Genomic DNA, 288,358 nt, shown 5'->3' with positions numbered 1-288,358 from the left:
GGGCATGGAGGGCGGGTTGGTTTGGCGAGAGTCGTCCACCACCTGTGACAAAAGGAAGCACTACGGTTCAGGTCGCATCCTAGTTCTGAGGCCGATCCATCTGCCGGTCATCCTCAACACTGACCTCCCCTCCTGCTGATTACTTGACAGCTCTGCATGTTCTCACACAATAATAACAAATCTCTGCCAACCAGTTTCCACAGCAAACAAACACTCAAAACAAAGGCTATTTTCAGCAGTCTCAGATACCAGATTGTCAACAAAGCAGTTAGATGCATCAGTGTGGACGATTTCTCCACACTAGACATTTTGGAGACCTATCCAAAATCAGTTACCTTAACCAGATCAGTGAATCCAAAAAGTTGCAGGTTCTATTGACTTAACCCTTTGATACCTGAGCAAATTGGCTTGATTTCTTTTAAAAACATGGGTGGAAGGCGAATGAACGATGAAAGAAGAAATGACCCAAAAATTTACAAGAAAATTTTGAAAAAAAAAAAAGAAAAAAGAAATCCAAACAATACACAAAAAATGACCTAGAAAATGTGCTTAAAATTCTAACAATTCTATAACATAATTTTAAATATGTAATGATGGTTATATAAGTTTTCCCTAACTTTTTAACTCCTGACATTTTCCCCTAGCTTTTTTCAACAACTGTTTAAATCTACAAAATATTTTGCAATTTGTAGAACATTTTTTTGCCAAGTTGCTCATTGCCCTTTTCCCCATGTGATTGACAGAAATTGCACTAATTTGCTCAAAGTTTGAAATACTTGTGAAGGGCATCTAAAAGGAGCACTAGAAAAGTAATGTCACTCCAGGTACCAAAGGGTTAAGCTATCTATCATGTTCACGATGGCCCCTCGTGTTTATGGGTACTATACTGAGGCATCTTAAATAATGTGATGATGTGTGAGTGATGCTGTCATTCCTACATACAGTGCAGCAGAGCTTTGACAGAGGCAGCCGTCTCTCTCCCTCCTCCTATCAATATAACTATGATTATTTGAGATGCAGAGTGTTTATGGAGATTTTCAGTCATTCCTGTGATGCAGTAGAATATCTCGAAGGACTAAGTCAAATGCAACTGCACTTAATGTTTTAATACTCTTGCACTGAAAGTAGCGCCAATGTCCTTGCAGGACGGCTCCACCAGAGACTGAGGGGAGAACTCCCCCGCCTGTGCCCACAGTGCAGAAACTAACCAAGCATTTTTCTCCTTCAAACTGGCCTCTGTAAACATTGCAGCGTCTCTCTCCTAGCCTTAAGTTGACTCCAGGTGACAAGTGGTGCAGTGGCGGCCGGTCTCTCACCTCCCCAGCACTGTGGCTGCGCTGGCGGCTCAGGTGCTGGCGGTGGGCCAGGAGCCCAGTGGAGCGAGAACTCTGGAGGGGCAGCCGGGGGTCAATGAAGGTCGTGGAGCGACAGTTGTGATCCACAAAGAAGGGCTGAGGGTTGAGATGCAAATACACACAGTCATGCATGGATGAACTCTGGTATGGTCACACAGACACACATCTTTACATGCAAACCTAGTGGCCCAGGTGTTCGTCTGCAGATTTTTGAATTAGTGTATAAAACTATGATTGAGAGTGTTATAACTTCTCACCTTCCTGCCTGGTGCGGTCACCTGAACTGTACAGGTAAGAGTAAACTTTCTAGGATTGTATCAATGGCGAGCATAATAGTTGGCAAGCCACAGATGACCTTGAGATAACTTTTTACAGAAAGGATGAGGAATTCTATCCTCCTCCAGCCAGTTCTTCTGAGCTCTGGGAGGGCCTATAGAGTCTCTGGAAAAAATATATTCAAGAAGTCCTTCATTCCAGTGCCGTCAGTATTCCTAAAGCTGGGCATACACTGTACGATTTTAGAAATGTGGTTGTTAATTCCATCTCATACTGTACAAGTAAATCGCCTGCGATGTAAAGCCAAAGCTCACAATTAATGTGTTCACACTGTACGGTCAGATTGTGACCTGAGAGCTCACACTTTATGTGTGAAAGCGGCCTGTCAGCCCCCTGCAGACTGTCCTGGTAACTGACAATTCTAAATAATGATTAGTTTGAAAGCTCCGAGGCAGGTATTAGCAACAATGCTAGCAAGGCAGAAGTGTGCTGCCTTGATAATCTGTGCAATCCTGTGTGCCGAAACCTCCAAGAAAAAGAGGCGCTGGCAAATATGGACTCACAGATGGCTTGGAGGACATGGACAGTATGGCTTGTCCATTTTGCAGAGAGAACCGGAGGTAAGCTAGCTACTTTCATTGGTGGCAACTTGATTCATGGTGTTAATTTTCTGCCCAGCGTTGTGTTGCCATGGCGTTTTCAGATGCTGTTTCAACTTCGCGCAGTCGCAGTGAGAAAAAAACAAAAAAACAAATGCTGACATTGGGGAATCAACTCGTGGCCCTGCTTCAACTGTGCGAGAACCAACCCACAGTGGAGCAGGTGATCAGTCCTTGCTCACTCAAGTACACTGCACAGCCACACAATGACCCAAGACGAAGCTGAAATTCTGCCCGACTTTAAAATGAGTCGTGCGGCTCAAAAATCGAGTCAAAAACGGCTGAAATCGTACAGTGTGTACTTGGCCTAACTCAACTAAGTGACTGATGAGCTTTAAACCTCAGACAGACAGTGACACGAACTGATTTAATGTGTTCAGTGTTCCTAATGACCCATTTCTGTGTGTTTCACTAACTTTTACTAACTGCTTGTCTGCTTTTTATTCTGTTTGGTGGTTTCCACCCAGGTGGACAATAAAGATCTATTCTATACTATACTATACTATTCTACAGTATTCACTTAAATTCAATTCTATTTGCTTTATTGGCATGAATGTTTGTAAAACCATATTGCCAATGCCTCAGATATAATTAAATGATGATATAAATAAATACAAGGGAAAAAAATCAATCATGATATTCAAATCAACAGCAATCCATTGGATAAAAAAAATAGATGCATGAATAAAAAAGAGCGAGAACATTTTGTTTTGTGTGTGTGTGTGTGTGTGTGTGTGTGTGTGTGTGTGTCTGTGTGTGTGGTATGTCTACTGTATATAGACATAAGAAAAAAAATCAAAACAAAAAGTGAGATGTGCAGGAAAAATGAAGTATAAACACCACGTCAGGTTGTTGTTCAGGTTGTTGTTGTTGTCCCGTAGGCTGTGACACGCACCAACATACCTCGCTGCTTCTGTGACACAGACAATGATTTCCATCAGTAGATACTGTATTTTTGTCTGCTCAGTGAGAGCATTTAAATCTTGGCATCTACATTTAATTTGTGTGAAGAACTTTGTTCTAATATCATCATGTGTGCAACAGTGTAGCAGGAAATGTGTCTCTGTCTCCACCTGTCTCTGTGGACAGAACTGACACAGCCTGTCTTCATGAGGCAGCCAGGTCTGTCTGTGTCTGTGTCTCTCTATAGCCAAGCTGTGACCACAGAGTCTGTACACAGTCAATGTCTTTCTCAGTTTCTGATCAGGCACGCTGCTCAGACAGTCAGCCACCGTGTATTGTCTGTTTAAAACCACACAGCACTGAAGTTTGCTTTGAGTATTTATGATGGATGTCCAATAGTTAATGTAATCGATGTCGGTTGAGCCCAGCAAATCCTATTTGGGTTTCCCTGACATCTGGGTCGTTTCTGGAAGACCATAACCCCGGTCTTCTCCAGGTGAACTGTCAGGGCCCAGGACTGACAGGAGTTTTGCAGATGATCCAGGTGCTGTTGTAAGGCCTCTTTAGATGGAGCCAGCAATATGAGATCATCTGCAAAGAGCAGGCATTTAATCTCTGAGTCAGAAAGAGCGAGGCCAGGGATATCTGATTGTTCTGGTGATTTTGCCAGAACATCAATATAATTATTAAACAGGGTGGGGCTGAGACTGCAGCCCTGTTTCACCCCTCTACTTTGGGGAAAGAAATCTGTTAACATATTACCGATATTCAAAGCACATTTATTATTTGTATACATTGTTTTAATTATGTCATAGATTTTCCTCTCTACAGCTTTTGCAATAAATTTCAGGAACAGACCATTATGCCAAATTGAGTCAAATGTTTTTTTGAAATCGACAAAACCAGATATTGACGAGGGTTTGGAGGGTATAGATATGGTCGGTAGTTCTATGTTGTGGGGTAAATCCAATCTGACTCTTGCTCAGGACATTATGATCTCTGAAGAGGTCTTGCAGTCGGCTGTTAAGGATGCTGCAGAATAACTTCCCCAGGTTGCTGCTCACACATTTGCCTCGGTGATATTGTGGGTCAAATTTGTTTCAATTTTTCAAGATCAGTGTTATAATTCCTTTGCTCCAGATGTCAGGGAAATTTGCAATACTCAGGACAAGGCTGAATAGTTTTAATAAGGCAGTTTTGAGCTTATGGTTGCTAAATTTCAGCATTTCATTTAAGATACCATCAAGACCACTGGCCTTCTTTGGCTGTGGATTTTAGACACTAGCTCCTCTTCAGTAATTTGGTAGTCTAAAGGGTTCTGGTTGTCTTTTTTCCATATTTCACCATTTTGAATAGCCAATTCTTCTTTGTGTGGTTTGTTGAAAATGCCATTTTTCCAGAAATGATTTGAGTCAATAGACTCTTCAGTTGTAGCAAGCTGATGCTCATGCTCCTCCCTGAAGTTCTGAATGTTCTTCTGTATAATTTCAGTGCTTCCCAATATTGGAGGTGGAGCTCAGGATTGTTGTCTGTGTTTTTGATGTGATACATTTCTGAGCGTTTTTCTCAGATGTCTGCAGTCTGTGTCAAACCACTTTTCACTGGTGGACTTTTTGGATTTGTGATGCTGAGACTTCTTCAGATGGGATAAATGTGCAGCATTGTCAAATATGTGATTAATATGCCGTACAGCCTGATTCAGACTGTTGTTACTGTGGGGATATGATGTGGAAAGAAAATAGTCTAATTAAGACTGAATTGTTTGATGTCTGATTGCTGTCTGGTAGTTGTCCGTGCTGTTATTTGTCCATCTGTAAGGTTGTTTTGTGTAGTTCAGTTTACTGGGCTCCATTACATGAAGGGGGTCTAGGTATGTAAGGCTATAATCTACTGTGCTATTGCCAAGAGGAGAGCTGTGTGTGTAATGACCAAAGGAGTCAACGAAGCCAACTGTTAACTATGTACAGACCCTACCGCTCAACATAGCTGCAATAGTTGAAGCCCACTTTTGTTGACAGTTCTATTCTGTTCTGTAGTATTCTATTCTTATCTATTCTACAGTAATCTATTCTACAGTCTTCTTTTCTATTCCATTCTATAGTGATCTATCCTGTTCTATTTTCTACTGTGTTCTATTCTATTCTATAGTATTATTTTCTATTGTTTCCTTTTCTATTTTCTACAGTATCCTATTATAATTATATGATATTTACAGTATACATATTCTACAGTATTTTATTCTATTCTATTCTGGTACACTGAAAGTAAAGATTAGTGGACAGCTGAGCAGCGAGAACAATCACTGGATACACGTGACCTTCAAGGTTAGTGTAATCCCAGGTCAATAATCAAAGGTTGAGGGTCACACACGCACGCACGCACGCACGCACGCACGCACGCACGCACGCACGCACGCACACACCTTCCCAGTGTGGTCGTGCTTCATCTCCCAGCCCCGAGGAAGCTCCAGCTGCTTGTTGGAGAACATGTTGAGGAAGGTGACGAGGTCGCGGTTGTGCTGGTAGCGCTCAAAGTAGTGAGCGTCCCGACGCACCTTGCTGATCATGTGCTTCAGGCAGGTGTTGCTCGTAAACATGCGGTAGGCACTCTGGGCAGAGGGGGGCAGGAAGTTGAGGTCATCAGAGAGGGCCGAGAGAAAACACACATTTTATATTGTGATATTAACTGGAAATGAAATACAGTAAGGCCAACATCATTTTTTTGTTATAACATGTTGTTTTTGTGTTAATGTGTATCTTTAGACATATTATAATAATCATTTAATTATATGTTATATGTTTTTTGGAAAAAAAAAAAGAATGAATAAAAAACTGAAATACACTACTGCAGTAAATCTGAGGACCCCCCAGGGTTCCTGGACCCCCAGATGAAGACCGAGGCTCAGGCAGCATCTACTTAGACAGATGCTGAGTTAAGTTTAGTTAAACCATTTCAAAGTGGGGCAAATTGGCCTGATTTCTTTTAAAAACATGTGAAGAAGGCAATGAGAAACTAAAGAAAAAATGAACCAGAAAGGAGCAAGAAATTTGTCCAAAAAAAAAATAAAAAAGTGCAAGAAAATTAACTGAAAATATAAAAAATTAGAAACAAAAGATAGAAAAACAAAAAAACAAACAAAAAAACAAAAGGGAAATAAAAAGAAAACAAAATAAAACAAACAGCAAAAAATAACCTTAATAAAATAACCTAAAAAAATCCTAAATGTTATTCTGTAAATGTATATATAATACATAATAACGATAATTAGAAATATAATTCTCTGGACATTTTTTGCTTTGTTAAAAATACATTTTTAAATCTCCTAATTTCTTGCAATTTATAAGGCAAATTGGACCTACAGGGTTAGAATGCAGCACGGTGAAGAAGTCGGGGCTGCACAGGAACTTGGCGCTGGGTGACTGGAGCAGCAGAGAGAGACGCGAGCGACCACTGGAGTGAGCCACGGCACTTTCTCGTCTGTATTCTGCCACAAAATAAACACACACCAGTCAAACCTCCAGACAGGGAGACACTAACAAAATCAGCTTATTTCATGAAAACATGATACAAATGTCACATCCAGCATTATGTGTCAGGGATAAAAGAAAAAAAAAATCTCCACAGACTACAGCGATTCTGACACACAATAGCTTTCTCAGACTCGTGGATTATCACAGCATTTCAAGAGATGAATCATTTTCAAGAGGTGAGTCATTTAATTGGGCAAATATTTTCTCTCAGAATGACTGCAGAGCTCTGGTGAATGAAACCTCTAATTTTCCTATTTATGTGTTTTCCTCTAATACTGAAACGAACCAGAAATGGAGTGAGGCATCAGTTCACTTTCTGGTTCAGGAAGCAGGTCGACCGGGGTTTCCTCTGCACGGTCACTGTTAGTGATGGTCCTCCTGATGCTCTGGTACCTGTGAAAGGAAAGTTAAAGTTACTGTAGTGAAAGTATAGATTTACATTGTTTTAGTAAAGAATGTTGTTTTAAGAGTACAACTGTGCGCTTAGCCCTTTGAAACCTGAACTGACATCAGTTTTCTTGTGCTGCGTCAGATGCCTTTTGCAAGCTTTTTGAAGACTGAACACACTAATTAAATTGCTTTCAAAATCATGGGGGAGGGGAATCAGAAATCACCAAAAAGGTGATAAGAAAATGACCTTAAATTAATTTTAAAAAGAGGGGAGGATTATTAGAAAACGATCCCCCCCAAAAATTAGGGGAAAATGTCCAGAAAACTTAATTTCTTCTTATAATAGTTATACATTTAAAATTAAGTTACAGAAAAATATAATGAAAAAATATATACATTATATATATATATTAACACATTTTTAGGTTATTTCCTTGTTTCTGTTTGTCTTTTTTTTTTGGTTTATTTTCAAGTAACTTTCTTGTAACTTTTTTACTAATTCCTTTCTAAGTTTTTGGGTCATTTCTTGTTAAGTTGCTCTTTGCCTTCTTCCGATGTTCTCAAAATAAATTTGTTCAGGTTTCACTAACACTCGCTGATATCTGGCTTTTTTTATGGGATGGGAAAAGTTACAATAGGCATTCACACTCAGCTCAAATGAATGCGGTAGTCGCGGGTATCTATGTATTTTTCTTTGTTCTTTATTTATTATTGTTATTTATACGTAGAGACAGAACACAGGGAGAAAATGGAGATCTGATGGTTAACAAACATATCAACACATATTAGAGCTATGTTACATTGACAGCTGCACAGAAAATGAATTCATGGTGAGAGATAAGTAAGACATATATAAAAAAAAGAAGTAACCATCCTAACATTTTCACAGTCCTCCATGCTGCTTTCTGCTGTTTACTAATCGGTTTTCTGGTATGTCCGCGACCTCAAACATGAAACACCAGTGAAAAAACCAAGAAAGCTGTACTCATCTGCAGAGTTGTGTACACTGTTCTAGTTTACCGGCAATGGGAAAGGAGTCTATCACCTATATATACACTGAGTTTATGTTAAAAAACCTGCATACATGCCCTAATTTTGGTGGAAAAGGGGTGTAAAAGTCACACCAAAGGGTGGTCCTAAAAAGGAGGCATTTCAAGCAATGAGGGATTAATACAAAAGCTGCTTTATTTCCCTATTGAAAGCATTTGTATATCTTTGTTATTACAAAATTACATAAGCTCCAGAAACTACAAAAAGAATGCATAACAGAAAAGTAGCTCTGTGACACAGGGATGTTTTTGTAAGCATTTCGTTTTGGTTCTGTATCTGTTGAAAGCCACTGCTGATATGATAAACCCTGGTTTAATGAGATATTGAACATTTCTATATCCTGTAAATAAAATTCTAAGCGATACATTTCTCTTCACAAAGCTCACCTGCGGTTGAGTTGCTCCATCTGCTGAATGGAGTTGGAGCGGGTCAGGCCCTGCGGGGCGGGAGGTCCGGTGGGACGCTGCCATGTGGTGGTTCTGTTCACGTGGTCCACAAAGAAGATCCTCCCGTGCTGTCGATCCGAGCCTCCCAGTCTAAGAGGCAATGAATGATTGATACACAGTAGGTGTTTAATGCCTCAGAAGAACACAGCTGTGTTAACAAATGTTAGCCAGAAGTTTAAAACATGATGGTTAGATCAACAATTGAATTTAAAGCTCATACAACCCCAGGCTGTAATCAGACATTACTTTATTTGTCAGTCATCTGCAATTTGAAATCTTTTTTTTTTTAAATCTATTTTTACTGTATTTGCTGATTAAGAGACAACCTCCAAGGCTAACAAGTCAGTGTGCCATAAACTGCAGTTACTCTAATGGCCACTTGAGGCTGGCTCCAAAACAGAGTCAATCCCCATAGACCTCCATGTTAAAATGCCCAAATTTGGTCAAAGGGAAAGGAAAAGGAGGAAAGCAGGAAAGGAAAGAGAAAAAGGGTTATGAAAATGTGTGTGCGTAGACATGTATGGAAAGAATTAATTCCACCAAACCACATCCATCCTGCTAAACTTACATGTCTTACATGTAATATAACTAAATTCAGACAATCAACACTACATTTGTTTTTGTTGTCATTTGTTTGTTTTTCTTCTTGGTTTTTAAGTATGTTTTCAGTCATTACTGTGTTCATTATTGTTCTTGCTTTCTTAATTTTATCCGAAACCCAATATCATTGCTTTGTTGATTTTGCATTTGTTTATATGTATGCTAAATGGCTAAATGGTCAATAAAGGGTTTTAAAAACCAAACAACTTAACAGCAGAAATAAACATGTTAACAGACCACAGCGCCAGCCTCACACCTAATTATATTCATTTCAGAAAACCAAGATGGCGACAGCTGATATGCCAAACTCGAAGCTTTAGAACTGAAATCCATAAACTAATGGGTGACGTCATGGTAGCTACGTCCATATTTTTACAGTCTTTAACCCTTTAACCCTTTAACTAAGCACATTGGCTTTTAACGTCTTTCAAAATCATGGGAAGAAGGCAAAGAGCAACTTAAGAAGAAATTACCCAAAAATTAGCAAGAAGTTAGTTAAAAAAAAAACAACAATCAAAAAACCAAGTACAAACACAAGAAAATCGCCTAAAATTTCACAAAAAAACCAAAGCAAAACCAACATCAAATAAACAAATTGGAAAGTAAAAACAAACAAAACAAAAACAGGGAACTGACCTGAAAATAGTGCTTTAAAATGTACAATAATTCTGTAAAATAAATTTAAATATGTAATTATTTTAATTAAAAATATAGTTTTTACCATTTTTTTTTAAATGCTACGCGATGTGGGTGCTACCCTACGTCATCGCTACCCTACGTGGGTGCTATGCAAATGTGACAAGGCTGCCCCAATATCAGCGATACCCACTGTATGAATTCAGCATTAAGTGGCAGTGATGAGCTAGTCAGTGGGATACACACATGCACTAACATGCAAGTATAGCCGGACCGGCTTACCACAACAAACCAGTGAGTGTGACTACATTATTTGCTCAGGATGTATAATATTAATAATGGTTTGTTGCTATATTAAAGCTCTGAACATTCCATACAGAGCAAAGTTATTAACTTATTAAGTATTGGACCAATTCTTATTTTGATCTGTGTGCTGGAGGACAAGTCAGAAATTCTGTGGGAAACATGAATAATTATCAGATGGATTTCACAGCAATCAATCGGATAATTGACAAGATATTTTACTGAAAAAACCTCATGGAGGCACTAGATGAAAAGTAACCCAGGCACTGAAGAAATAAGAATTTATCATCTGAGCGTCTTTAACCCTTTGAAACCTGGCTCGACATCAGTTTTTCTCCTTTTACAGCAATTGTAGCTTTGAAACCTGAGCAGATAGCTTTAACTCTCTTCAGAACATGGGAAAAAAGGAAATGAGCAAATTGTAAAACTTGATAAAAAGGTGACAAGAAAACGTTAAAAATGGGAGAAAGCGAGAGAAAGAGAGAAAAAAATTTGAAAATTATCCAAAAAAAAGGGTGAAATGTCCAGAAATTATATTGATGATGATTAGAATTATATATTCAAAAACGTTACAGACTATATAATAATTTTCAACTTTGGATACTTTTTGGGGTTATTTGTTTGTTTGTTGTTGTTTTTTTAGTCCTTTTCTAGCTATTTTTCAGGTAATTTCCCTGTAAATTTGTACTTATTTCTTGCTCATTCAAATACATTTTTTTTCATTTTTTCTTCAGTTGCCAATTGCCTTCCTCACATGTTTTTGGAGGAAATCAAGCCGATTTACTTAGGTTTATGAGGGTTAAAAACATTTTTGATAATTATCAGTATATTTTAGTCTGAAATCAGAGGACCAATATACTGATGACAGATATTTGAATTCCCACAGCCCCACTAGTGTGGCCATAAAAAAATGAAAAAGCTTAGATCAGTTTATTTACATCCTCTCTCCACCATATCTCACTACAGAGTGGGAAAGTGCTGTGCTGACAGTCATTCTTTAGCTAACTTGTGATTAAATTGTGGACTAGGATCCGTACTTATAGTTAAGGTCATTCAGTATGGACACACATAGACAAAGACAGACGCATAAACAAAGAGACACACAGGTGGGTACACACACAGATACAATAGACAAACAATACGGTGCATGCAGACACACACACTCACTGGGAGGTAGAGGCTCGTCCACACGTTGGTATCGGTGGATGTCATGACGCACAGAAGGAAGCGAACGTACAGGATGGCCGTTAACGTGAGTGCCTGAACATAGAAAACATACAGAAGACGGAGGGAACTTGGATTTAATACGATGAAAATGGTCAAAGTTTAAGTATGAGTGCCGCTGTTGTTCAGGTTAACTTTTACTTTTTGGACGATAAAATCCAACCAGAGTCCAAACTGTTAAATCTAAAGCGATGTACCTTCCTCTCCATCTGTTTCTGTGGTGGCCTGCTCTGAATCAGCAGAGCCCGCCTCCTCCTGCGGCTTTATCTCCTCCCTGTCCTGTTCTCCAGCCGTGCCCCCGGCAGCCTGCAGGCTCAGCCTCCTCACACTGATCTCCTCCACCACCTCCTGCTGGAAGACCGGGGAAGCCTCTCCTGTCGCCTCAGTAACAGTAACATGCCCGCCTCCTTCATCGTCTACAGCTTGATTAGTTGGTGGGGTCCCGGAAACGACGTCTCCCCCTGGATCTATGGCCGTCTCAGCTCCCTCCTCTGCTTCCTACAAAATGCCCCACACAATAAAAAACAATGAGTGAAAACAACAGAAAAAATACAAATCATTCTAGAGGAGGAATAGAACATGAAAAACGCAATCATACAACAGAGTTTCACACTGAAGCATGTTAATCACATGTACACTGATATAGACAGAGCTGCTGTCTTTAGAGACATTAGAGACAATATTACATTTCCTATAGATATTAATAATCAAATTTACCATGAAAAAGGTAGGTTACACCCTATGATGTGGTTTGCTGCTTTCAGAAGCTCCTCGGAAATATCGTATTTACAAGTTACAAGCACATGAACAGCCCTCCAAAATCGTAATTACGAGTGGGAAATTTCGATGATACCCGACTCTTGAGCATTGAAGCAAATGCTGTGTTTTGAGGGCATTCCCAGAAATACTGTATTTCTCCATGCAAGACATTCACACCAGGAACCCCAGACAGTGTACCTGGCCTTGAATCCAGTTTTCGTGATGACCAAACAGTGTAAACTAATAGTCATGTGATGTCATGGGGCCGGATAGACTTTTTTGCTTTGACTTTCATGGCGAAAGAGATGTATGTAAATCAGTGGAAAAAATTTTTTGAGCGTCACAACCCCCAAGAAATGACTCATTTCACTATCTGGATTTGCTTGAGCTGACTGACTTAACTGAGCAAGTTTCACAGGAATAAACAGAGCCTGCCTCTACTGCTGTATCTAGTTCTCTTCATACATCTATGATTCACACCTACTGCTACCAAATCTCTGTGAATTACAAAAAGTCAGTCACCTCCAATGGCAGCTCACAACATTAGGACAGTATTGGCTTCATCACCAAGGCAACAAGAGAAAACTGTGAAACATTCAATGAAATTTGCATTGGTGCGTAGGCTCAAGCGCTAAAAGAAAACAATCGTTGAACATTTGTCTATAATCCCTTGAAAAGTGGTCACAGATCACTGGTTCACACTCACGCTCTGTTTCTAGAAAATCAAGAAAATCAGATAATCTGCAACATCATCTCCAACATGCTGCTTAAAGATATGAATTTAACACCCAGTATGTTTACATGCACAGTTTAGATGAGCTACGGTTATAGCTCGATAAGGCAGTTTAATCGGACTGTCCAGTATACGAGCACTAAGGGAGAACTGATTTATTGAATGAAGTATGTCCGACCCCACCACAGCAGGTGGAGATATGCCCCCTTTCAGCTATTTGCAATAAACCTATGTTATCTATACAGTCTATGCTATAGACTGCATCATAATCACAGCTGTTTATTTACAATAACTTTGGGGTAGAAAACTGCCGCATCACAAACATATAATCAAACGGTGCTGAGCAGACTCTGCCTTCAATGATTACTGTTAAGCCACCAGAAAAAAAATCATTATCAGTTTAAGTGTATCTCACTCTATATTTCTAACATTTTTACCACTTTACCGTGCTGTAAGACAGCCCTTACCAACGTGGATTTCAAGCTGTTACATCAAAAACACCAGACTCTGTCAAGAAAAACATTTTATTCCACTGAGGGGCGGAGCTGCTACTCTACCGCTGCCTCCATCAGCTGTTGTGGAAGGTAAATAGGAGCCAGAATTCAAATATAACATACAATTAAACTGATATTGTTTTTTGAGGGCGCTAAAGTATGTTTTGCTGCTGCCTCTGCCACAGCAGAATATTGCTTAGCTTCCATGCTGGTTTTGTGAGACTGTATTTTATTTATCAGAGGGGGTGGCTGGAGTGTGACTTTTTTATTTAAAATAAATATAAAATACTACCTTTTAAAGTTGTATATCCCTCCTGAGTGTTGAAATTATTTTTTAAATAAGTGATGAACAGTCCCTATCCGTAAACACAGAGGCCAGCGCAGCGTTGAGGAACACACGCAGATCACCTAATCCACTTAAAGTCCGACTACAGTGAGCACATGACGGAATAGCTCGACTTCCATTATCTGTTGTGTTAGTGTGATTTCAAGGTTTTCGATTTAGTGCAATTTCAGTCAGACTAAGATGTTTAGATGTATTTCAAAAATCCAGTTTTAGTTGGACTAACAGAATAATTTGACTTTTTCTAACATCATGTAAATGTAGTGACTGTGTGTGACCAAGCACTGAACCTGGGGCGACAGAGCCTTCTCCACAACCGCCCCCACCTTCTGGAACTCTCACCCCAAACATATCCGAGACTGCACCGACCTCTCCCAGTTCAAATCACCAATCAAAACCCACCTGTTTAAAACTGGTTTTAACATCCCATTAGTGATGTCATATGACTTGTAATGTTGTGTGTATTTTAATATGTATTTTAATGTATTCTATTCTATGACTCTTTTTTTGACTCCATTAAAGTGTCTTTGAGTTCTACAAAAAAGTGGATTATTATTCATATTATTATCATTGTTATTATTATTGAACTTGGAATAATGGTGCTTCAGAATCAGCAGAGTGTCATGTTGCAGTGTCACATGGATTCGGCTGGGGCTAAGACCCAGCAGAGCCAGCTGTACAATGTGTGTACTGTGGGGACAGTGATGACACTCAGCCTTAGCAGCAACACACTCACTCTGAGATAAAGAAGAGAATAAAGAAGAACTGGAAGATAAAATTTTGACAAAAGGAAAAAATATACATAGGGTTGAATCTTGGGTCATGGCTATATAAGGATAACAAACTCACCACAGCAGTTGTCACAGTGATTGGACAGCTCTCTGATGATGAGAAGACGGTCTGCTGAGCTGTTGCCATGGAGCAGGTGTCAATCTCAGAGGAGGGGTCCTCGCCAGGCCCTCTTCCCTCCTCATGCACTTCACCCTCTGGCAGAGCACTGTGGGACACAGCCTCTGTGAAAGGAGTCTCCTCCACCTCGGAGAAGACGTCTGGCTCCAAAACATCCTCCAAGTCCAGACCTGCACCCATCTCCAGGGCCGCCTCTGCCTCAGGGGCCACGTCTTCTGTCACAGCACCTGCACCCTCGGGCTCCTCCTCCAGCACAGAGGGCTCCAGCTGCTCTGGCTCCTGCTTGATCTCAGCAAATGCGTCGTCCTCATCGGGGCCGCTGACATCCGGTGGCACCCCATTCATCAGCAGCGGTGACAGTGGCACCGGGATGATGTCATTGGCTCCGGACCGCTCATCGTCCTCGTCTGAATCGATGTGCAACATGGCGCTAAGCCGTGTGTGTGTGGGGAAGCTGGAGCGCAGTTTAGGCGAGGCTGCGCCAAGGGGTCTTTCACCGGGGCCTTTAGGGGCCTCGATAGCATCCAGGCCCTCGCTAAGTGACCTCTGGAGCATTTCATGGCATGAAAGGCTTTCATGCTCCACAAATCTCCCTTCAGCTCCAACAAGAGGCAGCTCCTTCTCTGGGTAGGCTGTGGCCCCGCCTTCCCACATGCCCTGGGAGCCCTGGGAACCGGTAGGAGAGGGGCCAGAAGAGACCACTCCTGGAAGATGGTGGGGCAGGTCTTCGTCATCGGAAGGAGTCCCTGGAGCTCCATTTAAGGACGAAATGCCGATGATAGACTCAGGAGAGGCACCTACAGCGGGCAGAACAGGTTGTTTTTCCAGGTTGAGAGAGAAAATGTATTTAAAAGTAGTGACAAATTAAACTAAAGGCAGATTTACCATCAGGCCCAGTCGATGTGAGCTCCACCTTGAACTGCAAATGGCCGCTGACGTGTTCAGTAGGAAGGCGCCGACACAGGGGGAAACTCACAGGTTGGACTCTGCACAGCAAAGAGACAAACAGAGACACTAACACCACATTTGAAGAAATTCCCTCTGGACGGTCTTCAGATACATTCATGATAATGAGACAGATGCAAGGTCACAGTGACCTTGACCTATGACCATGAAAAACTAATCAGTTCTTTGCTAAGATTAAGTGGAAGATTATACCAAATTTGAAAGAGTCCCCTTAAGGTGTTCTTGAGATATTGGGTTCACAAGAATGAGACAGATGCAAGGTGACAGTGGCCTTGACCTATGACCACCAAAATCTTATCAATTTGTCCTTGAGTCTAAATAGACATTTGTGCTATATATGAAGAAAATCCCTCAAGGTATTGTTTAGAATGGGACAACCTGAAAACATAATGCCCCTGGTCAGAGACATAAATATATCCTTATGACTGACCTGAAGCTGATTGTTGTTACATAAATTACACATGTTGTGTCTGTTTGTGTTTCTGCATGGTTTACACCTACCCGGGTATTTTTTCAATAAGTCTCTGCACAGGGATAGTGAGCTGACCGAGGAAGCGTTTGATGATTGGTCGACTCTTTGCGAACTTGTCCTTTACCTCGATGTACAGGATGTCCGTCATCAGAGCTACAAACGTGTATTTCTGCAGAGAGGCACACAAAAAAATGCACTAAATACAGTCGCAATTTTGAATTTGAGAAATGATGTGTGTCTGAGTGAAAGCCTGTTTTGATACATCCACTGAATATACTGCATGTGAACACACACTACACTACACACTATCGGTGTAGTGTGTTTAAGAGTCACCTCTCCATGCCAGACAGGGTTGGTGGTGTTAGCAATGATGGCTGATCGTCGTTCCTGTCCGTGGTGGCTGAAGATGGGAAAGACGCTCCTCTTCCCTGGGTGGATGGACATCTTCAGGTACGGGTCCGGATTAAAAAACATGCCCTTCTTCAGACCAGTGGCACGCAAATCTGCAACAACGCAGACGCGATAACAGGCTTGTGAAGAGGAGATGTTTAGGGTTATAATGTTCACCATGTTCACCATCTTTGCAATGTATTTTAACATGTTAACATTTGCTAATTAGCACTGAACACAAATTACAGCTGGGGCTGATGGGAATGTCGTGTGTTTATCAGGTATTTGGTCATAAACCAATTAATTGGACAAATTGAAACTGACCAATGATGACGTTAGATGAAAAGTCACACGATCACCAAACTAATAACAATTCATCATGTGAGGATCATCGATATTTGTGCCGAATTTCAACCATTAGAGAGTATTTTGGGGCATGGGAAGAGCAGCAGAATGTTAGGCGGATTGAATGTGTAAAGAAATTGTAGAGAAACAAATAAAAAGTGAAAAAATGCAATAAAAAAAAAAAAGAAATCCAGGTTCCTCTCCAGTATCAGTTTTAGACACTCAGGGATAGCGTGTCATTTTATGCTATATGCATTGTGTCTGTTCAAAATAAACTGCCATTTTTACAGTACGTATACAGTTTCTGCTTGTTAAATGCATTCAACTCTTTAAACTCTTTTAAAATAAAACTTGAAAGTATTTTTTTTAAATCAGGTTTAGGCAATGTGGTATGTTTTGAAAAAAAAAACATCACGATTGGCTTAAAATAAGTATATTTGTAACTTATGTGATGTTGCATCACTAGTGTAGTATGCTACACGTATTAACACACTATGTTTTTTTTTTTTATGAGTAAAATAAATATCGACTTATGGTTTCACACAAAAAAGTCCGGAGTTTGTTTGATCCATCCACATATGAAGACTTATTGATACTTCTACAGCTTTCTTGCGCATCAAAATATGACCCCATCTGATGCGTCTCATAAAGCTGCTAAAGGGCGCCTCGCTGTGTCTGTATCTGATGCTGAGGGCCACTGACCAAGCGTCAGTATTTGATGAGTTGGGGGTGAGACGAGCTCCTGGTTTATTAATTAATAAATGCAAGTCGTACTGATACATACTGATATTTTCCTGTAAACTTGTTTTAAAAATCCTGATCCTGACTGATAATAAACCAATAACATTCCATCTTTTTTTTGAGAGAGTACTGCATATATTCATGACATTGCCAGTTATTTTTTGCTGTTGATTACATAACGTTATAATAATACATTCTTAGTGCAATTGAAATTGTTTTAAACCAGCATTTCATCTATACTCCTCTTTTTGTTTTGCTTTTTCTTTTTAAACAGTAAAGTATATTTTGAAAAGTAAACAAAATAATATAAAGTAATAACATTCCCTGTCTGTCTCTGTTTCCTGCATATAGTTTTGAGAGCTTATGCTGTCGTTTCTGCAGAGGACTTTAAGACAAACATGAGACAGAGACTGCATTGTGCTAAAAACCAGAAGTCTGTGGCGCCTGGTGGCTCAGTGGATAGAGCGGTGCCCCATGTACAGAGTCTGTGTCCTCGCAGCAGTGGCTGCGGGTTTAAATCCAGCCCCTTTGCATGTCTCCCTCTCTCCCCCTTGCACAATGCCACTGTCCTGTCAATGAAAGGCAAAAAAGCCCCAAAAACATAATCTTTAAAAACCAATAGTCTGTCTATTTTTGAAGGCTCTGTTAACTTCATTTCCAGATTTCTTTGATTTCTTTTTGAGAATGATTACAAGGCAAAAGTAACCTGCAGTGGGTGACTAAAATCTGCATTTTATAACATCAGTAGAAAAGTCTTCCAGCATGTAAACCTCTCAACTCACCTGTTAAAGTAAAGCTAATCAGTTTCCGTGGATGTTCAATGCCCACCTGCTCTGCTAGGCCCTCCACCTGAGAGAGAACACACAATATCACACTCCGTGCACCACAAAGAGAGAACACACACACACAAAGTCGGATTCCAGGGAACATGCTGACACACACCTGTGTTTGTCCTAATAAATTCACACAAATCTAATTGCTAATACAGGAGGCAACTTGGCAGCAGGAGGGAATATATTTACTGAAAGCAGGCAGCACAGTAGCAGTGAGGGTGCGCTGCTCATTGGTACATACATGGTCAACTACTTACACGTCTGCGTGAACCACCACATGGCTCTATCATGTACAAATCATGTGTACTTTACATGACAACTCATCACTTTTCAAAGAATACTATACATGTATGCAAATACAATAATCAGATTTTAAAATAAATGGAATTTATTATAATTTCTTGATGTAATCCTCCCCCTTAATGCCTAACTTTGACCACGATTACAGAGCTAAGCCTGAGACTGATTTTTACACACATACACAGACCAGGACTGCAGGGTTCTTCACAGTGATGCACGGGGTCGTGGCTCTCAGGGCTCCGCTTACTCCGTGGTAGTACTTAAAACAGATCTTCGTCTCGGCTGCAGGGGAAGCAGCAAGGAGTTATGGGATGTGGCTGCAGTACAAACATGTGTTGCTGTGCTCTGAATCTCATACTAACATACTGCCTACAACATGCTCAATATGTATGTTCTACTGCTTGCTAAATTAAGAATGCCATTACCCACAGACTGTTCATACTGAAGAAGACTCAAGCAACATGACTGAGCGATGGTCTGACCAGCAGCTCTCATATCTCCAAAAACTTTTCAGGTAGATTTTCCAAAATTTGGAATATAAATATAAATAAATGCAATTGCCAGAAGTAAAAAGCTATTATTAGGCTATAGACGCACTACACCATGGTCGCATGACTTAACATTGCTACCACAACAAAGCTGTAAAGCCATGTCCAACGTGATGACATTCTTTTCTTTGTAAACTGCGGAAGGAAAATAAGAGTACAGTGTTTTGAATATTTATTATATTCTTAAAACATAGATAACATATATAAATGTACTGCACTAATTGAAGAATATTCATGTTTCATAAAATCATATGATGAGCTTACATGGAATTTTAAACCCTTTAAAACAATATTCTAGAAGAACATTAGGATTTTTGTTGATGAAATATTTAACAGTACATTTTCAAGGTGATTTTTACAAAAACTGAAATAAAACTATTGTCAGGTATGACTGCCTGTGGTAACTTACGCTCCATAAAGTAGGGCCCGGGCTCCAGCCTCCAAACGATCTGACCCTTCTGGGTTCCATTCACCCCTCGGTTCTTACAGTCCCACACGTTGGACGGACTGGTTTCATCTGAAGAGGAGGAGAACTGTTAGTTATGTGAGCGTGTGTTAACTCTGGGCTTAGAGAAATCATGCTCCTGCTGTGTTTACATTCCCTCTGATTTCCAACCAAAGACTGTAAAACTTAACAAACAACAGACAACAGCGTTGGAGCTCTGGACCCTGCCTCTTGCTAAGAAAAACTGCAGCGAGTTATGTTTAGTCTGTGGACTCTGGCTTCCAAAACACAAGTTTGCCTTTAATCAGTGAAATCCATTCCCAAAATAGCCTCCCTACAACCTCTGAGCAGAAGGACAAACACCAAACTTCCTCTGAGTTAAAAACTGGGAGGGGGAATTCCGCTGTACGTAGCACTTTTGCGCACAGATTAATGAAGCACCAAACTCAGCTGACTGCTGGAGAGAGTGAGACAGGAGTCTGTGCTGTGTGTGTGTGTGTGTGTGTGTGTGTGTGTGCAGGAGCATGAAAGTGTGTGTGTATGTTTGAAGGGGAGTGGAGGAGAGGAGGGCAAGTTGCTTATCATTGAATGTCTGCTTAGTCGAGGAAAGCGGTAGCCCCTCTGGGGTTTAAGACCCTGGAGCAGGTAATGAAGTCCTGGCGGCCTTCTGATCGATATGAAGTGACCTGACGCCCTGCCAGGCACCAGGACTTTACACTCGTTCTTTGTCCCATACTGCATTCAACGTGAAAAGTGTCAGTATAAATGATCACGTTATAATGTGAAAATTTTCACGTTATAATGTGAAACTGATCTGTATTTCTTTTCACGTTATAACGTGAAAAGTTTCATGTTAGAAAATAAGAATTTATACTGTATGTCAGAGGGAATAGACCGTGAAAATGGTATGATGATGATTATATTGACTATATACCACATTTTACTGCAGATTAAAAGTCTCTCTCTGTCACAGAGATGAGGAAATACAAAGATGTCTATTTTACTCCAACTTTCCCACTTCACACAGCACACGTCACCTGTGTGTGTGTACCAGCCATTTAGCATATTTATTTTGTATTATTATATAGATTAGTTTGATGAGTAAAGAGTACATCATTTTGACCACTAGATGCCAGTAATACCCTGTATTCTATGACAGGTTCCATAGTTTTTGATGTACAATAGCGTGACTTCAGCTTCGCTGAGCCGCAGCGTTTTTCATGCATGGATGTATGGTTTCATGCTTTTGGTCTTCACACGTACAGCGTTGCTGCAACGCCACTGCTGCGTTACAGCCCGCAAATATTAGTATTGTATTTTCATATTTACGAGCACAAATTCCTCTCATTTATGAAGTCATACAAGCTCCTGCACAGCTGACAACACAGTCCTGTTAATGTTTCAAAATAAAATGTCTTGTATGAGCAACTGATGGGATTCTGTCCACAGAAACACTGTCAGAGGACTTTTGTTTTAAAAAAGGGAGGCGGGGAAGTTGGAGTAAAACAGACGTCTTTGTATTTCCTCATCTCCGTAACAGAGAGAGATTTTTAAATTGCACTAAATGTGGTGTAGAGTCAATATACCATCTTCACTGTCTATTTCTGCTGACATACAGTAAAATTATCACGTTATAACGTGAAACTTTTTCTGTTATAACGTGAAACTGATTCGTATTTCTTTACTCTAGAGTGGCAGCAATACGCTTCTGTAAATCCAGGAGGTCATCAGTGATGTCACTAAAGGTTTGGTAAACAAGTTAAAAATTCATTAATCCTTTGAAACCTGGATTGACATCAGTTTTCTTTTGCTATGTTCTGACCATAGGCTACAAAGTGTAGCTTTTCAATCTTGACCGCCCCCTGGTGTCTGACTGCAGTATAGATCATAAAGCCTGCCCCTTCATGTTAGCAAATGGACATAGGCCAAACTAAAAACTCTAAGTACACACCAAATACATTTTTCCCAAAGATGGTTTCGGTCTCTGAAGGTAGTTCTCATCACCCTGATGTTTGTTCAAGTGTTTGTTTTTTATTATAAGTTCGGTTTTAATGAGTTATTAAATTCTGTATTGAATCCAGCCAATCCATGTGCTCACATTCATTTGGAGTATTCACGACTTCGCAGACGGGTGTTTGGCAGGAACTGTCCCACTACAGATTTGGCTACTGCACAGACTGAGGCTCTAAATGACTTCGCCAGCTCAAGATGGTAGCGCCTGTATCCTGGATATTTAACCTCACCGAAGCATAGCGGGGGGTAAGTGGGTGGGGCACTGTCCATCTTTATACACAGTCTATGTTTCTGACGCCTCTCACAAGTATTTAAACCTTTGGAGCCCGAAAGAATTTTTTTAAACATGGAAAAAAGGCCCACATTCCCAAGAAATCAGTTGATCTGGAAAATTATTTTTAAAAAGCTAAAAAAAGAAAAAATGTCCATAAAACTATATTTATAACTATTATAAATATATATATCTAAATGTATTACTCTTCAATTACTTTTTTCAGGTAAGTTCCTTTTTTTAAAAAAAAATCACCTTTAATTGTCCCCCTTTTAGAAAAACTAATTTCCAGGTAATTTTCTTTTTTTTTTTACATTTTTGGGTCATTTCTTTTTAAGTTGCTCATTCCAACCATCCCATGTTTTTTAAAAAATCAAGCCAATTTGCTCAGGTTTCAAAGGGTTAATCCAATCCAACCTTATTAAGGACTCAGCTCACAGAGAGTTCCACAGACAATAAAACAGATAATATCAACAAAATAAAATGAAAAAGAGAAATATCAGAAAAATAAAATAAATACCACAAACAATAACATATAACAAGAGTCATATAGTGTCAAGAATATACTGTTGTCTGTTGTTCTGCTGGTTTGTTTGACCTCTTGGATATCAAAGACACCCATTGCTTTCAGAAATCCATAATCCATTACTAACACAATACATCACACTGAGCAGCTCCCAGCCTGCAGTTTTCCTCCAAATGTCACTTTATCATACCAGTAAATATCTTTACCTTTAACTTAACTTTTTTTTAAAACTTTTTGCCTGTATGATGGACTGTGAAAATGACGTACTCATCGTGACCTGGTGAGGGCAACAATTTGTCAGACTGGAAAAACACTGATTCTGCAAAAAATCCTACTTGAAAACATGACAATACATTTTACATTCTAGTATGGACAGCTGGACGAAGATATTTTGTAAAATGAAGGTTGTGTTGACAGTGGCCCAGGTCCTCATACGACTGAAGCTCTGAGAACACTGGATGCCACCAGTAGCGTATTTTGGTTTAACCCCTTTTGTCTGGTTAACACCGTCTCTCACACAAATGTTGCATTCTAACAAATTAACTACGAAATTGAAAAATGAATTGTTTAACTTTGTCAAAAGGACAGTTCACCCCAAATCAAAATACATATTCTTCCTTTTACCTGTAGTACTATTTTAACAGTCTATTTCCAAAATAATGGAACTAAATGGCATTAGTTAGAAAGAAAATACATTTCCCATTTGTGTGAGAATATGGCGAATACATCAGGAATTCAGCTCTTTATCGTGTCATATCATTAAACAGTGTACAAGTCATAGATTCTTAATAACAAATGTGCTGGTTATACACTATTGCTCCTGTATTACTTTTCACCTCGATGCACAGATCAGCCTGACAGTTTGAGCCTGATAGCCTTCCTCAGCACACAGGTCAATGTATTTCCCCCCTGTCAAATTCCTGTCTCTAAGCAGGATTAGCATACATTATCGGAGACCACCCCACTTGCCTCAGATACGTGCAAGCTTTGTGATGGTGTGTATGTTATTGTACACCGAGGCAGAGCTGTTACATGTTGACTCAGCCTGCGGTTCTGTGTAAAGTCTCAACAGCTCCTGTTGCAGTATTGACTCAGAGTTGGAAGCTCCTACACGAGACTCTACCTGGCTATTCTCGGCTCCCAATAATAAAACACCTGGATCAGCTTAAAAGCTCTGAGGACGGATAGGGTCACGTCAGCTCAGGCCCTGGATGCCTGTTTCCCAAAGTTTCCCAAATAGCTCAGCAAAAAGATTTTTAACAAAAGCACAAATAACTATAGAGGTAAACTGAACAAATCATTCAAATTGTCTTTCATGTTGAATTTTTTTCTGCTGATTCTGATCATATAATTGTACGAAACCATCACCCCTCTTATAAAATATAAGTTACTTGCAATCAGAGATGTGGACTTAAGATTTTTGAACTCAAGTCAGACTGTAAAGTGAGACCTAACTAATGACTGACTGCTCTGAGAGTTGACTCAAGGCCAGGGTTGGAAATTAGCACCAGCTTCTGGCCAAATGCTAGATTTTCATAATTAACCAGCCACAAAAACAATGGTAATCTATTGAGTGGCTGGTGGACGTTGGAATCTGCTAGCCACAGCGGCAGGTGGACAAATAACTTAATTTCCATGGTAGTTGACAGTCATGAAAGAACATGGAGAATATTTTGGTCCTTAATGGTCCTTAAATGATCTATTATTAGTAACGCCTTTGCTTTTCCTACCATTACAAGTCAAACTGTCTGCTGTGAATAAAAGTCTATAACTGGCAGTTTACTTACATTGTCTATAAAAAAGGATGCTTTACACACATCTTCCCCCAGGCAGCACAAAAGATCTCTACAGTCAGCACAGTTTCAAAGTGGACAACCAAAATTAGTGTCACCAGTTCAGTATCTGACCAAATATCTCACCTTCTCTTCCTGAGTTATGACATTAAGTGACGGCCAGAAGAGTGTTTTTGCAGAATATTATGATGTCACTGTGGAGTTGACCTTTGATTGCATATAAATTTTCCTCACTTCATCATTTTTTCCTGTCAGACATTTGTGTAAAACTTTGTCCTAATGAGCACATGAATTCTTGGGTTCTTGTTTTGTGAGGTCATAGTGACCGTGTTCAAAAGAATGAGAGGGCTGCAAGGTCACCCTGACCTTAAACTTTGACCTTCAACCACCAAATTCAAATCAGTTCTTTCTTGAGTCCAAGTTAATGTTTGTGCCAAATTTGAAGGAAATCCCTTCTAGAGTTCTTGAGATACTGTGTTCACAAGAATGAGATGGATGCAAGTTCACAGTGACCTTTGACCAAAGTCAAGTTTAAATGGACATTTGTGCTAAATTAAAAAAAAAAAATCCCCAAAGGGTGCTTGAGAACTCTGTACTTCACTATATACTATTTCGCATTTTTGCAAATGTTTGTCTTAATTAGTTTATGAATGCTTGAGTTCCAGCACAAAACATATTTTATGAGGTGACAGTGACCTTGACCTTTGACAATCAAATGGGTTCATTCTTGAGTTCAAGTGGACATCTCAAAATTGACAAAACTCCCTTGAGGCTTTATTGAGACATTTCGTTCAAGAGAATAAGACTAGTATAAGAATGGGTCACACTGACCTTTGACCACCAAATTCCAATCAGTCCATCGATAAGTCCAAGTGGACGTTTATCCATCCAAGTGGATGGATAAAAACCCCCCTAACAGAATTCTCCTGGTTGCGGCTAGCACTAAGGCATAACAAAGCATTTTCAATTGTTTAACCAGACAGGGTTTGCTAGGTTGTCATGGAGATAGATTGGTTGGTTCTATCCCAGGGTCTCCTATCATTGGATGTGCCCTTAAAACCTCTAACCTCTAAACCTCTATACTTAAAAGTATACTGCTGAGTATACAGACATAGCGCTCACTTTGGAATACAAGGACCTCCAAAGTATCCTCCACAGGACTCCCTTTGTGAGCCTTTTCCAAGTTCACAAAACCCATGTAGACTGGATTGGCAAATTCTTGTGAACCCTTCAGCAGCCCTGCAAAGGTAGAGAGTTGGTCCACTACAAGGATAGAATGAGCATTGCTCCTCCTGAATCTGGGTTCAACTGCTGGTCAGAGCCTCCTTTTCAGCCCCCTAGACTAAACTTCCCTCAGGAGTGTGATACCTCGATAATTGGAGCACATCCTCCGGCCCAATTTTTTTAAAAATGGGAACCACCTCCCTGGTCTGCCACTCCACAGGCAATTAAATGCCTCATACTATAATGTTTCAGGTACAATATTAGATAAATATAATACTTCAGATACTATTTCCAAAGTTAAGACTGATCCCTAAACCAAGGCAGGGTAGAATTCCTTTGGATTGATATAACAATGGATTAATATAACAACTGTGCTGGTATGTCAACACAACCATGGTCATGACAACTCCATTTGCTGACAAAGACCATGTCATACTGTTGAAAGAGAAAGACCTTTGTGCGATTTCCAGTGTTGGGATCTTTTTGTTAAACTCTTGCTTGGTTAATAACATGCTTCTGCTTGCATATTCATGACACCACAATTTTTCTTAGGCACAATCTGACATGCCTAAAAAATGTAAAATTAGAGCAATTTGCTGTAGGGCCCTTTTTACTTTAGACTCACTAATGACTTCAGACCTGGAAGTTCTGTTCTGATCTATTTAAGTCCAAGAACATTAAAAAATGTATAGGACAGGAACAGGGAGGCCTTGCATAGCTGCATACCTTGCATATTTATTATTAGGGCTATGCATGGATTTCATTTATGCAGTAAAAACTATCAATACACCTAAGAGAAACATAAGAGAAAGAAAAAATGTTGAGATCAGCATTAAGAGCAGTTCTACTAGCAACCACAAATGTAAAAATCATCACTTACCAATATGGTACAACCCGATCCAGTCGGTAGCATCCACCTCCTCCTTGATGTCCCAGGATATGACGAGGTTCTGGCCGCGGTTCAGCGTGTACTCCAGAGTGGACGCCGTTAGCGAAGATCGGCTCTGGGAGGTCACCAGATCTGTGTCACTGTTAGCCCGTGGGAGACCGATAGGGCTGCTGATAACAGAGGCAGTGTCGACAGCAGCTCCGCCCCTCTCTGCCAAGGTTCGCAGGTTCTCCGGACTGAGGGTGTGCCGGAGGTGGGGGCTACGCCTTCGTGGAGCTGAGAGGTGTTCGCGGCCCCCCACTGCGAGGTTGGGTGGATTGTGGGAGCGGGTCCTGGGTGGTAGGACAGCTGTAGCGAGCGAAGGACGCATGTTGTGCGATTGGTAAGAAGACGAGAAGCAAAAACTGTTGGAAAGGGTTTTAGATGAGGCAACGATTGGTGGAAGCTTCTTAACGATTAGATTGGTCGTCAAAGTGAAGACGCATTTTACTGATTTATCCCCACTGACGCAACTTCATGTCTCAACATTAAGAGCTGGTTTGAAGAGGCTGTCGTGCCTGGGAACGTATGGAAACTTTGGAAATAATGTGCCGATTCCTTCTCCACAGGGGCTCCTCTCATCAACCATTCTGGTCCTTGCATCATAACAGAACAGCTGTAGCAAAGGATAGACATAAACAGTCACTATATTTGCCGACTCTTACGTCATCTTATTCAATGGCAATGGGAACCTAAAAATGGGAAGAGAAGAGAAAGACAGAAAAAACTGTAAGCTTCAAAATTGTTTGCTTTCCACTTAGCTGCAATCAACAAATGACTGAACGAGCATCAGTCACAAGGCAGGTTTCCATTACAGATTTGTTCAAAACTCTAGTGATACGTTCGAGATGCCTATAAAACACAATTGCAAGATGACTGCGTTTGCACTGACTGATGTCATGTGACTTCTCGTCTCGCAATATAATATTTCAAGAAGCATGCCGATGGATGTTCAAAACATCAGCAACTTTATTTCTATTGCAGCACTAGTCGTTATTAATGAGAGGCGACGTGGTGTGTTATGCGAGCGATAACGGAAAGGCAAGCCCCTTATACACGGGAGCGGTGGTGCGGAGGTGATAGTCCATGATTTCACAGAGGAATTGTGGATCCAAATAAATAATCACAGAAAACCATTTATCTATCCCAATGGATTTATGGACCAAAGCCTTTAAAAAGACACTACAGTTCAAGGCTGGATTACAAAGCTTCTGAAAGGGATACAATCACACAGGAGCTCTTGTTGGAGCAGTAGGGAGGCTAACATTACTTTTGGGCTAAAAATAGGAAATTTCTCTGTCGCATGCAGAGTGATAGAGATATTTAACCCTTTAAAACCTGAGCGAATTGGTTGGATTCTTTAAAAAGCATGGGAAAAAAAGGTAATGTCCAACTTGGCAAGGAATGTCCCAAAAATTGTGAAAGGTGAAAGGAAAAAGACCTGAAATTTTGGAGGAAAGATTATAAGAAAGAAAGTTATTTTGATAATCTATTTAATTTTTAAAAATTAAATTAAAAAATTAAATTTCTTATGTTACAGAACAAAAATGTTTACATGTTTATATATATCATATATTATATATTTTTATCATTTTTCTGAGTTATTTTCTTGTTTAGTCTGAACAAATTCATTATGTCTTCACTGAATCTAGTTTATGTTGTTTATTTTGTTTCTTGCTCCTGCTCCTGCTCCTGCTCCTAAACAGCTGATAACAAACGTCAAAGCAATATCACGTTTTTATTTATTTATTTATTTTTTAACTTTTTTTGGGTTTATTTTTCAGGTAACTTTTTACTAATTTCTTGATCATTTTTGAGCCATTTCTTGTATAGTTGCTCGTTGCCTTTTCCCCTGGGTTAACGTTAGTAACTTTATGTTGTATATGACACCGTCACTGTAAAGAGTTGACCTCTTTCGTGTCCAGTATGTCAGATTTTTCCCATAAATCCTGTTCAACACACCAGCACACAGCTCAAGTGGAAAAGGCGCTGCACGGTTTATTTTCGGATACAGTCACACTGTAGATCACATTAATTTTTAACTCAAGGCATTCCACTTGCCTGAACACAGAGTTAACCTGTCCTGGGCGAGTGTTAATGCCGAGCCCTGTGACAGGAAAAAAAAACGCTTTGACGGACAACGCTTTAGGTTGAATACAGCCCTGGAAACAGATTGTGAAAAGGCCTTAACCTATCTACAATGTCTTTGATTTTTTTAAAAAAAATTAATTTATTGCGTACTAATGTCTAAATGACAAGGGTTAAACATGATTTACTTCTTTGAATGATTAATAAAAACAATTAATAAAAGTATGTATGTTGGTGCAAACAGACCTTCCCACAGTAGAGAAGAGTAGACTGAAATGATTGAGTTCGAAATCCATTATCTCTTCGTGACCACTGGAAAAAGGAATCTCTAAATCATCCTAATAACCCTCACACACACACACACACACACACACACGTCTCTGGGAGCGGGTTTCTATGGTTTCTGTCAGTAGCAGCAGCCTTAGGACGAACAGAGAAAGGAGACAGGCAGCTGTATCTGCCTCCCAGGAAGCTCTTCAATCAGCAAATGCCAGTTTGGGAACTGTCTGGGGAGCGCTGTCAGTGTCGCAACTCGAGCCATTTTGTTTTTAAAGGAAGGATGGCATGTGACTTCAGAATCTAGCCAAAGGCAGCTGGTTTTAGACGCACTGAGGAGCTTTTTTCCTCCCCCCCAACGGAGAATAGGTTTGGTAATTTCCAGCTAATATGTGCCTGGTGCAGTCACTGGAAAACCATGTGGGCTGAAGTCTGAGCTAAGCCCTCATATCTTTGGCATTTTAAGTGCGTGTACATCTCAAAAGCTGAGCTGTTCAGTGGTGCTTTGAAACCATTGCTTCCTCTGCAAGCCTGTGTGTAATCTACACTGTATACATTACTGTATTAAAAAAAACACTAAAAAAACATTTGGATTGTTAGGTTATTAGCCTTCACATTAGCCAAACTGAAAATCAAATGACTGAACAGTTTATGCTTCCTCTTATATTCTGATATTAAAGGGTTAGTTTGACATTTTTGGAAATGCTTATTGCCTTCTTGATGAGACTTAGATGACAAAACCAATACCACTCTCATATCAGTGTGGTAAATATTAAGCTAACATTGGCAGCCAGTTCACTTAGCATAACGAAAGGAAACAGAGGAAAACAGCTAGCCTGCCTCCGTCCAAAGGTGCAAGAAAAAAAATCAGACTTTTACTACCTCTAAAGCTTCCATATAACTGTGTACATCCTTATTTAACCTATATACAAATTTAAAAGGTGATGCAACTGGGACTTTTTTTAGCCCGTATTTTTTTTACAGTTTGCCAAACTGGCTGAATTACAAGCATCCTGAGTCAGCCATTAGTAGATGCTGTTTGCAATGCATCAATGGATAGACACTTAGGATTACTTTGTTACTGAAACAAAAAAAAACTGATAATAAATGCATCTTAGGCAAATTTTGGAATTATAAGGAGCATCCAGGGTCTGAAACTTACGACAAATTTCAATAAAGATATTTCATTTTAAAGCCACTATTTGCTGATGCTGATGATGCACCATTATTACTGTGCATTCCTAGTTTTAATGTCCTTAAAGTGCTTCCATAGTCTGTTTGTCAAAGCCGCTGCTGCTGCAACTGTTAAACATGCCATAAGCTTGCCAAATCAGCCAGCCAGACTACAAAAACTAACCTCCTGTCTACTGGTCTCTTTCACCTCAAGCAGTATCTTTTCTTTAGGTCACTCCCTTCACGCTCCCTGGAGAGGTGCATCACACAGTTTGAAAACCTCTGTCAATATGATTCCCTCCACTGCACTCACTAACAACATAGCCTGCTTCATTTATCAAAGTTGAAAAAGCACAATAGCCGCAGCACCAAATCAGTGTGTGTGGTGCAATGGAGCACGACACGACAGAAGTGAGTTTGGAAAAACAGGTGAAATGTGTCAGGCAGACATAAACAACCTCTGTTGTGGATGTCTCTTTTAGTCAGTAGTAAGATCAGCCCTTTCTTTCTTTACATTCTGACAGGTAGACTGTGTGTGAGTATGACTGTGCAAATTCCTAACCATGCAAAGATTGGAAATAATCTCAAAAGCGATTCCGATGCAGTGGCTCGTATGACAAATTGTCCAATATACTGTGTATATTGTGCCTGAGCCTCTGAATCAATTCACTTTGCATTTTGAAGCGACTGAACAGAAATGATGAACTGGCCTCTGCGCTGATGCATGTGGACTGGCTGTGTTTCTGGATAACCCGGGCCTTATATTGAAATAAGATCTGCTGCATTTGACATGGGGGAAAGCCTGGACGTCCCTGACTCGACAAGATTACCAGAGCGCAGCTTGCATCGCACACACACATATGCACACACGCGCGCGCGCACACACACACACACACACACACACACACACACACACACAAACATACACACACCGCATACAGGGATTTATGACAGAATAAAACCTTCATCACAGATGCAGGAATACGTAAATCCCGCTCACGTGTGCTCGTGGCCTCATACGCAGTCATGTAGCACCAGCAGGGAGGGGCCATTTATTTTCATAAACAAGCCAAAGCTTACTCTGAAAAAAAAAGAAGAAACTAAAAAAGTGTATATGTAACTGCTGAGTCGTTACGTAAGTGTTCCTGTGGTGCGAGTGCCCCCCTCATGTTTGCCAGGCATTGTCTAACCCTGATGTGGAGTCAGAGACGTGGCGGCTGCGCCCGTCCCACTCAAAGCAGGGGGATGAGGAGTCTGTCTACCAGCTAAGAGCAGCACACACCAAAACATGACCTCAGGAGGGGGCACTGAACAATCTGGACTCACTCCAGTGCTTTTTCTTCTAAAAGACTGCCATTTCCCTTTATAATCCCAATTCCACTGCTGTGCACGACTCTGACCTGATGCAGGATTACTGATTGATTCTCAGGAAACACAGAGATAAACAAGGTGTTATATGAGTCCCCCAAAATCCAATTGTGTTTCTAATTCTAACCTTTCTCTGGGATGATGTTAAATTTGACACCTGTCTTGCAAAGACAGTCACTTGAGTACTGTTCTTTTATTAGGCACCAAATACTTTGTACTCTGCACCGCTGTGCAGTGAATACTAAAAAGAAACACATCTGCAGCAGAGGGTCTGATGGTAGAATATACTGGAGTGTTGTTTTCTTATGTCTTGTCAAGAAGACGTTCTTCAGATAACTTTCCTACAGCATGTCAGCATTAGAAGATTTCTAGGTATTTGGGAATTATAATAACAACATTCTTTGTGACAGCTCTCTGTTTTATAAATGCAAAAGGCTGAAAAAGTCTGTCTTGTTCAGTGTCCCATGTGACAGTCATGACTGACAGGCACCATCGTAGTAATACGGCTGCACACCTCCCCTTACACACCTCATGCCAGGAGGAAGACATGCTGAATGCTCACAAACACAGGCCCCTGCACTGCTCTGCTCTAATCTCACACACACACACACACACACACACACACACACACACACACACGCACACAATTATTCTGGTGGTTATCGGCAGAAAATTAAATAATTGAACTGCGCAATTAATAACTTTGGTTAATAATTTCAAGGAACCTTTACCCAATGACCAGAATAGATGTTGGTATTTTATGTTTCTGCAAACCTCTGGGAGAGTGTATGAGCAGATGGACAGCAAACACATGCACATGTCCCTTTGTATAATTCTGTGTCCCCTCTCTATAAATTCTGAGGTTTACAACAAAAAGGCTGCATTATTGCATATATATCATGGATTAAACATCACACATAATAACATTTGTAGCTTAATAGCTGGATGATACATTTAAGCTTTATTAAAACAACTCTGTTGTTAATGTGTGGTTATATTTTGGCACAAAAACTGATTAGTTATAGTTAAGAGAAGATCACATTTTGGCTTTAAATACTATGGCTGGAAATGCCACAATATCTCACTAAAAAACAACCAGTTTTGTTGTTTTCAAACAGTGGTAGCAGCTGGCATCTCACCATGATCTCACACCATCCACAATCCCCATCTCCATTTATATACCTGTAATCAAACTAAACAAAACTACATCACTTTAGGAATATTGATATGATACGTATAAAAAGTATCAATGTATTATATCCGTGGTTTGCAGAAACGTACAATGGAAAACTATTAAAGCACATCAATGAGCCACAGCGTTGCCCTGGGTGAAATGTTCCTACCATGAATACACACACACTTTGAGTCAATCCCACACACACCATCCTGCTGCAGGAAATACTCACTGTAGCACCAATTGTGTATAAATCTGTGGCTGTAAATAGTCCCCAACAAGTGCACTACTTCCACGTGTATGAGTAATGTTTGCTAAAAACTACAATGCCCAGCTGATTCAGGTAAATACTGAGGCTTACTACACATGAAAACATACACTGAACAGTCAAAACAGTCAAACCACTGGCAAGTGAATACCATTTATTATCTCGTTACAGTCATGCAATATGCAATGTTGCCACTTGACATGCTCACCGTTGTTAGTGAATTGGACATAAGCCAAACTAAAAACTCAAAGTACATGCCAAATCAATTTTTCCCAAAGACAGTTTCTGTCAGTTAAGGTAGTTCTCATCACTCAGATGTTTGTTCAAGTGATCGTTTAACTGATAAGTTTTGGTTTCAATGAGTTATTCAATTCTGCAAAACAGGGATTTTCCGCCATGACTGACAGCTGTGTCAGCCAATCAGTGTGCTTATGCTCAATGGCGCTGCTGGGATTGGCAGACGGGTGTTTTGGCTAGAACTTCACCATTGCAGATATCACTACTGCGCAGACTCTGACTCCAAATGACCTCACCGGTGTGAGATGGCAGCAGCTTTTTTTGGGTCTGTTTTGGTTTCATTTAAGCATAGTGGGGGTAAGTGTGGACATGTCCTCCATCTCTATATACAGTCTATTGTTTGCTATCATCATATTTGGATGATTTGGGCTGCCAGTATACTTATATGCAACTATAGACTTGTGATGGACATATTTCACTTATTTCTGGCTTTTCATAGAAATAATAACTAGGAGATGTATCAATAATAGATAATAATCATTAGTTTAAAGCTGTGTTTATGCAAATTGGATATGTGATGTGAGCTGTAGGGGCTGTGATGTCAGTGAAGGGATTCCTCCTCCTCTCTCTCACTTTCCCTCTGTTTCTCTTTGGCTGTGTGTGTGTGTGTGTGTGTGTGTGTGTGTGTTGTGTGTGTGTGTCTGTGTGTGTGTGTGTGGGGACCCCTCTGTGCCCCTGTGGAGGTGACTGCTGCACTTTATAGCCTGACAGAACGGGCACCTTGGGGAGCTGGCACAGGCGCACACAGTGGCACCGAGGTCTCATTGTGCCTCACTGACACATAATGTTAAGAACAAAACACGAAACCAGCACAAAGAGGCCTTACACACTAAAACAAATACACCGCCCCTCGACAAAACCGCACACACACATTCTCATCCGCGCTTCTACAAACAGTGTTTCTGACTCAGAAGATGAAAATATACTGTGTTCGCAAAACTACCTCCTCACCGAGCTCTAATATGAACCTAAAGCTGGATGAAGACTGAGCAGTCCACCTGACTACAACTCTCTGCAGAGAGCTCGCTCGAGGACGCAGCTTTGTGAGTCATTCTGCGAGAACACGGGTTACAAGGTTGGTGCCAGAGTGCTCCCACTTCCCAGAAAAAGTGCCCTGTCCCGCTCAGGGTAGTTCTCTAAACACATTGCCCTGAGAGTACATGACAGGGATGAGTCACTCCTCAGGAGGTATGCCTTCATGACAGGCCTCGGCCAGTCGGAAATGGCATTTACGCCTGAAGACTGATTGATATCACCCTCTCCAAGTATAGAATGCTGACCTTTCCATAAATGGGAAAGTGGGATGTTTATGGATTTATGACAAGCTTAAAAACTGTATACAAAAGCAGATGGCTCTAGAGTATTCTCTCTTCTTCCACCCATATTTTAGAAGCAGTCACATTGAGAGCAATGACTGGGGTCAGTCATTACTAATTTAGGTTGTGCAGCAAAATGTAAAAACTCACATACACATTTTAAAGGGACAGTTCGCCCCAAATGAAAATGACATGTTTTTTTCCTCTTACTTGTAGTACTTTTTATGAGTCTAGATTGTTTAGTGCGAGTTGTTGGAGATATCGGCTGTTGAGATGTCTGCCTTCTCTCTAATATAACGGCGGCATTGTGGTGTTCAAAGACGCCAAAAACTACTTTTGAAGAATTAAAAAAAAGCAGATTTTACATGAGCTGCTACCCACGAGGTCTGTGTATTATCTTGAGTAACTGGGTCATGATTTAATGAAAGAGACATTGCTGATTTTCAAATGTATTTTCTCTGTGCTTTGAGCACCACAAGCTAAGTGCCATCTACTTCAATTATATTGGAGAAAAGACAGATATCTCTAAGACCGATATCTCCAACTATCGGCAACTCACATCAAAACAACTTGATAAATAGCCCCGCAGGTAAGAGGATAAATATGTCTTTGATTTTGGGGTGAACTATCCCTTTAAATCAATATGGAGACCTTTCCAAAAATACCAAATTTAACTGGCTGAATTTTGTGAATTGTATATCAAATGAAGCACTAAAGGTGTATAAAATGTCTGTTTAGCACCTTTGAAGCCAAATAGTTGCATAACTTGCAAACTAATAACCACTAAAAATGTTGGCACTGTATGCTTCTGCAAACCATGGTTAAATTTGTGCATTTCATATGTAGCCAACATGTTGAAACTTTATATTTCAATTTTCAATTTCATGTAGCGGCAACACTGAGGTTAACATGTAGTTTAATTTGAGCACAAAAACACTTAGTTGGGGTTAGGAAAAGATCATATTTTGGCTTTAACAACCCAGTTTGGTCACTACAAACACAGCTGGACATGAGTAGCTAAAAATACCAGCCTTTGCTGTTTGTTGGTTTCAAACAGCAGTCTGCTGGTGTAGCTGTCCCCCCTTGGTCTTCCACATTTCATCATCTCCTCCTCTTGAAGAGAAAATAAAGTCATAAACATGTGATTTAATATCATACGAATAATGAAATGTAGAAATGTAACACACCTTGATTTGCAGGAAGCGTTAAATGCCAACATTTTAGTATGTCAATGGCTTGAACAAGCTTAAACAAAAGGGGAAAAAAGGATGTTAAAGAGTTAAGGATGGATTAATAGAGACCTGTACACGAAGCAGACAGTGACATCACTGCAGGGCGACCCGACCTCTATGTTCCTCTCCCATTTTAAATCCTGACTCATTAGCTAATTCAATCTAAAAAAGTGCTTTACAGCCTGTGAAGTCTGGTCACCTGACTCAATAGAGGACATATTTTTTATTCGATGATCGATCTCTTTCTCACTACATCACTGCACAAAACCGTTATATTCACCCTCCAAAACCCTCTCTCTTTTTCTATAAACAGAATGATTGCTGGGGAATCAAGGGTGCGTAAAAGGCTGAGTGTTGTTTGAAATCATTAGATACTATAGCACCCAAAAAATACTTTAGTTTCAGTATCGATAGCAAAATAATACTTTTTTCGGATACATTCCTTTTGAGAAATATACACATTTTTCTGCAATTGTTTTTTTCATTTGACATGACAAAGGAAGCCAGTTTTTAAATGCTAAATTGACTGCACCTATATAAAGCTTTTATAGTTTTAGTGACCACTTTAAGCTCTTTACACTACAAGCACCATTCACCCCATTCATACAGCGGCGGCAGAGGCTACTATATCAGATAATGATTCACACACACACACACACATACACACTCTCTCACACACCGGGAGAAATTTGGGGTTCAGTATCTATAGCCCGAGGCACTGCAGCTTTGAAATGCAAGGGCCCGGGTTCAGACCACCAACCTTATGATTGGTGGACGGCTGCTCTGATTTCTGAACCGCAGCCCTGCACTTTACAGATTCTTGGTTTTTAATCAGAATCTTTCATAATTCATTAACCCTTTGAAACCTGACCAAACTAGCGTAATTTAAAAAATACGGAAGGAGGACAATAAGATAATTGATAAGATTTTAGTAAAAAGTTACAAAAAAAGAAAAGTTGAGGAAAAAAAAAGAAAAGAAATGAAACAAAAAAGAGTGTATATATAATTTTCTTTATAATTATTTTTTCTTTTTTTATATATATTTTGAAGCCAGCATCAAATGGCCATTCAATAAATTGACATTTCTGTCTTTGTCTTCTGTGTGCATCAAGCATTGTGATTGGCTGTTAAACACTATGATGTCAGCGCTAAAATAAGAAATTACTCTTAATAATTTTTGCACTTTCCCATTGGCTTTTTCTATCAGACTCCGAGGTTGCTGCTTGATTTGACCTTTGAACAATGTGCAACTCTCAGAAAAACATGCCAGCATCGATGACAGGAATGTATAAGCTTGGAGGCAAATCCGATGGATCGCACAATTTGGAACTTTCAACTAGAACCAGTTCTCCATCCCCATCAGTGGTGAAAATAGCAGTGAGGCTGGACTAGTCTTTAGGAGTTTCAACAAATAGTGAGAGCTCTAAAAAGACAGGCCCCGTTTTCCTCAGCGGCCAAACACATCAAACATCTCTTCTAAAGTGGACCTCGGGTCAGCTAAAGGACAGCTGGTCCTCATGTTAGGAGAGCTTATGATGGATTCTCAAAGTGACCCTTCTTCACACTGCTTTAATCTGCCACTTTGATCACTTTAGTATGGCTACCGAGGAATGACGTATTGGTGACACAGGGCAAAGGAGAGTTGCTGTTGTCATTAGAAGGTTTGAAGACGTGATTGTGTGAAATGAAGGGTGTGTTGAGGTGCACAGTCAGCTCTAGAGTGTCGACTTCATTTCGTATATATATTAAATGGTGTGTTCAAAGAGGATTTTTACATCATCATACACACTTCCTTAAGTTCTGGGGTGTCGCAAGTTGTTAGGGACCCTGTGTAGGACATTTTGGATTCCCTCACTTTTCTCTCACCTTCTGTCATATCTACCTATCCACAACTCAAAAACTTCACATATTTACTCATCAGCTATCTGCATCTCACATTATGGGTTCTGCGCACAATCTGGGCAGTCGTCAGAGCCAAACGCTCACAGGTTGCCCCCTTGTCAAATTCTGTCAAGTGAGGAAATTCTGCTTTTTTTGTGATGATCTGCAGAGAAAAAAAATCTAACAAAACTGTATTTCTGCTTGTTTCAGTTCATCTCAGATTACAGATTTGCTTGATGGATGATATTCTTGTGAAAGCTGTGCAGTTCAGCACATTTCAGCCCACCTTAAAAGCAGATCACCGTTGGAAAAAAAGTAAATTCTGCAGTGCAAGATCACAAAGGGGTGTATAGCAGAGACACTGCGGGTCCACGTGAAGGATTCCAGCACCCAGTCTCAATAATAACCATAACATTATTTGATAAGATATAAATGCCAGTGGGCTTCCATGTCTGAGCGGGGTGATAACCGTTCGTATGGATGTAAACACAGGCCACTTTCTGGACCATCTCAACATCTCCCGAGCTAAAGAGACGCGAAGGTAACTCACGCTTTCAGCAAAATCACGTTACATAACAGTTTGTCTCCAACTTTAATCATTTCAAATCAATCCGTGCGCTGGCGAGGCCGCGCACGGCCGCTTCTGCTTTGCGCACATGACTGAGCAGGCCATACAGGGACCGCACTGGCGGAATGTGCAGGTGTCATCGCTCGCTATTGGATTACTGTGGGAATTCCCTACGTCATTTTCTTCTAATGCATCGCTTTCGCAAGACGCGCGCATGAAACCAAAAAAATCGATCAATTATTCCCCTTCGGTGCAAAACCACAACGGCGGAAAGCAGAAAAACGAGACGCAGAGGACGGCGCTGCGGTTGTTTAATGAAAGATTCAGCTGCTTAGAGCATCATCACCACCATCATCATTATCACCATCGCTGCTGGGAGACATGAACACCTACACGGTCCCTCCGTTCCTGGAGGCGCACTGGGTGGCGGAGCTTACCTTTGGCGCAGAGGTGCGGGGATGGAGGAGGACGGTGCACGGAGGGTGACAGCGCTGCCGCCAACACCTGCTCGGTGGTTTCTGAGCGGGGATATCACGGTTTAGGTCGTTATCCCTGCAGTCCAAATGAGGCGGGACGGGCGGGGTGCCGCGGTAGGGCCCCCCCTCCCTCTCAGATCCCGAGCCAGGGCAGCTTTGGGCTCGGAGTCACGTATCGAGACGGTATCCCTCTGAAAAGCTGCTGCGGCGCTGCAGAGACACCTCGGCCCTCTTCGGGTAGCAGCGGCCAGAGGTGTGTGTGTGCGCAGAAACTCCAGCAGCACCTCCCTGCACCCTGTCCGCACAGGAGGCTGCTCCTGCTGCTCCTGCTGCTGCTGTGGGCTTCAGGCGTGCAGCTCATACAGGCATCGCAGTCTCTCCTCTCTGCATTGCAATGCGCTGCAGTCAGCCGACGTCCTCCCACCAGTCCCAGCAGATGCACAAAATCTGACTGGGCAGAGCATGTAACCGCTGTCAGTCCACAGAGAGAGAGAGAGAGAGAGAGAGAGAGAGAGAGAGAGAGAGAGAGAGAGAGAGAGAGAGAGAGAGAGAGAGAGACTTAGCCTGCTGGAGGATGGCGTAATATTTGGTGATTTGCAGTGGAGTGGCTCTCCTTGCTGGGGGGCGCGGAGGGATTTATTCACAGGATTGTCGTGCCTGAGATGTAGTTTTTGCTGTTGAAACAAACAAACACACACAAACACACACACACACACACACACACACACACACACACACACACACACACACACACACACAGAGCATATTAATGTGGGAGAATGCCAGAGTGGGAGGAGAGAGAGGGAGAGAGAAATAAGTCAACCTGTAGAACAATCCCACTGCACACATACAATGAGAGCATTTACTCAAGCATCAAGTGCAGTTTTGAGACAGGCCAACTTTATGCCTAAATCATGTATTACATTAACATGAGAACAATAGTTTCTCTTTGCAGATTAAAATTTTTAAAACACATGATCAACGTGATGCTTGTTAGAGATTTAACTATGTAGAGCAACAGCAAGTAGAACTAAACTTAGGGACTGTATTTTATTAATCAGTGGAGGGGGGTAGCTGGAGTGCGACTTTGTGTATGTATATATATACATACACACACACACACACACACACACACACACACACACACACATACACATATATATAGAGTGGCCCAGGGATGAGGTATGTATATACAAATTAAAAAAGAATATATAAACAAAAAACATTTGAAAAACCCACTGATTTTGAGAGGCGGAAGCCTAACAGGGGTGAATTATCACCACAACAAACTGCTTATTTCTCAAGCAAAATTAAAGTTAAAAATTATGTGCTGAGGAGCTGTTCAAAATTTTAAAATTCGTTGATTCTGGCTATGTTAAATTGTGTAATTTTGGCTATTTAAAAAAACCAACAACAACTTCTAAGCCTACCAAAGGGATTTGGGGTTAAAAAAAATATTTAAAATAAATATGAAATATAACTATTTAAAGTTGTATGTCCCTCCACTGAGCCAAAATAGAAAAAAACAAGTCCCCAGTGATTAGAAAGTATTTGACATGTCTGCCCTATTTTGCACCAACCCCACCCCCTCATAAATATTGAACAGTCCTTTAATACATTAAAAAAAATGCTTCTGCATTGATGCATTGATCATAACAATGCAATGATTTAATATACATATTATGACTCCCACATAATGATCACTCATAATACTGCTTTCATTGAAGTGATATTTTGAACGCAGGACTATTACCTTAGTATATTTACATTGTGGCATTCTTTACCTCAAAGGATCTGAGTAATATTGCTTCCATTACTGGTGGCACCACATCTTTTCCACAGTGGACATAAGCAGGTGAATGAACATATGCCTGTGGAAAACACATACAGTCATCAATAATAGTCATTTGCAATTAAGGCTTTAATTAGGACATTCAGCCCCTTCCACCGTAAAGGAGAAGTAGAGTGATGTAAGGAAGTGAAAGCAGGCACTTGCATAAACACAATAAAGCAAACATAAGGAAAGTGTAAATTCATTCAGCCATGTTGCATCTTTACACTTTCACTGTCGCAGACTGGCGTCAGTTGTTTGCTGGGACACAGTGCCCCCCAGTGGCCGACCAGCAGAGGTGCAGCAGTACTCCAAAATTCATTACCACAGCAAATACACTAAAGTAGAGGTGAAGTCAGGTACTGTGGGAAAAGTTTTTGGTAGGTTACTAAGAAAAATACCAACAATTCTGATAACAACCTTAATGGGATAGTTCAGGGTTTTTTTAAGTGGGCTTGCACGGGGTACTTATCTATAGACAGTATATTACATACAAGAGATGTCAGTCAGCACGTCCCCAGTCTGGAGACGCAGGCTGGAGCCCGCCCTGGACGCTAAGCAATGTAGTGCTGCAGAGGTTCATTAAAGCCAGACTCCATTAGGAGAAGCTAACATCGCTGAACACAGGAGCTGCTGGTCTACTGCTGCCTCCATCAGTTAGTCTGTGTTATTATGTGACTTTGGTGTTTAAAACGGTTAGTTTGAATTCACCAAAGTCACATAATAACACAAACCAACTACATGTTTGAAGCAGCAGTAGACCAGCAGCTCCTGTCTCCAGCAAGCTAAAATGACTGTTTGGTGGCTTTGATGAGAGCAAAGATGAGGAAATGTGGCCGCTGAAACAGGCTGTCTGATGGAAAAGTATATCAGTGAAAAGAATGTATATTTTCACAATACAGCAGGACAATATAGCTTACAATTAAAACTCATACAGATATGACGACTGTCATCTACTGTATGTAATATACTGACTGTGGATAAGTACCACTTACAGCCACACTTCAAAAACATCTGAGCCTCTCTTTGGGTGCTACTTTTAGAACTTGTCATGGATCACTCCTACATTTATTTAAAGAAATTTGTTGCCAAGTGAACTAATTTAAAAACTTTGGACCAAACAAACCAAGAACCCAGTCCTCAGTCCGATGACATATTCAGATAAAGTGCGGCAGCTGGTAAGGTAAAATGGGACAGTCAAGTTGGTTTGTTTGTTGTTAAATTGTTAAATCAATTAATTAGTTTAGTCATTAATCAATGAAATCATTAATGTAAGCTAAAAGTCCATTAAAAAAGAATATTAACCTTTCCTGCCATGCTGTCCCTGTTCTTTGGTGTGTGCATAACAATGACGGAAAATCTGCGACTGTTTTAAAATATGAAAAACATGTCTGTAATATTTTAGAACAATAGCACACAATAGCATAAGTAATAATTTTATGGCACCTGGTAGCCTGCAGATATGCTGGTTGCACTTAAAATAAAACCTCGATGAAAGTAGGAAATAACAATAATGTGTAATTTTTTTAAAGCTTGTTTTGAAAAGCTCATTTTGTGCGCTGAGTGATAGGAGCTTGTGTAATATTAAAGCCAGCCCTAAGGGTTTAACAACCAATGAGTTAAGTACTTTTACGTATTTATATACACAACTACGACACAAAGTCATGTGAGTATCATTTAGCGGCACCTTACAGATGCAGTGACAATATTCGACCACCAGGGGACAGAAAAATAGCAGAACAAAAATAGCCACAAAGCTAACTAGCTTATCATTCTGCTAACATAAGGGCTAACACAGGGTTGGCTAATGGCGGTGACATTAATTAGCTACAGGTGCTTTTCCTTTAGACGTTTCTGTCCAGTCACCTGTTGAACACAGTTCAGCATTCATTCACCTTGTATGCTGCATTCATGTGATGTTTATCTAGGTCACTCTACATGGACAGCAGTTAACATTAATATTACACTTTACATGTGATCAAAAATTTATATTTAATATGCAAATTAATTAAAAAAGTGTCTTTTTATTGACCAAACATTGACTTTTGACGCCATGTTTATGCATTTATGACGTCAAGTCGGCAACTGGTGTTATAAGATAATGCTGATCTCAATGTTAGCATACTCGCCTAGCATGCTTGATAGTTAAAAGTTTTCTCACTTGCTACAGCTAATAACACATATACTAAAATGTGCAGCTACTTAAAGTAAATGATAGTTAAAAGAAACAAAATAATAACATATGTAATGTTTTACCATCAGCTGTTGACTCTGCTTCTACGCTTTCCGCCATTTTTGCTTCCCTGAAACGTCACGCCAACGTCACAACTCAGCATTTTAAGTGTCATGGGAATTTCCAAATTTCCCACTCGTGATTACAGGCCGTTCATGTGCTAGTAACTCGTAAATTTTATATTTCCGAGGAGCACGTGAAGGCGGCATTGGTCCTGAATCGGTATGAGAGACGACTTCTTTAGTCCCTCCATGGAAAAGACTCACTAAAGACATGAAATATTGGACTTCCTTTACCAGTTATTTTTCCGTTTTAGCTCTCTGCTTTTTGGCGCGAGACAGGTCATTACAGTGAGCTCGAGCTCCTCTCCTGGAAGCAGCTGTCTACAATGTTGTTCAATGATGGGAGTCAATTCCTTTCAGTTGTTTGATGCCATGTTAATAATTAATGCACTTTAATTATTAAAAATGAAATAACAAAGCAAAATAATTCATAAATTAATAAATAAGTAAATAAAAACAGCATATCTAATGAATAAATTAATTCATACAAAACAAACTGCCTGTGGTTAGTGGGGACAATTAAATACCCCTTAGTTTAAAGACCGCATGACTTCATGTTCCAACGCACAATTTTCTGGATGTACAGTCACAGTCAATAAATTATCTAAAGAAAAGAAAGTTAAATGTCCCTCCCCAGTGCTTACAACCTGTGTGAAGTGCCCCCCTGACTTGCACCACCCCTTCCCCTCTAATAAATAAAGGACAGTCCCTTACACCTTTATTATTGTCATTAGTACATGTAGTTTGATAATGCAATTCCTAGTGCAGCTAATCTTGCCTTCAATCTGAGCAGAGGTCTAGTCAGAGGTGGGAGCAAGTTGTTGCTTTGCAAGTCATAAGAAAGTCTCTAGTCTTTGCACTCAAGTCCCCATTAAAGACAAGCGGGTCCTGAGTAAAGTTCCAAGTCTTTAACTTTGAGTTACTTAGCAAGTCACAATGCATTCTTCATCAAATGTAATGCCATTTTAACAACAGAGTGATAATATGTTACATTACCCAAAATTATGAATGTTTTTTAAAATGAGCAATTATTTGTTGGAACAAGTTTGTTGGCAGTTGTTGCATCTCTGTCTGTAATTTTCAATCAGCACATACGTATATTACATACTGTAAATTATTTTTTGTACTACATTTACATTTACTACGAAATCTGGCACAAATTAAGCACAAATTTAGCAGAGCTGACAGAGAGGCAGCTGGAAGCGTGCACACCTCATGGTGTCAAAAGTTGAGTTGCAGTCATTTCTGATTTTGTCAAGGCAAGTCTAAAGTCATCAAATTTGTGACTCGAGTCTGACGCCAGACCAAGTCATGTGACTCAAGTCCACACCTCTTGGTCTAATCACACAGAACAAGAGCAAACATGTATGGGTACACCATATTTCTTTTTACACATAATATTTCTACAATAACAATGAAAAACAACTACAAATAATTTTATTCTTGGTTTTATTGCAACAACAATAGTGCCAAAAATTGCACAGTTTGCCCATTTACAATGACATCAGATAAAAACGTGAGAAATATAAAAACATCAAAGCAATCAATTTTGACACAATAACGCTTAAACCTGAGGAGAAAATACTCTTCTACACAAGAGCCTCGCTGGAAAATATAAAATAAAGAAATTATCCCTCAGATATAGTACATTTTTACTTTTTCCACCTGACTGCCTGTTAGAGTACATTAGCAAAGGTCAGAGGACTAACTAGTTCTGCACAACAAGGACCAGCTAGCAGGAGGTTACAGGTTTTAAAGTCACTCTAGGCAGAAGCAGAATAAAGGAAACTGATAGGATAACCAGACTTTTAAAGCACTTATAAACAGTAGTAACATTTAATATGATGTTTACTTCCATATTACCACATAAACAGTGGAAAACTGAATTATTTAAGACATTTTTCATTACTTGGTAAACAAAATGTTAGTGAATACAAAGATTTCCACAGCCATCTTTCAATGAAAATTATTAATACTACTAACACTCAGGTTGTGATAACTTTTTAACAATGGCCAGCTTTGACACAGAGTTTCATAAGTCATGTTGTACTGTAGTCTTGTACTGCTTAGTGTACGACGCATGTGCTTGGAACATCAGAGCATGTTCTTGACATGCAGATTTAACGTTTAAATAAACTTCCTCAGCGCGCAAAAATTGTATCGCTTAAATCGGTTGATACTAAAAAGGAATTTGGTTTGACTGTGAAACTTGTTTTCAGTAAATTGAACTAAGAGCCTATTCTGTGTTTTCAACTTACGCTGAAGCAGATGCACAACATTTATCAAGTGGATGTTTACAGCGATCAATGCAAGTGAGTGGAAAAGATGATAGATTTTTCTAATGTGCTTTGATTCAAATGTTAAAACACTTGGGAAACACGAAAAGAAAGGTCATACAAAGATGGGAGACATCTTTTTCTTATGTTTTCCTGGAGGGTATTTGATGCTGAGAAACAGGACCCAGAGTTTTCCCACACATTCATTTGTCTGTGGCGGCCTGCCACATTTAAAACATGTGGCGCCATGAACTGATTTTATATTTGTAAAAACTTCCCCCATTGTCAGCTGCTAATTTTGTGGGAAACATTGGGCCCAAAGTTTGTTTTACTGTTTAAAAATGCCAACTCAATACTTAAAAGATTAAGTGTTTATGAAACACAAAATAATTCCAGTATTTCAGCCCAACTTTAAAGCCTCTGGGAACCCAAATCACCAAAACATTTCTAAATATGTAATTTAGGGTCTTACACACACAATAAAAAGCATAAAAAATAATCATTAGCCTCGATCCAAATTTTGAAATATTGTCATTTTAGTTTTTTCATTTGCCTGAAGTTAGGTTGATTTGGGCGTGGTTATACCCAATCCATATCACGGAGTTTGGATAAAGCCAATCAAAAATCAAAGTCAGGTTTCATTTGATACTAATTTAACATGCCAAACAGAAATCCCTCAAAGGAAACACTCACTCTGAGTGCTGGAGTGCACTCTGGCACAAACAGGACCGTTTGTAAATTTGGAGTGCTGTTGTAATGTACCATTTGGTTATCCAGAGCACGGCACACATGGCCAAATGGAGTGACTGTGTGACTAACTTAACAGTTTGTTAATACAATAAACACTCCATGCCCTCGAACAACAGCTTTTCAATCTCGGTCGCCCCCTGGTGGTTTTCTGCAGTATAGGTCATAAAGCCTGCTCCTCCATGTTAGCAAATGGGTATATAGGCCAAACTAAAAAGTACACGCCAAATAAATTGTTTCCAATGATGGTTTCTGTCACTGAAGGTAGATCTCATCACCCTGTTTGTTCAAGTGTTTGTTTTTATAAGTTTGGTTTTAATTAGTAATTTAATTCTCCAAAAAGGGGATTTTCTGCCATGATAGACAGCTGTGACAGCCAATCGATGCTCTCACATCACGAAAGCATGGCAGAAGTAAGTGGGAGCATGTCGTCCATCTTTTAATACAGTCTATTATCATAACTTAATCTGCCACACCCACACAGTCTGGAGAAATGCTTTTATCCTCAAAATGAACTGTTTAACTCAATTTTCTCATAGCAACATTAATTTTCACCTCAATTCTTGCAGATACTTAATGAGACACTCAGCTTTGATATAATATGTGCATTCTTACTGTTTCAAGCCACGTTTCCAGAGACTTTAAAATTTTAAACCTTACCGAGACATATTCAAGGAATGTCCATGACGAAGAAATCCTGTTAAGCTGATTTTACTCTAAAATGTGAGATATTACCCATAAAAACCGAAATTGAAACACCTGATATTCCAAAACATCATTTTTTATGAGTAATTTGTTTTCTTCCAAGTCATGATTTTCCAGTTTAGAAAGAGAACCCACGTGTAAATCTGGAACTACGACATGATCACAGTGAACACCGATATAAATCACATTGATATTTATATAAAACACAGCTCTCTCTACAGATCTCTACTAATCTGCTCTACAAAGTAGTGTATGCCACCAATTCACGACAAGGCAGACGATGTGCGTCTCAAAGCACTAAAACTGCACCAAACGGACAAGTGCACAGACAAGCCGACCACTTACACCACTGATATAAATCCAAACGGACGTAAAGACATTCGGTGCAGGTACATTCACACTGGGAACAACGGCGGTGTCTTTGCGGAGCATGCTGACGTATGACTGTATGCCTGCTTGAGCGGCAAGAGTGATTGGTCCCTAATGAACTTCTCTTTAGTATCTGGTCGCTAGAAAGTCACACAAATCATATAATCACATTGAAGAAATGTTTTTGTGATTGCACACATTCACGCAGAGCCAGTGAAGTACATTCACTGTCGGCCTTCATCATTTAGCCACAACGTGGCTACTGAGGACTGAATGGTTTTTCACTGACGGGCAGGTATTAGACACTGCTGCATACACGAGAAAAGCAGAAAGGCACGGCAGCTGCTTCACTGACATGAGGGGGTGTGAGCAACAGCAGGAGGATGTAAGACAAAGCAATAAGACACATTTCCATCACAGAGAGGCAGTAAGTACAAAAAAAGGTAAATCAAACTCTACTTCATCTGTGGGACAGAGATAATCGTGTTCCCCACACACTGTAAATCACTAATCATTAGTTGCATTTTGTAGTATTTTCAGTTGATTTTCTTCTGATTCATGAAATTTTACTATTATACTCTAACAGAAAGGGTGTCAGAGTGAGTGCAAGAACTGACCCTCTGAAATCTAAGCAAATTGGCCTGATTTCTTTCAAGATCATATGAAGAAGGAACTTTAGAAGCAATGACTCTAAAAATAAAAGTTACGATAAAATATCTTGAAAATTAGCCGAAAAGAATAGTAAAAAATAAAAAAAAAACAATAAACTGACCTGAAAAATATAAAATATAGATCATGTTAAATACGATTATAATTAACATATATGTAGTTCTCTTTACATGTTTCCCTTTTTTTTGATATTTTTTTAAATAATCTCTCTTTTTCCACATCACTTATCTTGCAAAGTGCAGGTGATTTTTTTTGCCAAGTGTCTCATTGCCTTTTTTCTGTGTTGTTGAAAGAAATCAAACCAATGTGTTTCAAAGGTTTAAATGCTTGTGAAGGCATATAAACACTGCAAAAAAACAAAAAACTGATGTCGATCCAGGTTTCAAAGGGTTAACTGGCTTTAAATGGTACTTGGCTACCAAAACTAATGTCAAAAAGCAAAAAAATGTTTGGCCTACTTGCCATGACAACACTCAAACACACCTCAAAAGCCTTAAGTATATAATAAGAAAAAACTATTCAAAATTTTTTTTTTTTGTAATTTTAAGACTTGTACCAGTAGTTCTATGAAAAGTTATCTAAAACAAAAAAAAAAGAAAGTAAGACAGAAGGTAGACTATCCGTGGTCATTAGTATTCATCTGTACACCTGTTATTAGGATAGTTAAATGCGCCCTTAACATCAGTAACCATAAAATACAAGACACTTCTCTTATTATCTCCAATACAGCAGCAAAGCAAAGACCATTCCAATCACATCATGGGGTTTAAATACTTTCTGTCAAAAGCTTTGTTCTAAACTCCAATCATACTGTATCATTTGCAATACTGATCAGACGTCCCATAATCCTCCCCTGGACATAAATCTGTAGGTTAGAGACAGTAATTAATCTGCCTTTAAAACTTTGCCTAAAGCGTCAAAACAACGTAGAGCCTCTGCTGCATTGTTTCAAAACACTCGTTTGTCTATAGACTTTCAACATGGAGGTCACTGTCACTACCGCGCTGCCAATGAAGCATTCTCAGGCCTTTGAACTTTTTCTTTTTTTTTTTTTTTTTACGTGTTATTGTTTTACAACATTGATTCACAGTGGAGGTAGCTGAGATTTTGACCTCGGCCAAAAAGGTTATGTTTTTGGTTTGTCTGTTATTTGGATTACAGAAAAACTATTGGCCCGATTTTCATGAAACTCAGTGGAACGGTTATCCCTTTTACACCAAATTAGCTCTGGTTCTTGAATGGGTTCTGTTCAGGATTCTTGGCACCTCTGTGCTGTCTATCAAACCAGCCTGCGTTTCCATCAGTTTTGAGCTGAACCGTTGTCATCATGTGTCATCAAACTGGAGGCGTTGCACAATGTACAGCAACAGTAGAACCAAAATCAGGGATTACTTTGATTACAAACTTTTGCTCTGTTTTTAATTAGAGGTATTTGTTTGAATAAAAAAGCACGGATCAGCGAATATTTTTTTTTTCTGGCATTTTCTCACTTGCCTTCTCCATCCTCTCTTTCTAACCTGTGAAATGTGACACACCCACTGATGCCGTCTCAGTTCGCAGCTTAGGCTTAGGAAAACCGGCTATGTTTTGGTTTCAGCTGGGAACCAAGTCTGGTTCTGAACCAATTTATTTTTGGTCAAAATGCTCTGAACAGTTCAAATTAAGGTGTGGGAATCAGAAGGGAACAAGTCCATGTTGGTGGAAAATGGGTTAGTTGGAACTCGTTACATTTTGGAGGGGATCCGAGTCAGTCCGCTGATACACAAATTATTCTTCACTTTTATCAAAACTGAGAAATTTGGCCTTGGCAGAGGTCTGTGCTTTCAGATTGCCCTTCTACCTGTATATTAATCAACAGAAAATACTATGATGTAAAAACAAATCTAACTTTCTACATGTGTATAAGAATTCGTAAACTCGGACATGACGTGTAACAAGGACACTAGCAAACCCACTCTTAGACTCTAAATGCTGCCACATCTCCACTACATACTGACTTGATGGGGACTTTGGCAGTAATTATTTAGTTGGTTTCTTTCTTTTGATTCAGTTAAGAATTAACTATAGCTGTCAGTTTGTTCTCTGACATCAAATAGTCCTTCCTGCTGATCAGCTTGCATCCACTATAATTCAGTGCTGTCAACAATAAATCACCAAAAACATCAAAGGCTAAATACTTTTTATAGGTAATGTAATGCAAACATGCATCACCATGAGGCCTAGAAATTGAACGTCTGGCAGGGAGGTCACAGCTTTACAGGAGAACCACCCTGTAACAACCATGCTTTTGGGTCTTTTGGGGTTTTTTTGTGCTGAATCATAGCTACACTACCACACAGCAGCACTGGAGACAGTCTGTAGCTGCGCCAACACGGTAAATTCAGCAGAATGTACATTTCAGTCTGGTTCCCTCGACAAAAAGCCTTTTGGATTTTTCCATTAGATTTTGGATTGTGGCAGAAAATAAGTTCTGCAGTCAACAAACATTTATGATATTCACATATTTTGTTCAGCAAGATGATCTTCACAAACGAACACAAATTTCAGGATTTTTAATGCCTAAATGTAATCGCAAAAAGCAAAAAGCAAAAAGCAAAAAGCTATTGCTAGGCTAAATCAAACTACGCTACAGTTGTTCAGTAGTCTCATTTAGCCACTTGTTACAAACCGTCTCTTTTGAGACACATAGAGGCTTCAAAGTTCACAGTGGAGTATTTACTGACGCAATTTGTGTCGAAGAACAAAACATCAACGTCTCTTCAGCTTCATACCTTATTTGATGCCTTTGACTCAAACCCCACACCAAAAGCCCATTGACCGAAAGTGCTGAAATGCTAATTCATTTCTACGTTTTAGGACTCATTGTTGGGGTTTTCGATTGCATTTATTCCATCAGTACCACCCAGTTTATTTTTTTTAACTAGAATTACCGCCTCACTGTTGAATGCCCCTGTAAATTAGTCAAGTTGCATGTTACAATCAAGTCTGTGAAAACATGGCACAGAGCGTTTACAACACCCACATTTTTACTTTAGATCATTTAGAAATCTGCGTTGCTTTTCTCTTTGAGTTCTTGAATCATATCTTTCAAGTAGTAAAAATAAATCACTTTGATTTCTGGCCAGAAGACTATGAGGTGCTTAGAAAAAGAGGGAGATGACTGGTTGCTCTGTAGGCTATGATCTAACGTAGGTCAAAAACTTGTATTGGGTGCTCATGGAAAACGTTAACCAACAGTACAAACAAAATCCAGGCATTCCAAAAATGTGAAAAATGTGAAAAATGAAGAGGAATTACATTAAAAAGTCTTTAATATGGTGGCTAAATCTTTAAAAAAGCCAACATGTTTCGACAGGGCTTTAAAAACAATGCGTACAGCGTGTACAATGCCCACATGTTGACTTAAGATCATTTAGAAATCCATGTTGCTTTTCTCTTTGAGTTCTTGAATTCTGTCTTTCAAGTAGTAAAATAAATCACTTTGATTTCTGGCCAGAAGACTATCAGATGCTTATTTTAGATAAGCCGCCAGTCTGCTGCTTATTTAACAGTCACTGTTGCCTAGGTGAGTGAATGAAAGAGTGAGAGACGCAAAAGTGAACTACCACAGATTAAAAACAAAAAAAAGTCTTAACAAGACAAATAATTTATGAGTCATCGCCAAAATAAATATAGCTCACAGATTTGCCACACCTAGAAATTGCTGGGCTACACTGTTGTATTTTACAGAAGATGGAATGGATCATAATTATTTGCTTCTGGAGAATATAATACAGCTTAAAACCTACACATGCACTGAAGCCTTTTCCAGTGCAAACTTTCATTTTGCTGCAATTCTACCTGCTCTGCATAAAAGGTGTACGGGACAATGTAAACATGATTCCTTTGGATTTTTCTCATGATAAAAACCAGTGGCATGTGACACAGGTTTTGTGGCCGTGCTACGACAGTTAATAGTTAAAGATAACATACAACTATAAGTCATTGCTAAGCAGGAGGCAGTGAAAGAGTTTACAGCGCAGTGACGGCGGTGAACAATGCCACTGTGGTCACTAGAAATGACACGTTTTAACGGTAACACCCTGTTGAGAATCTCTAGTATCAGTAGCTTCACTTGGTTGTGGAGTTGTTGCTCCTTGAAGGCAGAGCTATAGATATACAGAGTAAGGCAAACTTGGTTTTCAGGTCAATCCTTTGGAGCCATATTCGCACCAAATGTTCCAAGGCCGTTACATCCTCTCATTTTTAAAACACATTGTAATTGCCATGGAGCTTTTAGTGCTAACATTGAGCGGCCGGTTCCCCAAGCTATGTATGTCTATGGCTCTGCTCCACGGCAGCCACGTCGTCTTTCCTGGACCCAATCGGTCTGAAGCAGCTTCAGCGAGTTAGAAAAAGGCTTGTTATGGTAGAGATGTGGACTGAAAACAGACAGATACCGTCAGAGCAGACAGCACGAGGCCAGAGGGACGAGCGCCGCCAGCAGGAAGTAGGTGACTCTGTAGAGGTGGAGTGGAGAGAAGGTCACCATGGCAATGGACAAGGGGAGAGGGAGGCAGGATGTCAGGGGCAACAGTTTGCTGAAAGAGACAAAGAACATGAAAAAAATGAAGACCAAGGATGGTAAATCTAACGTGGGAGAATGTGCGTGTTTTGGTGACGTTGCGCTCTTACCTGCCGCTGAGTTTCAAAGTGTTGCAGTTTATGAGAAGCACGTACACAATAATAAGAGGCACAAAGAGCAGCCAACAAGGGTCAGGATCCAACTGGGTGGAATACCTGCAGAAGATCACAGCGTTCAACATGTTCAGTTCCTCAGCACGGTATCAAACATCAAGTATTACCTAATGGATTTTGGCAAACATTTGCCCTGCATGCAATGAACTGTTTTTGCATATTTCTTGTTGTGCTACGGTGTGGAGCCCTTTGACTATTATTAAGCCTGTTGCATCTTTGTTTAAACAAGCGATAAAAATAATGAATGAAAAAAACCCATGAGATGGCATCAACGTCACATACTGAAGCATTACAATTTGCCCTGTTTTGATCATTTTCTAAAATTCTCATCCCTAAAAACTGATTTTCAATTATCTTATTAAATTTTAGCACATTTTATGCTTGTATTTTATGCAAATGTATCAGCAGGCAAAATAGCGGCAGGAACACCAGGGGCACAGCAAGCGGCAACTGAAAAATCGCACACCGTCTTTTTTCCATAACTGTTAGTGTATGCGTTATTGTATCTAACCTTGATATCGTCTCTTTTTTTCTTAAGCTATACTCTCTACAAATGAAACATCAGTTACTAAAGCTTGTTTGTAACAGGCAGAAGTTATATTATGTTAATGTGCATTGACCCTATCAAATAAACTATATACATATAGAAGATGCAGGAAAACATATGCACTTTTATAATGTTTTCATCCATATCATTCAGCTGTTTTAGGCATATGACCATGGAGTAAAGTTCAAATGAAAGCAATAATTCTTTTATTTGGGGGTTTTATAGTGACGGATGAACTTTGTGCTAGTTTCACTGATTCCTGAGCTCCAGACTTTACATACAGCTCTTCTTACTACCTTTATCAAAAACATCATTCTTGAATCCTAATTTCCTAATTTTTGGACTAGCCGCATGAATATGCCCCTGCCTCAGGTGTTGGCCTCTGCTTTTCTGGCGTGTCCTAAAAGGCTGCCAGATGGTGTGGACTAGAGATGACCCAATAAGGTTTCAAAAACCAAACACTACTTCTCAAAATCTAGAAAAAAAATGCATACATTTAATTTAAAAAGGGCATTCGAGTCATTTATCTCAAATCTCTGTCACATTACAAGTCATAAATATTCAGTCCAAGTCAAGGTTTAGTTTTATCAATGTTCGCCGAGCAAGTGTCAAATCCTCAAATTTGTGACTCACATCTGCCTCGAGTCACGTCATGTGACTCGAGTCCCCTGTCTAGGGTAATTAGGAAACTTTCTATGAAACATGGCCTTGGGGTTTCTTACTTTGAGACACCTCATATTGCTTCCATTTTACCACTGTACCTCAGGTTGCGGCTCCAGTGGATGAGTGAGGGTGCGATGAGCATGAGGGGGAGTGTGAAGAGCGCTGACAGGCAGAGGTGGAGCTGTAAGTCATCCCTCACCTCCTGCAGAGCACACTCAGACAGCAGAGGGGCACCGTTACATTCTTTAGACTTGCTCAAGGGTTCGACGTCGACTGTGCCGTTCTCGGCTTCTTTGCGCTGCCTGGGTGCCTGGAGAGATGGAAGTGGAAAAGTTACAGTATTATTTCTAAGTATAATTTGACCAGAATCAAATAATATTGTGATAGGTTCTGGCTCTGCATTCACATCACTAACAACTAAAATACCATCAAATTGACTATCTGGTGCACGTGGCGGGATTGGAGCAAAACAACCTGAAAATCTTACCAGATTCAACATGTGACTCAAAGATCTTACTGTCATCTGTAGCTTCAAGACCTGAACATAAAATGGCAAACAGACGTATGTAGAGTTAGGGATTAACAGAGTTAACAGACTTTAAAACAATATCTCAATATTTTTATGCTATATCGCAATACACATTCTATATCTTGATATTTTGAAATCTCCTCTGAACTACTGTAAATTACTAAAATACAAAATTATTAAATGAACTACAGTTAAAAATAAAGTAGCTACTGCCATGAAATGAAGTTATGTTAACTCTTTATAGTAAAGTATAATAAAATACTGGTAGGTTAAACAAAGTACTCTTATAGTCAAGTTAAATAAAGTATTGTTATAATAAAATAAATCAAAGTGAACAGATGCAAAGCATTATCACATGATGTTAACAAAATAAACGATATACAGTAGCATGAAGTGAAATCAAATGAGATGCTAGACTTTTTTATCGTGAGATGATATATTTCGTCATATCGCACAGCCCTAATTCAGAATAATGACAAAATCACCATTTAGATTACTACCCTTCCCCAACAAAATTAGCCTGTGTATGTAGGGGTTGTCAATACAGAAAAACCCACTAAAAATACACTATAGACTGCTTTCATATTGCCAGAAGAGCAGAGCTGTGTACACAGCTTTGCAGCAGACAAGTATGCCTTTCTTCTGTGTGTGTGTGTGTGTGTGTGTATGTGTATGCGTGTGTGTGTGTGTGTGTGCGTGTGTGTGTGTGTGGGTGTCACTTTCGGCATCACTGTCAAGCTGGGTTAGTAAAACAGGTTAGTAAACATTAAAAAGCAGCATGGAAGCCAGTGAAAATGTTATGGTAATTAATTCTTTTTTATTTTTCTTATTTAATCAGTTGATCTTTCAAACTCCATGCAAACTAAATTTAAAATGATGTTTAAGCGCTGCTTGGATAGAGGTGGATGGTAATTACATGTCACTGGCAAAGGGGCTAAAATTAGCTTAATTACCCAGGTGTTTTATTTCCATCAAAGCTAATCAGAGCCAGAAAAGTTACCTATAAGTCTCATTTTCATTATGCAATTCTGTCTGTCTAAGGGTACCAGTTTTCCAGAAAAAAACAAGGCTTGATTTAAAGCACAAAGAAAGTGTGTCAGCAATTGCGCAGTCAAAAAAGGAAGAGGATACTGCTTTCGTTTTCCAAGTTTTTTCCTCTGCGGTTATCCCTAGTGACCAAAGAATATTAATGTAAGTTCTCTACAGCCTGGGTCTTTCACAGTGATCCCTTAGGGGTCCTCAGAGTTAGAGGGACTGCCAAATCACTTCTTGATAATTTGATAATTAAGTGTCCACATTTTTGTTTTTCAAAAATTAAAATGTGTCTGAAAATACATGAAAACATAAATCTAACATAGTATTAGCAAAGATAAATTGGCCTTTTCATAAAAACTATTAAGTTCACAGTACACAATATTAATGATAGGCTTACTGTTACCCATGAATCCTTGTGTAATCATATGGGCTAGCTAACACTGTGCTGCACCTTTTTTTTCACATATTGGCCAGTTAGCTGTATCATTACCATCATGTCAGATACACAGACATTCTTCTGAGCTGTTATAGACCTTTTCATAAGTATTTTTGAATAAGAGGCTAATACACTGTGCATTTAAGAACCAACAGGCGAAGTGCAGAGGGTGAGGCTTCTTATTCTTCATTTTTTGCTAATTTTGGCTTTGTTCATGCATATGCATGTCTGCATGAATTTGGTAACATTATGTATTTTGTTTAATCTTGGAATTTCCAGCTCAGCTCCCACAATAAGTTTAAAATACATTGTGTAAAGAAAACATTTATACTGTTAAGTGTAAAAAATGCCATTCAAACTCCAGTTTTTGATCTCACTGCCATCAAATGGCATACAAAGCATAAAAACATGCATGGTATTATTTCTAGGTATCATTCTGGGCTTTTGCCTTGGAATTTGTCATTTTCTGACTATCTTTGGGCTAAGGGGTGCCTGGCCTGAAAATCATTAGAGACCCCTGCTCTACAGTTACTATGAACTGTTTATTTGAGTTGTCTCTTAGCAAAATGTAAGTGATTTTCAGTTCCCTCTGGTAAGCAGTGATGTAGTGTATATGTTTTGGGCTTTTATTGTGAAAGACAAGAACACAGGGCGTGTAGCTGCTAAGCGCTGTCTGTTTCAACTTTGAAGTAGTTTAATTCTTGATGCCACTCTTTAAAATGAGTGAGAAATTCCTGTCTTTGTTACCATGTGCTAGGACTCACTCTGTAAAGGTGGAAGAGAAAGGCAGCAAAGACGGCCAATGCCCCACAGGACATCCCACCCACGACAGTCAGGCACACAGAGACGAGGAGCTGGGTCCGCAGTCGCAGAGTGCCACAGTCTCTAGACACTGAGGGTCTGTATGAAAGAAAAAAAATACAGTTAAATAATATAGTATTCATGTGCTAATATAAATTCAGAGTGCTCAAAGACCATCCAGTTATAGTTTCAAATCACATACTCTGTTGAAATGTCCGGCCATACCTGTGCAGGGGAGCCAATAATAGTGAGATCAATCGTATGATGAGACGGAGCAGTGTGCTGCCCCAGTACGCCACAGCTGCCCCAAAGATGTAAAGCAGAGGGGACAGAAGGTGGGGCCACTCTTCAATAGGGACCACACCCTCATCAGGGCTGGTTGGGGGGAGGGCATCCATCGGGGGGAGGTAAAGAGTTGACCACACTTCTTGAAAACAGCTACAGCTGAGGGAGGTGAGGAAAAGGAGCATAAGCAGGAAAATCTAGAATTAATGCTTAGTGGTTGTATGCCTCCATGAATCTGTCAAATTGCACTTACATTATGATGTCACAGTGAAGTTGTCATTTGAAATTTTGGAAAGAAAATGTCATTACTTCATCAATACATCCCACTGTCATAACTACAGTTTGAATTCATGAGTTACTACCAAAAAACATGTTTGGTGAGATCACAGAGACCTTTGCCTTTATCACCAAATTCTAATCACTTCATTCTTTATGTCCAGTGCTAAACTTCCTCAAAATCCCTCAAGGTGTTCTTGACAATGTGACGAATGGGGTCACAGTGTACTTGACCTATGACTGCCAAAATCTAATCAGTTCATCGTTGAGTCCAACTAATTGTTTGAGCCAAATTTGAATACATTCCTTCATGGTGCTCTTTAAATACCACATTCACAAGAACAGGATGAATGCGCGGTCACCATTACCTTTAACTTTGATCTATGGCCACCAAATTCTAGTCAGCTCATCAGAAGCAAAGTTGGCGTTTGTGCCAAAATTTGAGAAGTTCCCTCAAGTCATTGTTAAGATATTGTATTCATGAGATTGAAATGGATGGACAAACTAAAAATCACAATACATCTGGCCATGGCTACTGCTAGCGTAGAGGCATAAAAATCATGTGGGGTTTAAAAATATTCAGGTATTTTCATAAAATATTCAAAAATAACATTGAAAAGTATGTGAGATGGGATAAAACCCTCTTAAAAGTCTAATAAATGGATCATGTCTTTAAAATATTTTATCTTAGATACTTTTTTCAAGATCCACAATGAATGTTTCTGCTGAAATCCAACATAAGACTTCAAAAGCTTACCTAAGCAAAGTGTGAAGAATATAAACGGGCAGATTGACTTTATGAGGCTGCAGGCCTTTGCCCACCACCTGGCTCATCTCTGCAGCTCGCCTCGATGCAAGGATGTAGGACAGCTGCCCCCCACAGGCCAGGAGGAGGGTTACAGCGGTGTACACTGGCACCATGGGACCACAGAACCTCAATATCTGTCATATAAGAGAGAGACCTGGGTTTTTTCTCCTGATTGAATGAAGAACAATACATATTTGACTGGTTTTATTCAAACAAAACAAACAAAAAATAAGACAAGAAAGTTGTACCTGTCCCAGCACCTTGGGTAATGAAGTCCTTACTGACACCTAAAGTTAGAATCAAAAGTTAATTCCACAACATGTATTAAACTTCTCATTGATGATAAAAATAAGTTTGATATGATGACTTAGCATCAGGATGTGCAGGCTGTAGTTATTTCAAGCACTGAGGTGTAGTACCTTATATTGGCAGTTGGGGGCAGTGTGGAGCTGAAGGAGGACGCCTGAGGTGTTGTCTGGACGACTTGTGTGGAGCATCCCTGAGATTTCAGTCACTGACGGCACACTGGCAGACACATCGAGTCATGACAGAAGCAGTAAATATGACCCTACTATGTATCAGTAGGGTTGGATGATATGGAGAAAATCAAATATCACAATATTTTTTACCAAATACCTCAATACAGATTTCTGATAAATAATCATCAGTAATGCAGATATAATGACTCAGTGGGTGAAGACCTTGATCTATTGATTACTTTCTTGATTAATCGATTAGTTGCTTGCTTTTAAAAATGTAAGAAAATCCCAATATGATGTCCTCAAATTTCTTGTTTTGTCCTAACCGAAAAACAATCAGTTTGCCATCATAGATGAGTAGAGAAACCAGAAAATCTTCACATTTAAGAAGCTGGAATCAGCTTTCTCTTTTTCTTAAAATAACTCCTCAGACCGATTAATCAATTATCAGTGTAGTTGGTCATTTAGTTGGCAACGAATTGATTAATTGTTGCAGCCCTAGTAAAGGTAAATAATAAAACAGCAAGAACAGCCTCGTAAAATTACATCTCTTTTACTGTAATGCAACCTTTCAAACCAGCAAAAGACATCACTTACGATATCCAAAATCTAAGATGACATCTAGTCTCATATCCTGATATTGATATAATATAAATATATTGCCCAGCCCTATCTACCAGAACAAAGTAGAAGGTCTTGGAGACAGACAGATGGACAGAACTGACCTGACTGTGGTTAAAGAGTCCTCTCGAAACCACGGAACATTTATTCTGTACACATTGGACATTCTATCTGCAGACACACACACACAATGACCATTAATACATCTCAACATGTGCACGTGACTCCCAATGTATCAAGACAAACTTACCTTTATGCACTTTGCACTGGCTTGAGACAGTAATTCTGAAGGCCTGGTAGACCTAAAGACAGAGATGTTTACCATGTTGTGTCACAGCAGCAACAGAGACGCTAAATCCAGCTCATGAAATAGTAAAAGCTACCTGGTGGAAGTGTTGCAGCTTGATGGTGTGAAGAAGTCCAGACGAGTTGACTGAAACATCGCTGACGGTCAAACCTAGAAAACCAACAGTTGCTGTAAAGGTCTTTTTGCACTGAAGTTTGAGGGAATCAGCATCAACAGTGTGAATACTCACCAAAGGACAGGACATGTGGCACTGGGAGAGACACAGTCTGAGATTCTTGTCTCTGCCACTCGCACTCCACCATGAACTGTGGACAAGACACACTCTGTGAAGTCTCTTTTGTGTTAATCAACATAATTCTGTTAATCTGACTAATGTTGCTGGGTTGCCTCAGGTTTTTATATTTCACAAATTCTGTTCTTTTCACTCTTTGGAACCTGCAGAGACATCACTTTCCTTGTGCTGCTTTCAGATGCCTTTCACAAGTACTTTACCATTTGAAGTCTGTGCAAATTGGCATGGTTTCATTTAAAAACATGGGGAAATATTAATATTCTACAAACTGAAAAAAAAAGTTGATTTAGAAAAAAAAAATTTGTAAAAAACTATATTTATAATTATCATAATTACACATTTAAAACTATGTTATAGAGTTCTTATAATTTTTAAGCAGTTTTTTTTCTTGCTCAAGTCTTGCTCACCAAATGTGTTGCTGATTTTTTTATCTTCTTTTTCTGTTAGTAATTTTCTTGTATTTTGTACTAATTTATTCTAAATTTTTGGGTCATTTCTTCTTCTGTTGCTCATTTCCTTTTTCCCATGTTTTTTGGGGAAAAAAAAGTTGTTTGAACCTTTATTCTAATTCCACTGGTGGCTGTTGTTTTGGTACATTGGTATATCACCAAAAACTATTATCCTCAGGCGTAGAGCTAATTCAAAGATGTTGACACCTTAGAAATGTCTATCAAGAACCTACCCTGACCCCCCATGTGTTCATATTGGTCCAGTTTAAATCCAAAGACTGCACACTGCCATGTTTTCTGTCAAAACTTTCAATATGCTAATGCTAACTGTGCTCTTAATGCTAAGAGGGTCTGCTCTGTGCTGGAGGTGTCAGGTTTCTTTTCTGGTCCTCTGTCAAAGTCTGTCTATTAGACAGCAATTGAATCTTTTAGTGACCTAGCTTGCCTAGCATGCACGCCATAGTGTTGAATCTCAGATTTTAGGGATGTACGCAGAAATCGCCCCCTTCAGTACATTAATGTGAAACCACCTCTCTGCTGACAAACAAATGCGTACAGGTCTGCATAGTAAAGGTCAGACGGGTTAGGAGACAACAGAGGAAAAACTCATTTTTGAGTGGGCGGGGATTTTTACTAGGATATTGAAGTAAGATTGCTTATAGATATTACCATATTAACATTATCATTGTGCACATGCACAAATGCTGTTGTTGTCATTTAGCTTTAGCTTAGCCTACATACACCCTTACATTTCTTTTATGGTCATAGATTATCACGTTCTCACTTTCAACTACCTGTCTGCCGTTGATGTTGGAGGCCGAAACAACTAGATGAGTAACTGAGGACAAATCACTGAGACTCAGAATCAGGACCTAGAGAGGATAAGACAGAAATGAGAAATCAGCAGCAGCTCAGAGCGGACTGGATGGTGTCTCTTCAGAGAGTTACCTTGTAGGGTGGCAGCAGCTCAGTTCCCATGGACAGATCCACTGCATGCACACTGGAAATTTCAAAAAGCATTAATGAATACACAGATATTAATAATACATCCACCATCCTCTGTAATATAACCATAAAAAAGACATCATATTTAGTGATAACAAATTGCAGAAGAATCAGGACAGTAACAGAGTTAATTGAAGTTAAAGGTGGTGGGGAAAGAGATAGACTATTACTATACTCCTACCATGAAGAACTGTTCTTGTGTACGCAGCCATACACCCAGCTAGTCATCTCCTGTTGGACAGCAACAAAAAAAACCACAGTCAGAGTTGAAATTTGAAACTAGAATTTTAATTCCTAATCAGTTCATTATGGAGTCCAAGAGGACATTTATGCTAAATTTACAGAACCTCCCTCCGCTGTGTTCTTGAGATATTGCGTTCACAAGAATGTGAGAGATGCAAGCTCACAGCGACCGTGGCTTTTGACCCATGACCACCAAGATCTTACCAGTTCATCCTTTAGTTTAAGTGGATGTTTGTGCCAAATTTTAGACGAAGTTCTTGAAAAATCATATTTTTAAGAATGGATGGACGGGGGTGGATGGACAACCCAAAAACATAATGCCTCAGGCCACAGCTATTGCCGTCCTTTCAATATGCTAATGCTAACTGTGCTCTTAATGCTAATGTACTTTTAAGTACAGACAATTCTGTTTTTTGTGGATTTTCGACTTAAATCTTTGATTTATTTCAAACATGTAAAAAAGTACATAGAGAAATGATTAAACAAACATGAAGACAAGAAGTAGTACTTTGAATAAAAAACATAAAGCAAAAGAAATGGTCAAACACATGATGACTTGGTTTACATATTTGAAAAGGAGTGAGAAGAAGCAAAAACTTATTTGATCCCACCCCTTCTCCATAAGTTACTGATTTTTTTTTTTACTAAAGCTAACCAAAGTAAACATACCCAAAATTAAATATCTGTAATTTTACATTTTTATTTACAATAAAGAATACAACAAACTAGGAAAAAATAAATATTAAGTAGCCAAATAAATAAAAAGTAACTCCTGTAAACATCTGGTGATGTCAAACCCTCTCTTCATCCCTGCGCCTTCTGAAAATCAGGATTTATAGCTTATTTTATACTGGTTTGGGTTGTACATTGTTTATGCTCCACATGAAAACTGTCCCTGAACTTCACTCCACAGACTGATATACAAAAACTTTTTTTCTGGTGATACAAACACTGTAAATTTTGAAAATATGGTTCCCCTTAAATTGTAACCCCTCTCTCGATCACTGAACAATTTTTTAATATTTTCATTAGAGGTGAATGGCAGCGTGATCCTCAGACTGAAATGCCATCAACATTGTACTTCAACTACATTAATAACAAAACAAATCAACAATGTGGGTGGCAAATCAGAGGTCTGACACCTGGTTAGTGACACAGAGCAGTGAAAAGGTGTCACCTCCAACCCAAGGGGGTGACAACACGAGAGCAACAGTGCGGAGAACTCACCAGGTTGTTGCTCCGGCAGTAGAAATGGCTGTAGGCCTTCCTGCGGCTCGACAGCGCAAACATGAAGTATTTAACTTGTCCTTCCTGTGGACAGAGAGCAACGGTGAAGACAAAATGGTATACTCTTTCTGTCTGTATCAAGCCTTTGCTTTCTAACATAAAAATAATCCATGTATTCCACTGATACAAAGTCTGGTACCTTTGGTGTGCTGTAAGCCAGACGCAGTGTGTTAACTTCACTCCATGCTTCAGGAGAATCTAGAAAAGGGTAAAAAAAACAGACACAGACGTAAGTGATACTTCAACGCTTTAGGGCTCGCTTTAATATTACATATACTCATATCGCTCTGCGCAAAAAAAATGTGCTTTTCGGAATCAAGCTTTAAAAAATATTATACATTAATATGATTGCCTACATTCATTGGGTAAATTTTTTTACCAATGTCAGCTCTGATCATAAATTTCTTTTTTTATTATTAGATTTTTTTTATCATCTCAGCCTGGGATATGTCAATGATTTTCAGCAACAGGCACCTGGTGGAAAAAGCATGTATTTTTGCCATATGCCAAATTTGGTTAAAAAAATGAGGCCATCAGGTGTAAAACAGTAAAAATGACAAATTCCAAGGGAAAAGCCCAGAATGACATCAGAAATGATACAATACATGTTTTTACGCTCTGATGGCTGTGGGATTAAAAACTGCAGCTTAAATGGGTTTTAATTGGGCATTTTGCACAGAATACATGTCATTATTTTGCTTACACAGTGTATTTCTGACTTATTGTAGGAGCTGAACTGGAAATTCCAAGATTAAACAAAAATATAAAATCTTGCCAAAATGTATGCCATATGCATGAACACAGCCAAAATTATCAAAAAAATGAAGAATGAAAAGTGTGTAAAATGTGCCAAAAAGTCCCTAAGGGTTAATAATGTAATGCTGTCAAAACATTGTCATTCACTTCAATGAAAACTTCAAATATTTAAAAATGCAGTATGATAACACAAAACACCGGTAAAGAAGTATGTAAACAGGAATGTGCTCTAAACAGGAGACTAATGAACAATGTCTCAGTTTGTTCCAGAATTTTCTTGGTAAAGTGTCGGTCTCTGACCTACGATGGAGACGGAGGTGTCTTGAGTTTCTCCCACCATCCTGACAGGATGTCTGATGAAGTGATGGTTTAGTACAGCCATTTTCTTCTCTGGATTTGCTGTGAACTAATGAGAACACACTGGTTAGCTTGCAAACAGATAACGTGTTTAATCCATACGTGCTGTATCGAAAAGTCAGAAGTTTTTAAGCTTCTGAGGTGTGTTATGCTCTGTTTATATGGGTCTTATCTTGAGATCAGAGGTTAAGGGATGGTTAGGCCTTGGGGTCTGATGTCTGGAGTACGGACACCTGGCTTAAATTACATGCAATGTGTCCCCTTGAGGTTTTTGTGGTTGAACACAATAGGTGAAGGAATGTTTACTGATAAATGTGTAGATACTTGTACCTATATAAGACACATGCATGAGTTGTAAGAGAGAGAGATTCACATTGGTCCCGAATCTTCTCCCAAGCAGACCATGGTGCCTGGTGGATGCTGAACTTTGTTGTAATAAATTGATTCTTATCCAACTAAGTCAGTGTCAGCGGAGGTTTCTTCATCGTCCACACATCATTGCTGCTTAAGAAACAACAACACTTCATTTATAATGTTGACAATTTTTTTGTTCTTTCTATTTAAACCTGATATTTCTGCACATTTGCAGATAAAAATTAGGCTAAACTCTAATTTTTGGTAAAAAGCTATTTGTCGAATTTCATTCTAGTGGTGCCTGCTCAGGATTGATTTCTTGAATGGTTTGAGCTCAACATTTCCAGTCACTCCGGAGGGTTGTGAAGTGTTTCAAAATGTATAAAAACTAGAATTACCACCTTGTAGTTGTATGACTCTGGTAAACTGGCAAGTTGCACTTATAGTTTACACCCAAGTCTTTTTTTTTTTTTTAAACTGTTGTATTTTTTTTCTTTCTTTTTTGTTTCTTTCTTGATGTTTCTATTGTTTGTTTCTTGCCATGGGACTACAAACGTAAATTAGCAGTCCTTCTAAACTAACCAAACTGTGTCCCTTTTAAATAAACATTTCATTAATCAATATTTCTTAATGTAGCGTGTGTGTAATATGTGTGTGAGTGTTTGTTGTTCTGACCTGTCTGGTTTCTGGATCGATGAGGTCAAAGAATGACCTGACAGTGGCAAGAACGAGCTCTTTGCACCTGGAACACAAAGACATGCACACTGCACATTACTGATCTGGTTACTGTTTAAATGAAAAGCAATGCACAGTCTACCAAAACATGTCCTTTACCAAACGATGGACAGATGGTCAGTGGACACCCATGTCCTGGGTACTGCAGTTGCCTTGATAAAAACAAAGACATGGAAACATGTGAAGAGCAGCACAGGATCAAACACAATCTACAGAGCCCTTTGTACCTGAAACTTTAGTACAATCTGCCATGGTGCCTATAAGGCAAGAAATACTACCTTCGGAGCAGAACTTCAGTTTGATCTTGTGTCTTTTGTAAAAATGTAGATAAAGTTCCCCAGTTTTTAACCCTTTGAAACCTGGATCTACATTACTTTTCTTGTGCTGAATCCAGACGGCTTTCACAAATATTGAAACCTTTGAATCCTGAACAAATTATTTCGATTTCTTTTAAAAACATGGGAAAAAAGGCAATGAGCAACCTTTCAAGAACTGTCCTGAAAATCGCAAAAAATTAGTCAATTTCGAAAAATATTCCTAAAAAAGCGTAAAAAATGTCCAGAAAACTATATTTGTAATTATCATAACTATATATTTTTAATTATTTTACAGAAATACTATAACTTTTATGGCATTTTTTATCAGGGCATCCCTTGTTGTTTTACTTCCCAGGTTTGTTAATTTTCTTGTACTTTTTACTAATTTCTAGCTAATGTCTGGGTCTTTTTTTGTCAGTGTGCTCATTTTCTTTTACCCATGTTCTGGATGAATTTAAACCATTTCACCCAGGTTCCAAAGGGTTAAAAACCTTCTAGGGTTCCCGGTAAGGTTCCTGTGGTGAAATACGGCTACAATCAGGTCAGTGCCACTTACCAAATTCACAAACAATACTTACCACCAGTGACAACTTATTGGGGTCTCCAGGTGGACAAGGTAGGGATATCAGTCCGGAGCGGACCTGGTAGTCACGGTAACCACCTCCAACAGACAGAACTGTGACGTTCCTGAGCTTTTTCGCCTGGTTCACCCACTTCTGTCTCACTGCAGAGTAGAAATCTACAAAGAGCGGAGACAAAGACAAGTTATCTGAATTTGTATTTTTAAATATAGCTATGATGCCCTTTTTTGCACACTAGAATGCACTCTGAGTGCTGCTCTTATTTTTTACTTTTTTTTAGACTATGTTTAACCCTTAGGGACTGTTTGGCACATTTTACGCTCTTTTCATTCTTTATCATTTGATCATTTTGGCTGTGTTCATGAATATAGCGTACATTTAGGCAAGATTGTGTTGTTGTTTTTTTTTTTATCATGGAAGGTCCAGCTAAGCTCCTACAGTAAGTCTGCGTAAACAAAATTGTTACATCCATACTGTTACAGTCAAGAAATGCTCCATTGAAATCCATTCAAACTGCAAATTTTGACCCTACAAACATCAAAGCATAAAAACATGCACTGTATTATTTCTGGATTTCATTCTGGGCTTTTTCCTTGAAATTTAGTAGGTGCTGCATGCTTGTTTTTTGGGGTAGAAACAAATATCTTTATATTTTCATATCTTTAACAGAACAAAAATTCACAGGTAATCGGTGTAACCCGCTGTTTTCGCTTCTAATGTTTATTTTTGTTGTGCACTGCGCAACGCCTTTGTGACGACACATCTTTTATTACAATAATTCCACTCAAAACTGGTGCAAACACACACTGGTCCATTTCATAAAATGGTCCATTCCAAAAATCCTGAATGTAACCGCTTCAAGAACCAGAGCTGATTTGGTGGAAAAGAGGAAGCAGAATGAGGGTTCCACCCACCGAGCAAGTACGGGTCCAGGGCCAGCACTGGAGCCAGGTGAGGGGAGGCCTGGGTGATGATGAGGCTGACCAGATTGGTGTTGAAACGGGGCAAAGTGAACAGCGCCCGGGCCACCACCCCTCCCATGGAGTGACCAACAAGAACCACACTCTGAGGGGGTGTCTTCACGTGCTGGCAGGAAGAGCAAAGCATGAAACAGCCAGTTTAAAACCTATCACAGGTATTGGATTTGCAGTTAAAGGGAAACTACGCCCATTTTCAGAATTGTGATTCCCATGTTTGAGACTTCATTTGTTTCTGGATTTGAGAGAGAGTAGCTCATGTTCAAATATTCAAAATTTCACCGATGCCTGAATTGTCAAGTTGTGTCGGTTACGTTACATTTCAGGGTAGCAGAAAAGGCGGAAAGCATGGGAACAGTGTCAACAATTGATGGTAAAAAAAATCTTTTTTTTGTTCCCAGTAGCTCTCAGTAGCTGCATATTTTAGTATATGCACCTTTTAGATGGTAGCAAGAAAGCAAAGTTAAACTATAAAGCATGCAGGCAAATAAACTAACATATAATCAAACCTATTACCTTATAACATGAGTTGCCGACTTGATGTCATAAATGCATAAAGAAGGTGGCAAAAGTGTACCACGTTCGGTCCATGGTAAGACACTTTTTTAAAAATAATTTACATATTAAATATCAATTTTGATCACATGCAAAGTAATACGCTATTTGTTAACCGCTGTCCATGTAGAGTGATCTAGAATAAATATAAAAATATAGGAAAATATAATAAATGATTTGTACAAAAAATTAAATATAGAAAATATAAATAAACTGGAAACAGCTATCAACCTCTTGTTTAAGCACTCTTAGCATTAAAAGGCAACCCAACTTCTTTGCAGCTTCCATGTTGTTCCCACTTTACACAATGAAGTCGGAATAACAACTTCCCAACTCAGAAACCTTCCAACATCACATGAATGCAACACTGATTCAGATGGTGTTCCCATTTAAATAATTACCGGGAAGTAGCGTAGTGTTAAAAAAATGAAGGGCTTAGTATTTGCGTCAGATAATACCGCATTGGGGTAGGCAGAAAACATTCTTGTGTCTCCTGTTGTTAGTTTTGACTCATGACCTCTGTTTGTCTTTGATGCTGCACTTTGAATTAAACATAAATAAATTTCAATTAAATAACTCTGCAGAATTGCATTTGTAATATTTGACTGATGCACCTGCAGTTTGAGCATCATTGGAGGGCTGTTGGTTGTCTCATCTTTTTTAAAAACATCATCTCCAAGAGCTGCTTATCAGATCACCTCGACTGCAGGTAAAAGCTGCTAACTTTCATTTATTCAAATGTAACCCACCAACCCAACACCCCCACCCCTCTGTAGCTGTGCTTACTTTTGAATATGGTACAGGTGATTATCCTCTGTCGTAAGGGTGGGTGATATGGCCCTAAAATACTATCACAATATTTCCGGATATTTTTGCAATAAAAAATATCCTTAGTGATATGCAAAAATGCTGAAAACTATTCTATTATTAATTTCATCAATGCTCTAATGGGGGCCTGATAGACCGAAAGCTCAGAATAAAGTCAAACTGCTGCTGGTAAACCTGTCATTATTAAATTCATGAACATACCACTGCAAGATTATAATTTTATATTTGATTTTTTGTTTTTTTTTGTTGTTTTTTTTTTAATGGCTGATCCTGGTAGTGCTCAACACGTATGGCGAGAACCAGGAGAGCTGTTTAAGTGGAGTGCAGTCTGTCAGCCAGCAGCAGCAACGTCATTGTGAGCTGACAAAACAACAATGTAGGTCTACAGGACAAAGCCATGGTGGCTTTCCTATTTGATAAATAATAGCCTACATGGACAGTTATGTTCACAATATGACTTTATTAAAGCCTGGACAATATCCAACAGTTAGCTGATTTATCAAAATCCCTTTTTTTTTGTTAGAGCTTGAATTGTACATGTGGTCATGGCGGTGTATACGCTGCTCTCGATGTTCAAATTTGGTGGCATAATCTGTCGCATCTACCGGCTGCAATTCCCGTCAAATGTTGTGCAACATCACTAACTCAGCAAGATTCAGAGTCTTTTTTTTTTTTTTTTGCAATTATCTTTTTATTTGGAAAAGACAACAATTTAGCATTCAGATTTTCTACAATTTTCATACTATAGCACACTTTTCCAGTTTTCCTTTTTTCAGTTCTCTGCATATGTACAAGAAAGAAACTCAAAATCGCAATCCTCCTGTGCTGAAACTCAGACCGTACAAACTTCTCAGTCCTTTACTCCCATAGATGAGAATTCAAGGAAATCTCAAAACCATTCATCTTTATAACTTTGAGCATGCTCATCTGTGTTCTCCACAAAACATCAAGTAGCCATAAATCCAACGAGTTTCTACCTTACTCTGTCCGCCATTAGGTGTTCCATTTTCTTACATATGCCCAACTCTCATTCCAGGAAATACTAACTATGTACAACCGAACTGAAGGGAGCTTACATTTTTACATTTTTCACAACAGCGGGAAGAAAGGAGTTTGAAACATTAATGGAGTTATACAAAGTCTGCTCTCATTGGGGTTATAAAATTCAATCCATTTGTGCCAAGTTTGGTAGAATTTGTCTTTTTGAGCTCTCAAGGAGTAAGTCAATTTTTCCATCTTAAATATTTCTAAAATTACACCCTGCCAATCTTCCACTGTAGGTGGTATTGTATTTAGCCATTTTCTGGTGATTGATTTTTTACTAGCAGCCAAAAGGGCCTGCAGCAGCTTTGTATCCTTCCTCTGTTTCAAACACACAACATGGCCCAAATAAAGTGTCTCTATAATCATGGGTAACTGAATTTTGAATACCGTGCACAATGTGTTGTTATGGACACCCCTTCCAATATGAACTCAGTTTAGGACATCCCCAAAATATGTGGGAATGGTTTGCCTCCACTGACCCACATTGTCTCCAACACCTTGAACCTTTAGTGTATATTTTTCCTGGTGTGGGGTCTTAAAAAATCTTACTATGTTTTTCCAGCAGTGCTCCCTCCATTCTGTAGTATTAGTTGAGGACCACTGAAAGCTACAAATTTCTCCCCAAGCCTCCTCCGACATCCTTATTCCTGCTTCTTTTTCCCATTTTTCATAAAGGGTAATATAAAGGGTGTTTTCATTTCCAGCCAGAAACAGAGCATTGTAGAGCTTAGAAATTGATTTAGAGGGAATCGAAACAAGGGCCGACTTCAAAATTCTGAAGAACTCAGATTCTGCTTTTGAAAAATCAGCGGGTCTGCACTTCTGATTCAAATAATGTCGCAATTGGAGGTACCTAAAGAAATCCCTCTGCTCTAGGCCGTGTTCATCCTGTAAATGTTGGAAACTCTGTATTGTGTTTTTGTGTGTAAATGAAAGATGAGTTGTAAGCCCTTTCTGTATCCAGGATTCAAATCTTTTGTCTCCTCTACTGGGAATAAATTCTGTATCGTAAGCACACCATCTAAAGAGCTTATGAATTAGTTATGAATTTCACATGATTTAACTACTTTCTGCCATATCCTCAATGTAAAGCTGATCCAGGGGTTATTTCTCCCTTCTAATTGAGCTATCAAACCTCTATCTGCAATTACAGCCTGTAGAGGGAAATCTAAACTGATTTCAGATTCTAGTTCCTTCCATTTAGCTTTATATTCACTGTTGCACCAATACAGTAGAGGGGTTAGCTGCGAGGCATAGAAATATTTTTTTAAACAAGGAAGTGCCACTCCTCCCCTTTCTTTCCTCATCTGTAAAATATTAAATCGAATTCTGGGTTTCTTTCCTTGCCAGATAAATCTAGAAATCCATTTATCCCACTCTCTGAACTGGTTATCACTTACTTCCACTGGTAAAGTCCGAAAAACATATAATAGCTTTGGGAGAATGTTCATTTTAATTGCGTTAATCTTTGAGCTTAGATTTAGAAAGGGTATGAGATTCCATCGGTGTAGGTCTGATTTTATCTTCAACAATAATGGCCCATAATTTGCTTGTGACAATTTTGAAAGGTCTTTTGTTAGCGTTATTCCTAGATATTTTAATGATTCAGCTTCCCAATCAAGGTTATAATTGTCTTGCATGCTCTTTGGTGCAGTGAAGTTTAAAGTCATAACCTGTGTCTTTAATACATTGAGCTTGTATCCTGAAAGGTTTCCATAAACGGCCAACAGTGTCATCAAGCCTAGGAAGGACTTCTCTGGCTCTCCCAGAAGAACCAAAACATCATCTGCAAAAAGCATCGCCCTCTGTTCAAGCCCCTCCACCACAATACCTCTGATAGCATCACTCTGTCTCAGTAATTGTTCTAGGGGTTCAATAAATAAAGCAAAAAGGAGGGGGGAAATTGGGCAGCCCTGCCTTGTTCCCCTCTCCAAAGTAAAAGAGTCGGAAAGGTCTCTGTTAACCTTAATCCGTGTCGAAGGCTTATCATAAAGGGTCTGAATAATTCTTATAAACTTATCCTGAAAGCCAAATTTTCCCATAACCTTATATAAAAATAACCATCTAACGGAATCAAAGGCTTTCTCTGCGTCTAAACCTACAATCATTGCTTTTGTTTTGTCTTTCCTTATCTGTCCTAGAACATGTAAGGTTCTTCTTATGTTGTCAAGAGTCTGCCTATGTTGGATAAATCCTGTTTGATCTAAGTGGATGAGATCGGGTAAGTGTTTCTAGTCTGCGGGCTAAAATAGATGTAAACAGTTTGTAATCAACATTGAGAACGCTGACAGGCCAATAGTTACCACGTTCTTGTTTATCTTTTTGCTCTTTGGGAATAACTGATATAATTGCTTCCCTCCAAGAGGGTGGAAGTTCTCCTTTCTGCAAGACCCAGTTAAACGTGTTAAGTAGTAATGGTGATAGTTGTGGCTTCAAGACCTTATACCACTCTGAAGTAAAGCCATCAGAGCCCGGGGACTTACCAACCTTCAATTTAGAAATGGCTAAACTCAATTCGGAGAGAGTCATTTCAGATTCAGATTCTATATGAAATATGGTAAAGCAAAATATAATAAACCAAAAATGACACATCTAAACTACTGCCAAACACAAAAAATGTACCTTTTTAATATCTAAATAGAATATATACGCTCCATATCATGATATGAATTTTTCTTGTCATATGAAAAACGGTACCAGTATTAAAATTCACAATATGATATAATATATGTAACATCCCTAGACAGACAGACATATGAATATTTGATATGCATTTGGCATGTTTACTGTTAGCTGTGAATTTTGATTGCATCTGCTTCTTGTAATTTTTGGCAGTTTAGGGTTTTGTTTATTCAACTGTTGCCTTGTTAACTCCTTTAACTACTATGAGATGTGCAAGTCAGAGGGATTAATTATACGACCTGAAGTTTAAATGTAGAGGGTGCTGAAACGTGATACGTATCCCTCACCCACAATATCCGCCATCTAGAGTAAGTAACTCTGTCTGACAGGGAGATGATATTTGAAGACTGACCTTGTAAAGCCTCAGGATGGCCTTAATGCTCTCATGCAGGAAGTGTGTTTGCCTGAGCAGACTGCCACCGTAAAGGGCCACCAGCTCCTCGTTGAAGTCCACAGTGAACACATTGAAGTGGACACCTCCCTCTATGTTCTCAGCCTTCCTCAAGGCCACGGAGCCCAGGGAGCGAGCTGCAGGAGGAGAAGAAGACATTGGGTGGTGTCAAATGGGTTGATAAGGCTCGGTGTTTTTACAGACTGCAAAGTGCAAAAAGTGTGCAAAAAAAAAAAAAAAAAGAAAGTAAAATCATAAAGATGATACAACCATATGCTCAGCGGCTCTGCCAACTGACACACCGCAATAATTATTTGTGCACAGCTCTTATATGCAAATTATTTTTTTAATATTTTGAATTATTGATAAAGAGTGATCACGTCGTCAGCTTTGTGGGATCCTCAGGGCAGTTATTCGTGACCTAAAAAAAAAGCTCTCTCTTTACAAAGCTCATTAAATTTACAAAGACTGTACTGTTTTCCTTGTGTTGAACACACCAGCAACACCCTGAACTTATTCACACCTACACATGCTGGTATATAATCAAGCTGCTGTAACTTATGATGTTAGGAAGCTTAAAAATACATCAGCTGGAAGGGTTTTATCTGTAAGACAAGAAATGTGAAGAACGGAGAGCATGGACCATCATCACTAACAGAATGTGTTTGTCTTCACAGTGCGGGTGTTGTCCTCCCACACACAACTGAGCGCAGGAACAGGGGGCAAGCATAATCCCAGTAAGGATTTGTATCATTCTGAGCATAACTAAGACGCAGAATATCTATAGCATAAACTGAAAGTAGTAGTAGTAGTAGTAGTAATAGTGGTAGTTTATTAAGTAATCACACACAACATAGCAAAGCCAAAAAAGTACTTACAATATACACTCTAATGTATAATAAGTGTATACATCACATAAACAGCACATAACCTGAGCTGAGTTAAGAGAAAAATACTATCCAAACCTACATGATCCTGTGTGAAAAAGTAATTGCCCCCCTTAAACGATGAGGTAATTGCGATTAATCATATTATTGTGGAAAGCTGAGTTCAATTCCACAGCCACACACAGGCCTGATTGCTGCCAGACCTTTAAAATCAAGAGATCACTTAAACAGAACCTGTCTGATAGGGTGAAGTCGGCCATGTTGATCCCAAGACATCATGCCGTGATCCAAAGAAAATCAGGAGCAGATCAGAAGAAAAGTAATTAACATGTCTCAGTCTGGAAAAGGTTACAAAGCCATTTCTAAATCCTTGGGACTCCAGCGAACCACAGTGAGAGCCATTATCCACTAATGGAGAAAGCACGGTACAGTGGTGAACATTCCCAGGAGTGGCCAGCCTACAAAAAGTACCCCAAGAGCACAGCGACGACTGATCCAAGAGGTCACAAAGGAACCCAGAACAACATCTAAACAACTGCAGGCCTCACTTGCCTCAGTAAAGGTCAGTGTTCATGCCTCAACCATAAGAAAGAGACGAGGCAAAAATGACATGCATGGCAGAGTTCCAAGGCGAAAGCCACTGCTGACAAAAAAGAACATAAAGTCTCGTCTCACTTTTGCCAAAAAACATCTTGATGATCCCCAAAGCTTTTGGGAAAATATTCTATGGACTGATGAAACAAAAGTTGAACTTTTTGGAAGGAGTGCATCCCGTAACATCTGGCGTAAAATGAACACAGCATTTGATAAAAAGAACATCATGCCAGCAGTGAAACATGATGGTGGTAGTGTGATGGTTTGGGGCTGCTTTGCTGCTTAAGGACCTGGACGACCTGCTGTGATTGAAGGAACCATGAACTCTGCTCTCTACCAACAAATCCTGAAGGAGGATGTCTGGCCATCAGTTTGTAACCTCAAGCTGAAGCGCACTTGGGTTCTGCAGCAGGACAATGATCAAAAGCACACCAGCAAGTCCACTTCTGAATGGCTTAAAAAAACAAAATGAGGGTTTTGGAGTGGCCTAGTCAAAGTCCAGACCTGAACCCAATTGAGATGCTGTGGCATGACCTTAAAAAGGCAGTTCATGCTTGGAAACCCTCCAATGTGGCTGATTTAAAACATTTCTGCAAAGAAGAGTGGGCCAAAATTCCTCCACAGCAATGTGAAAGACTCATTGCCAGTTATCGCGAACGCTTGACTGCAGTTGTTGCTGCTAAGGGTGGTTTAACCGGTTATTAGGTGTGGGGGGAATTTCTTTTTCACATGGGCCATGTAGGTTCAGATGGCTTTTTTTCCCCTTAATAAATAAAATCAGCACTTAAAACTGCATTTTGTGTTTACTTGTGAGTTATCTTATAAACTTATATTTAAGTTTGCTTGATCTGAAAGGGCTAAGAGTGACAAAGGTGCAAAAAAAGTAAGAAATTGGTAAGGGGGCAAATTCTTTTTCACAGCACTGTGTATATATATGTGTGTGTGTGTGTGTGTGTGTGTGTGTGTGTGTGTGTGTGTGTGTGAAGAAGAGGAAAAGAGAAATATTGTATGGAAAGGGAAAATGTGAAATGTAATCGATTTCACATTTTCGAGCTTTGATTTAGGAGGAAATGCATTTGGTATTCTTTGAAATAAGCAGCAAGTTGTTTTTTTTTTTCTTCTTCAAATAACAATTAATCAATCATTAATTTTACCAATAATAAGTAAAGTGCTTACAATTTGGAACCCTACTCAACTGTAATTCAGCTTTAAAAAAAACAAACAGGTAAAGACAACACTTAGAATACTATGATAAGCAAAATCTAACACTATATCTAGTCTAATAACACAATATTGATACAAATATATTGCCCGGCCCGACTGGTCACTGCAGTTTTTAGTAAGCATTACCTAAACGAAAGTCAACAGCACGTTTCTTGAGGACTATTTTCAGCTGTGGATTAACACAAATATGGTGCTTAAGCCAGTATTTAAAGGAGCGAGACGTGTGTGTAGGATTTACTCAAAATAAACCACAGTGTGTATGTGTGTGTATGTGTGTGTGTGGTCATGGTAATAAAGGAACATGCCACCCAGTTCAATAAGGTGGCTCATTGATGTGCTTTTATAACATGCACCATCCTTTCATATCTTCAAGTATAATTCAAATAGTTAAATGTGTAGCTCTGGGTGTACATAGTCTTAAAATGATATAACAAAAACAAAACACTATTGGAAAAATGTTGCAAAAGTTTTAAATGTGTGTGTGAATTCCATCACCACGTGCACGTTGATTGATTTGATGTGGTAAAGCTCTAACATCCACTGTCTTTAAAAAAAAAAAAAACAAAAACCAACCTGAAAGCTTGTGTGCAAAATTTTGGAGGACAATCCTTGCCAGTGAAGGACAGACGAATCAACAAAAAGCATGGAGCCATGCTCTTGTCCTCAAACAACCTCAGCACATCCACTTTCCACAAACTCCCCTCTTTCCTCACATACATCTGAATGTCTTTGCTGTCCAAAGCTGTCACACACAACTTGCCTCGCTTTCTTCCTGTGCTTAACTCTTCATTCATTTTATGCACTTACCTTGTTTGTAACTGCCTGCGTTTCCAGGCAGGAAGAGCACAGGGGCACCGGTGAGTTTGAGCGCTCGGGTCTCCTGGGCGTATACCCCCTCTCCATACAGGTAGAGCCCGTACGCTGGGTACAATCTGGCCACACGACGAGGCAGTGCCACACGCTGTGAACCCAACACGCCCCCCCACACAGACACAGATTAGCGGGTGAAGACCTACAGTCACATCAGACACTTCATTAACCTTTGGTCACACCTGTAAACACAACACACAACAGTCTCACTATAAAGCATATTAAAGCAGCTCCAGCAGTGTGAACATCTACTCTAGCCTGCCCAGCTGTCCACCTCACCTGGTAATTACACTTAATGCCTGCAATAAACTCTAGTTTTATCTGACATAGGATGAGATGTTGAATTTCTAGCATAGTTGTCCCTGTAAAGAGAAGCCTAGCAGCTGTTTTAGCTAATGGGACATGTACTGTACAAGTGTTAGAGTACATCTGTGGCTGGGTAATATTGGTTAGAGATGAAAGTCAATTGATCAAGTCGCAAGTTGAATATATGCAACAACTTTTATATTTCATCAATTATTAAAATTCATTTTTAAAGCAAAATTGCTAAAAAAAAATGTGTTGTTTCCACCCTGTTTTTATCTTCTTTTTTGAACATAGTAAATTAACCCTTTGAAACCTTGAGTGACATCACTTTTCTTGCGCTGCTTTCAGATGCCTTTCTCAAGTATTTATACCTTTTGAACCCCATGCTATCTGGTGTGATTTCTTTCAAAACCTAGTTGAAAAAGACAATGACCAAACACCCCAATTTATTTATTTTTTGTTGCCAAAAATAAACCTTTTGCATGAACTAACCAGCATGTATGACAAAAGTGGAAAGTCACACAGGGAGGCTCAAGTAAAAATATTTCTTCAGCTTCCGGGAGAGTAAAAAGAACAAAACAACAACAAAAAAAAGCAAACAACAAAGACACTCCCCACCCCCCTCCTCTGTTAAATAAAGAACAGTCCCTTATAACAAAAAAACCCACATCCTCTTGTCTGAATTAAGGCCGATGCCCATACAGTGCATTGCCCCCAGCTGTGCTCCACTTCTGGACAGATGAACACATTAGTGAGAATAAAGCAGGGGAGGCGACCTACATTGCATCACTAACACATTGACTAACAGCAGCTTCACCTGACCTGCAGCCAGTGTGGACCTCCTCACATCACCTCTTTACATCACCTCTTCACATCCTGCACAGGCTCATCTTCTCAGAGGATTCCAGGATCAGCGGTTGATCTATGGTTTTAACATGGTTAATTTGGGCTCATCTAATCCGAATCGCACAAACTCACGCACACGCCTCCAACTACACGGGTGTGTGTGATTTCAGAAACCATTGAGTCCGGCGATTAACAGGCAGCGCCAGCTACACACGGCGCTCCGTAGCGTTAGCAGGTTCCGGGAAATAGCTTCAAAGACGTTTGACAGGGTAATTTATGATGTATGTGCAGGTGGAAACACAGTACCGTTCGTGGTGTTGAAACCGTCGAACAAGACACAGTAGCTTCTGCCAGAAACAACGCAACAAGCTACGCTATAAGCTAATTTACAGGTAACGTACTTCGCGCGGTGTACAGTGCGATAATCAGCCCGGCTACTCACCCGGTACTCCGGATATTCAAACATGTAGGTCATACTGCATCTGTTCTCCTCGAAGCCTGTCAGCAACTCTCGCAGGCCAACCGCCAGGAGCCCCAGAGCTAACCCGTAAAAGGCCACAATGGCGAGTTTCATGGTTCACTTCTGCCTCCGGCTCTCAGATATCACGGGTGTTTGGTCTCCATGTTGCCATTCTCGTTGTGTGAACTCCTCGCCGCGTAACACACTTCTCAGGTTGTCACACTCACCGGCTCAACATCACAACAGGAACCAGACTGTATGAACGGTGGTGATTGGCAGCTTTCTCAGCCAATGGGAGGAGGGAAGCTGAGAAAATGGACCAATAGGAGAGTAGACAGCGGGTGACACAATTATGTACCAGGAATTGCTAAATTTAGCCGCTTTTGAAAAATTTGGTTTTTTCCGTGCCATTTTTTTCAGTCGTACGACGGAGGATTAGGGCCACATTAAGGGAAAAAAAATAATTATTTACGAGATTAAAGTCATTAGTTACGAGAAAAAACTCATTATTAACGAGAAAAAAAGTCATTATTAATGAGAAAAAAGTCATTATTTACGAGATTAAACTCATTATTAACGAGAAAAAAAGTCATTATTAACGAGATCAAACTCATTATTAACGAGACAAATGTCATTATTTATGAGAATAAAGTCATAATATTCAAACCTGCTGCTTTTGGAGATACTTGTTAACATGAGGGCTACGGAGGATTTGTTTCTTGAGACACAACGAAACCCCTCTGAATAGCCCGTAGATGCATCCAATGATAACCCTGCAGTTGACCAGTTCCAGCCATTTCCCCCTCCAGAAAAGCAGCAACATCCTCCAAGTCCGACTGGTTCTTTAAAAAGAATATGTAATTTCTTGCATATTCTTTTTAAAGTCCTGATACTTATGATAATGTGATGCTGATGTGCCAAAAGATTAAGTATCTCCTTGTTTGTGAAACCTATCCTAAAATACAACTCAACCAAATCCTCCGTAGCCCTCATGTTAACAAGTGTCTCCAAAAGCAGTAGGTTTGAATATTATGACTTTATTCTCATAAATAATGACTTTTTTCTCGTTAATAATGAGTTTAATCTCGTAAATAATGACTTTTTCTCGTTAATGAGTTTTTTCTCGTAACTGATGACTTTAATCTCGTAAATAATTAAAAAAGTTTCCCTTAATGTGGCCCTAATCCTCCGTCGTAGTGTCTTGCAACTTTTTTTTTAAACTTTTTTAAATTTTGCTAATTTTTGGGCCATGTCTTGTTAAGTAAGGAGTTAGGAGCTATATTTATGAATATTAGAATTCTATATTTAAAATAATGTTACAGAACACATATACATAATGTTTTTCTTTCCCTTTTTGGTATTTTTAGAAATCAAGTCAGGTCATTTCCTTTGTTGTTTTTGTTGTTTACTATTCTCTTCTTGCTTTTTTTTTTTAAGATATTTTCTTTATTTTTGTTTCTAATTGATTGCTAATTTTTGGGTAATTTCTTGTTAAGCTGCTCATCGCCTTCTACCCATGTTTTTAGAAAAGATTTAAGGCGATTTGCTGAAGTTTCAAATTAAACAGCATCATTACTACACAGGTGTGCCTAAGGATAAGCCACTCTCCTTTTCTTGGGAAAGGAGAAGTGCTCACTAACATTATTTATTAAGTTGTGACAAACATTTGAGAGAAGTGTGTCTATTAATCAGCATCTTGATATGCCACAACTGTTGGGTGGATGGATTATCTTGAAAAAGGAGAAGTGCTCACTAGCATCAATTTTAACAAATGTGTGGCCAAAATTTGATGGAAATACTGTATATCTGCATTAAAGAAATCTGACATCTCTAACTTAAACCTGTGAAAAATGGGAGCAAATCAAATTAATTGCATTCAAACTGTGTATATAGTAGTAGTAATGTAATAATCCTTGTTGAGTGTAGAAAACACTAAATGACATAAAGGCCACAATTTCCATTTTTCAAATCTTTAATGAAACAATCAGAGGTCTGCTGCAACTGCATCACGCTGCCACATGTACACACATGGTACTTGTGTGTACCTGTGCTCCAGTCAGGTGACTGCATTAGGCTGTGTGGGGAAAAAATAAAGACAATTTTCTTTTGAGTGAAAACAAATCTGGCACATTTCATTATAACGTCTTTCTACCACACAGCCCTACAAAGAGAAACAACACGGTTTCCAAAAACATGTGCAGCAAGATCAGTCCATTAATGTCACACAACAGTTAAAATAAAGCAATCATTGATTTGAAATAATAACCGTTTCCTCTGGCAACATTACTAAATGTACAAAACATTCCAAAACAAGTAGACAAACCTAGTCAAGTTTTGATCACAGTTTGGTTTTTTTTTTGGGTGGGGGGAAGGATCAAATACAGTGGAAAAAGATGATTATGCTGCAGAAAGTTCTGTAATAAGAGATCAGTTGGCTGATGTGTCTTTTTTTTTTTTACATTGAATAGTGGAATCCAAGTTTGTTCTGGTGCTTTCCTCCGACTTCCCAGTGAGGAAATTCATCATGTTTTCCCTCATCCGTTTTTTTTCACTCAATTTCACGAAAGCAAATACTGAGAGGAATTTCATGTCTTTGAGTAGTTTCCATTGGCACCACCGCCTCAAATCAAAAGCACCTTAACCCAAAAGCTTGGAGTGTTCTATCCTCACAATGGTCCAGTCTGGAGTCACTCCTTTAGTAAACTCCCTTTGGAATCTGCCAGAAAACCAAGAAGAAAGGTCAGAACAAATACCTGATGGCACAAAAAGATTTGCAATATTATATGCAAAAGTCAGTAAACACTTAAGAAAGAAATACTCACTCTTTTTTTCTTTGTTTTGCACTTTGATTTCTTTTTTTTTGTTTGTTTTGTTTTTTAACCCTTTGAAACATGAGCAAATTAGCTAGATTTCTTTTAAAAGTATGGAAAGGAGGTGATGGGGAATTTAGCGAGAAATAGACCAAAAATAAGAAATTAATTAGTAACAAGTTACAAGATAATTATCTGAAGATAAGCAACATAAATAAATAAATGAATAAATAAAACTACAAATAAAAAGAAAGGGTAAAAAAAAAGGAAAACAATGAAAATTAGACATTGCTAAAAATGAAATATATTCCTTTTTCTAACACAGTTTTAAATATATAAGTGTAAGAATTAATAATTAGTTTTCTGGGCATATTTCCTGTATTTTAATGATATCTAATAACCCCCCACCACCTAATTTTCAGGTCACTATCTTGTCACCTTTTACTAATTAGTTTTGCAATTTGTGAGACATTTCTTGCCAAGTTGCTCATTGCCCTTTTTTCTCATGTTTTTGAAAGAAATCAAACCAGTTTTCTCAGGTTTCAGAGATTTGCATTCTTGTGAGAGACGTCTAAATGCAGCACAGGAAAACTGATGTAGAGTGAGGTGTTCAGGGGTTAATGACATAAGTTTATCTGTAAAATAAATTCATTTTGTAAACTTGTTCCCAATGCTAAACATGTCTGACAACTAACCCTTTAGGCTTTTTTTATATATTTTGTAAACAATGTTTTCCATACATTGGTATCAGGTCATCCTGTAAGGTACAAATATCTATCAGAACAGACTACTCTCTGTGTAACTTCAGTTAAAGGTGGAGCAGGTCATTCGGTCATTCATTCTGTGTAGTAGTTGTATGGTAATTTTAAAAACCCCAATAAAAAGAGTTGGGAGAAAAGAAAGAAATACTCACTCATAGTTTGCAGTTAGCAGTCTCTTTGTTTCAAGTTCTCCCTCTCTGGAAGCCATCTGGATGTCCCGGGATCCCTCCATAAAGTCATCAGGAAGGTTAGCACTTGTCAGATACCAGAAACGCATCAGAATACTGACAAATTTTCTCCCTGAAAAGAAAAGAAAAGTACTAACACTGATTATCACTGCACAAATAGAAGCATTTGGTCTATTCCATTGCATGTCTGTCTGTCCTGGAAGAGGGATCCATCCTCAGTTGCTCCTCCTCAGGTTTCTTCATTTTTCCCCACTTAAAGCCCCCGGGAACCCAAATCACCAAAAACTTTCTTAAGATGTCATAAAAAAACAAGCTCTTTAAGATTGCCAACACTAAAAGGAAGGTGAGTGGTAAGTCACAGAAATACCACGCAGGAAGGCCAAATATAGATTTGTAGATGCCTCACAACTATTACATTTAGAGTCTGAGCTGCTCTCGTCTGGCCCCGATTTAAGGGTCCCAAAAACAAGTTGTAATGTTTATAGGAAGTCTTTTATTCCCTTTGCCATTCAGGCAATGAACACAGAGTAACTAAATCAGGGAAAACCACTACCTCCATTTTCTTCCTTTTTCCCCACAACCTAATGCAGTCACCTGACTGAGGCACATGCTACATACATGTACCACGTGTGTGTACATGTGGCAGCTTAATAGGGTTAGGGTTAGGGTTGCCCGATTGTTTTTATTAAAGATTTAAAAAATAAAGAATGTGCCATTTTTTACTCAACAAGATTTATGTTTACTTATTTTATTCTTATATACATTTTCATTTAAATGCAGCAATTTGCGTTTTGGCTATCATTTTTCACAGGTTTAAGTAAAAGATCTACTATTTTTTATTGCATTCAATAGATATACTTCTCTCAAATTTTGGTAAAAAAAATCATATACACTATACATCAAATTATATATTTCAAATTATGTTACTGAACACACACACACACACACAAATTCCTTTTAATTTTCTGTTTTTAGCACTTTTCTCACTTTTTAAACTTTTGTTGCTAATTTTTAGTTTATCATCTCACTAAATAGTTTCTTGCTAATTTTCAGGTAATTTCTTGTTAAGTTGCTCATTACCTTCTACCCATGTTTTTGGAATATATCAATATAAAGCTAATCAAAAACTCAAAGTCAGCTGTCATTTAATGCTAATTTATTGATGCCAAACTGAAATCCATCAATGCTCCTTTCAATTGAGTGCGTTTGGAAACACTCACAAACAGGACCATTCGTAAATTTGGAGCGCTGTTGGAACACTGGGCGTGTCAGTGACTCTGGGAACTCTGTCTGGGGATATGGAGCAGCAAAGCACTGAACGGAGTGAATGTGTGATGAGCTTAACCATTTGTTAATTCACGGAGAAACAAAACACTCCTAGGTTTCAAACAACAGCTCTCTCATTTTACCATAGAGCGTCAGATTGGATCTAGAACCGCAGTCAGAGTCAGAGGGCTGGAGCTGATAGAGCTGTGTCACACCCACTCTGCTTTGCTGCATGGTTGTCGTCGTGGAGACGACAGACAGCTGACAAAGGTGGGATCCAAGGAGGTGTCAATCAAAACACAATCTGCTTGCAAAGCTCCTTGCAAATTCACGCTTTTGTTCTTGGGAACAGTGTGGTCCTAAATAGCTAGCTGCTGACAAATGACCTCCGTACTCTGGTATTGCCAGGGGACGCAACTAAACTGTGCCATGGTAGGTGTGTTGCTCAGGACCTAAGGAGGCGCAGCGTCGAGAGTGACGTTGTTTCGTAAAGCGCCTCAGTCATTTTCCAGTTGGCCACTATCATTTTTAACAAAGGTTAATATAACAGGAGTAAGCTGTGCATTTGTTAGGGACTATTTTCTGCTGTGGATTAATACACATTTGGTGTTATAGTGATAATTACAGCAGCAGGCAGGAGTAAATTCAAACAAACTACAGTGGGGGTGTGTTGATGGTCATGAGGGAACATATGGGTCACTCAAGTGTTTTTAATCATTTTTGGAGCTCTATGGCACAGAAGAAGAAGGCTTTGGCTTGGTAAAAATCCCTTGTCAATAGGATCAGTGCATTGCTGATTTTGGTTAAAATTTTGGGCACTAAACACTTGATACTGACCGTTATCATCATAGTAGATTCCCACATCTCCTGGTATTGTGTACACGATCTCTTCAGGATCTGCAGAGAGAGCTTTCTTGTGGCTCGATGGCAACAGGTTGCATTTTTCCTCCAGCTTTCCAACCAACTGCAAAGACATGGAAATTAGAAAGACAATCCCTTCATACAAGCTCAACTGCTTGTTCAGAGATGCTTTTCTGCAATAAACATTATCGAAGTGAAAAAACTTTATCCTTAAAACTTTATTTTACTGAAAAATGTTGACAAAGTTTTCCTTAGTGGATATAATTTACAAACGGAAAAAAGGCAATAAATAGTAATGAACTGCAACATATTGCAATGCTCATCATAGCATAACATGTTTGAAATCACAATAAAATTGTATCAGGACTAAAGTATCTTGATAATATCATATCCTGGTGCCTCTGTTGATTCTCATCCCTGATACAAACTGCAAAAACATGAATAAATAAAAACCCATTCTCCACAGATCCCACATACCACCTTTTATTCTTAACATAAACAACCAGATCTCTCTGCTTTGTATCCAATGTAACAGAGATACTGAGACATACCTGTATACTCACATTTTTTGGAAATGCTCTAAAAATAACCTAAAACTAACCAAAGATCATACTTAGCTCGCCATCTAAAACACTGAGTAAAACAGAATAACACGGAGTAAATCCTGCTTTAAACTTTGTGGCAAACTCCTTCTCCTTGCCAGGAGACGTATGTTAAAGCATTGGATAAGTGACAAACCTGCCTCAGTCATGCAGCGGCACAGTGAAACATGTCATCTAATGCATCTGCGTTTTTTTTTTTGAATAGATGGACTTTTTTTTCGTCGTCTTTGGTATCTCGTTTTTTAAATTGTTGTTATTATCGTCATCTTTTAAAATTTATTTATGTATTGTTATTAAATCGTTGGTTTTTTTGTTGTTTATTTTTAATCTGAGATGTCTCTGGGAATGTGGAGAGCACTGTGCTGTAAAGATAAAAAAAAAAACCCAATAAAAATCTATTTAATCTATTTAGGGTTATTTAAATCTATTTAATGTATAGTATGAATAGATACAGAATAGATCATGTAAGTTTGGACTTGCTGGGTTCCCATACTCACGTCTGTAGCCACGAGTCCTTCCAAAGCCTCAAACCGACACTGAGACAACAGTTTGGAGACATGGGAGAAGGCCTGCAAGAGTTACCAACATGACCTCAGTAACAGAGAAACAGCAAAACAGAACTAAAGCTGTACTAACTGCAGTTAAATGCAGATATATCGAGGCAGACAGTCGGAGAAAAAATAATGAGTTATTTCAACATCAAAGCTTGTAAACGCGCTCTTGTAGAACCCCAAATTACAGGCATGAACCTGAAAATAATTGTAATATAACATAATATGGGAGCTTTAAATTACATTTATTTTATATTTTTATTTTTTGACTGTCACGGAGGTTGAAGCTGGCTGACAACAGCAACTTTATCTCGATGATGTTTTTACAGACCTGTTTGGCTCCCTCCGTGAACTCTTCAATGCTGAAGTCTTTGTCAAAGTAAGTCCTGATCAGGAAGTAGTAGATTCGGGTCCTGAACCAGATGAAGGGGTTCGGGATGCCGACTACCACCAGACTCTGGCTGTGTCTGTTGCCGCCCCGCTCCGAGCTGTACGGCCGGGCTGCGGCTGCCACAGCGCCGGGACATGGAGACGACAGCCGCGTCTTACCGGACCGGTTCAGGACGATACTTTCATTTAAAAATAAACGCGTAAAGCTGAATGTTGACGGAAACTTGGAACAACCTCTCAACATGGGCAGCGACATCTTTTTTTCCTCTCGTTTTGTCCGTGCACTTGTATCTTCCGACGAGAAACAAACAGATACAATTAAAAATACACGGTAATGTAAGAAAAAATGAATTATGATGCCAATTCTTTTACATTTACCAAAGAATCATATCATTTTGTAATGAAAGGGCACGTTGCTTGTTTTTTGTTTTTTTTTTAAACAGTCGAATTTCACTCAGGCCTTTTTCCGTTTCTATGGGGAACACTAACAGTGTGACAGCTGTTTACACCACAGACTGGTTTCCTCTCAGTAGCTGCTGCTTTCTCAAACCAATCATGTGAAATGGAGCAACAGGAAAAAGTAGCTGTGCCAATATTTTCACAAGTAGATAAGGAAATATTTTTGCGAGACATCTATCCAGAGGTAAGATCAGCCCTGCAGCCCCGTGTCGGTCCTCATGTATCTACTGTATCCGGCGGAGCCCATACACTGTATGTACACATAGACTGTATACATACAGTCCATGTGTACATAGGGGTATCATACACAATATCTAACTAAAATATTGAAGGAATTACAAATGGCCAGTGTTTTTGCAGCGTGACTGTCTGTCATTCTGTGTAATATTTGGATGTAATGTTCTATTTCTATTTTAAATTCTTGTATTTTGGGTGTCTTTTGAGTTCATTTACATCCATGAATGTAATATTTTCAATTGAAAACAAATTCTCTTTCTATATATTTATATAAATAAATAGATAGATAGTTTAACAGTTAAATTACACCTGATGTTATTTTTCAGCGCAGACCAGCCGTGCTGAGAGGGATGTGTCTGGGACCATGCCTGGAGAAGTGGACAGTTGAATACCTTGGACATAAAGGGGGAGACAAGGAGGTGAAGATTCACGTATCCACTGTGCCACAGATGGACTTCCTTCACAAAAACTTTGTTTACAAGTGAGCTCTCTCTATCTCTCTCTCTTTTTTACAAACTGTAAAAAAAGTGCACTATATCCTGATTTTATGATGCTCACCTCACACACATCGATCATTCCTCCCTCCTCAGCTGCACGTCTTTTCTCACAGGACTCTGCCATTCAGGGACTTTGTGAAAAGAGCATCTGAGAGGAAACACTCTGACTTCTTCCTGTGTGAGGTGAGCATCATAAAATCAGGATATAGTGCACTTTTTTTACAGTGTGTAAAAAATGAAAAATTACAGTATGTAAAAAAAAAAGATAAAGTTCTTGGTTTTATTTCAGGATGAGAGCTATTATCTTCGCTCACTGGGAGAGGACGTACGAAAGGTATTAACTAGATTCGTTGTGGATTGTGAAGACAGAACATTAGGTTTTGTTCCTGAATTTTTGAACATAAATGTCTCCCTCACAGGAACCTGCTGATCTGAGCAAACAGTTCCCAGATTTGGCCGAGGATTTTCACATCCCGCACTTCTTTGAACCCGAGCAGTTTTTCTCCAGCGTCTTCCGCATCAGCTCCTGTGCTCTGCAGCTGTGGACACACTACGATGTGAGTCTCTACCTCTGTTTTACGTTTTTATTTTGACTTGCCGCCTGTCCGTAACACTGATTCACTGACCTCACAATCATGCAGTTTCAGGGCCATCGTGGAGGATGGCGTTGTGAACTTGCTTTTTGTGCAGCTCAGGTGGTGCATGAGTAGTATTGTTTTTAGAACTGATGATTTAGAGCAAGGCGTATTGAGGATAGGTCATTCTGGGCTTACCCTGGACACATCAGTGATCCTGGAGTGTTTTTTTTTTTTGATAGATCAGCTCTATTTTAATGTTTTTTATGCACTCTGTCACCTTATTTACATTAAAAGTACAAAAAAACCCTTTGTATATCAGTCTATTTTTGTTGGGAAGTAGAAAATGGTCAGTGTGGCCGGAGGCTTTATGTTTTTGGGTTGTTTGTCCATACTTCTCTTGTGAATGCTTTATCTCAAAAATGCTTTGAGGGAATTTCTTCAAATTTAGCAAAAATGTCCACTTCAGGATAAACTGATTTGATTTTAATGGTCATAGGTCAAAGGTCAAGGTCAGTGTGACCTCATCTTTCTCATTCCTGTGAATGCAATATCTCATGAACATCTTAAAAGAAGTTTTCAAATTTGGCACAAACATTCACTCAGTGATGAACTTACTAGAATTTGGAGGTCAAAGGTCAAGGTCTATGTGACCTTGCATCTGTCTCATTCTCGTGAAGGCAATAACACAAACATCTTGTGGTAATCTCTTCAAATTTGACAGAAATGTGCACTTGGACTGATAAGAATTTTGTGGTTAAAGGTCAAGGCCACTGTGACTTCGCAAAACAGGGCTGTGCTCGACTCACAATTATGCCGGTCAAATCAGATTTGTATGTTTAATAATAATATTTGACGATTGTCTTTTTCTCCATATAAAGTCTGAACGGGCTCTGTGGGATAACAAACAAGCTAATGCCGCTAATGACAGATCATAAATGCGCAACAACATTTTTTGCTAGCAATGCTAACTGCACCCTATTAACTTGCTGTGAGCTGTAAACTCACCACTTCTTCACCTTCCTCTGTGCCGCTGCCTGCATGTCCCCATCTGTAAAGGGTAGCGTGAAAGCCAAAGGCACTTAGTCTGCAGCAAACCTCAAGGGGCAGCCCTGCACAAATTATGTTTTAGGCCAAATTCTGACAAAAATTCACACAAATGTTCTGAAATGATGAGGTTGATGACATTTTATATCCAAAAGATCCGAGGTCAACTGTGACAGCGTAATGTTGTGCAAAAACACCTCTCTGGCCATTATGAAACATCATAACTCAGGAACAGAAGGGGAGATATATGGTCAAATACTGAATTGGTGACACTGGGCTTAAAACTGTTCTGATTATATGGACCCTGTTCTGAGCTCCCCCTCTTTCCTCCCTTCAGGTGATGGATAACCTGCTGGCTCAGGTGACGGGGATGAAGAGAGTGGTGCTCTACAGCCCCCAGGATGCATTGCACCTCTACCTGTCAGGCAAGCAGCTGTGGAAAGTTGACAGTTTGTTTGAAAGCTCAAAGCATAACTGTCTCCACCTAATTATATTAACAGGTTGGTATAATGCCTTTTAATTTGATCTGAATCCATCAGGTGATAAATCCGAGGTCCTCGACATCGATTGCCCAGACCTGACACGCTTTCCTGAGTTTGTGAAGGCAAGGAGATTTGAGTGTGTGCTGGAGCCTGGAGATGTGCTGTTTATCCCTGGTAAGGCAAACTGGCCTCTTTAACCCTTTAAACCAGGAGCAGCAACATTTTTCTTGTGCTGCTGTCAATCTCTTTTCCCAAATATGTAACACTGTGAACCCTGAGCAAAGTGCATAATTATTTAAAAAAATGTTGATATTTTTCCCCAGTAATTAACTCTCTCATTTTTTGTTCATGCTAACTTCTTGGTCATTTTGTCAACTTTTACTTTTCTTTTCTGTTTGCCTTTTTTTCATATTTTGAGGGATAGAAATAGGCTCACCTTCAAAGGATTAAATGCTTGTCAACACAGCACTAAGAAACTGATGTCAGTTCAGTTTTCTAAGGGTTAATATTTGATCAGGGTTGCCTAGTTTGACACGTTAGAGCAGGGACTAACGTGATTGACAGCTGCCATAAAGTCTCTTTAGCTCTGATTGGTTGTTTTCCTCCAGCTGTGGTAGATTCTTGCAAATGCCATTAGAAGCACTACGAGGAGGAGTAACAGTCTGAATATAGTGACACTTTTATTAAATATGACAAAAATTTGTCAAAGGTAAAAAAGTTTTATGTGACAGGCTTTTCATAATCCGGTGTCCCTGTTCTCCTCAGCCCTGTGGTTCCATAACACCCTGGCACTGCAGTTTGGTGTGGGTGTGAATGTGTTCTGGCGCCATTTACCTGCTGACAGCTATGACAGGAAGGACCCGTACGGTAACAAGGACCCTGTGGCTGCGACTCGGGCCCTTCAGGCCCTGGAGAGAGCACTACACACTCTGGATGAGCTCCCGGCAGATTACCGAGACTTTTATGGACGCCGCATGATCCAACGCATTCAAAAGCGGACCTACTGTGACAATCTGTCGAGCACAACGACAGAGGACAGCACATTACCCAGAAGTCAGTTTACCAAACCTGGATGAGTGTGCAGCAAAATGTGTATCAAATAAAAGACTGGTGTTACACTAATATTTATGCTTGTTTTGTCCATTTGACTTCAATCGTGGAAGTTGAATTTGATTTTAAAAGCATTGGGAAGTTGGGATGATCTATGAATTTTCAAAAATAAAATCATTATAGGGCTAATTTCAAGGGGATTAATCTTAAAGTGAAAACAACATCTACTTTTGTCCCCGCCCCAGATTTTCTGTGTTGGTGTCACCATTGCAAAGATAACTGGATCCCTTTTTCCTCACAGCTTTCCCAGCTAGCAGGGAACGTTCCCTCAACATTGGCTAATGTTCCCTATAAGTTTCAATAATATTTTAAAGAAAACAATTTTAATCTAATGTTCAAAGAATGTTTTAAGGTTGTTTATCATTTCAAATAATGTTCCTGTAAGGTTAAATGGTGACTAAGACGTAACGTTATATAACTGTAAAATTTTTAGGATGCTTTGGTAATGTTTGGAGGTGACAGATTATAAAATATTCTTTTTTATGAAATGTTACCACAATGTTACAGGAGAACAAAGGAAGAATGTTTTCAAAGCAACATTCAGAAAATGTTATTGAGGACTGAGATTACAGGCCTTTGAAAATGTAATGTGATGTGATATGTTTATTTTTATTTTATCTTTTTACATTTTCTGATAGGATGTTACCCAAAGTTTTAAAATACACTCTGGGAATATAAAGAAAATTTCCCTCTGAAAACATTACTAAAACATTCTGTGGTTGCATTTTAATGTTCTCAGAATGTTTTTATAACCAGAAATGGCTAGCTGAATTGCAAAAAGGTTCTATATATTTTGCTTGCAGGGAACCAAGCAAAATGCCATTGTCATAACGTCATTACAATGTGCCATAAACCTTTACCTCATAATGATCAGTTTTTGCAATAAAACATATCTATGTCCACTTTAGGTAAAAATTTTACTCATAACCTCATTACATGGCAGGTTATGTAGGAACATAAATTATAACATTTCAAATTTTGTTGATATGGCAAACCAATGTCGAAATTCAAAAACAAAAAACTGATCAATTGTGCCCTCTAGTGGCTTGGTAGGTTACCTGTTCTCAACTTCATAATGTGCAAGTGTTCATTCATAAAGTTGAATACTGACAGTATCTTACAACCATCTCCCACTGACTGATAATAGATAGATAATGGATGAGGCTGTCAACCTGTAATTAAACTGAGCTGCTGAGTCACAAAACTACTTTTTATTTCTTCATAAATCCAAATAATGATTTTCAGAAGATAACAATTCTCATTCCAATTGTTGGTTATAACCACAGATTCTAAATAAAAAAATCAAAACAAAAAGACAGAAAAACTAACAAAAGAGCCCAGAAAAACTTCTAAAGAGATTAAAGGTGAACTTCAAGCTCAAGGAACATCAGTGTCAGATCGCACCATCCGTCGTTGTTTGAGCCAAAGTGGACCTAATGGGAGACAACCAAGGAGGACACCATTGTTGAAAACAAATCATAAAAAAGCCAGACTGGAATTTACCAAACTACATGTTGACAAGCCACAAAGCTTCTGGGAGAATGTCCTGTGGACAGATGAGACAAAAATGGAACTTTTTGCCAAGACACATCAGCTCTATATTCACAGACGCAAAAATGAAGCTTATCAAGAAAAGAACACTGTCCCTACTGTGAAACATGGAGGAGGCTCTGTTATGTTCTGGGGCTGCTTTGCTGCATCTGGCACAAGGTGTCTTGAATCTGTGCAGGGTACAATGAAATCTCAAGACTATCAAGGGATTCTAGAGAGAAATGTGCTGGCCAGTGTCAGAAAGCTTGGTCTCAGTCGCAGGTCAGGACAATGACCCAAAACACACAACACACAGCTAAAAACACCCAAGAATGGCTAAGAGGAAAACATTGGACTATTCTGAAGTGGCCTTCTATGAGCCCTGACCTAAATCCTATTGAGCATCTTTGGAAAGAGCTGAAACATGCCGTCTGGAAAAGGCACCCTTCAAACCTGAGACAACTGGAGCAGTTTGCTCATGAGGAGTGGACCAAAATATCTGCTGAGAGGTGCAGAAGTCTCACTGACAGTTACAGGAATCGTTTGATTGCAGTGATTGCCTCAAAAGGTTGTGCAACAAAATATTAAGTTAAGGGTACCATCATTTTTGTTCAGGCCTGTTTCATGATTTTATTTTTTAAAATAATTCTGTTGAAGCATGGTTGAAAAGCAATGTCTGACTTTCATTGGTTAAATTTCATACAATTTTTATTTATTATTACTTTTGCCAGATTCAAGTTATTTCTGTGACCATTGTGAGTTTTTCTTTCATTAACCGAAGGGTACCAACAATTTTGTCCACGTGTGTACGTTTGCAACTGTGGGACAAAGCCTCAGACAGCATTTCTTTTTCAGCATGTAGTTTGTAGGTGTGCATGCAGCCCCCCTCTGTAAGCCTCGCTGCAGCAAATCACTTTTTGTGTCCAGCCATGCTCACTCAGATGTCAGTTGAGCATTTAACCTGCCAGAAATGTTTTAACTCTTAGCTTCTCAGCAGCTCATCCTTGAACCCCACCAGGCCAGCTGCACCTGATTCTGGGTGTGGTTTTAACCCTGCAGGTGTGTCGAGATAAAGGAAGAAACACAATACAAGTGAATTCAGGCTCTAATTTATTCAGCAGAAAATCTAAAACATGTTTTTCAGCAATCACACCCTCAATAGCTAACTACAGCAGGAAACAGACAGAATAAATGGAATGAAAGTGTTTCTAGCTGCATTACTTGGATGCTGGTTCACATGGAATCAGACAGACGGGAGACAGAAAACAGTTTCTGGATGGCTTGAGAATTACAAATAGTATGGTGACATGGCAGGACGGTGAAACCCAAACATACATGAAGATATGTTGCGATGGTAATGCTGTATTGTTTACAAAATTTGATGTATCCAAAAAATTTTTTGCGTTTATTGTTTTATGTAAAATTTCTAGTAATGCCCAGTAGTTGTCCAGATCACCAATGTTTTCGCATTGTGTGAAGGAGCTACGTTGCTGGTGTTCTCTGCTGGCATCAAAATTTTACAGTCCTGGTTGTCCGCTGACAAATGACATCTGGTCTGCCGTCTCTGACTGAACGCAGCATTAAGTCTAGACATCTTCATTTCCTGTAAGAGAATACAGATGTGAAAAAATGGTCATATTATTGCTGTGGAATGGAGCTTTTAGCGTCGGGGTCCAGCTTCTTCAAAAGTCCTCAGGACAAAGAAAAAGGGACATTGCATTTGTATGAATACATGTGACCCGGCTAATGTAGATCCAAAATGTATTTCTTAAACAGGAATCACATATAAACACACTGGAAGCCGTGAAAAACAAAATACTCTAGCACTCTCCCATAAGAGCAAGTGTCCAACAGTCAAATGACCTACATGCAGGCCAGCTACTGGGAACTACGAACAGAGGGACGAAATTTTCCCACCGTCATCCAAATTTGTGCAAATTGCATTCTTAATTCTTTTTTGCACAGGACTAGAATTATTGTAGTATTATTGTTATTATACCAAGAGCACGAGAAAGGTTTTTTTTAAACTCGCGCACGATTTAGTAATTTGGGTGCATGTTACTAAAACGCACATTTTAGTAAGACGTGCATGCGAAATTCAAATAAATTAAGCGTGCATTTTAACAAGACACGCCCATGATTTAGTCATTTGTGCACGGTAAAGGGAACTGGCTGGGCTATAATCTGTCAAATATGATCACTATGAATGTTTGTTCCACTCTAGGTAATAACAGCACCTCAATCGTCCCACAAAATGACCACTAACCCATCAATGTGCATTTCTCTGTGTAACAGTTTGTGTGAGTGGGTGTAATTGCTGTACCTCAAAGGAGAGCGCTGTCCCATCGCGTTCAGCTGAGGAGAAAGAAAAGTTTGGATTTACTGAAACGTCCAGAAACAATTTACATAAACAGAAGACACGTAACACAAGTTGTTAAAATGTTACTTACACACACTGGTGCTGGTTTCACAATCACTTGTGCATTAATTTTTTTCACTTTGCCACTGAATCGGTCCGCAGAAATAACACTGGAAGCTATTGCAGTGTACAATGCTCCCTGTCCACCAGCATCCCCTGAAAATATCCAATCCAACGTGGAGTTGTTAATACGCTTTGCTGAAGTTCAGTTATGTATTTTACAGTTTCCATTTTATGATTTTATACTGAACAGAATAAGTGAGCAATGTTAATGTTTTTAACAATGCTTACCAGGTGCTGGACCTTGTGCATCACTCACTGTTTGAGTCAGTGTGTTGATCTCATCTACATCTAGATTGTTGAAATTTCTCTGGTTGACCACACTGTTTCCATATGCATATACTGGCTTGGGCGAACCTGTAAATTAATAGCGGAAACATTTATTGCAATTTATAGAACAGTGAACCCTGGTACTCTGATGTGATTTAAGCCAAATGCATTCTGAAGCTCACACTCAGTTTGAATGTTGAAGGGCTGTTGCATCATCTCCCTATTAAATTAAATATAAAGCACTCTCACTCTGTGAATTTTACCAATGATTTTTAAAGTAAAAAATCCTATTCTTTTTTTTAAACGGTGACTTCTGAAGCATGTTGATTTTTTTTCTTTAAAAATGTATGTTGTTTTTTTTTTTCCTTAAATTTTTTTGACATGTCCTCCTAACCCCTGGGCCCACCAAAATTACACAGTTTATCATAACCAGACGCTCAAACAAGCTTATTCATGAAACTATATGTTCGTGGAATTGGCATTTGCAGCTTGGGGAGGAAAATAAAAAATAAAAAAAAAATGGGAAAAAAAGAACTAAGAAAAATGCCACTCCTTTCTCTGATAAATTATATATATATACATACATACATATATATATAGAGCGCCGCACAACTCGCAACTCTAATCTTCTAATGCACAGCTTTGCTTTTATGCCAGCAGATATGAATACATGAATTAATTATTATTTCCACTTATCATAATTTAATCAGACTCACCTGAGACAAATCCAAAGAAAGCCAGGAGGTTTTGGAGGAATGCCATCAACAAGTCCACCTGCAATGAGAAAAGATGGCACAGCTTACTTAAAGGCAGGTAGGTGGCAGGCTTTCACACAGCAGGCTACACTGCACACGCCTTTGGTCCTGATCTGTGAAGTTACAGTGGACAGGAAGACAAACACAAAGACTACATCAAGTTAGACCAAGACGACCTCTGTCATCAACACATGTAATAAATCACGTTGCAGGTTTTGTCGCACTTTAAAAAAAAAAAAAAAAAAAAAAAAAAAATTCCACCATCTTTTCCAGTTAGGCTATTCTTTTAACATTTGACATCTTTTTGTAATTTTTCATTAATTTACATTAGAAGTTCAGCTCAATAGCTCCCAGGTCATGTGACTCAAAATCAGCGTGGGATGATAGTACTCCACTGGCTGCATGAGATACACCTCTTGTTTTTACATTTTAAATCTCCAAATAATTTGTATTAATTTTCTAATATGTAGCATAGGAGCGAATGTCTGTCGAGTATCCAACATAAAACTATCTTCACTGCGGTATTTGCGTTCGCCAAATCCGAACGCGAGGAACAGGTAACGCACAGAGCCCGCATCAATTCAGTGCGACTTACCTGAGTGAAGCCGAGTAAAACTGCAGCAATGACCAAAAGATTGATCAATGGAATGTTTTGCGGATCAACACCGATAAAACCGAAATCCATCAAAGACATTTTGCTTTTCTCGGTAGCTGCGATGCCCCTCTCTTCACTTCTCCTGAGAAGTAACGGTTCTGCTGCGCGTTGCCACTGGAATGAGGCGGAGCTATCCAACCCCAGATCTCAGCCAACTGCCTCCTTAAAAGGAAAACATCTGACACTGACTGTCCAATAACATTTAATAATGAAGTGTGACGTGACAGAAGTCGAGAGTATAGTGTACGAGAAGGTCAAGAAAGTTCTCCGAGCCACTCCACTCTCACTTTGTGTATTTGCCCCATGCATCAATGATTTCAGCCTGTTACACCCACAGACTGTGTATAAAGATTAAAGATCTTTATTTACAGTCTGCATTTACACTGATCTTTGTGTGCATCCATCTTCAAACCAGTTTGATCAGGTTTCAGAGGATTAAGGTGAATCTTTTTTTTTTTTTTAAGTCTCAGATCTTTAAATTAAACCTTTGACATTGACAAATGACACTGAGAACAAAAGTGTTACATTTTAAATGTCTGTTCAATATATATACCCACAGACGATAATTGCACACACCATAGGGCTTGTCTGCACAATCATGTATTTTTTTTATGTTTGAAGGATTAAAGTTTACCCTTTGAAACTTGAGCAAATTAGTTTGATTCATTTAAAAAAAAAAAAAAAAAAAAAACACGAGGAGAGTGCGATCTACCCATCTATCCATCCATCTGCTACCATGAAAAACATGACAAAAGTGTATGGTCAGTGTGCTTGTTGCACCTAATGATGTAATCATTTCATCATTTCCTGAAAATTTTAATAACATCTCAAAATGTTATACAATTTGCGCTTAACTTGACCTGTAGCCTAGTTTAATAAAAATCCTGGCAGATATTGTAATAGCATTTTAAAAAAATGTAACTGTACAAAATGTGTAATACCTCTAGTGTCAAGCTAACCTCCTGTAATTACTAACATTCCATATTTATTTCCTGTTTTGGAAGTATAAACTCTCATTGAAGTTTAGAACAGATGGCATGTGGTTTGTTGTTATAGGTACATGGGAACAGCGTGGTCACCAAGACAAGTTTCACAGCCAATACTGGAGTATTACATTATGTGTAGAAATGTTATTACAACATCAGCCAAGACTTGTAATTACATGGCTAGTGACGTTATTACATTACTGTATTCTTCACAGTTTTTATAGGATAAGGTGCAAATTTTATTACCGTATATTTTTGGGAAAATACTGCATTACTGGGTTCTTAAGTGTACTGAAGCAGTGAATCACATGACATTAAGCAACATTTGAGGCAAAAAAATTAGAAATGTGGTTAGAAAAACGAGACTTTTCAGTCATTTCTTCAGATTCTTGATTTGAAAGAGAACTTGAAGCAAATTACTCTTCTTTAGCGTGGAGTTCATGAATTAGTCAGTGTATAAATGTGGAAACAGAATCAAAGCCACGAGGTGTGAGCATGACATACAGGGCTCTGACTTCACTCTTTTTTCACCCGAGTACCATCCTAAAGTGCAATTTAAACTGTCACGGTGTAAACACTGATCTCGATTAGAAAACATCTGTGTTCTATGATTACAGTGAAATATGTGAAAAGAAATAAGAAAAACCAAACCAGTACCAGCAAGACACACAAAAACCAGTTAAGGTGGACAAATTTGTCCAGCCGTATTTTTCCAGCTCATAGGCAGGACTATTTTTAGTAGTTTTTGACTAAACTGTTGAAGTCATTTCTTTTGCAGAGGATCCATACATGTCTTCCTTTACAACACAGATTTTAATATAAATTGTACTCGTTTTAAAATCAAAACTATTGTCGGTATACGTTTAAAAATATGAACCTTTTGGAAACCTGGATCAGCATCTTGTGCCACGTTGAGATACCTTTCACAAGTGTTTAAACCTTTGAATCCGGAGCAAATATGTTTTCTCTTAAAAACATGGGGGAAATGCCAATGAGCAGCTTGGCAAGAGACGTTCTGTATATTGCAAACAATTTATAGATTTAGAAAATTAATTTTAAAAATCTAGGGAGAAATGTGCAATATCCTGTATCTTTAATTATCTAATTATATATACAAAAATATTTTACACAATTATGATATATTTTATTCTATTTTTTGCTCTTTTTCCTTTAAAAATGAAAAAAACTATTTTTGGGTCATTTCCTCTTAAGTGGCTCATTGTCTCATTCCCCAGTTTTTGCAAGAAATCAAGTCAATTTGCTCAGGTGTCAAAGGGTTAACTGTAGTACAGATACAGATATGAAAAAAAACACACAAACACAGCTTTAAAGGGAAAAAAATATTACATCATGGCTTTTGTGACCTTGGATCATTTTGCATTGACGTTCCTGTATCCTCTTCAGTGTGTGTGTGTGTGTGTGTGTGTGTGTGTGTGTGTGTGTGTGTGTGTGTGTGCGTGCGTGCGTGCGTGCGTGCGTGCTTGCGTGCATGTGTGTGTGTGTGTGTGAGTGAGTGTGAAAATCATGGTGCCTGGTGATTGGTCATTGGAAGAAATCACTGTCTCTGGATTGGTCCAGCAGATAACAGCTGTTTTTTTTTTTTTTTTTTTTAAAAATCTCAGCTATTTGATTTTTTTTTTCCCCTCTCTTCTCCTTTACAACTGTAACAGAGCCAGTCACGGGTGTGTATGTATGTGTGTGTATGTATGTGTGTGTGTGTGTGTGTGTGTGTGTGTGTGTGTGTGTGTGTGCCAGAGAGCTTTTTAAGCTGACAATGTTTGCAGCTCTCCCTTCCTGCCTCCTCCACTCCCAACTAAACCAGCTTAGTGTTAGCGTGTTTTTCCTGTAACTTTGTGATTGATCAGTGCCTTTTTGACTTTTTTTTTGCAGTTAACCTTATGGCTAACTTTGACTCTGTGACTATTGTAAGCACTTGTTAAGCACTGTCAATATTCGAGCACCTTTTTCAGCAGTTCTAGGAGAGTTTATTTTATTAAATTTTCTCCTGTTTGTCAGGTTAGGAGTTTATGTTAGAGACATGTCTTTTGTTTGTCTTTTGTTTTCTTTTAGGTAAGACCAGGGATTGTAGTGTGCTTTGTTATGTTTTGGCTTGCTCACATCCTCTGAATTAATAAACTGCTGTTTTTGTTTTTGATGCTGGCTTTTCTTGAGAGTGGGAAAGCCACATGCATGTTGTGTCCAGGTTCCCCCAAGGCCACAGACAAAACCTGTGCCTCGAAGCAGAATTAGTGTGTTAGCGAGGTATGCTGAGTCTGAAGCTGTGGTTTTCCACCCCATGAAGATGACTCTACTGCATCTAAACCCCTGAAAACTGAAAAACTTGGTTTGATTTATTTTGAAAACGTAGGGAAAAAGGCTATGAGCAACTTCGCTAGAAACGTCCCGAACATATGCTGAGGTAGATGATATGATATGATTAAAAACCATGTGAAAATGTCCAGAAAATTCAAAGGACTTTTTCACTTGGTTTTTGATCATCTCCTGCATTATAACACTGGTTAAATGATTTGTCACATCCCATTAATTAAAAACTACAATAACATAAGATGTAAGCATCAGGACTTTTTACAAAATATGGCAACCACATCAAGATTTTATGGCAAGGAGGGTAGCCTTAGGTACTATTGGTTAAATACTACTGGTTAATTTGTTAAACTATTATTATTATTATTATTATTATTATTACTATTATTATTATTATTATTATTATTATTATTATTATTATTATTATTATTGTTGTTGTTTTCTTGAACTACTCCCACCATGGAGGATGGCTGTGAAGGGTGGAGGAAAGTGGGCAAATGGATATTTTCCTAATTTTTTGTCCATGTCTTCTTAAATTGCTGATTACCTTCTTTCTTTCATGTATTTTTAAAGAAATCAAGCCAATTTCCTTAAATTTTAAGGAGTTAACCTGGTTAGATTGTCATGTCAGCCCCCATCTTATACTGCAGCTTCTTTGAGTAGCATCTCTCTATAATCAACATTAGTATACAGTATGAGAGGAACAGATTCTCAGCTAAAAGAAAACATAAATACACTTTATCTCACTTGTTGATCTGAGATGTTGCATAAATGCCACCAAATGATTCATGCAGTTACAGAAGCGCATCATGTTTTTCTTAAAAAGTAAGTTACAGTCTGTCAGCGATGCAGAAAATCTGCATGAAAATATTGTTTCAGTTTATTTACATGGTCGTTTTTGCTCTCACTTAACTTTTGAATGTACTTGAAGTGTTCTCTGGACATCTGCCCACATTAGTTAAAAAAAGCCCTCTATAAATGTATCCCAGCCATACAGGTAGCATTATACTTTGACACTTCATTATATTATTAATCAAGATGATGTTTACTTGCATATGAAATACAGTACAATTCATTTAAGCCATACAGTAACGTTACCACTGCGGATTATATTTACATGCTTTGTCAGGATTTGCTGAAGTCTGTTTTGCACTGCTGGTATATTACAGGTAATAGAGTAGTCTATTGGTATTTATTACAGATATTATTCAATTAGAAAAAATAATTTCACTTCAATTTCTTCATATGGTGACTTACACAAAATAATAACTAATAACCTGATACTAACTCTGATAATAATAATCATAATCATAATAATAACTAAAAACAAAGCTTACAAAGTGCTATGGCAAAAAAGGCAAAGCAGAAGCAAGAGGGGTTTCTCGCAGAGGCAACATAACTAAAAGAGCCACACAATGATGCTGAACTAAGGCAGACAAAATGTAACAAAGAATTAATGGAGAGAAACAACTAATAAAAGTAAAATAACAGCCCGTACCAAAAAAAGAGTATACACAGTTCAAAGAATAGCAGCGGTAAACACAGAAATAATAGTAGCAAATAAGCGAATGAAACACAATCAAGACAGAACAAAATAACAGATTAAAAGATCATTTAAAAGACAAACCATAGAATTGGATTTCGAGAAGTGATTCAAAAGAAATCACTGATTCTGCCATTATGGAACAGTGTAAGACCTGAATAAAGTTCTTAAGTTTAAACCAGCTGCATTAGGTTTAAAGTGCTGCAGAATGAGCAGCTGTCACGTCAGAAATAACAGATTGATAAAAATAATTCGGCCATATTGACTTTTGCATCCACACATTTAGTAATTTTCAGCCTCTGTTCCTCTCTTGCCTTATCTGAAGCATAAGTGTAGCTCTTTACTTTGATACTTGAGGAGTCTTTCAGGTGGAAGTTGGCGGCAAAAAACGCACACATAATCTGAGGCACAAAGCCTGATTTACCAGAGACAGCTGATAACAACCTTCACGGTATCTGTTATCTCTGAGCGAGGCTGCAGGGTTTGTCCAGCCAGCTCAGACACAGAGCCCGGCTCTGTTGACCTTGCTTCATGGTTCAGCACTCAGGTATGATGTTTGTCTTTTGTTGAATCACTCTTTTGTCGGGGAGGTTTATGGTCGAACAAGCAAACTTTTATATGTTGTTTAGGCACGGCTCAGTGCTGACGTTTGAAACAAAATGCTAACCTCTGGTAAGTGGAGCTGGCCTTTCTTGGGAGTTGGGAGTCACATGTTAGTTTCCCCCAGATTGCTAACACAGTAGACAAAGGTTTTTGTACTTACAGAATGTGGGGGTGTGTGGACCAGCCGTAAAAAGCAACTTGTAGAAGAGACAAAAACTTGTTTGGCAGCCATCTCAGTGTGAAGCCAGACTGGGCAAGTAGGCGAACTACATAAAGAATGAGAGGAGGATCAGTGTGGCATATTTCTCTTCACAAATCATCAGCATCACCTCCATGTGTAGATGCCGAAGCTGAGCCGGCAACAAAGTCATTTACAAAAGATACCAAATATGAGTCATACATGATAAGGGCAATGACAAGTGAGCTCTGGATTACATGTGATCAGTGTGTTCAGTTTACAGGCAACAGCTCTGGTGGCTGCAGTCAACCTGACTCCAGGCGGGTTTCAATTACAGATTTGCACAAAAACTGATTGCGTTTCTGTTGAGTGATGTGATGCGACTTCTCTCTCGATAACAGTCCAAGAAGCACGGCAATGGATGTTCAAAACATTAGTAGGTTTATTTCTATTGCAGCCACCACATTAGCCGTCATTATCTCCAATAGAAGGCGACGCAGGTGTGTTATGGAGAGATAATATAAAGACGAACCCCTTTATACATGTGAGCGGCCTCGTATGAGGGATTTCTGGGAGGTGATAGTCACCACCTGACCTCATGTGAGTGTAAAAATTCTTTTGTGATAAATGGGAGTTGTTGTTGTTTTGTTTTAAATCGATTTGTTTCCATTATTTTATATTCACAATTTCAATTTGCAAAATTTGAGGGTTAATGGAAACCCGCCTGGTGACACACTCCCTCGAAGCTTGTTACATCTGTGGCACTGTGTTTCGTACAACACAGATTTTAATATACATTGTACTTGTTTTCAAATCAAAACTATTGCAGGCATACATTTAAAAATATGAACCTTTTGGAAACCTGGATCAGCATCTTGTGCCACGTTCAGATACCTTTCACAAGTGTTTAAACCTTTGAATCCGGAGCACGAATCGCAACATAGTATTTTGCTATCAATATAATGGACAGACGAACCCTGAACAGGATAAGCGGATGTGGCTCATGAATGAATGATTAAAGCTTCTCTTGAGAGGAGGCAGACAAAGGTTTCATTTTTTCAGTGGAAACATTCCAGAGGAGTTTTTCCATGACAGACAGGAGAGTCCAACACAGCTTTAAAGGAAAAAAAATATTACATCATGGCTTTTGTGACCCTGGATCATTTTGCAATGATGTTCCTGTATTCTGCCTTCAGTGTGTGTGTGTGTGTGTGTGTGTGTGTGTGTGTGTGTGTGTGTGCGTGCGTGTGTGCGTGCGTGCGTGCGTGCGAGCGAGCGAGCGAGTGTGAAAATCGTGGTGCCTGGTGATTGGTCATTCTCAGCTATTTGAATTTTTTTCCCCTCCCTTCTCCTTTAAAACTGTAACAGAGCCAGTCACAGCTGTGTGTATGTGTGTGTGTGTGTGTGTTTTTTCTGTCAGACTGCCATGTATCAGCAGGCAAGCCATTCAGCAATATTAGTGTGTTTTGACTTGGTAACTTCATCAGTTGGAGAGCTATTTAGCCAGTTTGAATCTGTGACTTGAGGTCTGTAACTCTGCTGTCTTGAAATATTCTGTTATCCTTTTTTTGTCGCTGTAAATAAAGAACACTGTAAAACAGTTAAGCAGGAATAAGAAGCCCTTTTTGTTTGGTGTGGCCATGTTTCTCTTTGGATATTTCAGGGGCTCTGAGGGCTGTGTGTTATGACCCCTGGGGACATCTTGATTTCTCTGTGTGTTCTTTGCCTGTGTTTTTTCTCGTGCCCTCTGCGTGTGTGTGTGTGTGTGTGCCAGTTTGGATGTTGCCATTTCTGGGTGATGTTGAGCTGCAGCTGGAGCGCTGCCATTGGCTGTTCTGAAGGGTCTGGCTGCTGCAGGATTGGCTTAGAGGGTTTTTTGAGCTAAAGATGCCCGCACTCCCAACTTAACCAGCTTAGACTTCCTCTAAATACATTATGCTACATTTGTACCAAATTTGGTGCTTCTATTACAAAATAAACAAAAGGTTAGCTATGCCGCCCCACTTACGCCCCTCCTACGTTATTATACTGGTTTAATGATTTGTTAAGCTACAAACCCTCCCTCAAAACGTTACATGTGTGACGCTGCGTTGTGATCAAACTGCACATTATAGAGCGGCCTGTCATTGTTACCATCCAAAGGCACACCTGTGTGGCAGCGACGCTGTTTAAACAGCATCTTATGTCACATTACGATAATCTTTGAAAGTTTTTAAAGGTGCTCAATAACACTAGCCTGATCAGAGCATCTGGATGACATAAGCTGTCTGTATCAGTCTGAACTTCCTGCATGGACTTAACTAATACCCCGTCACCGGAGCAAAGATAGCTTTTTTATTCCAAACAGTGTTGAGCTCATGTCATCAGAATTGTCTTATCAGGCTATATTAACATTGATTTTAACAAACTTTGAGAGAAATATACCAGTGTGCAAAAGTCTTAGATCCTTAATCCTTTGAGCAAATTGGCTTGATTCTTTTGTTCCAAAAACACGGGAAGGCAATGAGCAACAAATCAAGGAATGACCCAGAAAAAAAAAGTTTTAATTAAAACAAAGTTGAAAATTAGTACAAACTAAAAAACAAATTAATAACTTGGAAAATGTAAGTAACATAAGTTCAAACATGTAATTATGATCATTATAAATATAGATTTTCCATAGTTTTTTTTCTCTATTTTTCCCTAGCTTGAAAAAAAACTTTTTCAAAATCTACTAATATCTTACAATATGTGGAACATTTCTTACAACGTTGCTTAATGGCTTTCCCCCCCGTGTTTTTGAAAGAAATCACACCGGTTTGCTCAGGGTTCAAAGCTTTAAATACTCAAAGCACCTGAAAGCAGCAGGGAAGGTGATGTCACTCTAGGTATCAAAGGGTTAACCTGTGAAAAAACTGGAGCAAAAACAAGCGTTGCATTTAAATTTTCATTCAATGTAGATTCGCTGACCAATTAAGTAACGAGAAACAACTTCAGATGTCGACAAAATCTCATTTCAAGGGCTACTCACATGCTTGTTCCAAAACTTTCCAAGTACTGTCCCAAAGGTCAAGAGGGTCAAGCCGAGCCTCCAGCGTGGCCCTGCTGAAGGAAACAGCCAAAACATTTGCGTAATAAAGCATGGTACAACATTTTAAGAACATTTATACTCCAGGACTAAAATGCACATGTGCAGATGCCAATATGGTTTGAACTTTTATTGCACAAAGATTACAGTTCTTTATGTTTCCTTACAAACATCTGAAAGCTTTGTAAACAGTGAAGCAGCGTCTCCCCAGTGTCTTCACTATCTCCTGCTAACACTGCTGAGTCCCAGTCGTCACATTTCTTCTGTAAGTCTCAGCATTTCAGGGTGCGTGCACAAGAGCCAACCAGTGACTGACTACATGAAGCAGGAAGGAGCTCGGAGATGCGGCTGCGTCTTCGTTACACGCTGTGAGTCCAACCGCTCAACATTCAATAACCTGCATCAAGCTGCTGGCTACATAAAGGAGCTACAAGTGAAAGCTTTTTGACTGTGATGATTATATTGTGCCGGGGGAGCTCCTTAAAAAACTGAGCAATCCTGTTTGTCTGCAAACTGTCTTGTCTCGAACACGCCAAAACATTTACGGCTTTAAAAACAATTTGGCTTTGGATGCAAAGGAGAAAAAAAATACACTTAATTCTGCTCTTTCAGTCACGACACACACAAAGCACTCATGTCTTCTCCGCAGTAAGGGTTAACAGTCTTAGGCCATGGACACTGTGCTGGTCACTGCACAATCATGTGTCTTTTCTTGAGTCTTTTTGCCCTCCACGTGAGCAAGACAAGTCTTTGTTACGAGAGGCAGCAGGAAGATGAGGGTGCAGCTTTTTGTCTCTTGCTTCTCTGGACATTACAGTGCTGCTCCGTCTAGTGACTCTTCGTGTGGCCTGTTTCCTTTTCTGGCAGAGCAATGCAACTAAAAGTCACGAGGTGCACAAACATTCACGTCCCAAATTCATGTGCTTCCTGGGTGTGTGCACAACGCTGTCATCAAACATAAGAAATAGACAAAGAAATGGCACATTGCTTGTTGGTGTTCTCTATTCTGTGAACATGATAACTAAGAGTCTTGATTTCTGATTTTTTTTTCTTTTTCTTTTTTTCTTGAGGTTGCTATCAGGCAGATGACAGAGGGCAGGGATGGCTCTTTTCTGATGAGCCAGTTTTGGGCAAAAAAGGATGGAGTTGACGGGGTGTTCCTATGGAGTCTGAGCCATGCCACGACTGGACTTCATCTTCTCCAGTCTTTTAGAGAGGTGGCTGTTGTTTGACTCGAGTTCATCGATCTTGTCCAGCGCTGTTCGCAACTACGGAGTCAAATGAGGAGAGAGAATACACAGCAGTTATAACAGAGCTGTAAAAAGCGCTCACTTGTATTAAAGGGTGGGCGACATGTTGAATATATTTGAAATAAATAAAGTGGAGGGTTGTTGGTTTGCTGCAAGCTCTCTGCGAATAAATCCTCACGTTTAAAGGCACCACAGTAACAGTTTAACTTCCTGCTAACATCCAACTGAAGCCTCAAGACTTCCAGCCCATGACTGACTGGATGCTTCAAAATAAAAGCACTGTTGATTCTGCTTTGATTTATTTTATTATACCAATACTTTATTGAACTTTATCATTACAAAATTCTATTTAGTGTTATTATCACAGTACTATAACTTTAGTTTGACAATAGTTACTTCATTTAACTTTATTAGAACAGTGCTTTATTTTTCTTTATTACAACAAAAATGTATATCACTTCATAATAACAGTACTTTATTTACCTTTATTATACAACAGAAGCTACTTTACTTAACTTTGTTTTACATTTCACTTCATCATAAAAGTACTTTTTTATCTATATTGTAAAATTACTTTAGAAAACTAATTATGACAGTAATTTGTTAATCTTAATCATAACAGATTTTATTATATGAAAGTAGCTACTTTATCAAAATACAATAAGTTTGTTATTAAAATTAATTACAACGAAAAACGAAACACTTTATTTAACTTTATTACAATTTTTTTTTTCATATTTAGTATAACAACACCTTATTTAACTTTATAATGCCAGTGTTTTATATGATTTCATTTAACTTTATTATAACCCTATGTTATTTAACCCTATTATATCAGTACTGTAACTTTATTAACTTTTTTAACAGTAATTTTTGAAATGCATTACAAAAATAACTTATAGAACTTTATAACAGTGATTGATTTAACAGTATTATATGACAGCAGCTACTTTATTTAAGTTCAGAGAATTCAAAATATCAAGATATTTACTGTATCGCCATACAGCCTAAAAATATCGCTTTAAACATTTTTTTTTAGCCATATTGTCCAGCCCTACTGGTAAGCAGTACAGCAGAAGAAAACAACACTCTACTTCTCTCTGTAGTTTCCGTTTCTCTGCCTTTAGCTCATCCTCCACTTTCTCTGCGTTCTCTGCAGCAGATTTGTAGCGTGTCACCTGGCCTTCAAGTCTGGTCACCTGAAAAACCCCCAAAAGAAAACAGACTTCTGAGGTGATAACATTCATGTTTTTAGGTCTGCTATGAATTCATACTTATTCTTTTCTTACATTCTGTTCCAAAGCGGTGACTTCTTGCTCTGCCTTCACTAGTTTGAACTTAAAGTCACTTATTTGCCTGTTGGAATCTCCTGGAAAGATTGAACAAAAGCAAATATTTTTGAGTTGTGGGAGACAGTACGACAGCAGACTGTAACTACTCGTCTGTTTTCGAGCAGATGTTAACCTACTCTGCAGCTCTAGTATGTTTGGGTCATTGCCGTTTTCAACAATTTCTCCGTCTGGGCTTGAATTGTTCTCAGTGCCGTTCCTCTGTGTCTTCTCCTCCAGCTGGGCCTTTAGTTTCTTTACCTGTAAATGGTGCCAGAACAAATCAGCTGATGAATGACACACTCAGCTAAGAATGCATTTCCCAATCCTATTTTCGTATTTTCCTCCATACTGTTTTCCACTGCCCCTTTGCTCCTTGGAAGAGAGTCACAAAAGGTAGTTGTTGAAATCGTCCCCTAAGGGCACAACTGCTCAAGACTGACTGGTCAACAGTGTTGTCATTAATGCCACACCCAGGCATAAAAATTACACCACTCTGATTCAACTACACTGCAGTCTGTCTATTAAAAGTAAAACTTCCTCTTGGTGTATGAAAACTCTTTTTGACTTTTTTTTCTGGATTTAAATTTTTCACAGACAGACTACCTTTTATTCAGGAGCAATTGCTCAGCTCTGCACTCACTGACCTTGAACTCGAGACTTTATAACTTGTTTTCAGTTTGACAAGCCTTCCTTGGTGATGCGCAATTTTATGAAGTATTTCAAACTGGTTTTTGTTAGTGACTTGCTTTTTGTGTCGTTTTATGTTGTATTGTCTGTCTAATGTCTTCTCTGTATCACTTTATGTCATGTGCTATTGTGTGTATTATTTATATTATTTTTTTTCCTTCTCTTCTTGTTCAACTTTATATTATCACATCACTGTGCTGTGGATTTGTTCTGACATAATGAAGGACTGCAGATGTGAATTAGCTCTAAAGTATTTATGTTTTAAACTGTGCATGGTCCCTTTTAAATTTAAATAAATATAAAATAAAAACAATAATACAACAGTTTGAAACAAAAAAAGATACATAACACATACACATCTACCTATATTCACACATTCTACTTGTACAGATATCAAATACCATACAAATAAATCAAAATATTTCCCTACAATTTTACAAATTCTGTTCAGGTAAGGCCTTCATTTATGCTGGTTAGTATTCACTAATCTCTATATACCAAACACTGGCATATGAATGCAGATGAACTAAAAGAAATGCTTAATCATAGTCACACGCATAGTCTTTTCACACAAACTGTCTGTATGCAACTAAAGTCTACTCAAATATGATTGGTCAATATTACTCCAACCATAAACCATTACTGTGTGTGATCATGGACTCACCTGCTCTATCATTTTCTCACGCTCATCCACCAGTTTCCTCAGGCGAATCTCTGGAAGATAAAACGCATGTTTGTGAGGACATTTGACATTAGAGTCTTGGTGAAAAAAATCATAATAACAAGAACATCACGCATCACAAAACCATAATACAACATCAGTTCAGACAACCATGATCATAGCTGCTATGGTCCATCTTTAAAACAAACAAAAAGTTAACATACCAGGGATGGGAGGAGCCAAGGAGATGGTGGGAGGGGGCTGGGTCAGGGTGGGAGGCTGATGCATGCAACAGTGCAGGCATCCATAGGGGGGTGATGGAGTGGAGTGTGAGGGGGGGTAGTTAGCATGCACAAACTGTGGAGGAGATGGTCAGTGCAAGAGCACACAGCTGGCAGGGCCACATTCACTCTACATGACCACATTTGAAAACAATGAGAGTAACTTTTCTTGCTGATAGCTGACACACTGCTTTTTCAAAGAATTTCTTAACAAAAATGTATTTAGATGGACATTTAAAATTGGTAACAGCAGGGTATTTATTGGGATTTCAGTGTGGAAGCACCACATTCATCTTTTCCAATTAGTGCAACAAAATGCAAATATACATTTATTTTACACATTACATTCTTGTAGATGGAAATGGCTTTGTTGAATGGAGTAGTTATTTTGCAGTGGGGTTGTATGAGGCACTTATCCATAGTCAATGTATTACCCACAATAGATGTCAGCTGGAAGGCCCCCAGTTTGGAGATGCAGGCTGAAGTATTGACACAGACGCTAAGCAATCTATGGCTATGGACGAGGGCAGCAGCAAAACCATATTTTATCAGTGCCATATATATATATATATATATTATATATATATATATATACATACACTTAATATTTTCACGGCTGGACCTTGCTTCAGACAGCAATTTCTGATGGCAAAATCACAGAACACAGGAGCTGCTGATCTACCGCTGCCTCCATCAGTTATTTTCTTTGTTTTATTGTGTGACTTTGGTGTTTAAAAGGGTTGTTCAGATTCACCAAAAGTCACACAATAACACAAACCACCTGATCAAAGCAGTGGTAGACCAGCAGCTCCTGTGTTCAAAGAGCTAAAATGTTGTTTTTGTCTGGTGGCCATAAACAGGGAACTTTCCCCATCAGAGAGGTTTGTCTGACAGAAAGAGAAAGCAGTGAAAATACTGTCATTATAGCATACTCATAAACTGATAAAGACTTTTTTAAGTGAGACTTTAAGGTGTTAAAATACATTTTGTAGCTGTCTACATCCACAGAATACACTGCTTCTGTGTCAGTACGGCTGCTGCTTCTCTTAACTGGGGGTGTGCCAACAGAAATCTATACTGTATGTAAAACACTGATTATGGATAGGTAGCCCATACAACCCCACTTCAAGAAATCCAAACTATCTATTTAAATCAAACAACAGTTTTGTAAATCCCTGAGAACAGAACAGGGTCTCCAAGCACTTTTTTCATGTTAATCATCAACATTACAGCTAGAACATGTAAAAGCTTGTTGGCTTGAGTCTCAGTGACAATTACCAGTAAACATTTGTGTTTTCAACAGTCCATCTCTGAAATAAATGCATGAATGACTTCTCAGAATTGTAGCATGGAACATATTGTGTGATACATGAGCTAAGAAGTATTATCCATGAAACAATAACAAAATCTGCTACCTGACATATCGAGTGCAGTACTGTCCAATAGTAAAATCTACTGTTACAGTTTACGTCCTCATCATTGCACATATTAACTCAATGAAAACTGATGTTTGGTCCTAAGGCTGTTGACATATTTGATTAAAAGAACAAACAAACTTACATTAACATTAATTTGGGAATCAAAGTGCTGCAAGGATCTGCACATATTTATTTTACAGCAGCTAAGCAAAGACTAGTAAAGGGCAGATCAAATGCTAAACAGTAAATCTTTACTATTTGGATCTATAAGCTAAGACATCTTACACTCCTCTTTGCCCTTGCCTTTGCCTTTCTTGCCGTTCTTTTTCACATCTTTCTCTGTCTGCTGTGGCTCTTTGTTGCTGGCCACTTGTTCTGCACTCTTTGGTAAATCCAAATGTTCACCCTGCAAATCGTGCATAACGGCGTCCAATCCCTCCTCTGCGGGAACAGATATCACCTGGTTTACGTCCTCTGCAACAACAGCCAGCTCTCCAACATTTAAAACCTTTCCTTCTTCTATAATGTGCTCGGGCTCCTCTGCTACACTTACTTCTTCCTCAGGCATTTGTTTCTGCTTTTCACTCATATTTTCTGCATGTTCATTTTTATCAGACAGGGCGTCCTCATGAGCTGAAGAATTTTGGTTGTCTCGAGACGTAGTATCTAGTTTATCTACCGGGGTACCCCCAGCATCCTCATGTTTCTCTTCATTGCTTTCAACTGGCTCATGCTGCCTGTTTTCACTTGACTCAGTATTACTTTGGCACAGCCCTGAACTACCACTGTTACTTTCAACTGACATGACTTCAACTCCCTCCTCAACTTCTTCCTGGTTCTGATTTTCCGGGAGACTTGCTGCAACAGCTGCCTCAATATCCATGTCATCAAAATCAAAAGACAGCCCTTCGTCAATGTCCTCTTCCTCGCTGTCTTGCAGGGTGAGTTGAGATGAATCATTATAATCAGACTTGTCTATGCTGGATTCGTGGAGTTGCTTTGTCTGACTTTGCTGTTCATTTTTGCTGCTGTTTGGTTCTGGATCTTCAGCACTGTGGTCATGCTTGACAGCAGGCCTAATTTCAGAAGTTTCTTTTGGAGAGTTTGGTGTATTTAACATGTCAATGTCTTCTTTTGTTTCAGAGGACACTTTGGACACCGCATTTGATTCAGGCATCTGATCCTCATGCCTTAATGTCTGTCCTTCTGCATCATCCAGATGTGTGGCCTGCACTTCAGTCTGCAACAGACTCTGCACAAAGTCAAATGGATCAGACTTTTTCATTAATGATGCATTGTCACAACTGACACTTTTTACGTCGTGTGAGCTTTCTGTCTCGACTAAACCCTCAGGTTCACTCGTGCCTCTCTTCAACTCTTTTTCTGTTTCGTCTGCTTTCAGCTTGGACTCATCCCCATCAGGTTTTGGAGAAAGGATACTGGGAGAAAGGGAATCCTGTTTGGCCTCTGCTCCTGGATCCTCGCCATCTCTAACTGTCTCAGTTGCTTTCTTGGGACCTTCATTGGAAAACTTGACAAGAGTGTCATCGCTGTTTAGGTTCACAGCTTCAAACAGGTCTGAGGACGGTTCAGAGCCAGACAAGCTCTTGAGAACATCAGTGAAGCCATCAGGTGAGGACTGGGATATCGACTTGTTATCTTTAATATCAGAATTGTTTGTGTATTCAGATTCAGCAGCAGCAATGTCTCCATTGCTTGGAACATGTGATTCCGCTTCAGTGTTTTCCTTATGGCTTGTTTCAAAGGAGTTTTCAGCATCATTAATGGACCCAACTTCTTCCTCTGCACTAACAATCAAACAGTTTTCTGACTCACTATGTATGACATTAGTTGAGATATCTGTTTCACTTTTAGAGTTATCTACACTAGAAGTGCACTCTTCTTCAGAACCATCTGTGCTCTCAGCACCTTTGGAGTTGTCAATAAGATCAGGAGTACCGAAGCTGGTCTCTGGAATAGGACTTGTTCTAGATTCCACTTCCTCTACCTTCTCTGTTTCCAAAGTTTTTTCCTTGTCTTGCTCATCCTTTCTTGGAGTTGTTCTAGATTCTGTGAGGGTTTCAACTTCAGAAAGGGTTTCAGTGTGTGCTGCTGCCTCTCCTGCTTCTACTGCTTCTGCAGCTTCTACTGTCTCAGTTTCCAAACTTTGTTCCTTGTTCTGTTCATCTGTAACATGATCCATGCTTACTTCCTTAGGAGTTTCAATGTGAGAAAAAGTTTCAGTCTTTGTCACTGTTTCTGCTTTTTCTGCATTCTCCATTTCCAGAGTTTGGTCCTTGTTGTGCTCATCCATACCATGATCCGCACTTAGTTCCTTAGGTGTTTCACTGAAGGAAAAGGTTTCTGATTTTTCTACGTTCTTTGTTTCCAACAATTGCTCCTTGTCCTGCTCATCAGTATCATGATCCATTCTTGATTCTTTGACTGTTTCATTGGGTGAAAAGGTTTCTGTGGGCTTTACTGCTTCTATTCCATCTACCTCCTCAGTTTCTTGACTTACCTTCTCCTTCTTAACTTGTTCCACCTTTAATTCCTTGAGGGTTGCAGTGACAGAACCGTCAAAAGGTTCTGTTGTTGGCCCATCATCTTTTGTAGCTGATTCAGTATCTATTTCTGTTTTGCCCTTTTCTTTATCTGTTTCATCTTTTTGTTGGTTCTTATCCTCCTGAGCACCCCCTTTCTTTTTGCCTCTCTTCTTCCTTTTCTTCTTTTTCCCTGAAGCAGCAGTGCCCTGAGGCTGAGATTTACTTGATATTTCCTCTGTCTCATCGTTCTCTGCCTCCCCTGCCTTATCAGGCTCTTGTTGAGGTTCAGCGCTTGATGAAGTTGGGAAGGACTCATCAGGTGAACTTTCTCTCACAACATCTCGTGCAACTTTTTGCTGAAGACATGATTCTGTGTTTCTCAAATTACTTTCCTCATCTTCCTGTTCGTTTTCTTGTTTTTCAGAAAGGTTGCTACATGATTCTCTTGTGTCATTACTTTGTATGTTGACACTACTGCTTTTTGTTTCTGTATCCCCTGAATCTGGTTTAACAGTCTCTCCTACATCTCCTCCCTCAGGTGTTTCTGTTTCTGGAGCATTTTCAGAACTTATTACAATGTTTTGAAGCCCAGGGCTGCAAACAATTATATCTTTGGCTTCTGTGAGTGATTGGACATTAATATCAACACTGAAGTCATTGCTGAGGCCTTGCTCTTCGACATTGTCTTCTTCTGTGGCAGTCTTCTTGTCTTCCAAGCATGTCTGTTGTTCCTCTGTTGGCTGTTCTTGGCTGAATGTTTCCAGAGTGGACGCACCAGCAACATTAGAGAGTGTATCAGAGTTCAAGTGATTGTCTTTGGCTCCTGTATACATTTCTTGATGCTGCTCTGGATTCACCTCTTCCTCTCCGCTACTTCCCAACCTCTCTTCTGTGTTGCCTGAGGGATCATGAAGAGTATACGGTGATAGGGTGACAAAAAATTGACTTAAGGCATGATTTTCAAAACTGTTATCTGCATGAGGAAGTGCACCAGCAGAAGCCAAGGTAAGGCAAAATACCTGATTGATTCAGTGGCCAGGAAGAGAAGTACAGAGCCGAGATGACCAAAAGAAGCACAAAAAGAGGAAGTAGAAGAAGGACAGGAGGAACACCAAAATAAAGTAAAGTCCTTTAACCCCAGCATATCAATGCGACGAAGAACGAGGTCTGAAGCCGGCAGCTCAAGGGTATACATTACAGTGCATATACAATAATGTTCCTTACACACACTATTTAAAAAGAACTCTCAATGCTTTGTACCATCAACCCTGCAGAGGCCTGTCAGCATTTACACACCTGCCTGCATGAACAGAGTTAGTCGTGATTCAGTATTAGTATGTATCACCTGAAAAAGATGCAAGAGCAACAAATTAAAAGCCAAAACATTAGGTATGAAGACAAAGCAAGGTGTTGGTGAGTTTATATGTGGAATCTAAGTTTGTGCAGGGAAGCAAGAGATCAGATAGATGTTAAAGGACAAGGCTGACATTTCTCTATAATTTTTCTTGTTGTCAACAAATTCCATGAAAAGACTAACGTGCAGAAGTCTGTCTTTTAATTGATTCCTTTTAAAGACCTAAAAACTTGATCTAAATACATCATTTTGTTTTTAATTGTTTAATTGTTTTAATTGTTTTTCATCTGTAGATTCTGTAGACAGGGGTCCAGAGCACACGCTACACACTCCATCAAAATGGAGGTCGATGAGCTGCTACTGCTGTATGCTGTGAGCACATGGAGGAGAAATAAACAGAAAACTAGAAATTCTTCAAAAACGACAGAAATCAAATACTCTTTTCAAGAGCTGTCGTCTTTTGAAGACGAGATTCATTCAACATTGAGTCAACATTGGTTTGCTGACATTCTGGCGATGGTAAAAGAGGACATCAAGACAAACCAACTTCAGAGACCCCATCTGTGCCAGAGAGCATTTGACTGAATGCCTTAGCTCAGATTACTGTTTTGTGTCATCTACAGCCCAATAATAGGTCATATAACTGTTAACAGCTGTGACTGAGACATCATACCACGTTAAAGGTTGTGCCTAAACCCCTCATGAAAGAGATAAGCTACAGTTAAGAAGCTGATATTGTAAGCATTCCTGAAACTTTAATTTGTAGCAAAATGTCCCTGAAATGTGCTGTTGACACCCAAACTGAACTATTTGAATTCAGAGGATTGGATGTAAGTTCTAAATTTGTTATGTATCCCATAAAGCATCATATTAAGGTGATGTTTTCTGATCAACAATAGTGACTTTTTTCTTTCATCTTCTTCTCCTGATAGCAGTCAAAATGACTTCCTTATAATACATACATGAGTCATCAGCACCATCTACTGGCCAAAATCTGCTGTCGTCAGGGAGACAAATCAGTTATTGATGACTGAACTCACAGGAATAAAAACAAAAAGAAAACCGAACAGTAAAATATATCACAGCGTCATACATCTTTTTCAACATAAAAATAAAAACAACAAAACATTCTGTGGTCCAAATTAGATATTAGGATCTGTGTTGGAGGTGACGTCTGAATAAGACAGATTCTGATTGGTTGTTAGTATTTCTTCTTCTGTTCATGAAATTGCTCCAAGAGTGATCCAAATGATATCATTCGCCACTTTGGTTTTAGTTAGCGCTGAAGTGTGGACTCCACCATCCACTTGAATTGGAACGATTTTTAAAACTACCTTTTTACAGTTATAGTTATCGTTCTTGGTGTGGGCAGCCCATAATACATATTTGGTGCACAAGTGAGTATTTGCAGGAGTGTAGCTCATTGATCTGTGCTTTGAATAGTTATTGGACAACACTTGTATTCCCCAGGAATGAGCCCCAAAAACCTGCAAATTACTTAACATTTCAGCACTCCTGGTTTCCTTGTCTAAAAATCAACGTTTGTTTTATTAAAGGTTTTTTTGTTAGATGCCTAAAATACAATCTATGGTTAAAACAAGCTTGAGAGACTTTTTATGTTGTCTTGCCGCAGCGGTCACGGGTTCGATTCCAGCTCCCTTTGCTGCATGTCATCCCCTCTATCTCTGAGTTCATGCTATCAATCTGTCTTATCTAATAAAGGCAAAAATGCCAAAAAATAATCTTTAAAAAAAAAGAAAAGACGTTCATGTTTTGTTCTGACATGAAATATGCAAGTAAATACTAACTCGTGAACTCTGAAACTCAGTTGTAAAAATGGCTGTTGCTAACAAGTAGCTACATGAGAGTAAAGAACATCTTCATGACAAACATGGCTTTACAGCCTTTTTGCGAGAGCATGTGTGAGAGGAATGTTAAATCATGTGACTGTGGTGTAGTTTGTTCACTGCCTGATGTTCACTTTCTGGCACTGCCTTTAGGCTGAAAAGAAAAAAGAGAAAATAAGAGCCAAAAAGGCTCTCCTGTACTGGAGAGAAAAATAAATAGGAAAGAATAGAAAGGTAGGAAGAAAAGGCAAACAGCGCAACCTTTCTATTCTTCCCTTTCTATTTTTCTCTCCAGTACAGGAGTGCCTGTGACCACTTCAAAAGACTTCTCCACCATGTTTAGATAAGCTGATTCTTTTTTGGCTCTGTTTTTTGTTTTTTTTCTCTCAAGCATTTAACCCACTGAAGTGCACCTTGTTTTACTGCAATTAACTCGACACACAGAGCAAACAAGACTCCATTCATTTCTTTTTTGCATTTTGGCTGAACAAAACAAATAAACATAAGCTTTTTGGTGAAGGAAACAAGTCATCGCTAATTAAAAAAAGAGAAATCAGGCTGACAGACAATACTTTTTTTGTGGGTTCATTGTTGATTTGAGTATTTTCATGGAATTTGTTCACAGTAAAATAAAAAGTTGCCACAGCATTTTGGAACCAAGCTTTCAAACAGCCACGCAGTAAGAGGTTAGTATTCCACAAAATGTTTTACCGAGCATGCTGTTCCCCTCTGGCGGGGAGGCTGGTGAATCCTTAGCTGGTGTAGACGCAGAGTCAGCACTGGGCAAACCATCCACTGGTGCCTCAGCAGCCTCTCCGTTGATGTTTAGATCAGGTCCCAGTACTATTCCATGTTTCTAGACAAAATAAATAAAAAGCCATTAGCTCTGCACAATGTTCAAATAAGCTGCAATCTATGCTTTTCATGTGGTTTTAAAAATGACAGTTGGAAAGACGTACACCTAGAAAATATTTGCACTTGCAATGCCTTGTTACCTTTAATAAACCTAGGAGCTGGTTTCACTTTTTAAGCTTTAGTTATCATAACAACAATATTCAAAACTTTATTTTGGAGATTCAAATTTCTCAAAACTGGACACAGCAGGTTAAAATGTGCATTCACACACTGAGGAGGTACCTTCAGAATGTCTTTCAGCTTCACCACCTCCTCTCTGAGCTCATCTCGCTCAATTCGGATTGCATCTGTGTACTCTTTCTGTCGCTCTAAGGCCTGAGCAGAGCCCCCGAGTGGCAGAGTGCAAAAGGAAGTAAAAAGAAAAGTGCACAAGAGGTGAAAGGAAGTGAAAGTAAAAAGTCGCATTCAGTTTCATGCAAAGTAGACACTGAATTTATGTTGGCAACAGTAAATGCAGAAGGTGATAATGTTGATCAGACACAAAACAGCAGGATAAGGGCTCATGGGCCGTACCCCAATCTTTTTATCCTTCCACTCCACCGTCTCCTGCAGGTCAGATATTTCTCTAACAAAACCCTCCTGTTTGATACGCAGCTGACGGATTTCCTAAACAGCAGCAAAAGGATATCAAGTTTGAGATGAAGAAAGAGAAGGCAAAAAGAGAAAAACAGTGCATGCATATAAACAGTGTGGGGGGAAAAGAAAGCTGTGAAATGTATCCCAACATGCAGCCTCTAAGTGACAAACTGAGTACAAGTCAGCTGTGTTCTTGTCTTTTTAACCCATCCATTTCTGCACCTGCGCTCTTAGTGACACATATCTCACACCGGGGGACAAATACTCACATTGAGCAGCTCTTCACTTTGTTTTAGCGTCTCTTTCATTTCATTGAACTGGAACTGGAGCACAGTGTGGGCATGTTTCTCTCGCTCGTATTCCTGTGAGGAACAAAAGACAGCTTGACAACAAATAACCTTTATTTTCATTATGAACATCTTTCTCATACACACAAAAACACATGACATCCCAGCCAAAAAGCTTCTCCCATTGCAGTCAGGTATGATGTCTTCATATGTCTGTTACGAAAACTGTTGTGAATTACATTCCCCAGTAGGCAGATCTATAAAACAAATATATTGTATGCTCTTAATACCAAAATTAACTGCTTAGCTGCAAATGTTGTAGTGTTAGAGTCAAAATGAGAAATTAAATTTGTTTTTTGTAAACTAAATCATAATAAGTTTTGCTTTGGTGTAATTACAGCACAATAATATTTATATTTACTGAATTTGTGGAAGTTTTTGTCAAAGCTGAAGAAATTCCATCAAGGTGCTATTAAGGTATCACATTCAAGAGAATGGGGCAGATGCAAGGTTACACTGACCTTGACCTTTGAACACCAAAATGTAATCAATTCATTGTTGAGTACAAGTGTATGTTTGTGGTAAAACATTGATTTTCAGCAGGATAGATTACTGCAACAGTCTCTTTGTAGGCCTTTCAAAACAAGCTGTTTAGCAACTTCAGCTTATTCAGAATGCTGCTGCGAAGGTCCTGACAAAAACCAGCAAATATGACCACATTACTCCAGTTCTAAAATCCTTACACCAGCTACCTGTCACTCAGAGAATTGATTTTGAAACTCTCTGCTTGTGTATATATCACTATGGCTCAGCGCCAAAATATATCTCTGACATGCTTGAGACATATGAACCCTCAAGGACCCTCAGGACATCAGGGGCCAGACTACTGAGCGTCCCAAGAGTCAGAACTAAACACGGTGAAGCAGTTCTTTGTTATCATGCAGCACAAACCTGGAATGACCTTCCACATGATGTCAGACAAGCCGCGATTCTGACCACTTTTAGGTCAAAGCTAAAAATGTTTCTTTTTTTAAACTGCTTACCCCACCAACTAATGACTGCAAACTTATTTTAAACTTCATTTTAAATCTTTTTAAATTATCCTTTTATCTTTGCATCGCTTGTCTGGACTTTTGCCATTTTTAAATAATGATTTTTATTTACTTTTTTAAAAAAATCATTTGGTAATTAAATTTACCTTTTAGATTATATCTCTGCCCTTAATGTAATTCTGTTTCCGTTATTATTCTATTAACTTTTATTGCTCTGTAAAGTACTTTGAATTGTCCGGTTGTATGAAATGTGCTATAAAGCTGTCTTGCCTTGCCTCAATTTGAAGAAATTCCCTCTGGATGTTTATAATATATCATATTAAAAAGAATGAGTAACATGTGGGCACAGTGACCTTGACCTTGGACCACCAAAATCTACTTTTTATTTAATAGTTTTAAGAGAAATAGACAGAAAAGACATACACAATATGCAGCTTAAGCATGACTTAGCTTGCATATATTATGTATTGAAAAATAGTTTCACACAAGCATAGGTATACACCTCTGGTAATTTATCCGCACCATTCCATTATTTGTGGTGGAGTTGGTTTCAGCTGTTTTTTGTTGTTGTAGTTAATCAGTCAATTTGCTCAAGCTTCAAGGGTTTAAATACTCCATAAATATAGAAAAGTAATGTCTTAAAAGTTTTCAGTGGGCTAAGTAAGTATCAGGTCTCTGTATGATTGTTTTCATTTCAATGGCTGTGTGAACAGCAGAGCATCACGCTCTGGGTCCTGCATAAAGATGGCTGAGATGTTGTGGAAACCAGCTTACATGAAAAAATGACTGCAAACCTTCATGCTAGCAAAGAGCAAAGTAAAACAAATAATATATGGCCTGACTCTAAAATTGTCTGCCTGCCTTACCTTGACTTTCTCCTCAAATCCCCGACGAGACTCAGCCAGCAGCTCCTCCAGCTCCATGAGTGAGTCCTTGAGCGTGTCCACCTGGTACATCAGGTTGTTTTTCTCGTTATCCAGCTGGGCGTTGGACACCATGGCCTTACGATACTTCTCCTCCACTTCTACTAATGCATCCTGATGTCGGGACATAAGGAGAAGAATAAAATAAGTGCTGGCTCAGATATAAAATGGCCTCAAAACTGTAGATTCAAACTTTCTATCCAACAGAGCAGGTACACTATGTTTGGAGTAACAGGTGAATGCAGCTGGCAAAGAGTCCAGACAATGCAAGAAGGTATATGATGCCAGTTTGTCTACCAGTAACTCAAAACTGTAAGCTGCTAAGTGGAAATTTAAGTCAAGAAGTGCAAGCTAACACACACACACGCACACACACACACGAATGCAACATGCAGATGCAACTTTGCAGTTAGATCAACAGTTAGCAAAAGATAGAAAACATCTGCCCACAGCAAAATAAATGAGAAATAATGCCTTTCATATTTACATACTTGAGCCTTAGAGAAGAACTGGAGTTTTACTACTGTCAATGTGTCTGGGACACATTTTTCCTAAAATACTCCATGAATATTTCTTTATTTGAATTTCTATTCAAAGGCCTTTAGAGTTATCACATTGTTCAGTGTTTTTATTTATTTATTTACTGAGGAAAAGGTCTCGTAAGATAAGACATTTCTGGACTGGGGGGACTTTTTTCAGAATTCCGAAAATTGCTCTTTTGTTTGTGTTCACACTGTAAAAGTAGGAATGATGGCAGTAGGAATGATGGCAGTCCTATTTTAAAGTAGATACCCTCCCAGGACAAGAGGTACCACGTAAGTGGTGAATTATCCAGACATAGGTTTACTGAGTGAACACAGTCACTGCAACACAGGCAAATCTCATTTTTTAAAAACCAGTTAGCCGTGTAAACAGCAGACCGCACAAAATGCAAACAATGGTTTGTTTTAAACCCAGAATTTCAACCACCAAATTCCAGTTAGTTCACTCTTGAGTCCAAAAGCAGGTTTGTACCAAATCTGAGAACACTCCCTTAAGGCCTTCCAGAGATATTGCTTTATGAGAATGAGACGGATGCAAGGTCACAGTGACCCTGACCACCAAAATCTAAATCACTTCATTACTGAGACCGAGTGAACATCTGTACAACATGTGATTATGACTTTTCAAGTGAGAGTAACATTGCTTTACCAAATGCTGTCCTGCTTACATTATGTCACTTCAGTAGTCCTATTAATGGTGTAAATGTAAACAGAGAAAAAGCTCTAAAAGTATGTAGCTCCAAGGGGATCTCCACCTAAGGCAGCTCCTCTCAGGAGTCCCCAGAACTGTTTGGTCTGACAACACCTATAGAAACCCAACTATTTGCTGTGCCTTTTGGGTAATAACAGCAGAGAGCTGGTCACACATATTACTGCATTTTTGACCCACTTAAGTATTATCACCAAGTCTAAAATAACCACAGAAAGTTAGAGACACCAAACTTATTAGTTCATAGTGAGTCTAAAGGTAGGCATTCTGCGGGTCTCAGGCTTATACCTTCACTTCTTTTAGGTTCTGTGTGTACTTGGTTTCCACATCTTGAATCTGATCCTTCAGTTCGTGAATCTCCTGGTGAAGAGTGCGGCAGCGGTGAGCAGAGAAGCGCAGTGTGACAGCATCAGAAGAAGTGAAGCACAAAGTTTGGTGATAATGACAACAGAAGCACAAGTGTTTGCAGAGAGAATGAAAACAGCATGACAGCACTGAACTTAATAGAAGAACAAAGAGTAGATCAAAGCTGTTAATTCGCCATATCTGTCCGTTGCAAATAGTCCTTTCTGTATTGTATGTAACTTTTCAGAGGACAAGATTAAGATCCAGTTTATGCTTTCATGAAGCATGTCTCGGTAGAGAAATGACTCTTCTACACTGGATTTGGCACCATGTAAGTACCGACGTTTCTGCTCTAACAGAATACAGCAGAAATATTTCTGTTATTAAAATAGGTTTTTATATCTGAGAAACAGTGTTAAGATTTAGTTTGTACACATATTCAATATATACGAACACGCTTCCACAAGTCTGGACTGAGTCATCTTGTACACTGGTCAAAACAGTATATGTGAAAGAGGGTTAACCAAAAATGTCTCCATGACAAAGAATTGAAGATCCCAAAATATTAAGAGAATTAAGGGATAACAACATTCTCTAAATGTTTTAAATTCTCAATGGGTCAATAATTATTATTATTATTAATTATGGGTAAAATAACAATCAATTTTGCGCAATTAAGTAATGAATAATTATTGTTGAAGCTGAAACTGTGATCTCAATTAAATGACTGACAAATGTCTGCAGCCATGTTCAGTTTTGAAGTAAATGTTTCATATAATACACACATTAAAAGTATGACATTTACAAATTCTTATTTTCTGAGTGATTGTCTTCATAAACTCTAGTTTTAAAAATGATTTAGTCTAGCAGCTTGGTCAGTGGCCCTGCACTTCCAGCTGTGGTGCTCTAGGTAGCCCTCTAGTGTCAGTTTTGGATGCTCGGGGACAGTACATTAATGTCTGCGCTCTGCTGCAAAGATGGTCTTTTCATAAAACTAGGTAGTCCGTGCTGTAGAAACATGCAAGTACTTTTAAAGCTGGTGTCATCTGAACAGAGGAAAAGGACTGCGGCATTCGCTCTTGCTCAAGAGCTAGAAAACCAACAACTGACAGACTGCACTGTGCTACAATAATAATAATCGCTGTATGTAGGTGACGTAATGCAAACTCATCCGCTTGACACAGCTGGAGTTTGAGTTTCAGCAAGGGGGGGTCTCTCTTGATCCACTTCTATACTCTTTGTGTCCCTGGTGGCAGCATGTGTGATGCATACAAAAGTATGCCTTTGGGTCCAGCAAGAGCCCAAAAACCATCAAAATGCCAGCAACTAAGAGGTTTTGCATCATCCAGCAGAGTTAACCTCAGTTCATTTACACATACTACTTAGTGTTATGATACAAACTAGTTGAAAATCAATGCATTATGCCTTTAACCCTTTGAAACCTGGAGCAATGTCACTTTTCTTGTACTGCTTTCAGACACCGTTCACAATAACAATAACTATACAATAACTGACAACAATGTTTAACCCTTTGAATCCTGAGCAAATTCAGGCAGTGTCTTTCAAAAACATGGGAAAAAGACAATGAGCAATTTGGTACTAAATTTTTCATTAAGGACATTATTTTAAAAAAGCCGGGGAAAAACGTCTGAGTAAAAAAGAAAACAGCAAGGGAAGAACTACATTTATAATTATTATAATTACACATTTATTAAATTATGGTTGACAATTGACAAGTTTTTAAAAGTGATCTCTTTGCTTTTTTTTTTTTAAACTTTGTTTCTTACGAATTATCATACGAGTCATTTCTTCTTCTGTTGCTCAATGACTTCTTCCCATGTTTTTGAAAGAAATCAAGCCAATTTGAAATAAACCTGAGCCAAATTGCACAGGTTCCAAAATAAATGTCTGTGGGTTGTGGTTTAGGATAAAATAACTACATTTATCACATAACTTCAGGTACATGGGATAATGCGTATGTTGAGTGACATATGTGACGTCATACAGGTGTCACGTGATGTTTACTACATTTTTATTTGGAAAGAAAACAAACCTGTGCTTGACCCATCTGCCTCCCTCCCACCCTGCACGGACTCACTCTTTAAACTGGAGTAAGTGGACAGCCTGGAGCGTCTTAGACACATGTGAAAATGCTGACTTGTGCGTTGGTATCACACTCCTACAGCCGCTGACCAAGCTGCCTAAATGACTCCCTGGGGTTGATAACAGGATGGTATGATACCTAACGAAAACCACATTCCAAAAGGAAACGTCCTCTCTGTCTGTGGGAAGCGACATCTCCTCAACATTACCTTGATTTCTCGTATAGACGTCTCTGCATCTACAGTTAGAGCAGTTTCGCCACTTCCTCTCCGTGAGGAAGTCCCGCCTAAGGACGTAAGGGTCGCTGCTGTTAAGGCAGAAGCTGCCCGAGATCCCTGAGGAAGAAGAACAGTATACTTCAAAAATGTTTTCTGGTACTCTTTAGCACAAAAAAAGCATGTTACAACACACACACACTCGTTATTTAATAGCTGTTGTCACTTTAACCCTTTGAAACCTGGATCAACATCACTTTTCTTGTGCTTCATTCAGACACCTTTCACGAGTATTTAAACCATCAGAGGTTTAAATCTGAGCAAAATGGTTGGATTTCTTTAGAAAACATGGGAAGGCCAACGTCGCAAGTAATATCCTGCAAATTGCATGAAATTAGCAGATTTTGGAAATTATTTAAAAATAAGGAAAAATTCCAGTAAACGCTATTTACAATGATTAATTATACACTGGAATTATGTGAAAGAATTATTATTAGTTTTCAAACATTTTTGACACATAATTTCCATTTTTGTTTTTTTCAAGTTCTTCTCAAGCTGCTCCTTGCCTTCCTCCTGTTTTTGAAAGAAATTAGGCTCATTTGCTCAGGTTTCAAAGGGTTAAGCATCTCGAATGACTAAATGACTGCATTTGGTGGTATGATGTACTCACCTTCTCAAGATAATCTCTGTCCTCCACCTGTTGAGACAAAATAAAAACAGTCAAAGCAAGCAGAGGGTGATGTCCAGGCCACAGGGCCCAGGAGACGAACTAAGGAAGGAAAGAAGAAAGTCCACAACAGGCTGCTCAGCAGAGACCGGATTTACTTCACATCTCTGAATAAATTGCCACAGAGACCAAATAAAACTTATTCCAATCTGCTCTCTGCTCATGAACATACTACACAAAACTTTGCAAATAATTAGTAGGGGAGGCGTCAAGACTCCAGAAAATAACCCTATGAAACCTGGAGCAACAGCTCTTTTCTTCTTTAGCATTTAGACGCCTTTCACAAGTTTTTAAACCTTTGAACCATGAGCAAATTGGTGAAATTTCTTTTCAAAACATGGGAAAAAAGTTAATGAGCAACTTGGTAATAAATGTTTTACAAAACTGTAGAATTATATAGAAAAACGGTATGGAAAAAAGTAAAAAAAAAAAGAAGAAGAAAAAATCTAAGGGAAAAAAAATCATCATAATGACATATTTATTTAAAATCTCAAAAACCTTTCCAGGTCACTTTATTTTATTTATTTAATATTTAATATTACTTACTGTAGTTTTCAGGTAATTTCTTTTTGTAATTTAAGCTAATTTCTTGCAAAAGTTTGGGTCATTTCTCTTTCATGGCTCAAATCAGGCCAGTTTGCTCAGATTGCAAAGGGTTAAAATAAACACAAATTAACAAAAAAAAAAAAATATGAGTCTGATACGGTATTCCATTCAACAACAGACCTTGTGTTAAAACAACGCTTCAAACAACAGGCCATCTTTAGTTTTCACTTCCTGCCACACACACAAAGACCTCCTGCCACAAGACAGACTGGTCTCCACAGTGAGCCAACACACAGATTAACCTCTGACACAAACACAGCACACAGAACAATCAGCCCTGCTTGTCGGCTAAAGTGCACACAAAGGAAGCACAAGTGGCACAAAAAAAACAACCAGGCAAGGAACTCAGCTCACATCACAGCCGCGGCCTCCTGCGGGTGCAAAGCGACTCACGTCTGAAAAGTCAGGAATAGTAACATCGTCCAGGTCTCGGGGGAGGCCGCTGCTGCTGGCTGTGCTCCTCAAAAAACTGGCAACAGAGCCGCAGTTGTCCTACACCGGCCACCAGGGGGCGAAACACAACAACAAAGAGGCCAGACGCAGCTGGTCAACACTTACTAAAATAAGCCATTATACATCATTACATGCACCTGAAAGAAACCTAGAAAACTTACATAAATTGCTTATTTTTATGTCAGAAGATGAGAAACACGAGGAAATTTAATTTTGAGCACCAGTTTGCTTGGACTGCATCACAGCAGATGTGTATATCAGTGATCGGTGTCAAACTGTGGAATTTATTTTACTAAATTGGTGTTGTAAAAATATTTTTTTGTTTCAAAAGATGTATAGAGACAAAATAATTAGACTATAAGAGGCTATCGTGCTATATCTGTCCCCTTAAGAGTGGTATATGGCTCTTGATTTTTCTATGTATTTTTTTCTCTCTCTTATTACAAACGTTTATTTATTTATTCAATGTTTAAAAGGGACATAGCATATAAATGAACATCAGTAAAAGCTAGTTAACAGTTATATTTAAGAAACAGCATTTGACAGACCATCTACTTCTTTTGTGTACACATGTTTTGAGAAATGGGCAGATAATGTATCTAGTTTGTCAGTCATGGTGACTCCTGAGTCAAAAATACAAGATATAACCAAGTACAAGGTTCATTCTGATAAAGCAGACTGGTCCTTCAGCTGGTAGAAAATAAATCAGTGGATATCTAAGTCCAAAAAGAATATTTTGGCACAGTTATTATTTTTTTTTTAAATTCCACCCTCAACTTAAACTGACTGTTGCCACAGCCTTGTGACAGATGGTGGCAGTGAACCGGACTGATGAGCACACACTCAGCATACTCACATTTCAGAGTTATATTTCAGGCATTCATGTGATTTTCTGAACCTGCCTGACCAGCAGAGAGTTCAGCGCTATAGTACATGGCTTGCAAACATTACAAATAAAACACTGACATCATGTAACAACTGTGCTGTATACAGGTCCACCAGGAAATACCTGCTTGCATTCTGCACACAGAACAAATACAATTTTTTCCAAATTCTGCAAACTGTGCCAAGTCTGAGTCACCATAACATCCAGGTTGAACAAGTCTATAATGATTACAAATCCTCAAACAATGAATCATAAACCAAATGTTGTAGTGTCAAGTGCATAATGGCTGTCAAAGACCTGTGCTGTGTTTATAAAGCGTCATGTATAAGTGTGCTGACTCAGTTTAAACCCCGGGGTTGGTAGCAGGGTGTCTGGGGAGTGAAGGCTCACCACTGGGCTGGCGCGGGCTGAACTGGCCCTGGAGGAGGCTCTGGAGCCGGAGCTGCGATAACTAGTGTACTCTAAAGGCTGCAGAGAAAACACAACTTTATGCTTCTGTCTGCACATGGAGGCAACAAGCATGCACATAATCTAACTAATGGTGCAAGCACATGCTGGAGAGGACTGATAAGCACATCACCATCAACTCAATGCAGAAGTATATCCCATTTTAATAACTCATGAAAATTCAACTTTGTTTCGAATTAGAATTATTATACAATTGCATAAAAATCCAAAATTATTACCATCAGGGTTTCCCGTAAAATTCATTTATGTGTGGCGGCCCGCTACGACTATAAAATCTGCTGCCACAAATAGATTTTCTATTTTTGGAGTTGGATCGTTCATAAGGAGTGCTGTTTGAAATATATACACCGTTCAATTATTGATTGCATCACACTCTGGGACCACATAGCGTACTCTGGGCACAGGCAGAGCAGCAGAATGTCAGGTACATTAAAAATGAAACTTAACCATTTGTTCTGCAGAATCTAAAAGTTTGCATTCACTTCTAGCAGGGGCTCCTCTCATTCATCAATCTAATCCGACCATCTCTGATTGGATCAATTTATCAATCATTCAGGATAAACAGGAAGGAAATCTAGGCACTCGAAAAATGTGAAAAATATGAAAAACGTGGAAGACAAGGAATTACATTGAAAAGCCTTTATTATAGAGGCCAAATCATAAAAAAGCCAATATGTTTCAACCACTACCAGTCTTTGTCAGGGCTTTGAAAATAAAGACTGGAAGTGGTTGAAATATGTTGGCTTTTTAAAAAATGATTTAGCTACTATAATTAAGGCTTTTTAATTAATTCTCCCCCCCCCTTTTTTTTTTTTTTTTGGAGTGTAAGGTTTTCCTTCCTGTTTATTTCCGTTTTCCAGGAGCACCCGCCACAACTATTTGAGCCATGTTTAATCAAAGCCTACAGAGCAACCAGCCACCAACCATCCATCCTGCAAGTCACAAACTGTTGCTGAGGAAAAAATAACATTATGGAGAAATCCCCCTGCATTGCATTCGCAGACATGCAAATACGTCAGGTTTTAGAGAGGGGACGGAGAATGATACAACGGGACACACATGCATAACCTCTCCCCTCTCCACCCTCACATGCATTCTAATTCTGTGAAAACACTGCCCATGCATTCGCAAAAGTAGTCAAAATATGGTCTTGTTGTGAGAATAAAACTAAAGCAAAATCCACTCGTGACCTATTCCATTATTTCACACTAGATTCACACTAATTTTGAAATTATTTGCACTCTTCTCATAACTGTTAGTTTTATTGATCCAGAACACAAACCACCTCTCACACTTTCCACTTTCAACAAGGCTGCAGTTCCAAGAAAATCTTACAATAGAGCTGGAGCTGGTGACTCGCCGTGACCCGCTGCAGAGACTGTCTTCATATAAGGAGCTCTGCACAATGTGACATGTCACACAAACACATACAGTGTAAGTAAGAGGTATGCTCATGCCTCAGCAGCGTGAACCATGACGTTTTTGTGTTATTATTACATGTTTTTCTACAGCACGCCCTGCCGTTAGTGCCTGATATGTGGCTCCAGTCAGAACTGAAAAGTACAGTGACTGATGTCAGTGCTCGGTGACATTAAAAAGTGATCAAGCTTTTCACTTCAGGCCCTAAACTTTATCATCATCCTTTACAAGACAAGCAAGTTTCAAGTGTTATTGAGAAGGCTGGTGTGTGATGTAGTTTAACACTGCGTGGAAGTACAGTGGGTTAAAAAATAAGCTGAAAATAATTGGAACCAACCCTACGATGGAGCTGCTGGGTGATGTGACTGAGTGACCTGCAGAACTGAAACACAGGAAGTCACAAGCTTACCAAGGTAGCAGCTTGGAACAGTTTGTGAAAAAAACTTGATTTATTCTTGTAGAAAAAAAAATTCTCTTGTCCCTCCCCACAAAGAGGCAGAAGTGCATTGTGGTCAGAGTTAGTACAGCTTGCAGCAAGTAGATAAGACTTCAGTGCCACTGAGAATGACATTTAAGAATGATTTCACTATGACCAAAATCGGAGGGGAATGGAAAAAAAAACAACTTCTTAGGTTTAGGGAGAGTTTTTGCCCAAATGTTTGCTGAAATCTAAAACATGACTCCTGGGTGACAGCAATGCAAGTGCTATTCTGTTAATTTCTCTCTCTCTCTTTTTTTTAAGTTACTTATTATTTTAAGTTGTCAGAAAAAAGATTAATAAAATCATACCTTTTAAGAAAAATTAAAATCAATTTAAGTCATTATAAGACACATTAAGGTCTTATTTTTAGTTTGATTAATTAAATGCCTTTTAAGACTTGTTAAGGATCCTCAGGAACCCTGGTTGCAGCTATAAAGCAATGACAAAAATTGTTTTCCTGCAGGTGTTTACAGTATGCGTCTGTCTGTCATTCTTCTGTGTACAGACCTGGAAACCATTGAAAGTTGAACCTGGGTTTCTGGAGGAGGACAGACCATTGAAGCTGTACAAGTCAGAGGAAGCGTATGAGGCCTGAAATGAGGAAAGCGGGGAGAAAGGAGCAAGAGTAACGAGCCAAGAGAAGGAGGGAGATAGAAATGAGGAAAAAAGGAAAGATCATCTTATAAAAGTTGCCCAACTCTTCATACTAAGAATAACCGACATCTGTAAACAATGTATCCAAAGTATGCAATTAAACAGGGGCAAGTGAAGATCACTGTTGTATAAAAGTCTAGCAGGTCACAAACCCACACATGCACAAACCTATTAAACTTTCATTTTAAGCTGCAGCCAAGCATTTACACTTGTGGTTTTTAACCCATTGTGTCTAATTGACTAATAGAGACAAAAGATTTATACCAGTCGAATCAGATTTGGCTGTTCAATATGAATATTCAACAATTAGCTTTGTTTTTTCCACATAAAGTTTTTAAGTTGAACAGGGCTCAGCAGGACATCCAGTCTGCCAGTAGAGTTCACGTAAAATTTTAAACAAGCTAACAGCGCCAAAGACCGGTTGTTAATGTGCGCAACATTTTTTGCTGGCACTAGATATTATAAAAAAAGCAAGAGACTGTATTGTATTAAGTTGCGGTGAACTGTAAATTCACCTCTTCTCAGTATAAGGTCTCTCCTCCTCTGTGTCACTACCTGCATGTCTGCAACTCTCTGTACCAAAGATTAACGTGAAATAAAAGAGCCCTCACTCTGCAGCAAAATCTGAGGACCCAAACACCCCCGGATGTAAACTGCACAGAAAAAGAAACTGCTTAAATTACAGCAACCTCAGTCGACTGAGGGTTTCCGTATGATGATTTGAATCTCCGACTTCCGAGGGGCAGTCCTACAATTTACTTCTACTAAAAGCGCCTCTTTGCCAATGACAAGCTCAATTTGCTAAGTGTTATTATAAGTGTGACGACATTATGGACAAGACCCTACAGAGAAATGAACTCTACTTTTCACTAATCATTTCTGTTTATTAGTGAGTGTATGTGTGTGTGTAAGCAAAATGAGAAGTCTTGCTCTGAAATCTCACTGTCTTTTCTACACTGTCAAAATAAGATATACTCAGCCATGACACTGAAAATCTTTTAAATAAGACTAAGCTACACATTGTTTACTTCAACACAACAAACTCTTCCTGGCACTCCTTTCTCAAATTCTCACCGACTTTTCTACCGTTGTCTTTCCTGTAACTAATCACAGTGAGACACAATAACAAACCGACCAGAGAAAGGTTGTTATCAGACACTTAGAATAACAATCTGAGCCTGTCAGTGGCAAAAACAAGCACTTTTAATGCACGTAAATGGAAAGTGCACAAGGGATTACATTGTAGCCTGTTTTGCTCAATAATGCACCAATTTAAGAAATTAGAGTCTCCATTAATCACTTAAAAATAGTCCATGCTGAAAAATACCAAAGTTTCCCTTTAATGGGCCATTCTCAGGAAGAGTTTAATGATGTATCTCTGGAAGTCAGAGGTTGAGTGTTGCTTGTTTTTAACACAGAGAACAGACGGGCAAACATCATGCTTGCTAAATGGCTGAAGAGACAAAGAAAAGATTGTTGCAACCCAGAAGTCAACACAGACTTACATCAAAACATGCCAAAGTACTGACTCCACTGTGACGAGACATCTCAGGGAAATAGAGCACAAATACTCCACAACAATAAGGAAGTCTAATAGGAGCAAAAGTACACACACCTACATACAGTATATTGTTCAGAACACCACAGGAGGGTAGTGAGCAGATGATTACACAATTTATTCTGTTAATGAACACAACTTCAGACAATAAGAGAAAGCGTGCACCAAAAGTGATTAGTGGTGTGAGAAAAACTCCTGTACAGTCTCCAGTACAGTGCCACCCACCGGCTGCAGGTCTAATCTGGATGCACGAGACCCCCGGGGGTCTTCACTTAGTCTGGAGCTCTGAGGGTTGGGGAGCACAGGTGACAATATCAAACACCTCAAAAACTGCAGCTGACAGCACACAGCTCTGTTTCAGCATCACCAAGGCTCAACTTACTGACACATCACCATGCTGTTACAATATAATCAAACATAGCTGTTGTCTTGGAAACTTGTCCTTCATGGAAGTAGGTTAAAAATATGTCAGAGGTAGAAATAATAAGGTAAAATCACAGAAGCTGGTTATCAAGCCAAGTAATATCAGTACAAATCTCCAGGGGTCGTATAAATAAAATGTTAGCAAAGTTTCACTCTGCTAATCCAATACATGCACAATAGTGTCAACAGAACAAGAACCCAGCAACACAATGCAACCGCCTCTGGTTAATCACACCAAATATCTGACATTTTGGTCAATAACTGCACAGCTTTTCAGCAATGAGGATTTGAGGGGGCCAACACGCACCGTTAGGTCTAGCCTGGAGGAGCGAGACACTCGACTTTCATCACTGAGTCTTGAACTCTGACAGCATGACAAAGAGAAGGCTCATGAGTGACAGGTCATCTAGAGATTTGCAAACACACCCTTATTCTGCAAGCAGAGCAAACGTCTGCACAGTCAGTTCAACACACAGCTACTAACCCGGCTGGATATGACACTGTAGTCATCATCGTAGCCATTCCTCTGAGGAGAAAGAACACGAGTGAGATAAACTGAAGCGTTTTCTGTGGGGGCCACTTGTGCATTTACAGGTTTTACATACATCTTTGTCTTTGTGTTTATGCTTCTTCTTTTTCTTTGACTTCTTAAGTGACGAGGAGTCCTTAGAGCGAGAGAAAGAGAGGGAGCGAGAACAGTAAAGGGTGAAAGCACTTAATCTGGATAATTCCCTTTCTCACCCAAAATACATTCATTGTTTGCACAGCACACATAAATAAAAATATGTAGATCATGGTACACTCAGTAACAACATTGTTATAACTGTTACGCTTCATAATAAAAATCCAAGCAACACATGACATATATGGGCCCTTTCCACTGGCCAGACAGGTGAAAAGCATATAAAAAGTTAATTGACTAAATAAAGTCGACAGACTCACTGAGCCCAATCTCGCAGGTGTAGTACGCCCGGGAGAATGATTAGAATGAAGAATTTTTCCACATTACACAGCATAGCCAAAATGGCACTTAGTATTTTGAGACATAATAACAGAACCTAAAATAGCGTGGCCTGTGTTTTGCTTGGAGCATGGCGGCTCTAACAGTTCTGTTAGTTGAAATCAAATCAGACTCAATCCAAAGCAGCGAAGGTTCCTTCACAACAGCAGACCGAAGATGATTGTTTAAAGGATCACTGTACATTTTATTTAAAGCATCACATGAAATGGCTCCCCTGTTGGCAGAAAAAAATGTTGGCATCCTATTCTGCAAACCACAGATATACTTTACATGTGCACGCTGTTATGTAGTGGTTAGGTTAAAATGATATGTTTCGACTACGCTGTGGATATTGTGTGTTTTATTTTGTGCCACTATCTCATCAGGAAAAACAGCAATGTCTCCGTATAGAAAAAAATGCTTTTTGTGGCTCTATCCCAGCTGGGCTGCTGCAAAACACCCATGTTTGGGGCCTAAAAAGCAGATGGAAGCAATGACTCACTAAACTGGTTTTGTTGTTCGTTGGCCTTAAATAGTGGTCCGCAGCTTGGCAGGAGTCTCACCTACGTGCTATGCCATCCACTATGTCCTCCAGCTCCCCATGGCAAAGTCAGCTCAGATACTACGTCACTTTAGAAACACTGATAAGATACATTTAAAACAAATCTAATGCATTCATGGTGTGCAGAAATATTTTTTTTCTGGCCACTGGGCTGGAAACTGAGTTGAAGTTTCTCCACTTTCATATGTTGTTTCCACAGTCATAAATGATCCACTACAGTTACAAACCACAAATTCATATAAGTTACAGTTACAGTACATATACCGTTTCATCTTCTGGGCTGGGCTGGGTATTGTTTGAATATTTTTGAGAAAATATATTGTTTGAAAAAGCAATACCATTATCAGTTGGGCACTTCATTCAGTACCCATGATGTTAATGACGTGGCGTGTCATTGGTGCTCACGGCTTCAATAAAATGAACTGAACAACTTAACTGAGAAGAATTTACCCTAGCCTTCAACATGTGTAACATGTCCACATTTATGAAAGTTTATTTTTATATGTGCAACCTAAGCTGCTAACTCACATGAGTAACATTAGCCAACAGCCTGGTGATCTTTAACCCTCCTCTTATGTTGCAGGTCAAACTGACCCATTTAAAAGTTAATAAATATTGGAAAAATATTTTTGATAATTAAGCATGAAACCTTTTCTTCTGGGTTTAATACTGCAATGAACATCTACATGAAAAATTACAAATATAATGTGTTTGAATTTAAAGGATCACTTTGTCACCTAACAGAAGATAAGTTGTTGGAAATAATCAAACATTCCCCGATAACAGAAACTATTTCAAAATTGTTGAAAAAAACCCAACCCAAAACAAAAGTGGTGAATGTTTAATTTTTGTCTGTGTACAAAAAAAAACTTGTTAAATCAAGCCAAAGATCAATTAAATTGATATCTATTGAGCTAAGGATAATGTTTATGGAGAAAAATCTATTTTTTAAACACTTTCAGATGGTTAGACATGCAGCGCGTCAGTCTGACTAGGGGATGTTGTTTTTGTTGATTAAAGTTGTACATAACAGGAGGGTTAGGAGGTTTTATAATAAACATGAAAACTGCTTTGAAAAAATGCTTTCCTGTGTCTATTTAAGACCTGTGTGCAGTTGTAAATTCACCAGACCCAGGGCACAAAAAAAGGATTGAATGCAGGTCTTTTCTGACTGGGGGCGTTTTGATCATATTTGGTACTGGGTTATTTCAGTCAATAATAAAGTATAAACTGAAATGTAACTGATCCTTCTTGGTAAACCCCATGTCCCGTTTCATCACAAACGAAATTCACTGCAAGCTTTGAGGTCTTTGAACCAGCTGTTAGTCAAACAATGACTGTCACACAACACGTTTCTAGTAGCGTGTCCTTCGAAAATATCGACCCTTACCCCTCCACCATAAGCCCCGACTGCATCAAGATCCGACTGTGTGAAAGACACAACAATATCACTAACAGCAGGTGCCACCACACTGACAGCACCTTGATAAGCTACCGAGGACAGACTCACTGCCTTCACATCACAAAAGGTTCTACAGGAAGAGGTCTGTCTTGGTGAATCATAAAGCAAAAAAAAGTATTTGATGACCTTTGAAAGAGAAAAATGAGGTGTAGAGACAGTCTTGTGCAGTTTGTGTGATACTGACCCTGACACTGCCCCGGCTTCCCACTGACATCCGCTCATCATCGTCTGACAGCTGTGTGAGAGAGCGAGAGATTGAAATGGATGATTAGGGTTTGGAAAATGCTCACATTGTGATTTACGTCAACAAAGACACTCCACAGAGGATTGTGACAGGATGTAATCCTGCTGCAGTGATATGTAGTTCAATTAACAATGTGTCCATTTGTTTTTTATTAAGGCGAGGAAAAAAAGTTGGATACAGAAACTCATTTGTTCAAAACCAAAGAAAAGGAAAAACCAAAGAAAACAGGAAACATAACACCTCAAGCTTGGTATGATTTACTTCAGGTGTGATACAGCTCATTCTCAAATATGTCTGATCTGTTTGTTTAGCTAGCTGGAGCTGGTATCTTTTAAAAAATAAAAGCCTGGTAAAAAATATTTGGGGGTAAGGATGGAATTACCTGCACTACGTACCTGTGCATTGTTCAGCATAGTGAGCTCTTTTTTGTATTCAATATACACATACATATTCATTTCTTTTGGCCTGCATTATTTTGCAGAAATCTATTGACCTGAGGACAACATTAGATACTGGGCTATCATTTTTAAACCTCAGCAAAATCATTTGATTTCTTTCAAAAACATGGGGGAAGGCAATGAGCAACTTAATAAAGTATGACCCAAAAGTTAGTGACAAATTAGTAAAAAGTTACAAGAAAATTACCTAAAAAAAAAGCAAAAAAAGTAAACAAAAAACAACGAGAGAATGACCTAAAAAAGTGGTGACAATTTTAAATATATTATAAAAAATAATTAGATTGTTTTGTTGTGATTTTCCTCCCATTTCTTACATAATTTTCCACAATCCCACACTCTAATAGCTAAGTTATTTTCTTGTCACCTTTTGCAAATTTCTTGCAATTTGTTTAACATTGCTAATAGTTTTTTTCCTCATGTTTTTAAGAGAAACTAAAGCAAATAGTTCATGTTTCAAAAATGTAAAGAACTTGTAAAAGGCACCTGAACGCAGCATGAGAACACAGATTTTGATCCAGAGTTCAAAGGGTTAACCAGCATTGTCATTTTTATGAACTCTGTGTAACATTTTCCAGGTGGTGGAGGACAACATCACAAAGAAAAGGCATGATGGGATGGAAATGGAGGGAGGGCTACAAACCGTTTGTATCCGTGAAGAACGTGAGTATCTCTCACTATCCTCCTGGATGAGGGGGCAAGGGAGGGAGGAAGGGAGGTGCAGATGGAGAAAAGAGGGGGTGAAGGGTGCAAAGGAGGAGAGAGACGTCAAAGATCAACGAGACACATGGATGAAGGAGGTAGCTGTCTTGAGGTACAAAATGACTTTCGAGTTCACGCCTCCCACTGACTGAGAGGAGAAGAAGTTGCATGTTTTCGTTCCAGTCAAAATAAAAAATAATTGAAAAGTTTAAGTAATTAAGTCTTTGTTTTAAAGATCCAGTGTTTAGAATTTAGGGTGATATATTGGAAAAAACAGAAAGTAAGTATGATCTCTTTAGTCTATAATCACCTGAAAGTAACAACTACTGTGTTTTTGTGATCTGAGAAACATTTGTAACATGTAACTGCTGCATTTAGTGTTTTCAGCGATCTAAAATAACAGGGTCCCATTCAGTTTGGAGAGGAAAAGACCTCTGGTTAATTCAGCTTCTGGTTAAAAAAAACCCTGAACAATGAACACTGAAAAAATTTTGACTGGTAGTTTATGCTTGGCACACAGGAAAAGTTTCAGCTAGTTGCAATCTGCGATGCCCACCATTAGAAGTCACTAAATTCTACTTCATACCCTATAGTGAAGTACACACACAGTGAAGTACAAAATCCAGCATGCATGTTCCTTAAACCATCACTCTGAACCACTAATCCAGTCAAGAAATCCAAGAGACGCCCATGCTGCACAAACACAGACACCTAAAATTCCTAAAATTTACAGTAAGTAAATTAATTTAATTTAACAACAAAAAACACACACACCACAGTTAGTCAGATTACAAATCACACACACTATAAGTATCCTCCTTGCTGTGTTTAAAACTCTGATGGTCTGGGAAAAACCAAATGACTCTAGTGGTATACTGGACACAGTATGCAGTCTCACACCACTGGGGCCAGATGGTCAGGCTGATTCGGAGCCAAACGGGCACCCTGCTCCTTTGAATAAGTGGATTATCATTAATGGCCAAGCTTTGATTCTTTATAATCCGTTATTTTCTAAAAAGGCTTAACAGGAATTATCTGGAATTCAAAAGAGAGACTCGGCACACTGCAAAACCTTCCAACAGACACAAATAAAAGCTCCAAAATATGTACAGAGGCAAAAAAACACATGCACAGTGTTTAGTAAATGCAAGTTGTATTCTTTTTAGTGGTGTTATCACAGTACAGAAACTGTACCATCCATTGTTCAATATCTCCCCATTTGCCGTCCGCTCGGTCATCTAATTTGGTGTCCAAGCCATAATATTTCTAAGAAGAGACAGGAAATGAGGACAGGGGATAAACAGTTCAGAAAGCAGGACACTGGTCACAGACTTCCATTATTTCCTTGGCACACGCCTAGGACAACTGCATAACCATGCTTAAATCAATGATGTCTGAGGTGAAAATGAGCGAGAGGAAGCCTACCTTCTGCACCTGAAAGATCTACACACCAACACCGATGAGAGGCAGAGCAGGAAGATTGGAATATGAAAACAGGGACAACAAAAGTCAGCCTCAAAAATGAGAAGTGATGAAGACAGATACGAAAATAAAACTTTAAAAAAAGGCAGACAGCGTGCACAGAGGACGTACAGAGGAGGGTTTGTGCTAATGAGAGGTGCTCAGGAATGTGAAGTACCCCGCTGCACATCAGCACCAACAGCAACTGACCCAAGAACACCCAGAGTTCACTACAGATTTGCTGGGGACCTATGAGACTGGGTTACAAGGAATTTTCCCATGGTGCCTTTAGGTTGGTATCAGTGGCAGAGAACAGTGCCGGTGCCACACTTTGAAGTCTAGTATGTTCCTGTGACTGCAGATCTGAGTCTTGTGTCAAACAAATGGCCTGTGACATCCCCGCACCAGGGACTTGGAGTTCTCATTGTATTTTATAATGAAGTTATATTAGCTGCATGGTCTGAGATCACATTCAAATAAAGTGACTATCCACATAAACACAAACATTTCTCTTACACTGGCCCATTCAAAGAAAAGTTTGACATTTTGAAAAATATTTTTCTCCTCTTTGTTGCCAAGAGTTAGATTAGAAGATTGATACCAGTCTTATGTCTGCACAGTATGTGGCTACAGCTAGCGGCCAGTTAGCTTAGCTAAGCATTAAGACAGGAAACAGAGGAAAACGGGTAACCTGACAACAAAATCTGCCTGCAGCACTGCTCGGTCAAGAAGGGGTTCACAAATGAATTAAATTAAATTAACTAATTAATTAAAGTATGTATGAAATGTACAGCGTCGTGCAACCTGTTTGCCGATTGCTAACTTGTTTGGTATTTGATGTGATATGTCAACTAGAAGATGGTCCAATAGCAACCAGCTTTAAGCGGTCATATCTCCTCCTGCCTTGGTGCATTTGGACATACTTCTGTCAATAAATTGATTCTCTCTTGGTGCATGTGTACTGTAGTCCAATTAAATGGCCTAATCGAGCTATTACTGTAGCTCTACTTAACTGTGCATGTAAACGTACTAAATGTGACTAAGAGAATCCATGAATGAGACTGTAGCAACCAACATTAATTGATTTAATGTAGTGGTTGCACATTGTCATGTCTATGTTTCTTGGCTCACCTTTTTCATCAGATTCAAATCCAAAGGGTATAGACTAGCTCTGCAATGTCTTTTCTCAAAACCCCCAAAAACACATGGAATTTCTAGTAAACAAACGCAATGTGTGCCATCTTCCCCTCTCCCAACTCCACTGAAATTTCATCTCCTTCATGTTCAATGGAACCGTCAGACCTTTAATCAACCCAACTCTAACAGGTGCTCATACGAACAACTCTGAATACATATTATATCTCGTGTTCATAATGGTCATTAAGAGATCATTTCCATATGTGCTTACAATACAAATGATGGGGGTCAAAATCTTTGGTCTTCCAGTATGGGCAGGAGGAATGATTGTAGCAGGCAAAATGTCTTTAAACGTTCTTATGGGTACTTCACTGTCGTTTTAAGGAGTTCAGTAATTGTGAAACTAAATATTAAAAAATGTTGTTATGGCTGAAACATTACATCACATTTTCTATTCACTCGTCTTGTGTATTATTCTAAACACACTTTGCTATGACTCAAGATATATTAGGAAACCTTGTGATCGGTCTAATTTTCCTCATCAGAGTAAAGCTGAGCAGGCACACTTAAATCCAACCACCTGCTGTTCACTGTATCCTCCCATTTCTGTCAACCTCCCCACAACAGATAAGTCTGAGGAATCAAGCCAGGAAGGCCTGTTTATCACACCGTGTCACTAAGTCCCAAAGTAGGTATGTCTGATGTCTGGTGTGCTATATTTATTTTTACACAGAATGTTATTTTCCATCTGCTTTACTCATAAACACATTTAACACTCAGAGATCACTACGTACTCTAAAATCTTCCTTTATACTTATACTTTTATAATTCTTAGTCATTTGACTGTTAACACACTCACTGTTAAATTAAAAAAGAGCAATGGAGCTTTTCCCCAATACCTCCATTAAGACAACACACTGAAAACAAGCCCAACCCTTTCTGCTGCACTTTCCATCTCATCGCTTCAGTCCTTTAATCCAGATTTACTACCACTGTCTCCCCTGTATGTTTGCCCAATACATGGATTGGCAGCTATTTCATTCTGGCTTTCAGAAATCGACTCACAGCTGACCTCTTCGTCCACTGCATCACTTCAGGGACAAGAGCACTTAGATAATAAATGGAGTGCAGCCTCTTGCCCTCTGGATTTATAGGTTCAGTCGAGATAAAAGGTCACGTCTTCTAACCGGGCGACCTCTGCATTGCAGCATCCTTTTTAATTTATTTTCATGACTAGACAAGGTACAGCAAAGTCACCCTCATTCCCAAGTAGGTGAGCTGCAGAGGACAGACTTATTTATATAATATGTTAAAAAAAAAAAAGGAAAGAAACCCACTGTGTGCCTTAAAGCAGTATTTCACCGGTACAAAAAGGGTCCTCAGAAAACTGGGCCATTAATGCAGTAGAAAGACAAAATAACTTGTGAAATTGGTGCTACATGACCAGAGAAAAGAGAGAAGAAGGGCTGTGGAATCTGCTCTTACTGCTGTGTTACACCAGACCAACAAAAGCTCCCACTGGTGGGCAGCATAAAGCACACTCGTCTGTTTGACACAATGGCGATTGGCTGATGGCTATCTATCTCAAATTACAGTTAAACGAAAAATATGCAACACAGTAAAAAAGTCTTGGGGTGTTTTTTGATCAATGCTGCTTATTTTAACCGTATAAGCTTCGTTTTTTGGCCTCTATTTTCAATATGCACTTCCTGTTCACAAACTCGGGATTTAAATATGTTCATGAAGACATTTTAGGAGAGAAATAGGCAGTGCAGTAACAGTCTTGATTTAGATTTGATTAGCGCCGCTTAGTTTTACAGTCTGATAAGTTTCGGTCTGAGTTTGAGAAAGAGAGAGGGGTAGGTATGTCTCTTGATCTGCCTCTATGTCCACGGCAGCGGCAGGGTATCAGGAAATATAAAAATGCGGAAATACAGCCTGTAGTTCGAGCAACAGCCTGAAAGCCAGCGAAACTCTGTCAGATGATGTAAAATTCGATATGTAGGCACTGGTTAGATGGAGGAAAGTTTAACCATGCTTCATTTACACATACTGTCCACATTGTTAAAGTATAATTTTTATCATTTTGATTTCGTTTAAAAACATGGGTTGCTTTTTCCGGTTTTTTTTTTTTGGAAATTTTAGGAAATTGCACCAATTTGCTCAGTTTCAAAGGATTACATACTCATGACAGGCATTACAAAGCAGCACAAAAAAATTGATTTGGCTCCAGGTTTCAAAGGGTTAAATCAGATAAATTCAGTGCAACTTTGTATGCTACGTGAGCTCTGACATTCCAACTCTCTCCTCTCTGACCTTTGACCTCTGTTTGCAAAAGGTGCCATTGATTTTAAAAACTGAATATGTTTTCCAATTTTACTGTAAAATGTGTGTATCAAGATGTGCAAGAGCACATGTGGGCAAAAAAAAACATGAATGGACAGAGCAGAAGAGATCAGCAACGGACTGGAGGGTTCTTGTCTGCTTACTTATCTCCAATTACGTGTCTGGACACCGAATTAGCAAGTGAGCCAAGGCTTGGTCACAAGTTACACAATCAGCTCGCATGTTTGCTCTCTTTTTGTTCAACTCACCGAGCTCCCCTTCCTGATCGGAGGGGTTGCTGGGCGCCCAGTGAGGGCAGCCCTCAGCCCCCTCCCGGCAAGCCGCCGCCCAGCCGTCCTGCTGCCCTCAGGGTACCAGGAAAGGTTGCATCCTTCAGCAGTCAGCAGGACAGACCACGGCCAGTCATGTAGACAGGATTACAGCGGGACACAGCACTGAGATTTGAGCTCAGAACAACGGGGGCGACCACACAGTTCTCGTTCGCTTTTACACAGACAATAATCCACCCTTAAGTCCTGTCTTCAGTGTGGGAGAAAACATCCAAATGTCCCGACAGTGGTCGTGGGAGCAGCGATCCATCGCTCATGTCAACAACAACAGCTACTCCACTGTAGGCTGGACCGAGGAACGTAACCTGCTAAGCTACTTTAGAACTCGGCTAAAGGGTTTAAGGGACACACAAACACGCACACACACACTCACACCATGACCAGACTCAGCTTAACAATGACCCTTAATCCAGTGCGTATGACTGGTGGATGTGTGCGTGCACATGTAGATTGTTGTTGTTGGGATTCACCACCTGTGTTTTGATTGCTGAATAATTGAGTGCTGCTGGAATACTGATTATCCCAGTATGCCTTAATGGGAAAAAGGTTTGCTGTAATGATCAGCAGCAAATCTCCTTTGTAAAATAGAGAAGAGGGTGTAGAGTGGTCATTTTTTAAGAAAAGAGAAAAAGCAGACATCTCTACGTCGATATCTTCAACACTTGGCAACTCACACCAAAACTATCTAGATTGATAATTAGCATTACGAGTAAAAGGACAAATACAACACACTGAATAAACAGTGACACATGATTTTATCCATATCGTCAACCCCTAGCAAGGGACCCAACAACAAGAAACACCTTTAGGGTACAAAGACGGGCTGACTTAAGAAAGTGTGAGAACATTTAAGTCCAAGGCCTCCAGGGCTACATGTTATTTCAGTTTCAGGGGTTTTAACTTCCAAAATGTCACTGGACACAGCCATAAGCCACCTTTAAGAGTTCCATTTCGACAGGTGAGAGACAGAAGTCTGCTTGTGTGTATGGGATTGCCTAAGGCTAAGAAAAGTGAGCTAGGAAAAGCGCAACTCCCCACGGTACAGATCAGAGGTGCTAAAACTCAAGTAACACACCACTGACCTGCAATCCAAACACACACACACACACACACACACACACACACACACACACACACACACACACACACACACACTTACTTTTCTGCTCTGCACCTGTTTCAACACAAATCAGAATGTAGTGCTGGTGCCAACACTGGCACTGGAGGTGCTGGATATAGAGGGTGCAAACCAGGGTTTTAGGGTCCATTAGTCTTTAAATAATCTATTATGTGCAACTTTTGCACAAATAGTGGTAAAAGAGGACTCAGTCTTTGGATTATTTGCAATCAAAGAGTACCGTCCACATAATCTGTCTTGTATACAGCAGGACCTTCAGACTAAGGCCAAGACATTTCTGGATAGGATCACCCAGTCAGGGGTTTCCAGGTATCAACTACATATGTACTAGCTCTCTGCTATGCACTGTAGGCAGTTATACCAAGAAGCAGGGCTACGCAAAAAGCAACTTGGTGGGTAAACATTCCAATCGTGTACATATTACAGTATGTAAATGACTGTTGTCTTTTGGTTTGGAAGAACTGGTTAAACAACATGGGTTTAACAGTATAGAGAAGCCGGTGTTACCATGTGGCTTTATTTTCATCTCCAGAACGTCTCTACATTTAAGGAAGAGCTCCAATCAAATGCATGACTTGACAAGTTTCCATTAAAAGTCTTTATAGATTTTTTCAATGTGGTCAGAGAAACTGGAAAGGGTTCAAACCTTCCTGAAAAAGTCATTAGTGAGCCTCTTTGAGGATTTTCATCTCACTGCTTTGGCAAACTGTGTGCGAAAGCTCAGAGCCAGAAGCTACACTGTGAGGAAAATATCCAAGTTTACTGGTCACTTGAACTCATTTTTACTTGTTTAAAGTCTGATAAACCAGTGTAAAGTTGTGACTAAACGGTTGACTATACCAAAAAAAAAAAAACAAAAAAAAAACCCCAAAACCTATAATGATATCTAGCTCCGCTATTCAAAAAAATCTGGGACACTATATGAAACATAAATAAAAAACAAAATAGAATGTTTTGCAAATCTTTTCTAACCTAGATTCAATTGCATACAATCCAATGAGAAGATATTTAATGTTCAAACTGATAAACTTTTTTTTTGTAAATATACACTCATTCGGTATTTGATGCCTGTAAAAACATTCCAAATAAGTTGTGTCAGGGCCATGTTTACTTCTGTCTTTTTTTTGTCTTTAAACAAAACTATTTTTTGAGAACTAAGGATAATAATTATTTAAGTTTTATAGGTAAATTCTTTAACATTCTTGCTTGATTTACAACTTTAGCTGTCCAGCAATCCAGGATTTTCACTATCAAAATTGGGGATCATAACATTTTCACACATTTTCAAGTGGAGACAGTTCTGGAGTGGAGGCAGGACAGTTTAGTACTTTCACTCTTTCACTACGAAGCCATGTTTTTATAACGTGCAAAATGTGTCTCATTGTCTTCCTGGAATTAGCAGGGATGTCCCTAAAAAAAAGACATCCTCTGGTTGACAGCATATGTTGCCCCAAAACCTATATGTACATTTCAGCATTCATGGTGCCTTCACATGAGCAAGTTACCCATGATGCAGTTGGCATAACACCCACACATCCCATTATAGATGCTGGCTTTTGAACTTCCCACTAATAATAATCTGGATAGCCCTTTTCCTCATGAGCCCCGAGGACATGTCTTCCATGATTTCCAATAACAACCTGAAATGTGGACTCGTCAGACTACAGCAGGTCTCTGTGTCAGGGCACCTCAGATGAGCTCAGACCCAGAGACGTCAGTAGCATTTCTGGATCACGTTTTACACAGCATCTCAACTTTTTGGAAGTAGTTGCACAACAAAAATGATAATGAGCATCCACACTGCTGAAGAATAAAGTTCTGTAAACCATGACTCCAAGCAGAAATGATTGGCTGTCAGTGTTGCTTTTTTGATCAAATCACTCTAAAAGTGATCCCAACGATATTTTTATCCACTGTCATCATTACAGTTGTGGTCTGGACTCAACCATCTACTTGAGATAGAGAAATATTTAAAACAATGTATCTATAGTTATTGACATAGTTATTGTTCTGGGTGTGGACTGCCCTTAAGAAATAAGAATACCTCATGTACTTTTACTAGAGGCTCATTCACTTTAATATGTTGCTGCATAATTAGAAGCATTGCTTTAACACATTTTAGTCAAGAAAGTGTGTGCAACACCTTGAGCAGGAGAAATGGCATTTTGGCACCTATTTTCCAGATGATTCAGTGTGTAGATGGCCTTTAAGAGTTAATTACTTATTCAATATTCAGTGCCCCTTTTTATTTGGTGTCTTGCAAATTTTTGCAGTAATATTTATTTAAATGAAAATCCATTCCAAATCCATGGAAAACAATGATAGCACTTTAGTACAAAATTGACTGATAAGGAGTTGATGTTTGATTGGTTCATCCTGTATAAATTTGTACATAATGTTTCTTTGAAGTTTTTAGCTTTTTTTCCCTTCACTTTCTATGAACAACAATTAGATTGCTTGAAAATCTCAAACAGCACTCCTAAATGTGGCCTGTTTACACCTCTGACCCATGACCCCTGGGATTAAAGAGTTCCATCTTAAGAGCGTAAAGCACTGTTGACAGGAAATGCTTTAGGTGTGGACTGCCAACAGAGTACGCTCAAGACTTCTGAAATCCTCTTGTCATTGAGGGTCATGCATTATCAAGCTGTGTGGCATACAAGAGCACCCAGTGGGAAAATTGTACATAAAAACAATGCTGCATAAATATGCTGAGCTGGGCTTAAGTGGATTAAATCCCCTTTAATTAAAAACAACATATGCGAATGGATCAAACGATGTGACCTTTGCAGTTAGCCATAAGGAGTCTTTTGCATTTGAAATGTGAGAGTGTATGGTCTTATACCTCTTTCTGTTGTCTCTCCAGCTCCTTCATACGGATCTCTCTGGCCTCTGCCCTGGCTGCCCTCTTCGCTGCCAGCCTGGCCTCTGCCTGAGGAGCAGATAGAGAAAGAAATAGACACATAGAGAGAAAATAGAAAGAGAAGTGAGACAGCTTCCAATTTAGCTGGACTAAAGTGGCACACATGTACACATCGACAAATACTGGACACGCATGTGACCAGAGGTCCAGTTCCTCGACAGAGCTCTTTATAGACATGTGAAATTTGCAGTTAGTGGTTGGAAGGTAAAGGCAACATGGGTTTTAAGAAACTGTCAACTCCTAAAGAATAACAGACCTTTAAACTAAGGATTTACAGCTATACACAAGTTTCTAAAACTTCTGTACGTTAAATCAATACAAACAAGCAGAATACATTAGACTTTACACTGCAGTGTGTCACAGTACACTGGATCATCGGTTTTGGATCAGTGTCTATAAACACAGGATGAATATCAAGTGTCCTTTAAACTCTGAACAGATGTAGCGGACTGTTTTTAGAGGTGTACAAACTAGACCGATGCAGACACGCAGTTTGAACAAAGCATAAATGTGTGTATGTATTTATATTTCTGTATTTGAAGGCATTTCCTTTGCTCCACTCAGCACTGGGGTAAGAGCACGGCCTTTTCCTTAAAAGGACCTCTCTTAGAGCATGTACTGTATGAGTGTGCGCCACAGACTGTGTGTGTAAGCATTTCCTTCCTCTAGCTTTGTGGTAGACACTGTGTGGTTGCAGCCTGTTCGCCTCTAGGCGGGGTCACTGTAATCCCTCCTACCATTGCACTAATGCATTTCCCCACTGCCATTCACCATGACAATGTAACAGGAAGACATAAAGAAAAGAATCAAGCATTTTCACACATGCACACACACACACACACACACACACACACACACACACACACTTAAAAAAATGTTTAGTCATGACTCAGTAAAACCTGATCACATATAGTCATAACCTTTTCTTACTGCACAGCTGTGACAAGCAAGACAAGGAAGTAAAAAGTAAAACATGTCTTATTACACTGCCTAAAGTAACCTTCTCTACTGTCTTTATATCCAGGGGACAAACCTGATGAAGATATTAAAATCTCTCTCCGCTATTTGTACTTCATCAAACTTCAAATGTGTGCTGTTTGGCTGCCTGGCCTTTACTGGAATTCACTAAGAATTATATATCAGGTTGTCAGTCTTTTTTTCCCATTTTCATCTTACACTTCAACAGTAGGGGGCATTTATAAATGCATATAAATTAATGTCAGTAATGTAGCATTAATGTCAGTAGCAGTAGTAGTAACAGTATTATTATATAACATGGAAATCTTATATGCTGTGCTCATCTCTCTAATTGTTATTCTTTTAATCCTCATTTTCATCCGCTTAAATAAGGTTCATTCTCTTTTCCATTAATATATACTTATTTAGAAAACTGTATTTTGACCTTGCACCCTTTTATGTTTTTGTATGCATCACTATTTTATTATTTGTGTTTTAATGTTCTTAATGTTCTAAATTGTGGTTATAAGGGGGAATGGGAGGAGCTGCGTCGGTTTCTGACATTTATTTTATTCTGTGAACCTTTTAATTTGGAAGGCAATTTGTGCTTAAGCTTGAAAAGTGCTATATAAATAAAGAATATTATTATCATTATGATTATTTTACCTGCCAAGCAGACCAATGGCCCTGCTGAAAAAAATTGGCTGCATTTTTTTATGATGTTGTACTACTATTACTGCTACTAATAATAATAAAAATCTGGTTTTTTATATTTTCTTTTTTTTTTTTACACTTGCCACTTAGCATTGTCCATTGATTTTTATCCTCCAACGCCCATAAGCTATTGCTTTTTGGGGAACCTCGGCATGGAAAAGTTTGGGAACCAAGCAGCTTAAGTCCACAAACCAGGACAACATCCCTCACTGGCTTCCCACTCAGCTGTGCTGGTTACATGATATTGACAGACCAGAGACTCAGCTGTTAAGAACTGAACTTTGGCCCTCACAACAGACACTACCAGTTTAAGGTAGGAAAACCCCTGTTAGTGTGTAAGTGTGTTCATCCTTTCTTCCCACAGTTGCAATTCTTAAAAAACTTTTATCCATGGAACACTAAATATCCACTTAATAATTTCAGCATATTAGTATAAAATAGAAGTTACAGCATTTCTTGTTGCCAACTGCCGCTGAAATAGACTGTGTTATTATAACTGATAACGAGAAAATAACATTACAAGCAAAAAGTTCTTACTGGTTCGTTATGTGCTCAACAGTTTATTTTAGGATTGTGTGTATGTGATGCCCTATGACAGGGTGTGCTGCTTGCTCTCCTCATTCTTACGTACGCCCAATTAGGCAGATCTGTTCTATGATTACTTTAATTACTAGATGACACTATATGTGGCCTTTGCTGTGTGATGTAGTGTCTCTGCTGTTTTTAAAACTTTCAACTCTATGCGTTGCCTCTGCTGTACATAGTTATCACACAAAAACATCAATATATAAAAGTGCTGTTCATATTGTGACATGACAGGGTTTTATCAGATATCCACATCCTGTGCAGCCTGTTGCTACGCAATATTGTGAAAAGCAACATCACAAGGGGTGTCATCACAAGAAGACCACACCTGACCACACCCAAACATCATGCTGTTTTAACAGCAAACCTTTCAACTTATAGAGGTCAGTGCAGAAAAGCCTTTTCTTTGAACAATTAGTATGCATATGCTGTGTGATTAAAGTCTGCAGAAGGACACACAATGTTGATCTGCCTGAATCTGCTCTTGAAGAGTATTTCAGTGTTGGAGAAATGCGTGACGGAGGCCTAAAATGGAAGAGCAGAAGGCTCTCTGCTGCATCAGTAGAGATGCTTTCTACCCTGCAGCGAGCTGTGTGTGTAGTGAGCACCTCCTGCATGTGGACGTGTGTGAATGGGTAGCAGGACATTACTAACAAAAGAAAAAAAATTCATCCTCACTAAACAATGAAACAACTAATAAAAAATAAATAAATATTTCAACTAAAAAGTCACTGACAGCTCCTTCAAAGAGTCATCTGAGCGCTGAAGGAGATATTCCAGAAATAGCCCGTACTGATTGCTGTCCTCCCCGTGGCTCACTCAATGGCTCCTTTAATGGCATTTCCTCTGAGTCAATGATTGCCCATTGTCCTTGGGATTCTTAGCTTTTGTGCCAGCGGCTTTCAGAAAACACAAAAACAAGCTCTTCAGATCTAATCCTGTACCTGTGCTTTAGCATTAACCCTGAGGCCTATGGGTACAGGGTCTCTCTCTCTCTGAACACACTTTATCCTCCATGACCCTTGGGGTGACAAAGTTGCAGAGTTAGAGGAGTAACATGACATCAGTCTTTTGGCCTCCAGCAGCATGAATATAGCTCTTGAAAACCTTCGCTAACATGGCTACATGGCACTGATCCCACTCACTCCATCGACAAAGCTCAGGGGTTAAGAGCTTTTGTTTATTTGATACTAGTTCACATTAAGGACATAAAACCTTCCATTGACTTCATTCAAACAAAGGGCACGATAAAAAAATACAGACTATTGTTGGGGGCTGAAATCATTTCTTAATGTTTTTACAGCCCTTTTAAATTAGTTGTCAGAAGGGCGGGTACTACAGTACCACATACAATCCAACACAATGCAGTAAGTGCCAGGACATGCAGACAATCATATCATAGTGAGTTAGATTTTCCTGTGAATGACAACTTACTTGACACTCTCTGAATTGTCCGGATGCAGTAAACCCCACCCAACAACAGAAAGCACATTGAAACAAAACACCGAGCTATTTCCAGGTGTATTACTAATCTACTGTAAATCACAGTAGATTAGTGGGTAGTCACACTATTTTATCATCTATTCTGTAATCCTGTCTGTTTAAAGGAACAGTGACAAGACTTGGCTGAGAAGATATTCCAAAGACGATGCACCCAGTTTGTCCAAACCCACAGAGCATTATTACAAAGCATGTGTAGAAATCCAAGGCTGAAATATGAAGCCAGTGCAAAACAGTGCACAAAAAAGTGCAGACCATCACATGACCACTTGAGGCTCGTTCTGAGAGCAAATCAATCACCACAGACTCCATGTTAAAATGCCCAACTTTAGAGCAAATAACAGGTCTACAGCCTGATCAAATACAAAACAGTGCTGGTCTCTATAGCAAGGGTACATTTTATTGAGGCTTAAAGTTAGGCGAAATGAAGGGCCAGCCAATTTGAGTGACAGGTTATCTAAAATCCCTCATCGCAGTCTGTGAATCAGATCCCCACCTTGCTCCAAAAATCCGAAATGGCGACAACCAAAACGCCAAACTTGAGGCTTCTAAACTGAGTACACAGACCACTGAGTGATGTCATGGTAACTACGTCCATTATTTGTACAGTCTATGTTAGAAATGTAGGTTGTACTACTATTCAGGACAGTATTTGGTAGGGTTGAGAATTGAACTTGGTACTTTTGAGGGTACCAACCAAATTACACCTATACCACAAAGTACCAATTCAGTCAAATCTATTGGAGCCAAATTTCGGAATCAAAGAGTGGACTTAGGTGAGATCACTGGATTCAGAGAGGAGGCAGAAGTGCCACAGGGCTCAATTACAAGGTTGTATTCTCGTCATTTGCAAACTGTCAACTTCCTTACTGGTAATGTCGGCACTGTAGATGTCTGAGTGCAGCAGTCCTGCAAAACTTCCTTCAAACTGAGAGGTGTGAATGATGTCTTTCATCATTCACACATTACTGTGTTCCTTTTTACGGGGTGAGAGTGCTGTGTATGCTCAAAAACACTCTTTAATCATTAAACACCAGACTGTTACTGTTACAGACCAACTAAACAACTTCAAAACAACTGCAAACACAGTCAAGACATTATGCAAATCCAGCAAAATCAGTTTGCCGTGTATAATACAACTAATTCTATTTTTGAATCAAAACACACTATTATGTCAGTCCCTGTAAAGTGTGTGAAATGCTGGCTCATGTGAGTGTCCACACATGTTCTACCTATGAGTGTAATGCATACTGTAGCTGCCTCTAGTCATAAAGATGCATCTAAATAGGCCAAAAGATAAAATCCCACAACTCTCCCTCCTCCTTTACAACTATTTATAATGACCTACATGGTCTCCAGGTCTATCAAAACTGCTCTAATTCAGCACTATTTCAATAAGGTGATTGTCCTCCTGAGAGTACATGAGCTAGTTTATTTCAAAAAGGGATACTTGAGCAAGATCGGACATAACCTTTGAAATGGTTTGAATGCTGCTGAAAAAGAGAAGAATCATGCTGAAGGCTAATCATTACTCCTAGCTGTGACTTGCAATTTTATCAAGCAAAAGCTTAAAATGAGAGGTCACATTTTATTTTACATTTGAAAAAACACATAACATACAGCACAGTGTCACACTTTCTCCAAGTTAATATGTGAATAATTTTATATCTTCCTATATGCTGCAACCAAAACCTTATGTCATCAGAATTATTAGGCAGGTGCTTTGAAGGATTCCATGCAAAACGACCATTTGTATATCAGTTACTCACCCCGTGTCATATGGACTTTATGAAGGAAATAACATATTGCATATATTTAGCCTATTGATTAATCAATTAAATTTCACGTTTAAATGACTGATTAATCAATTATCAATTGTTATCATCTATAGTTGCAACTGTATGACATTTTCAGAATATGATAACCATCTTAGAAAATATCAAAGTTACACGGTATACAGCATTATGCAATAAGTATTATAATTATTGGTTACAATGAAAACAGATTTTCTTTTTCTTTTCTTTTATCAACACTATAATTCATACTCTTAACAGTTTTTTAAAAATGGAAGTATGTGTAAGAAGTCTGACAGGCAAGAAAGGAGAGCCTTTCTCCATCTGGGTGCATGTTTTTTTTAATACTGCAGATAAGCAAATGTATACAGTATGATGACCATAAATTTTCATACCACAAACAGGTGTACCGCAGCAACCCTAATCAAAATATTTGTTTACAAACTCTCACACAACTTGTGCAGTATAATCCCAGTCTCATGTATCCAGTCATATGCTCAGTACTTCCCAAACACATGCATTTGAACTACAACATGAGGATTTAAAACATTTCAGTACAAACTTTGACAGATGGACAATGTGTCTGGGTAGCGTTTGAGTTTGAACTCTGCAAGCCGACCTTAACCCTTTCAAACCGGAGTTTAATTTCTTGCAAAAACATGGGGAGAGGGCAATGAGCAACTGAAGACATGGTCCAAATTTAATTTTAAAAAATTACAAGAAAATTACCTGAGAATAAGCAAAAAGAAAAAAAAGGTAAAAAGAGAAAGAAAGAAATGACGTGACAAAAAGTGCTGAAAGTTGAAAAAAAATGTATATTTTTCTGCAACATATTTTTTAATATATAATTGTACTTATTATGAATACATTTTCTAGACTTTTTTTCCCAGTTGTTTTTTATTTCCACTTTTAAAAAAAATTGTTTTTAGGTCTTTTCTTCTTCGTCAGCTTTCATAAATTTCTTGATATTTGTGGAGCACTTCTTACCAAATTGCTCACTGCCTTTTCCTTCAGTATTACAAAAGAAATCAAACCAATTTGCTCATGTTTTAAAAGAGTTAACACAGCTTGTAAAAGGACTCCGCACAGCACATAATGTTTCAAAGGGTGAAATGCACCAGGCTGAAATATATTATATTGTATTCTTTTAGTGAAAATGCATATGTTTGGGAGGCACTGAGCATACACCTGGATAAATGAGACTTGGATTATCCTGCACGAGTTGTGTTAGAGCTTGTCAATGGAATTTTTTTTTTTTTTGCCGTTAAATGCGACCCTGATTGCTTCAATCCATGCAGAACCTTTGTCTGTGGGTGGATTCTCAGCTTACTGTAGCATGAGAGAAAAACAATGTTTGCTTCATGAATTCATTGAAACACATGGTGATTTTACAGGTGAAGTATTCCTTTAATCACATTTAATGTTATACATTTTAATTTCAGTCCTACATAGTGTGCGTGCAGAGGTCAGACCTACTGGCCTGGCTTCTGTCATCCTAATCCCTTTGTATCTACTGACAATTCACAAGGGCATGCTGTCTCCAAGTGCCACCAGAACCAAATGCCAGCCTGGTGTGACTCTGTCTCCAGTGAGCTGGATTCCCACGCCCTGAATGCCAGCCATCAGCAACCAAAATGGACGGGTATTTTAATGACCCTGCACGCTGACAGGCTGGACAAAGACGGTACACAGAAAGAACTCGGGTTTCTGACTAGCTAGAGTTTAGAGTGTGTTTAAACTGATTTGGGACCATTAAGTGGATTCACACAGTTTGCCCATTATTCAGTTGAAGGTTATGATGACTAAATGGGGAACATTTCCTCTTTGCAAGACCATATAAAGTTCACAGATGTTGCTTAAAAGGGAGTGGCTGCTAAAAATGCTCAGCTCACACTATAGCCACAGACATGAGTCAACTGAATGCACGTCTTTTTCTCACAACCAGCAGAAATATACATGACGCCTTTTTTCCAAACCCTTAAAAACTCAAATAATAAAAAATGTGTAATTAGCCTTGAGAAGTGATCGTACACAAAACGAATGTGAATATATTTTGTGTAGTGCAGCTCAGCAGTGCCATAAAGTAACTATTTTATTTAAGCTGAGATTTAAATGGTCAAAAATTGAAAACAAACTGAGACTGGATTTTTAAGGCAGATACCAATACTGGTTTAATGGCAATAAAAATACAATATTAATTTCTTCAGAATTCTTGCTAAATGTTTGGGCCATTTCTTGTTAAGTTGCTTGTGGCCCTCTTCCCAGTTTTTGAAGGAAATCAAGCCAGTTTGCTCAGGTTTAAAAGGGTTAACCACAGCGTTATTGAAATGTGAGTTTATAATGTTACGAGACGTAATAACATGCAAATGTGACGTATTTGCGGGTTGCAGGAACATAAAGTGTCAGCATGTTGTCATGAAACTCCTTTAATTACTGGTTAGTTCAGGGAAAAAGTTTCTTTGACTCAGTCAGCCATGCATCTAAACCTCAGGCTCCACCACAAACACATGGAACAGCTGTAGAGCTCTCAGCACTGCAAACTAACTGGTTAGCAACTGTGCAGGCTACGTCATGTCAGGAATAAAACAAATAGCATGCTGCAGAGTTTTCTAAAAATAAAACAGGGGAGGCAGCCTTGTTTGAACAGTAACAAAATTCCATGAAACCATCAAAACCAAACCACAGTGTCGGGAATCGTTTCATCTCATGGTTTAACCTTTTCCATAAAATTAATTATGAAATAACCAACTATGTGTTTTATGCCCAGCATGTTGATATTATACAAAATCAAGACAGTGAATCAGGAAAACTAGAAAGTCCTCAACCTTTCCTCTCCTGGAGCTTTGGGTCTTCCTACAAAAACGCTATGACGTATGACGTACTGTATGTGACCTTGATTTGAGATATTCTGGTTGCCCACATGTTTCCAATTGGTTCCACACTGTGGGGCCCTGCCTGTTTTTCCTTGTGGGAGTAATGGGAAGCTTCTTGTAGTCTGAATGTGGTGCTTCAGGCAGCAGCAGTTTATGTTGCAACTCTCACTGCCAAAGCATGATGGGAGTAAGAAATACCTCAAAGGAAGTTACACAATGCAGCTCTGTGACCGGAGTGAATCATAACAGGAGATCGGTTGCAGAGAGGAATTTCTGTGACATGTTTATTTCCAAAAGATGATTTATTTCTTTGAGCTAAATTCATTGTGCCACCCTCTTTCAAACACATAGTGTTCACTCCTCACCTCTGGGCAGTGACACCCAAGTTTGGGAGGGTTACATGACTTGCTCACTGATGGGGTTTAGTAAAGAGAGACTGTGACAGGATGTGCCTTCAGGGATTCACCGAGTTTACAAGTGAAGTTTATTCTACACGTCACAGGGAGGACTCCAGCGATTACTATATCTCATTAGAGACAAATGTTTCCCACACCACTCCTCTTCACCAGTCACCTAATGTCCTCCTCTTGCTTGACCACAATTATTGAAAGTAATTTTGGAGAAAAGCAACCAAATAAATGTTGTGGCATGTAATGGACAACGGTGATTTGGTATCATTATGTATGTGTGTAGCTGATGACAGGTGATTTATGTCTGTGTGTCATGCATTTATAGACACGGGAGAGTAGGACTCCCTCGGATCCTTAAAAAAAAAAAAAGTCTCAAAAGAGAGATCCAGGGTTCCAGGGTCCACTGGTGAAACTGGCCACATGACCCTCTCTGTTTTTTGGGGGGCATTTTATGCCAATATTGAATTGATGTAGCTTCGAATAAACGTCACACAGGATGATGGAACCAATAAGTTTTGTGTTTTGTCTCCATGGGGTCTCAGAACAGAGGATCCTCTGGACGACATGAAGAAGTGCAAATCCAACAAAATTTCCAAATTCTATTTAACCAAACCAACCACCTCGCAGTTGAAAACTGTATATCTGGCAGCATTGTTCAGCTGCTGCTTCGGTCACATGTTCACATGAACATCTCTCTTTTGTGAAAAAACAACAATGCATTTGGTTTTGGCAAACATAAATGATTCATGCGGTTACTTGTAGAGCATGGAAGTGAGATGGATGCATTCTATACCAAATGAGAGCAGACAGACTTTAAGTTGTCCACTTGTGATTACATTACCCAAGACACATGTTAAGACCAGGTCTGAACAGGGCCAGAGTGCATCCCCATCCTCAGAGTACCTGGTTTGATAAACTCTAATACCTGCACTCACTCTCCACTGAGCCCCATCCCCCACTGTTCCCAAAGCTTTGGGAGAAACGCAGTGGTGGTGAATAAACAGGAAGGAGTTTGTGATAACAATCTGCACGGGCTGTGCGTGTTATGATGTCATCAAGAGGAAGCCAACACACACAGAGCCTCAACTTCCTTTTAAGGAGACGTGAGTCAGGCGAGCCAAATCGCACTGAAGGCAGTGGTTTGTGTATACATACAAATCAGGAAATACACAGGCAATTGTTTGGACCATTAATGTGTTTTAAAGTACTTCATGGTATAATGGGTGTTCACTGGGAAATGTCAGTCTGCTCCAGCCAAGTTCTGGGTGGCACAGCTGTGTGATTCAACTGAATGGAGGAAGCTCAAAATGCCTTGTTTAGAAGTGAAGCACATTTCAACAACTTAATGAAACCAAGTGCTTAGATTGGACGGGGATACAGTTACCAAACATCACCATTTATTTAGTGTGTTTTTTTAACTTTTGGCTGTCATTGTGTAAATGTGTTTGTCTCCAGCATTAAAGATGAACTTGCATGGCTGCATGAGGGACAATGGCTTTCTCGCTTGTTCCCTCGACTGTATTAGAGAAAAGGGGATTGTGTGGTGGGCTTCCCCTTCCTCTCCGTCAAGCCCCGGACTAATCCTCTCTAAATGCTCAGTTCTTCTCGACGCTTCACTGAGCGTCTGATAACCTCCCAGCACCAACCTGGTGACCTAATCCCCACTTAAGACTGTCTCAAAGTCACGCACACAAAACAGACCATCAACACACACCTGAAGAGCTGTGGACTGAGCAAAACTGATGAAGAAGTATTGGTTCCCTATGAATGACAGGGACTAGAGACAACAGAAATCCTGTATACTGGGTAATTATGTGGGAGTAATCTTTAAATAGACTAGGATTCAAGTACAACACATCCTAAAACATTACGGCGCGACACAGATTTGTTCAATTTTCTTCTTGTGTATAATAAATGTCACCAATGTATCCATCTATGACTATCTATCTATCTATCTATCTATCCATCTAATGACTGTGGAGCAAATTGTCAAAGTCACACAGGTATCAGCTCAGCTTGACGGCCGTATTAAAGAAGTATTTCACTGCTGGACAGATGGCCTGCTAGTAAAACTGGAATATCTCTGCAGTAGAAAGACACAAATACTTCTGAATTTGGTACTAAACAACAGGAGAAAAAAAGAGAAAAAGAACACTTTTGCTCAAGACGTAGAAACCTACAACCACCACACCAAATAACGCCCCCACTGGGTAACTTCCTGCAAACTTTTATGTTGAAACAATCAGATATTACTTGTATACTTTGCTTGTATACTCTATGTCTGCAGTGGCGGCATGGATGGTGGACAATGTGAAAATGATGGGATGGAGGATTTACTTCTTCACATACTACCCCCGTATCCCTTCATCTGCTGTCCTCCGTGTCAAACCTCTATGAGCATTCACACTGTAGAAGTGTGTGCATCAATGCAAATTATCACACTAACCTCACTATAGACCTGTCAGTCACTTTTAACACTTTGGCCCAGTGCAAAATATCTCAACTAGCAGATCTGTCATGGTATTCCATCTGAAAGTTGTGATATTTCAGTCTGACCTAAGGTGGTGGACCGACCGTCAGACAGACAGACAGACCAATATTGCATCACTAGAGCCACACAGGTTACATGTCAAACAGAATCCATAACAAATATGAATGAGACTGTAAGACAGTACTGATTTTCAAAAGTAGAGGTGGATTTTTTCAACTCTTTCACCTTTAAATTTCCCAACTGAGCAAAACTGTAAAATAAATGTCCTGCTGGCTTTTGCTCTAGTGCCATGACAGAACAAACAAAGCACATTTGGCAAGGACATCAAACACATACGTGGAGTATTATGAGGGTGAGCAGATAGTACATGAAAGTTTTGTTACCTTTTATGATTACCAAGTAACATGATTTTAAACTCAATTAGGGACTGTGTCAAACAACTGAAGGGTTAAACAGGTGACCAGCTTTAGTATCCACCAGTTTCCTCCAACTCTGACGATGGCTATAGATACAATAGTTTTCTCACTGTATGATGATGTTGTCAGATACCTGTGTATTCTCTTTCTGATCATTACTGTGATTACTTGAACCAAAAATACTTACAGTTTAAATTAAACCCCCCAAAAGTCTTAAAGGCCACGTCAAATGTTATTCAGTGTTGCTCAGCTGTGTGGCACTGTGTTGCTAAGCACAGCGTGCACAGTGCACAGGTGGAGGTGAGAGGTTCATTCAAGTAAGGCAGTGTGGTGAAAAATGGATCTTACCCAAGACCTCTTTGCATTTGTTGGTGCACATTAAAATATGACTGAGTTTCAGTGACTGTTGTTGACATACTGACTGAAACTGCTGACTGCTGAGTTGGCTTTTATGTTTTGAATTGCATTTAACAAGCATTTTTTTGTACTTTTACTAATTTCTTGCTAATTTTTGTAATATTTCTTTTTTTTAATTACTCATTGCATTTTTCCCAGGTTTTGAAAGAAATCAAGCCAATTTGATCAGGTTTGAAAGGGTTACAGTAAAAAACTATATGTATAATTATCATAATTCCATATTTAAAGCTTAAGAGCTTTTTGACAAGTCTTGTTTACCTTGTTTATTTTTATTATTATTTTTCCTTATTTATTTTACCAATTCTCAGGCAATTTTCTTAAAGTAAAGTCAAAGTAAAGCTTGTGTCTCAGCCATGGCTGTGTAGCTATGGCCTACATGTGGGCCAAGTTGGGTCAACAGCTATATTTATGATGTTACTCTATTTTAAACAAAGCATGGTTATAGATGTGCAACTTTTATATACATTCCATATAGCTTACATTACAGTGTTACTGGCTGTATTGAAAGCAAGAATGAGTGTATGTTTTTAGAGTGTGAACAGGAGTGTGTGTGTACTAAATAACCTTGACTGTAATCGACTATTTTTCAGAGCGATATCAACACTTGTTTTGACTTTCCAAGACATTTAGGAACATAAATCTAGAAACCACTGACCAATGTTTATCATGGGCGTCAACAAGATAAATTTAACAGCATTCACAAGCCAAGCATGTGCTGATGAACAAACACAGCCAGATTTACACTAGGACACAAAAAGCTGAGTGTGATCTTTGGATATACTGCAGTGAGAGTTCACCTCGGGCTGAATTCCAGGATATTACTGTGATAATTAATGTCTGAAATCAAACTGAGGGCCAAAGCTGGTTAACTGTGGTACATTGAGCTTAAAGGTAACCACCTCTAACCACAAATGGTGATGGTTGAAAGACTGGCAGGAGCACTCTGGTAGACACAAAGCCACTAAAAAGAGCATTTCATAGTATTATTATCTAATTATTAAGGATATTTGGCACATGCATGTTTTTTATTTTTTATTTCTGAGTGGAACTTATTTAAACTGTTCTTCACTGAGTCAATGTCAGGTTGCCACCTAGCAACAATCATTTCCACTGACAGGACTGTCCTGCTGTTAATACATTTGCACACTTAAGCTTCTGTTAGATACAGTATGAAATATTTAATGTGGTTGGTGGTTATTAGCTTTGTAAGCATCGATTAACCCTTTGAAACCTGAAACAACATTACTTGTGTGCTTCTTTCTGGCACCTTTCAAAATTATTAAAACCTTCCAACCTTGAGCAAATTGGTGATTTCTTTCAAAAACAACGGAATAAAAGCAATGGGCAACTTTGTAAGAAATGTTAATCAAATTCTGAGAACTTTTGAAATTTAGAAAATTATTTTGAGAAAACTTTATATATATCATCACTTAAAAATGATGCCAAGTAATCATTATAATTTTTGGAGCACATTTTAAGCAATTTCCTTGCTTGTTTGTTTTTCAACTTATTAAAAAAATATAGTAATTTTAAGGTTATTTTTTTTGTATGTTTTATTAATTAATTTTTGGGTCAATTCATCTTAAATTTCTCATTGCCTCTTTGCATGTTTTGGAGGATATCCAGCCAATTTGCTCAGGTTTTAACGGGTAAATAAATTATTTTTTGAAAGGCTAGAGAAAAAAATTTAGGGAAAAATGAAAAATGTCTAATTATTATAATTTCATATTTAAAGTTATATTACAAACATATAACTTTAAAGCACAATTTCCATGTAATTTTACCTTTTTTTTTTTACTATGTTTTTCTTTTTTCTTTCTTTTGTATTTATTTATTTATTTATTTTTACTCATTTTAAGGCTTTTTCCCTTGAAATTTTTTTTTTTTTTTTTTTTACTAATTTCTTGCTATATTTTGAGTCATTTCTTTTTCATTTCTCATTGCTTTCTTCCCATGTTTCTGATAAAAATCAAGCCAATTTCGTTATTTATTATTGGATTAAACCACTAAATTAGTTGCCAGTTAGTGAGTTTACTGTTCCATCAATGCTCTCTCATTATTTTTCTTAGTTTGAATTGTGGTTTACAGGACACACCAAAACCCAGCACCACAAGGGCTAAAATCACTGACTGTTTGAAGAGCTGAGGTTCAACTTCCTACCTGAGAGAAACATAGAAGGTAAAAAATTCACCAAAGGGAGTCTGTTACATGTCAGCAACTGGAACACATGTCGGTCCACATAATAAACTGCATCACAGACACTTCTACTGTAAAACCACCAAAGCCAGATCAGCCTCTCACATGTAGATGTGATGGACTGATATTCAGAAGTACGTAAACAGGCAAAAATCCCCAACAGCAAGTTCTAACATGTGAGGATTTGATTAATCCTTTTTTACCAAATTTTCCCCTTGTCCTCAGAGCTTTGTGATGAACTGGCTGGTAAATCACCAAAACCAAAAGCTGCAGTTGGAGCCTGCTCATAACAGCTGACTGTTATGAACAAACATGAACAGATATTTTTTGTCAAACCAAAATGATGATGATGATGTTTTCTTATAAAGTTTTAAAGTTTGAACGGGCTCCGCACAACATTCAGTGTGACAGCAGCATTCATGAAATATAGTAAAAAAAACAGTGTTTACCATTAATAACCAATAACCCAAAACCCTGTTTTCCCTGTCTACACTTCAACACTGAAAACAAACAGAGTTTCTGAAAGTCTTTACCCTGGAAGGAGTCTTATGAAAAGTCTGTTCCGGTTAAAAAAAAAAAAGAAAAAAAAAGAAAGAAAGCTACTTTTAAAAATACCAATGCATGTGTGGACTAGGCCTTAGTTGATGACAGGTTAAGGGGTATCAAAGTGATTACAGCTCATCCAGAGAGGAACATGAATGTATGTACTATCTTTAAACAGTCAAGTTAAGTCAATTTGTCTAATAGTAGTTGAGACATGTCACTACAAACCACATGACAACCTCATGGTAAAAGCATTCATTAAAAAGGCTGTGAATAAGTACATTAATTTTGACACAAATATCAATGACTACTCTGTAATGATTCAGAGTTATGTCACTGCAACTTAAAGACAGCCAACGCCCTGCCCAACCTTTTCACATTACAAACCATTTCAGAGCAGTGAAGGCCAGCCACAGTATGCCAACCTCATGCTCAAATTATTGTTTACAACCATTTTCAAAATGTTTGACATGGGTAGAGAACCAACTCCCTAAAGTACAGAATAACTAACCCTCTGGTATTCTGTACTGACATTCTTTCCTGCTGTGTGGTCGTCTCCCACTGGGTCCACGCTAAGTCCGATTTACAGTGTCTCTGGACATTATGTTACTCAGGGAAGTAGAGAGATCAGCAGCAATATACGCTGACGGACCACATTCACATCTTAAAACATCAGCTTAAACTACCATCTCCACCCCTCTGCTTTACACAGACAATCCCTCTGCAACAAACAACTCCACACAGCAACTTCCTGCTGTTTTCATTCTTCCTTGCTGGTGGGATGGCCAGTTAGTGGGCCAATTCCCTCCTCCTCCTCCTCCTCCTCCACCACCATCCCCATCCCCCACCCACCCACAGGCTCAATCTAAAACTGGGGTGCAGCAACAGCTGATCTTTCAGGAGCGTCTATTTTTAAAACGCTTTTGCAGAACGGGCCAACTCATCAGGGCTGACATACCATCCTGTCAAAGCACTGCCAGTGAGGGACTTGACCCCTCTGCTACTTAAAGGCACAGACTTTCTCTCTGCTGCACACATGTGACAGATAACTGGCCACAATTACTGTTTTGCTGTTGTTGAGTTGTGCCTCACTACCACAAGAAACAGATGAGGATTAATTTATCAAGAAAAATCTGCCGCAATAATCCTCGGTTTACAGCCTGCAGGCTGAATCTGGCCACCCACAGGGTGCTGTGTGTCTCCCCCAACCATTTTCTAATTGACAATTAAGTGACTCTCACTCACAGTTGTTTTTGTACTTTTAGTGTCCCTAAGGTGAAATCCTAGAAACGTCCCAAAATCAGAGAAATGCCCTAAAATTCTAAAAATGTCCTAAAATCTGTGAAATGAACAAAAATTCTAGAAACGGCCTAATATCCATGAAATGTCCTTTAGTCCTAGCAATGTCCAATATTACAGGAAATGTAGAAAAGTACTTATCCTAGAAAGGTCCTTACATCCTAGAAACATCCTTAAAGTTCTAGGAATGTCCTAAATCTGTGCAATGTCCTTAAAACCTGAAATGTACATAAATCCAAGAAACTTGCTTAAAACATCCTAATGTCCATGAAATGCCCTTACATGCATCTTAGAAACATCAAAAAAAAAAAAAAAATCCCAGGAATACCCTGAAATGCTGCAAATGTTCTACAACCCCTGAAACATCCTAAAATCCTAGAAACATGTAATGGGCTGCTACCACTGGCTCCTGGCCTCCTGTCATTTTGCAAAGGTTTCCCACCACACAAAGCACATTGTGTATCACTGATCTACTGTTTGGATGCTGCTGCTGCTGACTAACTGAGTATGAGCTCTGTCAAACACCTCAATCCTCAGCCCGGTAACACTCCTACCACTTTGAATAGACTACATCAAGAGCTGATTGCCAGTTCCAGGAATGTGCAACCTCAGACACACTCCTGCAGAGGAAACAGGCAGCTACGCAGTTAACTGAAGATAACATTCAAACATCCAAACCTCTGTAGGCTTTGGCACCGTTAGCACAGCCAGTCACAGGTAAAAAGTAATGACAAAAGAGTGTTTGCATGTCAGTTAAGAGTGACATGCAAATTTGCTGAAACATCCGGGTTGGGTAAGCACAGGCCCAACTTCCTCCCAACTGAAGAAAGCTCATCAAAGCTGCCCTGAAATGGGTTAATAGCTATGACTGCAGAGTATGCAGGGGAGAGACACACAAGTTGCAGACAAACTTCTGCACACTGTCTAACTAATGATTTTAATGTGATGTTTTGGTAACCTTTATCAGATAAACAGTTTACCCACTTAACCCTAACAGTTTGCCAGATAAATGATGATGAATATTTTCCAGTCCAGTTTTTGACTAACACAATAATTTGACTTTCACTAACATCATGTAAATGTATTGAATGTAAAAAACACTCAAATTTTTGTCGGATATCAGGCAGCGGGATCCACGGCCATCAATTTGTAATTGTTGCATTATGCATGAAAGAAATGCAAGAAAGAAATGATACATAAGTTGTTAGGAATTCAGTATTTCACAAATATGAATGTTAACATTGTCAAAGAAAGAGGCAAAATGTTGATTTATAACAGTAATTGTCAGGTTATTCTTTGTTTTTAGTACATACTTGGTATTTCGCTTTGATATTAAACCCAAAATATTGCTTTTTTTTCCCCTACAGGGTTTAACACCTCAAGGGTATGTGTGGACATAAGAGGTGCAGATGATCACACTTCAAACAGGCTAACCTAAGTCCTGCAGACACACTAGACATTATTCCTACAACAAAACATTTATTTATCCTACTCATCATAATAAAGAGATTAGAAACCTTGAAACAGCTTAAACCTGTCACAGCATGACTTCAGCAGCTGTTAGAAACAACTGTGTGTGAGTGCAGCCAACTTCAGTCTTGCATTATTGAGGGGTAGCCCAACACTTCCTGCAGGTTAGCACATGAAAGGCTTATTTTTCACAGTACAATAAACCATTTTAATCAGCTGTGAGTCCAAAAAGAAAGAGCTGCAACTACAAAGCTTCCAGACAGATCTTGCTACAGTGATTAACCATCACATCAATAGTGTCTAAGTGAAAACATTAAATTAATGTTTTGACATCTCTGCTATTGTTTGCTTGACTGATACACCAGTTTTTCAATATATTAGCCAAGAGCTGCCCTGTCCTTAATACCAATCATCACACTATAGATAAACATCCTTGCAGCTATTCCAACCTGCAGTCACTTGTTATTTCTCCCTTAAGGTATTTATTATTTCTCTTATTAATTGTTCATGTTCAGAAAACTTCATTACTGAAAGGACAGTTCAGGTGTTTTTGAGTACACTTGGTTGCCTCACACAATATTTTAAATAAGTGCAAGTTATGTTATTATCCCATGAGCATGCACATGCGCACAGGCAAACTTTTTATTTCAGACAGTTGTGAACTAAAAGCTTTTCTACATGTAAAAAAAATTGTTTTACATTATGCCAAGGGTGAAGTAGTTAATAGCACCAAAGAAAAAAAAAACAACCAAAAAACTCACTGTGATATTATTGTACAAAAATGCATATTTTAAGCATGCTTTGCAAAAAGCAAAAATTAATTAGTGAAATTGAATATATTTATAACTGAAATGGTATTGTAAATATAAATAATATCATAACATTTCTAAGCCAATGCATATTTTGAACAAACTTTTTTTATTGAGACATAAGCAAAAGTTACTTTGTTATTATTGTACATATAAATAAATTTACAGCTTTATTGTAAAACAATGCATATATTAAGCAAACTATGCCTATTGAGACAGGGGTCAAGGACAAATCTTAATTTCATTTTTTAAACTATGTTTTTTTTTTTTTAATTAAAAAAAGACTAATAAATCCACCTTGTAGCTTGTAATTTGGTGTGATGATAGGCAATTTATGTCGGTGAAGACACATTAAAGGACATACATTTTTGGATAAGCTGTGATTTTTGACGTGTTGAAAAATCTGGGGTCACTAAATAGCATGTCAGCAACTTTCAGTCACTCAAACACCAAAGATATTGGGGGACGAACCCATCTGTCAGTATGTAGGTTTTGGGGTCATATCTTACCAAGTAACATAAGGTCTTTGAGAGGCTGGGGACTGAGACAAGGCCACTTTTGACTGTTTTGTCTCTCATTTCTGAAGCATTTCTTCAACGTTTGACAAATTCTCCACTCACCTCTCTCGCAATGAGGTTTAGTGCATCGTCCTCTGCCGTCGACCTCTCCTTCTTGGTGGATCTTTTCCGTCCTGTGCCCTGAGTCCCCATGTTTTCTCTCCACTCACCGACTGTCACACTTATGGTCCAAAAGCGCACCGAATAATCCCAGCAGAGCGGCAGCTAGCGAACTCAGAGGCTCTCATGTGTCGCTAAAATATGAAGTTAAATGCGAGGAGATAAAACAAACCGTGGCTGGTCGCGTTCACAGCGTGGGTCATCGCAATACATCCGTTTTCACACTTCTTCCTGTGTTTGAGGAGCGACGCACAAACTCGCGAGCGTTTCAAACTGGCAGCATCTGCCCCACGTGCACTTCTGGTGCGTTTACTAGCACGCTCAGTCAGAGCCGTTCACAGTAGTCTGCTCGCTTACCTTTAAACCCGTGTCCCTACCTGTGTATCATTCTGTGTACGTACCGTTTAAAAAAAACATTAATTTTAGCTAAATTACCATCATAATGTGTTTAAGAAGACTGGCGTTTATCTAGCAGCAGTGTGACTCCACCACCTGAAGGATCTACAACAGGAGACGCGAACCTGTCACAAACTTCAAAGCCTGTGCTCACTCAAGATGCGTTTACGTGTCCTCGGATATATGCGGTACAATCAGGGGCGTTTCTGGGATTTGAAAACATTGGGGGCTTAGTCTCCTCTTTGATGAACACACTCTATTTTGATGCTTTTTTCAATGTACTCTGGCACCTTGTTTACCATGTTTTTAAAAAAAGAGTTATGATTTGTGATGTTTTAAAGAAAATGTAGTTTTGTAGTTTATTTGTATATCTATTTTTACTTTTTCCACTTTCCCTATGTTATATTATTTAAATCATTTATTCTCTCTTTATGTGGGACCTAATTGATTGAAGTGGAAATTTGATTCTGATTTTGAATATCCTTGACATAATAGAGATGGCTTTCTTAATTGGGAATCTAATGGAAATTTACTTCAACCGTGATGCTTTCTCTCCCCCTTCCTTCTTCCCCCTTTCTTCTTCTTCTTTATAAATTCATTTGTTTATTTTATTGTTATTTTTTTTAATTCATTCACTCTTGTACAAACGTGTCTTTTGGTTTGTACTTTCATTTGTCTTTAAATGATCATTTTGTTATGATTTATTATCACAAATACAGGGTTGATGTATAGCTTTTGTAACTGTCTTTTATTTGGTAAATCTTCTGGCTACCAAAAAAAAAGAAATTTAAAAAAGAAAAGTAACAGTTGTGAGTAGGGACAACATTTTGTAACTGCTATCATTAAAATTGTATTGTATTGACTAGAGTTGGAAAATAGTATGTGTTTGTGGTAAAAACGGCAGAATCAAACAAGGTACATTTAGCCATTAAGATTGTTAAATCCTGGGGTTTTTATCATTATTAAGGACTGTTCATCATTTATGTTAGGAAGGGGCTGGTGCAAAAAAGGAGGCATGTCAAATAATTCTTTAAGCAATGGGGAGGGAAGGTGAATTGAAAAAAAAAAACAACAAAAAACGGACACTATTTTAGGCCCCAAATTAAGCATTTTAAGTGGGAAATTTGAGCTTCCAGAGTTTACACAAAGCCCTTGAACGCAGCATCAACCTCTGTCTGGGGACTCCATGTTCAGGGTTTGAGTTTCAGCCAGAAGCCACAGCTCCTGCCTGGGCTATCGCACTCTCTCACACCCCCTCTGCTATTTATAATGATGACCAGCAGAATCTAAAAACAGTCCTCAGTTTCTTAAAGAGCTAGACAATACCTTCGTCTGAATGAGCCACATCACACACTCTTGATGTCGTGGTCCAGTATACAGTGTGTGGGATTCTTAATGGGGAGTTGACAGTGACCTCACTGTTCACTTTTTATATCTTGTGGTACTTTTCAATCATTTGAAACTCTTTTAATACAGAAAACCCCCCTTTTATGTCAGCCTTTATATCATATTATGATTATCAGGTCAATGAATTTGACATGAAGCACTTTGTTTTGCAATTTTACAGGAATACAACTTTTAGGGTAATTCTTGAAGCAACTTTTGCATTTTATTGAAATGAGGCTGAATTACACGTGATGTTTGAGACAATCCTGACCATCTTTACATTGCCTTAGGGACTGTTCTTTTTATTGTTGTTTGTTTGCTTTTGCTTTGGATAGTATCCAAAGCTAAAAGCTTTTTTTTTTTTCTTTTTTTTTGAGCCTGCGAGTGACTTGGGCAATAATGCATGGCCCTCCCTCCACCATAAGGAAGTTATTAGATTTTAAATCATTTGATGTTTGAAAGTCTTTTAGTTTTTATCTTTTTGATATTAGATGTAGAATAAAGAGATTTTGATGAAATATCAATATCTTAAGCTCAACTTTATTTTTTCTTTGGGGTTATTTCCTGACAAAAGTGTTGGTTCCACATGATCTATTTAAGGACCATTGGAAATATGGAAATCCACTGATAATATCTGCTTTTACAGTTTCTGGCTATGATAAATGGTATAATCTTTTCTGGAAAAATTGTCAGTAAAATAAATATAAAATACAGAAATTTAAAGTTGAATATACCCTCCCTCATCCAAAATAAAAAAAAGAATCAAGTCCCTCCTCCCTTCAATGATTAGTTGACATGCCCCCTTTTTTGCACACCACCCCATCCCCTCTGATAAGTAATGAACAGTCCCTTACTGATAAAACTTCATTATGACTGAGCACACCATGACGTATCACTACTAGTATTATTACTGTATAGTTAGATACAATTACACTATGAATATGTGTATACCATAATATAGTTTGTATTATTCAACGACAACAGCATTTTGTATTTGTGGCGCTAACTGGGCCACAATATTAAAAGATGTATTTAATAAAGATTCATGCTCATATTAACTGTGAGCCCGTCACTTTTTTGAGGAGGTAATATATGCAATGACGCCCTCATGTGTTGAAACAGTGTCATGGAAGGAGATACACAGGAGCAGAAGAGGCCTGCAGACTCACTGTGCAGGTCAACCAGCCTGTAATACTAAAACACAAATAAGGTATACAGTTCTGCGTTTTATTCTTGATGACACACACTTTTTTATTGTTTATTGTATGATGGTAATGTTATTACAGGACATTCATATTTTAAAGCATACTATGTTAAGCAACAATGATATGTCTATAACTTTTTTTTCAACTGTGCTGTTTGGGGTGCATGAATACATGAGTGCATTAGAAAGAAACTGTTTCTGTTTGTATCAGACATGCAGCAGTTGAATTTAAATAGATGAGGAGAAGGGAAACAACAACAAACTTTGGAGAAATACCATGTTTCCCTTTTTATGTAGCTTAAAAATCACCCCATGTGCAGTTCACAATAAACATGACCGTCAATTTAACACTCGTAGCCTTTGTGTGTTTGTGATGAGCACTAATAGTCAAGCGTGCACATGAGTTTTATTTTAGGTTGGGCTGGAAAGTTTTATGGCTCAGTTGAGGGTGTAAACAAGGAAGTGAAATTATGCTGTTGGCCTTTTACAAGTCAAGACTGGACTTTGGTTTTACTTCTATTTTCTGTAAAACAAGGTGAAGCCTCAGACTGTCACAACAAAGACGACACATTAATGCTTCTATACAGTTTGGAGCAGCTGTTGCTTCTCAGCTGTAAAAAGACTCACCACTGAATGAGGACTTGAGGACCTTCTTGGACTTTTTCTGTCTTGTTCATGTGTAATTTCACACTCTTTTGGAGTTACGTGAACTTTTGATGGGGGAGAAGCTCCCGAGGGGGCCAGCAGGAGCCCAGCTCCAGACGGACACTTTGAGGAGACCAGTGCGGACCCTCAGGGTTAAGATGGTACTTCTGGGAAGTTCTGGTGTTGGAAAGTCCAGCCTGGCACTACGATTTGTCAAGGATGACTTCAGGAGTACATCACCTACTGTGGGCTGTGAGTTCACTCCAGACTTGGGATTGCAGGGGGAGATATCAGAGTGAAATTCATATCTGTCAAAAGTTCCTTATAAGATAATGATTATCTGTGTGGAACATTTTGACATTTTGTGAAAACTCTTGCTGAGAGTTAGATTAAAAGATCCATAGCATTCTCATGTCTGTATGGTAAGCAGATTCAAATTTGCATTTCCTTGGACAGCGATGGAATGACTTTGCCCTACTTCTCCTATGATTGGCTAATACTCTTTGTTTTCATTGGCTGGATTGGTAAGGTTTAGGCAAGACAAGAGGGATTGGCTGGGTTAGAGTAAGAATGTCAGGGTCCGTCCACAGGAAGAACTACAACTATAACTACAACTACAACTATAACTATAACTATAACTATAACGATAACTATAACGATAACCAAACTAAAACCAAACTATAACTTTAACTGTCACTAAAACCAAACTATAACTATATCTACAACTATAACCAAACTATAACTGTAACTATAAATGTAACCAAACTATAACTTTAAGTATAACTATAACCAAACCATAACTGTATCTACAACTATAACCAAACTATAACCACATTATAACTGTAACGATACAAATCATTTCAACTCAAGTACCTAGTCCACACAACTGTAACTACACCGAAAGTGGCAAATAATGTTGTTTTGATCACTCCTACAGCGATTTCATGAATGGTAGACATACTTACAGCTAATCAGAATCTGTTTTATCTAGACGACACCTCCAGCATAGATCCTACCATCTAATTTGGACCACAAAATGTATGTTTTTATTTTGAAAAAGATGTATGAAGCTGTGGACTATTTTGCTGTTTTGTTTTCTTTTTTTTGTATTCCTGTGAATTTAGTCATCAATAATTGTTTAGTCTCCCTGACAGCTATCAGATGGCAGAAAAAAGTCCCTAGTGTTGATCAAAAAGCATCACCTTAATATGATGATTTATAGGCTACATAATGAATTTAGAATTTAGATCCAAATCCTCTGAATATAAAGTGTTCAATTTGGGTGTCATCAGCACATTTCAGGGACATTTTTCTACAGAATAAAGTTTCAGGAGTGCTTACAAAATTGGCTTCTTAACTGCAGCTAATCTTTCTTTTGGATTTAAGAACAACCTTTAACATGGTATAATCACTGAGTCACAGCTATATAAGCTATTATTGGACTGCAGATTGCACAGAAAAGGAATCTGAGCTGATACATCCAGCCAAACTGATAGGGAAACATCATTTTGTGGTCACTCAAAAGAAATGTATCCACTCATTTATGGACATCTCTTTCACAATGAAAGTCAATGGGAAAAAGGCTTTTTGGACCTAATGACATCATGTGACTGATTTGGGAGTAGTAATTTCAGTGTTTAGCCACTTTGAAAATTGGCTTCAAAGGCCGCGGCACTTCTTGGGGGTCTGAGCAAGTGGAGACATGAACACAGAGGAAAGAGAGGAGGGACTCATGCACTAACATGCACCCGCCCCAGCTACCAAAGCAAACAACAGATAAGCTCGGATTACAACACACACAGAGACAGTGATTTAATTCTTTGCTCAGGATGCCATTACTCTACTATAGCTCTAGTAAACAGGGATTTGCTGCTATACAGATGTCATATAATATATATATTATATTATAAATTATACATATAGCATTAATATGATATATTCCAAGTTCTGATCTATTGTTTCTCAAAAACTATCTTTCATAAATCATAAATCACATATATGAAACAGTCAGGACCATCTCTACAGACTCACAGTGAAGAAATGAATCCCTCTCTCTGTCATTGTGCTGTCTGTCCCCTCAGGTGCCTATCTGACCCGGTTGGTGCATCTGAGTGATGTCACGGTTCGTTTTGAGATATGGGACACGGCAGGGCAGGAAAAATACCACAGTGTCACGCCGCTTTACTACAGAGGAGCCCACGCTGCACTCTTGGTCTATGACATCAGCAAAAGGGTAAAAAGAAATAAATTATCATATCACCTCTTTAGAATGATAAGGTTTGATCTGCATTCTGAGCAATTTTGAGATATTTAGCTTTATTTTTTTGTTTTCAATATAGCATAATATTAACCTTTCTTAATAAATAACTTCAAAAAAACAAACACCTCACATAATGTTAACAAACTGTCACAGAATAAGAATTTATAAGTAGCTTAATCTTGACAAAAATGTCAGATGGGACTTTGTAATTATACGGTGGTGGTATCTTGACTGGTGCACCACTGTTTGTGGTCCCACAGGAAACATTTATCAGAGCTCAGGTGTGGCTCAAAGAGCTCGAGAAACAGCACATCCCAGGATCTACCGTCATATGGCTGGTAGGCAACAAGGGAGACCTGGCACAGGATCGACAAATCTCAGTGCAGGTACACACACCAAAAATCACCTTCCTCCATCCCAATCAGTCCTTTTTAAACATGCACATTACTGTATGTTTCAATCTATGATATGCAGTTTCTGCTTTCATGATGTCATTATTCAGGAAGGACAGAGTCTGGCCAGTGACAGGGGCTTATTGTTCACAGAGACATCAGCGCTGTCAGGGGATCAGGTCAGCCAGCTGCTGATAGCTGTAGGTGAGTCAAGGTGCTGCAGGACCTGCAGTACAGAATTTCCCTTCTAGTGATTAATAACGGTTTATCTTATCTCATGTTTTGAGACTTTTATTACTTGAACTCAGCCTCCCAGATGAGCTTTTAGTCTGTGTTTTGCACCAGTTAGTATCAACAAATCAGATGCTTTAACCCTTTCAAAACCGGATTGACATCAATTATCTTTTGCTGTGTTCAGGCACCTTTCACAAGCCATTTAACTTTTTCAGACCTGAGAAAATTGGTATTATGAAAAGAAAGTGCTATTTGTAATATAGCAATATTGTAATATTGTAATTTTAGAATTTGTAAAATAATTGAAATGATATAATTATGAGAATTACACTTTTTTTGACATTTCAGGTACAAATCTAAAGATCTACTTATTTCTTGCAGTTTGCAAGGACAGTTCTTGACAATTTGCTCATTTATATATACTTTTTTTTTTTTATATATACTAATACTTATAACTAACAACTACATTTTTTTCACATCACAATTCATAATTAGTCATAATTAGAAAGTTTAAAAAAAAAAGTTTTTAAGGGTAAATGAGGTGCCAGAGTGCATAAAAAACATCAAATAGACCTTATTCATTATAAAAAAATAATCCGGGGTAAGGATCCCCCTGGATCCCACCTACTGAGGTCTGAATTAGGCCCCTAATGTCCTTAAATCTTACATACTCCCCTGTTTATAAAGTGTGGGTAGAGTGCATGTTTGACAGACTAATCCCTGGGAAAAAAGTCTCACAGACAAAGAAAGACCACAGACTTGCCACTAGATAGCAGTAGATACAAACATGGGCAGAAACGAACCCAAAATATAGTCGACAAATTTATCAGCAGAATGAAAACTATAAAATAATGTCTGTGTTGATCTGAGGTGCCAGTTTTATTTGAAATATTAAACTCCTGGCCTCTAAAATGCCCTCACGTTCTTTTATATTAAAAATGTGAGTGTGCTGTCCGTGGTAACAGTGTTCTCATTCAGCCCACAGAGTGTTGGAGTGTCTCGGGGAGCAGCAGGGAGTTCTGTCAGAGTGGCAGGAGACACCAAATGTGGATCTGCATCACAAAGACACATTCAATCCTTTTGCATCCTGCTGCAAAATTGGACCCTAAAACTCTGTCACTGTCACTTGGACAGCTGCTTGTCCTTTCTGTCTGTCGTCAACATTTTAAAGCTGCACTAGGTAAAGTGGGTGTGAGTACACCAAAACAAATTAAATTAAAGGCTTGTAGATTCTGAATCTGTGCTAAGACGCGGCATTTATCCTGCATTATACATCGTGGTGGAGATTAATCAAGAAACACATTTCAGGTGCGTTACATTAGTAATGGAGGCTATAATCTACTTATTATTATTGTAACATCCCTCAGTGAGCAGGCAGTGAGACGTTTGTCAGTTTTCCTGTCTCCTCTTTATTTTGCCTTGAGTACAGGTAACTGTAGGCTGTAACCAACATCAACACAAAACAGTAGCCTACTGCTCCTAACTCTGCACCAGCCACTCACATAGCTTTCCACATCCAAGACAAACTGTTCTTTCCTCCAACAACACGTCCCGCCCTCACCCCCCAGCCAATCACGGCTGTGCTGACTCCTGTGGCTCACTGTCAGAGGTAGCTTCAAAGCATGTAAATGCTGTCTTCACAGGCTTCACAGGCTTTGTTAGTGTTGCAAAACTGGCAACACTAACAAAGCAGCTGTAAACACAGTCCATTACATTATAAATGCAGGATGAGTCCTTGGTGTTTGTATTACAGTTGCACTCAACAGAGATCTATCTACAACAGTTCTGTTTGTCTGTTTGTTGTACTCAGTGGGTTTAAGATCCCATTGAGTACAATGAGTCCATTGACCCCCCCCCCCCGCCCCCCACTTTCCTGGCCACATGTTCACCTGATACCAATTTGCTTTATTCATTGTCTCCCGCCTGTGATCAAACTGAGCGGAGATCAGTCGGATCTCCACATTCTCTTTTTACACAACAGAGACCCTGTCAGTGTTAATAATGATAATAATAAAAGCAATCCTTTCCACTGAGCAACAATATCCTGAATGCTGCAAGTCTGGAGTTGGGAATGATTTGTTTGTACCTGGGTCAATGAGAACTAGAGAAGCACAGGAGTACTATTGTATAACAAAATAAAAAATTACAAAATTGTCTTACTGGCTGTCACTTTATGCTCATGGATAACTTGAACAGCGAGATCAGTGCTTTTTTTTTGTAAGTTTAACATTTTGAGAAAAAAAAGCTTATTTGTATGCTAACCATAACCATAGTAATTCCTATTGCCTACACCTTACCACAGTAACTTTATATTAAATATGTAACTTTATGTTAAGGACTTAATGCCATTCATGGGGCACTGTATCAAATGTCATTCTGCATGCATTTTCGTGCATCATCCAACCCATTCTATGAGAATAACAGAACAAGGATATATATGTCATTTTGGATCCTTAGACATGTCTGTATGTGTCTCAGGTTAATGTTTTATTTTAAACAGAGATGGCTAGTTGTTCACTTTATGCTAAGCTAGGCTAAAAAGATTAAGATTTCAGCACCTTACTTAACACACTGACATTCGCCTGATAAAAGTTGAAGGAGAAACAAAGTAATTTCCAAAAATACTAAACTTTCTTTTTTTTTCAGAGGGGTCTATTCTTCTTCTTATTGTTATTACATTTGCATACATTTTTCTCTATGTATCTACAGACCAGGAATTCTTGCTGTTGCATCTTTAATCTGGAACAATGATTAGAAAATATGTGATGCAAAAAAAATCTGCTTTGGATTAAATTCACTGTACATGCCAGTAACAATTATAAATAATATGAACAGTGTCCCTATTCTTTAATAAAACCAGGATTTAAAAGACTCCCCAGACAACATTTGAAATGGTGTGTCGGTTTGCATTTGGCACGATGAAGCCTCCATACACAGTGACTGCTCTCCCCTGCAGTCAGCCACTTGCTCTTTAAACAGTATTCTCTCATGTTTACACCACACACACAGACACACACACACACACACACACACACACACAACTGTTTTTCCTCTGCAGGATGGCTCCAAATGTTGAGTTTTATTACTGCTTGGTGATTTAAACCATGGCTGGGGTCTTAGATGATAATCGTTGCTGAAACAAGGCTTTATTGTGCTGATTGAAACCAAGCTCCTGTAAGGCCTGAGGGGCCACTGGTCCTCATTTGGTTTGGATGCCTCACAGACAGAAAGAAAACACCTCACACTGAGTAGAAGAAATAATTTGGTTGTCATTGTGAATCTATAAATCTTGTGAATAAAACCCCTCAGTACTGCTGTTTCAGATTTTGCAGATGTTGTGCAAACAACTTGAGTTATCTCGGACAAGCTCTGCTTCATTTTTAACTGTTGAGTTGGAAATACAACCAAAGTAAGCATTAAAACGCTGATGCAGGATGAGTCTCTGATGCAGGATGCAGAGCAAAGTTAACTGATGCTTCATTCTTGATTCCTTTTAAAAAGAATTTGACTAAAGTTACGACAGACAGCACTGAGGTGACAAAAAAAGTAAAAAGTAACTTATGTATTGAAGACTTCCATAAAGGTGGCTTTCAAAGTCAGATTTAATTTTTTTTACTTTTAATTTTGTTTTGCACTTTTCCTCTGACTACATATATCTCTGTGCATTAAATGTTTTTCAATAGAAGCAGCCACACTGTAGGAATTCTCATGGGTCTGCTGTTGCTGTTCTGAGATACCACAACCAATACAGGGATGTAAACTAAAGCATGTAATTAGATTTAGAAAAAAATCTTACCGTTTAGTTCAACATTCATATGGGTAGCAAATACCAGGGTCCTGGGTGAAAGTCCAGGGTCAGTTGGACCAATCAGTCACCCCTCCTGCCTGCCCAATTGGCACCTTCCACTTCCATATATTACATTGTTGGCAGTGTTTCAACTTGACAACTGCAAGTAGGGTATGATATGATGATGATGATGACACCGTGGGAGTTGGCTTTCGTCATTGGTATCTTATACCAAAATGATAAGAGGGTGTATATCGAAAATGGTCCAACCAGAGTTAAATAGATGATTATGGCCCTGCACCAGAAACTATTTTTTTTCTCCCAAAAACAGCCATTCAGCTAAGAAACAATTTGTGTCATACACATTTAGTGGCGTCTCACAATTTAGGCCAATATATGGTGATTATGTATCAATTTACTTTTTTTGTGCCATTCATGTGTGTGTGGAGTCGGCCTGTTTAACCAGAGATGGACTCTAATATTCAGGATTATGGGTCCAAAAGTGTACAAATTGTGAAAGCTGTTTAACATTACACTGTAGTGTACTGAATGTCACCCATAGAGGTCAGTGCAGTGCAATGGATTATGTTATGAGCAATACATTCTTGAAAACACACCTTGAAAATACTTGCAATCTGAAAACAGACCATGATATCATATTACAAGTAAAAAACAAACATTTTAAGTAACATCTACAGAAAATAACTTGCAATATATTTCAAAAAGTCCTCTAAGTTCTCAATGAAACTGCACAAATGAACAAACCCAGTGGGAACACAATAAAATAATAACACAATAGATGCTCAATCATCCAAAAATTTTTTGGTGTGTAATCCAAACACAGCTGTCACTGTCAGCTGTTGGTTTGTAAACTCTGGCTGTTATGAAAGCCAGATGCTTATTTCTCCCTGCAGCTTTTCGGCCAAACCTCCTCATGAGTCTGATCCCTCTGCCTGTATGTATGTATAGGCATCAATGTCTCTGGACAACATGGATGATGAGGGGACATGAGAAGAAGACATAAGACCCAGATTTCATCATATGTGAGTCTCAAGAATTAGATTTATTATACCAACCAATCATGGCAGTCCCAGATCACCATACAATTCAGCCCACTGCTATTATACCAAAATTACTAAAAAACCCAATCCAATAAAAAAATGATGACGATTCCTGATCTCATTAAAGATAAAATTAAAAAAAGAAGAAAAGAATAGTGTTAGATGTACGGGGACCCAAAGAGCTCAAATAAAAAAAATAATGAATATGTTATGAAGTAAATAATCATTTGAGCAAATACAAACATATTGTATAATACTGCTATTTAATTATGAAAGAATTACATTTTATAACCCAGCTCATCAATACGGAGTGACACTATTATTATTTAAATTTCTTTTAATTATAATTTTAAGGTCATCCTGTAGCACTTCCAACATTTCAACCAGAAAAGCATGCTGGTCAGCATTTGCAAACTCCAATTGGATGCAGACTAATATTTTGGCACAGCATTTGACATACTATATTTTGGACATTCTAAATCTAAAAGTTATAGTGGTGTGGGTACTGCAACAAACAAAAGGTAATGTGTCTGGGAATGTCTGTGGACAAAATAATGTTAACTAACTTTTGAAGAACATAAAAGCTGACTTGGCTTCATTTAATTTGATAATATTTTACCATAGATTCACCCTTTGAAACCTGAGATAATTTTTTCCCCCCATGTTTCTGGAAGAAATCAATTTGCTCGCGATTCAAATGTTTGATTTTTTTTTTTTTTTTTACTGTTTTTATCAAGTTAACCATTAAGTTGTTGTGTTTTACTGCCAGTAAAGTTTAGTTACTATACCTACCTGACATTAACATATGCCATCTTTCAAGACAGAGCCTGTGCTGGCAACAGATGACCATTCCTCTATTGTTCTCTGCTGTGTGTTAAGGACCTTGAAAACATCTTTCCAGTGCACACTGGTTCAATCCTCCCTGTGGATCCAGAATCAAACAAGGCTGTTCAGTCATATTAAGAAAGAACAGCCAACATCTACAATTAAAATTACATATAAATAAGTAGAGGGCTGTGTGCCGATCCCAGGCCAAAGAACCAGAACAGGCAAGTATGAATACTACCGGAAGCTGCCAACACTGTGTTGACAACAGAAGCGTGATTTGAGAAAGAGAATACAATTCTGCTACAGAAAGAGGCCACAAAGGAACTACTGTAGAAAATGCTGTTTGATGTCATATTTATGGTCACAAGGTTGCAAAGTACATTAGTGGTTCAAAAGAAAAAAACCCCCAACAAAAAACATTTTAAAAATCAGTTTAGTTTGTAAATAATTTAATAAGACTAATGAGACAAACAATATTATGGCATAATTAGAATCACACATGTCATTGAAGTGAAACTTTTGAACTGAAAACAAAGTAAAATAGAATTCAATTTTTAAAAAAAACTACAGGTGGGTGACTAAATCAAGGAAAATGTATGACTTTTAAGCTGATATGATTTATGATTCCTCATTCAGTGAACTTTTATAACCTGCAAAGAAGCTTCTGCATCTTTGTGTTTCTCTGGTGTTTATTAATTTAGGTTTTTCCTTTTAGTTTGTCCCCCGTCTGTTTGTGCAAACAGCTAATAGAAATCATAAAACCATCTTCAAATCAAAAATGTGGCTACTCTTCTATTTTTGACAATAGCGTAAATTCAATATGAATATTTATCATTTTTAATGTGCATCAGTGACTTTTAAATACTACCTGTTAAAATGAATGATACAAATGTTTCTGTTTACATTGTGTTTTTGAAAATCATAGATTGTATATTACCAGTTTTAACCACAACAGTTTTGGGAGCATTTTCAAAAGCAATTTGAGTAAACAGCTCTATCACCTTAGGAGTAAGATGCAAGTTCTTATTATAAAACTACTGATTATGTAAAAAAGTAAAAAGTCACATTTTATTTAACTCCTTTTGTCACAAATATATAAAATAGAAGTTGATATATAAATGCCTTTTAGATATAGTGCAATAATATACAGAAGTTATTTGCATAAATGTCTATATTTATTTAATAAACATCACTATAACTTTGACTAACCATTTTAGACATGCTGTACTTACTATGTCATCATTCAAATAATGCAATCAATTCAGCTTTCTTCTAATCAGTCCCCCAGTAAGTGCTTATGAAGATATTAACAAAAACATGACAAAATGTCCCCTCCAAAAAAGTCTGTTATTGCACTGTGTTTGGAATGATGGTAAATATCAATATTTAACATGTTGCTTCAATATTTTAAGTTAGTTTCATATTTTCATTTATACCATGTAAATACTGGAATAACTAACTATGGATTCCAGATTACAACTGCAATCATAAATGTGTTTGCACATGAAGGTGAATGCATAAACTTGGATGCTAATGAGTGCAAATCATAAGTCAGATCCAGAAAAGTTATCATGTGTATGCATAGCATGTGTCACCCCAGCATATACTATAAATATGGTATGGATCTGTCCCAGTAAAATAACAATGACAAATTTTTAAATTAACAAATCTGAATTCCAAAGAAGTTGGGCAGTTGGTTAAAACAATGATTTGCATTATTTGGCTGCATACAGTCCAGAGACCAGATGTTCAATGTTCAAACCATAGACTGTATATGCATTCCTATCCACCCCTTCTATGTTTACGTGAAGCTTAAATATCTCACATGCGGCTTCTGCCATCTTGTGCTGGTGACATTATTTGGAGTCAGAAGTGAACATTAAAAACCAACATTAAATATCTTTGTACTGTATTTAATTGCATATAGGTCAAAAAGGATTTGCAAACCATTGTATTCTATTTTTATTTACATTTGACAGTGTTCCAACTATTTTTGGAATTCGGGATGTATATGTAAGCACTTCTGTCCTACCTGAGTCTGAGTCTTTTTCACTCCAGCTAAATTTCAGTTAATGGCAAACCGTAAAAAATGTCGTCACGAGATAAACCTCCTCAGTCACATGAGGCTCAGTCTCCTCCTCCTCATGAGCCCTGCGTCATTACCGGTTTCTGCAAACAGACAGAGACAGAAGGAAAAATGATCGGCTGTTTCATAATTAGATAATCAATCATCACATGCTTTGATTGGGTTAATGAGTTTCTTGTTAGCTGTGAATTCACTCAAAGCAACTGAGGTGCAACAGGAGCTACAACAGTACTATAAAGTCTTTACTAAACTTTATAAACCTGCTGGTTGGTGTCAATGAGTGCTGAGGCTGAATAAAAAACTAACAGCAAACTGTCAACACATTACCTCTGACTACACACATTAAAATCAACTTCATTGTTTCATCTTAAAATATATGTTTGGAGAGGACTATGGAGGGCAGATACTCAACAAATAGTGATAATCAAAGCAAAATGAAAACTCTCATTTAACCATTTGAAACCTGAGTGAATTTGCTTGATTTCTTTCAAAAACATAAAACATTTGCAAGAGACTAGTAAACAGTTAAAAGAAAAGAAAATTACCTGAAAGTAAACAATATATATCTATATCTATATCTATATATCTATATATCTATATATATCTACCCTCTCTCTCTCTCTCTCTCTCTCTCTCTCTCTCTCCATATATATATATATATATATATATATATATACTGTATATATATAAAAGAAAGAAAATAAGTTAAAACAAACAAAAAATCCCAAACAAACAAATAAACAGAAAAGGCTATTTTTTTTCTGTAACACAATTTTTAATAGATAGATAAGAGATTTATGTATAACATTTTTAGACATTTTCCCCTCATTTTTGATCAAATCTAATAATCCTGTCCAGGTTATTTTCAGATCATTTCCTTGTCCCTTTTTAGTTATTTTTAGTTTTTTGCAATTTGCAGGACATTTCTTGCCAAGTGGCTAATTGTATTTTTGAGAGAAATCAGGATTTTTTTCAGGTTTCACAGGTTTAAATGCTTTCAAAAGGCGTCTGAATGCAGCACAAGAAAACTGATGTAGAGCTAGGTGTTAAAGGGTTAACAGAGAACTACTGTAAATCTATGGCTTTGTGCTCTTCTTTGTTGCTTTTGGCCAGTTAAACTTTAAGAAGATTTCCTCTTTAACACAATACACCTGAGAAGTATATTTCATGGCCGTCTTTCAAATCTTTATCATTAACTTTAAATACTTTAAAATTTTTGGCGTTCAAATCAGTGACAACCCCTCAGTGAGATCTGTGGGATACAAGCACATGTTTTAAATTCTCATTTCTCATGAGCAGTACACACACACATTAAACAGCCATATAGTTTTCATATTCATTGTTTTTTCCATAATTTCTTCCATGAATCTCTGTTCTTTTGATAGGATCCATGCACTGCTTTATTTGAATTCAGGCAAACAAAAGACCCAAGCATGTTAGCGGCTTGTTAGAGCTTGTTGAAATGTAAAAAAACCAAACAAACAAACCCACAATAATCAACAGAAGTACTCAAAAAAGGATTTGGTCCTCATTTCTCCCATGTATAAATGATTAAGAAAATGAAAAACTTTATATTGGCTTGAATAACTGAATAAAGTTGATCATACATTCTCAATAATGCAGTAATTGAACAGAATTTGTACATTTGATTAAAACAGAAGAAGCAAAATAAAGCAAAAGACAATTATCTAAAAGCACCACAAAGCAGGATTGGAAGCCAACAACCAAGTGATCCATCAGCAAAAGAAATCAAAGCCCAGTCTAACCAGTTAATGAAGAGTTCGTTTCCAATACCAGAACCCATTTTGAAAAAGATTTTTAAAGGAATAGTGTGATATTGTGAACACATATGAGGTACACTTATTTTGAAGTACACTTTTTTTTCTTGCCAAGAGATGAGAAGATCAATACCAATCTCATGTCCATCTACCATATTAAAAATAAGGCTACAACTAGCAGCTAATTAGCTTAGCATAAAGACTGAAAGCAGCTAGTCGGGGTAAATCCAAAGCTAACAAAATTTGATATCAGCACCTCTAACGCTCGCAGCTTACATTTTGTAAAAAAAATATGAAAACATTTAGTGGCTTATAGCAGGGTTATGTGTTGAATATTTCGTTGCTGTGAGCAGTAACCTTCCAGACTCCCTAAAAAACCAGACACACTAAACATCAAAGAACTACACTGTAAAAATGAACCATATATTTTAATTAAAAAAAAAAAGGTTAGTATCCTGGCTGCCTTAAATTTTTGAGTTGACTAAATTTGAGAAGACAAGTTAAATCATTACAAAATTACCTCAACTCAACTTAAATTTTAAAGTTCAGCCACTAACTTTTTTTGATTAAAAACAAATAGTCTCTCTTAACAGTGTAGTGGAGATAAAGGCTGACTGTTGTGTCATCATTAAATTGCCTTTGTTGCACATAAACACACCAGGAAGACTAAAGTCACTGGCCAACTAACATGTATGTTCTTTACCTGCATGGGAGAAAATAACTCTCCATACCAGCAGGTGGCGGAAATCTTCATCATTTAAAAAAGGAAACCAGAAGTTCGACCAGACAGATTCAGGTAGCTTGTTAGCCAGCTAGCACATCAAAAACACAAACCAACAGGAAACAGTTGTGTTAAAAAAACTCAGTGGCTAAAACATTAATGAAACCTAATATATGTATGTTTGTTTCGATTTCACTCCCTCTTGACTTTAGCTGTTTGTTTATGTTCCTCACTTTTGTTTCTCTGTATGTGCGCTAAGCTGAATTGCCAAACTGAGCCAACTAGAACAGGCCAACTATTGCAAAAAAGGGTGTAGGACACACCGCAAAAATTAGGGCGTCAGATGCTCACTGATGGTCCAACATTGATCAAAAGCTAACCACAGGCTTGGATTGTCAGGAGCAGAATGTCTTAATTTGTGAGCTTTGGAGGTGCTGGCCGACAGATTTTGTTTCCTTTTGAACAGGTCAGGCTAACTGTTTCCCCCTGTTTCTAGTATGTATGCTATGCTATGCTATGCTATGCTATGCTATGCTATGCTAAGCTAAACTAAGCTAAACTAAGCTATGCTAAGCTAAGCTCATCTCTTCTTGGCTCTTGCTCACTACTTGCAAACATGAAAGTGCTAACCATCTTACCATCTCAATCTTGGCAAGAACATCAGTAAATGCATATCCCAAAATATCTTTAAGTTCAGTGTTCAATATTTTCAAGAACATTTTCTTTTTTTTTTTTTTTTGCTATAAATACTTTTGACAGGGTAGATGAGTTTTTTATGAGATGGTGGCTCTATAATATTGGAAGTGAACTCTTTACTGCACCCAGCACCGCAGCATAGGGTCATACCGCACAGGTAGCCCTGGTCTTGGGCTTGGCCACTGGGTTCCTCTGAGTCAGGGAGCCCCTGTAGAGGGAGTTCCTCACAAACCTGTCCACCTGGCCTGCAAACATACACCAACTACATTAAGTGCTGTGTGTGGACACACCGAAAAAAAGTGTGTAATTTAATTGCCAATCATTGCCATTCTTCATTGATCTCGAGAGGAGAAGTAACATAAGATCACAAAAGGAGTCGCATAACATCCCCCGATGGAAATACAGTAATTTCACAATTGTGTTTAATCGGCATTTCAAAATTAGCGCTTAAGTTTCACACAAATCTGTAATGGAAACTGGCCTAGTGACTACATTGTATATGTATATTGTGTATATATATATAGCTAACTACATTTATAAAATGAGATTGCGGTTTACCTTGTAATTTTGTTAAGCACCTAAAATTGTAAAATTACATATTAAGGAAACTAACAGTAATGTTATTGAAAAGGAATCATTGGGAACGAATATAAGAAACATTCGGTCTTCTCTTAAGAGTCAATGGTCAGAAGTCAATGAGCAAGGTTAAGTAGTACTTGAGTCCAAATTATCCCAGTAAAGCTTCTCAGTGGCAAATACCTCCCATAAGGTAAGCAGTATTTTATATACATATTATTCTGCCTTCAAAACCTAGTACCATTTGTAATACTGTATATTACGCCCATGTGAATTCAGCATGTTAAAAATGTAAATTTCTGACATACAGCTGGTAAAATTAAAGCTGTAGTACGATAGGACACAGTGTTCACCAGCTCACAAAACAAAACAGATCATCATGTTCTGTGAGTTTAACAAGGTTAAGATGGTTGGAGTCAGGCAGAAGGCTCTGGGGATCATGCTCAGGGGCAGCAGTGTCAGCTCTTACTTGTGGGAAAGTTTTGGGAAAGTCTTCTGGCTTGGATCGGGATCGCAGACTAGAAGACACCAAAGCAGGAAACAAAGAGAGAAGAAAAAAAGTGAGAATGTGGGAAATATATGACCTGTCAGAAATCTTTGGCACCTTGAAGGGCTGCAACACTGATTAGAGACAGACCTGCTCATACATAGAAATGATCTCATTGGTTGATTTGAATCTAAAAGGGTGGGACAACTTCCAAGGCCACCATTTCAAATTATTAGGCCTGTCTGAGATGAGCTAGACATGTGCAAATTTGATCACTGTCTTGCTGAGTGCATTACATGATGATTAATGATTTTGTCTGACTTTCTCTGAAGCCTCAACAATGTGCATGGCAATCTTATGGGACACAAAATGCTCAATGGAAAATGATTGAAGTACTTCATAATTAAATGACACTTACTTATCATTTTAAAATGTTCATGTACAAGAACTTCAGCTGTAACAAATGTTTATAATGGTTCCATTTCTGACATTAAAGAAACAATTCCCTCGCAAACTTACCATTTGTATAACAGTTACCGCGTGTTACCATGAATTCATGAAGAATTTGCATGTCCCCCCATTGAACGAAGAATCCAAAAAAAAAGAAACATTCTTCATGAACTGCAGTAAGTCAGCAGTGGGCTGCCACAATTAAAACATCTACCACCGCAACCAGATTTTCTAAATATGGAGATGAACCTTTCATTAGGAGTGTACTCTGGGCACAGATGGAGCAGAACATCACTGAAAGTGAAACATGACCTTTCATTCTGCTGGGTCTAAAATTCAAATTCAAAAACACTTTACTTATCCCCGAGGGGCGATTTGCAAGGCAAAAGTTTGCTTTCACTTGAGGCTGCTGCTCCTCTCACCCATTGATCTTATCTGATCAGCTCTGAAAGAATCAACAGTTCATCCTGCAAGTCACAAACTGCTGCTGAGGAAAAAAAGAACCCATGGAGAGCTCCGCCTGTGCCGCGTTCATGGACCCCCAAAAACCTTAACATTAGAGGGGGCACAAAATAATGCAAAGGGACAAACACTCATTTAAAAACTAAATGAAAGCTTCTTGTCATCGCTCAGCATGCGTTTGAACTCTGCTCAAGCAGATTTCAAATGTATGCACATGCTCAGGCACACTCAGGAGGTGCTACTTGTGAAAATGTTTTATATTGTAACATTTTAGATAAAATGCACGTATTTGGGAAGTACTGGGCATACAAGTGGATAAATCAGACTGCAAATGGGTGTTATATTAAAGTTTTGCTGTTGTTCAATGTGATCCCCAATACCAGATTCAACATAATGTGGTAAGTAATTGAAATACAAATGGTCATTCTGCTGGCAACAATAAATGCAGACTGGTCAAAACCACTGACTGAAATTGTTTTAAAAGTAATAAGTGGCTATTGCTTTCACATTTTAAGTAGCTTTTGATTTATTAAAAAAAACCCCACAATGTTTCAGTTTAAATGCATGGTGCAATTTAAATGATCTGTAAAGTGAAGAATTCAGTCAAGAACTTTTATCACTACTTTTAAATTTACCCTGAAAACTACCTGTAATAACCATCACTGTTAGTGTCCATCATATCTTTCTCCTTTTAATTAATACTGAGATTTCTGTTGCATCTACTACATCAGCAACAAAGAAGGCTAACGTTACTTCTGCCATTAAAAGTCGAGTCAAGTAAACTTCAAGCTGTTTGACTTCATCACACTTTTCGATACCTCCTTTGAATGCAACTGGCTTACCTAACTTTCAAGTCAAGCTGCAACTAATCTCAGAGCAGTAGGATTGAATCTGCCACTTTGCTTCCAAGAACAACTGTGCAGTAACAGCATGCACTTGTTTGATTTTACACAAAGTGAAAAGTATTTTATACACGCAACTATTTTCCTATACTGATTTTAAACAGCTCTGACTCTGAGAACCTGGCTTAGACTCAAATAAAATAAGTAATTACCCTTCGTCTTTTATCTACTGGCATGCCGGCAGCGTTCAGGGCAGCAATCCTGTTCTCTATGTAGGAGACCTGGGGATAAAAAGAGACACAGTTACTCTACAACCTTTTCTGTCTCTTTAAAACTAATAAAAAATGTCAACTAGGCTTAACCCAGAGCCTGTTTTTCCTTACCTCACTCTGGGCATTCTGGACATTTGCAGCTGCCTGAGCTACCTTGTCCTCCAGCTCCACTAGTAAGGCAGTTGAGCCTTTAAAACTGGCCTGTGATCCCTCCTCTTGGTGATGCCACTTCCTCTCTAGGCTCTCTGTTGAGAGGTTTGTCTGTGGGACAAAAAAAAAGTTGATTTTGTTTTCCACATCAAAAACTGATTAAGCTCCTTTTGTGTGGGGTGGTAGGGATTTTTATGCCTGCATTAAAGAATCAACAGCAGAAAGATGACAGAAACTCAGAGGAGAAAGAGATGGGGAACGACACGCAACTAAGGTTCTCAAGGGACCTCACAGCCGGGGACGTTCAAGATCAGTTGTTTAACTCCTAGGCCATCAGTGAACCCTTACCAAATGCTTGTTTGAGTATAAAATCAGTAGTGAATTTGAGCCATTTGTATATGATTTTAGGGGCATCTATAGTAAGAAATATAATATAATATTCATAAGTATGTTTTTATAAGTTTATGATCACCTGAAAGTAAGACTCATTGTATTTTCTTTACCTTAGAAGGAGTCATTTATATTAAGTCGCCTGAGATTGCTTCAAGTCGAGCAGTAGTTTTTTTTCTTTGCAGTTAACTTCTCAACTTCCTCTCAACTTTAGCAGAGGCAAATCTTGAATTAAAAACAATGGAAGACAGCCTAGAATTTATTATATGAACTCTTCCATAAGCAGCATATCCTGTAGTGGCAAGTTGTCATTTATTGCTTCAATGAAGTAAAAACAAAGCTATGTGGTTTGATAATAAGCAGAGCAGAAAACAAGGGCTGCTTGGAGATTGGAGCTCTGTAACAGCTGACCTTTGCTCCCTTCAGTCAGTCTGGAAAGAAGACAGTCATGCTGCAAAAGAAAACACCTGCTCCACATGTTTGGGCTTTATCAGGTTAACTTCGTAGCAGTGTGATTTCCTGCTGGTACACACTGGTGTTATTTGATACTTTAAATCCTTCAGAGAGGGCGTGCAGTTTGAACAGGCCGACAGTTGACTTATGTAAAAACCACAGTATCATTACTCACCTAAGCACTGCAGCTTTGCTACTTTCAAAGTAAAGAAATGCCAGTAAAAACAGCAGACAGCTTAGCACATCAGCAAGAAGGAGTTATTTTTCTAGTCCATTCTGTGTTTTAGAAAATCTAGGAGTGATGGTTGCAAAGGAAAAATAAATGCTCCGGCTGAGTGACTTGATTTATGACTACATTATGTGCTTGCAGTGGCTTCCAGCAGAGGTGGTATGGAATTTCATGAGCCAGGTTGTTTTTTTTTAAGTACAAAATGTGCAACAGTCCAGATGTACAGCATAGTCTGTATGTTTCTGATGAACTTTCTGGCATTACATGAAGTTTTTGCTCATTGAGTTCTACCACACAGATATGTCTACCTTCTGAGAGTCAGTCAGCTGAGGCTGCTCCTCCTCCAGTCTGCACAGAACGATGCTTGATCTGGATGTGGGTCTGGTTGGTATCCTGGTGGGCTTTGCTTCTCCCTGTTGGCTCCTCCATGCTGGGATCTCCTGCGAGGAGTGTGGCCTGCTGGGCTCCTCCTCATCGGAGGTCAGGCCATGGTCGCTGATGTTGTCTGTCATCTCTTGCAGCTTTTGTCTCAGTTGCTGCTCCTCTAAGTCCACCTCCTCCCACTGAGGAGGAGGAGAGGTGCTGCTGGGAGTTGGAGCCTCGCTGGTCTGTGGGAGCAGAACAGAGAAAAATCATGTGCTTTTGTTGAATGTTTGTATTTTGTTTTGATTTATTTGAAAATGTATTGTTTGAGTGAAAGCAGTTGGTGCAGTGTCGCAGTGGTTTAGGACTATGAATAACACAGCCATTAAAATGTATTAAAATACTGCACTATAACAGTAGGCCTAACTCACTCCGTCTTGTAATACAAGATACAATACAAGATACATGTCTTTTATAAGGATCAGCAGCTGAAGAGGGTACTTTTAGGCTCAGTCTTTCAGCCCACGATTAAAACCTCTGCCACCACAAACAGATTTTGTATTTTTGGAGCTTGACCTTTCATTAGGAGTACTGTCGAAATATATTTACCATTGGATTATTTATTGCACCACATGCTTGGGGCGTAGAGTGTCCTTTGGGCACAGACGTAACAGTGGAACATTAGTCACACTGAAACTTAACAGTTCATTCTGCTGCTTGTAAAGATTTGTATTCACTTGCAGCAGCTGCTTCTTTCATGCATTGATCTGATAAGCTGTGAAAAGATTAATGGATCAATTATCCACCCCTCGACTTAAAAACTGCAGCTGAGGAAAAAAAAGAACTCATGAAGAGCTCTGCCTGCGTTAAGTTCACAGACATGCAAAAACCTCAGAATTCAGAGAAGAGGACACAGACTGACAGATATTTGATAAACTTTTCATTTATAACAAGTGAGTATAAAACATGTAAATGTAAGTTGGAGTTTGAGACTTATTTTCAAAAGATTAATGCAATCTCAAAGTTAGCGTTAATTAGCTAGGTAGGCCCCCCACTGTGCACCCCTGGCTCAGGAAACCTTGCACCTCTGGCCCTAATTGACTTAAAACTTTGGATCAGTGTACTGAGGCTGGAGTGATCCAATCGCAAGTTGAACTTCTAGCTCACTTCAGTGTAAAAGTCATTTTTTTACAGTAGTTTTTTGAATAGGTAACTGTGCCACTGTCACCACTGTAAACTCCATGTGTGACACACATAGCCACAGGAACTAAGTAAGGCAGAGCTGAGAGTGTGTTCTGTTTGCTATAAGAGGTCAGAATTTCCAAGTTCCTGGTTAGAAATTGGAACAACCCTTAAAGTCAGGTTTTAGATTTGGGAAGTTGGGCAAAAATCCTGACCTCAAAATCCAGTATGGCTGCTTATCAACAATAATGGAAGCTGTCGTAATATACTGTTATTAGCATGTCTTTCTTATCTGTTTCATTAAAACAGTCGTACAAAACGTACTATCGAACTTTATTTGTGGACATGATGCTACCGTGTTTGGAAGTACAAAATACACTGTAATGTGTGTAATGAATTGGTACTAACTAGTATTGCTAACAACATCTTGGTTTTGCGACTTGTACTTGAATGCGATCAAGGGTGCAACGTCATTCTCAGATTCTCACCAAGCACCATGCCATTGACTAAACCAAACACGACCTAGCAAGTCTAGATGACGAACAGATGGATCATACAGGAGAGGAAAGCATGAAAACTCTCCTGTTACTAAACTAATCAGACGGACATTAACACAGACGTGTCGTGTGCAGACTGCTCTGACTAAACCGGCGGAACATGTGCTATATGCAAATTGATTTAAGCTGTGCTTTGCCACAAGAGAGAGGAAAATCATGAGTCTACCATATATTGTTCTTCTTTGAAGTAAATAAGCCACTAATTACCAGCCGAGCTTCAGTTCTGTGTTGGTTTATGGTCTGCTGTATTTGTGGGATGGCTCTCATTCTCTGATGAGACTGGTGTGCATTTCAGAGCCCACGTCCCAATTAAAAACAGACACAGAACCCACGTGAGACGTCACTGCTGCTGAGAGGAGGATGAATATTGAAAACTGAGTGACCCTCTTTATCATCGGAAAACTTTAACACTGAGCTGCAAATAAAATACCTCATTATAACCACCGCCAAGGAAGTTTGTTTAGGGTGTGGTTTGTTTGTCAGCAGGATTATGGAAAATGGTTAAAGTATCAGCACGGTTAAAGTTGCATCTACTAAAATTAATAACTAATTTCATAATTCACACAGCAAGCAAGCTATGAGACCCATATCAAACACACCTATAACTTTGTGTGATGTAGGTGCGGACTATGTTTACCTGACTCTGGCTGACATAATGCACCTGTGTATGGTCTCCTCTGGTTATTTCTAGTGAGGCTAAACCGACTAAATGTACAGGCTGCAAAGTGCTGTCTATAGAACAATAATTCTATACAATAATATAATTGGTTTGGACATAATGGGGCTGTGTTGCTTTTGTTGTTTTAAAAGTGTGTATGTTGATATTTAATTTGATTTATTTTGCAGCCTAAAAATGTTTGCTCTTCTATCCCTTTAGAAAAATGAAATGCAGTAACATGTACTCTGAGTATATTTTACTTTTACTTACATCAATTTTTCACGCAGTCTTTTACTTGTACTTGAGTAAAACGTCTTTGAAGTGTACAATACAATATTCTCGTGCTCTTTCCACCTCTGTACATTTTTTTTAATGCTAAAGTACATATAAATAAATACATTCACATCATCTAGTCCATGACAACAATTTCACTATTTCAACTTTTATAGCTTAAAACATCTTCTCATCGTCTCTGTGCACCAGTCAAGAAGCACTTATGGTTTACATCCATGTCTGTGAAAACATGGATGCTTCCCACAAATCTTCCCCCTGCAGCACGGGCGACCTTTACAATCACTATCTAAATATGTGCACCCATGGTTCTTGAGTAATGGCCAAAAACATATTTTATAAAGTCACTGTGACCTTGACCTTTGACCATCAGTTGTCCATTATGTCAAATGTTCTTGAGATATCGAGAATGTGCCAGACCTACACACAGACAACCCAAAAACATAATGCCTCGGTTCTCAGCTATTGTGTCAAATTCCTTGGATGCCTTCACATTCTTGGCCAATTAAGGTGATTCTGGTTCTAATTATTAGGAGGGTACATTTGTAAAAGAAACAAAAATCTAACATATAAACCCTCAGGTCACATCTAGCTTTACCAGCAGGTTAGAAATAAAGTTACATGCATTCACTAGTTTAAATTATTTGAACTGCACTGAGAAAGTAAGCGCATACAGCTGCATTGATTTATGTTTTGTTGACCACTTGGGGACTGTAATGAAGAAATAAATGGCCAGAACCAATAATGATCTTTTCTTGCCAACAACTACTCTAAAACATGTCGCTCTTCACCAACAGAAACAAGTCTAAAGAAACACAAAAAACAGAGAAGACCATCACACATTATAAGGCTCCCCCACACGTCTACATTTTCAAAATGTAAGCCTCGGCCAAATCCTCTACATAAGTTCGGAAACATGGCAGTCACTCAGGGGTCATTCCAGTATGGTGAAGATAAGGTCTCGTTCCCATATAGATCCATCCCAAATCCTCACAGACTTTAATTAACATCAGCTGTGTGTGCAGGAAAGGAGTATGCATACGCAGTCTGAGGAATGGAACATGACTTTGTGACATATGTTGCTCGGAAACATGCATTTATGTGGCCAGTAAGATGTAGAGATCATAATCCATGTGTATTTTGAAAGAACTCAATGTTTGTTGCTCACTTTTCTGTTGTTCGTATGTACTTTATTTCATACATAAGACAACTAGCTTGAAACAAAGGATTAATCACAGTGCCCGTTTCTGTGGTTATATACATAAACGTGTTCTTGCCAAACAGACCTTGCTAATGTTTCCTCTTGGGTTCAGTATTTTCCAAAGCCGCCTTCAGCAACAGCTGGGCGGAGGTTTGATGATGATACTGACAATTATTTGGCAACTGTGGTGTGATTTTTCAGCTCATTGTCACTCAGCATACACTGTATGCAAAGACAGATGATGCATCTCCACTTCCTCCCACTGTACAAAAATTAAGCCAAAATATCCCTTATACAGCTGTTGCCATCTTGATCTGGTGATGTCATGGAGTTCCCGCTAACCAATCGCGAGCAGTGCCATAGATTGCTGGTGCACTGATTAGCACACACAGCTGTCAGTCATGATGTTAAAGCTCCTTTTTATAGCATCAGATAACTAATAAAAACCAAACTAGTCAGGAACACTTGAACAATCGTCAGGGTGAAAGGAACTACCTAAAATGACAAAAAAACATCTTTGGGAAAAAATGTACTTGAAGTGTACTTTCAGCTTTTAGTTTGTCCCATTAACTAACATGAAGGGGGCAGGGTTTATGACCTGTACTGCAGGAAGCCACCAGGACGCGATCCAGATCTTTTGATTTCACTTTTGGGGATCTGTCATGTCATCCATCTTTAAATGAAGTTTATGATTCCCACGGTGTCAAACACGGAAGCTTGTCAGTGACCGTTAGCATCTGGTTCTGAAGCACAAGGCACGCTTTAGTGTCTGTTTGAGATTTCCTGGGCTTTCACCTAACAACCACTGTAAACTCATCCACAGCAGTGATGCACAATAAAAAGTGAGACAGTCTAAGCAGGGTTGGAGGGAGGGGTGGTGGGTGTGTCAAACAAACACAGGACTTTCACCCAGGAAACCAGTGTTTGTGTACATGTGAAACATAATTTTTTTTAGAACTACGTTATGTGTTTAACGTCATGTGATATGTCATGTCACATACTTCAAATTACATAGTTGTTAGCTTACTTGATGTTACGTAACAGATTTAGTTATTTTAACCAAACCATGATATTTTTTTTAAACCTAAACAAGTAGATCTGTTGCCTCAACCAAAAGTAATTTTGGTTATGTAACCTACATTTCCTGTGAATGCAGTAGTTTATTTTGAAAAGGCACGATACACGTAGAGCTGAAACTGAGGAGCCATCCCTGTGCATCCAAAAGCGACGCCTAGAGTGTGATAGTTTGATGTGTAGGGCAATTGCCCAAGCTGTCATATTTGACGAGTTGGGAGGGAGAACGTGTTGGATATTTAATGGACTGACCTCATCGTATGTTGAGGTGACCTTCTGCTCTAGATGGTTCAAGAGGGTCTCAATTGCTGACATGCGTCTGTTCAGGTCAGTGATCTGGAAAAAGAAAGACAGATTCAAGAAGGCGACAGTCAGATGATAATAATAAGATGAAATACGGAGAGAAACGTTGGCAGACAGTAGGTTTTCAGAAGCAGAGAAAATTGGAGAAGTAAGAAGAAAGGTTTCCAAACATATTAATAGCTTCTTCAAAACAAGATAAACAGTACAGTTTATAGTTAACATGATGCTGTTGAAATCCCTCTCTCAGTAACACCATGTCATATGATATCAATTTTACTCAGACTGCACACATCAAAAGACATCATCTGAGTCTGAACTTGGAGCCAAATCAACTCATCCCCAAATCTGATTTCACAATTATTGAGAGGGTCTTCTCTAAAATTACTTGGATGAAAACACAAGAGTCCAGATGAAGGGAGAAAGGAAATATTGACAGAGTAGGTCAGTTTTCAGTGACCTCAAACACAGCTTGCATGTCGAATATTGGCCAAAAATGCATAGTTAGATTTTCAAAAATACTTATGCATGTGTGGACTTTGTTAAATCTTTCCTCTCTAACCCATTTCTAGGATTCCTAGACCTAAACCATGAACCTATAGATAACCTCATTACCTAACAACGTATTATCATGGAACGGTTCTTTTGATAGCTTACAAAAATGTACATCAAACAGTTTGTATGATATCTAGCAAATCACACAAATGTTATCATCAGCAAAGTTATATATTTGAAAAAACATGCTTGGATATATCAGGTTATGACTTAAAGTCACATGACATAAAGTCACATATTTAATGCAATGTACTTGTAAAGTTACACAGGTTAAGTTTAGAAAAGCAAAGTTATGTAGGTTAGCTTTAGGAATAGAAACATGGTTCAATGTCATCACGTTATTACTTAACAGAAAGTCACACACTTAAAGTAACTTAGTTAACATGATGTACTTGTACTTAAGGTTTAGGAAAGTAAAGTTACATAGGTTGGGTTTAGGAAGAGAAACATAGTTGGGCGCCATCATGTATTACTTAACATAAAGTCACATACTTCACATTAAGTTCTACAAGTTAGATTTAAGACAGTTAAATGACGTTGTTTAGGTTTACAAGAGGGTGGGTACTGCTATAGTCTTTGTTATTAATGGGAGCTGCTGGGTCACATGATTGCAGCCTTCTCAATTACTTGAGTAATATACAAACTCTATAGGTGTACATACGCACAGTACATGAAAGCAGACTGAAGCTAACCATGATGATTCAATTGGTAGGCCGTTCTGGGGTCAGCCTGTGTCGACAGCTCTATTGATTAAAGTAGAAGCAAACGGGTTCCATCAGACATGTGAGACGGATTACTGAGAAAAAACTGAAAGGCCTTCACATCAGTCCAAACTCTTTTCATCAAACTATTCAGAGAGCCCTCAAGCCTTGTATGGAAGCATCCATACTTTGTTATGTTGCTATGTTTGCTCTGTTCATTTATTCAGGTTTTCCTTTCTCTGTCACTCGTCTGTATTAACCATGTAAACAAGCTCTAGTGTTGCTCTACACCATTTTTGCCTCACTTGTGACCTGCGCCTGTTCAGAGTCTGTGCTCCCTGACTCATCCTTCTGTCTTGTTCCACAAACACAATCAAATAAGATACGTCACTTGACTTTCAGCCTCGCGCTTGAAAGTTTTCCAAATCAGAATCAACCAGACAGGAAGCGTATGCATGATGAGGAATTGTTGTCTGACTGTTATGGCTGTTTTTGATGTCTGACAGGAACATGTCTGAGCTCTATGTTTTTCTGCAGTGTCCTGTTTGTGTCTCCTGGTGGGCTGCCCAGCTGTGAGATGAATTTGACAGCAGATATTGAAGGTGGAAATCAGCAAAGGGCCAGGTGGGACCGATAACAGCAATCCTTTTATTGTCATTGCTGTCATCCACCAAGGAGCTTAGTCACTTCCTTTGTTTTCTTACCTTTAATAACTACGAAGAACAAACATAATTCAGACTGTCCCACTTATTTCTCAACTATTAAACTTCAACATCAACCATGGATGTATTATAATGAAATCGGCATCAACTCAAAGACACATGCAACCAACTATAGGGCACATGAGGATACATGTAGGCTCACTGATTTCTGACAGCAGTATGAGAGCAAAGTCGGCCAAACTTATGGTAAACAAAGTCTGTTTTTTATCTGCTCCCCATAAACAGAGCAGAGACAGTTGTTGTGATCCTCTCCAGGGACGGAGTTGTATGCAATCACATAAATAGACACTGATGTCATGTATGTAACCCTCCTCTGATCTAGCAGCTGTCTCCCCTTCATCACTCAACATGTCAGACTGATGAACTTGTGTGTGTGTTTGCTGAAGTTCCAAGAAAAGCTGCTAAAAAACCTGGAATATCAAAAGGAAAATTAGTTTATTAGCTGCTGTCGTTCAGAAATGTGACTCCAAAATACAATTAATCATTGAACTGATGATGTACGTTTTATGCCAATTTTCCTCTTTTTTTTTTTTTTTTTTTAACTCGGACAGGGCAAGATTAGATTAAAGTATTACAAGTTTTGTTTATGGTCTTATGTTGCCTTTTATTGCTCATTTTAATGATGCAAATTCCTTCCAACACAGCATGGTGCAGTGAGCTCAGAGCTATACCATGTGGTCAAATGTTGCTAGTTGAATTTTTCACATTGTCCTTAATTTACCCTGAATATACCATCTGGTAAAGAAAAAAAAATTAAAGGTTACTGTTCAGTTTGTCCCAAATCAACATGTCAAATAAACGTTTCCCCCCCCTGGACTTAAAATACTTTGACTTTCAAACCCTGCCAAGAGAGCAAAATCTTGATCATTAAACTTTTACCATCCGTCATGGGTTGTATATACATCAGTAAAGTTAACTGATAGCAGACAGAATATCTGTGCAGTGATGGGAACTGATTGTGTAAGGAGGTTGAACGTGGTGAACTACATTTCTAATGTTTAATGTGTGCATGTGCTATAAGGTGTGGAACAGGAGTCATGTGGAAAAATTAGTTTTGAATTGATACCCAGAAGTACCAGAGCCAGAATCTCTGTCATATCCTTTTAATGCTTAAAGCAGCTTTCGTACTATTGTTTGGGGAGAAATTGTGTCTTGATTTATGAGCTGAATGCATCATTAATAGGCTACGTTAGAAAAACATTAAAAATGGATTTATGAGTGCCCCAAAGCCATCTGCCAAAGAAATGTAATGTAATGAGGATTTTACATGATGTGATTGTGAGATATTTAAGGGCTACTTCTGATTTTTTAAAGTGGGGTTGTATAAGGTACTTATCCATAAACAGTGTATTAGGCACAGTAGATATCAGTCAACACATCCCCAGTTTGGAGAAGCAGGCTGGAGTCTGACATAGAAGTTAGGCAACCTTCTGCTGTGGAAGGGTCAGAATCAAAACATATTTTGACCACCTAATAAAAGTCCAGTCTAAAACAAATCAATATCACTTTAAGTGTACACTATAATTAGGTCATGTTTAGACAAGAACGGCCCTACTAAAAACAGAAAAGTCTTTCCTTTGCGTTTAAAAAAAATCTGCATTCATATAATAACATTACGAGAACAATCCTCGTGTACATGGATCTACAACAGCAACCTAAAACTACGTAGTATGCATGCCAGGCCAGTAGCTGGGGCTGACACTTGGCATGACACACCATAGAAGAACACCACCAGCCTGTGCAGAAAGGTGTTGTTATACAGAGCAGAGAAGAAGATGGCAAAAGCACACATGAGAACCAGCAGCTTATCACAATAGTTGCGTAACAGATCTACACTTTTCCGGGAGAGCTTTAGTAAACTCAGTAGAGTCAGCAGGGGAAACACAGCTTGGAAGTCCACCATTGTTGTTATTGTTGTCCCCCTACTCGTGCATGGCTGTTTGTCTGAAACATAATGTGCATGCGTGAGGTGCAGCTGTGACATCACTGTTCTTACAGGACCCGCACAGCAACAGAAGGGGTGGCGTTTTCAAACAATTACTACTTGGAACCCAGTTTCAAAAGTTTGCATTTTCAGGCTGCCAAAAATGCCATTATCCTGTGACTGAAAAGCCAAACCGCAACAAAAGTTTAACATTGTATGCAAGAACTGCGGCCATTCAAACCGCCCCTTATGATTTTCACTCCTTCACCTTTCTGTCAGATAGTGAAATCAAACAGAAAAATGAAGCTGTCACATCACTCTCTTCAAAGCCAGACAGAGAAAAATAGTAATTTAACATCGCTAAACACAGTAGCTGCTGGTTTACTGCTGCCTCCAGCTGTTATTTTGTTTGTGTTATTGTGTGATTTTGGTGTTTGAAAAGGTTAGTTCAAACTCACCAAAGTCACACAATAACACAAACTATCTAACTGAACGAAGCAGTGGTAGACCAGCAACTCCTGTGCTCCGTGAGCTAAAATGACTTTTACTCAATGGGGTCTGGTTGTTTTGATGAGAGCATATGGGGAACTAAAGGTGACGACAAGTTTGCCGTTGGAGCGGGCTGCCTGACGCAAATGTAAAGCAGTGAAAATACCCTTAATTTAGTGCAAACTTAAACTGGTATTCTTTGAAGCGGGCCTTCTTTAAGGTGGTTAAAATACATTTTGTAGCTGATCCCTTCACAGCAGTACATGGCTTAGCTCCTGTGTTTGATTTCAGTCTGCTTCTCCAAACCAGGGAAGTGCCAACTGACATCTACTGTATGTAACTTACTAACTATGAATAAGTATCCCAGACAACCCCACTTCAAATAATTCTAAATATTTTTTTAATATGAGGATGTGTTATTAGGTGTGGGATAGGGGTTTAACACAAAGTTTATATTGATTCGAAACCCAGCAGTACCAGGATCACTGCTCTTGATACATTTTAAGAAAAGCAATATACCATTATGTGAGGGAGAAAATGTGACACAATATATGAGCTAAATGCATCATTCTTAATCTACTTCAGATAAACATTAAAATGGATTTATGAGTGCCCCAAAGCCATCTGCCAAAGAACTGTAATGTAATCAAGATTTTATATGATAATTGAAAGAAATGCATCCCGTTAATGACCTGTGATGGAGGGTTGGTTGAGTTCAGGCTCTCCTGGGAGGCGTGGCTGCAGGGGTCCAGATGAGACTGGTAGAACGGGTAAAGCTGGCAGTGGTCATCCTCATCTAAGTCATCAGGACCCGGTAGGTAGCTGCTGCTGCCCCGGGGGCCACAAGCACTACTACTGCCACATGAGGAGTAACTGAGCTGGGAGACGGAGCGAGATGGAATAGGCTGGCTGTCTGGGTATGCAAGGTCATCTGGAAAAAAGGGTAAACCAGGAAATAAGATGAGCAATAATATATTTCATCAAATTTTTCCTTCCAGAGGTTAAGGCAAAAGTCAGTGAAAATGTCATTGCAAATGTGATGTTTTTGGTTGTAAATTTTTTCAACTACTCAAACAATGCTCCACAATATGTTTAGCTAAAAAATGGTCACACATTGTAATCAGTCCCCATGACTAAATAACAGCAACATGACCAGATGATCCCGGCGCTTTTCGGAAGAACTGATCTAATTAGCTCAGCTACATAAAAAGCTGCAAATGTTTGTCAGTCTGCTGGAGGAGACAGTCTAATTTTCTTCCAGGCCTGTCAGTCTTTCAGGCTGTGTTACATTATAAAACAGTTTTTTTTCTTTTTCTAAAAATGTAGGGACAAAATGATCACAAGCAGAAAATGTCATTCTAGACAGGAAGTTAAAAGACAAAATAAACACTTGTTGCAGACACACATGGGCCTATGGGCTTACATTTTTTGACTATTTTTATTTGGTCCAGCAAACGCTGGACTTTCATGTGGGAGTCCGATATTCGCCTCTTGTCAGAAATGATGTTTTTTTTTCTACCTAATCATCCGTGCCTTTGTTGCCTAAACACAACCAAGTGCTTTTGTAGTGTAATCCCACCATGTTGTTGTACAAGTTTATTCATTAGAATAAACCCCTTGAGATGAACCATCTTGTTTTCGAAGGGGTCCTATAAGCATATGGACAACAGAAATGAATAACAAAAAATAAAACAAAGACTTTAAGGGAAAGAAGAACTCATCACAAAATCATTAGAAAGAAAAAATAAATGTATACAAGCCCTTAATGACCACGGAGAGGCCATGAACAAATACTTGACCAGCAAAATACATTAGTGTATATATGTATTACACACATAAATACACATGTATACATAAATATAAACACATAGATTATAAGTGTGTCGTTTGTAAAGCGTAGTTCATCTGAAACATAATTTAACAATTTAACCTAAAATAAGAAGACAGACCATTTTTAAATATGTGAAATGACGGTAACGGCCGTCTATTTAAAGGGCAAATTATTCCAATCTGAAGTTGCTTTGTACTTGAATGCTTTGTGCTTGTTGTGCTTTTGTTTACATGCTGGAACATCAACAGCAGACGCAGAAGGATACCTAGAGCGTAACACATGACTAGATCCTGTCACTAGCTTTTCTTTTGTGTATGCTGTAGGCCTACAGGTCAATTTGCTGGTATTAATCTTTGTGTACTTTAGTGGCTTGTTGGAACCATCCAGGGGACCAGAGATGTGTTATGTCCTGTCTTTACCCTGCTGTCCTTTGCGTTGCTCCTCCAAAATCTGGTGGAAAACAGAGGCCATATCAGCCTCAGCAAGCATCGACTCCCTCATACCTACGTCCATGTCCATGATGTTGTGGGGGACTGGGGCCTAGGAATGAGGATGGAGAGTGGTGAGCGCTAATGTGATGGAAGTTCATTGGTACACAGGAGCTAATGATGCTAATGCTGATGATGCTTCAGGCCTAGCTGATAACTCAGCACACAGGAGAAAAAAGATCAGGGAGGACATTGGCAAATTTGTCACAAAAGTATGATTCAGCACAACCATTGTGTCTTGGTTCATGTGATTTAGTCTCTTTACATTTGGTAAAATTCAGTCTTGGCACAGCATTCTGCTGCATCTTCTGGATGTACACAGTGAATGTATTGTTGCCACATACGAGAATAAGAAATAACAGCTGTAAACACTAATGTTATATTGTCATGCCAGAGCAGAAAATGTTTAGCAAAGAAAGAAAACAGAAACAAGCTAAAGAAGAAAAAGACAGTGGGCCCCTTGTATGAAGGCATTCAAAATAGGAAGGTTTAGGGAAAAGCTGGCTCTGGTGTCGTCCAGTCTCTACCTGATTTGGCCGTCGTCCTGATTCGATGAAATGGTCACAGCCCAGTTCGAAATCAAAGGGATCGACAGTTAGCCGCCTTTTGGCCTTTTTCCTCTTTGGAGAGCAGAAAGGGAAATACCATCACCAACAGAGAGCACAGAGCAGAGAGGTAAGAGAGATGATTCAAATGAAAAAGTGTGGATCCAAAGGAGAGGAGAGGAAGGCACTGCAAAACACTTTTTATATTGAGATTACCAAGAAAGAAGCACAATGTAACCAATTTACTAATTATTTATTTTGAAGGACATTAGCCCCAATTTGTTTCATTAAAAATACATACTGTACCTATCAGTATTTAAAGCAATGTAGCGATCTGTTTTGAAGGTATTCCCTGAGTCCTCAAAGACTATTCTAGCCATAGAGGGCGGGCATATGCGTAGCAAGGTTACTTAACCCTGTGAAACCTGTGCAAATTGGCTTGAATTCTTTCAAAAATGTAGGGGAGCAACAAGCAACTTTAGAAAAAACGGCCAAAAATGAGCAAGAGATTAGTAAAAAGTTACAAGAAAAGTACCAAAAACAAAACCAAAAAACCCCAAACCATAACATATACAAGAAAATGCTTTTTTTCTTCTACTTTTCTCCCTGTAACATAATTTTAAATATAGAATAAGAACATTATAAACTGGAAAATTTTATTCTTGTTTTTATTTAAAGAGAAATATTTCATAATCTATTCCAGCTAATTTCCGCATAATGTTTCTGTCACCTTTTACAATTTTTTGCAAAGTTGCTCATTATGACTTTTCCTGTGATTTTTGATTAAATCAAACCAAATTTCTCAGGTTTCAGAAGTTCAAATGATTGCGAAAGGGCTCTGAATGCAGCGCAAGAAGGCTGATGTAGATCCAGGTGTTGAAGGTTTAAAAATAATGTTGTTAAATGAGAGACACTGGGCTAGGAAAATGTCTGACATGCTATTAGACTTTGTGGCCTAAAAAGACCTGAGCCAGGCTCAAGCCCTGTGTGGTTGACAGAGGATACAGTCTGGTCAGGCTCCACAAACAGGCTACACAAACCCCCCCGCAATGGCATCTGTAACCTCTCTGAGTGGGTGAAGATGACAGGAGGGTTTCTTTACAGCGACCTGTGAGGTGTTTCCTGAGGCACTACTCTATATGGAACAGTAGAGGGCACTCTGTTTAAGTGGAAATCAAACTGGGGATGCAGGAAACACCACATGGCCTTCTTGTCGTCAGCCTGTTTGTAACATCAATCAAAAGTCCAATCTTATAAGATCTAAACAAAACCTTAATCGGAAGGCACAAAGACAAAGCATGAGGAGACCCGGCAGAGCCCGGGAGTCCTGTCAACATTTTTTCTCCTCAGCAGGCGCTGCAGTGATTGAAAATAAACAGAGCTTAGCTCCCTCATTACACAGAGACTGTGGTGTAAACAATAGTAGTCTCCGTTTTATGACGAATTCCAGTGGATTCAGTTCCCCTTTTTCTACCTCGGGACTTGAACCAGAGGCTCTTTCAACTCTGCTCTGACTCTTTTATGTGTGTGATTATGTATGACAGCTCGGTATTTACCCACAGTGCACTGCCGCTAGTGACGGCTGGACGGTGCCTAACCTAAGTCGTCACAAGCTGTCGAGGCATTCCAGTTGTTCACGAGGGGTGGCCTAGATCACATAGATAACCCGTGTAGAAAACACCTCTGCTTTTCAACACAGGAAGGAGCCGTCAGCATGACAAAGATCAGAGCTGAGAACAGTAGAGCCTTACAAACTCTGAGTTTTTCAAAAAACACATGCAAGCAAAATGCTCATTTGTGCCTGAATGAATTGCAGATGAGACTTGGTTCCCCTCTCTGAAATATCTTTTATTTAAGAATGGGGACACATGTGAGGCAACAAATCAACAGAACTGAAGTGAGGTGGTTTTTGTTGGTTCTCACATGTCAAGGTCTCAACATTATTTAACAAAGACAAACACCAGAGCCGCTAATGTTCTGCTGTCTGAATGCAGATTGATATCTGCTTCTTGTTTTATGATGCATATCAATGGAATGCTTTCCGCTGGCCACAGACTCACTAAAAGTTAAGTACCTACAAAATAGCTACAAGATGCCTATTTATTTAAAGTTCTGAATAAGCAAACACAGATTAGCCAGTAAATACAAACGCATATGGAAAAGAACCTCATGCACTTTCTCTTTAAGCATAAGAGATATCATACCCCCTTGTAGTGTTGTGAATCTGTTGCGTCCACACTGTTCTCTGCATATCCATCTGCTGATAAAGAAGGAAGACATGTTAGTGTTAACCAAGGAAAGTGTAAGAGAATGAAATGTCATGATGTCAGTGACAGCGTTCAAATTTTGCATTTTTGGTGCCAGACTTTGGTGTCACTTCTGTTGAAGTTAATGGGGCAGGCAATGCACATCCCACCCATATATCTGTTGTTTCACCTTTGACTGAAAAATCCCCCCAGAAAATTAATAAACACACATTAACTGATGATGATATATTCTTTTAAATCTTAAATTTGCTTTTTAAATCTAATCTAATCTTTGCGCATTTGTTCTTCTTGTTATTTACACCCTTTTCCACTGTACAAGAAACCCACTAATAAGGGCTTCCCCCTGAAAGTTGAAGTGGAGTTGCGGTGCTTGTCAATGTCATTTTTGGCCATGCGCCACATATGCTCCCAGCTGTTTTTCCAGATGACCTTCCGAGGCGTTTTTGATCGCCCCCTTAATGTTAAGCCTTAAAGCTCAGTCATTGTCATTTTTTATGTGTACTAGCTAATCAACAATACCTGACTCATTTTAGCACAAATGTAAATTTCTAAGGCAAACTAAAAGCCATTGTTGCAAACAGTTATGTCCTACTTTGGCAGTGATTTATCTAACTGACAGATCATTGTGTCCAGCCAGAATAACTATTAGAGCTAGCACACTAATAAACTCTGGTCACGTTAACATGTTGGTACTGCCCCGTTTATTTTTGCATCATGGTGTAATGTTAGCTGTCTTGGACCATACAGGGACTCGAAACAGATCTATAATCTCTTATTTAACCTATAACAAGAAAAACAAAACTGCACATTTTAACCAAAATGCCAGTCAGCATCAGGTTGTGTGTTTTTAAAGTCTGTGGCAAGATTTTTCAGTCAAAGTGAAAATGAAACAATGCAGATATAATGGGTAATAGTGTGACTTCGAACGCTGTCATTAACTTTTCATCTTTTATATGTGCTATATGTACGATAACCTGCACAATAAAGTGTATGATTTCCAGAGAGCAATGCAGTGCACAAATAAAATAAGTTAGCACAAATAAAATAAGTTAACATTTCTCTCTGTGTGCATGCATTTGTGAGCAATAAAAAGTCACATTACAGAGACAGCCACATAACAATTAACCTTTCTTTCTGCAGCAAGATGCAAACTGTACGTTGTGCAGCAATTCCTTTTCAGTACAGCACGAGAAAGTTAGAGCAAGGAACATGTGTATTTTCAGCCTCTCTTTATGAGAGTGTTTATGAGTGAGCTGCATTTCTACGTAACAGTTTCCTCTTGAATACAGTGTGTGTGTGAGTGCGTGCGTGTGTGTGTGTGTGTGTGTGTGTGTGTGTGTGTGTGTGTGTGAGAGAGAGAGAGATAGAGAGAGAGAGTGAGAGAGGGAAGGGAAGGAGAGACTGGCAACAACAAAAGCACAAGAGATGTGTTCAAGAATGAGGTTCCCAGATCAGCCAACAAAGTGATAAAACTTGAAAGCTTTAGCAGAAAAACAACATTACAGAGCAGGTTCACGCACATTATAGTAAACAGTTGTGCACTGTTACTGCACTAATACTGCATCATATCCAACATGAATTGATTTAATGGACATTTGTTACATCACTCAGAAAAAGTCTGCAGAAAAAAAGTGCAGATTGACACAAAACACACTAAAAGCACAATTATTATTATCATAACTACTCATACTACTATTTCTAACAATAATAATGATAAAGTAATGGTTATACTTGACACTAACAGTTTTTGTTTGAAACCTTGTTGACTCTCCCTGACTAACACTTCCCTGGCTCTGCTCCTCTACTCTCGATATGCCAATGTGAATAAACGCCAGGCCAGCCTTAACTGTGCCAGCCTCACCAGAACCTTTTGGTGTGCTCCCAAACCACTGTACCCACTGTACGAGACATTCAAAACTACAAGGCTTACATGGATCACTCTAATAGCAAATGATAAAATGCAATACTCACACTAACTTTCAAATTAGCCTTTTTTACACCATCATTCGGTTTATTTAAGTCACCATCATTAATACTAGGACTAACCTGTATTGCAAGAGCATACTGGTAATTAAACATTCATGTGATTCCAGAATGGATGTAAGGAAGACCACACACATGGCTGGATTAAGTCTCTACTAGGCTGCGGGGAGAAAGAATTGTTGGGCTCAAATTGATCCCTATTTGTGGTCATTTGGTGAAATGTATCTAGGAATATAAACAGCTCTTTACCATGACAACAAAGCAATTAACAATACAAGGCTCACCTCTTAAATTCCCAAACAAATGTGCAGGTTACCAAACAAACCAGCCAGCACATATATATTTGACTGAGGGGTAGCCCAGCCTTGAACACACAGATTCGCCAAAAATGAATCTAAAATGTCTTAGTCAGTGCACAAAAAGACAAGGATTTGCCACATAATGAGACCATTAGTCCAAGTCCTCCATTTGGGGTCAGACTTTTGTTACCATACAGTTTATGGTCACTTTACATCTTTTATTTTTTTTTAGACATGCTAGTAACATGGCCCTAAAGATGACAAAATCAGCTGGTCAGTCGGTCGATCACTTTGGCCATGAGAAATATCTTTAGCCATTGGATGAATAATGATGACATTTTAAAGGTCTCCAGAGGATGAACCCTGATGCCTCAGCTCCTCTGACTTTTCAGCTCACGCAGTCAGAGTTTAAAAATTGTCTAATACTTTGGTTTATGACCAAATAGGTTAACTTGAGAAACTAATAAAACACATTGACATCGACCTCAACTGCACTTTGTGTTAAGTGCTACTTAGCGAATGTTAGCATGCTAACACTCAATTGTAAGATGGTGACCATGGAAACCATTAAACCTGAAACCTGAACCTGGCCTGCTCCAACTGAACTAGGAAGTCAGAATTTACGAGTTCCCAGTCCGAAATTTCAACTAAAACACCCTCTAAACCCAAATTTCTGGATTTAAAAAGGTGTTGGAACCTCACCAACCCTCACCTCATAATCCAAGATTGCTGCTCCCAACAGAAGTGACAGATTAAGAAATACACTGTTTATTGGCACTCATGTCTTCTTTGTGTCTCATTACACAGACTAATTTACTCTTAGTAAATAAGTCACTTAAACTTATTGGGTAAGGTATGGTAAAAATGACCAAACTGCTGAATAAAAGGGAATGGATAAAGTATATTTAAGAGACATCTGTCAACAGTGTCTGTCCATTCCTTCTGATGAAGATCAAGCCTTCAGTTCAGTGTACTTACTGTGGACCTCTGGTATGCTCTGTGTATCATATTCATGAGGCTCTGGAAAACAGAACAGATAAAAGAAGACACCAATCAATTAATTGCATCATATTACAATCTAGAATAAAAATGAATGAGGTTGGGTTTGCAATTTTGCCACTCAATTGTTGAGCAAATTGGGATAATTCAGGTAGTCCTAACTTTCCACATAAAATGATAATCAGAAGCAGGAGCAGCAGTGGTGCTGTTAAACTGAGGAGCCGAGGTCAGCCAACTAATTCAGTTAAAACTCCTTTTTATGGAGCGTGTGTGAACAAAGACTCCGTTGTAAGCACAAGTGTTACATCTCCCCATGTGCACAAAGTTACTGTAGAGACGCAGAGGACGACACCCTCTGAGCTTTGCGGGCCCAACGGACCACAGCAGCATACATACAGTACGAAGACAGCAAAAGAATGTGTGTGCTGGAGCGTACAGTCATGCATGTTGAATGTGAGCCACGTGGTCACATGAATGTCTACATGTGATGAATTGCCAGGCATTTTTTAGGCTTAATGCATCTGTTAACATGCATATTTATGGCAGTGTTTCATAAAAACAGCTTGCATCTGTGCACACTCTGCAAGCTGGATTCCTCACAAATACATGACAAACGAAAGTTTTGTTCTCCCTCCCTCTTTCTGTCTCTTTCCCTGTCCGCCTCTCTGCTCCTGGTCGGCGGAGCTCTGCAGGACTGAATCCTTCAACTCCAGGCACAGAATGGGAGACATGTGACTGGATGATCACAAGGCCCGCTGGGCTAAGCCAGCAAACCAACTCGTTCTGTATCCTGTCCCAAAATCCTCCAGGGTGACTCAGCGTAAGCAGTACCAGGAGTCCCGGCTCTCGCTCATAAGTCATTGATGTCCTGATGCTATGATCTCACTTGGAGACCTGCTGTGTATAATAAATGCTAAAAGCTGATATACAGTGTGCTTCAAGGGCACTTGCTTTATATGCTATGAGTTTGGCCAGAGGATATTGGCAATGCTGCCCGAGTGACTTCAAAAAGAGAGCAAAAAGTGCCGGAAAGGTTTGGCTGCAGCCCCATGCCGTCACTGCATCACATTTTAAACACAAGCTGCAAACATAAACACGGCTTTTCACCACATGAGCAACTCTGTAATGTCTCAAGACAGCTATTGTATATGTCCCAAGAGGCTGAGCTTTTAATGGCACTGGTCAGTTAAGGACAAAAACCCGACATTGTGGGACCTGGCCTGAGCTGTAACTAGGCCTGTTAACAGCACTCTGCACAGCTGTGAGGAGCCAGAGCTGGAAAAACAGGAAAAGATGGAAGAGATTAAATCCCTGTGACAGATCTGGCAGACTGGTGATGACGGCTTACTATCTGAAAAAAACAAGAGGAAATTTAATTCTTGTGACTCAGTGTCACAAAAATGAAGAGTCACACAAACAGGTGAGCGACAAATTAAAAAAATACAGCAACATTAAGCGTCTTAGGAAGATGTTACTGGTAAGATGAACACTATTCTTTCTAATTATATTTTCTAATTTAATGTTTTTATCATAGTGATGAGCACTGTCTGATCTCTTATATATGTTCCATGGGGTTTCGAATTGCTAATATTGAGGGCATTCAGTTAAATGATATCTGTGCCACTTGAATTAACTTGAAGACCCTGCATTTTGTTGTTCACTGGGATAATATAAGCTTCAACAACTGACACATCCCACAGATGTGATGCACTTGTCATGGTGATGTTTTACCAATTATCAGATGCTGGAGTGTGATTCAGTAGACTAATACACATTCTCCATGCAGTTACAGCACAGTGTGCAGCTGCTGAAGCTTTTCATTTATTGGGGATTTCTTATTGTAAGCTCAAGTTGCCCTTCCGGCGGTGTCCTGCTACTCAACTTTTGACCTGCAGCACCACCAAAGGGGTGGTAAAAAAGTTTGTGGAGCTGATGGAAATTTGTTATGGTTGCTTCTTCAAAGTCACCCTGACCTGAGACCTGACATTGTAATACATCTGTAACCTTTTATGTTTCGCATTTATACAGACATTCCTGCTTGACAGCTGCCCAGGATAACTATGGATTGACTGTTGAGCAGTGAGGAGCTACAGGCAGCTCACTGCTTTGCTAAAAAGCCACAGTAGGCAGGTTCTCATTACAGATTTCTGCAAAAAATAAGTGATATTTTTGAAATGTCAATAAAACACAATTGCAGGATGACTGCATTTTCATCGAATCATGTTATGCTACTCCTCCTCCAGTAAACAGGACAAACCTACGATTATAATGCAGCAACGGGAGATATTTCTAGTCCACTCAGCTCATAGAACCCTTTGACTCAGCTAAGCCAGAAAGCTAACACTATGTCAGTTAGATTTTTTTTTTTTGGCTTTTGTCTTTATTACACAGGACAGCTCAAACATGAAAGGTCGAGAGAGAGTGGGAGAATGACATGCAGCAAAGGGCCACAGGTCAGAGTTGATACAGCCTCTGTACATGGGGTGCCCACTGTACTAGGTGAGCTACCAAGTGCCCCGAAAGAAAAGTAAGAATAAATTGACAAGATGTGTAACAAGAGGACTTGCAAGCTATTGATCCATGTAATTGTCCCAGAAGCATTATCAAGATTTTCACGAACAAACAATACATCATGTGTAACGTTTACTGTCAGACTGAACAGTGAATGGGATGTAAAATGATTGTTTCAATTCAGAGGGGCAGTGTATTTTCTGGAGCGTATGGTGTCCATCCTGTAGTATTCAGAGGACAAGGCACTGAAGGACAATACTAAGTGTAAACAGAGTTGGACTCCGTCCCTTACTCATATTATGGTTTTCTATTAGGAAAAAGTACCTGGTACCTGGAACCATCTTTTTAGTACCCGCTGTCCTGGAATTCCAAAAAGAGCCAACTGGATACTAAGAGGTACTAAAAAGTGATGTGGACACACTGCAGACCACTGATTAGTCAGAGAGAAACGTCACTGCATCATCAATGCACGGCACGCACGGAATGCAGCTAAGCTATTGTAGTGGCCCCATTTTTGTAGCATTATTTTCTTTCCCAAAATGGCAACCAGAGAGATCATGCCATGGTTGCTTGAGGAGATGCAAATGTTCCTCATCTTGCTGGCCAACAAGCCTATCCAGTGAGTGGAAGTCTGTGTATATGCAGTTCGAATTCCCTGAAAGCCTCCCTTTGAGATGTTCCAGGGAAGCTGTAGAAAATTGTTCACCTTTGTGTTACAGATTATATATTTTCTGCACATACAGGTTTCTGAAATAATAAAAAGTATAGAAGAAATATGTCAGTATTGTGTGTTTATTCGCTCACTACATTCCATTTCCGATCATCTGTCTCCACTATTTAACTTCCGTGTTTATTCCTGCTGCGGCCATCTGTGCACAAAGTGGTGCTGCATTTAACTTCCTACATTTAGGTAGTCACCTGAAGTCCTCATCATCCGACAGAAGGGACACAGAGAGAGACAGTAAATGTTACCGGCGGGTATTCACACTAACCCTTTATGCATGTGACATGTTTTAGTAGTGGTGCGCATCGGAAAATGGGGGTCTGTGCTCTGTGTAATTTGAACCCTGCTCGTATGTGTGTCGCGTTGAAACTGACGTCACGGCAGTGTGCCATGGTGTCACTATGACGACCAGCTACACTAGAGGCTACACTAAAGCTGTACCATCTTCTAATGGAAAATGACCCCCAGAAAAGTACCCGATACCAAAGGTGAGTAGAGTAGAGCTGGAACCATGTAGTGGAAAAGCGCCATTAGATAGAATGGTGAACAGTTAGTGTCACAAGAACTACATAGTGGGTGTCCATTATGAGTCTAACGGACACACTCTGAAAACATTCCAGGCTCAAGTATTAAATTCTCTTCACACAGCAGGCGGTGTGATGGGAAACCCCCGAACCCTTAAAAAAAACAGTTCAGTAACACATCCTCACATTCAGTTTCTGCACAGAAAACCACCCACAAAGGCATCTTGATAATAAAACTCACCTTCAAGGTCATTCTGAGAGTCACTGGGTTCTCCGCCCAACCTCTTGAAAAGGGATCGCATCACCTTGGCACTGCCGAACCGCTTAAAGCGGGCACGAACATTTTCGTGGTACCACTCCAAAGTACCAATCTTGAGGATCCTGTTAAGTAAAATGGAATCAGTCAGCCAGTCACTCATTCAGTCAGACTTTATTTGTATAGCACTTTTCATACAAGCAAACTATACCAGTAAGTGCTTCATACAATAAAACCAGAAGCCCCCCCTCCACAACCACATGCATGCAAGTACAAAAGCACATGGATTAAAAAAAATAAATACAAATAAATGATAACAAATAATAATAATAATAATAATAAATAAATGATAAAATTACTCTAAATAGTAGATAATGGGTGAATACAAAGATAACAGTTGTACTTACATGCATGTGGTTGTGAAGGGGGGGCTTCTTGTTGATATTACTTCTAGTAAAATCAACTAAATGTACAAATAAATAGTCAATAAATAAATAAATAAATAAACAGGTAAAGTTAAATTGAAAGCCAGACCAAATAGGTATGTCTTGAGTTTGCTTTTTAAAAAATCACCCCCTCTGCAGCTCTCAGGTCAGGAGGAGACACAATTGGTACTAATGGCTTGACGCACAGAAAGCAGGGTATTAATTACGTGGTAATACAAATATACCAACAACAGGCACTAAATATGCCTCTTTTGTCACACAAAGCAAGAGCGAAACATTATTGACTGCAATGGTGAGTGCAGGTTTAAGCATGAGATGCATAGCAGGATATTTTCCAGACACTGGCTGAGTTCAGTGAGAGGGCTTTGCAGTGCTCAGCCATCTGAGCAAACAAAACTATAATGGTCACATATGGAGCTGGAACAAGCTGGCTCTATTAAATTCTGGTTCCAACACTCATAACTTATACACTGCATATTAAACAAATATTCAGACCTCAGTTGAGCTGCCAAGTCAAATTTAAGTGTTTGTCCATTAGCTGCTGAGAAGCTTATGAATGTATTGATTAAGTGCTTTCTCACATCACTGAGTTTGCTGTGGAACTATGTTAAAGTTGAGCTTTAAAAGCAAAGCCCCAGAGACTTTTGACTTGGCCTGTGTTTTGCTTTTCTTTTATAACTGACGATTATCAAAAGTCCATCAATAGCTTTATGTCAGACCCCCCAGTGTGCAATGGATGTGGACGAACTCCCAAACAGCATGGTCTCAGAGCTCAGAACTTATTTTAGGTGTGCAGCTATCCAGTAGTGTAATCATGAGCCAGAAAACCCCTAAATTCCACTGCTGTGGTATAACATTCAGTGTACTCGTAGTTTGAAAACACGGAGTTAGCATAACATAAATAGCATAAATAACAGTAATAGCATAGTTGCATAATTAAAGGCAGGTCAGCAGAGATAACCTGTGAAGCTCTAAAACCAAAGCTGAGGCACCATTACAACTGTGAAAAACCACAGAGGCATGATTATGAATTCATGCATGTCTCAACATACAGTGAATATCAGCTGACGTATTCACAATGAATAGAATGTGGTTGCTAATGCTACTGTAAATCCAAAAACCATCTGGCACATTGCCAAAGGCCCCACCTCAAGGTTAGATAAAAGAAGATATTGCACTGATGAAATAACAACGTAAACATGCTAATTAATTTTTTGTCTGAATATGACTCTGCCTCTGAGGATGCAAATAATTGCACTGTAAACTTTTTGCTATTCGTGCTGATCTTTGTAAATTGGACTGTTTCTGCAATAAGGCAAAAGCTAAAGGAAAGGAGCCGACTGTGCCAAATGCGGAATTTAACCGTTCCATATTTAGCTTTCTTTCAGGTGCATACTTGAATTTTGGGTTTCTACTGGAACAATTTCACATGCTTTAATGATCAAAAAATGCAATACATTCTCATTCTTACTCTCTGTTTGAAGTGCTCTGTTTTAACACCTGTCTCTTTCAGGCTCCCGCCTGACAAAGCCCAGTTTACTCTGATTGGTCATTGATTCCAGGTCTTCCATATATGCGCTCTTGGGGTCTCTGCACCTTCACTGCAGCCAGAGGAGCTTCTCTGCAGTGCCACTTTTTTAATCCTTATTGACTTGACTTGAATTGCATTGCTACCCTTGGGTCCATGGTTACTTCCTGTCAGCTGATACCATTAATGTACATTGTAAATCATTCCAACAGGAAATAAAAAGGGACTCAATTACAATGTATGTTTTAAGTATGAATTGCTCTTTATAGTAAAGTCGTGACATCACAATTCACAGATGCCCTGACAGCTGGTTTAAAGGCTCAGTTTTATTGTTTCCACAGACACATTTCTCTGTTGACTAAGCATTTTGATACTTTATATATATATATATATATATTTCTATCTATTGCACCTATTCCTGCCTTATAAAAAAAACGATATGGAAATCTGTAGGGCTGGAACCAAAAATTCAGCTATTTGAGAATTTGTAAATTGGGTAGATATTCAGTTTTTATTTAGGTATTTGAGAATGTTTTTGTTGTTGCAGAGATGAATGCCATTTCTGTGGTTGTGATACTGCTGCAGCGCCTGTCACACACACAGTGACAGGAATGATCATTTTTACCCAACAGTTAATAACGGCTTTATTGACTCAGTCAGGCTGTTGCGGTGTCATAAAGATCCGGAGCCCAGAAAATGGCTAAAAAAAGAAAAAAAGTAATTTCCTACCTGGCCATGCGACAGGGATTGCACACCCAGCCATGCTCCTTCTTGTTGTAGAGACTGCAGGACTTGCAGATGTAGAGCTGGCAGTCCAGACACTGGCGCTTGCTGTTGATCAGAAACTTGAAGGGCTGCAGACATCGAATGCAGTACGACTCGGTCAGGCTAGTCTGGTTGCCCAGTAACTCTCTCTTGGTGTCTTCTTTTTCAATCTTGGTCTTTAGCTCCCTAAAAAAGACAAAACCAGACTGTTCACTACAGTCAAAGAGATTTGTTTGTCTCTATAAGAGAAATGACTTCATTCACTGAGTCACAGGTTAATGTATTGTAGTTAGTTTGCAGAACTCAGAAAACAACATTTTGCCTGAGGACAGAGGTGGCACCAAGTCACCGTTTTGCAATCCACAATTAACTCCAGTCCTAAGTCCAAAACTTTGAATTTCAAGTCCCCAAAAAGTTACAATGCACTCTTCACCAAATGCAATGTCATTTCATCATCAGATAATTAATGTTAGCTGCGCATTAGCTCGCTATGTTAATAATAGCCTCAACTTTGCATTCTTTGTGCAAATAAATGTCAGAGGAACTGATGGAAATGCTATATCTACATCTGTAATTTTCAACCTGCACATTTTGCTTTTGCAGTTTTTTTTTTTTTTGGTAAACCGCAGTGTAGTTATTTTAGGTGAAGTAAATTATCTTTACTATCAGTCTTTTTCTCTCATCAACAGCTTGACTGGATACTGTTGGATTGTTTCAAACAAAGGTGATTAAAGGAGATTAAATGTTGACTTGCTGGGAATGAATAGGGTTATGTTAGTTGATTCAAGAAATAAGGGGGAATTGATTGATTTGTTTCACGCTTTTTCAATACTATACCTTTAATCTATAGACTTGAGGGAAAGTATTAAGCTTTTTCAAGCCAAAAGGCACAAGTCCAAGTGAAGTCATCAAGTTTGTGACTCTTGACTTGACACCAAACCATATGAATCGAGTCCCATTCTTTGCCTTAGACTTTCTAGGACTTGTTGCATTGTAAAATAACAAAAATTATGTTTGAACTTAAAAAAGTTGGGTTGCCTTATTTTTTTTTTTTAAAGATAGCTGAATTTGAGAAGACAAGTTGAATCATTACAAAATTACCTCATTTTGACTTATACATTTCAATCAATTGAAAAATCCAAACTTTTTAAAAAGTTCAAACAAATACTTTTCGTTATGTTACACTTTACATTCTATTTTTTACACTGTGCACTTACATGGCTTCATTGTGTCAGTGTCTCCATCTGGTTAATTGGCAGGTTAAACAAAGACTGATAATTGTTTGCAAATGGACTTTGACCAAGGTCTGTATTTGACATTGAAGCAGTGATGATTACTGCTAACTTATATCTTGTATAGTAAGTGAAACACTTCCAATGCTGCTCCATTTTGACTGAAATAAGTGCTATGTAATCTTTTTGAAAGTCCATTTTGGGACAAATTGTTTTGGAAAATGAGACTGGCTTGAAACAAGGTTTGCATGCTGTTTATGATTAAACTCAGCCAAATTTGGTACCATCCTGCTTTTATGAAGACCAAAACATTTTATCTGGCAACCAGCGGTAACTGAGGAGGCCACACAGAAACACTGAGCAGATGGAGAACCTGTTTGCCAAGACACAGTTCTGCCACGTATCTCCCTGCAAAATAACAAATGGTTTATACATTTCTGTTTATGTATGGGTACATATTATATGGCAGCTTCAGAGCTGCTGGTAGATGTGTTTTTTCAGTTTTGGATAGAACCAGGTTGGCTGTTTCCCCCCTGAGTGCAGCATTTATGCTAAGCTAAGCTAACCATATCCTACAGCACTCGTGTCAGTCACAGAAACAAAGCCAAAAAGCACATTTCCACACAGTTTGAGCTAAATTCATTAAAAGGTAGATTTCTAACTGCTTACTCATTATATTTTTACAGTTAAAAAAACAAACCATACAGCCTACCGTTTTATTATACAGAGATTTTGAGTCAGAATACTGGCTGACAGTTAGGAGTGAAGAGATCGGCACATGGACCACTTGATTTTGGCAACTTTGTGTCAACATTATGTCAGCCATGTTACATGGGAAAAGACAGTAAAAAAACTGCAAAGCTTCTCCAGGAAACGTTTAGTGCTCCAGTTACAAATAAAACAAAATTATCGACATAGATTAGATCTTGATTTCTGTAAACAGGCAAAATGTTTAACTAAACAAAGTCATGAAAAACATGTTTACAGATCTTTTCAGTGACATGAGCGTGTTAGAATGTTTATTTCCATCCACTACTCAATTTACTGACCCACAGTATGAAGTTATCTGTACATCAGTGTAGCCTGTATGTATATGCCTATTTCTGTCAGTGTCTCCTATCATATTTCTTATTTGACCCCTACCCCGTGATTTTGAGTGGCCCTTTATCCCTTCAGTTACCACGGATAGTGGTTAGATCTTTACGAAATAGATCAGTTTCCCCAAGACCCTAATATGACATCAGTAATCATCAGTGGCGTTTACATAAACAGACACAACTATGAAGACAAAGCACAAGACTTACTCTTACTCTGAAAATTACACCCACCGGAGGGGAAACAATCAGCGCCACAATATGCAACCAAGGGCTGAAACAACAAAATGACTGTAGCGAGCAGTCTGCATGTCAAAGGATTTTTTTAGCCCCTTATGTCTCCCAGAGGGGAAAAGTTACATTAATATTAATTTTAATTTAATGCATATTTAAAAGAGACAAAGCATATTAATGAACATCAGTATAAAATACAAATGTAAATATCCTGGAGTTAGAAGGACTGCTAATTTACATACGTAGTTCCCCGGCAGGTAACAGACAATAGCAATATCAGGAAAGAAAGGAAAGGAGATAAAATAAAATAAAATAAAAAATACAACAATTCATACAGAGGGAAAAAGTGCAGAAACAGTAGCAATGTGGTGCATGGTGCAAAGTGCCTTATCTATGTGCAAGGTGCAAAATTCAACATGTGTTGGTTGGGCGCATTTACCATGTATCACTGGATAAAAGGACAAGGAGCTATATTGCAGATACAGAGCATAAGAAGAATCTGAACTTACTACTGTTGGTCTATCCAACAATTATCCTCCAAACTCGTCATATGTCCCCACTATCAGTTGACATGCATGTCAAAATATAACTCACTAGGCACCCTCCTGCATCAGGTTTGGACATTCTGGGACAGGGTGTCAATCCAGGCTGTTTACATGCATTGTGTTTTTTCAAAAAACACTTCTGTTTCCACACAAAGTGCAGTTTCTTCTTTTTACATGCATAGTCCTTGAAAATAAACTCACAATGTATATAAAATCCTTAGTTTTAGGGTTTATTTCCTTAAGTTAAGGCAACAAAAACATGAAGTTAGGTTTAGAAACAAACACTTTGGTTTGGCTTAAAATAAGTAGCCTACACATGTTATAATAGATAGATAGATAGTTAGACAGATAGACTGATCAATAGGCAGACAGACAGACAAAAGGTGAGTTTCTATCAACCTGCAAATTGCGCAAACTGAAAATGCAAATATAAAATACACCTAATGGAAACATCTCAATTTTGTAAAAGCTCCCATTTATCGCAAAAAGTTTTTAAGCTTGCATGAGGTGGTATTTTAGGAGATTTAAAAAATGCCTTATTTTTTTAGCTTTTCTAGGTCACATGATGCTATGACTATGCGCTTGAGGTGTTATTGCATCGCAACAACATTGCTCAACAAAAGTTAGGCGGATCATCTGGAAGTTTTGAATCCACAATTTCTCTGAAACACATTTTACAGTCACATTTTTTTTTTTTTTTTACTTATTTCAGGAACATATTAATTTAAAGTAATCATATTAGTCTACAATTTTAAAAAACTCTCAACCTTTAATTTGTTTTCCTCTCTATAAATCAACACTGCTCTTACAGCCATGCTGAGTTAACAGAGGAAAAAAAATGCAGAAAAGTTACTTTCTTCGCAATGTTAATTTCAACAGTGTCTTTTGGGAATAGCTAAAATTGCACTTTGGAAATACTCTGTCTTCAGCTCATAATTGTACATGCATGATGCAATGAGTGCTACAATAACTATGGACAAGTTCTACTGAAAAACTTCAAGAAGCAAAGCAAATTCCCTCTCAAAGGTACCCACATTTCCTCTTCTCTGTGTGACTTGGCGGCTCCTTACATGTGTTATTATGAGTGATTGCCTTGAGTCAGACTATTCTCTTCAAAGTTTGGAGTAAACTGGTGCTGATTGTTGGAAAAGCTACAGCCTTGCTCAGTGCAGTAAGACGCTGACGGTAGTGGAGGGGAAAAATTCAGATAACAAATCCCAAATGTCACACAGCGTGGGTGGAGTCTGGCAAAACACCCACCGAGGATGAAAAGATGCTTATTGTTTATTGAGGCTTTTTTAGGCCATGCTTTTTAAATTATAGCACAGATCATCGGGATAAATTGGATACTTTGTAAAAATCCCATAACCTTTAGCAGATACAGCTGCTGCCGGCCATTAGCAATGTGATTTAAATGTAATATCTGTTAAATCTTCCCTCCTCTGAAATATCAAATCCCACAGATCTGATGGACAAGACGTTCTTCTGTGGCTCAAGATGTGTGCTGTAGGCAACTCCACAGCTGGCCGGCATGGTCAAAATATCAGACAAATGCAAGAGAAGTCTGTGAGTGAAGGTGGTGCCCTCTGCCGAGTTTGTCAGGCACTTTATAATTAATAAAACGAGCTGCAAGGTGGTTTTAATTTCAGGCTTTTCGATCAAGATATGGATGAAAGCTCTGGAATATTTCCAATAAGTGCTAAGATTTTTTGTCCAATCGTGAGGATTTTGGTATCTTAATTTTGCTTGATTACTTGGTCATTGCATTGCACTCAAAAGCACAATGGAATGTAATAACAAGAAAGCAGCATTGATTGATTTTTGGCCACTTGGGGGCAACAGAACAAACTGTCAATGCAACATAGGCTATTATTACCTTATAAAGTTCTTTAAGCCATCGAAATGTTAACAAAAACTTGCCTTCTTAAATATCCACAGGACACTGTATATATATATATATATGCATACTGATTTCGAGCCAAGTATTTGGCTACCTGATGAATGTAAAGCCAATATTTACTTAAATAATAAATAATATAATAATAATAATACATTTTATTTGTATAGCGCTTTTCAAAATAGTCAAAGACACTTTACAAGTACAGACAAGCAACACATTAAAAGGAATAAAACATAAGTTAAAATCATGAATTAAGATCACACATTAGAAACAGTTCTGAAGAGGTGGGTTTTGAGAAGGGGTTTGAAGTTTGACAAGGTAGAGCAGTCACGGATCTGTTTGGGGAGAGAGTTCCAGAAGGAGGGGGCAGGAGAAGGCTCTGTCACAACTGTTTCGGTGCTCGGTGCTGTGTGGTGGGGAGAGGAGGTTGGCATCAGAGGAGCAGAGGCTGCGAGAAGGGATGTGGTGGTGGAGCAGGTCGGAGAAGTAGGAGGGGGCCTGGTTATGGAGGGCTTTGTAGGTGAAGGACTTTGAATTGAATATGTTGGGGGATTGGGAGCCAGAGAAGTTTTTGTAGTACAGGGGTGATGTGGTCACGGGAGCGGGAGTGTGTGAGCAGACGGGTGGCAGAGTTCTAGATGTACTGAAGTTTATTGAGGACTTTGGATGATGAGCCGTAAAGAATGCTATTGCAGTAGTCAATTCTGGATGTTATAAATGCATGGATCAGAGTTTTGGCAGCAGAGAAGGAGAGTGACGGATGGAGACAAGCTATGTTTCTGAGGTGGAATAAGGCTGTTCTGGTGATGTGACTAACATGTTCAAAGGAGAGGTTGCTGTCCAAAATAACTCCAAGGTTGTGGATGTGAGGGGAGGGTGAAAGGGTGGAGTTGTCGATGGGGAGGCGGAAGCTGTGAGTGGTTTTAGTGAGGGATTTGGGGCCGATGATAATCATCTCTGACTTATTGCAGTTTAGTTGAAGGAAGTTGGCTTGCATCTGTGAGTTAATTTCAGTGAGGCAGTTGATCAGAGTGGAGTGGGTTGCAGAAGTGATGGATTTGGTGGAGATGTAGAGCTGGACGTTGTCAACATAGCAGTGGAAGTGGAGGCCACGACGGCATATGATATTTCCAAGTGGGAGCATGTAGAGGATGAACAAGAGGGGACCAAGCACCGAGCCCTGGGGGACGCCTTGGGACAGAGGAGCAGGGGAGGAGGAGCAGTTGTTGATGTGAATGAACTGCTGTCTGTTGGTGAGATATGACCTTATCCAGGAGAGGACAGTACCAGTGATGTTGAGGGAGGATTCAAGGTGGGAGAGTGTTTGTTTATGGTGTCAAAAGCTGCCATGAGGTTGAGGAGGAGGAGAATATTGAGGTGGCCGAAGTCTGAGGAGAAGAGGAGGTTGTTGGTGACTTTAAGGAGGGCTGTTTCAGTGCTGTGCTGAGAGCGGAAACTGGATTGAAATGGTTCAAACAGTTTGTTGGAGATGAAGTGGGATTTAAGTTGGGAGGCCACAACATGTGACAGAATTTTAGACAGAAAGGGGAGATTCGAGATGGGAAGCTATTCAGTGTGTCGGTGTTGAGTCCAGGTGTTTTGAGAATGGGGGTGACAGCAGCCAGTTTGAGAGTTTGGGGAACAGAGCCAGAGGTCAGGGAGGAGTTCAGGTTGCTGTAGATAGTGTTAGTTTTTGTTTGAAAGAAGGAGAGGAAGGAGTTGCACTTGTCGACTGTGAAGGAGTTGGAGGAGTTGTTACTGGGTTTAAGAAGTTTGTTGACTGTGGGGAACAGAGCCTTGGGGTTTGTGGAGCCAGAGTGGATGAGGTTTGAGTAGTAGGAGGACCGGGCTGGGGTAAGAGCGTCTTTGTATTGTTGAAGGTAGTCCATGTAGGCTTGAAGATGCACTGTTAAACCGGTTTTCTTGGATAGTCTTTCAAGCTGGGGCTTACGGGATTTCATTTGGTGGAGTTCAGGAGTGTACCAGGAGGCTAAGTGTAAGAATGAGACTGTTTTGGATTTAATGGCGCCAGATGATCGGTAATGGAGCCAGATGATCAAGACAGGAAGAGAGGGTGACATTGTAGTAGTCGACAAGATCAGAGGGATTATCAGACATAGGTGGAAGGGAGGCAGACATTTTGCTGGTGAGACAGGCAGAGAGAGCAGAGGGGAAGAGAGATTTGAGATTTCTGAAGGAGATGTTGCATTTATTTTTTGGGATGGGGATAGGGATGTCACTGTCCATGGTGATTGGCAGGTGGTCGGAAATATTGAGGTTGAGGCTGGAGAGCTGGTATAGTGTAATACCAGTAGAGCCGAACAGGTCCAGAATATGACCACGGCTGTGGGCGGGGAAGTTGACATGCTGTGTGGAGTTAAAGCATTGTAGCAGATCCAGAAGGAAATCTAGGTTGTGGTTAGTTATAAAGTCATTCAGAATGAGGCTTTTATTGTTGAGTGAGCAAGTGTTGAGCAAAGCCAGTTTCAGGTGATGTTGCCTTGTGATGGGTTGTGAGGACTGAGGAAGGGGACGGAGATTGGACAGATTCACGTGTTGTTTGTTGTGATGACGTAATGAGGGAGTTAGCGTGCGACAGGAACACAGGGATGGGATGCAGTTTGGAGACGTGGAGTTGTAGGTGTCAGGCAGGCAGACAGGCAGGCAGAGATTACACTTGACAGCTAAAGCGAGGTTACCAGGCCAAAGAAGTATGGCAAAGCTGTTCACGGCACGAGGGAACTTCTTGGCAGCTAGTTAGCTGGTAGCTGAATGTTTGTCCACATATAATGCTACAGACTCGCAGAAAACGTGACTGAGTTGTTTGTCGAGTTGTAGAGGCAGGCGGCCTTGTAGAAACATCAGAACTGTTAAGAATTAAAGGGAGTTCAAAAGTGGAGCGGCAACCAGAGTGCGCCAAGATAAAGACATCATGTCTTTATCTTCACAGGCGGCACATGGACCAGGTTAGTACCTCTCAGAATGGTGGGGGTGAAAAACTGCAGCTGCAGCAAAGTTTGCCCTCAAAGTTGAACTATGTTTGGGGACGGTGTTACCAGTTCCACCACATCAAGAAGACCTGGGCTTTGGATGAGCTTCTTTCTTTCTCGATCTCCAGCCTGATTTATGATGAAGTCTGCAAATGTCATAACATTTTCCTGAGCGCATCTCCGATCAAAAAATCCAGCAAACAAACTGCTCTCTCAGGTGTTAAGAAGGGACAGGAAACCGATTTAAAGTTGACACTTCTGTCTTCTTCCTTTTCTCCTTTTTACTGTTTGTCCCACAAACAGAAGTGTTTTCCATCGACTTTACAGAGTAAAACATCCCCTCTGTCCTACTTAAAATCGCTAACACCGTCGGTGAAACTACACATAAATTACCGCTTTCTTCCTGCGGCTCACTGACAACCGCTACCGTGTCAACAGCTAACCGTTACCGTAGTTGGCTGTTTAGCTTGTTAACTTGTTAGCTCGTTAGCTCAATTGATGTTAGCCTTTAAATAAAATTGGTCTTATATAAGACAGAAGTTTAAAATATAATACCACTGAAGGACAGGTGAAGTTCTCAGTCACATTTTATGTAAATTCAAATGCTACGTCAGACAGGTAAACCTCTCTCTTTTGCTCTCTTTTGGTCTACACCAACTTCTAAGAAAACATTGGCGTTCTGAACATCTATCGCTTCTTGGAGTTGCATAACATCACTCAGCAACAACACAGTGATCTCGCATTTTGTTTTATCGACATTCCAAAAATATCGCAAGTTCTGTGCAAATCTGTGATAGAAACCCGCCTATGGTCGTGTATCAATGGTGTCTTATCCGCCTACCCCTGTAGTTGCTCAAACTTTCAGGGAAAGCAGAGGAAACACCAGATGATCATTGAAAATATTACAGTTTCACACAACTTTAATCAGTATCAGTAATCAAGCATTTTTTGAGCAAGCTGACAGCATGGATACGAACAATTCTGGGTTCAAGCTTTTAAGAAAAGCAAAGGAGAAAGGAAATTGATTCTATCTGTTTCACAAGGATTTGCCACACTGTTGAATGTTTCTTTGCAATGACATTTTTTTTAAACATTCAGAAAGAGTGCATTGTTTGGAGCTGGGGTTGGCTCTCTATCAGGTACAGAGGCGTTTTGGACTCAGCACCTTGACAAAAGAAATGCACATGCTGACAGAGGTAATGTACTCAAAATGTTTATTCGACCTAAAGGATATAAACACTGTGTTTTAGTGGGAAACATTTATTGTCAACATAACTTTTGTTTGTTTATCAGAAAACTCAGCGGGGCCCTTTAAGGTAAGAACTCATATTTATGGATAGAAACTGCACAGCAGCACTTATGCAATTAGAGGGAACTCATATTTGTCTTAGATAAGATTGTTTTCTCTTTTTCCTTCTTTCATACAAAAAATCTGAAAATCTGGAAAAAATCTTTATGTTATAAATACTTGACATGACTACACACACTTTTAGTTTTGCACAAGCTCAAGATTGTCCTCAAAGTCCTCACTCTTCCTCAGTATTTGATTAAAAGCAGGTACTGCAGAGTTTCTGCTTAACTGGCAAAGCTCAGGAATCCGGGTGCGGCAGCCAGACGTTCACTTACGCACAGACAGCTATGAAGACCAAAGCAGCTGAGTGTTCCCATACATGGTGATCTTCTCACCATGTCTGTTCACACAAATCAAATCCTCCCCGGTTTTAACTCAACTTCCTGTTTCAGATGTCTTAACCGAGTATGAGCTAGTGTGTTTATCTCTGTCTTTAATCCTAACATCATAATGTCATTTCCCCCTCTTTGCCACACTTGTTAAATGCCAATTCTGGTGTTTAACAGGTTACCATATACTTCGTATGGAGAGTTAAAGTGAGAATGTGAGAGAGAGAGAGAGAGAGAGAGATAGAAAAGGGGGAACCAGGAACTGGCACAGAAACACACACACAGAGGATAACAGCTAAAACATACTGTTTTACAGAGAAAGACCCAGCAGCTGCACATTAGCTTGTGGTTCAGTTTTCTATAAAGTTTCTTTAGACAATTTTTAAATAGCCTATAAAAATAAAACAATAATGTCATTTAATGAGGAAATGTATTACTTGGATTTGAGTGTAGATAGAGTGATTGATTTTTGCACAAATTTCCATTGTGCTGTTGTACTGTGTGAAATCCGTCCTCATTTGACTGTGAACCAGCCCAAGCAAACATGACTCAGTTATAAATCTACTGCAGCTTAACTTAATTTAGGTTTCCGTTTCAAAATGAGAGACAGCTTATTTTCCATCTCTATGCAGAAAGCCAATGCCTTTCATTTGGAGTTGTGCTTGTGTTCACTTGATAAATGCATGGTCTATTCTGTGAAAAATATTAGCTCTCTAGCTGCTAAATGCTTCACTATGTTTACCAGCTTTTTTTCGACTTTGTCTGTTGTTTGATGCTGTACAGGGAGCGTTCAGTGGAAGCAATGGTGATGACAGCAGTGTCACTGAACTTAAGCACGTATCGAGGTCTCATACAAGTTTAAAACACCCACAATTATGGCTAAAATTGTGTGTGTTCTAGGAAACGCAATGAAGGGTTGCCAAAGAAAAACAAATGTTATTTGTTTTGAACTAGCGGCAACTTCAGAGGCTAAAAAAGCATCTGCAGTTCATCGAATGGCCACTTGGGATTGTCTCCAAAACAGAGTTAATCCAACACGTTCTTATCCCAACTCTTCAAATATTGCCCCTTTGCAGTGGCCTTCTGCATCTACATATCACGCTCTAGGTATCCCTCTGCATCTGCTCTTAACGTTCCAGGATGCCACTATTGTGACATCAACACAAGCACATGGTGGGATTATGTTGCACATGGTTATGTTTAGGCAACAAAAGCAAACAACCAAAGCCAGAAGGTCATCAAATGCTCATGCTGGCAAGGTTAGTATTTAGAAAAGAAGGCACATGGCAGGGTGTAGAGAAAAGCCCATAATATCGAGGCAGGGAAGCGAGATAGATCCAACAAACCCCAGACTTTCATGCAGAAGTCTGGGGTTTGTTGGATCTATGACCTGCCTCTCCACCCTAGGGCTCACTATATAACATCATAGCATTTCAACCTGATGCTGTCCTGCCACAAATCATGCAGACACCACAGGTTCTGTCTGGCTGCGTTTTCAAGTGACACCACTTGTCAACAAATTATGCAGAGATGGCAGGTGCCTCCAGTCAGCTGTCGGTGTATAATAACATCGCAACAGGCTCTGTCCGGCTGCGCTCTTAACCGACACCATCAAGCAGTGTTTCATGTGGATGCTTAAGGTTGCGAAAAGGCTTTTGGCTTTGGGATCTTACGCCAAAAGCACTGTCAAAGCAGCGGTATTTGACGACTTTGGAATGAGAATGGGCTGAGTCAATCTCCATAGACCTCCTTGTTAAAATGCCAAACTTTACATGTAAATAAACATGTTTACAGCCTAGAACAAAAAACGATTTTGGTTTCTATAGTTAATTTCAACTTTCATGACAACTGTATTGGGGTAAAAACTGTTATAATGTTATATACAGCCAAAATGCCAAACTTGTCACATTCAAACTTAAGTCCATGAAAAAATGAGTGAGGTCATTGTAGCTACATCCATTTTTTATATGTCATCAAACATCTCCTCCACCTCCCGATTAAAAAGTCAGCTTATATATTACGCCACTTTGCAAATGTTGATGTGATGTGTATGAAACATGTAAATATATCATAGTCGTGGTTTGCAGATATGTGTGATTTTGCAAACAGTGCCCTCTAATGACTGTTGAATATAGTTACTTTAAAGATGTATTAATGAGATGATTTTTTTGTCCACCTGGGGGCAGCAGAGCAAGCTAAAAGCACAACCTTAACATATTATTGCCTTACAATTATGACAAACATATTCAATTTTGTTACTATGAGCAAGCCCCTTCACATTACAGCCATTTGTTTCATTGTAAATAGTAGGATACTTGAAAGTGCAGCTTTGAAGTTCAGTATTTTAGCCCCATTAGGAAGCAGTTAGAAAGTCCTGCTGTGAATGCATCATAGATTTGCTACCACTATGACTGTGCATCATGTGAAATCATTTGAGGATTTGTAAAACCTTATAGCAAAAATATTTCCCAAAAGAATTTTTTAAAAATTCAGACCTATAAGTAATAGTAGAGGTTTTTTTTTTCTCCACAAAACATGCTTAACAGTTAAAAGTGTAAGACTTGTGTTAAGTAGCTTCTGGTATTTTGGTGGACTTGGTAAAGCAAAACAAAGTCTAAATTACTGCCAAAAAAAGCTATTTCCCTTTATAATCCCATATGTGTGATTTAACAAGATTCAGGCGTGACAGTTTTATATGTAAACCACATGAAGATCTGTGCCTATTTATAGTTTGCAAAGGCCATGGATGAAAACAACAGTTGCCTCAGCAGCAAACAACGGTTTGTTCGAATGGAAAACAAACAGCTAAAGAAGAACCTTGGCAGCCATCACAACTGGAGTGGTTAAATTGAAGAAAGACACTGTTGTTCAGTATTTGTGAAAATAAAAAAAACACTATTAAAGAAAGGCCAACTCAATGGCCTGCCTCTAGAGAGGTGAACCTTCAAATGCACACTTACTAAAAAAGCTGGCCTTTACAACCAAAGTCTGACTCTGTCCATCCATTCCTTTGGAGAATGCAGGCCTGAGGAGAAGGTTTTTGGACAGTCTTTTATCATGCACATGCAGACACATAAAAGCACTTCATTTAACAGAGAATGGAAAAAAAAGGAAATACAGGAAATCTGAATGAATGAAATCAAAAAGTGGCTCAAAGTCTGGAAAATTTTAAAGTGGCTCAGATAAGCCACAATGAGAACTGTAACCTCAAGCGTTTTAGTCTCGGACATCATAATACTGCATGAATAGGCAGGAAATCTATTTATCTTCAATAGCTATATCAGAAAAACAGGTTTTATAAGTAACAAAAATCATCCATGTTTGAATCACACTAAAGATGTGTCAGATCAAGATATTCCTCAGTTTTACCTATTATACTGAAGGCCCTACACACCCACACAGGGATTTTCAATGACTCTGGAGGATTAGACTTCCAGTCCAGGGGAAGTTGGATGGAGCTGTTTGGAAACTGTGATGTCACCAAACTTTGTACTGAGGAGATGTCAATCCAGAGCTGTTTTTACACACGTACACAGTCCCTAAATGATCTCGGGGTCCAGGCAAATGCTTCAATTGAAAGGACGAGTAGTTCCTGCATTATCACGAAAGCTTGACATTCTGTCTTGTAGAGGAGCCTTGTGTCCAAATCTCACGTTAATGCCTTAACAAGAAAACTGATGTCATGTGTTTAATCAAACTAAATGACACTCAGGAAACTTGGACAGGTATTCCAGGGAAAATATAATGAAACTGCCATGTGTAATCTTGGGGGCAGTTGATATTTGAACGGATTCAATAGGATCCCAAAGCTGAAAGTTTTTGCCTCAGGGTCTTGTTATTGATTAATCATGTCCTGACTATATAAACTTAAGAGGTATACAAAGAAAAACAGTTGAGAAATACACAAAGCAGGTGTAAATCTTGCTTTAAAAATGTGCTGCTGACTGTTTTCTTCATTTTGTGGACTCTCCTTTCTATCCTAAAGGACTGCTGCTACTGCTGCTGTGCAGAGGTCATCCCACATCCAAGGATGGAAGGAAATTCCCTCTAAACCCCCTCCTCCCACAGCCTGATATCTAAACCACCCATCAGTCACCACTGCCAAGGAGACATGTGAGCAGTAGCTCAGTGAGTCAGGAGCAAATGACAGAATCATCTGTTGGAGATGTACAGCTCAACAAAGTTAGCCCAGCCTTCAGGAATAGATGCAGTATGTCATTTCCACTAAGAGAAAATCGAATCAGCCAGATAACCACTTACACAGTATGACAGGCTTTGAGGACAGGACATGTGATCACTGTCTCGCCTGACATGACAGTGTCCCGTCTTTTATAGGCTGGCATGATAAAATGACATGAAGTGCAGCGTACCACCATGCCATACAAATACTGGACAATGTCTCCATTCACATGGCCCTCCATTCACATTGCCTTATAAAGAACTAAAGTACCTACTTCGTAACTTTTGAAAGAAAAAGAAATCTGTTGTTTTTGTCTTACTTACAAACAAAAACTTAACTTCACATACATTAAAACATCATTTTGAGTAAACACAGTCAGGTTTTCCTTCCTTTTCCCAGCCTTGGGCTGTGAAGATCAGTGGTTAACAGTAGCCACAGGTAATCCCATTGTTATGACCACAGTGGCTGCTGTTCAACAGCAGTTACAATACATAGTCTTGCTATGTAGTCTAGTGACTTAGACTTCTGGTTGAAAGTTTCAAGCTGAAGTCGGTTTTGTTGTGCCTGTAACCACACCCAACAATTATGAAGTTCTGGCATGCAACTACCAATGCCAGGATGTCAACCAAAGCATGTAATGGGATTATGCTTCAAAAGTGGTGTTAAGGCAACAAAAGAACATGGTAACCAATGCGCGGATGTCAACAAAAGTGCATGGTTAGGATTATGCAACCAAGGCACGGATGGTTAGGTTTGGGCAAAAAAGGCACATGGTTAGATGGAAAAAAAAACACCCCATCACATTCAAATTGCAAGAAAACACTGACCACCTGTGTGAAAGTACAGGGCTTGTCAAACCCACCTATAGGGACCTGCATGCTCCTTATATCACATCTTTACTAACGGTGTTTGAACCTGATGCCATCAAGCCGTGTATCATACAAATAAGACAAAAAACAAGCTCTGTCCGGCCGTGATCTCAACAGACGCTGACTGTTCACGTATAATGCTGCCGTGGCAGGTTCCATCCAGCAGCTAACCAAGCTAACTGCGGCCAGCTCTGTCTGGCTTTCTTCTCAGCTGTCACTGTTGAGTGGCATATCATATAGCCATGAAAGGTGGCTTTTGGCATCAGGATCTTACGCCCAAATCAATGCAAAAGCAGCGGTATTTGATGATTTTGTAGTGTGAAATGGCTAATAATTCTTCATATTAATAAGTAAAATCTCATTACATGGTATAGCTGTGAGTGTACTACTTCAACAAGAGCCTCCCTGTCTGACTGTCCCTCTCTTTCTCTCTCTTTTTATCATGAGACTACCGTTTTCTGATCTCCGCACCAGGAAACAGTTGGTAAGAGTCCACTTACATAAAGGGTAACAGGGCTAACTGTAAGCATCACACTGCTAACGTTACCTAACAGTTATTAACGGGTTTCACGTCAGAATTGAGCTGTTTGGGTGTCAGTGTGAGTTTGTTGGGACCGTGAAACAACTTGGTGTCAAACGTTAGCCGCTGCTACTGTGTTTGCTCATGCCAGGCAGAAACTGAACAAATCAGGGGGAGAGTGACTCAAAGATGGTCCCTCAGTGCTGCTTTTGGCCCATGTAAAATTAATGGCAGGGACAAAAAAATGGCTGATTTTTCTCGTAACCTTTCAATCTATGGTTTAATTGACTAATATAAGCCTAGTTGTTCAATGGATGAATTTTAAATTGCACTTGTTTTCCTTTGTTAGCCAATTTAAATTCCTCTTTTAACATTATACATATACATATTTTTTTGCCAATATCTTAAAATGGAAATCACTAAATATGCTCAGTACTAGTGTCTATGTTTCTGCGTCACTGCAGCAAGCTGAGATAAATTAGAGTTCGTGTGAACAGGGTCTGTTGGCTTAGTTTTTAAGCAAAACAAGCATGACCATTGTTAAATATTTACACAAGACAACAGTGAGAGTCTGTAGCCATGCTAGCAGCTCTGTGAGGCTGACAGAGGCACAGCTTTGAGCTAAATGCTAATACCAGCTTGCCATCATGCTCTCAGAGGTTATATTGTTTGTCTGTTGGATTACTGTAATAGGATTAGAATTTTAAATATATTCTAACAAAAACACAATTTTATATACATTTTAAAACAATATATTATTATTTCCTACCTTTGTTGTATGAATACTGATCCCAAAAGAATACAGTTTGATAATACATGTATACAGTCTGACATTCCTCTTTAAGTATCCCCCCAAAACAGTGAAAGGAGAGAGAATCCATAAAGAGGAAAATCCTGAAGCCATATGCCTCAGGGCGGAGGCCTTTGTGAGACATTCGGATAAGATTCAAATCTGTATCAGATAGAAATAAAACAGATATATGTGATCTTAATAACATACCCAAGTCTGTCCTCCTCCTTCTTCCTCAGGTCGAAGTCTCGCTGGACGACTTCCCAAACATGCTTGGCCTCCTCATCTGTCAGCTTGGAGAGATCCAGCTTCTTGCCTGCTGTGGTGCCAGGCATGATTATCAAGTTGATGCCTGTGAGCTGGCAGGCTGCCTGGTGCTGGGCTACAGTTGGATAATAAAAAAATAAAATTACTTGTTTGCAAATGAGCATTTACAGTGTAGAGAAAAGTGTAAGCAACATGAGGAGGAGTTACATGTATGCTCAATTCTATAAACAGATATCCACTTATGAATGTACAGTCTGTAAGTGATGGGACAAGATTCTGGCATTTAGTATTATATACCAGTCATGCTTGAGTGGCCTTTGGTTGCATGGAGGTAAACAGTCTGCGTGGAGAGCAAAAGAGCTGGAACATATTGGCCAAAATTCAATCTCTGAACTGCCCTGAATTGTCAGTCTTGGCCCGGATATCCGCTGGCTATGCTGGATCTCCTAGAATATTGGCCTTTACCCCTACAGGCTGAATTACTGTCACACTAATAGCTGATGGTTTCCGTGACTGCATGAATGCTAATAATTTGGATGAAGTACAGTGAAAACACTTAGGTCACCTGCATTCTTTTTTTTGTAAAAATATAATTAGCCTTGCACTGCCATCCATGCAATGCAACATTAGGTGCTGAAGTTTACGAGTTGACCTGAAAATTAATCAGTAGGTGAGTGATAGTCATATCATGTTCATGGTACAAATCTGTGTGGGAAAGGGTTAGAAATAGATTTCCTGCGTACAGTTTGCATGTGAATGTCCCTGGATTTATCAGTGGGAGCTCAGTGAATGCATTTCATACTCAAACCTCTGAGCTGTAATGATTCACTGACCTTTGAACTCTTCAACTTTACAGAAAGACAGTATACCAACACCAAATCAAATGTTGACAGCCAAAAAGGTCCTGTTTGCATCCATTGCTTACTTTTCTCTATTTGATTTTGTTGCCAAAAGTAACACTGTGAAATCAAAGGATAGGCTCAGACATGGTGTGGGAGGCTGGGTGCTGCAGCACTCCCTACTAAAAAGGGGTGGAACATCGCAGTCTGTAAATAGTTGGCAAATTCTACATAACTAATGGGTTGTCTGAATTGTTTTAAATTCTGAATGGAAAATGATGAGGTGCCTGTCTGAGATATATGTTAAACAAATATGTTAACTCACTGAGTGCCTTCGACGTATATATACGTCAGAGTGTGTTTTCGGCGGCTGGCACAAGGGGGCGCTCTCACACTCCCTGTGTGTAATTTTGGGGCTGCTGGGATTCGACTTCGGATTCCCGTGAGGTCCGAAGCATTTACTTTGAAAAAATGAGTGCTCAAAGCAGGAATCCCGTTCTATTTTGTGGGTTTTCTCTCTCTGAACTGGGGCCATGATTTGTTGCGTTGTGCTGTACTTTGCATATTTATTTTACAATAAAATAACATTTGTAATACAAGTTTCAGATATCTTTTATGTCATTGAAGGCAAAATTATTTGCATTCAAATCACTGTTTTGCTTGACAGACTCCCTTTCACAAAAATGCATTTTTCTCAGCTTCCTAGAAAAAAAGTGGTCTTTTTGATGAAACCAGCCTCTATTCAACTTCAGATAAATCAAGAATTGAACAAGGTGCAAACAAACGTTGGTTTTTTTTCATGATGTAAAAGAGAGTTTCTTTTCTCATTTGAGATATTCTGTGTTTTCACAGTCTTAGTACAAAATATTCTGTGGGTCTTGAAAGATGACTCAAAATGGCCAGAAAAGCTGGCACAAGCCTCTTTCCATTATATAATAGGACTGGCACTCAGTGAGTTAACAATGTGCAAATTTGCACCCTGGACATTATTCATGTTATTCATGTGATGAAGAAACATAAATTTATTGTAAGACTTGAAGACCAAAAGGTCAGTCCAAGATGCCCAGCTTTTGAACATATATCCACATTTAGATCAGAATTCATTTGATCTAAGAAGATATAATAATAATTTTGCTTTCCCTAAGATTACATTGAGTTAATCAGATATTTAGTATTCATAGTTTGTGATTCTATTGTTTATTTTCTTTAGAAGTACATGTATGCAACCAGACCCTCTTTCAAATTACTACTGTTTTTTGTTGTTGTTTTTGTTTCTTTTGTTGTTTATTTCTTTTCTTCATGAAAAAATATTAGTACCACTGTTGCCTGTATGATTAATTTTACAACATATACTTCTACTTCTAATTTATCTTTTATTTTATACCATCTCTTTCCCACTTTAATGTTAAAAACAGAAAATGACAAAAGTATGCGGTGCTGTACAATGCAATTATATTTCCAGTAAAATTATTATTATTAATTTCAATTCCTATTCCAATAAAAAAGTGCACATTTAATCAATTTATCCAATCTGAAGTGACAACATTATCATGCCAGGCCACTGTGCAAGGTTCAGGGTCATCCAGGGCTCCGCTAAACTTATTTTGCTTTACCAAAATAATCAATTGCGCAGACAGGTAATCAGACCATTAATTTATCTAGACAGGTGTTTTGGAGCTGCTTTGCAACTATCGGGCTCACAGAGAGTAGACTCAACACAGACTCAGAGGTAGATAAGGTAAGTAATAATAAAGGTTTTTAAATGCAAAAACAGTTCCAGTACACAATCAGTCAGCAAGGCAAACAAATCCAAAAAGGGCTCGACAGGCAGAGTCAAAGAACAGTCCAAAACTTACAGGCACAAGAAAGCTGACACAAGGAAAACAATGCTGGAACTCTTGCTACTAGAGACCAACTGGCACAAAGGCAAGGGAACACCCAGCTTATATACACAAGGGAGGGGTAATTTAACAAGACACAGGTGTGACAATCAGGTGCACGTGAAACACATTAGGCACTTGACAGGGATATTTTCAAAATGTTGATTAAACACAATTGCCAGTTAACTGCATTTCCATTGAGTGATGTAATGTGACTTCTTCTTCTTCTAATTGAAAAAGGTGAGCCCCTTTTATGTGGGAGTGGCCACAAATGAATTGTGGATTCAAAACTTCCAGATGATTTGTCTCTTGACATATACGACATTTATTATGATGAATTATTGATATTTTTCAACCAAAAAATGAGTGGCACAACATGTTTCTTTCATGTTGCACACCATGAGAATTTCGTTATGTTTTGGACAATATCATTTTGTTGTTTCACAATGGTTGGTGATTGGTACTGTTACTACTGTCACCATGGACATGGTAGTTTTCAATCCAAACCAATTCCATCCTGTTTTCAGCATCTCTGTCCACGAACTGCCTTCACTCTTCCCCCCTGACCTATAGGCGCCCTCATGGTCCTTTTATTCCGTTTTTACCGGGAGCGTTTCAACATGACCCTGTCCTGCTGCATTTACAGTGTACACAGCAGGTTCTGTCCAGCTGCATTCTCAAGTGATGCTGCCCATGTGCAGATGCAGCTGGTGCCATCCGGCCATGTGTCAGCGTATAATAACATCGCAACCAGTTTTGTCCACTCATGCTCTCAGGGTTTCTCATGCGCATGTAAGGTACCTTTTAGCATTGCACACTTACCCTAAAAGCACTGACAAAGCGGTGCTATTTTACTAATTCAAAATGAGAATGGGCTGGACTGACAACAGATATTTACTGAACAAAAACATTTTTAACTTTTAATATTTTTCATCAACAGTGTTTGTATTTATTGATTCACTGATTTTATTTCCCAGCACACCATCGAAAGTGAGGGGAATCTGCAACTCAAAGACATATACAGCAAGATAATTCTTTGTTTTTAAACAGCTGTCTGTGCAGATTACACTTTGCTAAATGCAGAAGAATAAGACTTGTGGTGTAAAAAAAGGCAGGGGGTCACTGGTTACCATGGGGACAACAGAAAGGGTCTGCTGCTCTTTCATTTCAGTCAAGCTTTGATCCCCAAAGTGTTGAGCACCCGACCATAAATCAGCCTTTTCACGTTTCACAAAATTTGCACTATATATTTTATTTTCCAAATGTAATAGAAAAGTTCAAAGAATCTTTGTTTTGTTTTTTGTAAGGCGTTCTGTACCGGAAGCCTCGTACTGAATGGTTCAACACAAATACCCGTACTGTTACAGCCCTTATAATAAGCATTAATTTAAAAGGAACATGCTGTTGTTTTTTGGGTGGGCGTGGGGTATTTTCTTTAACAGTGTACCTTTAACTGCTCTCCATATGAGACAACTTTTTGTGTTTGCAAGTCATTCTCAGACTTTAAGTCATGACCCAATGCCTTAACCTTACATTTCTGAGATGAGTGCTGTCATTCTTTTCGGCTGCTGTTTTCCCCAAACAAAACAGACCAGAATAATAGCACTGATCATGGGTCAGTGATGGTCTAGATTAGGTGCTTAAATCTCCTTTGTCACATGGATCTGTCCTGTGATCTGAGAAGGTTAGGCACAGTTCAACCATCACATTTCTGAAGGAATTTAATCAAGTCTCCGTTTAATGGAGTCTATCCAAATATTCCACATGGTTCAACTTCATAATGCAGTTGGTTTCAGAGGATGTGTGCACACATGTGCACCCATACAGTATCTCCTCACATACAACCAATAACACCAGTAAACACTCTGACATAATAAGTAAAGCATTGCTCAGGTACGTCACATAATTGTCTTGTTTACCACAGGCCATGTAAAGAAGACTCAAACGAGCAGGAAGCCTAATCTAATTTCTCCTTATGCAGTTGGGCACTAATGGTAAAAACAAGCATGCAAGTTTAACAGGGAAACAAGTCACACTGAAATGGTAGATTCTGAGTAGAACATTGTCCTCATCCAGGAAAATAGTGCTCAGTTTCCCACAGTTCAAGTCTTGCACTTGTATAGCCAAGCAATAAACACATGTTTGCTTAGCGGGTGTGAGCAACTTGGTGTCTTACTATGTTGTCTTAAGGACTCACTAAGACAACATGGAATCAAAAATTAAAATGAAATATTCCTTACAGCATCTTATTCTTTTTACATTATCCAGTGACATCTTAACTATATAGCATTTTGTGTATAAAGGATTTTCTCTATTCAATGCCCTGGTGATGCACACAACTCAACAGGTGCATATTTGAAGGACTTCTTTTGTTTACAAAAGGAAGGTTTGGCTTGATAACAGGAGAGGAAACACACAGACCTGGAATAGTTTTAAACAGCAACAGAACAATATGGAAAAGCATACATTTGTCCTTTTTTTCCAATTCAAACCCCTTCACCTGCTCCTATATGGAGTTTTAAATGTGGTAATCTTATCTACTTTTCAGTAGATTAAATAAAGTTGACTAAAGCTATATTTGTTTCCTTCAAAAATGACTGAATACATAAATCAAGTTTCTTTGGACATGAGTTTTGTCCTATACTGACACAAGACATCCGCAACAACAGGATTAAAAAGAACGTCTCTAGGATACAAATACATGTACATTAACATATATATTCTTTCCTCTTAATGTCCTGACGAGATCAAATGTATGTAAACATGACTGACCTTGGTGTTGACAGAGTAGCCTGCAGGCAGTATTTCCTCAGGAGGGCAGACCAGACTGACTGCAGGGCAAACTAAATAGCAGACAGCAATGCTAATCACATGTCTAGCTAACCAGGAGGAAGAAAGGCAGGGAGACAAGCCTCCTCTCCGCCTTCCTTGACTTAACTTCAAAGGGCCTGGCTCTGTACTCTGTCCTTGGCCTCATTAATGGTGACATTAAATACTCGGTCACAGCTATTGGTTTGCATTTACATTGGCAAATGATTGATTGATGGTAAATCAATAGGTTTTCAGAAGCTATTATTTTGGGTATGTCATTGCTTGGATGGTATTCGAGTATGCAGTGATCATGAGGTTATGTAGAGGCCAGTTGGGCTTAAGTATCCAGTCACATGTCATGGATCCTATGTTACAGGAAGGGCTGCTGATGCATGACATCAGGGCAGTGATCTAACAAGTGACACCTCTTTAGTAAAAGCAGAATTTATGTCTTGAGGAAAAAAAACTGGAGCTCTTCTAAAGGCCCTGACACAACAAACCTGAAAGCTGTCCGACAGGCGCCCCATCAGTTATTGATTGGACAGTTTCATACCAGAGTGAAGACAGATCAGAGATTAAACGCAAGTGTATCACTGCCAAGTTTCATTTTTCATTGTCCTCTGATTCACAATCCAGAAACCTAAACAACAATGTGATGCTTCAGTAACATATTTGCTCATTTCCTCTCTCCTCTCAGGGTTTCCTGGTGGGAGGGAGTAAAACGCAAAGAAAAAAGGTGCAAGTATGGGAAGCATAGATGCAAAGTGAAGAGACTTGAGACGTAGCCTTAGATTTAACGATGAACTGATTAGATTTCGGTGGTTAGAGGCCAAGTTCAGTTTGACCCTGCATCAGTCTGGTTATCTTAAATGCAATATGACAAGAGGGCCTTGAGGGGTTTTAAATTTGGCACAAAGGTTCACTTGGACTCAACAATGAACTGATTAGAATTTGATCTTCCAGCCCCAAAGATCAATGTCACTGTGACCTCACAAAGCGTGGTTATGGCTGTAACTCAAGGAAGCGTTGGCTAATCATGACAAAATTGTAGTTCCAGTCTATTCAGCACATTGAATCAGAGATGGAGATGTATGGAGATGGTGGAGTATGTCAATGAATGAAGAGAGAAGATACAGAGGTGAGAAAAGTAAACTAAGGGCTAAAGTCAAGAGGGCATAACTCATTTTATCATCGAGTGTGGTCTCTCACATGGAGGTTAGTGGTAAGTGGGAAAAGGAGCTTAAGTTAAATTTAACTGATGAATGGTGGGAAAAAAGTTACTAATCAGAGTGAATTCCACATGGTCTTGTGCACGTCTGACTTTAATTCAATTCAAGGTCCTGCATAAAATACGAAAACTGGGCTCAGCAGCTTATTTCTAGGTACTAATAATATATGTGATAAGTGTGGCTTTTTACTGGTCGATCATACTCATATATTCTGTTTTTGTCCAAAATTAGCAGAGTTTTGGTCTTTTTTGTTAAACAAATGAAGAAAAATCTTTAATATCATTCTTGAACCCAGCCTCTTGATAACTGTCTTTGGGGTACCCCCTGCACCGGTCAGTCTCTCTTAGAAACACTCAGACGTTGTTTCTTTGCTTTACTCAGTGCTTCTACATTCACTATAGCAGATGTGTTCTGCTACAGTAGAAAAGCTCTAACCCCCTTCTGCCACATCCTGGTTGTCACATTTATTGTGAAATATGTGAAATATTCCCTGAGAGACTCATCTGCCAGTTTCTACAAAAGAGCTTCTCATTTCCTATGTAAATACTCTTACCTATCTGGACTCCATCTGATTCTCACTGCATCTTATATTTTGGAGTAAGCATTTCGACTATCTTTCCTCATCTCCTTGTTTTTTGTTTTTTTTAACAATCTTTTTATTCTTTTCTTTATTTCATTTCGTTGTTGTTATTTTTGTTTTGATAATTTTCTGGGTTTTGAGGTATGTGGGTTGGGTGTTAGGAGAAGGTGGTGTTTTGTTTTTTTTTGTTCTACAGCAACTCGAGAAGGGTGGGAAAGGAAACTCCCCGATTGAACATACATTTTTTTTTACTTTGTATGTGATAATTTTACAATACCGGTTCCCAATTCGAAAAAATGTAAAAAAACTGAAACAAACTTGTTATATAAGGTAAGACTGTTTTTCTTGAGCCATTGAACTCTTGAGCAGAAATGTTTCCTGGTGGTTTGTGTCGTTGTTGACTGGTGCATGGTAATTATGCTTTGTTCTTTCAACTCTGGATTGTGTTGTTAACATACTAGCTGGCTAATTAGAACCATGATAGTTTCCTGGTTTCTGCTTATGAATGACAATTACAGACGACCACTACTCTCCATTTGGACGCTGAGGCGACGCAGCAGTTGACTTTCATTGACACTAGTTCTTTTCTGTAGGTTTGGTGTGTCTGGGCCTTAGTGTTACAGCAGTGGCAGAGGAATGCTAAGCCTTTACTTTTTTTCCCTAATCTCTGTTAATAATTGATGCAGTGTTGGTTTAAGGCTACTAAGTGGTAAAATATAGTTGTGAGACTGTGTTATTTGCACAGTGGGTGGGTCGACCTTCTTTCTCAGGGAGGAATCAGGTTCCATAGATGAAGCCAAACATTTACACACAGGATTACAACTTGGAAGACAAAGTTACAATTGTTTTAATGTGTCAAGATCGCTTCAGTTACACTAATGTGATGTGAGAGCAGAGTTGGAATGAGTAAGAATGGTCATCACAGAGGAAACTCTTCACTGATTGAGACAGAACATACTCACGGAAACTGATTAGGGTAAATTTGAAAAAATACAACTTAATCTGAAAATCAACATGGCTGAATTGGCAAGACCTGTCCTTGTTCATTTATTTATCTCATTCTCTGATAAACAAAACAATTTGCTCCCATTTCCTCCCCCCCTTAAAAAGGTTGATTTGAGCCACGTGGCCCATCCAGCAGTCCAATTTTCTTGTTTGCTCAGCCAAAAGGCTTGACCATCTTCCAATGCAGAATAAACATAAACAGTCTTTGGAAGAGCTTAGTCACTCAGTTTTTTTTTTTACACTTCACATTTTCTTAAGTTAATTACATTCTCGAGAGTGAATGTGTACAGTAGTTATTTTTATTCAGCCACAGTAAAGGCTGAGCTGGTATTTAGGGCACTATTCTGCTTACTCAACAAACCTTTGGAATTTAGTTTTACAGCTTGAATGTTTTTTTGTTCAGGTTGCATGAGAAACATTAGTTCAACAAGACCTCCAACCTATACAACCAGATAGGTCTAACTTTACACATAAAACATGAAATGGTTGTGTCACAAATATTACGTGGTTAGGTTTAGAAAAAAAGATCATGGTTTGGCTGAAAATAATTGTTTGTTACTAACAAACATGCATACATAATTAATGTAGCTACTTCGACGTCACCCATTGGTTTGTGGACTGCTGATTTAAAGCCTTGAGTTTGGCATTGTGGTCGTCGCTGTCTTGTTTTTTTGAGGAAGAAATGACCATATTTGGCCAGGAAGTTGCACCTATAAAGGAGCGAGGGGTGGATCTGGCTCACAGATTGTGGTGATGCCTTGCAGACAACCTCAAGTAGCCCTGACATTAACTATGCATAACTTTGGGCCATAATAAAATGTAAAAAAAAAAAAAAAAAAAAAAAAATATCCCCTCTACAGTCTTAATTAATACTGAAATTAGCTATAGGGTCCAACACTGCTTTTGTACCAGGCTATCAATATGTTCATTTCTGTTATAAATTTGGGGGTCAGTGTTTTGGAGCCAGCCTCAAGTGGCAGTTCAAAGCACTACATCTTTCAGCACATGTGCTCTGGCTTCATTTTTCTGCCCAAGATGTTGCTGCTTGGCCGTGACCATAGACTATATATTATACGGACAAGCCCCCACTCTTCCCCCCTATGCTGATGTGAGGTTAAAATATCCAAGATCCGGGGCGTCAGTGGATAGAGCGGGCACCCTATGTACAGGGGATGAGTCCTTAAAAAAAAGAGCCCCCTATTGTATAATATAATTACTCAGTAAAACCGAACCTATCACAAAAACGATCACTTGAACAAACATCAGGGTTATGAGACCATCCTTCATTGACAGAAACCATCTTTGGAAAAAACATTTTTGGTGTGTACTTTGTGTTTTTAGTTTGGCCAATGACCATTCACTAACATGGAGGGGGCAGGCGTTAGGACCTGTACTGCAGTCCAGGGGGCAATCGAGATTGAATAGCCTCACTTGGGGTCGCTGTCATGTTGTCCATCTTTATATACAGTCCATGGTCGTGACACACGTCACATAGTAATGTGACATTACTCACATGACGTACGTATATCATGTGACATACGTTGAGATACTACCACACGTTGTTAAAATTACTCTGGTTTTACATGGAAATTGCATTTGTCTTATCAATCAACGCATGCTTCCTTGTGGCTCTACACTGTCACTTCCTCTTTTGCTTATTCATACAGCCACTAGAAGTTGTTGCCTAACAATTAATGCAGATGTGAGTCATAATGTCTGCTTGTAAAAATGACATATGTGATCATATTTATGGGGAAGACATTCTCTTTTTTGTATATCGGGTACAGACCTGGACAGATCTAACTTAAGGCACCCTGTACAGTTTTTGACCACTAGTTGTGCTATCAAGCAATGCTTTCACAAGTGGGTCACACGTTCATTGTCGTTTGTTTTGGACCTCAAGGATTATTTTGATTCCACTGAATATGAGCATAACTTTGCTTATCGATAAGAAAACTCGGGAATTCAGCCTATTTTGGAGGTGAATTAAAATGAATTCACTGAATGTGTAATATTTGCAAAAAATCATATAACTATGTAAACAACTGTCATGTTTATATGTTTTTGAGGGCAAATATGTCAACTAATTCACAGCTATGCACACTAAACTGTTCTGAATAATAAATGTACCACCAAATTTTCTCAATATTGCTTATCAAATTTAGAAATTAAATTTTAAATGGTATGTTGACTCCCTAATAACACTCACATGATCTAGGGAAAAAAAGAGGAAAAACCTATATCCAACTCTATTCAAATATCAATGTCATATTGAAGCAATATAAAATAACTGTCGAGTTTTTAAGACAGCTTAAGATTTTAAGATAGCTGGTCATCATGTAAATTGCCAGATGAGTAAAAACTTCCCTAAAAACAGCAGGAACTTCAAACAGTCTTTAAATTCCATGAGAAAAAAAACTACAACAAAGGTTTGGCTTCAGCACAGTCAGTTCCTGCAGTTATCTTCTGGTGTATGTTACCATTAAATTCCTCCCATATTATCTTGGACAGCACCCAGTGCAAACAAGCTTGTGTATATAAAAGTCCTGGACAGCACATGATCAAGAGGTTTGTATGTTTGATTTGCACTCTCCCTCTGCTGGCCTGCAGAATACCAGCCAGAGCTATTTCCGGCCATCTGAGACAGAGTGGATGCTTCATATGCAGTGCTAATATACATGGATCACTGTTTCTTAGGGGTCTACTATAAGCTTAATAGAAAATAATTAACTATAGTTTCGTAATTTCAATTCCTATATGGAATTTTCATATGGAGTAAGAATTATTTTTCCTTTTTTTCTCATTGATGCTTGCAGACCACATTATTGTTATGCTCAAGTGATGTTAGAGCACACCCTTGAGTGTAATATTGCCTAAGAGGACAAAAGTCCCGATAGGGTGGGTGGGAAGGTGGTAGATGGGTCAGACAAACCCTCGACTTCCACCTGGGAGGTTTGTTTTCACATCCCTCTGAAAGTGATGTTTTTTTTCTTCTCTGTTTTTTTCCCTAAAGCTAAAAGGAAGCAAGTGCATTTGTTGACATCCCGACATTGGATGCCATGTACTTTTGTTACCCGAACATAACCAAGTGCTTTTGTACTACTCCCTACTACTCCCACCATGTGCTTGCATTGACATCATAATTAAGGCATCCCGGAACATCAACAGCAGACGCTGAAAGATACCTGAAGCGTAATATGACGTGTAAGGCCACTGACAAAGCAACAATATGTTACAACTTGGGATGAAAACGTGTTGGGTGTACACACTGCACTGACCTAAACACATGGAGCATACACTTATTACAATGAGTTTTCAATCATTTTTCATTATTTCATTGACTGACTTTTTAGATATGTCAGTAAGGTGGAGATCCTGGAAGTAGAGGTCTGGTTTAAATGTGATTTCTGATATAAATGTGGAACCATATATTTGAAAAGAGGGAAAAAGAATTCAACTCAATCACATATTTTATCAACCTTTTTTTTCTCTTGACCAGTCATCATTATTATGTGGTTAAAAAGTCCCCTTCTCCTGCCTGATTTTTACAGCTTCATACTGAGATTAGGCCCTTTTAGTACATGCATTCACTCTGATATGGACCTGCTAATTATCTTCTATTAGTTTATTGTTGGAGTTTTGGCCCTTCTCATCAGTAATCACAGAAAAGACCTATTTTCAGTTAAGTGCTGTGATGAAGCCAGAACAACAGGAAATGGTCACACCCCCATCCCTGTCTTTCAAAAACAAGCACAAAGAGCTAAATCATCACGCAAAAATATTCTGTACGCAGTAAAACACCATCCCAGTGTGCATTTCATATTGAACTGAAAAGTTTTTGGTTTTGTCATAAATCTGATTGTTTCCAAGATCTTGCACTACATGATAGGTGGGGGCTGGTTTAATCATTCATTGGTAGTAATGTTGTAGTCATTGACTTTTTGGAACTAGGGCATTATACTTGACTCAAACTTAAAAGTAAAGTAATTCTGCTGAAAGAAACAAAGACATCAATATGATATTCAACAGTTCTTTGCATGTTTTCAAATGAGGATTATGGAGCCAGGGGTTTTATGGGAATCCACTGTTTTAAAACGTTGGAGGCTTTATGCAGCATAAGTTTCCTTTCACACATCCAGCTGGGCACTGCTGCCCAGCATGCATTTTTTTCTTATGTGAAGCTGTTTGGACCGAATGACAAAGGCTTATTGTAAAGACAGCTTTAGTGCTGCAGCACACATGGGCCTTTTACAGAGTGTCACATGTTCCCTAAACTAGGGGAAACTCAAACAGTCATTCTTTTTCTCTTTCTTGTGTGAAAGTTTTTGAGTTTTTGAGTAAGAAACAAAAAAAAAAAACAAAAAAAAACAACAACAAAAAAAAAAAACACAGACAGACAGAGGAAGCAAATTAGAAAAGAATTAGAAATCTGTGTCCGTCTTTGAGATGGGAGAACACAGTCTTTTTCCTCCCAGCGGTGATGGTTTCTTTTAACCATGACCACAATTGTTTCCTAACCCTTTATCAAGTGATTTTGGGCTTAAAGCTAACTGAATTTTTACCACAGCAGTGCTGGATCACATAACAGTTTTATTTTTACTGACAAGTGACTAAAAAATTATGTTGTTTTACGAACAGGGGCGTCTGGAGGGCAACTTCAAAATATTTATTTTGTCCTTTAGTTTGGTCAACTATTTGCATGACCCCACGAATTATTTGAACCATGCAGACAACTGGCCTTATTTCCCACTGCAACCAGCCCTGGTCATTGTAGCTAAATTTTTTCTTTCCCCAAAACACACTGCACTGATGAGCAGCGCATGAAGGCAACCATGCCAAACTGTGGTGTCTTGCACACTTGCGGTGTTCACGCTAGTGGCGTTGTTGCTGTGAGTACTATATTTCCAAAATTATAAGGACAAACTCCACTTGTTTATGATGCCGTGTAAGCGCCTGCATTGTCAACAACATGGTCCTGCAAATATTTCACAACAAAATGCCTTGTGTCAACAACTGATGGGATTCTGTTGACAGAAACATCGTTAGAGCGTTTTTATTATAAAATGAAAATGGGAAAGGTTGAGTAAAACAGATATATATACATTTTCTTATGTCTGTGATAGATAAAGACATCGCAACTGCAGTAAAAGGTGGTATAGAGCCGTTATAATTATCAAAACTTCATTTTCACTGTCTAATTTGCAGACAACTGCGCACGTTATGCAGAAAAAAATGGCAAGTCACCATTTCTCTAGATGTGCCACAGCTGAAAGGCAGCTGAGACATGCCTGACCAAAAGCAGTGTGGTTGCTCTAGTCTGTTAACTCGCCGAAAAGAAAACCCAACAGGTTCTGAAATGCTCCGTGCTGTTCATGCATGCAGTGTACTCTGCGCCAAACATCTTTCTCATCAGCTGCCTTTGATCTGTGTCTGGATTTTCGTTCTCTCAATTTGTTCTGAAATGGTCGGTGCTGGCACACAATGGGCCAAGGTTTTAAGTGCAACAAGGAATGTGGAATTCAGGACTTCGGTGTGGACTTCGGTGTTAATGAACTTTAAGACCTGATGTGGAAACAACATGGTTGGGTGCTACCATGAAGATGTGTTTTGAACGTTTTGTTTTTTTTGTGTAGAATGTTTAAATAACACATGAATAGCTGTTTATTGCTTTACAGTTGGGAATTATTGAATCGGGGGGTTCCCAGATTTGTGACATGGCTATAGCCCCCCCTAGCCCTGGTGTAGTGCCGTGCCAGTTCCAAACTCCAGTCCAGTCCAAAACACTGCAGTCAGGCCAGCAACAGCCGCCTCACCACTGTGGAGTTAGTTTTAAGTTGGATATTCAACAGACATTCACTCATGACACAGCAGTATCTTCTCAGTATAACTTTCACCCAATGTTGGCAGAAGGAGGAAGCTACGCTCATCTCCCAGCTCTCCTGTTTACTGCTGAGGGCGGACACGGACCCTCAACTGTACTATGAATAGAACCACATGCATGTCTGCTTCTGCTGTCTGTGGACGTTCAATGCGGAAAATATGTCTCAGCCTTTCAAGGGAAAATTTGACATTCTGGGAAACACCCTGACTTGCATAGCTGCCAAGAGTTAGATGAGTCGACTGATCATCGATATCACTCTAATGTCTGTATGCTAAATATGGAGCTAGCAGCTGGTTAGCTTTACTTAGATTAAGGATTGAAAACAGGCAAAAGGCAAGACTGTACTGATAGAAGGAGTAATGGGTGATTCCTTCCAGACATAACTGCTTAGACTTGAAAATACTCCCCTTCCGTTGATGAAATCCCTTTAGCCATTGGCACATATGAATGACATCTGCAGCTCTGAATTAGAAATGCAGCACCAACGCACAGCATCCATCAACAAAGATTTTCCTTTACCTTGAAGCAGATGCTGCAAATAACCACACAAATTTCTGTACATATAAAAAAAGAACAGATACAGCAAAGTATTACACCAGCTTTGTGTTGATGCGGTGTGGGATGGGGAGATATTGGGAATGCAATTTGATTGGATAATCTTAAATTAAAAGCTCCCTCTGCACTTATCATTAACTGTCCTAAGGGTCCGCCGTTCCCTCCAATGCTCTCTCCAAAAGGTTAGCGAGGGCAACAGCTGTGTGTATCATTGCGTTTGTTTCTGGCAAAAGGGGCCGTCAGATCTCTTGCAGTGATCGAGTTGTGTGTTTTATTTCAATTCCACAATTGGCAAGCTACCACTGAAGGGTAGAGAGAATTAGAGTAATAAGGTCTCATCTCTTAGAGAGTGTGAACAGGCTGGCAGCAGTGTTCTGCACTGGCTGCAGATGTGAGATATTTCTCTTGCTGAGTCATACATAGAGGGAGTTACACCAATCGAGCTCTGAGATAATGCAAGCACGAATAAACATCTCCGTGTCCAAGAACAAAAGAACTCACAATCTTGCTGATTCACCTTAGGTGAAGAAAACATGCAAGGTCTTAATATGACACCAACATGATGGGCCTCAGTCTTAAAGAATAACTGCGTTATGTTGCAACTTGGATCCTATTTTCAGAGGAGCTCCACACTAACACCAAAAGCACTGTCAAAGAGAATGGACAACAGGAAAAGGAATTACAATAGGCTAATGATACACACCAGATGTTAGAGGCAGCGGGCAACAACCCAACTTGTCTAATTCTGACACATTATAAGTGGACCTTGGCGTCAGACATGGACACATTGAGGCACTTTTAGCAAGGTATTCACCAAAAGGCAGTAACCTCTATCATAGAAAGAGAGTCATTGTAGGACAGGCTGTAGAGGAGGAGGATGAGTCAAACAAAGTTTGACATTACAGGTACGTGTAAGGATTGGACAGCGAAAGTCAAGTGGATGGAAGACCAAAGAGGACAGAGACACAGGATTCAACTCTAGATATTGTTTGAATGTTTGTACATTATATGTTATTTTTATTTTTAAATCACAGGCAATCCTGCCCAACATTTTTGTCAGGAACATTCAGTCAGCAAGGAAGAACAGAATGGCCATTTCACTGGGGTCCCTTGAACTCTGACCTCAAGATATCTGAATAAAAATGGATTTCATAGGTACTCATGTGTCTTCCCTTTACAGACAAACCAACATTTTGTTAGTCATATGCAGTTCAGGGCAAAACCATGCAGTTTTTTTGCATGTAAGATAAATGTGTTATTTTCACCTAAAGTTTTTGAATATTTCTGGTCATGGGGTTTCCCACTGAAATCAGTCTGATTAGCTGGACCTGTATGCTCAACAGTATTGAAATTGCCACCTACAAGTTGAGCATACAGGTCCAGCTAATCAGACTGATTTCAGCGGGAAACACCATGACCAAAAACAGCAAAGCAGTACTTTGGATTGTGTGAATCACTAAAGACCTGTCGATGAAACTAAATTGAAGAAGGTAACTACAGCTCTGTTAAATGGGTGAAAACTGATTATAGACCATCATTTGATTCCCAGCCAAGATGATCTGGTAAGATTTGCTTAACCTTTTAAAATGCAAAAAATGGAACTGTAAACATGCTATAAAAATATGAGTAATCACCATTAACTAGTGAAATTTTGTGATTAATTGAAATAAAAAAAAAAATCAGTCTTTTGACAGCCCTACTTTGCATATTTTGAATAATCAGAATGAAAACAGGTGGAATTCTCAAGGTAAGTTCAACAGGAAAGTTCAAATTACAATGTAACTATATTCAGAGATTCACTTAGAAAATAAACTACAAAATCAAACTGTGCGCACATGCAAAAATGTTAAGACCCGGGTATACAGTCCACTGTCTCTTTAGAGACCACAATTTTGAATTTTCCTCCAGTGTGGGACCGGTACAACGGAAGGTATGTGTTCACTTTCCTCTGAGCTGTATGTGTGTGCGCAGTTCAATCCTACTGTGCTTGATGTAGGTGTTCAGTTCACAATCTCCTCACTACGGTAGCAGGTTCTGGGCTCTCATGGACTGGGTTCGCCATCCAGAACTGGAAAGTTCCCTCTGAATTAATCTCCAAATCTCTAAAATCTCCTCAAATGGCCCTGAGATTTCCTCCAAAGTCTTGGCCCATCTTAGAGGGATTCCACAAAATGAACTCAATGCTCCAATTCACAACTTCTTTGTAGTTCAACACAGTTGCAGAAATCTAAATTTTGAACATCTAAACAAAAATACTAGCTTAGGGAGCTATACTTGTAGTAAATACTCAATTGTGATTAAGGTGCATTAAAACACAACATCATACATGGCAAATTCAACACATTTTTAAAACATTCGGAAATTCCCCATGGACAGTACACAAAAATACCCATGCTAATAGTAAACAAACATTCTCAAGCAAAGAACATCTTCACCAGCAGCTAGGCTGCAGCAGTTAACTCAAGAGTGCAATAATGTGCATGAAAACAAAATAATGACAGTAATGTTTCTGCACCAACATAGCAGATCATAATGTTTATTGGCAGTATTTAAAGCAATTTAATTATCATGCTTTCCAGTCGCCAATGGCTCGAGCATAATCGAATGCTTTTTTACAGGGCCCTAATTTAGCACTGAAGCAAGCGAGGATTAGACGCTGAAGTTTTTAGCACACGTATATGCAGTTTAACATTTCAATTACCAGCATCATGGCTAGCAGCTAATTCAACTCACCTGTGGACAAAGTCGAGTTGAAAAAAGGTGTCATGGCTCAGTTCACCCGCTGCGACACTCCTTTTATATTTTAAATTCACACTGTACTTTATATTGTCAATATGTAACATAAATTAACACATGGAAACACAACATTAACTTTAACAGAGTTGTTTTTAGCAGTGTTTCTTGCCACTTAAATGACCACGGTACTGAGATTCAGCCAATCATGATTCTCTGCTCTTTCACCTGACCTCATAAACGTAATCTAAGTTGATACATAGTGGGTGGGATGAACAATCTTATTGCAGAACCAGAGTGATATCGGATAACAATTGGTTGCTTATCAAACTCAACAACGCCCAATTATTTTAAGTATAATAACATTTAAACACTGTTAAATGTACTGTTTTATTTTGGGTTTTTTTGTCAATCAGTCATATCAAACAAGAGTTATGCCACTAATGCCCTTTAGTTTTGCAGGACAGCGTGCTTGACATGACTTCAAGTTTTGGTCGATTAGCATATAGGAAGGACATTATTTCATGTGCATGTGAGTATATGTCCAGAGTTGTGGACATTCTTTGTCATGCCTTCCTTTCCCACTCCCATTAAAACCATGATGGTGTGAAAAAGTTTGTGTTAACCAAAGATTTTCCATTTTTTCAACAATAACAGAAAAGTCTGTTATACGCATCACACCCCTGTGCAGGTGGTTGCAAGTGCATATTAATTAGCTGTAAATGGAATGAATGAAAAAAAAAAAGTCACCTCTTAAACATGTGCATGCAGGCATCTGCACATAGATGGACTGCATAATTTCTAAGTTTGTTCTGTATGTTCATTTAAATAAATAAATAAATAAATTATATTTAATATGTCTTCTTATCATTAAAGATTATAATTGAAATAGGGGGTAATAATATATCATGATATAATTTATATGCTCCTGTCGGTCAAAATGGCAGATCACATTCTTGCAAACAACAAATTTCAATTTATTTTCAGGTGACAAGGCCCTTTACAGTCCAACAGAAATATGATCCTTTAGAAAAGTGTGACCTGTCACAACATTAGACTCTTGTAGATCCTATTACATTGTCACATGCCATTGACTACATGCTGTTCCTTGCCTACACTTCCCATAATGCACCTCTATTCACTGTTACCAAGGCAACAGCTGTTCAAATGCACTACTGCAGACTGTGTCCCAATTCAGGGTCTGCATCCTTCGGAGGCTGCATTCGAAGGCCGATTACGTCACAGCGCTGCGCGAAGGCTGTCCCATTTGGTCACAATTCGAAGGCTCCTCCTTTCGCAGCCCACAAATGCGGCCTTCTTTTCCCTCTGTTTGGAGGACACATCGCTACTATCCTTCGTGGCCTTCCATTTCCCGAGATTCCTTGCGTGCCCGCGATCTTCAAAAATAATGGCAGCACAGAGCGGAGATCTGAGCGTTGATTTAACTTAATGTGGGTTTTTACTGATTTGAAAATTAAACGCCAGATATGTTAAACTTAGAGGGACGTCAAAATCTCATAATTTCATTCATAATACGTGACGTTAGTAATGCTAACACGTAGCCACCTAGCAGCCCCGCTGTGCTGCCCGCAGCAGAGGAGAGCCTCCGCCCGCTGACGGAGGCTCTACTGCCTGAAAAATCAGCTTCCGACGCGGACAGAGGCACTTGTCCTCCTCCTCCAGCAAAATTTAAATAAAAAAATAAAATTTAAAAATAAAAAAATTTCTTTGCTTTCGTGTCCCCCCTCTGTCTCTCTGGCGAGCCTTGACGGCAGGAATCCATTGTCGTTGGGGTAAGGGCGGGAACATCTGGTGATGCAACCAGGAAAAAATTAACAAATGTTAATGCGGCCTTCGGAGGTGCCTCCAAAGGAGTCGCCTCTGTAGACCACGTAGGCTGCGTCCTCCAAAGGATGGAGACCCTGAACTGGGACACAGCTATAGGATCTTTAATGATAAGAAGACATATTAAATATAATTAATTAATTTATTTATTTAAATGAACATACAGAACAAACTTAGAAATTATGCAGTTTTAAACAGGTGTGTGGTACTATTTGTTTAAATACTGGAGCCCATCTATGTGCAGATGCCTGCATGCACATGTTTAAAAGGTGACTTTTTTTTTCATCCTAAAAGTGACTTGAATTTTACATGTATTTATTCATTTTGCTATTGAATTGCTAAATTTAGATTGCACTACATTCATCATAAAACAAGCTCTTGCATTAATTTTATCTTGGAGACACTCTATATCAGATTGTAAAACACACTCTGTCATGACTGAAGATGAAATATAACAAGTTTTAAAATGTTATTTTTGGTAAATTCATTGTTATATTAATCGAGTAATAAAAAATTATAGATCAATTTTTTCAAAAATCTATTGATTAATTGAAAAAATAATCGACAGATTAATTGATAAAAAAAATAATCGTTAGGTGCAGCCTTATGTTATGATACTCACATCATACTAGGAAAAGGGATCGAAAAGGCTAATGGATAAATAGTATATCTTAATATATAATATATAATATAGTAAAATAATAGAATAGAATAATGAATTACTAATAATATATAATAAGTATTTTGTTTTCTATTGCCCTGCTGCAGCACCTCTGTCTCAAACAGTCTGTCAAAACTTATGTCCCACCTCCCAAAATGCCCAGTCTGCTCTGATTGGTCTCTGGTTTTCTCTTGTGCAAATTCTATGCACATTCAAAAAACCCATAGACTTTCAGTAGAGGGAACCAGGAGTGCTAAGAGGCTAACGGAGTTCTGCATTTTAGGACAAGTTACTTCACTCTATTCTATGCACATTCAAATCTATTTGTCACATTGTGATATCCCTAAGTTACGGAAGTAAGCACCGAAACTCAAACGAGCTGTTTCAGGCAGCTTAGGAGCAGTGTCCTGTGAGGGAGAGAGAGCTTGCCTCGGTTTGGACTTTAAGCTTTATCACTTGGAAACCTTTTACCAGCACAAAAATGCTACACAAAACAATAATGAAAAGGGAAACATACAAAAAGCATAGCAGGTCCTCTTTAAAGACAACCTTTGACAGTACATCATAAGGAGAGCCATACCAAAACAGAGACTCAATTATTCCAAATTTTATATGATAATTCTAGTTGTTTATTATAGTTTTGTTTTGGTTTTTTTTATTTAAAGAAATTGCCAAACCAGTAAAGTTTGGCAGTGCGGGAGAAACCGGAGCACCCGGAGAAAACCCTAAATATGAATATATAACTTTAAGTTCTGACCAAGAAATTTGATTTGTCGATAGGCATTCCATGAGCGCATTTGTTCTCTAAACCTTTCTTCTCTTTCTATTTGTTTAGTAAACTCCCTGAGTTCTCTTTGAAGGGCATCGGTCTGCCTTTTCATGGTTTTTTAACCTTTTTCAGGGGATCTCTATACATAGCATCATAGCTGTTTTTTTTTTAATTAAGAATTTGCCAAACCAGTAAAGTTGGCAGTGCGGGAAGAACCGGAGCACCCGGAGAAAACCCTAAATATGAATATATAACTTTAAGTTCCAACCAAGAAATCTGATTTGTTGATAGGCATTTCATGAGCACGGATATACGGTACATCACTGGTTAACTCTGCATGTATCAATGCGCTTTAAAGCTATTCTAAGTGGTGAATTAGGCCTACATTAATGATCAGTAGTTATCTAACGTCACCGTTGATTGTCAGTGCTGGAAGAGCGAGGAAATCCTCTCTGACCAGTAGCATCTACCTGCAGCCCAGGAGGGGTGCAGCGGTGACAGATGGGTTCTAGTATACCACCATTCACTGAGAGTAAACCAGCTGTCACATATGTTAAAAGGATGTGCAGTGAGGCACTGACACACTCGTCTGACACCAACCACAGCTCGAGAGACACCACCATACAAAAACCGACACAGACTAAAATGACAGAGATCACTGCGGGGAGTGGACACACGTTGGAGCGACATACTGTCTGATCAAACTAATTAATCTGAATCACACAGGCCAAAGAAGTGACTAGTAAAACACTCAGGTAAATGTCCATGATACTAAGCTGCTGTTTTGCGCATAACATGCAGAGACCAAACTTCCACGGATAAGTGAGCCAGTGTGCAGAAAAATGTTTATGCGTCGGCTCCAGTCACTGGAGCCGAAAAAAAATCAAAAATACAAACATATCGTAATCCCTCGTTGCTTATTACTGTTAACTAATGAACTCACTTAAATAACTGCTTTATAAAAGCAGTATTACACTTGAGGTGGGGATGTTAGACTGTATATCATCACTGCTGTCACTCGGGCGTAAGCACGAGGCCGGAAGCCGAGTGTGGAAGAAAATCACAGCCGTGATGATATACAGTACAAAATCACTCCCTCTCGTGTGATTTTGCTTAAATCACTATAGTTTTAAAAGGAAATACCCAAATAAAGGTTTTTAGTGTTAGAGGAAACCCAGGGAAAACCGAAAATATGAAGTGTCACACTTCATTTTCCAAAACTCTGAAGGACGTGATTTGGTCTTGTAATGCATTCTGTTGTTGTCTAATGCCTTCAATCTTGGCCCTTCTTTGGGTACATTTGTCCTCTAAACCTTTTTCTCTTTCTGTCTGTTTAGTAAGCTCCCTGAGTTCTCTTTGAAGAGCATCGGTCTGCCTTGCCATGGTTTTTTTCTCCCTTTTCAGGGAGTCATATCTGTCAGCCAAAGCTCTTTCACCTTGGAGGCTGTTTCGGAGACCCTCAGTCTGGAGATTAAGAGCGACAATATCTTGTTTAAGGCTTCTATCTCCTGTGTAATCAGGTTGTTTTGTACCTTTAGAGCTTGTTCTTTTACAAGCTTTTGTTCCAGCTCTTGGAGTTGCCTTTGCAGAACTTTGTTCTGGTTGGTCAGAACTTTTTTGTCCGTCATCGTGGATTTAAAAATTGCCTTTTGATCACCCATAGTCCTGAGATTGTCATTTAAAACCCGGATTTCCTCGGTTGCACTGTTGTTCTGGAGCCTCAAGACGTCAATCTGTTGCATCAGCAGATGGCACCTTTGCCTCCAGTCTTCCTCATGTAGAAGCTTCCTGTGCACCTCAGAATGGGTTTTGCTCAAGCGTCTGTTAAGCGCTCGCATGGCTTTCTCTGCAGTCTCCAGTTGAACATAATCTTGCTTAAACTGTCTATTGGCCTGCAGCTTGTTGTTGGCCATGTTTATAGACTGTGTCAGATCGCTGTTTGTTGTCTTTAAATTATCTAAGCGCACCAATGTTTCACTGTGCACAGTGTCCCAGATCTTTAAATCATCGTATGTTTGTTGAGACCTTGAATTTCTTGCTGCAGGGTCTCATTTTGGTGGGTTATCTCTTCTATTGAAGCCTTAATTGCATCAATATTTCCCTGCAAAGGTTCTTTTTTCTGGATCTCTGTGTTCAACCTCTGAATCTCCTGTCGCAGTGCCTCATTTTGCTGGCTTATCTGCTCTTTCTCAGCCTTTACGACATTATAAGAGTCATGCAGAGGTTGGAAACTCTGATTTCTTTCCTTAAGCAGCAAGACTTCTTTTCGCAGGGTGTCATTTTGCCGTTGCATGTCATCTTTTAACGCTTTCATTTCATGATTCATTTTAGAAATGCCACTTTCAGCCTCAAGCGCTTTGTAGAGCTTCTCCTTTTCCAGTTGCAAAGCATCATTTGCACGTCTAATCTTCTCTTTCTCAGCTTTAGCAACTTTGTAGGATAGCTCTGAATCTATCAATTGCCGATGTCTTACCATTAGCTGCTCTTTTTCATATTTCAGAGCACCATTGCGTTTTTCACTTCCTCTGTCTCTCGTCTCAGTGAGGTGCACTTGTGCTCAGAAACAGAGTCATTTTGCAGCTCTCTCTGCAGGTACTGGATATCCGTCCTTAGTTCTTCCTCCTCTTGTCGCGCACATTCATAGTCCTCCTTTATCATATTTAAGTTGTGCTCCCTTTCCTTTGAGGGCCTGGAGGTCTTGTTTTAGACTTTCACAGCGACGGATCAGGTCCTCATTTGATGCTTTTTTTTCTCTGTACAAAGCATCAAGAATTTCCTGATTTTTAACTTTTTCACTGAGTGTTCTCACTTCTCTCTGGAGGGAGACCAAAGTCTCATGGGCAGCTTTTTCCTCTCTCATTATCTCCTCAAATCTGTCGCCCCAACCTTCACAGCGGTTTACACGCCTCTTTATAATGTTTACCTGATGTAACATGGGTCTAAGCTGTTTGGTGATTGCCTGTAGGTTTTCACCCAGCGAATCACAATTGCTAGCCTGTTCCTGGTTAACATCCATGTCTGATAGCCAAGTTTTTCTCTTTTGAATGTTGTAAGTGAAAAAAGAAAAAGTCCCTGATCACTAGAGAAATACAGAACCTAGCTGTACTGTTTGTTCTGGATAACCGATCCTTGATTATAAATCCTGTTGAAATACCCTGTCCCACTACTCTATCAGTCAGTGTCAGTGAGTGTCAGTGAGTGTCTGTGAGTTTGTGCTTTGGGACTATCATTCCCTTAGAATGTTGCATAAAGTCACTTTGTGACACATCTATGACGTCACTTTGTGACATCATGTAGTCAATGGCATGCTGTTGCCTTGCCTACACTTCCCATAATGCACCTCTGTTTACTGTTACCAAGGCAACAGCTGTTCAAATGCACTACTGCAGTTGCTGCTGGGCAAGGCTGACGTCTCGCGCTCCTGACGCGCTTTGTGTGAAACAGGCTTTACATCCTCCTTGCAACACGTTGACACACGTTACTTAAATCGGGAAATATTATTTGTTTTCTGAAATGTTGTAGTGTTTTAATGCTTAGGGCCACCTGTAAGTCCACAGACAAATGTTATAATGGTTTAGTTTTTGAGAAATACCTTATTTTCCAGAGAGACAAGAGAAAAGAGAGGATCATAATGAAAATAGAATAAAGATGCAATTTCATCGTGACAGCCCAGCTAGCAGGGAATGTTCCCACAACATTGGCTAGTGTTACCCACAAGATAAAATAATGTTTTAAAGAAAAGATTTGTAATCTAATGTTCAAAGAATGTTTTGGGGATGTTTATAATTTCAAGTAGTGCTCCCGTAAGGTTAAATGCTGACTAAGACATAACGTTTTAACTGCTACATTCTGAGGATGTCAGACAGACAGATCATAGAATGTTCTTTTATACAACGTTCCCACAATGTTACATGAGAACAAAGGTAAAATGTTTTCAAAGCAACATATAGAAAAAGTATCCTTGATCCTTGATCCTTGTTCAGAAAAGGTGCTTATAAATAAAATGTATTATTATTATTAAAATGTCATTGAGGACTGATATTCAGACCTTTTTTTTTGACGAAAATGTAATTATATATATATATATATATATATATATATATATATATACACATATATTTACAATTTTTGATATTGCCTGAACTTTATAAACACATTCTGGGAACATAAAAACAACTTGCCACTGAAAACGTTGCTAAAACATGAATGAATGTTTTTAGAACCAAAAATTGCTAGCTGGGAGAGCACATCTGTAACAAGGGGGGAGAGGAAGCACCAAGCAGAAAAACCAAATGAATGCATTCCAAAACTGATCGTGTAATGGATATGCAGTGACACACTTAAGCATAACAATTTGGATAAATCACTTTTATGAGACAGAGTGACAAAGGTTTAACTCCAGTTATCCAAACTGGACAGTGACCTTATAACCTGCAGAAAACCACCATCCTGAAGTGACTGTTCTTTGTTACATACAGCACCGGCCTGGAGTATAGCAATCCACCCTTTGAAAGTGGTGTTTGCTTTGCTCGCATGTTGAAGCGTTTGTCATGCCTATGCCATTACGTAACAACTTCTCCCACAGGCGAACCTGTAAAGCAGAACATCTAGGGTCTTAAACATTTTTCCGCTCTGTCAGGAAGTTGGCTCCATCCCCTCTACCACACTGTGCGCCTCACTACATAGCACAGGCTTTTCATGATTACTCATGATGCAGCTTGTAAGATACTTTTTGCATCATGACAGTGAGTCGGATGCTTTTCTTAAAATGAGTCATGCTTGGCTGCAAACTTTGTCCAGTTGCAAACAGCAGGTTCAGTATCCATGTTGTTTAACCCTTTGAAACTTGAGCAAACAGGCTTGATTTCTTTAAAAAAAAAAACATGGGAAGAAGGCAATGAGCAACAAAAAGACGATATGACCCAAAAATAAACAAGAAATTAGTAAAAAGCACAAGAAAATGACCTTAAAATTGGTAATGATAAATAAATAATGACAAAAAAAAAGAAAGTTAAAAACAAACAAGGAAACAATTTGGAAAAAGTGCCTCAAAATTCATGTAAGATAACAATAAGTCAGTAACATAATTGATAATATTGTTAATGATTATATATTATGATAATTCTAAATATCCCAAAATGTTGTGGTACTGCTTAGAGAAACACACACATTATGTAAAACACACATTTTATGTCATGAATTAGGGAATGTACACACACATACAAATACACTCACACACACACACACACACACACACACACACACACACACACACACACACATAAACAGGCAACACTGATTCTAATGTGATGTAAATATTTTAAATCTTATTAGATCATGAAATATGAAAATGTAACTATGTATTATGTGCCTAATTTGATGCACCTTTTAGGATGTTATGTTTTGTGATATGTTTTGTTTTATTATTTGATAGAAAAGTCCAACCAGGGACAGGGGTTGCAATCAGCCGAGGCTAGAAACCCTGCATGCAACACATCAGTGATTTGTCTAATAATTTTCTAATTTACATGCACTTGCTTTTTTCGCCATTTTTTACCACTCACAACACTTTCACACTATGAGTCAGGTTTACCTATTCACACACATTCATATTCATTCCACTAGTGACCAAGGCTACTGTACAAGGTGCCACCCGCTATTGAGTTTCTTATTCATTCACATGCACGCAAACTCAACAGCTGTTAGGAGCAATCTGGGTTTAAGTGTCTTGCACAAAGATACTTTGACTGATTGAACTGCTACCTTGCAATTCGAGAACGACCTGTTCTACCTCTGAGCCACAGCAGCCCCAAAGTAAAATGATGTCGCTCTAGGTTTCAAAGGGTTAACTTTAGTTTTGATTTAAGACAGGAGTTGAAAACTAGCTACAAAATTTGCACATAACAAAATAACATGAAGGCTTATAGCGTGTAATGCTTTAGATTTGCATAGCTATCGATTTCAAACGTGTCAGCACACAAGTCTGGTTGTCTAATCCCCCATTGCCCCCTCTCGATTGTGTGAAACACTGTCAGCACAGTACTTGACATTAAGAGAGACGGGAGAACAAAACTGTTTCCCTGATGAGCATAAATTATTCCCAGATGTCATGCAAACTGACTCATTTATCCAAATCATGGAAATTATAACTTCTTAAGGTAAATACCACTCATGGAGCAGGGGTGGAAAAGGCGACAGTATAGTGAGTCAGCCCCTAAACATCCACAACTCTGAAGGGCCTTTTCAGGACAGTTAAGGGCTATGAGACAGAGCCTGACCACGTTTCCATCCTGAATCCAGCTGAAAATGTATTCTTATTCATGAATTTGTACGTATGTAATTTATTGTGGAGTAGCCATGGCTACTGGCTACAGCATTAATAGATTCCAGCTGTCAATTAAAGACACCCATTGAGAGTTCAATGGTGGGCATTGTTCAGGCGGATTGGTGAGTCAGAGGAGCTCCGGAGGCGGGGGGACTGTGCGGCTGCACTTGGCAGAGCGAGAGGGAGATGTGATACACCAGAAGCAAGTTACAGCAACGGTTAAGTGTTGGAAAGACATTCAGTCCCAGCCTCTTTGTGGGGACGAACAGGAGCCAAAGAAACGGCGGCTACTTTTTTCGCAGAATAGACTTCTGTAGAAAGCTTGTAGAAAGTAGGTATGCCCTTCAGTTATCACAACCATAAGTTATATTTTCACTGAAGGAAAAGTACTGATAACAGAACATAAGTGGTCCACAAGATAATTTAGACAGATATGTTTTTGATTGCGACATGATGGTGCCTGGTCCTATTTTTGAGCTTACCTCCCAGTGAGATTGAGTGGGTGGTGTGGGAAGAAGGTGTGGTCAGTTACTCCATCGTTCTCATGTAAGAAGAGGTGTAACAGAGGTCTGAGGTTAGCCATGGGAAAACTAAGAGAGGAATATTCCAGAAAGGCTTTCCAAACCCAAAATGAGGATGGAAATATGTGTGTATCACGTGACTGGCCATGTTAGGGAGCTCTTTTGCTCAAAGCGGTTTGTAAAAAAAAAAAAAAAAAAAAAAAAAAAAGCACTGTGGAGCCATGTGAATGTATTTCAAAGGGAAATAATTGAGTAATGACATTTGGACAGAGATGACTTGTTCCTTCACATTTAGCAGCCTGCATATTTGACGGCATTAGTAATCCTTCAAATAAATAATCCTAATAAAAGCCCAGACAAGAGACACATAAAAGTTAAGTCTCTTATATTGTAGATAATGGCTTCACTCTTGATTTTTGTTGATTTTTACTGTGTTAAGCATATAGGCTAGGTTGCTGAACCATCGCCTTTTAGGGAAGAGAGTAAAATGGGAAAATGTTTAGATGGTGCGTGATTCAAAAGGGGCCAGGGGAGTCGCAAGATTTATTGTTAATTTATTGTGTTTTTTTTTTAATCACCAACATTTCATGAGCTATATATTTTCCAACATATCAAAAAAGAGGAAAAACTATAAACCTTGCTATTGTACACCTCTGTGCACCAGTCAAGTTGCACTTATAGTTTACATCCATGTCTGTAAAATCATGGATGCTTCACACACAGCACAGAGGATCTCTACAGTCTGCACAATTTCAAGGTGGGTACCAAGATTTGTGTCACCAATTCAGCATCTGATCAAATTCCTCCCCCCTCTGTTCCTGACTTATGACGTTTAGTAATGTCAAGAATGTTTTTATCACAGAACATTATGATGTCACAGTTGACTTTTGATGTACCGGACATGAAATGTCAGAACTTCATTACGCCTTAGGAAACATTTTTTTGTGAAATTTGAGCTTGTGAATTCTTGATTTATGGCCAAAATCATGTTTTATGAGGTCACTATGACCTTGACCTTTGACCTTCAACCACTATATTCTAATCAGTTCATTCTTGAGTCCAAGTGGACATTTGTGCCAAATTTCAGGAAACTCCCTCAATGTTATCTTCACATATTCTGTTCACATAAAATGATACAGTTGCAAGGTTACAGTGACCTTGACCTTTAAACACCAAATTCTAATAAGCTCATTGTTAAGGGCAAGCGTATGGTAAGTTCAAAAACATAATGCCTCTGGCCTCAGCTATCGCCGGCAAAGAAGGGTAAAAAAGCAATAAATGTTAAAAAAATAAAAGTAAAAAAATCAATGTATGACAAGCTTTTTCATTGCTTTGATGTTTTCATTCAAAATCTGTTAATGTCAGAACTGAAGTTCTTTCTTTTAATTGAAATCTTTCACTTTATAACTTCATTTGCAATTTTTAAGGATCTTGTCATTGCATCTCTACTCTTTGCAGATGATGTGATTCTGTTGGCTCCATCAAACCGTGACCTCCAGCATGCACTGGGGAAGTTTGCAGCTGAGTGTGAAACGGTCAGGTTGAGAGTCAGACCTGCATGGCTATGGCCATGTTCCTCAGCTGGAAAACTGTGGATTGCCGCCTCTGGGTTGGCAGTGACTTACTGCCTCAAGTAAGGTAGTTTAAGTAAATCTGTGTCTTGCTCAAAACTGAGGGTAAACATGAGCACGAGATGAATAAGCAATTTGGTGTGGCATTATGGTGAAAAAGAAGCTGAGCTGAAACATACATGGACTGAACCAGTCCATCTATGTTCCGAACCCTCATCTATGGTCATATGCTTTGAGTATTGACCAAAAGAATGAGATCATGGACACAAGCCTCCGAAATTAGCTGGCTTTGTAGGGTATCTGGGCTCTGCCTAAGAGATAAGGTGAGGAGCTAAAACATGCAAAGAGCTCAGAGTAGAGCCACTGCTCCATCGCTTTGAAAGGGGCCAGTTAAGGTAATTCGAGCATCAGATCAGAACAACTCCTGTTCAAGGTTTTTTTAAGGCATGCCCAACTTTTAGGAGACCCTGGGGTAGACCCAGAGCATGTCGGAGGGGGTAGACCCAGAACATGCTGGAGGGATTATACATCTCATCTGGCCTGGGAATGCCTAGGGATCCCCCAGGAAGAGCTGGAAAGAGTTGCTTGGTTGTGGGATATCTGGAATACTCCGAATACCTCAGAGAAGAGGATGAAACGGGATGGATGGAATTTATAATTTGTATTATTAAATGCTTGTTAATGATACATTTGACCAACTTGTTTGAAGTCATCTCAACAAAAGATAAGGTTGGACAGGACACTTAAGTGCTAAACTTCACTAACATGCCTTACTTTCTCTTTGTAAGTTTGTATAAGTTGACTCTTTCGGAGTATCTGAACAAATGTGGCAAACCAGATGAAAATCCAGGTGTGTAACTAACAGGCCACGTCACTGTAATGTCCACCAGTGTGGATCATCTGGATTGCTTCGTGTCATTCCAAAATATCACTGTTTAATCCCGATAAGAGTTAGGGTAGAGGAATCAAAGGAAATGAAGGATGGTATGCAGCTGTGCTCCTCATGTGTGCAACACATTTCCATTATATAACTCCTTGTGGGCCTGAAACATTTTTTTCTTCGCTTTTTTCCCTCTTGGCCAGCTGTTAGGCCTGTCTGCTTCCTATTTAGCTTTTGTCTTTCAAAATCCTTTTTTTCTTAGTGACCCCATTGAGGGTGTCAAAAATACAGGCAAAAAAAAATCATTAGTGCATGTTAATGACGACGGCTAGGCTAAAATAGAACATCTGCTTTTGTTATCTGCATTATTTAAGAATGTCCTGTGTTTGATTTTTTTAGTTCTCAGTGGTAAACTATACAGAGCCTTTTCATTCACTCATACTGTCTTTTTGACTAAACTGATTCTGGGATTTATTCAGTCCATGAATGCCCGGTGCAAATAATAGATTATTAACATCACAAAAACATCCACATTTTTCCAATTATGGTTGCCATTGTTTGTTTCACAAACAAAACAACATGCCTAAATAAAAGAAATTGAAGCCCTGAAACAGAGGTAGGTGGGAGCCTCCCACTGTGCAGAAATAGCTAAATAAAAGACTGTTTTATGCCTTTCGCCTACCTCAGTGACGATTACATGTTACAGTGTTTGTCTGTAACTTCCTCAGATGTTGAAATGCTGAGCTTTGAAGCTTGAGATGACGAAGCAGAAAAAAAGGACAAGGCACAAGCCTCTCCCTGATCTCCCCTGCTGACCTGAGGTAGTACAAATAATGAAGAAGAGGATATGAGATTAAACAGATGCACAATTTGCACATCAACAACAGAATGTCAAGTCTTTTGGCAGATTTAAGGGGCTGGCTTCATCCCTGCAGAGGAAATGGCCTGTAAAAATCGTTTTTAGCTGTGTTTCTGTGCTTGTCCCTTAGCAACGCCTCACACAAAGACACACACACAAAAATATAAGCCCCTTGTACACTGCCTGTTTAAGGCGGAAATAATGCAACATTATGACGCCTTGTATACAATGCTGTGTTCCATTGTACTCCACACTTGGGGGAGACCTTTGACTCAGAGAAGTGAAATGGAACAGCCATTTAAGTCGGGATTCCAAATCAGAAACTCGGGCAAGATCCATGTAGACCATGGCTGTGTTCGAAATCACCCCCTATCACGGATGTAGTGCACTATATAAGCTGTGTCCCAATTCAGGGTCTGCATCCTTCGGAGGCTGCATTCGAAGGCCGATTATGTCACAGCGCTGCGCGAAGGCTGTCCCATTTGGTCACAAGTCGAAGGCTCCTCCTTTCGCAGCCCACAAATGCGGCCTTCTTTTCCCTCTGTTTGGAGGACACATCGCTACTATCCTTCGCGGCCTCCATTTCCCAAGATTCCTTGCGCGCCCGCGATCTTCAAAAATAATGGCGGCACAGAGCGGAGATCGGAGCGTTGATTTAACTTAATGTGGGTTTTTACTCATTTGAAAATCAAACGCCAGATATGTTAAACTTAGAGGGACATTAAAATCTCATAATTTCATTCATAATACGTGACGTTAGTAATGCTAACATGTAGCCACCTAGCAGCCCCGCTGTGCTGCCCGCAGCAGAGGAGAGCTCCGCCCGCAGCAGCGGAGAGCTCCGTCCCCTGACGGAGGCTCTACTGCGCGAAAAAATCAGCTTCCGACGCGGACAGAGGCGCTTGTCCTCCTCCTCCAGCAAAATTTAAATAAAAAGTAATTTTTAAAAATACAATAATTTCTGTGCTTTAGTGTGTCCCCCCCCCCCTCTCTCTCTCTCTCTGGCCTTGACAGCAGGAATCAGCTGATGTGGGGGTAAGGGCGGGAACATCTGGTGACGCAACCAGGAAATCCTCCGGAGGTGCCTCCGAAGGAGTCGCCTCCGAAGGCTGCGTAGGCTGGGTCCTCAGAAGGATGCAGACCCTGAATTGGGACACAGCTATAGTGTGTTCGCCATTTTGTAGTGTTGTTCGAATTCTCCGCGATTAATTTCATCCACTATGTAGTGGACGAGAAAACACCCACAATGCACCGCAAAATTGAGTGAACAAGCAATGTACCCTACTTTGTGCTCCGTATCCCACAATGCCTTTTAAGGGTTGCGAATTGTCATAACGAGCGGATTTGTTGGTGGAGAAGCATCCGGTTTGTTATTTGTATCTGCGAGCTAACGCTAACGCTAAGGCTAATGCTAGGGCTTGCCGGTAGTTGCAGCTCTAGCTAGGAGCAGACACCCGCACACCCGCTCACATCTGATCATAGCGTTTTGTTCTCTTTTCCCAATTGGCGGTGTGTTAGAAAAATAAATGCTTTTCTGTTTCTTGTTCCAATGGACTGATGAAGATGTTGAGAAGCTTATTAAGCTTCGTGTTAAGCACAACCAGCTGTTCTCCGGCCGAAGAAATGCGGCTCTGCATGGATGGGATATATTCTAGTGGTGCATATTTGTCAATAAAAGAAATTTCAGAATTCATATTTGTCATTCCTGATTGAACATTACATTTGTATTTTTTAGTATGATGGTATTTATAATTGAATAACCATGGCGCATCTGCTGACGCAACCACATTCAGGAAATTACCGTGTAGTGTCCGAATTCTCCTCCCGTCGTCGTTCCCTACATCGTGTATATGATGTAGTTCACTACATCATATACATGATGTAGTGGATGGGGAGTGAGTGAATGAGTGGATGATTTCGAACACAGCACATGTTGGTTGAATGCCATGTCAACATGGTGGTGTACACGGTAAATGGTACGTAGAATTACCCATTCATCAGGTTTTACTGTCATGTAGTGTTTGTGTTGTTAGATGTGCTATAACAATTTTGTAGTGACATTTTCATTCAGTTGATCTTTGTTTGATAAATGTCTTTACAAGCATGTAGTAGCCTACTACACCTACTTCTCCTGTCTCTGTTAGCTACCTTCATCCATGAATCGGCATGTAGCCAAATCAGAATCACAAGTCGGAAAAAACGACATGAAATTATCAAGTTTTAACTTGCAATGGAACGCATCATAAGTTTGAATGCGGAATAGAGGGACAGAGAGGTAATGGCATCTGTATAAAAACCACCACCAGCAGGATGGGACCACAGGCAGGATGGATGTGACATATTGATGACGTGTAGCCTGCGACCCATCGCAGGACATTTAAAAAGCAGCTAGTAGCAGTGAGCAGCTAACTCAAACAAAAGAAAAGCAGCCGAAAATGTCTGTAAATTGGGATAAAATTAGGTCCTTCTCCTCAGAGCAAGAGACCAGGTGCCATAACAGGGACAGTAAACGGTTGTTAGCGCCATGCTATGCAATCGTTGAGGGGCCGATGCTCTTGTGTTTAACATCATGCCTCTTACTTTGTTTAGGTTCCGCAATGCCGGCATGCTGTCTGGAGCAGCAAAATGCTGCTGTAGTTTGGTTCTGTGTAAAATAGCAAAGGAGGCATAAAGACGGGGCTCAGAAGCTGCCCTATAGCGCGATCTCTGTGTATGGAGGGCTATACACATAGAATGCAATAACCTAAACTATACATAACAAAGCACCAACACAGACAGTTGACCAAACTTGTCAGGACCATGACTGACTAAATGCTTTCCCTAACTTCAAAGGAACAGTTTGCACCCCCATACAACCCCATACAACCCTTGTATGGGGGTTCTTGTCAATGGTCATTATATTACACACAGTAGATGTCAGTCCGCACGCCTCAGTAAATGTACAAAGAGTTAACAGGAAATGTAACTGTATATTTCACACTTTATATTTGATGACATCACATATTTGTGTTTTAGCACTTTCATTTTTCGATTTGGGAGAGAGTTATTCATGTTAGCTCATATTTTAGACTTGTTTCGACCATAAGAATAGCATGTATGAATTTGAATGAAAATATGTGTAGTGCCCCTTTAATGTGTTAAAAAAAAAGGTTTTTTTTTTTTAAAAAGTAATGGTATCAATCTAAAGTCAGAGTTTTAAATTTGTAATGACAGTGCTACTGTTGACCCTTCATAAACATCTTATCATAATTCTATTTTCAACCCTAAAGCCAAGACCCAAAGTCTGGCCAAAATGACCTCACTTGACAAAAATGTTGTTATTTTAACAGTCTAAAACTCAAATTGGTTTACACAAGAGAAGCAAAATACTCATGCCCCACAGTAGAGCTTGTACACAAACACAAACATTAGGACACAACAAGAGAGGAACAGCAGAGATTGCTAAAAAAAAAGGGGGGATGGGGGGTTTTCGAGAAATGCCTGGATGGCAGGAGAGATAAGTTTCTATTTCCTCGCTTGGGGAGGACCAGTGTGTACTGCCTTCCGCCCTCATTCCCACTCTGCTCTCCCTACCACTGTCATCTGTAAGCACTTTAACACCTGAACACACACACACACACACACACACACACACACACACAAGCACACATCTGGTGCCTCTGTCGGAGTTATGAGCTACATCCAATTCTGTATGTTCTGCCTAATGGGGTTAGCAGCCCTGAGTAACATCATGAAGAGAAACTTAGTAAGAGATCTCGACAACTCTGTGGACAGTCTTGTTAAGAGAAATATGCAGATTTTTAAATATGCGGTTTTATGCCTAGAATGCAGTTACTTTGACACAATGATTTGCTCTTTTTGCGCTCAGAATCGGGAGCTGTGCTCTCATTAAAGAAAAACCACAGACTGCTGTCTCACCCTGCGTGCATTCATTTTTATGAAAGACATCCAAGGGAGAGGATTTTACAATAGGAAACATGAATGTCACTATTGATTCATACAGGATTCCGCAATGAATATTTATTTTTTACAAATTGTGGCAGCTTAGTGAAATGTGTTTCTTTCCTCTTGTGCTGTCCATCAGCACATCAGCAACTACATGAAAAAGAATAATATATATTCTAGAATATATATATATAAGAAAGTATTTAATTGCTGGAAAGTTTTGAAACCAGGTTGCACGAAGTAGAATGATGCAAACACTTTTGAAATAACACAACAAAAGAAAACAAAGGAAAAGGGGTGTTGCATTCGCTTTTGCTCAAGAGATCTATCTGAATGCACCGCTTTGCACTGGACCAAAAAATGCTCCCATTGGTGGGTGATGTAATGCCAGTCTGTTTCAAATCAGAAAACAATATCGTGGCCAGCTGGCAATGAAATGTCTTGATTTACAGCGAAACTACAGTAAGTTAAAAAAAATGTTTCCGAAAACGTTCGAGGCGAGAAATACGCAACACAGTAACACAGAATCTTGGTTCATGGTCAGTCAATGCTGGTTAGTTGTACAGTTTGATCACGTTTTTCAGCCTCCATTTCTGCAAAACACGACACAGTATGACGCCCACTTCCTGTTCACAAATTCCCAATTTGTGGCCAAACAGTGCATTGAAATTAGCTTTAGTGTTAGCTGTGAGCTCCCGCTGCAGAACTCTGCAGCAAACCAGCTGCTAACAGCTAAGGGCTAACTAGCTCTCCGCTAACAGTTAACTAGGTCTCCTACTGACGATTCCAACACAAATTTGTTGTTTAAAACATCATGTTCATGTTTCACTGCTGACCACAAGAATTTGTACAGGACAAAGCAGACAACGGCCCAGATATGCAAGGTACAATGCAATAACTACATTTCAAATGTGCTAAAGAACAAAAGTCATAGGGCACTTGCTTATGTACTTTAATCAAGTGTTATTCTATTTTTATTTGGCACTATTAAAAGCTCATAGCGGTACATTCAGTTCTACTCTTGTGAAAGACCCTTCAGTGTATAAACCTAGAATAACTCATTAATATTTAAAGAAATAACATCCATAAACCCTATGAGGGGAAATTACTGCTTCAGCACCAAGCTCAGATTGCCCCTCAAACAACAAAAAGCTTCTTAAGCACAAGCTTGGCCTCCATCACCCTGCCGAGCAAACTAGGAGCGATTACTCAGCATTTTACTCTGGACGAACGAAGCCTATAATCTTTCCACTTATTCAAGTCAGGGCTCAACAGAATTGTCTTTAGATAAGTTCCATATTTAGACTGATGCCTGGGCTTGTATGTCCAGATGTGATCGCCATATCCTACTTCAGGAAATGAACAGTAGCTTGGGTTTTTGATATGGCCACCTGCTGGAAGGACAAAAGAGAAACTCAAAGTCCCACCCTCTCTGCTAGCTTATAGTGAAAATTCTACTATTAAGTCACCTTAAAGACACTTGAAATCACATGGGATTTTGTGCACTTCCATTGTCTTTACTTACTTATGCTGAATTGATTAGAACATTATGTATTACTACAGTGCTACTACCACTTCCACTTCATTGTAGACAAGACCATAGATCCTTGAGTAAAATAACACAAAAAAAATGCTTGTTTCATCATGAGTCATAGGGTGGTACTGAGTCAAACTCATTCAGAAAGTGGAAAGTACAGCACATGTGCCAGTCAACATTATACCATACAGGAATATGTAAACCACAGAAAAGATTTCACTGTGACTCTTTGTTTCAGCCATCCATGTTACTGGTATTTTGTCAAACACAACAGAGCAGTGTGATTACCCAAACGGTTATTAGAAGCAATGTAGTCTATGTTGTTGGATTGAGGCTGACTGGTGGGCTGTGCAGTGTCTGAAGCACCACATGTTTGCACCTTCAGAAGAGACTGAACATTAATGCTTATGTGATCCCGCTCAAAAGAAAAAGCAGATCACCTCGGCAGGCATATCGCTGGCTTTCATTCTAATTCTCAGCAGACCTCTGGTGTACTTTTGAACCTGGTCTAAACTTAATGTTTGGCATCTGACCTCCTAGCCTGAACTTTGTTAACTCATCCATGCTTAAGGTCAGTATGCACATATTCTCATTTTTCTCACATGCTGACTGTGATTCAATCATGCTGTCAAGTGGAACTCAGACCTTCTGAGGAACCTTACCTTTCTTTTTGTACTTAATTGATACGCAGTAAGTGTATGACCTCAAACATACACAATGTCAAGTCTTGGAGAAATACAACATGCATCACTGGTACAGGGAATGCATCTGCTTTACTAAATAAAACTGGACTAATAACATCTCAGCAATTTACAGAACTTTTCAGTATAGCCACAGTCAGCATCCCTTTAGTCAGAGTAGGAGACACTGAACTTTAAAGGGGCTCGGCTGAGCTCATTTATTCATGTAACTCCACAACTGTTATGCCAATCATCACAAAATTTGCAGGATATGTCCACACAAGCACCTGAAACCTACCCCAAAAGGTTTGTTCAGATACTCTACTAGGGGACGCTACAAAAGGAAATAAAGGTTGTGGCAAAACACAAATCAGACTATAAATCAGAAATTAGCAAGCCATTCATTAAAAAAAGGCACAGGATATCTTTTAGAACAATGTTGAACCCATAGACTGTATATAAAGATACAACAAGAGAGACAACACACCCCCAATGAGGCAATAAGCAATTAACAAGAAATTACCCCAAAACTAATTAATAGAGATCAGTAAAAAGTACAAGAAAATTATCCAAAATTAGCTATAAAAGAAAAGAAAGTTAAACGAAAAAAGAAAAAGAAGAAAATGACATGGAAAGATTGCTTAAAAATTATAATAATTATGCTAAATAATTTTAACAATGTAATTAGAAACATTAGAAACACTTTTCCCTACATCTTTTTCACCATCTTTTAAAAAATCTTGAGCAAAAAAAAAATCTACTAATTTCTTACAAAGTGGACATTTCTTGCCATGTTGCTATTTCCCTTTTTCCCCGTGTTTTTGGAGGAAATTGCACCAATTTGTTCAGGGTTCAAAGGTTTAAATACTTGTGAAAGGTGTCTGAAAGCAGCACGAGAAACATGAAATCCCTCCAGGTTTTAGTGGGTTAACATCAGTTTAGAGGATGGACTATGATTAAACCCATCTGTTAAGAAATCTTAAAAGAAAAGACAGAACTGGAAATTGGAAATTGTGACCAAAAATCAATGACTTGTGCACACTTCCAAAACCTGAAAACAGTGAAGGATAGAAAGTACTGTTGTCAGTGTAATGCTCCTAGGCAGATCATCCTTATATGCCCCATATATTTCTAATGGGACACATATGACTGCTTGTGTTGTGTCATGGCTGAAGGAAGGCAGCTTTAAAAAGGTAAAAAATAATATAACTGCCAAGTGTTATTCTCCCTCTTTTGCACCTCCTTCGGTTGAGCATCTACTGTTACTGTGACTATTAATACTTTCCTCATCAGACACGGTTGGAGTGAGGTAAGGCCAATCCATCTCCACCCGTTTATTTGCTTATGCTGCGATGGAAATAAGTGTGTTGGTGGAATCAACACTTGCATTTTCCTCAAACTGGCCAGTGAAGCATTTGTTCCTAATGTGAACGTCTTCACAGGCGAGGAAAGCAACTTCCAGAAACCAGAATAGTCCAGTTATGTGGAGGGGAGTCTCATGCTTTTATTTGAGAATAGAATAAACACAGAGTGAGTATTCACAGTTTTATAGAGCTTAAGGACACATTTCCTGTGCTTTTCATAATTTCCACATACTGTAGGAACCTTGTGACATTACTGCCACACCCTAATACATCATCTAGATGTTAAAGAAAATGTCCATTTATACTAGTATTTATCTTTAAAGTCAGAAAAGTTGAGTGCTTTGCATCAATCCTGTGTTGCATACCTGTCTGTGTTATGAAAGCTGACAGTTATTAATAAGAGAAACAAGAGCAAGGGCAGCCTTTTAAAGCATCACAGGAAACAAGCTGCACTTTCATCCACCCACATGAAGTCACCTTGGTGGCATGCATCACAGAATCCCTTCACTACAGATGTCAACTCTGCCTCGCCTTGACATATTGGCCAATTGTTGAAAGATGTGAGCTTGACACTAACATCACCCAACAATATAATTAGTAGGCCTTGTCACAGTGTGAATGTGAAAGGTTTTGATTTTGAGGTCTGTGTTAGGTTAATACACACCCACAAGGGAATTTACGCATCTAAGACATGTTTCCTAAATGATGACGGAATACTTGGATGTAGTCGATCTGCCTGATTCTTGCTTTGATCCCAACTCACAACAAACATTAACATCCTATAAACTGATCTTTAATTTTGATACAAAAGGCCAAATTTAGTTCCTCGTCCTTAAAGAAGCATTTTAATTTTTCACCATAATTGACAAATCTAGCAGCTTATCACATTTTCTTTGAGAGAATACAACAGCTTGTAACTCGATGAATATTACAACACTGGTTGCCTAGCATCACAATAACAGTGCAAAGCTTTGCAGGAAATATTGGTGGTGTGAGTAATGACCCACAGACAACAGAACATGGATGCAATGGGCCAGAGTTATAAATACTTCCATATGGTGCACTTTGGACCCTCTTCTAAGCATGTAAGAAATACTGTACAAATGCAGAGATGGTTCTGGGGAACCCAATGACTGGAAAAAATGTTGGCATTGTACGTGTCTGCAAACCACAGATGCATTACCTTTGTAAGTTATTATGTAGTTGATGTGTTAAAACTTAACATTTCTACAATGCTGTGGTTAACATATGGTTAGGTTTATGAACAAAAACTACTTGGTTATGGTTAGGAAAAGATCAAGTTTTGGCTTAAAATACCTAGTGCTGGGGATACAATGCCCTCTAGAAAATCAGTGACGTTTTGGTAAGAACAATAGCATTTCAAGGCACTATCCCCATTGAAAAAACTGCAACATCTCAGTATAAACAACTGATTCTTGTGGCACTATCCCCCCTAGAAAAACAGTCACATCACACAACAAACAACTGCTTTTCGTGGTACTCTACCTGCTAGAAAAGCAACATGGTTTAGATAAAAAAAACTTTTTTGGCATTATCCCTGCTGGAAAAACAGCAACATCTCACTATAGCAATTACGTTTGTTGGTACTATCTCCGCTGGAGCAGCAATGGTGTCTTGTTAAAAATAACAACTTTTTGCAGCACTATCCCCACTGCACCCTTGCTTGAAAAAAAAAAGCTGGGTAATAACAGACGCTTTTCATGACACTGTCTTCCGTAGGAAAAACAGCAACAGGTCGCTTAAAACACCCACGTTTGGAGCCTAAAAGGGAACGGAAACACAGCGATGACTTACTAAATTAAAGTAGGTTTAGGTGTTTGTTGGTCTCAAACAGCAGTCTGTAGAGATCTGCAGCTTGGAAGGCGTCCAGCCTTTGATGAAAAAGTAAGCTAATGTACTACGTCACTCTAGAAATGCTATGATATGTAGTTGATACGATATGCATAAAATGTGCAAATGTAATGCATCTGTGGTTTGCAGAAATATTCAATGCCAAGATTGTCTTTTGGGTACTGGGCTGTCTCTCTCTCCTCTCTGTTAGAACTCAGCTTTCAACTTTTATTCACACTGATGTGAGGAAGTTGATTTCACAGCATACTGACCTTTGGGACCAAAGTCTGTTTTAACTCACTGACAGAAAAATGCTGTAGCAATCCTCACTTTTATTTGGCCTGAACTTCAACAGCAAAATGCTACAGAGGGTTCCTTTCCTGTTGACATATGCTGTAGCGTGAAGTCCACTTTACATATAATAAGTACAAGTAAATATAATAAGGATTCCATACTGTCCATACATTTTTATACCATAAAATATACAGTTTGTGTTTTGTGTTGAGGTGGATATTATATGCACAAGGTATGCACATGAATACAGCAGACAAATTATGACTTTGGAACAATGCCATTTTAAAAATGAAGAATTTCAAAAGTATGAGCAAAACATTTTAAAGCTTAAATCAATGTTTTTTTTAACTTCACAGTAGAGCATGCTCAACATGGTGTAAAACCATGATGCCTAAAGCCATATTTTGTGTCTGCGTGAAACACCGCTTGACAGGACCAACCATGGTGTTATTATGGCCGGATGGCACCTCAAGAATGCGGCCAGACTGAACCTGTTGCGTCAGCATGAAACCCGACAAGACGATATTAAGCTGAAACGCTGCTGTTAACAATATGGTAAATGGTAAATGGACTATTCTTGTATAGCGCTTTTCTAGTCTTAGTGACCACTCAAAACGCTTTAACACTACATGTCACATTCACCCATTCACACACACATTCACACGCTGAGGATACGGTACAAGGTGCCACCTTCTACTCAGTAACCATTCATACACACTCACGCACCGATGATGCAGCATCCGTAGCAATTTGGGGTTCAGTATCTTGCCCAAGGATAATTTGACATGTTGCCCGGATGTTGGGGATCAAACTGCTGACCTTCTGATTAGAGGACGACCCACTCTACCTCTGAGCCACAGCACATAAGGAGCATGAGTGCACCCTTTGGAGTAGGCGGGAGGGGCGGTGGATGGGTCCAACAAGACTTTTATGTGGGAGTCTGGTGTTGTCCTCTGATCTGAATGTGATGGGTTTTTTTCTACACCTTTCCATGTGCCTCCTTCCCCTAATCGTAACCATTTGTGCCAGTATGCGCATTCATTGTGGTTATGGTGTTAATTGCCACGTGCTTTTGTTGCTTAAACATAACTATGTGCAGTGTACCTAGAGCTACCTATATTAACACAGAAATCCACTGCAAAGTGGTGATTTGTGACAACTTGGGATGAGATCGTGTTGGTTCAACAGGCAGTAGCTAACTTTGTCTGCTGTTTGGTGCTGGGGGGTAGGGCACAATATGTTCATCAAGGCTTTAGCACTGCAAACAGCACCCCACTGTGGCTAAACAAGGTTAGTAACAGCAAATTTGCAGCCCAGGAAACCAAAACAAAAAGCTCAAAGAGGCTTAAAGTTTTGTTGAGCTAATTTTATGTTTATATCTTATCTCTTTACTCTTTTACTGTAAATCTGTATCTCCTATTATGTTTTTTATTTTATTGCTCTGTAAAGCACTTTGGATTACCCTGTTGTATGTAATGTGCTATGCAAATAAAGCTGCCTTGCCTTGCCTAAAGGGAACTGCATGGTGCAGTGATAATTCAACTGTGGGTTTATCACCACGAGCAACAACTTTCATGTGACACTGTCATCAATCCATTGTCAACATGGAACATATCAAAATAAATATAAAATTATTTTTAATTTTCTGTTGTTTTGCATTCTATAGCAGAAGCTTCCTCTCACAGCAACCCACTCAAAACTGAACAATTTTAGTATACATGCTGGAACTGCTGGAGGTATCCTTTTTTAAGCCATTTTTCCCAGTGTGAATACACTACATTAAGAAAAACAAGGTTTGTGTATAGTATGCAGTTATGATACAGATATAGTCTCTCCTGAACTCCTACAAACATATAAGTTAACATGTTTTTTCCAATAGCTACACATAAACAAGGCCCATGTATGCTGCAGTGTTTGGCTGTGTGAGCATGTTGGTAATATAAATGAACTCATAAGTAATGTAATAGACTGTGTTTGCTGAATGCTTATTTAATTGTTGTGGGTCAATTACATTCATGGCACTCTGTCATTTCTTATTCTTAGTCCTTACTCACATTTCAACTTCTGCCAGAGCGCTGTCTTGCACATTCCTTTGAGATTTGTGGGTCCATTTGTTAAATTTGCGGAGACTTCACAGATTGTCCCATAGATCAAATTTATCAGCTGATGAGACAATGGGATGTAAATTGACACAGTATGTAATCAATTATTAATCAGCATAGATGACAAAAAGAAAATGTTAGCGTTGTACATTTCTACAAACCCTGGATACCTTACATTTGGAAGTTTCATACCTATCATATCAACTTTTAAAATTATGTCATATATGAGCTGATTTTGTCACTAGGAGGTGGAGGGGATGGTGGATGGTACGAGACGGGAAGACTGCTTTGCTGCGCAAGACCAACATGGCTGTTTTCAGTGACCTGTCTGCTTAATCTCACCACATTTCCAGTTGCATTTCTGTTGCTGAACATGTACGCATTTTAGTGACCCCACTGTGAAAGTGGGTGTTTTTAGCAAACCTTATGTTTTTCAAGAGGCCTTTGTGCCACTAAACGTGTATTTTTTAGCAATCCCTCTGTTTTTCCAGTGGCTGCAGAACATGTTTTTTAGCAAACTGTCACAGCTTTTCTGGTGGCTTTTGTGTTGCAGAACGTTAGGGATTTTAGGTGACTCAGTGGTTTTGCAGCAGCTTTTGTGCCACCAATGTTGGGTATTTTTTAGCAACCTGTCGCCACTTTTCTGATGGCATTTGTGCTGCTGAACATGGGGGTTGGTTAACAGCCTCTCTATGCTTTGATTAAGGCCTTTGTTCCACCAAACCTTGGCCTTTTTTAGTGATCCCCCACACCTTTCCAGTGACATTTGTGCTGTAGTACATGCACGTTTTTAGTGACTTGTCACTGCTCTTTCAGTGGCATTTGTGAGGCAGGACATAAATGTTTCTAGATGACCCTTCAGCACTTTTCCGGTGCTTTATATGGGTGTTTTTTTAGCAACCAGTCATTGGTTTCCAGCGGCATTTGTGCCAGTGAACGTGGATGTTGGTAAGCAACCTCTCTATGCTTTTTCAGAGGCCTTTGTGCTGCCAAATGTTTTTTTAGGGATCCCTTCATGCTTTTCCGGCAGCGTTTGTGCTGCAGAACATGGGTGTTTTTTTAGTGAACAATCACTGATATCCGGTAGCATTTCTACCACTGAACATGGGTGCTGGTTAGCAACCTCTCTACGCCTTTTTTTTTTTTTTTACAATCCCTCCATGCTTTTTCAGTGACCTGTCACCACATTGCTGGCGGCTTCTGTGATAGATATTTTCAGCCAAAACATAATCTTTTCCTCTTTTCCTGGCTTTTGTGCCTAAACATAACCACATATTAACCACAGCGTTGTTGGAAAGTTTCAACGGATCTGCTACATAACAAATGAAAGATGTCACTTATCTGTTGTTTGCAGAAACGTACAATGCCAGCGTTTTGTCTTGCGATTGGGTTGCAGTAATTAACCATCTTTAAACTGAATTACTTAACTAATGTATCACAGTTACTCAGACTATGCTATGCTTCACTAAGGTGTCATTTTAAAGTAACAATGAATATCCAACAGCTGCTATGTAAGAAAAAAGGACCCACAGAGGTGGAGGGAGAAACGGCAGAACGTAGGAAAAGGTAAGGAGAAAATCCCGCTCCAGATTTGTGACATCATCCTCCCCACTGCTCACGTCCAGACCAAACAGGGCTATGTGTCTGGTTTTCATTTACTACCCGCTCACCCTCTCCTCTTCTCACCCCCCTCTCTTTCTTTTTTTTTTTTATTTTTTCCTCCTCTCTTCAGAAAGTGGGAGGAGAAAGGGAGAGGTGGCAGAACTCCAGAAGTTTGGAAGTTTGTCCCATCCCAGCCTTGAACTCAGTACCACAGCTCCTCTGGTTTGAGACCGGGAGGGTGTCTGTCTCTTTCTGTCTCAACCATTTCCTCCCCTCACTCAGGACCCCTCTCTCTTATCAGTGACCTTATCACAGATCTGCTCAGGCGCCTTCCTCAGGGAGGTGCTGGAAAAGCCAGCAAGGGGAATTTACCAGGATAATGACCAAAAGTCTTTTTTCATAACTTGTTATTCCTTTTTTTCTTCAAAAACAAATAGAGTGGAGTACAGGTACTTCAGCTCAGGGTAAGTTCTGAATCTGTGATTATCTCAAGATGATTTATCTTGCAGAGTGAAATTTCTGCTCACTTGCTTTATTTGTCATTTTACAGATTGACCTTGATTGCACTATGACCATAGTCTCTAGTCGTAACTTGTGAGCTTATGATGAGTGTCATAATCACAGGGCTGCACAGAGTTTTTGGCTTATAGGTCATAAATATCAGAGAGCAAGAGTTTCGCAGCATGACTGGAACCTATACTTAAGTGGTGAGACTGCTGCAAGGGCAAGAGGTGAGCCGCAGTTAGAGACCTCAGCAATGTTATGTGCGATGCATGTGAGCAGAGAGGGGCGTGTGTGCTCTCTTTTTCTCTCTTTCTCTCTTTTTTCTCTAAAAAATGCTTAAAATGCTTCGATTCTGTCTGACTTTCTCAGTTTTGCAAAGTTTAATTAGAAACTATTGTGGTGAGAGAAAACTAAAATCCCTCTAGAATCTAAAGCTGTGATCCAGATCCGTGTTAGAGCTCTGAACCTGCCACAAAACTTGTGGTGTACTTTTCATGGTAGAAGCTAGAATTTTTTGTAATTTAAGCAGCAACAGATTATTTATGTCATCAATCGAAAGCTACTATATGTCATATGACATGTCAGGGAATGCAAAAATGTTGCTGATCATCTTCCAATAGCTCATTTTTGTGCATTTTTTTCTGGAATGATCTGGTGATGGGGAAATAGTTGGTAATGGTGCAGTCACATCCAAATGTTTAAAATCTCCACACCCACATGTGAGCGCTAAAGAAGAGTAGTTGGATGGGTAGATGTTTCCACTGCAGCAGTAGCCCAAAACCACACCCTCTCTGAGAGCAGTGCATGAGTGGAAAAGTGTGAAGAGAGTGTTTTCCACACTGCAGGCCAGAAGAATCAGGAGAACTAGGAGTTTTTTTTTATTCCATTGGACAAAAGAGGTGGAGTGGGTGGTGGTGTCAGTGGGCTGCACTGTTTTAGTGAACCAGGTGTGAGCCGTTAATCTTCCTTTTGTCCTACATGACTGTGCAAATGGGGACAGAGGAATCCAGCTGTGTCTTTATGCAATGTGTGTGCATGTGGGATTTAATGCAAAATTTATTGTGAAGTCAGAACATTATGAAATTACACTCGAGTTAAATCTCAGGAGCTACTACCTACACACAGTTTGATGTTTGCGTGTAACCCATTGCTATGATGCAAAAGGACTTGTTCAAAAGTGAGAAGACACTTTGTGTGTGTTCCAGATTTCATGTGTTTGAAATATTTTCAAATAATTTACTACCAGCCTTTGTACAATGCAACAGCCCCCTGTGGAAGCTAATATCTAAGTTGTTATTGGCAGAGCTGCATCAGGAGGATTCTTAACAAAGGATTTTTTGGGGGACATACAATATAAATCAGCATTAGTTTGTTTTATGACTACTGCACTCCGTCCAGCTTTTGGGTCTTTTTTTCCATGATGCGGCACAGATGTCTGGAAGGTTGGAACATTTTTCAGAAAGGTCTCTGAACTACTGCTCCAATGTTCTCTTTTAACTGAACGTGCAAATTCACAATAGCTGCAACCACGTACATGCATGCATACATGTGTTGCCCCTTTTGGCCAGTTGGACATGAGTTATCCAGCTGTCCTTTGCCTCACAGGCAGTCTTTTCGTAAATTTTTTTGGTAAGTCTGTGGGTCCATTTAGAAGTTATGTGCTGGTTTGCGATAGGTCACTTAACACTGCCATCCCCATTTTCAGCCACACCTTCACAGACTTGTTAGGGCGAAAACTGTGGCTGCCAAAGAAGGGGGAAAGTTCTGTCGATCAACTGACAGAGCATCATACAAAGCTGCTGGTTGCAGCTAAAAACCATGGGGCGTCATAGTGGGGGCCCCTGATGGGAGCAGTCCCTGGAATAAAAAGTTATGTAATTTGTGCCATAAGTACATTGCAATTGGCTAAATAAATCTGTCAAAAGACTGAGCGCAGGAAAAAATTCACAAAAAAAAAATTCTCTAAAAACTCTAACCCCTTAAAGGTACAAAATGGTTTAACCCTTTGAAAGTGGCTTGATTTCTTTCAAAAACATCAGAGGAGGGCAATGACCAACGAAGAAAATGCAACACAAAAATTAGCAAGAAATTAGGTGCAAAAAAAAAAGACCTGAAAATGATAAAAATAAGCTAAAATATTTTTTTTTAAATAAAAATGAGGAAATTACCTTGATAAAGTGCTTTATACAATGACCAACGAAGAAAATGAAACACAAAAATTAGCAAGAAATTAGGTGCAAAAAAAAAAGACCTGAAAATGATAAAAATAAGCTAAAAAAAAATATTTTATATATATAATATAACTCTGTAATATCATTTTCAATATGTTAATTTTAATTTGAATTATAATAAAGTTTTTCACCACCTTTTTTTTCCTTTGACATTTTTCCTTGGCATTTTAAATATAATTTTCTAAATCTACTCACTTTTTGCATTTTGTGGAACATTTCTTACCAAGTTGTTTTTAAAAGAAATTGCACAAGTTTGTTCAGAGTTCAACGGTTTAAATACTTGTGAAAGCTGTCTGAGCACAGCACAAGAAAAGTGATGTTGCTTCAGGTTTCAAAGGGTTAATCCAACCCTGCATTAGGATCCCTTTTCAAATGCAGCTAGAGCCGAGTAATAGACTGCTTATGCTATTGATGCTCCAACGAACACTGTCATGTCTTTCCCCCAAAAAATGGAAAGAAAAGAAAGAGTGAATGAAAAGAGAAAGACAGCAAAATGACTGTAAAAGAAAAAAAATCAAACAATTCAACAGGTGTGAGAGAAAAATAGGACAAGTGGATGGGCAGGGGCCCCACAAAAGGTACTTATGCATATGGCCCAGAATTTGGTGCTACACCCCTGCTGATGACGTTTTTTGTCATCTTTGATTTTTTTGTGGTCATTTTGACATGTTAACCCTTTGAAACCTGAGCAAATTGACTTGATTTCTGTAAAAAAAAAAACATGAGAAGAAGGCAATGAGCAACAAAAGAAGGAAAGAGGCAAAAACTAGAAAGAAATTAGTAAAAAGTACAAGAAAATTACTTGAAAATCAGTTTAAAAATAAAAATAAAATAAACAAAGAAAAGGAAAATTAAAAACAAACTAGAAAGACCCTAAAAGTTGCTTGAAAAATTGAAATAATTCTATAATACAATTATATGTAATTGTATTATATATAAATATGTAATTATGATAATTGTAGATATAGTTTTTCTCCAAATTTTTTTTTCTTTGTCCATTTTTGCCAAGTTATTTATTGCTTTTTTCCCCATATTTTTGAAAGAAATTAAAAGTGATGATGTTATAGGTTTCAAAGGGTTAATTGGCCTAATGATTAAGTTAACAGCCCCCCTCTGCTTAGGTGTGTTAAAAATGAATGGTCCAACTAACTGATCTCACACAGCTGTTTCCAAACAGCATCCCTTTTTGTGACAAGCTATCTCCGAGTGCTTCCCTCTCATCCTAACCAACAGTGCTACGTTCAGAGCTTGAGCTCAGCGTGCATGCTGACGTTGGCAGGCCATGATGCTTGAACACACATCTGCTAGGTGTCAGACTGACTAATCCACAGCAGCTGTGTGGAGCTGCCCGCCCAGCCTGCCTCCCCCTCCCTCTTTAAACTTTATCATTGATCCTCCTCTCATCTGTGCCACACATGTCACGTCACATCCTTCCAGCTGCAGGGCGGGCTGGGTGTGCAGGTCCACTGCAGGACACCAGTGAGTGGCAGTGTGGAGTTGTCTCACACAGAGAGGCTGCACCGCAATGTGGAAATGACTCACGTCCCTCATGACTTCTATTTCACTGATCTCTTAAATTCAATTTTGTCAATAATTTGCAAAGTGATGTCTTTTGCATGGAAAAAAAAACAGGTCCATTCATTTTATTGATTAACTGATGCTTATTATCATTGATAAGTGCTGTTGACAGTTGAAGTGATACTGTTTTTACAAGGTTTCAGTCTGTAGTTAAGCTGCAAAGGCTGAGCAAATGTCATTATACGGCCTATTAAGCCTTGAGCATGACGTGTGGTCGCACACTGAGGTTTCTTGTTAGATATGGACCGATTCCAACTGCTTAATGTGAGCTGTGCAACACAGTCATTTGCATATGTGCATGTTAACTTGATCAATTGCTCCAGAAATGAGTCCTAGAATGCAGAAATGAGTTAGCATGTTAGCACTTCCAGTTCCCTTGTTTCAAAGTCTGTGTTTTTTTAATGCAGTTTTAGTTAATTGCACTACACCCCCCCATCATGTTTAAAAAAGATAACAAATACAATTTGCTCAGGTTTAAGAGGGTTAAACAGCTTATGAAAGGCGTCTCAACTCAGTACAAAATACTGACGTCAGCTGTGCCAAAGTGGCACGATCTCTGTACTGATATCACTAAAAAGTCATGCAGGCATCTCACGACATTAGAAATTCTTCATTCAAGTAAGGCATGTGTTGGTTCAGTGTGTATGGTGAGGGTCTGTATTTCATCTTCAGTTGACTTATAGAATGTAGACATGAGGTAAGGTGGATTTTTTGGCCACTTGGGGCAGTAGAAACAAGCTGTAAACACAAAACTTTTAGATTGATACAATTCAACTTTTTAGCAAACAGTTGTGTTTTCACACATTCAGAGCTACATTCTGAGTAATGTTTCTGACCACCTGATGAATGCAATAATGCATTTTCACTCCTCTCTTATTGTTGGTCTCTATTGAGTGAAAATTCAGTATAAAGCCAGCTGTTTCTATCTTAAAGCTTCTGCTCAGGGATGCCTTTTAAAAGTCGGCATTCATAGTATTTAAACTAGAATGAACAATTACCAATTGCAGCAACCTTTGTGCATAAAGACCTTTTCAGGCACCTTTTTCTTTTTATGGAGTGACTGAGTCACATCCCTCTTCCTATCCTAGGAGGTCCGCTTGGTGTAGCTGGTGTAAAATGCAGTTAATGACACTGCTATCTGTCTATGACGCTGATGGAATGTTGTGCTGTACTGTACTGTTTGAGTGTGTTTATGTGCATGTTTTTTTTTTGTGTGTGTGTGTGTGTTTGTGTGTGTGTGTGGTCTTTGCTATAAATGAGTGTGTGAGGTCCAGCTGGGAACATGCTTCTAAGTGCTCATGGGCACACTGCAGCGTCTATCTTGCTCTGTAAATGCAAACTGACAGTGTTAACTATAAATAATATCACTGAAAAAAAATCTGCTATATACACCGTATGGAGCAGCATGTTCTGCTCACTGTAAAACATAAACTGCTGACTGTTGAAATGCAGAGCTCCCTTTGGAGGCGTGACACGTAAATGTGGTGACTGGGTAAAGATTAAATGATGACTCAGCAAATCATAGAGGCACACACACGTGGACCTCAGCAGGAGAAAAAAAGCACAAACATGCAAACAGATCATTGTTCCTCGTCTTCTACCTGTTTGTTATGTTTAGTCCATGGTGATGTTTTATGGAGTTGTCTCTGCCTTGCTGAAAGGCCCAGGCATGCAATATGACAAATACACCTGGATGGCCTATGAGTGAGATTTAACAAAAAGATTTCAGGACTTTGGCAACTTCTAGTGGCAGTAATAAAAAACACACCATAATGGATTGCAATGCATGCTGATAATCCTCAGTCTCATGGATCTTAACTGGGGTCAGTCCTATGGAATAATGCCAAAATACTGGATTTTCTAACTTTGATACAAGAACTTGCAGATATATGCATGATGATATGCCGTACCATTTTGGAAAAACTGACATTGAGAGCATACAATTTAATTTAAAAAAAGAAAAAAAAAACATGAACAAAATGACAAGTTTTCTTTTAGAGAACAGCTGAATGAATTCCCTGAAAAGACAGTGAAGTCAGCAGTAACCAAGCTCACTATCTTTGGTTCTAAAAAAATTATGGGAATTGTACAATGAAACCAATGCAATGTTTTAGTAATGCTTTCTTTTGGTTCCCAGAATGTTCTTCTTAAAGTTAGGGTAACATTCTCTATTAATATAAAAAACATATGGTAACCCATGACAATTTTACATTACATTTCAAAAATGTTGTGGAATCTCAGGCCTCAATAACATGTCCTGAATGTTGCTTTGAAAATGTTGTTCCCTTGATCTCATGTAACATTGTGGGAATGTTTTATAAATCACCTAAACATCCTCAGGATGTTGTGGTTATAACATTACATCTTAGTCAGCATTTAACCTCATAGCAACATTATTGGAAATAATAAACATCCTCATACCTGGTCGCTCCCACCTATAAGGGGCTTGCCTTTTATTATCGCTCACATAACACGCCTACGCGGCATTGGATTGGAAATAATGACGGCGAGTGCTGCAATAGAAATAAAGCTGCTAATGTTTTTAACATCTATCGCCATGCTTCTTGAAATGTTATCGTTAGAGGAGAAAATGCAGAACATCACTCAGTGGAAACTTGCCCAGTGAAGTGCCAGTCTCAAAGAAAAGGCATCTTGTGTTCTGCTTTTTTTTTTTTTTTTTTTAAAAATTTAAATATAAACAACAAAAAAAAAAACATTAGTTAGCAGTTAATGTGTGTCAGCCTTTCCAAAGCTAAATTAACCAAGACTGACATCTGCATACTGCAGCATGCATTAAAAATATTTATAAGCTTTTTGCATGAATAAAAACAACAGCCTATTCTTAGGTTGTGCACATATTCAAAAGCCTCTGAGATTGTCACACATTCAAAATGCAAGTCAAAAACAAACAAACAAAAAGCGTGCTTTATAAGCCCATATGCAACCACATGGAATGAAAGAGTGATGAGAAGACAGCACTGTGAGGGAGTGAGAGGAGGCGCAGCTATGGGGGCGCTACACAAGGGTGTGTGAAAGAGGAGAGGGTCAGATAGTAGGGGTGATAGTATGGATCTTGAGGCAAATGAGCATTAAAACTGTTTCAAATATTCAGTATTGATTGAACGGGAAAAAAAATCAATACTTTTGACATCACTGACATGAAATGGGCTGAAAGCAACACAAAAACTGTTACTAGCTGTTTCTGTCTGGTTCTTCTCCAAACAAACACTTCAAAATTTTAAAGATGCATGTCACACTGGGGCTTTAAGGTTTGGAGGGACGGCAGATTTCAAGCAGTTACCTGTTACCTGCAGTTAGCTTAACAAGGGACTTATTGAGTTTCTTTGGAATGCCACGGGCATGTTTGATGCAGATGATTTGGACTGAGACCTTGTAATCATTTTTGGGATTCTGACAGGGATTGAGATGTATGCCAGAGAGTTTATATAATCAGATTAATCAGTGAGGAAATTATGAGCAAGTAACATATTACACAGTTTCCGGCTTGTTAGATAGTTTGATTATGTAAATTGTTGTTTTTCAAAGCCACTTGCGGGTTTTGGGGTCCTGAGGGTATTTAAAAGAAATACAAAACAAGACCATTTCAAGTTCAATGTCCCTCCATTAGGCCAAAACGAAAAACAGCTCCCTCATCAATGCTTCAGAAAATATCTGAAGTGCCTCCCTACTTTTGCTCCACCCCCTCCCCTGTCATAATTACCTAACAGTACCTTATTAATAATGGGTGACATAATGTGAAAGGCTTGTAGTGATAAAGCCATGCAGAATCACCAACCAGCTCTACTGCTGCTAGTTTTCAGCTGAACATATTTGCATCTTTCAGCTCATTTTTGTTTTACAACTTGCAAATTTTCTGTTTTGTTTTCTACTTAAGCTTGTTTTTAGCCGCAGCAGGCAGCTGTTTTCAATGAAACACCTCCAATAAACCCACTGTACACGACCTGCCCAGCACCAAATAACTGACACACACAATTAACAACTAGGGCGGAGAACATGTTTGAGCATTTAGCAGCTAAAGAGCCATAAACAAGGGTCCAATATGAGCCTGATCAATATATCAGTCAGCTGATTTCATCAGCCCACACAGGCCATTCACAGACATATCAGTATTGGCTTATCACACATTTTCATGGATAAAATTTCAAGATTTCCATGACTTTTCAGGACACATAGTATTTATATCATCATATATATCTATATCTATCTATTTATCTATATATCATATCCCTCGTTCTCTATCACCATCCTAGTTATATATATATATATATATATATATATATATATATATATATATATATATATAATTGTTGACACTAATTACTTACCAATATCGGTATCAACTTCAGGTCCAAAAACCCAGTATTGGTCAGGCTCTAGTCCTAATGAATGTTTGTCTGTTGAATCTGTAATAAACAACTGTTTGTTAACACGTTTGCTAAAACAACAACTGATTTAGATACAGCACATTTTTACCTTAGTTCTTCATTTTCTCTCTGGTCTAACTCCACATGCTGCCATTGTTTTGGCTGCTTGTATCAGTGAAAACAGGACTCCACTGTGCTACTGTGTTTTCCTCTGTGGCGGTGAGGGGAAGCCATAGTGTTGACACTTCGGCCAGGCCTGGCAAAGTCCGCAGTGGCTTTTGAGTGACCTGAAATCACATGAGCATGAGAGGAAAACACAAACATCTGTTTCAGTGTCCAAGAGAGCTTGGATTTCCTTGAAAAAAAAGGAACTTAGTGATTTTAGGTCCTATATCTGGACAATGACAGCATGAGGAACTGAAGGGACATATCTTTCACAGTGCAAGTGTGTATTCTGTTCAAAGGATACTTAAAAAAAAACAAAAAAAACCAACTCTTTTTTAATATATTTTCCAATTGCTTTACAGGTTTGTTTTACAGAGAAATGATAATCACAGTTCTTATGTGCATGATCTTGTCATCATGGGGTGACCCCACCCGCTTCAGATGGAAAACACTGACACTGTGTGTGGCATAAGTCTGCAGCTGCCTCCTAATAGTTTAGTATTCCCAAGTCTTCAACTGAATAGCCAACATTTCTTAAGTTTGTTTGCTCACTGTGTTTTCACGATCACAATGATGGGTCTAAAAAGTGAATACAAATGTTACTGTTTTCCCCGTCAGTTCAGACTTTCATTGTCATCTGCAAAGTGCAGTCTGCATAAACAGCTGACACAGCAAAGTGTAAACACGGCGACTCTGAGGAACTCAACGCCTGCAGTGTTGCATTAAACACGACAGCCACATGTTTATAATTCATTATTGCTGTGTATTATGGATGGCTTTGATTTAAGTTGAGCTGACCCTGGTTTTCCGATTCCTGTGAAAGACGCTCTTTCACTGCACTGCAAAAGAAAACAAAAAAAACTTTCATTTAAATAGGATTGAAGTGCACCTTTTGGAAGATCAGAGGGTTTCACTGTAGACAGGTACATTTTTTTACATCGGACAGTCTGGCTGTGTGTTGTTTGTGAAGACGTAGAATCAGACGCAATGTTTTAGCATAACCCTTTAACCTGGATCGACATCAGTTTTCTTGTGCTGCATTCACATGCCTTTTCCTAGCATTTAAATGTCTGAAACCTGGGGAAATTGGTTGATTTCTTTCAAAATCACAGGAAAAAAACATAATGGACAATAGATTGGCAACATGCCAAAAAAAATTGTTAAAGGTGACAAGGAAATTATGTGAAAATTAACTGAAGTTAGGCAATTGTTAGATATCATCAAAAATGGGGTAAGTTGTAAAAGAAAAAAAAAGTTTTTAATACACCTAGTTATATATTCAAATTTATGTTACGGAATAAAAGAAAAATGCATTTTTATTTTAGGTCTTTCTTTTTTTTTTTTAAATTTTTTCTTTTCTTTTTTTTCAAATTTCTTGCTAATTAGGGCCATTTTTTGTAAAGTGTAAATGGGTGTATAAACTTATTTACAAAAAACAAGGCAATAAAAGAGTAGAAGAAAATGTTTTCAAAAATGTAACAAAAAAAAATTTTGATGAAAAAATAAAGTGATACTAAAATAAGTGTTCAAAAATTAAATGACACGAACACTAACACACACAAAGAGGTTCACCAACCTCTGAAACAGGAGTAAAGATAACTGGTTCCAGAGTGCTACAGCTACTTTCTTTGGCCTTCAAATGAACACGCGGCACCCACACTGCCACACTGACCCACAGGCACCAACATCTGGCTTCCTCAGTCCCTATATGCTCCATGCTCCTGATGAGCAGGTTAGGCTCAGGTGTGCTCAATCACTCTCTGCACAGTGAGGAGGAGGGGAGGGTGGCACCAAGGAGGAGAAGTCAAATGACGCCACTCAATTGGGGCACAGCAGTGAAATCTGGTCTACAGTTGCCCAAAGGCTCAATAGATGTTACACTATCATAGAACAAACAAGTTTGTTATAAAAGACCATAAACAAACACTTACTGTATGCAAACGCCCAATTGTATTTCTGCCACCATCAATTTAAGTGTACCTAAAAGTTTTGATGGGTTGAGTGTGCCGAAAGGGGCTAAAAATAGCAAAGAGCACCCTTTTATTTTTAGTGCCATCTTCTGTGACCCCCAAATATCACAGCTCCAGTTACACTGGAAATGTCTAAGTCAATCTAAGGGCATTAGTCAAACTCTCATGGGGGTCAAAGAGCATAACTCAGCCTCTTTCAACCAGATACCAAAAAAGAAAAAAGGAAACAGGCATGAACATGTGCGCACCCACCTTTCACCCGTAACAGTGACAAAACTGAGTTTGTGTTTTAATATTACGGCATTTATATTATGTTTTTTTGGGGGCATTAGTGGATGTACCCTAAAGTTTAGGGAAGCACTGGAGGGATGCCAGTCAGATCTCTGGAACAGCAGAACAATACCCCTTCCCCACCAAAACTGACATGTGACTTTAAACACAGGTAAACCTGCTAAAACTAGGCTACAGACTTCTTTTCCATTGCCAGTAGAGCAGAGTTAAAGTAATAAAACCACATTGTAAAAATACTCTGTTACAAGTTAAAGTCTGCATTGACCATTTTACTATAACTATATTCAGGAAAAGGTACTTCAAGTATAAAATGTAAAAACAAAAAACAAAAAACAAAAAAAAAGAGAGAAAGAGAGGGAGGGAGAAAGAAACCCCCACTCAAAACTCAAAATTGTCAAAAAGACCACCACCAAAACTCAATTTAAAAAAAAATAGAAAAAACACCCACAAACTAAAAACTATTTAAAAAACACCCAGAAACTTATAAAAAGAAAACAAATCCACAAAACTCAAAACTATTAAAAAAAATAGAAAAGATTTAAATGTTTGTGTACTTATCAGCAGCTGTTTGGTAATTTAATTTATAACTGATCAATTTATTAAAACATAACACATAAAAGTTTTTATGCTAGATCTGATCTGTTACATAACTAAAGCTGTCAGGTAAATGTAGTGCAGTAGAAAGTACAATATCTCCCTCTGAAATGCAGTCAAGTTAAAGTGTAAAGTAACACGAAAAGAAAATATTCAAATAAAGTACATGTACCTCATATCTGTACAAAAGTACAGCACTTGAGTAAATGTACTCCGATATACTCCACAGTATGGATCATATTCAACCCCTGTTGTAAATACTTGTTGGAGTTTCCACACACAGACATTAGTATCTTTTCTACATTACATAAGCCCTATTGTGACATATTCATATTCGTTAAATAACCTGATGACAGATAAATGAACAGAACTTTTATTTGCCATTTTATTTTAGAAAATCAAGATCTATTATAATGTGTTATGCCTACAATGTCCACTAGAGGGCAAAGTCATTTTCAGTCTTGTCTCTCTCGAGCCTTAGTATCTATGATACCCTTTTCTTGTAAACACTATAAAACCTGAGAAAATTGGCTTGATTTCTCACAAAAACAGCTGCTCATTGTTAAGCAATGAGCAGCTTAACAAGAAATGAGTACGAAAAAAGAAAAGAGTTATGAGAAAAAAAATAAAGTATAAGTAAAAAACATTAAGAGACAATAAAATGGTCATAAGACAGTAAGATTTTTTTTCTGTACCATACTTTTAAATATAATTATAAAAATTATAAATACCATTGTCTGGAATTTTTTTTCTCCCTTTTTTGGATAATATAAACGACCCACAGCTAATTTTCAAGTGATTTTTTGGTGACCTTTTACCTTTTTGTTCTTTTAGTCTGTAACATAATTTCAAATATATAATTGAGAGTATTAGAAAGATAGCTTTCCTGAAACTTCCCCTCATTTCTTAATAATATCTAAATAAATGCCCCCAGCAAATATTCACATTATTTCCTTGTCACCTTAAATTTATGCAGTTTGCATTTTGCCGGACATCTCTTGCCAACTTGCTAATTGCCTTTTTTCTCATGTTTTCAAAACAAAATCAAATCCATTTTCACAGGTTCCATAGGTTTCAATGCTTGTGAAAGGTGTCTGAACGCTGTTGATCCAGATTCTAAAGGGTTAATGCCCACTAGACAAAAGAAAGCACAGCTCTGTTTACCTTTCTTGCTACAGCAAGATCCAAACTTATTGCACATTCTTGAAAAACCCCTCCTTTTTTATTCCCATTAAAGTAATCATGCAGTAAATCTGCTTCTACCTAAATACCACTTTTTTACAGTGCGCTCATTAGAGCCGCCCTCCGCTGCCAGCAGGCACTCAGACTGTTAAAGAGATTCCTCTGGGACTCTCAGAGCTGTTTGCTTACACTCCCCCATCATTAGCCTAATGGTGAAGACTTCATTGGTAATTGGCCATGTGTGCATCTAAGGCCATTTTATTTTTTAAGATCCCTTTTTATTGTATTCATATACTTGTGTGAAAATCCTTCCTGCAGAGTGGTGAGGCTGCCACATCGCAGTTGGAATTTTTGGATTAATTTTGATGGCATTTGTTTTTATCACATCTGAGTTTTAAGTTTCCTTCAGTGTAATTAAAATGTAATTGCTCTGGCTGCTCTTTTCTGGACCCATGTTGTCACCTCAGGGTGGTCTGAAATCGAATGAGTTATGACTGTTTGTGTGCTCTCGAGCATCTATCTTTGTGAGGACCATGGTGAGGCCTGTGGGAAAGTGAAGGAGTTCCTCACTTGTCAAAGGGCTGTTTGAGGGGTTAAGGTTTAAGTAAAAGTTAGGTAGCCATGAAGCTTCGATGGCACTCGAAGGATACAGGCTGAGGAATTGATAGTGTCAAAGTGATAGCAAGGTGAGACTGAAAATGCCTGACAAAGATCTGTTTGATCAAAATATTGCACAATAAAATGACCAGGAGCTTTTAACCCTTATGAACATTTTTTTTCTACACATGCTTTTCATGCTTCCATTTTTGATTATTTTGGCTGTGTTCATGCACATGGCATACATTTTGGCAAGACTGTGTATTTTTGTTTAATCTTGGAATTTCCAGCTCAGCTCCTACAATAAGTGTAAAACACGATGTAAACAAAATTGTTATATTCATAGTGTTAAATGCAAAAAATGCACATTTGAAACCTATTCAAACTGCTATTTTTAATCCAACAGTCATCAAATCATAAAAACATGCATTGTATTATTCCCGGGTGTCATTTTGGCTTTTGCCTTGAAATTTCTTATTTTTAGTATTTTCTACCTGATGAAATCATTTTACCATATTTGGCATATGGAGAAAATACATGCTATTTCCACTAGGTGCACTGTTACAAATAAAGTTGCTGCTGATCATTGATATATCCCAGGCTGTGATAATAAAAAAATCTACTTTGCATGTAGTATATTGAAAGTAATTATTTGTTTCCCATTTAAAACACTAATATCATGACAAAAATCATAATGAATATTTGATATTTATGTTCCGGACTGAAAAATAAAACTCAATAAAAGTAGAAAATCATATGAATGAATAATATTTTTTAAAGCTTGACTTTAAATAGCACATTTTGTGTGCAGAGCGATACAAGTGTGTGTAATATTAAAGCAAGCCTTGAGGGTTAATAATAGCATTTGTGTGGTGTCACTCTGTTGTGATAGGTAGATCTGTTTATCATTTACACTAAACTATAAAGAGAAATGTAAGAACATAAGTGAAATAAGTAAGCACAAAAAGCTGCACATTATCTCCATCCTCTCCAGTGTTACATACATACTGAACATGCATGCATACCTTCTCAGCAGTGAGCTTCATTTGACCTTCCTTTCATTTCCTGTGACATGACTTAACATCACAATGGAGGGAAATCTGAATTAATAGAACCCCCACATCCCTGCTGTAAAACTGGACTTTCCAGTCCAACACCCCTCTTAAGAATACTTTATTTTGTGAGCTGGAAAATCCAGTCCTTGCCAAGCAGTTAATTACTAAAGCACATTGGCTGGTAGTTTGAACAGGTGGTTTTGATCATTACCACTGCGGGCTGCAGGTTGGCTACTGACACACCGCTGCAGCTCCCTTATTCACAAACTAAAAAGGTGTAAATGTTTGTCCCCAGGAGTGCTGGTGATTCCATTTTCACTTTTTTCCAAACATTGCAGCTGCACATGAAAGGTACCATGTCTATTTTAAAGCTTTGGCAGGATAATAATTGCTTGCCACTGCCTCATGTTAAAGGTTCAGTTCATAACTTTTATAGAAATTTATTTTTGTCAAATTTGCAAAAACTATCACTACATCCACACAGCAATATATGAGACAGACGATATGTAAAAAAAATCATATTACTCTGTCTCTTCATATTGCATTACTGCATGTAAAGCAAAACAACCAATCAGAGCCAAGGAGGTTCTAATGCAATCATGCCAATCGATGCTTGTTATATGCATCATGATTCTTGTACTGCCTTCTCTACTTTTGGCCTGAAATGTTCTCAGAAAACATGAAAGTTGGTCCATATGGTGGGTGGTGCGTCATTCTCATGTTACAGCTAAACAGTACACTAAAACATGTTTCTGAAAACATCTGACTTGACAGAATCTTGGTACAAAAGTTTCTTCTCCCTTGGACAAGCAACATAGCACCTGGATCTTCAACATGGGGTCTACAATCCAAATGAGTCCTCAGAGTTACTGCAGGAGGGTTGCCAAATTACTGTTTGCTAATTTAAGTTAAAATTTAAGTTCTTTTTTAATAATTACCAAAAGATGAATCTAACAAATTAGTAGATACATTGACTTAGTCAAAAAATCCAGTTCAATTAACAGTACACAACATTCATGATAGGGTCACTGTTACCCATGAATTCTTGTGTAGTTGTGAGCTAGCTAATGCTAAATCACAGCGCAAAATCTTTTTTTTTTTAATATTTCCATTGTGCAGCACTTGTCCATAAAGTTGAGGTGAACTAGTGAGCTAACAGTTATTTACACATGTTCTATTAAAACATATTGGCCATTTAGCTGTACATTATCTCGAGTTCACAGACATTTTTGTGAGCCACAATGGATTGTTTCTTTTTTTCCAGCGAGAGACTTTGACACAGTCTTTCTAAGAAAAACACATACAAAAATGCAAAAGATGAGGTAACCCGATCTAGCCATGCTACAGCTGCTGCTGATTTATCAGCTAATGGCGAGTGCAAATGAGACAAGACCCAAAAATATTCCAGGAATTATCTCAAGTGCAAATCAGTCTTATACAATATATGTGGTAGAGCTCGCCGCAGTATTAATTTTCCCGCCCATACAATGGCGCTGAATGCCAGTACAGTGATTGGCTAACACAGCTGTCAATAATTTTATAAAATCCCTTTTTTATTGCATCAAAAAACTAATTAAAACCAAACTTGTAAGGAAAAGGAAAACTTGAACAAACATCACTGTGATTGGTTGATCTGAAATGACAGAAACCATCTTTGGGATTAAGCTTTTACTTTGGCCCATGCCTCACTGACTAACATGGAGGGGGGAGGCTTTGTGACCTATACTGCAGCCAGTCAAAATGGTTTGGCTTCACTTTTTGGGGCTGTCATACTGTCCATCTGGTATAAACACACTGTAGAAATTATCTAATAAAAATAATCATATTATAAAACTAGGCTCATTTAACATTTGAACTGTTGGTTAGGCCTTGTTGTATTAAGATAGCGCTGCTGGTTCATATTCTTATCTTTTTTCTCTCTGGTCTCACAGGTGCCCCCTTTGCTGTTTTGGTGATAGAAGATGAGGAGGCATCGGTTGTTACCACTCTGTGCCCTCCTGGGTGTCCTGTTCTCAGGACTCGTCCCTAATCTTGAGGCTCAGGATGGTAAGTTGAATTCAGTCAGCAGGGTGTGCTCATTCTGCAGATGATCTGTCTGCTTGTAATGACTTTTCCAGTTTTCAGCAATGCTCATATGCTATATGTATCTATTTTTTCCAAATTTTTGCTCCCCTAAAAGTGTACATCTACATCTGCACCTGATTATATTGCAAAGGAAGATTTTGTTTAAAGTGTTATGACATCCTAAGAAAAACAAATTACATTCTTGAGGATGGAGTAATTATTACGAACGTTGGGCCTCATTCACCTACTGCCAGTTACACAGTTTTAACGAAGATCCTAGCATTCACTTGCATTGTTTTCTTGGGAAATTTTCAGATCAAATTTGGAATTTGGTTTTAGGAATGGATATAATCTACGCACACTAAAGAGCACTCTAACGCAATTTATGTACTGACATGTTCATGCAGAATAATGGATTTTTGTGTTTTCTTTAATTCTGCAGTTGTGTAATATTACAGGTTTCCTATGACAAATATTTTAGAACAATTTTTATTATTTTCATTACTTTTCAAAATGCATGACAGCCTTTTAAAATAAACAAGAAACTAACACTTCAATTCGCATCAGTTATGTTAATGGAAATCTCGGCATCTAATAATTAGTGATTGATCATACTAGAAAATATCAGGCTCAGGACAGAAAGTAATGAAGCAGCAATCTGTTGTTATTGGCTTAAAGAAATGTTGCATAAAAAAGTCCACCTTCACTTTCTCTCCCCTTCTCTCTTAACACAAACACAGATTCAGACAGCGCCATGGTGCTTGTCTCTGTCATCAGTCCTGATAGTTGCGCTACCATAATGCATGAAGTTTGCAGATGGGGTGGTTAATTAACGTACATTTTTAACATCCCATGTATCTTTTGTGCTATTTTATATCCACTCCTGAGGCTACTAAATATGACTGTCACTTTATGTAGAAATAGCCTTCCTCAACATCAGAAGTTTTTTTAAATTGTTTTCAGAGTCTGGTGCTCTATTCTCTTAGTCATTTGAGCATTAGTACTCTCAACTTTTCTTTGTCCTCAGTTTTGGTGTTTACACACGGCCCTGCAGTCTCGTGCCCTCTATGGGGATGTACAGGGCATTCACCTATGCTAATTTGCATAAACTGAAACACGCTTTCAACTTATGAAGACCATTGGATTCATTATTATAGGGACACACGTAAACATTTATGGAGTTTAAAAACACATTGTGAATCAGACATAGACTTTTCTCAGGACCTTTCCCACGAACACATTTAATAAAAACTTAGGAAAATATTGGTGAATGATGCCCATCGTTGGCAAACTGGCTATTTTTGCAGTTATCAATCAATGTCT

At 38.9% G+C, this 288,358-nt stretch overlaps 7 protein-coding genes across 30 annotated transcripts in view; 2 read left to right on the top strand and 5 right to left on the bottom strand.

Annotated features, from left to right (window-relative positions):
* Positions 1-38,946, bottom strand: part of hecw2a (HECT, C2 and WW domain containing E3 ubiquitin protein ligase 2a) — a 58,011-nt gene extending 19,065 nt beyond the window's left edge. Inside the window, 18 exon segments of the mRNA XM_042495139.1 lie at positions 1-42; positions 1,317-1,451; positions 5,616-5,801; positions 6,553-6,677; positions 7,010-7,116; positions 8,550-8,679; positions 8,682-8,699; positions 11,316-11,408; positions 11,570-11,870; positions 14,551-15,407; positions 15,496-15,596; positions 16,078-16,217; positions 16,382-16,551; positions 18,307-18,373; positions 18,845-18,939; positions 19,615-19,722; positions 26,358-27,097; positions 38,484-38,946. The exon segment at positions 1-42 is cut by the window's left edge and continues 61 nt beyond it. Of these exon segments, the coding sequence (XP_042351073.1) occupies positions 1-42; positions 1,317-1,451; positions 5,616-5,801; positions 6,553-6,677; positions 7,010-7,116; positions 8,550-8,679; positions 8,682-8,699; positions 11,316-11,408; positions 11,570-11,870; positions 14,551-15,407; positions 15,496-15,596; positions 16,078-16,217; positions 16,382-16,551; positions 18,307-18,373; positions 18,845-18,939; positions 19,615-19,722; positions 26,358-26,736 (3,054 nt within the window). The 5' untranslated portion in view covers positions 26,737-27,097; positions 38,484-38,946.
* Positions 38,947-48,026: 9,080 nt separating this feature from the next.
* On the bottom strand, positions 48,027-77,206 carry pgap1 (post-GPI attachment to proteins inositol deacylase 1). Its single transcript, XM_042494034.1, has 26 exons — positions 76,961-77,206; positions 75,304-75,457; positions 71,753-71,928; positions 66,229-66,400; positions 65,312-65,472; positions 64,516-64,568; positions 64,357-64,423; positions 63,271-63,376; positions 62,354-62,412; positions 62,155-62,238; positions 60,866-60,915; positions 60,628-60,679; positions 60,474-60,551; positions 59,168-59,243; positions 59,015-59,088; positions 58,882-58,933; positions 58,736-58,802; positions 57,951-58,056; positions 57,780-57,818; positions 57,481-57,665; positions 56,388-56,606; positions 56,126-56,261; positions 53,849-53,899; positions 53,460-53,671; positions 52,089-52,193; positions 48,027-51,994 (listed from the first exon to the last, which is right to left on the bottom strand). The coding sequence occupies exons 1-26, from the start codon at positions 77,090-77,092 to the stop codon at positions 51,856-51,858; spliced, it is 2,805 nt and encodes a 934-aa protein (XP_042349968.1). The 5' UTR covers positions 77,093-77,206; the 3' UTR covers positions 48,027-51,855.
* Positions 77,207-78,932: 1,726 nt separating this feature from the next.
* maip1 (matrix AAA peptidase interacting protein 1) lies at positions 78,933-84,666 on the bottom strand. Its single transcript, XM_042494660.1, has 5 exons — positions 84,349-84,666; positions 83,964-84,035; positions 82,841-82,967; positions 80,702-80,849; positions 78,933-79,694 (listed from the first exon to the last, which is right to left on the bottom strand). The coding sequence occupies exons 1-5, from the start codon at positions 84,661-84,663 to the stop codon at positions 79,616-79,618; spliced, it is 741 nt and encodes a 246-aa protein (XP_042350594.1). The 5' UTR covers positions 84,664-84,666; the 3' UTR covers positions 78,933-79,615.
* Positions 84,667-84,919: 253 nt separating this feature from the next.
* On the top strand, positions 84,920-88,826 carry tyw5 (tRNA-yW synthesizing protein 5). Of its 3 annotated transcripts, none has more exons than XM_042494658.1 (8): positions 84,920-85,050; positions 85,430-85,522; positions 85,694-85,783; positions 85,890-85,934; positions 86,020-86,157; positions 87,560-87,647; positions 87,762-87,878; positions 88,470-88,826. In XM_042494658.1, exons 1-8 carry the CDS (start codon positions 84,970-84,972, stop codon positions 88,778-88,780), a joined length of 963 nt encoding a protein of 320 aa, XP_042350592.1. In that variant the 5' UTR covers positions 84,920-84,969; the 3' UTR covers positions 88,781-88,826. The 3 variants fall into 3 exon arrangements, with proteins under 3 accessions (XP_042350592.1, XP_042350590.1, XP_042350593.1); XM_042494656.1 differs by having other exon boundaries at positions 85,430-85,584; positions 85,714-85,783; XM_042494659.1 differs by having other exon boundaries at positions 84,964-85,050; positions 85,435-85,584; positions 85,714-85,783.
* A 14,494-nt stretch (positions 88,827-103,320) lies between these two features.
* Positions 103,321-163,357, bottom strand: lrrfip1a (leucine rich repeat (in FLII) interacting protein 1a). Of its 19 annotated transcripts, XM_042494341.1 has the most exons (29): positions 162,775-163,357; positions 143,604-143,690; positions 135,773-135,790; positions 135,542-135,613; positions 134,289-134,330; positions 133,131-133,181; positions 132,875-132,910; positions 130,528-130,587; positions 130,407-130,448; positions 130,230-130,286; positions 129,725-129,784; positions 127,795-127,878; positions 127,144-127,188; positions 126,723-126,785; positions 125,310-125,387; positions 123,935-124,072; positions 122,918-122,944; positions 122,242-122,367; positions 119,873-119,944; positions 118,277-118,447; positions 116,341-116,433; positions 116,009-116,101; positions 115,718-115,810; positions 115,292-115,436; positions 107,138-107,187; positions 105,924-106,044; positions 105,745-105,824; positions 105,550-105,654; positions 103,321-104,473 (listed from the first exon to the last, which is right to left on the bottom strand). In XM_042494341.1, exons 1-29 carry the CDS (start codon positions 162,862-162,864, stop codon positions 104,366-104,368), a joined length of 2,307 nt encoding a protein of 768 aa, XP_042350275.1. In that variant the 5' UTR covers positions 162,865-163,357; the 3' UTR covers positions 103,321-104,365. The 19 variants fall into 19 exon arrangements, with proteins under 19 accessions (XP_042350275.1, XP_042350276.1, XP_042350277.1 ...); XM_042494342.1 differs by lacking the exon at positions 127,144-127,188 and having other exon boundaries at positions 123,974-124,072; XM_042494343.1 differs by lacking the exons at positions 119,873-119,944; positions 123,935-124,072.
* Positions 163,358-166,251: 2,894 nt separating this feature from the next.
* LOC121949375 (ras-related protein Rab-17-like) lies at positions 166,252-170,992 on the top strand. The gene is made up of 5 exons (XM_042495041.1): positions 166,252-166,714; positions 168,544-168,695; positions 168,983-169,108; positions 169,225-169,318; positions 170,327-170,992. Exons 1-5 carry the CDS (start codon positions 166,534-166,536, stop codon positions 170,455-170,457), a joined length of 684 nt encoding a protein of 227 aa, XP_042350975.1. The 5' UTR covers positions 166,252-166,533; the 3' UTR covers positions 170,458-170,992.
* Positions 170,993-176,948: 5,956 nt separating this feature from the next.
* mlphb (melanophilin b) lies at positions 176,949-279,317 on the bottom strand. Of its 4 annotated transcripts, XM_042494408.1 has the most exons (17): positions 279,227-279,317; positions 279,079-279,156; positions 226,044-226,215; positions 209,764-209,985; positions 207,046-207,185; positions 203,025-203,066; positions 199,702-199,757; positions 197,480-197,572; positions 196,884-197,004; positions 195,326-195,564; positions 190,195-190,278; positions 184,925-185,224; positions 183,506-183,655; positions 183,335-183,403; positions 181,351-181,399; positions 180,456-180,550; positions 176,949-177,193 (listed from the first exon to the last, which is right to left on the bottom strand). In XM_042494408.1, the coding sequence occupies exons 3-17, from the start codon at positions 226,166-226,168 to the stop codon at positions 177,167-177,169; spliced, it is 1,812 nt and encodes a 603-aa protein (XP_042350342.1). In that variant the 5' UTR covers positions 226,169-226,215; positions 279,079-279,156; positions 279,227-279,317; the 3' UTR covers positions 176,949-177,166. The 4 variants fall into 4 exon arrangements, with proteins under 4 accessions (XP_042350342.1, XP_042350343.1, XP_042350346.1 ...); XM_042494409.1 differs by having other exon boundaries at positions 279,079-279,317; XM_042494412.1 differs by lacking the exon at positions 197,480-197,572.
* Between the last annotated feature and the right edge of the window lie 9,041 nt (positions 279,318-288,358).

Source organism: Plectropomus leopardus, chromosome 10 (genome assembly GCF_008729295.1).
Source record: "Plectropomus leopardus isolate mb chromosome 10, YSFRI_Pleo_2.0, whole genome shotgun sequence".
Lineage (NCBI taxonomy): Eukaryota > Metazoa > Chordata > Actinopteri > Perciformes > Serranidae > Plectropomus > Plectropomus leopardus.
The sequence above is the reverse complement of the archived record's forward strand: the minus strand, read 5'-3'. Positions and strand labels throughout refer to the sequence as shown.

Bases quoted from the DNA above. Each gene is read 5' to 3' on its own strand.
- pgap1 (XM_042494034.1), bottom strand. From the start codon at position 77,092: ATGAAACTCGCCATTGTGGCCTTTTACGGGTTAGCTCTGGGGCTCCTG. The intron at 60,916-62,154 runs GTGAGTTCTCCG...GCTGTCCAACAG, and splicing joins ACTGCCGGAGCAACAACCTG to GAGATGACTAGCTGGGTGTA. The intron at 57,819-57,950 runs GTACTACACCTC...TTCTAACTTTAG, and splicing joins CCCCCAACTGCCAATATAAG to GTGTCAGTAAGGACTTCATT.
- maip1 (XM_042494660.1), bottom strand. From the start codon at position 84,663: ATGTCGCTGCCCATGTTGAGAGGTTGTTCCAAGTTTCCGTCAACATTC. The intron at 84,036-84,348 runs GTCTGTAAAAAC...TAACTCTTGCAG, and splicing joins TCACGGAGGGAGCCAAACAG to GCCTTCTCCCATGTCTCCAA. The intron at 79,695-80,701 runs GTGAGTATTTCT...GTTTTCTGGCAG, and splicing joins CTGCTAACTGCAAACTATGA to ATTCCAAAGGGAGTTTACTA.
- tyw5 (XM_042494656.1), top strand. From the start codon at position 84,970: ATGGAGCAACAGGAAAAAGTAGCTGTGCCAATATTTTCACAAGTAGAT. The intron at 86,158-87,559 runs GTGAGTCTCTAC...TCCTCCCTTCAG, and splicing joins AGCTGTGGACACACTACGAT to GTGATGGATAACCTGCTGGC. The intron at 87,879-88,469 runs GTAAGGCAAACT...TGTTCTCCTCAG, and splicing joins AGATGTGCTGTTTATCCCTG to CCCTGTGGTTCCATAACACC.
- lrrfip1a (XM_042494326.1), bottom strand. From the start codon at position 162,864: ATGGGGACTCAGGGCACAGGACGGAAAAGATCCACCAAGAAGGAGAGG. The intron at 125,388-126,722 runs GTAAGATTTTCT...TTTTCTCTGCAG, and splicing joins TCACCAGCTCCAGCTCTATT to CCTTTAGAGTACACTAGTTA. The intron at 119,945-122,241 runs GTAATGTTGAGG...ACTCTTCACCAG, and splicing joins CGTCTATACGAGAAATCAAG to GAGATTCACGAACTGAAGGA.
- LOC121949375 (XM_042495041.1), top strand. From the start codon at position 166,534: ATGGGGGAGAAGCTCCCGAGGGGGCCAGCAGGAGCCCAGCTCCAGACG. The intron at 169,109-169,224 runs GTACACACACCA...GTCATTATTCAG, and splicing joins ATCGACAAATCTCAGTGCAG to GAAGGACAGAGTCTGGCCAG. The intron at 169,319-170,326 runs GTGAGTCAAGGT...GTTCTCATTCAG, and splicing joins CCAGCTGCTGATAGCTGTAG to CCCACAGAGTGTTGGAGTGT.
- mlphb (XM_042494409.1), bottom strand. From the start codon at position 226,168: ATGCCTGGCACCACAGCAGGCAAGAAGCTGGATCTCTCCAAGCTGACA. The intron at 203,067-207,045 runs GTGAGTTTTATT...TCTGTTTTCCAG, and splicing joins CTCTCAGAATGACCTTGAAG to AGCCTCATGAATATGATACA. The intron at 197,573-199,701 runs GTATGATATCTC...TGCTCTCCAAAG, and splicing joins ATTCACAACACTACAAGGGG to AGGAAAAAGGCCAAAAGGCG.